Source organism: Condylostylus longicornis, unplaced genomic scaffold (genome assembly GCF_029603195.1).
Source record: "Condylostylus longicornis isolate FDR11 unplaced genomic scaffold, ASM2960319v2 ptg000055l, whole genome shotgun sequence".
Taxonomy (NCBI): domain Eukaryota; kingdom Metazoa; phylum Arthropoda; class Insecta; order Diptera; family Dolichopodidae; genus Condylostylus; species Condylostylus longicornis.
The window spans coordinates 6794659-7038451 of NW_026578024.1; the positions used below are offsets into that span (position 1 = coordinate 6794659).

Consider the following 243793-nt stretch of genomic DNA (forward strand, 5'->3'; position numbering starts at 1 on the left):
CACTACACATAATTACGTACTTATATAACATGCAAGATAATTTCATATGTCCAATAATTAAGATATTAAGCTAGTGTACATCTACAATGAAATGAAGGTAAATAGAAATTATGCCAATTCAAGTTTAAATTAAATTTGCAAATAATGAACAGTAACTGGTGTAATTGGAAGTTTAATCTAAAAATATTCCCGTGAATTCACAAATTTCGTTATGTTGTATAAAAGTTTTCATGAGCGTATATAGAAAATTTGAATTTCAATAGAAAACGATGCGCAAAAGACTGTGATTTGTGAAGCATTAAAAAGTTAACTGGTAAGAAACGAGGTACAATGGTTATAGGATTTCATGTCTAGGTGACGCTTTTTATTTCAGTTTTTTTTTAAAGATCTTCTCAATTTAGGAGTTTTTGGTGATTTAAGTTGTGCCAGCGATTATAGATTAAAAAACGTTTACTATAGTTGCAACTTAATTCTGCACTCATATTTTATTGTATTTCTGTTAGAATTTTTTCCCAAAATAATTTACATGTATTCAATATTAATGCATTTGAAGTCTATGTGCTTACTCCTGACTAATACCTTTCTCCTTCTTTATATGCTAATGCATGATGTAGATATTATTAACAAATTTAGTAAAATAAAAATTCATTAGAATTGGTGTGTAGGCAAAAATTATTGTGCGTAAGAAACAACTGGAAAAATTTTTAAAAAACTTTTAAAAATCTTTGGAAAAAATTTGAAAAATTTGAGCAAATCCCTTAAATTGTTTCTGAAAAAGAGTTTCAGGAAATTTATTCCTTCAACAAATAGTTTCAAATGAAATAATCAGCAATACACAATTTATTCTAAATTATAATGGCGTTTATCACAATAACCAATGAACAGAATATGAATAAACGTAATGCACCAATCAAAATACTTATATATTTCAGTTTTGCAATATGTTAATTTGTATTTTAAATTAAATATATACATATTATCCATATATTATGGACAAAGTACTACTGCCAAAGAAAGTAGAAAACTTGATATACTAAATTTTAATAAGTGGTATTCAATTTTTTTATTTCGTTGTTTAAATTGCTTCTCTTTATTAAATTATTCATTTTTTAACCAAAATCAAATCAAGGCCAATATTCTTTAATTTTTTCCTTACTTTCTGATTTCTTTTTACATTTTTTAATCCATATTCACATTAATATAATAATTATCTTTTATGTGAATAAAAGTATCTACATATATAATAGATCTATCAGGTTAAATACAAGTAGGTATACGTAGAGAATAATATTGTCTTTGAAATAATTATGTTCAAATCCATTAAAATAAAAAAAAGCAAATTTTTATACTTTCCCTCGTAAAAAAAAATTCATCATCGTTTAAAAAAACAAAAAAAATTTTTCTCTTCTATATGCATATTTCTATTTTTTTTTTATTATTTTCTTGTACACACGTTTAAACATAAGCGAAAATTTTTATAACACACTTGATACCTGCCGGTTTTTTGTCTTCCCGCTTCTATACACTCTACTCTTTTATGTGTACGTCTTTCCAATTTACAAAAAAAAAAAAAATTTTCATCACTTCTCTTCTTAAATCTGAATTACGCTATTATGCACGTACACTCGCATATAATATTATCGTATATAATATGTACCTAGGAAATTGTAACGAGTGGTATGATTTTTCTAGCATCGTAGTTACATTTTTATAGAAAATTAACCATCACAGGTATTATGATAACATTACAAAAAAAAATTAAAAAATAAACATAACATAATTGTAAGATAAAGAGAGAGAGAGAGAGAAAGAGAGAGAGAAAGAGGAGAGAGAAAAAGGAAAGAAACGCAAGCCAACAGCCAGGAATAATAATAAAAATTATTCGTTATCCATTTGAAGTCTCGTACAATGCTATACAAAAATGTATGTAACAATATTTTAATGTACATACATATCTATGTAGAGATACAATATAACTTTTATATTTTATGTACATACATGCATAAATTCATACAAACATACATAAAATATAGGTAGGTAAATTAGAAAAAAACTCAAATGAACTTTAAAAAGTTAAATTTACTTGTAAATTAACTTGAATTTTATTTAAGAATCAAAACGGCCAACCAATAAATGCACATATATACAAACATACATCCATATATAGTAATAATAATAAAAATTGCGATGATGCTTCTTCTGGTATATTATGCTACTCCTATATACAATGCTCCTGCTACTATGCTGATGCTGCTATTGCAAAAAATTTAAAAGTAAAAGAAGAAGAAGAAAAAAAATAATAATAATAAAAATGAAATTGAGATTTGTTTCCTTTTGAATATAAAAATAATAATGTGTTGGTCTTTTTCGGCATTACAAATTCTTTTCAGATTTTCCTTCTATATACATACGTATGATTTTACACACAAATATTCATTCGTATTTTATTCTCGTATATTATAAGAACTCATTCTTCCCTCGAATAAAAATAAATATTTTGTTACAATATATTCATTGCGGAAAGGAACTTGATTGTACCACCATACCATACAGTCTGGTTACATATTGTTATCTCATATTCACATTTAGTTTAAGACTAAAGCAATTCTAAATACAAGCACCAAATAATATAATATTTTTAAAAAGAGATTCAACATTTATAAAAGCAAATATACAAATATATATACATAAAGGAGTCCTGCGCAATAGTACGGATCAGTGATGTAAAGATGTGATGAAAAGATGTGAAATGTAAGATTTTTTTAAATAAATTTTGTCCTGCTATAAAAATGCAGCTAGAAGGAATTGGATTCAATTTTTCTGAAAAAGGGAAATTTTTTTAAATGTTTTAAATCATTGTTCATTAATACATGATTTTAAATTTGGAGTACTAATCCGGTTGTAAAGAAAATTTATTAAGTAAAATATTGACTTAGAGTTTCGAAGTCTTTGTTAATAATAATTATTAACAAATACTTCAAAATTAATTTGAATTATTCAAACATGATTCGTAAATATTTGGGCGATACTTTTATATTAAATGCAAACCATTCGATTATTTAATTTTCAAATTCAAAATTTTAATTATTATAATATTCAAATTCGAAGATTAATTCCAATTTAATCATTTAATATAATAAATTTAAAATTAATAATTAAGTACTCAAATGTACTTATAAATAAACATAATAATTACATTACCAATTACTTATTATAACTGTTTAATCTAATCAATTACAATTCCATATAAATACTAGAATAATAACAGTTTAATTGAGTACACCAATATTATACATTGCTTTTTAAAATTCTTTGCATCACTGGTCCATTCTGAATAAACGTAGAAAATAAAAGAAATGAAAATAAGTAGAAAAAATTTAATGAGAAAGCAAAAAACAAAAAGAAATTCTCTCTCAAAAAATTTCTGTAACAAAAGAGTCAAGTTGGAGAAATTTTTTTTTAAAGGAGAAATTTATTTCACCATTACTTCAAATTTAAACTCACCTTAATATTACAATAGTATTTGTCTATTAAAAATGTAAATATGTATGTTTATATTGCGAGTGAATTAAAATAGAAGGAAAGGAATAAGAAGAGCAAAAATAATCATAATAATAATCATTTAACATGATTATCATAATAATCATAATCAATATTAATGGTGTCCACAAAAACATCACATTATTCACAATTTTTTTTTTCTGTTCCTTCTATTTTTAAGGAGAAAAATAGAAACAACAACAACAAAATAAACAATAACAATAAAAAATTGCAATTGAAATGAAATGTAAAAAAAAAAACCAAAAAAAAATAAAAATTTCTGTCTATTGTACTTTGTAATAACACAAGAAGAGCATGCCATCAATGCCAATGGTAATATTGCAATGATGGCAATTGGCCAAGAACAAATTCTTCTTCAGCTTGTCTCTGTTTCTATTTTATGTACATATAGTATTTTTTTTTGAGATTTTTTTTTGCTAAACGTTTTCTTCTTGTAATGTTGATTTTACCTTTAGGTATATGCGGCCAACATAAATACTACGACGATACTGCTGAAGGTAACACTAACTAGACGACAGCGACAGCATACTAAAAAAAATTAATAGAAATAAGAGAAAAAAAAGTGAGAAGACAAGTAGAGAGATGGATGGGAAATACAAGAAACACAAAAAAAAAAAAATTAAAAAAAAACTTAAAAACTTTATAGACATTTTTTTAAGGTCGAGATTTTTTTTCATTTCTACGGTATTTTTTTTTTTTGGCATTTTTAAAAACAAATTGGAGAAATTTCTTTTATAATAAATTCAGTGGGAGATTTTAGAAGAAAATTAAATAAAACAAGAAAAAAAAAAATAAATGCTTTAGTAAAGTTTTTTTTTTATTTTTTGGATTAAATAGCATAGAGATTGAATGGAAAAAAGGAAGGAGGAAAATTGGGATTTCTGGTAGTTCATGGTAGACTTTGTATTTTATTTTTGTTTGGCTACATAAAATTTGTGTATGTGCGTTTGTATATGAAATTGAATTAATGTGAGAAAGATGTTAAATATTTTTGTTTCAATTTAATATGAAAAGTTTATTTAATGTTAAATTGTTCGTTAATAATTAAATTGATTTTTTATATACATAAATGTTTTGTACTTATAAGTGTTTTAAATGTTCGACAATTGTTTCTAAAATAAATTAACAATTCAAATAGGTATAGATGTGTACATTATGTAGGTACTGTTGAAAATTGCATTTGTAATTGTTAATTGGGTTTTTGTGTAAATAAAGAGAATTTAAATAACTCTATAAATGAAGTACCCATATAGTTTCTTCAGTACTTCTCAACGTCTCTATAGGCATTATTGTATTTTGATAGGATATTGAGACTACATTGTAGATGCACTTTTATGTTATACCAATTGAGTGAGAATTAAATTTAGAAACGGCAATATTATTTATAGAGAAATTTTCAAAGGAAATGCTTTCCTGTATGTAATATTGTAGAGCATTGTTTTCATTCTCGATAGTTGATTCATTTCCGAATATGTAAGTACATATTTTGTAATTCAGAAATATAATTAAGAATTTTTGTTATATTACAATGGTAAAATATACGTATTTTGGGAAATACCTGGTTTTTCTGTCTGATATTATAAAAACTGGATTTTGGTCACAATTAAATTTTTCAGAATTTAAAATCTCTGAATAGTATTAAAAACAAAAGTGAATCATTTTTTATATAGGCAAATATCGAGAATAATAATATTTTGAATTTCCTACGTCATCTCGAAATTCTTAGTGTAAATTCTAATTAAGAGTTTTTAATCAGAACATGCACTTAGAACAATTGGCTAAGACAATTTATTTTTGTCTAGTCTATAATTCTTGGAAATAATATTACATTACTCGGTTTATTCATAATTAAATTTCGTATTACAGACAATATTACTAATATAAATTCAAATAGAACTTTATTATACATATTTTATAGAAAATGAGTTTCTTGAAATTGTAAAGGAAAAATGTAATGACTTTATTTTATAAAATTTAATTGTAAAGAACAAAATTATATGAGATTTGTCTTAAATCAGTTCCATAATTTTAGGTGCAAAAACTTCACACAACGTCCAAGACTTAATAGCTCGCCAGATCGTCTTGCGAGGGCTGGGGCGGGCGAGGATGCTGACGTGGTAGACGCGTTGGTTCGTCTGCCGCTGAGGGTCTTGTGGGCGGAGGCTCACACCTGTAGGGTGACCAGGGCAATGTGACCTATCAGGGACGAAATTAGGATGAGGATGCTGTTGAGATCTCAGCACACTGGTTGGGGTCCTGACGGGGCATTGCCTTCTAGGGAAAATGGCCAGGAGGCTTGGGATTGCTATGACGGATGTATGTCGTGGATGTCGGGATGTGGCGGAAGTGGAGGATGTAGAGCATGTCCTCTGTGCCTGTCCGTTTCTGAAGTGGAAGAGAAGGCGTGTCTTGGGGGCTTATTTTTACGATGACCTGGGGGACCTTTCATTTGGGGGGCTTTTGTGCTTCGCCAGGGAGGTTGGCTGGTTTGGATAGGGGGGTCCTGCGTGTCGAACTGCATGAGGGTTGTTGGGTGTTTGCTGGGGGTTGCCGATTGGCCTTTTTCTGTTGGCCTAGTGCATGGGTTTTGCGCGGGTGTACGGGTGGAGCCCTCCCCTCTAACTATTACTACTACTAATAGCACGCCAAATAGCGAAATGAATTCAACATAATATCAGATTTGTTAACTTTTCTTGTGTTTTCGGCAATTAAAGTTGCTATTCTTGAATATTTTTTTAATAAAGCTAGGAAGAGCTTCGTGAAGAATAACATTCATGAAGTTAAAATTCATGAAGTTTTTTTCTTGTGACATATCATTTAGACTGCGAAAATATTATAGGAAACCTCAGGAATATCACTCTTACATGATGCTTCTCAATTGTTGTGGATAATTTTATTTGAAATTATTTTATTACCTCGCTTATCATCAGCAACTAGCAAAATTTTCATCAACTATCACCCATTATATTATAACAATTCCTATAATAAATATTTTCATGCCTAAATAATATTATGAATTTTAACATGCACTTTTAACATTTTAATGTTATTTTAATAATATCATTATTTTGTTACAATTTACACGTTAAATTCTTTTATTATAATTTATTACATTTTAATAAGTATAATTTGCTATATTCTCGATATAGCAATTCTAATACATGTATATATATATATGTGTGTATATTGTAATATTAGATTCTTGATTATAATAACAATATTTTCATTAATAATTCTTGTTCTTAATAATGAATGTGTAAAAGGGAAATTCCGCTGTTTAATTATAGATTCATTGAAAAAAAAATCCGAAATGTTCGAGTGAATTTAATTATGAATAAGCGAGTGTAAAATAATTATAATAATAAAAACAATAATAGTATAGTGAGCTTTACAATTATTGTATTTTGAAAGTGAACTTAATGTTCTATTCATGCCTGTTTAAATATGTAATACATAAATATAAAAAAATACGTCTGTTTGCCAGGTGTAAAAATTTATCTTTAGTTGCACGTAATAAATTTATTTTGTGTTTAAAAGCTGTTAAAATTGCAAATTTCTACAACTTATCGTTTTATATCCAAAATTTGATAAAAACCTATTTAATATAATAATAATAATTTTCTCTTTTAATTGCTCAACTTTTGCATTTTAGAGATAGAAGAACACAAGTCACTAATTTTTGCTCTTCCGAAAATTAAAAAATGTGGTGTCAATAGAATAAATAATCGGGAAATGGCATTTTTTAGATTTTGAGAGTCTATAATATTTCCAAGGGGAGAGACAGGTTAAATTTTTTGTATAAACAAATAAGTTTCTAGTGAAGATCTATTTGTGTATAAAATTTCAATTTTCTATCTAAAAGAATGCAGAAGTCACGTAAACAGATACATAAAGAAACATGGACAGAGTGAAACTAATGAGCAGTTTTTTAATAAAATGAAGGGTATACTGAATATGCCTTACCGTTTGTAACGCTAAGAAATAATGGTCTGAAATATAGACTCAAGTGTCCAGCGATAACTCAAAAACTATTTGAGCTAAGTTCACTAAATTTTCACAAATAGTTTATTGTAGTAAGTTCCAGAACCCTATATAAATTGGACATGATCGGGGTATTGGTTCGGGTAGCTGCCATACAGCTTCAAAATTTATTTGAGTATATCTTAGAAAATATGCAAGCTGTGATATTGAAATTTCGTACAAATAAATATGTTAGCATAGCCAATGTGTTTGACAAAAGTCGTTGAAATTGCTTGGCTCCTTCTGGTAGCTGCCACACAACTTCCAAAGTCATTTGGCATTATCTGAGGAATTATTGAAATTTGCGTGAATTAATATGGTAATACGGCTGCTTAAAGTTATAGTCTGTCCCATAGTCAGCTATGGCATATTTATTCCCACATAGGATAACAAATTCGTACGGGTATCACAGAGTTGACACGGTCAATTGTATTTTTTCTCGTTTTTTAATAAATTAACTAAATTTTATGATTTTCACATTTTTTATTTGAAATTTTTATACGATTTTCTAACTCAATCACATGGCAACAGTGATTGTACGTAATATTACAAGCATGCAATATTTTAGTTTATACTTTCATAAAGTGACATTTGTTATTTTTATTAATCATCATCGTTTACATTAATGAATTATATTAATAGAATAGAATATGTATATGAATCTAAAAAATCTTGATATGCTGCAATTGTCTATCGTGCTTCCATTCTATTAAATATTAAAAAAATATGTGTAAATCCATAAAGTGTAGTAAAAAATTGTGTTAAAAAATTAATTAATTTTTTTTCAATATAAATAAAGAATTTTAGATATTTTCATTCATAATTATTGTATTGAATAAAAAATTTTTTAATTAAAATTTATTTTAAAATTTATTTTATTGTAAAATATTAATTAATTTAATGTTTATTTAATAAAATTATTAAAAAATTCAATTAAAACATTTAAATAAATAATTATAATAATTAAGTAAAGTGTTGCCTAAAAAAATTACAAAGGGCATTATGAAAAATACCAGTTTTTATAAAAACAAAATATTAACAAACTTCTACCACTATTTCTTAATAAAAAAAATTCTAATCTAATCACAAAAATGATAAAACAAAGCAAAAATTTTGTATGCCCTTGACTGCATTATAAAAATATCCACACATTTGTTTGACTATTTTTAAGTGTAAGATTTCAATAACATTTAAGTAAACATGTATAGAATGTAAAGAACTAACACAGAATTGGATATTAAAAGAATAACAGAAAAAAATTATAAATTTTATAAAATAAATAAATTTATATATTTCCTGTATATTTAAAAATCTCCTTTTGTGTTATCATTCACACACATACACACACTATAATACAAAAACAAGAAAAAATTTTTTTTGTATATTATTATATTATTAATTATAATAATAATAATTGTTATTATAATCGATAATTAACATCAACCAAATACAAAAAAACAAAAAATTATTAACATTATTATTATAATGATGATCATTATCGAGACACAACGTAAACGATAATACTTAACACACAATGTAAATAATAATAAATATATTCTCCCGTCCTATCTTCTATACTACCACCACTACACTATCATCCACTATCATCATAATCATAATCATCATTACAATAACTATCATCGGAAGCAGAAATAATATTATAATAATCATTACCACAATATAGTCATTGTACTATCAATCATTGTATACTGTCGTCGTGTTGTAGTATAGTACTTACCTATTTGTATAATGTAACTATTGCTAACATCAGAGAGTAAAAATGACTTGAACAATTTTTTTTCTTATTTAGTTTTTTTTTCTTTTTTTCAATCATTTTTTAATATTATTATCTTATCCACATTAATAATTATTATATTATTAATCATTACTATTTTCCATCATCTATATATACTCATACATGTATATACATAGTTTATACAATTTATAATGTAAGAGATTTTGCTTAAAGCAGCAGCCACCATTTTTCGTTACAAACATTTTGTACATTGCTAATATTTTTTTTTCGCATTTATTTACTTATTTTTAATTCAATATGATTTACGGTAGCAAATTGTTCTAATGAATGTGACGTCTTTGAAATCTAAGAAAGGAAACAGAGAAGAGGATTTTTTTTGTTCTTCTTGAATCCTCATAATATAAAATGAATTTTCTTCTACTTATATATTTATACAATAATAATGAAAAACTTAAAGAGCTATAAAAATATTCGGAAAAAAAAGTTGTTTTTCTCTCAATAAAAAAAAATCTCTTATTTATTTTTCATTTTTTATTTCTTGTTTTTTTTTATTCTTATTTAAGATAAAATAGCTAGCACATATATGTCTGTATGTATATATTGCAGTTTTAAAAGAACAATAACATTTGAAGAGGAGAAAATTTGTGGTGAATAAAATTTATTTTACATTTTTATTATTTTTATAGAGTTTTCTATTTCTATCTCTATTCATATTAATCATTTCCTGTCCAATATACATACATACAATTATAATAAAGATAATACAAATAAATAAAATAGAGAAGAGAGAAATTGTAGAAAAGTTTTATCTGAAAACGAAAAAGAAAATAAGAAAATTAAAAAAGATATAAACGTGTTGAATATAAAATAATCATACATACATACATATATAAAAAAATTAATGATAGGAAAAAAATAACAAGAAAAAATAACAATAATAGCAAAGAAAAAAAAATGTCATTTTAAAATAATGCGGTAACTTTGAATGTCACGTAATTTTCATGTAATTGGACCGATAATAATTAATCATGCATAATATTCTTTAACAAGGTTCTATTGTATAAAATTGCAATGATTATACATCCAATAAAGAAAATGAATAAAAATAGTGTAAAATGAATTAAATTGGTAATCCCAAAAATATTAATATTATACCGATCTTTTTTAATTAGAATATTTATTGTATATACATAAATGTATGTGCATAAGTACACTATTAACATGAAAATACTATTAACATGATATGAAACTATAAAAATCTGCAAATTAAAATGAATAACTTAGAAACCTACAATAAAGCTTTCACATATTTGTTTTTGAATTCTTATGTAAAACTTTCATATACATTAGCAAGATTTTTTAATTATTATTACTTGTTGTTACAGTGTTTGAAGTAGCCGGATCATCTCTTAGCATTCCATGTTTATACTACAAAATATAGAACTATTTCCGTAGAATCATATTCTATCTCTTACATTAGGAGAGTACTCTAGGCTATATTTTTCATGGCAAACAAAACTAATTAAATAATTACTGCAAATTTTTATTTTACATGTTATAATAAAAATAAACTGAATATAAAGTAGAAAATTCAGTAATAAATTAGGTGTTAAAAAATAAACTACTCATTAACCTTGTTAACTATAGCACAACCTTGAGTTTGAAACTGTTATTGCTTTTCATTTAAACTAATTCTCCTATCTTAAGAACAGTCTAAGTACAAAGAGCAGTAGTAAAAATTATAATTTAAAAGCTCGCCTGCTACAGGCCTCATATGCAAAAATTATAGCCTACTTTATAGTAATTTCATACAAAAGCTCCTAAAATCTCAAAAATGATTCTTACATCACAGAATCCTAAATGTACTAAGTATACTATAAGATTTTATTAGACATCAGATTTCATATTTTTTCAATTTTAATACAATTCATCATTATCACAACTTTTTAGCCCCTCTCTATTTAGTTCCCAAAAAATTTAAAAGAACCTAATTTAAAATTTAAAATTATTAACAAACAATTACATACATATATATTTATAAATAATTTATTACAATTTTACACCATGAATACATTCATACTTACATACATACAACTTTGTTATGATAATGATCATTGCAAATCATTACTAATATAATTTTTTAGCACTTTTCCAAAAATTTTTTGAAAAAAAGTGCTTATTAGTTTCACTCTGTCCGTCCGTCCGTCCGTCCGTCCGTCCGTCCGTCCGTCCGTCCGTCCGTCCGTCCGTCCGTCCGTCCGTCCGTGTGTCTGTTTACAAAACTTCTACATTCTTGAAGATAGAAAGCTGAAATTTAATACGTACATAGATCTTTACTAGAAACTTATTTTCGTAGAACAAAATTTTTACCTATCTCCCCCCCTCTAGAAGTTATACCCCCCAAAGCCACAAAAATGGCCCATTTTAACTATTTGTTGCAATGAAACCATAAGCATTTTTGAAATTTTGCAAAAGCAGAAAGGCAGCGGCTTGCTTTCCCTAGCGCGGTATACTATAGTTAAACTTTAGAAAAACAAAATGGCCGTTCAAATTTACCGTTATCTAAAGTCCTTTTTTTCCAAATTTTTGATGTCGTTTTTCTCCTATACCCCAGCCTGCAGAAGCTTGAAATTTAAGGAGCTTTTAGACATTAACAAATAGTTCATTTCGTTAGAAGAAAAGTTTTTTCCATCTCCACCCCCTCTCAAGTTATCGCCTCTTGAAATTCGTAAAATTTGAATTTTTGACACCTTATATTTCCGAAACCGCAAGCTTTTTCAAATTTCTATAAACGCAAAAAGCTAGCGGTAAATTCCATGACATTAAAAAATATAATTATTTTTCTTAACTCACACAATTAACCCTTAAAATCGAGCATTATGTTAACCCCTCTTTATATTAATTTTTATCTATTTCAAAGACTGCATAAATCGTTCATCCTAAATATATGCAATCCTAGAAATAGTTTTGTTTATGAATAAAAATAATTTTAATAGTGTGGTGGATATACATAGATTGTTTTTAAATCAGTATTTTCACTTGTTGAAGGGAAAAGTGCTACAATACAAACCATTGGTTTGACCCAACTTTATTTTTAAATACATTTTCACTATTATTATGCATTTATGTAGATATATAAATATATTTCAATTCATAGAGGACAGGACGAAACAAAAGATAAGAAGAGTTACAAAAATAGAAATAACAAAAAAAAAAACAAACTAAAAAATAAAATTACATTTTCAAATTTTTCTACACTTGCACAGCACAGGTGTATTTATTTACTCATTCTCAAACAGGTATAAAATGTTAAAAGAAAAAAAACAAAGAGAATGAGAAAAAATCAAAATTATTCTCACATTTTAAAATGTGTACGGCTCTCTTTTTCAAAATCTCATTTCTTTTCTTTCCTAAGAAGAAATAAAAAAGAAGAAAGAAACAAAAAATTGTATTTGAATATCTTTTTTTTACGTTATTACATACTTATAATTGAATTCACCACACTATAACAAAACTCACCACACCATTTTTTTTTTTTCAGTTTTTCTCATAAATATTTATTTGGCGATATAAAAATTGCGACAACGATAATATCTAATTTAACAATAAATTTTTATATGTTTGTGTGATTTGTGATGTTTGTGTGATTTTCTTCTTGTTTTTATTATGCAAACATGTGTATGTACATACATACATATATTCAAACATATGTGAATGAGAACGATCCAAACTAATAACTAAAAAATTCTTTAAGAGAATAGAGATGCTACTAGCAGGCTATTAAGGTATGATAGCCATAGCATTATGCCTTAATGGGATGATGGTTAGTTAGTTTGGTTTTAAAAAGTGTAAGCTGTGTGATGAGCGTTTTGTTCAAATTTTTTTTTGTTATTTTTTTCTTTTAGTTTTGCTTTAGTGTTTGTTTTTATTATTTTATTTTTTTATTATTTTATTCGTAGGTATTTTTATTTTCTTCTTCTTTAGAGATAGAAATTTTTGCGTTTTGATTATGTGTTGATTTTCTTCTTGTTTTTTTAATTTGCGTTTTTTAGTTATAAAAATGCCCCACCATTTATCTTTTTTACTTGTATGAATTTGTTTTTGTTTTCATATTTTTGTTTTTCTTTTTGTTTTTTTTTATTATTTCTCCTATAGAAAATTTGCCCCTTTTTTCAGATGCTATATAAATAAGAACATCAGAGAGCTAATATCGAGTCTCTCACATATTACCGTAGCGGTTAAATACACATAGTGCACAAAAATATTAATAAGAAAAAAAAGAAAAATAGCAAAGAAATAAAGAAAGAAAGAAAGAAGAAAAAACAAAATTTTTGTTTTGTTTTTTTTTTTTTTTTGAAAAAGAAATTTTTAAAAGAAGAAATTCTGTGTTTTCTGGTGTCTTTTCAATACAACCGTCGTCGTAAACACACAAGAATTCCAAAAGGTTAACGAAAAATTTAAAAAAAAATATTGAAAGAAATCAAATTTCTTTTGAAAAAAAAAAACTATTTTGGATTATCGAATAAAAAGGATAATTAAAAAAAAAAAAGAGAGAACAATTCTTTTTTTTTTAATTTTTTTGGAATAAAAAAATTTGCACAGTTTAATTGCACTAAGAATAAAAGAAAAAATAAATTATCCTTATTTTATCCTCAACTAGAATAAAAGTGAATTTTTTGATTTAAAAAAAAATTTTTTTAATTTTAATATTTTAATTTTTTATCTTAAAAGAATAAAGTGTTTTTTAATTGTAACTAAAAATTAAACGAAAAACAAACAGATCAAAACTGGAGTACCATAAAATTAAAATAATTAAAATTTAAATAAAAAAATTTAATTAAAAAAAATACAAAAAAAAAATTCTTGTGTGTGGCAAAAAATTAATAAAAAAAAAGGAAAATTTTTTTATCAAAAAAAAAAAAATTTTTTTATTAAATTTTTTTTTCAAGTGAACGAATTTTGTGAAAAGGTGGGTTAATTTTTTTCTATTACTATAATTTTTTTTTATATTTCATTTAATTATAATAAATACAATTAAAATTTTATTAAAAATAAAAAAAAATTTTAATTTTTTTTATATTATTCAAAAAATAATTAAATTTCAATTTCTGATTGAAAACACAAAAATTATTTGAAAAATTAAAAAAATAATAAAAAAAATCCAAAAAATTGTTGAACTGCCGGCTTTTTTCTTCTAACAAAAACAAAATATTATTTACTTGTATACGCAAAATTTATAATATACTTACATATATCCCAACATACATCGTATGTACAATAGAATATAAGATATAGTTGAACCAAAATATTTTTACCGTATTTAAAATACACATTCAAACATGAATTTTTGGTTATTTACTCCATACTCCAACATATTCAGCAGGATAATAATAATAATAATAAAGGATATAAAAATTAAAATAATTCACAAATATTTTTATATGACCTATACATTTTATATATACATATACATATATTAATATAAATATTATATAATGATATTATTAATTTATAACACAAGAAATAAATGCTGAAATATTTTCCCCTCTATTCGGATAGTATAACAAAAATAAGAAAAGCAAAAAAAACTAAATCATCAGAAAAGGGAACAAAAGTAATAGAAATTTACAAAAGGACCAAAAATAACAATAATGAAAATAAAATACAAGAAGAATAACATAAAAACAAACAAAATATAAAAATTTACTTTATTTTTAACTTGATTTTTTGTTTTGGTTTTTATTGTTTTTGCAAAAAAATATTCCAATATAACAATGAATGATTTTTATTTAATTTTTATTTTTGGTTGTTTTTGTTCCTCTTATGCTATTTTTTGGTTTTATTTTTTCTTTTTTGTATTTTTCGGAATAACACCATCAATTTTATGTGGAATTGAAAGAATTTGAAGAATTTTTGTTTTTTTTGGGCAATCATAGGTTTTTTTTTTCATTAAAATACGAGAAATGGATTTAATTTGTGTGCATCAATTGAAGGTTAATAAAAATTATGACCTTAATTGAGTAGGGATTTTAATATTTTTGCAAAATTTTTAAAAATTTTTTTGGGAAAAATTTAAAGAATCTTAATCTTTTTGAATAACAAGCTCTTGTTTTAAGTGTTTTATATTGAATTTATTTAAAATATTTGAAAAAATTTCAAAAATATTTTAAAATATTTTTTATTTTTTTTTTAGTTTGCATTTTCACATTAATTAAATTAAATGAAACTTCTTAAAAACCAATTTTTTGCTTGCTATTCAAATAAATTTATAATTTTAATTAAAGTACTTACAATTTTAATATTTTTCGAAGTAAAATATTAAAAATTGTTAAAATTAACAAATTTCTGAAAATTTTGAACTATTCTTCTTTTACTGTTACTTTAATTCTTGCTTACGTCGAAATTTTTCGAAAAAAATTAATGATATGAAAAAAATTTATATTTTTTTTTTTAAATCATTTTTTTAAATAAAATCATTTACAATTAATTTGTTGTTTTTTGAATATTCAATTAAAAAAATTTCCTAAGGTTATTGCATACCAATTTGATTAAAATTATTTTGTTCTTAATTAAATTTACGAAATATTTAATTTGAAAATTAAAAATTATTCACTAAGCAATTAATATTTTAAATAATTTACTTAATTTTTATAATTATGTAGAAATAAATAATTAGAATAATATTTATTTATTAAATTATTAAATAATGTTATTGTTAATTATTTACCTATTAAATAATAATGAATAAATAATTAAATTTTTAAATTTAATTATAAATTAAAAATACCTAAAATTTAACAAAGGGTATTTTTACCTATATGCTTTTTCTATTTCCTTATGTAATTTTTTTTTTTATATTATTTATAACATGTTGTAATATATTTGAAAAAAAATAAAAAATAATTATGTTTTTTCAGAACAAAATTAATTAGAAAAAGGCACGTTCCAAAAAAATACAACAAAATTGTTTTAAATTTTATGACGAAAACAACATTGTCACTTCTTTGTTACTTTAAAGTTTTACAAATTGTAAAATAAAATATTTTTTTTCTTTGTTTTTCTATAAAATTGAATAATTTTCTATAAAATTTATTTAAATTGGAAATGATCAAAACAAAAACTGTTTTTTGCAAAAGAAATAAAAAATTATTTAACATTTTTGTCCGATTATTTTGTGAGATTTTTTGATAGTTTGTAACATTGAACTTGAATATTATTGGAATTGTTCAGAAAATTGATTATTTTTAACCTTACTCTCTAATTACTTTTAACCTAAATAAATATTCTATAAAAATTTTACAAAATATGATATTACAGTTCGAACAATTTCAGTTAATAATCAAAATTGTTGTATAGTAATAAAATATATTTTTGTTATTCTAAAAATTGGTATTGTACTAGATTGAAAGCGTCCTATTGTTAAATCAATATCATAAGCATTTAAGTATTTCATAGGAATTATAATAAACTATTTTAAAAGAAATCTTAAACTTCCATTCTTAAAAATTGTAATTTTAGGGCATATAAGATTTCAGATACTTCAGATCTACACGATATTACGTATATATTTTGAATTTTTAGTAATATACGAATAATATAAAAATTTGGAATAAAATTCGCCAAATTCCGATTTGGTCCGAAAATATTTTTACAATATTTATCAAAATCTGTGTGAATGAGTGCCAATTATTAGATTTGCAAAATTCAATTTTGTTACAATCAGCCCTTAATTCTTTAATTATAATACAAAAATTAAATAAAAACTTTTAATTTAAAATTATTTTAAAAAATTTTATTTTAAAACAGGATGTAATTTAAATAAAATTATATGGTAGTTTTTCGGAAGGACATCATAAAAACTGCTAAAAAATTTAACTAATTTTTAATTTTTTTTTTCTTTTACAGTATAAAAATTATTTGTAATAATGCTAATATTATGCACAAGTTGGCAATTATTTCGTTTTGCGGTTTTATTTTCTCTATTCCATTCCATTCTAAAAATTCAAGGTTATGAAAAAATTTTTGGTCCCTTTTTTTTTAACGTATCTATGTATGAGATGGAGATGGATTAATAAAGATTGCCCTTTAGGTTGCAAATGCAAATTTGATGCTTTCATTATTATTTACTTTTTTCATTATTTTATATAAAAAATTTTTTTCTTCTATTTTATTTTTATAAATTTTTTGTTTGTTTTTTTTTTTTGTGTACATATTCATTTGTTAAAATAATATGACACGAAAAAGGACTCAGAAGGACAATTAAAAAGTTGAAAAACAAAAAAAAAATTTTTTTTTTGTCCATAAATTTTTTTTAGTTAAAAATATAAAATGTAAAATAAGTAGAAAAAGAAAATATTTTTATTCATAAAATAAAGTCTTTACTATGATTGTATGAGAATGGGTTATATGTGTATATAAGATATACATATATATATATATATAGGGAGTAGGAAGGTAGTATGGTTATTCTCCATTTGGTTCGGCATAATATTCTATAAATATTTGTAAAGTTTATCGAATAGAGAATGAATTTATAAAAAATGAATTTTTAATTAATATTTGGGTTCATTTGGTTCTCTTTTCCCCCTTTCTGTATAATATTGTTGTTATACAAAAATTATAACAATAATAATTGGTTGGGCTCGGTATGGGCTATGAGAGGTATACGAGTTTTTGTGTGTTTTTCTTTTTTTGTTTTTGCCCTTTATACTTTTGTTTTTCGGTTTTATACTGCATATTTTCTCTTTTATTTTTCATCTCTTTTTTTTTTTAATTAATTTGATATATTTATGACGTTACTACTCTATTGTATTATAATTATTAATTATAAATGAGATTTTAACTGTAAAAAAAAAAAAAAATTTAAAATTATAAAAACCTTGCATTATAAACACAAATTGGGGACAAAAGTAGAATGAGAACGAAAACATACACAGGCATGCATATAGATATTGTGTATGATATGAGAGCTAGGAAGAGAATATGTGATTATATGTGTTATAAGGGTATATAATAATAAAAGGGTTAAAAAAAAAATAATAGTAAAATATGAAAGTTCCTTTTAATTTTTTATTATTATTTTAGTCTGTTGTTGTTGTTGTTATTCTTGTTGCTGTTGTCATTGTTGTTATTGTATGTAGCTAGTTGCTTTTGCTGTAACAAGGATTAAATTAATTTCATTTCGTTGTTTTATTTCGGATTACTCTACATACAAACACATGCAAACAAATTGTAATAATGGAACAAACAAAAAACAAAAAAAGTTTTGTGAATTGAGATTTTAATTTTATAATAAATGGTTTTTTTTTTGTATAGTAAAGGATTAACTAATTAAACATTTTTATCATATTCTCTTCTATTATAATTATTTGAAATAATTGGTAAAATTATATAATTTTATGAGGATTATTTTCAATATTATTATGTATGAACTATATATAAGTATTATGATGAGCTTACTATGTAATATAAGAAATAATTATAATTTAAAAAAAATATAAAATTATTTGTTATTTGTTTTAATTCCTTATACATACATTATAATTATAATAGTTGACATAATAATTTAATCTCCATTCCGAATATGTATATACATATATATTAACATTTCATATATATATATATATAAGTAGTTTTCAAATATATGGTTATATATTATATATTTTGACGTTATTATGATAAATTGTCGTAAATATAATAAAATAGTGATTAACAAAATTTGTATAGATTTTATGCATTTGCATATATAGTATATACATACATACTTGGAAATTTATATTGATATAAGGTCGTAGAGTTCAAATAATTAAAAATATATCATTATTATAATATTAAATTTAAATTTAATGACAAAATAAATTATAAATTATGACATTATATTGTTATTATTGTAAAAGAATGCAACTGATGTCACAATTTTTTTTTTGGAATTTTTTATATAATTAAAATTACAAATACTTATAGGCAAGAATATAATATTTGAAGTATTTGTCTGACAATATAGATCAACCGACATTTTGTAAAATTTGATATAAAATGACAAAATGCGGGTTTGTCGGTGCATTTTAATTTTTATTAATAACTTTTATTATGGATGCTATTGAACTGTGAAATTCCGCCAAAATGTGGTAAATTACTTACACTAAATAATTCACAAGAAAACTGATTTTTCTCATATCTGGCGCTTAGTACATTTCAAGCGGATATTCATTTGTTAAGATAATATGAAAATAATGCTCCAGTGCATCGGTATTAAATTTTCATACCATTTATTTTTCACTTTAAACGTCGTTTTTAGCAATGTTTTCATTTTATTATTCCTATAATTTAAAAAATTCTATTTAAAATTTTTATTTTCTATTAATCACTATTTTTACAATTAATTTTTTTTATGCTACAATTAATTTATTCTTAAAATTATACTCTTATAATCAAATTGAATGCAATATTTAATAAAATATTCTGGGTTGAAAGTTTTCACAAATATTTCATTTTAATTTTGACTTTGAAATTCAATTTTATTCAAAGTTTTTTTCAACAAAATTAAATTTCTTGATAGCTATGTATTTTCAAATGACTCATTGTGTTGAATAAGTTAGTATGTATATAATGTATATATGTATATATCTACAAAACCTTGATAACATTGAAAATGATTTGCTGAATCGAAATTATTTTGCTTGTGCTTTTGATTATATAGGCCTTTTGATTAATAAATTTATTATTAATATTGATTTCACCCTGATTAAATGCGAAAAATTGTAAATGAGAAAAAAGTTTGAAAAAACAAAAATACTTTCTAATAATTTTCAACTTTGTTGTGAATAAAATTTTATGAAATTTTAAATTTATAAGTATTTAATGCGGGTATATGTGCATAAAAATTATTTATTTTGTAGTGAAATAAAAAAATTATTGCAGTACTATGATTCCATTCTTTTGTAATTAATTATAAATAAGTAATTGTTGAAGTACTCGTATATTGTTGAATTAAATTTTGGATGCAAGACTTCAAATGAATTTTTAAGTAATTCATTTTACTTTCGAAAGTTATAAATTCCACTCATTTTAAAATAAAAATATTCCAAATCAATAAATTTACTAATTATACAAGGATCTAGAATTCATTATAAGCCCTAAATTAAAGAATATTTTTCAATTTTAATTCAATAATAATTATTAAAGAAATTCTATAGGGTCCTCCAGAGATTTTAATTTAAAGTTTCATTTCACAATTTGCTACTCAATAATCAAATAATATTATTAGAATAATTATAAAATAAATTGAAGCAGGAAGGAACATCCATTTAATTTGAAAATAGATTTTCTACAGCTATAAAATTAGAAATTTAATACATATAGAAACAATTCTATCCACTATTGCAATTATACCCTACACCCCTTATATTTCATAATGTCTTTTATTAGTTATCGAGTTTTATAAAAATTATGCTTGGCTATCTTTATTGCAAAATAACTACGGAAGACAGTCAGTCTGTATATTCAGTCAGACATACAAATATCACTAAATTACTAGGTATATGGAATTCAAAAATGTGCACTTATTCTAGACGATTCTATTAAAAGATTATACAAAATTCATTCCTGAAAAATAACAATCTCTATAGAGTTTATCCTTTCCGATGTATGAAGTAAAAAGACTTAATCATAGCTTAAGGGTATATAAAATGATATTATAGGAATTAAAAAAAAAAAATTATTCTTATTTTCTATTAGTTTTCACTTAAACTAAATTGCAAAAATAAAAAAATTACTTTTGTTCTTATATTTAACTGCTCATACAACATGTACAATAAAACCACGATAAAATGAACAATTTTTTCTTTTTTAATTATTGACTCCCTAGCCCTACGGAAATAAATTTGTTGTGTTAACGTTGAAAACAAATTTTTATTTTTGTCCTTTTGTTTCGAACTGAAGAGTAACATTCTTCAGTAATTATCATGTGAAATTATCTGATGATCAAATTTTCCTTAAAAATCTATTAAAATATCTATTCCACATTGAATTTCAATATTCTAAGAATCCGTATATTGATTTTTTCATTTTCCACTGACATCGTTTAGCCATAATGAAAACTCAATCCAAGTTAAATCAGAAACTGTTTAGAACAGCAATTGAAAGTATTAAAAGCATTTATTCAAAATTCCTAATGAAACTTCCTTAGGCATTATAGGGTTAATAAAATTAATTTTAGTAAAAGCTCAGTGTATTATTTTCGATATAATCTTATTATACTGTTACTGTGATTGCAATTTATGTATACATAAGTAAATAAATAACTAACTACCCATTTATAGGGAGGCACAGCCATATAAATATATGTACATATATATACATATATACAGACTTTTAACTACTATTTTGTTATTTCACTTTATTTTCCTTTTCTATACTTTTATCACAAATAAAAAAAGCCAAAAAGAGAAATTAAACGGAGACACAAAAAAAAATAAGTAGAAAATAAAAAACCAACAAAAAATTGAATCAAAGTCTCAAAATAAATTCAACTACACAGAAAAAAAAACAATAATAAGAAAAAAAATAAACTAAGAATTTAAAGGAATAATATGGAAAATGACAGCAAAATGTCGCTAAAAAATTAAAAAAAAAAAAATCTGCCACATTCTACAGTTGCTAACTCATAAAGTATTGGCTGCTGCTGCTGTTGCTATTGCTGTTATTGTCATTTCTCTCTTTTATTTTTTTTTTTGATTATTTCTCTTCCTTTATTTATTTGTTCAGTTTTTTATTATTTTTTATTTTATTAGTACTTACGTACATATATAAAAAATATTTAACTATTTAAATTCCTGGTGGCTGCTGCTACTGCTTCTCTTGCTGCTATGGATGATGACGACACCAAAACTTTAATATTGTGTAGTTTTAATATTATACGTACTGTATACGAATATTTTTTACAACAATAATATTTTTCTTATTTTTACTGGTGTTCTTCCTATATTTATAATATGTAATTTTTTTTTTATCCAAGTTTCAAAGTCCCTCTGTTAAATTGTATGTATATTACGTATATATACATATATGTGTATAACAATATTTATAGTGTGTGTCTACTAAAATCGAATTAGCTTCACAGTTAAATCGAATTGGCTTATACGGATTTATGGTTTTAAACTTAATTGGCCATTGGAGTATGAAATTGGATGGTTAAATTATTTTACATATACATAGTATATACAAGATGGAATAAAAAAAAATTAATACATACGTACATATGTATATACATAAAGACTCCCCTCATTTAATACTTGTTATAAGTAAATTTTTTTTTTTTTTTGGCTTACTTGTATTTTATATTTTTTTTATTATTTTTTGGTACAAAGTCATTCTGACTTTTATCAAATCCTAGTATTTATATGAAAGAGAGTATTTATTATTTACATATATACGTTATAGGTATATGCGAATGTATGTGTATATATTTTACTTAGAATTTGTATATATACAATATGCATTCATACAAATATAATGAGCTTGTACTTACTTATAATTTATGTACATATAGTGAACTTGTGAATCTTAAATATTGTTAAAATAAATGAAAGAAAATCAAATAGAAATAAAGAAAAGTACAAAGTACAAAGTATGAGCGTTTTGTCTTTTTTTACCTTTTTAAATTCTAGATATACGATTTCTATCTCTTTCTATTTATTATTTATTTTGTTTATTTTTGTTTTTCATATATATCTAAAGAATTAGTTTTTTTTTTCGTATATACTATGTTGGATTTTGTATGTTAGGAGAAGAGGATTTTCTTACAAACCTAGGTATTATTTTGCAACATTATTTTATATTTTATTTATTTTTTTTATTTTTTCGGTATTATTGTCCCGCGATGGTGTATATTCGATAGTTAACATTAAAATCATGCACGTATATAAACAAAATAGACATTTGTAGGCACATGTGAATGAACCATGTACGTATATATATATAATATGTAAAATATAACAGTTAAAGCCTAGGGAAGAATAAATTTCATTTTAAAAAAATCACAAAAATAATGGAAAAAAAAAGGAATTTTGTTTTTTTTTTCTTGTAACAAAAGAAAAACAAATGAAAATTCATTCTTGGAGGGATTCTCTGATAATCGTTTTTCTGCAAAAAAAATTTTTTTTTTTATTATTCGCTTCATATATGTATATGTACACGAGGCCATGTACGAGTATATGTAATAAATAGAAAAACTGGGAACCCAAAAGATGGGAATCTTTTAAGGAATGAAAAGAATAAAAAAAATCAAAGAAAATGTATAAAGAGTATCTTATTTAAGTCTTTTGATTTTTGATTTTATTGTATTGTATATGTATATGTATATATAATATACCTAACTAAAGTACAAAGATTTTCTTTTCTTTTAAAATAATTTTTCCACGTACAATACTGTTAAAGTGTATTATAAAATTGATTTTCCGTATAATTATTTGTAAAGCATAAATTTTAATTTTAAATTTTCGGAAATAAATGCAAATATTTTGAATATCGTAAACTACTATATGGGTACTTAAAGATTGAATTATTTTAGTGTTTTAATATAGGATTACTTCCAAATTTTCCAAAAATAAATCCAGAATTTTTCGTATATGGAAATGAAGGCTTATATTTAGAAAAATTTCTCTATTTCATATCTACTCGTAAATACAGTCATAGCATGCACAGAAAATGCAATTTTTCATAATAAAATTAAAGAAGAGAATTTTTTAATAATAAAATTTTCTCTTCCGTATTTTACATATTATCATTAGTAAATTGAAGCTGAGAATATGTAGGTAATTCTCTATTTTGAATTATTTCTTTAATATTCAATAAATTGGTTTTTGTCTTTGCTTAGAATAGTTAGAATTGAAATTAAAATTTGAAAATTAAATCTAAAGAAAATTTCAAAGTAGAGAACTCAAATGGTTCATAAAAAATTTGAACTGAAATTTTAAAAATTAGCATTTAACACTTACATAATTTTCAACGCAATGAATATTTTCACCAGTTATCCTTGAGTTGCTATGAAAACTTAAATTTTCCCTCTGAATTTGGTTTTTGTTTCCAAAATTTTTAAATATGTAAGAAAAAACAAAATCATTTTTTATTTATCTTCAATTACACTCATGTTAACTCAAAAATATACCTACATATGTATAACTATAAATATACATGTGTATGTATACATATAAATATATATACATACACATAAACACATGTCATATCTGAATATTTCAGTACTTAAGCTTATTTATAAATATTTATCTGTTTTTTTTCTTATACAATGTGCACTTACTTATAAGTGTGTATGTGTACATATATCGTATATATATATGTATACTTGAAATCTAGCTATAGTTAAGAATTTTAAGTTTCCATCTTGTTGCTTTTGTTGCAATTGTAGTTAATTTTTTTTACTTCTTGTACTTTTTCCTCTTACACATCTATATAAAACCTTTGTTTTTCTATTTTTACTTTTCTTTTTCTTACTGTCACGTTCTTTGATTCTTGTGAAGATTTCATCCTTTTTCTTCAAATTCCTTGCCATTTTTTTCTGCTTTTCTTCTTGCCATTTTTTTTTTGTCGATTTTAAAACCTTAAGGTATGAAGGTACATATATGATGTGCAATGAAGATGGGTACGAGCATTTTCAAATCGCAATCTTCTGCAAAAAACCAAAAAGAAAAAATAAATAAAAAAAAATGGAAATGAAAAAAAGTTGGCAAAAGAAAATAGAGATTTATTTTTTTTCTGTTTTTTCTTTTTTTTTTTCCTCATCATTTTTCGCAAGAATTATTTTTCTTTGACTAATCATCGTCTTTTACACCAATTTGAACGTCACCTTAAATTTCTATTAAAATTAAGTTATTCAAAAGATATTAAAAGAAAAATAAGGCGAACTACGAAGACGAAGAAAAAAAATTTTTTTTTTTAATTTGATAAATCCTTTGAAGGGTGTTAAGACTAGTATAAATTCAACATATATTTTTGTATGTATAGATTATGTCAACTTTTAGAATATTTTCATATTGTTGACTGTGTTAAAATTAAAACGAAATGCAGAATGTTCAGTTCGTGATATTTAAAATATGCTAGAAATGAAAAAAAAGCAGAGCAGAAATATCCAAATGCACGCATAAGAATTAATAAGATGGTATAACAAAAACTCTATATGTATAGCAATATATACTCATGTATAAGTATATGCATGTGAGTTAAAGCTAATTTAGATTGAATCCAAGTACTTATAATTGTGAAGATTTTTTTATGGCCTAAGAAATTCATTTTTTATTTTGTTTTTTTTTTTTAATATTAAAATATTTTCAAATTTAATCGTTTCAGTAATTATAATAAAATTATAATGAGATTTGAAGTATTTGTTCTAAAAATAATCATCTTTGCTTTCCTTTATATTAATGACTATAATATGATATTAATCTTCTTCGCCGCATGTTTGTATGTAAAGTTTTATAGTCATACTGTATCGTTCGTGCGAAATATTATGAAGGTGCGAAATTTCATATATAATTAGGATATTTTGAAAATGACCTGAGTCCATTTGCAATTTCAAAATACTTTTATTTCCAAAGCAATGATAATGTGAATAGTTCGAATGGAAATTAATGTTTTCTGAGAGGAAAATAAATATTCTATGTCACAAATAACTAGTTAACTAACTTTTTGGTTACTATAAATCCAAACGCAACAATATTTCATTTTTAATTGAAATGGACTTACGTCACATTTAAAATAAACCATCCAGCTAAAGATTTAACAGTAAATATGCTATATACTATCGAATATAGTACATGGTAAAGTGTTATTCTATTATTTCAATCCAAAAACTGTGATATTTATAATAAAAATAGAGTAAATAAAATAATATAGAAACTCAGCGGTAAATTGCATACATACAGGCGTTTAAGCAAATTTTGCTGCAGTGATGATAAATAACTATACAAATAAATAAACTACAGTGATAAGTGCAAAAATTTGTATTGAAGAAAGTGTTGTATATGAAATTTTAATGGCAGGCCAAATATTAGCAGACAAAATTTTTCTTAAAAGTATTTTCCAAGAACCGAAGGATTTTGAGTAACTTAAGGGTACACTGCCTTTGTGGTATTATCTGTATTTGTGTTATTTTTAATTAATTTTCAATTTATGTGTTATAAGGAATTATTTAAGCTATAATTTATCATGAAAATATTTAATCAAAAATCAAAATCGAACCATCCAAAAAAATAACCAATTAAAAAAAATTTTTAATTTTAAAATCTAGATAAAATTCTTTCCTCATTAAATTCCTTTCTCTTGCATTCTTTGATTCGATTTCGAATTTTTACAAAAGCCATTAAACAAATATTGTAAAAACTTTCTTTTTAATTAATACACACACAAAAGTATTTTGATTAATTTTAAATTTTTCAAATGAATTCGAATTTGAAAAAGGTTCAAAATATTAACCTTGACATAATTTATAAATAAAAAAATTTTTTTTTTCTGAAAGCATTTTTTATCTTTCTAATTCCTTAATAAACTGCTAAATTTCTATTTTGCTTATATAATTTTTTTTATGTAGGTAATTTATATAAAAACAAAAAAAAGAAATGGTCATTCACAATACCCGACTGTATATCGCTAATAATTATCAAAATCAATGGCAATGATGTTAAAAAATTAAATATTAAAAAAAGAATAATAATAAAAGAAAATATACATCAAAGTATCGTTATACACGACGATACATACATATATACAGATTCATGTTCATAGATATGTGCATTTAGATGCCTATATGATTATATACTTATTATGTGCCATTATATAATCTACTAAACCTACCTTCATATTATTATTTACACTCGTATATCTAAAGTGAGGATGGAAAACACACGTCCGAAATGATGAGAATACAAACAAAACTTTTAATCTTTTAATAGATGAAAAAAAATTATGATTTTTTGTTATTTTTATTTCTTTAACAACGAGGCGCTAAAAACTTTTCTAAGTTTTTTCTTCTTTGTCTTTTGAAAAAAAAAACTAGTCAAAAGAAATTAGAAAAGAAAATAAGAATTTTTTTCTATTTTTTTTTTAAATTTTCTTTTAATTTACTGACTATTACATTCGTACATACAAATATACATATTATGTATTTTACATAAAGGTGTGCAATATCATCATATATACATCATAATCATCATCATCACTATTATTATCATCGCCATCATCATTTGCTAACAGAATAAGAAAAAAAACTAAAAAAATAACATGAAAAACAAATTTCCCATTTTTTTTCGCTTCTAACTATTTTTTTGTTGTTCATTTTCTTGTTTTTTTTACCATATGTATAATATTATCATTATAGAGTATCTTCATATATATATATATATATATATATATATATACCGTCATGTAAGTTAAGATCATCTGTTGCTTTCAAGATCGCAAAGCATACAACAATATTATAAATATATATAAGAATTTTTTTTTATAACAGTAATTCTAATAACATTTTCAGTTAATTTTCTCACCTTTTCATATAATTTTCAACTATATAAATGTACATATATATATATACGAGAGTGTAAATACATACATTTATAAGCATGTTTTCTTAGATAAATTAGAAAGATGAAGAATTACACTATACACAGTATAATCATTACATAGTGAAAAATGATATACATATATGATATACCTTATGCAGACATACATATACCAAGTATACATATATAATATGACAGATTAAATAAAAAAAAAAATCGAGGGTAAAATCACTTTTTTCACAATTCAAATATTGAACATGATTTTTAATATTTAGCTAGAAAATTTTCATTCAATAAAAATTCTTGTCAAAAATGTTAAAGAGAAAAATGTACTAAATTGATGAATTAGTGAATTATGAGAGTGAATAATTTTCGGAGATAATAGAATTGCCAATATACGAGTAGAAGCACATTTAACATTTTATATTATGAGAGTATCTCATTTCATTGTGCATACTTGATATGGTATGCATATTTCGATACTCGAAAATTTATGTTTGAAGCTTCTCGTTAATTTTAAAATGTCAATTACTCATTCTGCTTACTTTAATTAATTACTCATGAAGTTTAATTTCCAATTAGATAGTACGATAAGGACAATAGTAAGACAACAAATGTTATTTTCAAATTTAATAGAGAGACTCTTAAAAATAAGAGTAAATAAATGAATTTTTAAAATTCTGATGCTCTCATTACCTCATAAGAAGGAAGCGTTTATGATTTTTATCCAATAGAATATTTGAAATAATACAAAATTTATTAATTATTTTTAAATTAACATTAAAATATTTATTAAGAAATCAATTGTATGTGCATTATTAAAGAGCATTATAATATTAAAACTGTTATACAAATTCACAATTTCAATTTTATTTAATATGACATAAAATAATTCATACTCTTATACCTTATTTTACGTATGAATATAAAAATTGAATAAGTATACAAGAGGTTTTAACAGAAGATTAATAGCATAGAGATATATGGAGTGTAATAACTATATAGAGTGTAATTAAACAAATAAATAAAAAAACATATATACGCGATGACGTACGAAATGTTATTTATGAAGTATTTTTTACTTATACGCATTATAAAAAAAAATTTCATATTAAAATTGCATTGCAGTGAATTGAATCCTTTTAAAGAATTTCTTATTAATTTACCGATTTCTAACCAACTGTCTTAAACCCTTTTCCTTATACTATGTGTATAAATATAAATTTTTTTTTTTTGAAATATAATAATTTAAACATCCGCCGTCAATAAATTAACTAGGTACAATTATTCTAAGTAAAATTGTTATAAAAAGCGACGCCAATCAGTCGATGAATTATATATTTAGATTGCCCTCAGAGGTTTTTTTTTTCTATTTTCATTTTTATTTTTACTTTATTTTCTTTTTATATAATATATATACTACACTAGTACAATAGATTCGAGAATTTGACATGTTGTACGTGATGCAAAGTTTAAGAAAAGTTACAAGCAAAAATACAGAAAAGAAAATGAAGTGAGTAACTAAATAAGAATTAAATGCACAAAAGATATACTAAAAAAAAATTATATTTTTTTAACTCTTTTTTTCATCTTTTTTTTCTGTATTTTGCCTTTAAACTTAAGAACTATGCATATACAAACGTCTAAGTTATATTTGTAATATAGTTGCAAAGAAAGTTATATTGTGGCTATGTTGGTATATCCCCATTATATAGGCTGACCATTCGTATTGTGAATTTGTCAGCGTATAAAGTACGGCGATTTTGAGTACTCTGTACTGCAGATTAAAAATTTTTTAAAAATTTGTACTTCTGCCTTAAATAATTTGACACCTTTAAAATTGTCTTTAACAGTTTTGCAGTATAATTTAGAGAATTTCTGATATTTATACCTGGCTAATTTTTAATTAATATTATTTAATATTAGCGTTAATATTAGTGTTTTATATTAGCATAATAACACTTCCAACCATATTCATCTAGATGCTCTGAAAATATTAAAGATTTAAGAAGTTAAGAAACATTGTTTTTAATTTCATATTCTTTACATAATTTCCTAAAGAAAAAAGGAGGTACTTAATTCGCATTTTAAAAGTATTGGTCACTCTAAAATTTTATGACGAACAAAATGCATTATGTGTACCTATACATACATTGTATTTGTAATTAATCTTACAATATTGTTTAAGAACTTTTTAAGAAAAATAAATTATTGAAAACGCATTTTGAAAAACTATAAATCTACTGCACAAACACATTATAAATGAATTCGATTTCAATATTTAAGAGAAGAGATTAGAAAAAAGAAAAAGGTTAAATGGTGTAATTTCGAAAAAAAAAAAATTAAAAAAATACGTACACACTCTCTTTCTCCTATTTTTTTTTTTAAAGAATTACTTAAAATGGAATTTGGTATTCGGCCAGTGTATAGAAAATGTGCACATATACCTATGTATATAGAAAATTTAAGTACATTATAGTGAATGAAAGCACATATTAAATACCCATAGTTACAGATTCACAATAATCTTTATGCGTTTATTATTTTCTTTTTAAAATTTTGTTAAATAATAGTTGAATATTTATCTTGCATTTAACTATGACTATAAAATGAAAATAAGAAATAGTGAAATATTAGTAAGAAATTATTTTGTTTCTCGTACTTAAGAATATAATAGGTTAAAGAATTCTAGCAAAAAATATTCTCCCCTCCTCCATACACACATGATTTTATCTATAGTTAAAATCAACAATAATGAATATATTATTGCAGAGAATAAAAATATTAATGAAAATATATACAAAGTATGCATTCATATTATGGTACCTTCGTATATTATTGCATACTGTGAATGGATTTAAAATTCTGAAGTTCTAATTTATATTAATGAATATTGTATTCAGTTTATGTGAATTGAACTAATGTGCAACTTAACATAATGAAAAATTATATGAATGTTTTAAAATAATTGCTATTTTTAGTGTATGTATATATATATACGAGTATATAAGAAAAGTAGACATTTTTTGAATAACGTAAGTACATACAACTTGGATTAGGGAAATATGAGTAAATGGGTAGATAAGCGCGCATAATTTTTATTGAATAATAATTGAGATATACGAGTAGTTAAAAAATTTTTATTTTTTGTTTTTCTTATTTTTTACCTATGTGTATACTAATTATACATTACAATGTATTCAAATAGAGTTGAAGTTTTATCTTATCACATTTCGCTACAACAATATGTTAAAAATTTCTCTATAGTTAAACATAATATAACAATAATTATGAATATTTAACGGCATACGTTGCGAATATTCAATTAACAAAAGGAAAAGAAAATGCCATTGAAAAATTATTTTGTAATTTTTGCAAATAAGAAATTCTTTAAATAAACGCAGGTAATCATACAGATGCACCATTATGGAAAAAAATTTGAAAATTCAATATGTTTATGCGCAACACACATGTACACATCTTCAGTTTTAGGCTCAAATTATAATGGTAATTTAGATTATTTATAAATGTTTATATACACACCGGTTAAAACCATTAAGATTAAACTTGAAATATTCGCACGTATTTGGATTTTTATTTCTCTTTTGTTTTAATTTCAACATTATTTTCGATAATTGAATTTTATTCGAATTTATTTTATATATTTTAAGGAATTAAAGATAAATGTGTCTTTAATGTAATTATTAAATTATTTAAATTGAAGATGAATTGATCTTGAAATTATTTTATGTTTTTACGTAGGCTAAATTTTTTTTTGAATAAGTAAGGAAAAAAAATGTCGTTAATTATTTAAGAACTTATAGGATTCTTAGCGTTCTTCAACTACACGCATATAGCGTGTCTAATTGAAGAACTAATTTTACAGGCTACAGCAAACACAATTTTTAGTTTTTTTATTAATAGTTTGATTGTATGATTTGAATTTTATTATAATTTATATTGAAGCGAGTACAAATTACATTTGGTATAACAGAATACACAATATGGTATGACAGAATGCAAAATATGGTATAACCGAATTTCTATAAGGAAAAAATTCTCTATTTAAAAATTAGCCTCATTGTCTGATAAAGCTTCAACTTGTCTGATAAAGCTTAAACATTTGAGCGTATAATATTTAATGCAGAGAAGTAGTTGAAAAGAATAAGTATATGTTGACATTTAATCTGCTATGTATAGTTTTACATTTTAATATACGGAATGAGAATGTCAATTTCTTAATGCTTAATTTTATCCAAGTATTTAATTTTTAGGTTATTTTTATATCACTTTAATTTTCGCTGTAAGACCTGTACCCTTAAAAAACTCATTTGAATGCAAGCAACATAATCTGTTTTAAAATAATTTTTAGTGTCATAAAAAAAACTATTATACTTCACGTATATAATAATTATGACCATATTATTACTGTTATACATATTCGAAAAATTACTCATTTATAATTTAAATCCATAAATTATTATGGATTAAAAAAGAAAAATTTTAATTGAAAGAAATTATTTTGTATTTTTTAAATTGATATTGGAAGTGATTTAGAAGATTTAATACGCATGATATGAAAAAAAAAACAAGAATTTCAAAATTTTATTAATAAATATAAAAATTCTTTCTTTCTTTAAGTAAGTATAATGGAATATAATCTTTTTTCCCCATAACAATAATAATAGTAATCCAAACTAATAAATCTCCTCCAACAACACCAACCTACAGTAAATCTCTCAAAATCATTGTAGTTTTTTCTCTTTTATTTTTCTTTCTCTTATTTACCATATGGGCATCACATAACTACTCGTACACAATGTATTTTTGTACTCACTTTATACTTACGTTACTTATATAGAAATTCAATCCCAATTTATGTAAGTAGAAAGCAAACTAAATCTCATAAGTAACTTACTTTTTTGAAAAAGAATTTTTTAACTTTTATTTCATTTATTGTTGTTGTTGTTGGTGTATTTGTGAAAAGTTGTAACCAAAAAAACACAAGAACCAAGAGGAGAAAAGAAAAAAACTAGAAATTTTTGAATTTCTTGCATTTGAAATAATTTTTGTTATTTGTTGATTTGGGATGGAAGTTCTTTGTAACTTTTGAAGTAAAATTAAAAGTTAGCAGACAAGTTTTTTTCTCATTTTATTTTATTTTTATTGCTAGTTAGTTTCAATATTCTAAGATATTTACTTATTTTTTAGTTCTCTTCTTATTTGTTCTTTTTTGTTATTTTTTTTAATTTTTTTAGTTTTTTTCTAATTTCTGATGGTATTTACTTTCCGCGTGCCGTTGTAAAAAATAGTTCCTGGTTGACATAACAACATCATGACTACAATTTTTAAATAGTTATTTGATATCTTCAAAGAATCTGTTTTTAATTTTTTTCTACTATTATTTTGTTTTTTTTTTCTATTATACTAAAAGAATTTTAACATTTTAACTTAAAGGAGAAATATTGCAAAATGCAACAGAAGTAGAATAATAATAAAAATAATAAACATATAAAAAACAAAAAATCTTTTAAAAATGAAAATAAATAAATTTTTTATTTACCGTTACGATTTTGGCATATTGTTGTTGTAAATCTAATTGGTGGGACTACATGTATTTTATATGTAAAGATATACGTTTTATTTACTCATTTTATTATGAACATACTTACGTAGATTATGTATGTAAAAATGTATGGAATTTAACATTAGATTACAAATATTACAGTAGAGTCCAATTATATAGTAAATTCATTTGGTTCATTTGTCTTTTCATATGATTACAATTTAAGAACATTTCTGGCAGATATGCAATTATTAATTTTGCAGCTGCTTAATTGCTTATTTATTATTCCATTTGTTGTTTGATTGCTTATATTTATATTAAAGCCCGCGCAATTAAGCAATCAAACAATTTGTAATTTTTAAGAAACTAATTGTAATTTCTACTGAACTCAATCGATTTTAATTGACGTGACAGTTTACTTGCTTAGATGTCCGCCAAACGATCTAATAATCTGACAATAATTGTGAAATTAAAAATTGCGTGTTAGTCCCATCCCTTACGCTATCAAACATTAACGACCCGATCGAACACTAATACACAACGTAATAAATAATGCATAACATTTTTCATTTATTATCGTGGCGTTACAGTACGGAGAGGAGCAGCACAACTGAATTGCAATTTCAAAGATTTTTTTCTATAGTCGGACTTCTAGCCAAATTCGTAAAATTAAAAAAAAATTGTTTTACATGAAGTTATAATTAATTATACTAAATTTACAACTGCGAGGTCAGTGTTTCAAAATTTTTGATACAATCAAGCAGTCGTATACGAATATTTGCGTAAAAATCGAAACCAAATGTCTTCTACTGTATATATACATGCATACATAAATTTATTATTTTAATAAATGTGTAGGTTATTTTTTTTTCCTTATAAATTTTACACATTAAAGTTCAAATACATGTATGTATGTATATGAGAAATAATGATGATGATGGAATAAACGATGAGTGCAACTTTTGATGAAGTGAATCGTACATTTTAATGCATTTCTTTTACAGTACATACATTTATAGGCATACATACATATGTATATAGAAAATTTAAAATAAAATTGACTAGAATTATACTTGTTACAAGTAACTTTCTTAAGTGAAATAAAAATTAACTGAGAAGAAAAAAACAAAAATGAAAAAAATGTTTGACTTATCAGAAAAATGCGTTAAATGCTTCTGACTCTTTGCTTTCCATCTAAAAAAAAAAAAAATAAATAAGAAAAACTAAAAAAAAACCCCAATCAAAAGAATTTCTAAAAATATTTTTGTAAAACTTTTGCAAGATAATTTTTTCCAATGCAAGTTTCGAAAGTTGAATAAATTGAATTTGCCATTTTTATACGCGATTTTTTGTTATTGTTGTTGTATGTTAAGTATTTTATCGATTTGTAAAATAGAAAAGGAATTTTGTCCATACTCATAATTTGGCATCTTTTCCTCTTTTACTTTATTCCTTTTTTTGTTATTATTATTTTTTTTATCTTTTGAGGAATTAATAAATATTGCGCCATATATATAAATTTAATTTGATTAGAGAGAAGTTTTCTGTTTTATTTTTTTTATTTGGCATAAAGTGAAATTGTAAATTAAATATTTTAGGAATGAAATTGTTATTTATTAGAACGTTTTTCTTATTCTTTAATATTCTATTAGATAGATTTATTTGTAATTATCCAGAAGTTATTATTATACATATATTTGGAATGGAATGCATTTGGTATTTTGAAGTAGTTTTACAAATTGTTATTGTCAAAATTCTCTATTAAAATTATAAATAAAATTTTTTTCTTTCTATTACTTTCAATGGGATTGTATAAATTTAAGAGTAAAAATATTTAGTTGAATTGAAATTAAATGCAGTTATAACATTAATAAAAGTAATGTAGAAGTCGTATTATTAGAATTGAAGCGTATAATAATTATTAACATTCAAAATGAAAATTATTATCATGCCAGGAACTTTTCGAGTTTTGGTAATTATTCTCAATTTGATAATAGTAATATAATTATTCTTTCTCTTCTTGCACTCTCAGTATATATAACACGGTTTACTAATATGAAAAATAATTAAAATTAATTTCGTGTATTTTCTAAAATAATTGACACATGCTTTGGTATTAATTACAATGCGCGTTCAATAATTTGTCTGCAATTCTCAAAAATTTTAGAACAAAATTGCAGTATGTGATTGAAATGAGCTGTAGCGCTTATATGTAGATCGTCTATTTTAAAAAATTACTTAAGTCCGCTTTAAAAAATGAAATATATAAGCCGTTCAAGTTGAAAGAGATTGGAAATTTTATTGACCATATGTTTATAGGACGTATGCATAATAGGACGATCAACAAATTTTGTTCAGTTGGGAAATTTAACACGAAATATTTAAAAAATAAAGATTCAATTCATAGTGTTAATAATTTTTTCAATACGACTCATAGGGTTAATAATTCGTATGAATTTTTACATAAATTTCAAATTTAATTCAAGGCAATTGTATTAAATAATTAAGAACTAAACAAAGAAGTTAAACATAAAAAAAAAAATTATTTAAGCAAATTTTAACCCTTAAAATTGCGGAAATGAAACACAAATTGCAAATAATTTTCATTTTTTCATTTAATAAAATCATATAAAATAACCACATTCAATTGTAGATTAAATTAATGACAAAGCATAATCTTAATTGTTCAATTGAGTAACAAAAATATATTTAAAAAATAAAGTTAAATTTGGAAAATTTACAAAATACTCAAATTGTCTACATATTTTTGTTTTTTATTACACTAGGAATATACTCTTAAAAATATAAGTTTAAAAATATTATTGAGGCATACATAATAATATTGTGATAAAATCATAATAACATTTTAGTACGTTTTATACAAGTATTATTCTTAAATTCGTAGACATAACATACATATGTATATTATTTTTGTCTATACTGTATAATAGTATTGTAATTTATATTATAAAAAATGAAATGAAAATTTCTTTTGATTTATATAATAATATATTAAAAAAAATTATTTTTTCTCATAAATCATCTATAATATGTACCACATAATATTATATAGGCCATAATCATTATTATATCATATTAATAATCATAATAATAATATTTAATAAATTTATATACATTGTATAATATACTTTTCATAATATAATATTTAGAGCATAATAATATTCTAAAATATTAATATTAAATATATTTTTTGCTATCCAACAAAATTCAAATTACAATACTGAATAAGATGAATTTGAATATTATATCATAATGATTGGCCGGAATTTCTATGCCCACTACACCTATTTACAAAACAAAAACAAAAAATAAAAACTAGACTTACTTGCAAAAAAAAAAACACTCTTGTTAAATTTATATAAATCTTGTATAACATGCATGCATACACAATTATACATACTTTTGTCTTAATTTACATTCAAACATATTTATTATACAAAATATATATTTAGTATATCAAATGATATAAATTAAATAATTTCATTTTTAAAGAATAAACAACAAGAAAAACAAAGAAACAAAAAATATAATAATAAAAATTAGAAAATCGCAAAAACATTTAGAATATAACAATTTACGAGTACATATACACATATACAAATGCACAAATAATATTATAATATATATATAAATTTCAGCGACTAGAAAAACGTGATTTAAAGAAAACAAAAATAGGTATGTATATAAAAAGCGCGAGATTTAAACTAAATATAAAATTTTCATAAACGAGATCACGAAATTTTATTAAAACTAAAATTGAAAATTTCTCAAGTATTGAGTTTTTCAGCTTAAACTTTAAAACGTTCTGGATTATATAAAAATTTGTATATATATACAAATTATGTATTTTATATTTTGATTTTATTAATGATTTTTTGGATAATCAAAATTTAACTAAAGCCCAAGATAAAAATATACATAAGTTTTATGTATATATATGTATGTAAGTGTATTAAAAAAGAAGAAGACCTTGACATCATCTTCACAAGTCATTTTTTTTATATTATTAATTTTTTGCTTATTTTTCTTATTTTGCATATTTTAATAATAATATTTCGTAAAATCATATTTTATTTAAAAATATATATATACATACATTATGTATGTATATAGTAAATATATATATATATATATATATTTATTGTCAACTACTTCTTTATATGAAAATTTATAAAAAAACAATTCTAGTTCTATGTTAACCATATCAGAATATCTATACTTAGTAAGATAGTCTAGAACAACTTACTAAGAACAAAAATTCACCCTGTATAGATACACAAACATATGTACATACACTTTTATATAATTTGATTATTTTGATTTTCTTTTCTTTATTAATAAAATGGCATAATAAAAAAAAAACCATATACACTTGAATTCTAGTAATGTACATTTTTGGGGTAAATCTTGACCAAAAAACTTAAGTATTTTGTACAACAAACAAAACAAGAAAAATGAAGAAAAAAGAAAATAAGAAAAAATGAAATTTTATTTATGATTTTAGTGATTTTTTGTGTTGTTTTTTTTTTCTTGTAAATTTTTCTTAATTAATTAAAAATCAGCCTTAAAAAATTTTTTTCTTACAATTTTTAATAAAAATTCTTTTTGATGTTGAGTTTTTTATTTTTATTTCAAAGTTGTTGTTATTGTAGACATTATTAAGTGTTATTTATTTGATTATTATTTGACAAGAATTTTATAAATAAAGAGAAAATACATATTTTCAAAACAATATGAGAAACAACAACAACAACAACAACAACAACAACAACAATAATTACAAGTAGACAAAATTTTTATGATTTTCATACAAAAATTTATATTTTATTTTGTTTTTCTTTTCTTTTTCTTTTAATCTTTCCTTATTTTGCATATTATAATTACTCTTTACTTTAATGGTACAGTCTTAAGTTCTCTGTCTCTTAAAAGGTATAATGAAGAGAAATATTAGGTTTGTAACGCCTATTGATATGCAATAATAATTTAAAATATTAGAAGTAAAAATGCAATTGTGTAGAAGTAAAAAGTTTGGTAGTTACATACATATTTAATTTATGATAAAATAATAATTAAAATTTAATGATTTTTTAAAAATAAGCATAATGTATTATTAAAATAATAAGTAAATTCAAAGGAAATTGAAATGTTAATTATTATTACCTAACAATGTCTTTAACCTAATTTCATTAATCCATTAATGGTCCTATAACCTAATTTCATTAATCCATTAATGGTCTTTGCAAACTGAATAATACGCAAGACAATTTGTTATTAAAAATTTTGAGATTTTATAAAAATTCCCATATTCAAAAAAGCAAGGAAATTTTATTCTGAAAACCATTAAAATGACGGTATACTTTAAGAACAAATTTCAAAATTTTGAGTCTTATTATTTAGCTCCTAGCAATTTAATATCTTAAATATAATTTAGAAACTTACTTCTATAAAAACTGAATTTAGCAATCCGATAAATCTTAGCTAATTCCGATTTAAAAATATTATTTCAGCAATATTAAGCGGCAAGATCTTTACAATTACAATAATCTTGAATAACAAGCATAGTCTATAATCAATAGTATTGCTTAATATTTTAGTATTTAGAAAAATTATTCATTTTTAATTAACAACAAATTATATTTTAGCCAAACAAAAAAACAATTTTATATATAAAGAATAATATTAACCCCAAACATATATAGAAGTACGAGTATACGATTAAAAAATTAAATTTTTAATAATTTTTGGATTTCTAATACCCCAATATTATAACAAAAAGCAGAAAAGAATAAAATAAAAACAAATCACTTCATCTTTAAATTGTTTGATTTGTTCTAATGTTTATTATTCTAAAACAATATTATTCTAATTTTAACCCTATAGTTCCGCAAAAATAAAACAAAAAAAAAAAATTACAAAATAGCAGACGAAAATAAGTTTCAACTTCCTAATTTTCCATGAAATTTCTAATTTTGTTTTTATTATTCTTTTCGCAAAATATACATAAATTTTACATTAAATTATGTGTACACGTTCATCCTCTTTTTAAGCTATTAAAACTGCCCTTAGAAAAAATATACATGAAAATAATTTTATATACTTATTTTACAATGATAACCGCGCAAAAACCCAACAAATAGAGAAGAAAATAAGAAAAATCACCATAAAATTGTAATAAAAACGAAAATATTTTTTTTTTATATTTTTTCGGCTCAATTTCAATTAAAAAACAAAACTTTTAAACTAAATATTGCGCTTATATTTTTATTTATATATATATATATGACATTAATTAAAGAAAAAATCCCGGATGATTTTGTTTAATATATATATATACATGTATATATACCATTTGGTTTAAAGAGCTCATCTGCTTAAATGGTTTCTCTATATATATACTCGTATTATTCGAATATGCATATATGATTTGAACGGAAGTTTTAACATTCACTTAATTTCTAATTTAAAATAGATAAGTTTTATACCAAATTTTATAAGTCTGGGTATATGTAGACTCACAATTTATATTTTGGAAAGTACGTTTGATTGTTATGTAATAGTAACTAAATTTCCCATATGATTTTTGTTATACGTACTTAATTTCGGTAACTTTTTCGACAAGAATTTCTAATTTAAAATAGATAAGTTTTATACCAAATTTCATAAGTCTGGGTATATGTAGACTCACAATTTATATTTTGGAAAGTACGTTTGATTGTTATGTAATAGTAACTAAATTTCCCATATGATTTTTGTTATACGTACTTAATTTCGGAAACTCTTTCGAAAAGAATTTGAAAAAAAAAATTTGTGACGTAAAATTCCGCTAAAATTGCTGTGCTTTTTTGAATTTACTACGTTCTATTTAAATTTTATTGTTAAGAAAATGTTTTCTAGAACTTGATATGACAAAATTTATAATATTGTATATTTTTTTTGTTCAGTTTTATTTTCTTCCCATATAAAATTAGTATTGAGATTTAGAATTTTATTTCACTATTAAAATTCTAAATTTCCTACTAATGAATCATAATTTGCTGTTTTTTTTCTTACCTTAAATTTAAGAACCAATCGGTATAAAAAATTCTAATTTTCTTAATAGTTTTGAATATAAAAAAAAAAATTAAACACTTTATGAAAATTAATTCAGGTGGGTTGTTTTTTTTTATTGTTTTGCGACTTCATTATAATAGAATTAATTATATTGTTTCTCTGAATAGATTAAAATTTTGCAAAATAAACAGTTTTTTTTTTCATATTAAATAAGAAATTAAGAGAGTTTTTGTTGAGTTTTTGAGGACATTCACTTTATTATTTTGGATAAATAGAAATTATGGTTCATATGGGTTTATTAATATGTTAATTGGTATATAAATGTAGGGAATAAAATTTTCAAATTCAAACAAAAAAAATGTTTATGGTTATATATTAATCATAAATCTCAGTAAATTATATAATTAGGTTTGATTGTATTATTTAGGTGAAATTTTTAACTGTTATACGGTAAATTGGTCACTTTTTATCGATGGATTGAAAAAATTAGGCAAAATTTCTATTTGGAAATGAGAAAATTACGAAATTTTATGAATTTAAATAAAACTTGTCAATATAAATAATTCTTGAAACCCTCATCAAAATAGCATTAAAATATAATTTCTTATTAGCAAAAATATAAATTTAAAAATTTATTTTGTTAACAATATTTTTGAATAGTGTTTAATATTAATCGAATTGCAATTAATCTTAATTGCAGAATCTATACAGCAAACAAATTTTACTGCATAGGTCTACAAAATAATTTTCGTTATCAAATTTTCATATTCGTATTTCTTTATTTTATGAATCAGGGTCGTTTCCTTCTAACAATTTATCAGTTTTGCATATTCTGCATTTATGCTATTTGCTTTCTTGCTTTTAAACTTCTGTGGAACAACCAATATAGTATATTTTACTTGTACTGCTACATTCTACTTAAATGTTTCCTACCATAAGTGATTACTGTGTATTCTCAATATTGATTTTTAGTGCCTTAATTTAATATAACGTCGATTTGAAATATTCAAATGAATTCAAATAATATTTATAGAATTTTCTGTCTACATGCTCTTTTCTCTTATATTAAAATAATTTGCTATTAAAATTTTTTATTCGCATTGCTGCTCTTAATTATTGAAACTTTAGAAATCGAATTATTTTCATTATTTTTTAAAGTCTCAAGTAAATATTTTAATACAAAACCCAAAACTATCATCAATTCATATCCTGCAAACAAAATTTACTTATATTACAATTATTAATTAATTTAAAATCAATTTTAATTGAACTGTTTTCCCAAAATTTCTAATATATTGTCACATCTCTAATTACATAAATTTTAACCATTTATTGACTATGATTTTAATATATTATCAATTTTGCTAGTGTGCATATTGTAAGTTCTTACCATGCCAGTTTGTTTTCTTCACTTTAATCACCCGAAACCAAATCAGTAATTTTTCTTAATTTTCATATCAGAAATTTTAAACATTAATGTGAAAACATTTTTCTTCTTCTTACACTAATCATGTTTAAAAAACCTTTAAGAACGAAATACAATTGAGAGAAAAATGTATAAATAATTGTTTTTAATTTGTATTTTACCATTTTCTGAATAGAATTTTATTACAACTAAAAAATTACTACTTTTGTTAACTAATTTTTTATTATACAAACCAAAAAATAGAAGAATATTTTCAGAATCCAATAATATTATTCTGCATTTGTACCATTATCTATACACATATAAAATATACTTGTTATAAATAATTTTAACTTGTTATACAAATTCATATATTGGTACATACAACAATTTACGAATTGCAAAATGAACGAGAAAATTTAAAATTGTTCAAAAGAAAAATGAAACAAATTTTCTTCTCTGTTTTTTTTTTCTATTTCTTTTTATTAACATTGACTATCATTAACTACCATCGTCTTTAAATAACTTATTAATGTATGTAGTGTTATGCAGAACGAAAATTCTATATCACATGTTATACGTTAAGAATAAATCTATATGTGTGCACGAAAGTATGCACATACACTCAATGCAAATTATTATATTGGTTATTATTTTTAAATTTTGCTTCTTGTACAAATAATTTTCTTCTATTTTTGGTATATTTGTATATTATTCATAAATTTACTCATATTATTCATACATATACTTCATACATGCTATATATACGAAGTACCTATAAATATGAAATCTTATATAACAATATATGGATATTCAAATCATCATCAGTCATTTTTATTTCTTATTACTTAAGTCATGAAAATTACAACAGGTAAACTGTATATAAGATAATATATTAAATAACAAAGTAATAATCATGAGTGTTCTTAAATTTACAGAGTGTTTCTGTATACAATAAATTGTGTAATTCAAATCAATCACCCTCCAGTCGAATTGCTTGTCATGATGTGATGTTATTGAAGATTTCAACTTAGAAATTCTATGCCTTTAACAAAAATAGTTTTCAATAATATCTCGTCACCTCAAATAACACGCCTGACAGAACATGGGTAAATATTTTGTTTTATCGTCTTATTTCAATTCTAGCTTAAGTATCAAGACTGTATTTGTATAACAACTTCTCTTACTTACCTAAAACACTGCTAAATATAATTTATAGGAAAAAATACCTATAAAAAATTAATTAATTTTGTAATTTTTATTAATTTTTTATTTAATTATTAGTAAAAATGCTATTATATTGATATTTGTGCAGTTGATAAGAGATTTCCAGATGATATAACAGTTTGCCAGCAGATTGTCAAAATAATTTTTAATAGTTTGACAGAATGATTGCGTCAGATTCGACATTGTACATAACCATACTCCATTTCAATCATTTCTTTACATAAGCATAAATAAGTGTTATACGTTTAGAGTGTTATACGTTTAAAGTGTTATACATTTAAAGTGTTATACGTTTAGAGTATTATACGTTGAAAGTGTTATACGTTTAAAGTGTTATATTTCCTTATACAGCCACTTTTGCTATCTCCGCAATATGTCTTCAACTATGGTAACCACTCTGTGTATTTTTGCATCTATTATACATTTCATGTAAAAAATAAAAAGAACAATATTATAATTGAAGCTTTGATAACAAGGAGTAAAATAATAATTTATGGTGCATGCCGTATACATTTATTTATTCATTATTGTTATATTTTTCTCCAATTTTTTTTTTGTTTTTGTTATTTTACATTTTATGTACAATTTATGCATAATACTTTTATAATATTATTGTTACATTTGTCTATAATTTAGCTTTAAGGGGTTAAAACTTCGTCAATATTTTTAATTCATCAATATTTTCAATTTTTATGCTATTTCTGATTTCTTTTTATTATTGTTCTTTATTTTCATTACAAGTTTTATATATGCTTATAAATTCTTTTGAACTTTTCTTTAAATAATTCCGATTTGGTATAATTTTCTTCTTATTTAAGAACATAAAATATAAGACTTCTTGTATTACGAAGAAAATATATTAAGTAAAAATATTTTAGTCTGGTTTTATTGTCGTCCTCTTGTTTAATATAAATGTAAAGTATAGATAGAGCATAAAGATGATTGAATGTATGTAAGAGTATCCGTTGCTTTTCTACTCTTGTTATTATTTTCTATATTACCTACTATATGTAATATTTATTCCTGAAAAGAAATTATCTTCATTATAATGATGCATGCAAAAAAAATGAAAAAATTGCAAGGTAATTTAAAACTACTCCAGAAGAATCAATTTCTTCATCATCTTTATGTTATTTTTCATCATTCTAAGAGCATTAAAAATTCTTTTCATTTTATTTTATGCTTTTTAATTATGCACTGATTTTATTTTATTTTTTTGTTATACATGAAGAAGAAAATAAGGAAAAAAGAAAATGTTAAATAAAAAACCAATTACCTTATATTAAATAACGTTTAATAATTTCAAATTTTCCAAATTCGTGAAAATTCCCACAAAATTTTCATCAACTTTATGTAGTTCTTAACTCGTTTTATTGCAGTTCTATATGAAGAAGAGCAATATAATGATAGATCATTTATGGCTAAAATAAAAAAATAAAGAAAACCTTTTTTAAATTTGATTAGAAAAATTTTCTAGTGAAATTTTTATTTGTGAAATCATGAAAATTTAATTCATATACACATAGTGTACGAGTGAGTAAGAAAGAGATAGAGATGAAATTATTTAATATGCAATAATATTGTGAAAGAAAAATAATATACTCTTCTTTCCTGGTCCTGCCTGCCATATAATATAATTGTATTTTTCCGCAATTTTGAAGAAGGCAAAAAACTCTATGACTTTTCTTGTTTTTCTTTTTTTGGGTAAAATAAGAACAACCGCATAATGCTTAGAATATTCAATGTTTTTTGGGATCAAAAAAAAAAAATTAAAAACATATGAAAAAGGAAAATATTGAAGGCAAACAGAGAATAAAATGTGAGGATTTAATGAAAATGAAGCAAAAAAAAAGGGAAAAGAAACACAAAAACTGTAGAAGAAAAAAAAAGGATTTTTGTTTTTCTCGTTATTTTTGTTGTTGGGTTCTAGTATAATTTCGCGCCTAAAGATATTTTTCTTTTTCCTCCCATAAGATCTTCCTTTCAACAAAAAAAAACTTATTTTTTAAAATATTTTTTTTTTGTTGTTTTGTTTTTTAATTTATTTTGTATTTTTTTCCTTTCCGCTGCATTTTTTTTTTTGTTATTTTTTTATTTTAATTTTAAATTTTTTTTGCTGTTTTTTTTCCTCTGTTCATGACGGATCGATCAATAATTTTAAGATGTAGGTAGTAGATACACGAAATTGTATAACAATTTATATAGTTTTCTTTACAGTACTAAGTATGTGTACACATACTTATAAACACGTGTTCATTTAGCATTAATATATGTAATTGTATGTATTATCATCGTTGTCATCTTTATCACATATAAGTTCAATCAATATTATTAGGTATATATGAGCTGAATTTTATTTAACAATTAAAAACTATTAATTTTTATATGAAAAGGGGGCGATCCAAATAAAAACGAAAATTGTCACATAAATTTTGTTAACTAAAGGTGTAAACGTAATTAAAATTTGGAATTGGATTGTAAAAGAAATTGATAATAAATGGAAAAATGTTAATTGGCAATACTGTTTTCTTAAAAGTGATTACGATGATGGGTAACTATCTGAAATAAAAGGGTATTTAATCATTTTCCTTGTAAAAATATAATAAAGTTGTCAATAAATAAAATATGGCAATCTAATTCAAGAAAAATAGGAATATAACCTCAGAATAGGAGGAATATAATCCTAAGAACATGTCTAACATTTAGAATACACTTTGCTTCACTTCGAAGCGACAACATTAATGTAAGAAAATTCAGTGAAATTATGTAGTAGTTTTACTCTATATGAGAATAACATGTTTTCGTCTTTGATTAACAGATTACAGAAAATCGGCTACATACTACTTTAACATGTTTCCAAATATCATGGTTTTGTTATTTACTAATATTATTTTTAAATCGTGTTGTTAATTTGAATTTTTTGAAATTAAATTTCTGGAAGACAAAGATTCCAAAATTGGTTTAGACGTGTTTTACGTTAACAATATTTTATTCACATATAAAATTTTTAGTTTAATATTCTTCATACCATTCGAGAATAACACGCTATTTGTTATATTGTGAATAGGTTATAAAATTATGTACATAGATCTTATGCCTAATATCCAGCATTGTAAGTATAACAAGAGTAAAAAAAGAAAATCGGCGTATCGCATATCAAAAGAATCATTAATTAATTTGACTTTAATTTAATCATTCACTTTACAATTAATTAAGTGCGCGTACTATAAAATGATAGTCCAGAAAAATCACAATCCAACCGTTTTGTATACTTTCCTAAAACTTAACATAGAATTATAGGGTTTCCTTTTTTTTGCAAACTTTGGCGTTCTCTTCATAATTTTATCTTTATATTGCATTTTTAGTTTATGAATTTTTACCTTTTCTTATTTCTACCAAAACCCAAAATATTAAGAAAAAAAAAAACAAAAACAACAAACAAAGATATTCAATTACGTATTCTGTAAGTGTTTACTAACTACAAGAAACATGACAGACTGACATACATATTTATGAAATATTTTATAATTTTTTTTTTTCTAGCCAACTTTTAATATTAAATAACATGAACAACTGTCTATGAAATTATTATTTAAATATAAATGAACCTTTTTGAAAAACAAAAACAAAATAATAATAAAAAAAAAACATTTTCCTCACGATACTCTCATACTCTCCTCATACTCATACTCTAAAACATAACATTTCATACAATACAGATGAGAACAAACTATACATGTATGTAGGTAAGGTATAGAAGAAGTTTTTTTTGCTTTCTTGTTCATATTGTGAAATTTACGAGATTAATAACAAAAACAAAAAAAAAATACAAATTTGCTCAAATATGCCCTTGAAAGAGTTTATATTATTTAAAATGAAAGCCATTGCAGAATATTTTACACAAATTTATACATACTTATACATACTGTACGTACATACATGTATGATATTAGTATCAACATATATAAACATATCACATTATTCTATTAATAGAAAAATAAGGAAAACAAAAAAAATTGAAGATGCGGACGGACTTGATATACTTGACTTGGAACGCTACAGACATTCCATTTTTACTTTTTATGGACATGACATTCTTATAATACACTTTTGCTTTAACATATAATAGTAATATGCGTAGGGATATTTTAAATTTTAATTATTTTTCTATACTGATATTATTTTAATATATGTACACATATAAAGACAGTGTACACCGACATATTTCTACATATTAATGTACATAATATTAGTGAATAGTAAGTTATGGACAATATTCTTTGGTTAGTAAGTAACTCTTCTTTAACATTTTTTTGTTCTTTTCAATTTTTGTTTATTTGTTCCTAATCGCCTTTATGAGCCGATTTCATGTCTCACATATAAGTTAATGTCATGTTTGTAATAAAATATGTAAAAATTTCATTGCTCTTTTTTTTTTTTTGTTGTGTATTCCATTTTGCATTATTATTGTTTTCATTATTGTTATTATAATTCTTTTGGTTTAGAGATTGTTTTGTTTAATTCAGTTTTTTTTTGTGTCTTCATATTTAAGAAAAAGAGAAAAAAACTTACCTATATGTAGGTAAAATATGCAAAAAAAAATAAAAAGTAAGACAAAAAGAAATCACTGATCTAAAGAAAGTGTCCAGACAAATAACAAAATATGCCCGCCATAGTCGGAAAAAAAATATGAAAATATGCCAACCAGGGAGAATTTACGCGACAACAAACAGAACACAAAACAAAAGGTATGAGTATGATGTGTACTAGCTTGTGTATATTTATAGCTTGGACATACATACATAGTCACATTAATGTATATAGCATTTAATTGTGATCGCAGTGATCAGTTATAAAATGTCTATACATTTTTATTGTTACAATTTATGTGTTCTACACGTCACATTTATAGTTATGTATATACATAATGTATGGAAGTACCTACTCGGATATATGGGCGTTGAAGGAGTACGTAGTAAGAAAAAAAATCATAAAAGTACTTAAATTGATTTTATTAAAGTAAAAATTGCATTATGCAAGGTGCTTTTGAAAACAGAAAAAAAAACGTAAAATTCTCTAGTGAATTCTTTTATAAAGAAAACGCAACAATAATTTTTTTATTTAGTTTTTCTTTTGTAGAAGTTCTTACATTACAAAGCGTCGATATTTAAGTTATTTAACAAATTTGTCAGTTTAGATGATTGTCATCATTATCATCGTACGTAACTATTAACTATAAAACTCTTAATAAAAAATTTTTATGTTGGTCAACCATATTATAAATAATTGCAATGGAATAATAAGTGGAATAGAAATGAAATACATATTTTGTATTTTAAAATTTAAAAGAAGATTTTTTTTTATTAAAATCGACGGTTTGTTAATGTACCCATGCTAATATGTACCTATAGTAAACGGGAGTTCGTAATGCATCATTGTATTTGTGCAGTAAATTAACTGAAATGTTGAAAGAGAATTTTGGTTGGTTGGTTGACATGGCAGGTGTAGCGATTTTACCGCATCCCAATTATCACAAATGTGCCGCTTTGCTACGGCACTACCGCGTGATCAGCCAAGTCATTGAGCGTACGATTACAGGTGGTACATCTGGGCTACCCGGTTCTCTTTAGGAACATATCTAAGTCCCCGATGCTTATTTTCCATATCTGATTTTATATTGAAGTTTTTCTGTATTAATTTTATTCAAAAATTGCATACTTTTAGGAATTCATTAACAGATTCAATACATATGATTTAATTTACATAACGAAATGATTATTTTTGTTTAGTTCCAAAAAAAAAAAAATTCAATTATCTTGTCAAAACTGTATAAAATTTTTAAATTAATATCAAATACAAAAAATTCAAACTCCTTCTTCTTTTTTTTGTGGTTATGATTTAAATTGAATATTTTTCCAGTCATCAAATTGTTGAATATGATCAAATTGATTTACTAAATAAATTTAAACAAAAATTGTATAAAAAAAAAGGCTAATTTTTTTTTAATTACCTCCGTGTATTTCAAATTAACATTCTTAAATTTTTCTGTGTAATTAAATTTTTTTTTTCGATCTTTAAATCATCATCGTATAGGAAGCTCCTCTGTCTAGAAAACGTTCATTCATTCATATTATAAAAAATTCAAAAGAATTTTTATATAAAATAGAAAAAAAATAATATTCTGATTAATAATTACTCATTTATAATTTGTTAAATATTAAAAAATATAAGAAAGAAAACAAATTGGTATTCAAATTTAAGGAAGTATAAAAAATATTCATCTTTTGTATTATGATAATTGGAAACAAAAATTACACATATACTCATACGAGTACTTACTCTTTATATCATAATAAGTGTAGGTACAAAGTAACGATAATAAAAAAATTATAAATTTCTAAAATAAAATAATTTTTTGTTTTGTTTTCTCTATGTTTTTTTTTTATATATTTTAATCAGGAAATTAAAAATCTATGTACAAATTCACGATTTTCTTAAAAAAGAAGAAAAAAATTGAATTTCTTAGTACTTATAGAATAAAAATAAAGAAATAACAAATAACACTTATTGGGTACTACTTAAACAAATTTTAGATAATAATTGAAAATAAACAAGTTAAAATTACCTCAAATCATCTTCCAATTTATTTAATTTTGATGTACAGAGTACATAGTACATATTAAATCAAACATAACCTAAAACAAAAAAAAATGAAGAATTTAATTGAAAAGAACAAAAATTAAATTGTTATATTATGTAGGAAAAAAAATCAAATCTGAAGAGTTGATAATTCACCACATTCACCATACTCTCTCAAATCAAGCTAATCAGTCTGTATATTTAAGTACTTTGTAATAGGCAAATACTACATAATATAATATCTAGTATTTTACAGTAGATCTACTGCAATTGAGAATGTTTTGTATAGTAGATTTACAGTAATAATAATGCAAATTATTATTATTATAATCAAATTTACTTATTTTTGTTAAAATACCAATTTATGTTTGATTTGATTTCCTTCATTTAATATCACACTGTATAAAGGAACACATTCTTTGCAAGCAAGTATAACTAAATACAATACAGGTACACGTAATATGTACATATAGCAATAACAGAAATTATTTATTGTAGTTATACACACAGTAAATTGAAAATAGTATATTCTAGTGAAAATAACAATGGTTCTAGCTATAATTTGCTTATAACAAATATCGTATACTCTTATAATAAAAGTGCATTAACTGAAAAAAATTTGATTTCGAGAAAATTACGAGAAACTATTTTGAATTAACATATAAATAAATATGTATAGAATCTAAAATATATACTTGAACATACTCTATATACAATTAATAAATAAAACTCTTAAAACCTCAAAAATAAAATTTTTTAATTTACTACATTTTTGTTTTAACACATTCTACTCAAAAGTGTATACATATAACATATAAATATGTGCTCTTCCTAAATGAGTACATTAAAATATATTATATTGAATTAAAATTATGAATGAATCAAAACTCATCACACATCCCCATATACACACACTTTGTCTTTAAAATATTATACAGGTTACGTAGTTGTAATAGGGTTCAAAAATTATTATAAATTGCCATTATTATTGCTATATTCACGAATTTATATGTAGGTATACAATATTATTTCTTTAAAGGAATCATTTGACGCCATATCAATAAATAAAAGCAGATGATATGAAAAAAAAAAAATATTACAATAGTATAAACCATAAAAGATGGCATAATACATCATTTATGTTCTAACAAGGTGTATAATTTTACAAGAAGAATAGAAAGAAATCTATGGTAATATTCTTATATGTATATACATACATACATACATTTCTATATTTATGATATGCAGTTTATTTATAAGCATAATATAAACAGCTTCCTTATAAAATCTATGAGATTATTCTATTGTATGAATATAGTTACCCAGACCTAAGTTAATTTTCCATACAATTTGATGTGATCATATTATAAAAAAAAACCATTATTTTTTTTTTTTTTGAAATTCTTATTTGTTTTTTCCCTTTTTTTACGGTTTTTTGTTTTATGATTGTAACAATATAGTTCAATAGAATTCAAAAGAACCCTATTATTATTATTACTATTTTAAGAATAGAAAACAAGTGTCTTAAGATGAAATTTTATATTGAATCGAAAACAAAAAGAAGAAACAAGAAACAAAAAAATCCAATTTTACATAAATTTATTCACAATATATTTTCAACCACTATACATAGATGCTATTGCCTATTTGGTTGTTACTACCAGTTTCAAAAAACAATGATGGTTAACTTTATTGTCGAAAATATTTGAAAATTTATTTGTAATAATAAAAATATTGATTTTATTTTTTGGTTTTGTTATGTTACAAGGTGATTGGTAAGAGTGTTTTTATTGTTTATAATTTGATGGATGAATTCTCTATTTGTATATACTCGTATACGTAATGTGTAATATATTTTTAAAGATGCAATCATCATCAATATCATTTCCATCATTATATTGTAATATTTTAAAAATATGTATATAAAATGAATATTGTAACAAAATAATAATGATATTATTATGTTTTTGTTACAATATGCAAATTCGGTTGGAGTGAATATAACGAAAAAATATATAGAAGTTATTTTCGAAAGCATTAATGATCCGACAGCTCTGTCATGTTATTTCAATAATTTGACAACCATATAATGTTATCTTTGTACGATGAAATGTCATCAAACGTCATTTAATTATCAACGCCACGAAATTATATTGTCGTATCTCACAAAATAACATAACTTGTCAACCTCTCTGAAAAAGGAATAAGGAAGACCACTATATCGCAGCATTTTTCGCAAATTTTGTTTTTAATTATTTACATTTGATTGTCTATTTCGATAACAAACGAAAATTTAATGATTTAAAAGAATGACGAAACCAAAATATAGTAATTTTATATATATGACAAGTGGCGTAAGAATACAACTGTAATATTAATATAAAAATTCAGAGCAATCTCTTCTATTGATTTTCTTTTACAATGAAATTATTAAAATTACAATCAGAAATCAAAATTGTTCAAAGTAGCTTTCTTTCTCATATTTTGTAACGCACTAATACAGAGAAGCTGGGAAGAGCTGATTTAGGATTATTTTGTAAAAATAATATTTACAAATCTTAAAAAAATTTTCAAATTTAAATTTTTATTCACTCCAACTAATTTCTAGTCCTGTTCTTTTACTTATTACTGTCTATATGAAATATTCAAAAAAACATATACACAAATTGAAGTAAAAAAGAAAACAATTTATTCTCTTACTCTTTACAAAACAAAAAAAAAAATAAATAAATATAAAAAAAGAAGAAAAACATAAATGTAGAAAAAAAAATTAGGGTTCACTTGACGAATTCCCTGCATAAGAGAATAACGACCTTGAAAAATTCATCAGGATTATGTAAGAATAAAAGAATAAAAAATAAACAAAAAGAAAACAAAAATCTATCAAAATTCTAACTGTACCTACATTAAAATTTCCATATAAATAATAGATTGTGTCACAATAATATTCTTATGTGCGGATGTGGGTTCATGCATTCATGTGTATATGCATAAACCCACAAGTATAGATTATTATTATTGTGTATTATTTTAAAGAAGGAAGAACCATAAAAAATTCTACTGATTTGTAAAATATAGAAAACAACCCACATAGCAACAGTAGAAGAAGAAAAATTAACTATGATTTTCTATGATTATTCAAAAAGTTAATCTTCAAGAAATATTTAGAATGCGATTCAATCCAATCTGTTGTTTTTTCTCTATATAATATTTAAATATATATGTATAGGCCTATATACTTACATTATATAATATGAAATTATGAGCAGATACCCACCATATGTACAACATAATATATGTGTGTATATATAAAATTTTTCCCATATACAATAATAATTCGACTTTTGAAGACTGATTTTGTGTAGAGTGCAATCTTTTACTGTTATATGCCAAATTATGTAATAAAAATTTTAGAAAAAAAATAATATTTTTTTTGCTGGATTTTTTAATTTTAAATTTTTTGTTTTATTTTTAATGCAATTATATTTGATTGGATCGTGTTGTTTGAAAATAGAAAATAAATTAGAATTTTATTATTTCCTTAATTATATTAAGAATTTTTTATATAATTTAGAATTTCTGCTTAATTCTATATTTTTATACATATACCCCAATTATCTATTTATCGTTGATTTAGAATTTTACCTCACCTGATTATCAGTATGAAGTTAAGTATCAAGACTGTTCTCAACAAAATTGACTTATATATAGTAAGCGATTATCCTGTTATTTACTTAAAAATTGGACAAATGGAGTAAAAGTGATTATTTAATTGCTAATGATTGAAGAAAGGTCCTTGACTTCAAATTTTCATAATGCTAATTTAGTGCAGTAACGGCTTAACTTATTATAATTACATAACTTATTCCGGCTTATATCTCTTTGTGGATATGCAAAATATTTATAAACAACAAGGAAATATTTAAAAATTTTAAAACAAAAAATAAATTTACTTACCTTGAATCGAATATGTAATTTGGCGAATTTTTCCTGCTGTAAAAAAATTTATTCTATAGAACAAAATTTCGTTCTTAGTCTCTGAAAAACCTATACGGTTATCTGCTCACTTTCATTCACTCATATGTAAAAATACAAACTAGAAACTATACAATTCAGTCATCAACACTTATAAACTGTATTTAGTAGTAATATCTGCGTTTAGGATGTCAAAGAAAAAGTACTATGAAAATAAAGTACTAAAATGTACTTAATTAAGGCAGCACCGACTTCGAATTATTTTTTGTATATTTTATATAATTACAAAAATATAGTTGTAAAATAGAATTTACTATAAATTACAATATTTTAATTATATTTCAATTATTAAATATAATTTTTTTTTGTTTTCTTTCAGGTAATTCCATGACTTTCTTATATTGAAATCAAACAATTGTAAAATTGAAGTAAAAGTTCACAATTAAAGACAAAGGCATTCATATAGAAAAGGTTTATTACATTACTATTATTATTAAATTTTGATTATTGTGTTGTGTGTTGCTAGTGTATTATATTGTATGTGATATATGCGTGTGTACTTATGTAAATAATAAAATTCAAACCCAAACCACAATATTATGCTGTAAAATTAATTTTCATAAAATAATTCTCGTTTCGGTTATTTTGTGGTTGGAAAATATCCACGAAAAAAAAAACTTGATAGAATTCAAATAGAAAAATAAAAAATTTGATTTTAATAAGATTCTTATAAAATTCATTAATGAAGTCATCATTATTTTATTAATATAATACACGATTTATAATATGATGATAATTTGATGATCATCAAATTAATTTTAACAAGGAAATCGAATTATTTGGTATCTTAAGAAGAAAACAAAAATAAAAAAAAAAATTGGAAAAATTAAATTTATTTGTACACAAAGTTTGCATGTATCACAAACATACTACATACTTGTATACAATTTGTAAATCAATTAATTCAATTTCAATCAATCAAATTAATAATACAAACACACATTCACATATAAATGAACATCAATTATATTATATCATATGATTAATTCAAATTTATTAAAAACAGAAGCGTTTTTGAACTAAAAAAAATTTTTTTTTTAAGATTCAATTATAACTTATTAATTTATGGTAGTTTTAAGGTTTTTAAGATAAAACATTGGTGATAAATTGCGTAAAATGATTTTGAAAAAAAAGAAAAATAATCTTCCTTAATTCTATTTTGATGATGAAATTGAATTGTTGGCCAAAACAACTAAATTTTTTAATGAAATTTTTGGAGTTAATTAAATGTGTTTAGTGTTACTAACATATCCTCTGTACGGAATAAATTGCAATGTTTTGAAAATTATTTCGGCAACACTTTCTACATTTTCACCACACTTGCGTTACAAAAACACTGAATTTCGGGTAAACGTACTGCAGTTATTCTTAATATTTACAGTGAAACAAGTACTCGAAACTAGTACAAGAAATTTATTAATGATTGGTTTTAATCTCTTAAAGAAATTCACCTCGAATGCTCACCTTAATAAAGTTAATGCTCACCTTCTCATTCTCTGAAATTCTTATCGAATTTTCCAAATTTCGTTCAAAATAATATTTTTGTAATCAAATTCCATATTTGAATTCATTATAACATGATTAATACTTCAGCACAAAATGATTAAGAGTTCTTATAAATTTGACATCGCAAAATATTTTTTTTTGACGTCATGCGACACTTTTATTTATATTTTTATGTTTAAATTTTTAAATGGTTCTTCTCTTGAAAATTCTTTGCCAACGACAAAGCACTAGGCATAGCAAAGTTATGATTCATTTGACATAAATTCAAGGTAGAAAATTTTTAGAAATTCCATTATTTAAATTAATTTTTTTTTTTGTAAAATTAGTAAGAATTGCGTCTCTCTAATATCAAATTTCTTTTAAATAAATTCAATTTCGAGAATATTAACAAAATAATTAAATGGCATTTTTGTTTCTCTATAAAAAAAATTTCGACGAGAATTCATATATAGGTAGAGTATACACATATTTAAATGGAACTGACTAGAATCAAGTGAAATTACCGCCACAAATTTAACCGTTTTCTTTTTTACCGCTGGAGATTTTTTTTGGCATTATTTGTTTCCATGTATGTGTGTAACATTAGATGCAAAATACTGTACAATTGATTTTTCCGTTCTGATGTTATTCTTAGCTAACAGCGATAATGCTATACATTTTGTAAAATTTTGTTGTGACAATTTTAAATCTCTCTGTTTACCATAAACATGTCATCCCAACTTATAATGTCATTTCTATTTAAATTTGAACAGATCTTATAGAACAAATAAATTTTAGTATAGAAAATTCATTGAGTTAAAACTCTATTCTTATTAAAAATTATTATAAAAAATATTTCGTCTTTTAATAAAATATGAAATAAACTCTTATTCCTAAAATTAATACAATTGTATTTGTTTCTACAAAGGTCTATACCTGTCTATAATTTTATATAGTAAACAAATATTAAAATTAGAAACTTTTTTCATATTTATTTCAACAATTAAATGAGTAATAATTGAGTAATTTATTAATTTTCTAAGTAAAAAGTTAACAGACAAACAAAAATATAATTATTATGTTATTAAAATATTTTAAAAATAATTTTTTATTTTAATCTTTAAAAGAACAAAATTATGGTAGATATTTAATCATTATATATGTACAATAATTTCCTAAAACAAAATATACTTATTATTCTTAGAATTCCGTGAAGATGAAGAAGATTATATTTTAAAATATTATGTGAAAAAAAATTTTTATGAAGATTCTTGTGTTTTTTTTTTTTTAAGTGAAGGTCGATTACTTTCCACTTCCTTTTAAAACTTTTTTTTTGTTTCTTTTTGTTTACTAGTACTTTTTTTCGTTTTCTATTTAAATTATTATTTAATTTATATACACACATTGTGTGTACATTGCTAAATGATTTCATTAAATTAAGTATAGGATTAGGCAATATGTCGTCACCAACATCTTACTAACTTACCTAAGAATTCTTTAATTTCACGATAATATGGTAATGATAATAAAAATTTATTCTCTTGGATTATTGTAAATTTTCTTAAATATTATTTTTTTTATTTTTGAAAAATTTCTTATTACAATAGAATTAGAAGTTTTCAAAAACTCTTCTTCTTCTCCAGTGTTCCTTAGAAAACGATTACTTAGCAATCTTAATCTTCTATATTTTGCAAAGAATAGAACAAAAAAAAAACTATTAAAGAATTTATAAAAGTTGTAAGAATTTTTATTCTCACGTGACAGTTTAGAATAAAAAAATAATAATAAAAAATTCAGCGGGAAAATTTTCTGTATAGAAAAAAAATTTTTTCTGCACAAATTTTTATTTTGTTGTGAATTTCATAAGTACATAACTATGTGCGAGCAATATAACAAAATATAAAATGAATGCAAGTTAAATGGTAATGAATAATAATTTTTAATGTTATTCTAGCTACGAGTATATAACTACATACACACTTACTATTTTATTTCCTTGAAATATTATTTATTTAAGATCTTTGGCCATTCGAAATGACTGCAAAATAATGAGGAAAAAATAAGGAAAACGACAAATTTCTCAAGTATTTTTTATTTTATTTTTATTTTCGTCACCGATTTTCATAATAAAACGAAAACTGAAGTGAGAATAAATATTCTTTTAAGATTTAGATTAAAATCAAGGTGGCAAAATCTTTGAAAATTTTAAAAAGAAATAAAAATATTTTTTTTTTTATTGTTAGTATATAGCTATTTTCGTAGGCATATCTTTGTATATACAAACAATCGTGTACAGATTTATTGTAAATGTTGGCTTGAATTGCATTTGCATTGATCATTTTTAATATGAATGCAATTTATAATCTAGAATTTATTCAAATTAATATTGAATTTATTTTCTTTTTTGTCATAAAATCTTGAAGAACATAGTTTTCAGTTGTAAAGATTTTCTGTATGAAAGAAAAATTATAACAAGATTATTTTTTTATTTATTATACAACATTAATTTTGTGAGATTTAAAACAAGTATTCTAATTTTTGTACACGGCAATAAATATTTTCAAATTAGTATTTTCAAAAGGCAACAAAATTGTACTGCAAGTGTTCCTTATACAATTCAAAACTAATCCTTTCTATGCCTAAACACATTCAAGTATAGAAAAATATTTAAAAGAGTATATACGGCAAGAATGGTTACGAGCATTTCTCCCAGTAGATGGAAGAAAAGCTCGTAGTAGTAAATGTGAATTTTTGTACTTAAAAATGAGTTATTTTGGAATGAATAATTTTGATGTTGTTTTCAAATTTAAAGGAAAACAAAAATTATATTTTGAAATTTAAAATAATTAATTAAAATTATTAATGATAATAGATATTTTCTTCAATATAACGCTTTTAAATTGATTTCATTAATATTAAATTTTTAGAATCAATAATGAAACAAATATTAGATTTAAAATGAAGAAGAACTTCCATATAAGAGCAGAAATCATGTTTCAAATTAATAAACCATAAGAATATTAATTTTGATTATTAAGAATGACCAAGAGAATTTTTGCCGAAAAAATCCGAAAGGTGCCGAAATTCTCTCTAATTTAACAAACTCCAAAAATGCTCGAAAAACTTAATATAATTAAGTAGTACATTGCTCTCCCTTATCTTTAAAGTTTTCGCCTGTACCTACACTTAATTTTCTAAAAGATTTCTATTACATATTCAAATATATACTTATGTAAGTATGTTAGATTAAAACTGTAGAACTTAAAATGTAAATTTAAACTTACCGAGTAGATTTTATTTGGACAAGAGTGAGATAATCCTATGATGTACAGGAAATAGAACAAAATTTTTATTCTAAATAAAATTCGTTCCTGTTTCTTTTCTCTTTTTTTTTTGTTTTTTTGTTTTATCTTTCTTATCATACCGTTAAATTTTTATTCCCTTCTTGTTAACATTTATTTTATTATTTATTATAATTTTTTTTTCTCTTGTTTTTTTTTTAACTCTTTAGTGTTTTTTTCTTTTTTTTTGTATTATTGTTAATTCTTTTTGATAATCTAAATTGATTCTTCATACTCTTTGAAGTTCTTTTGTTATTTTGCGTTTTATAACAAAAGAAAATCTGATCACCATTCTTAGAAATTATTCATAAGTATTTTACAACAATAACAACAATAAAAGTTAAGAGATTTCCATGAACTTCATAAACAAGAGAACCCAATCCCAATCTGAAAAAAAGAAAAAACGCGATATTTTTTATTGTTGGTTTTTTTTTTGTAGAAGAGAAGAGGGAAATCTCCTCATCATCATCATCATCATCATCGCATCATCATCATGCTTGGTATCGGTATGAGTATGAGTTACACAAAAATTAATTCAAAAAGATTTAAATAATAACAACAACAAAAAAAAGAGAAGAAAAAAAATGTTCTCGTGAATCAGCATTAAAAATAATAATAAGAATAATTATATGGGGAAATACGGTTTACAAAACTAACTGTTTTGTAAATTTAATATTGGTTGATTATTTTCATATAAACATACATACATACTTAATATTCATTTATATTATGTGTGTACTTTTTCTATATTCTTCAGAAAAATTAAATTTATGGTAGTCAACATTTCATTCATTCCAACACAGTATTAGAGTAAGTGGTGTAGAGTGTAGAGTTGTAGTAGACAATATTGATTACAATCGAAAACTTTATAATGAAAGAGAGCAGTTCCATAAACAAGAACAAAATAAAAGCAAAAATCATAAGAAATATCGGTTAAGTACCTTTGTAACATATATTTTTAATAATGTTAATGATGATAATGATGTTGATGATGATGAATATTAAAAAATCGCATCAGATTTTTTTCATTACCTATATGTCTATACTTTTCGACAATAAAAATTAAAGAATAAAATTTAAAATTTACGAATTTGAATTTACAAAAAAAAAAAGAGAAGAGAAAAAATTTGTTCCGCAATTATTTACTTTTGCATATTTTTTTTTTTTTCGCAAATCAGCAAAATGAATGGATGCGATGATAGGTGATTTCGATAATGTTAAGTATCACATTTCGATTATTGAATTTTTATTTTAATTTTTTCATAATTTACAATATAGATGACTCTACAATATTTTAATAATTTCGACATTTTATTATTGTAGGTATTGAAAACGCGCGTTCTTAATTTTTTTTCCTCTTAGATTTCTTTTTCGATAGAAAGTTTTTAGATTTCAATTTCTTTTTTCATATTTACATACGGTATATATTGAATTGAATGGCATATACACACATATAATAAAAAAAAATATATGAAAAACAATTTATTCTCATTATATTCAATTGGTAATTATTTTTTAATAAAATTTGAATGGGAAATTTTTGTGTTAAACGGAAATGTTCTTCATTTTATTTGATTCGTTAACAACAGTATACACATATGTATATGGACGGGATTGAGATAGGAAAGTAAGAACAAAACGAAATTTTTTTTGTAATGATTAATTATTGGTTTATTTCTTAAATATAGAGGAACCAGAAGATTATATTAATTAAATAAAATTATTTCTTTTTATTTTATTTTTGTATTAAACACTTTAATTTAGAAGAGTGGGAGAATCCGAATTTTGTGTTATGGCGTTATTTATTAGGACAAAATTGATCAAAAATTACAATTAAAAATAGGTCATTCATTCATTTTTCCAAATAAATACCAAATTAATTTTATTGAAATATTAAAATTGTTATGCTCAATAAGCTACAAATTGACATACAAAGACCTATGATTTGCGGTATAGAATCTTACATAGAACATTTTAAATCTACTAAATCTGCATATAATATTCCTCTCAACTATTCTTTTCTATAGTTGATTAAATAAGCTGGTTTTATTAGGAGTAAACATATGTATATGAAATCAAAAATTTAAAAGACAGTTTACGTACCTAATGAGTTGAATATTAATTTACAAATTCTTATACATGTGTATGTACATACAACTTTTAATCAAAAATTTCGTGCACCAATACTTTTAATTAAATAAACTTGAACCTTTTATATTTTCTTTTGAAAATCCTTTGAAATATTTTATGTCCATATATCCTGTGTGAATTTTTGATTTTGAATGAAAATAAATCATTTAGTTGTAATCATGAAATTATTAAAGAGATGAAAGACAAACATTTGAAATAATAAAGGAAAATAGAAAATATAATTTTTAATAAAATCAAAGAATGGGTCTATATTTTTTCTTTTTATGTCACCAAAGAAAAGTTTCAAATGACAATTATAATTTATATTTTTTTTCTGTCTACAAAGTTAACGCACATCACACATACATAAATATTTCGTACTCTACAGGATACATGCATAACATAAACTTATATGTATTAATATAACATAAAAATATATCTAGCCCGGTATGTACCTAGAAATTTCAAAAAAAATTATTTCGTATATAATATTTCAAAGGAAAATAAAAATCGATTTAAATCAATTTTAATTGGAATTTCATCATAAAAAATTTATTTTATATAAAATCCATTTCAATTTTCAGAATGAATTCAAATATCAAATAAAAATTTTATAATTTAAAGTATGAGTACCCACCTACACCTTGTATATATACTTTGTAAATTATTTTTAATCATAAATGACTACACAATGAAGTGAAGAAATAAGAAAATTTAATTTAACATTAAAATCTCTTTCATATGCTTTTTTAAGTTCATATTGGTTAACATAACCTTAAATTCAATTTGAAATTGAATTTAAATCAGATGACTATTGAAAAATTTTTTAAAAAATAATATTTTATATTCACAATGTCTAACAATTTTTAAATTGTGACTAATATGTATGTAATTAAGTAATTACAATTCGGGCTGATTCTGAATTGTTTGGCGCCCTAAATCATTTCCAAATAGTTCCTATCCACCCTCCTCCCTACCCCGCTCAACAGTGAGCAGTGAACAAAACAGTTAACAATATGCAATAAAAATTTGCTCATTGCGCATAACCTAATCATAACTTTCTTATAACTTTATCAATTCTGAATGCATTATGATTTGTGATAAAATTAAACCTTCGAACTAAACTTTTAGTGTCTTGTTTGCAATGCTTCTCTTTAGGTTCATGTTATCAAGTTAATTTTGTTGAAAATAGAACACATAATAAATAAAATTAGATTTAAATTTTATTGTCTAAAATTAAGGTTTTTTTTTTAAGTTTCTAATGTCGCCCCTATTTTCCGGGGTTCACTGCAAATTCTTACTTTGCATATGTGGTATAGATCTGGCGCTTTGTACAGTTATGTACCAATACGTTCTATCATTAATATTTACAGTTATATATTTGAATGACAAAAAATTCAAAACTTTTGTTATCTCTACAAATCGTCTCCAAATTTTAGTAAAAATTAATTTTATCAATGAAGTTCAAATACAAGCAAAAAATAAATACCCGATTCTTAACAAATTAAGGCAAATATACTCAGATATACTTATATATTTTAAGAGTATTAATGCATGTACTTTAAAAATTGTTCCAAATTTTTTACCCCATTCTTCTGCCAACAAATACAAAGAAAAAGCAGAAAAATCATAAATTCTTGCACGTTTGATAGCAAAACAAAAAAAAAAAAAAAAATTAAATAAATTTATTCTTTTTCTCTTTTTTATTTGTTTTTTTTTTTATAATAAAAATTGTCGTCAGAAGTCAACTTAAACTTATAATAAGAAAAAATAAAAACACCTTAAAAAAAATAAATAAAATGCAAATATCATTATAGCACCATCAATTTCAGTTCGCGTTTTTTCAATTATATACCTACATACATACGAATTTCATGTACCTAACATTACGCGAATTTTATTGTTTTTCAGTTTTTTTTTTTTATTTTTAAAGTATAAACTTATTTTATTTCAAATAGATTCATAGATAGATTTAGCCTAGTTCCTGAATAAATTACCATAAACTTGTGTACATGAGTATGTATGTATGTATATACGTTTGTATTACATTTAAGTGTTAGAAACAAAAAAAAAATAATCTTGGTCGAAATTCAAAAAAAAAATTTTTTTTTTAATACCTATTAAATATGAGTCTCACATTTTAAATTTTAATACTCTTAACAACAATCAAATTTCAAGATAAAGAGACGCATGATAATTACATTTGCAAAATATACAGTACTATATAGCAAATATATGTACATATATATATATATATACATAAATGAGTAATATATGTGTAAACATATATAAGTATATAAAATTTGAAGATGAAAATTTCTTGTAACTTTTTATTTTTTAATGCGTGGTATTATGGAATTGCTTTGTAAATACGTAGGTTTCTGTTCTAAAAATTCTTAATTTTTAATTCCTATAACGTATGTATATAGAATTCAGTTCTAAAAATGCAAAATCGTTCAAACAAACTGTACTTTTTAGCATAAATAAAATTAGAATGAAATTAATCATTTATATACAAAAAAATACAATATTAAAAGCAATATGTACTGCATTTGAGTTCTATTTTGTAGGAATTCATAGTTTTGTGTACTAAAGTGTACTAAATTCAGATTTACAAAATTTGCGTTAGAAATGTATTTGGGAACTGTTTGGAAGTTCTTTATTGATAAAGGAAAGCTTTTCTGCCCATGTCTATTGATAATTAATTAACATCTACTCTCATTGTCGATACAAAAATTTAAAGTCATCTTCGGCTGGAATAAATTAATGTAACTATTTAAAAAACTATGTTTTCCTTTATATTAGTTAGTTTGGTTATTGGACAGATCTTCAGAAGGTCTTGCCTATTAATTACATTTATTGAAAAATTGCATATATTCAGGCGTTTGTTTATTAATTTACAATACAAACTAAATTATTAACAAAAGACCCACAAGAAAATCAATTTGCACAATGAAATTGAAATGTTTGTCAAAAAAAATGTATTAATATAAATTTCCTGTTTGAAATTACTTTTAATATCTATTAAAATATTTAGAAATACAAAACTTTTGAAATTGAAAGAAAACAACAATTAATTCTTAGTTTATCAATAATGCACGCATTCAATACATTTTTGATTTGATTTGATGACCTAAAATTTCTATATTGTTTACACATACAAATAAATAATTTAAAATCATATTCAATTTGAAAATTTTTTATATGTACCTATATATATATATACATATCTCAATATTCTAAAAATGTCATGCTTTTACATAAGTAGAATTTTCTATAGTAAAGCCTCATATTTTCTGAATTAAATCTTTGATTAATTTTATTTACAAATACACAAAATATTTACTTGAAAGGCCCATTTATAGTATTAAAAATTTTCTTTTATTTTTTCTTTTGTACTATCTAGTTATTTTCTATGTAAATATACCTGTGTTCATCAGAAAATATAACAAATCACACATATATGTACATACACGTGCATATATAATATTGTATTTAGATGAAAACAGAATATTCTTGTTCACAATTCCCTAGTTCCAATAGAACACATTTTAAGAAATATACTTTTATATTATCGTATATTACATAATCGAAAAGAAAATAAGAGAAAATTAGACCTACAAAAATAAAAACAAGATCAGTGATTACATGTGTGTAAAAAAATATATTTATGTGTATAATTAATAAATGGGATATTATTGTAAAACAAGACAACTATATAAAACTATTTAGTTTGTACATTTACTCTTTACATAAGAATTAAGCAGGAATCGTAAACCATGCTGGAATCGAACAAAGAACTGATGCAATCTATTCTATACTTTAACTTGATTTACAATTACATTAAATATTTTATGATTTTATTCAATTTAATTTTGGAAATTAATTAACAATATTGCTATAGAATTCGAAAATGCACGAACAAAATCGATTTTTGACATTGACATAATATATATACAATTTCATTTGCGTATACAAATATTTTATGAATTAATGTCATAATACAAAATTATTAAAACTCTTAAATACGCACAAAAACTTTCTCTCACTCAAAAAATATATTTTAATGATTCGTTGACATTTTAGTTCGGAATCTCTGCTTTAGAATTTTATATACAAAACTACTTGTTCATATGTATGCACATTTATTTATATGTATATATAAAAATGTTTAATTCTAGTTGTTTTAAAATAGCGCATAAACGACATGATTAAATTAAAGAAAAAAAAAAGAAATAAAAACAATAATTTTCCTAAACAATGATTGAAAAGAAGTACGACTTGTATAACTTGTGTGTGTACACATTTAACAGATGCACATACCTAAATAAATACATATACATACGTACATAATTGCTATTAGAATATTTGCTTTAATCCACGCGTATTTTGCCCCATTACAAATTTAATGTAAATTACTATAGAAATACATATACAAAAATAAAATAATCATAATAATAATCGTAATAATGAAAAAAAAAACTATAGAAGAAGATAGATAATCATAAAGAATAATATTAAAGAACACAAGCAACCAAACAAAAGAAAGCTTTAAGATCAGCATGCGCGAACACACAAAACCGCATCTTCTAAAGCGTTTTGTTTTTTTTTTAATTTTTCTATTTCACTTTATTTAAATTAACCGTTGAGGTCGACAAATAGTCGTTTTACATTAACTCTTCTGTTCTACATTGACTTTTTTACTTTTTTTTTCTGTGTATTTTCTTATTAATAATTTTTCCTATATGGCTAATATGAAAATTTTTCGTATATTTTTCTTGAATCATTTTGCATTTTCTTTTTATAAACTACTTTTAAATTGACCATTAAAATAAGAAGATCATTATATTGTATAGATAATAAGAAATAGATTCTATATAAGCAGATAATTTTCCTTTAATATACTCGTATCTGAGAAAAACAAGGTGAAAATTTAAACGTGATAATAAAAGTTTTTTCGTTCTTAGTCAAAAATTATTGGAAAATTATACATGTATTCACGTATGTATATATATATATGCATTTATGTACATATATAAAAATGGAAATTTATTATTATACACCGGCACACAAACTGTTATATTATTTATGTGTTATTATTCAAGATCATCATTTTGACGAATTTCTCAATTTGTTTTTGTTTAATTACAGTTCAAGTTCAATCACATTCAAACCATATTTGCATATACATACAGATACATATGTACATATTACACTATACTATATATATACATTTATAAATTGAACTGATTTAATAGTTGTTTTTCATGCAAATTTAATCATTTTAATTTTTCTTTCTCTTTTCTTCTTTTTATAAATCTAATCATAGATTTCATTTTAATATTATTAATTCAAAAGAACTACAATTACACACACTCTATAATAATTTAATAACAATTTTGTGCTACTGTGTATTCACCACTGAACTGAAATTATTATACATACACGAGTATACACAGTATAAAAATCGTTTAAATTATAATTATGTATTTATAGAATAATAGTATAATTACCGTTGTATTGAATTTATTAGTTATTCTAAATCTTTTTGAACATAATTTAAGAAAGTATAGATAAAAATATATCTAGAGAAGATCTTATATTATAGTATGTATGTACTTCGAGAAAATATATTGGTCAAAGTAAGAAAGTATTTGTTATAAAATTATTAATTTGGTGACTCAAAACTTGCCTTAAATTAAATTGCAATAAATTATACGAAAAATTATGGTCTTCTCAAGGATGCAATTATTTTACGTTAATTGCTACTACGCAAATACAGTTAGAAATTATGACAGACACATATATGAGCGACAAATGTCGTGCAGGGAGAAATGCTGATGTAAACAAAACAATTATATAAATTTTAAATATAACAATAAACATGTTCTTTTGTCTTAATTTCAGTACTAGTATGTTTCATATATATATAGCTATATACGCATAATATTTGCATTAAATAAATAAATATTCTAATTTGTTTTATGCCTACCATATATTCACAATAGTTTGATTAAAAAAATGAATCCAAATTGCTTTAAAGATATTGCACATTGATCTATGAATGTTTTGCTATGTAAACATTTGAAATTTTTAGAAAAAAGTTAGGAGAATTCCAAAAATGAAGCATGAAAATTGCAAACTAAATAAGCCATTTATTTTCTGTGATGAATCTTATATTAAAATTAAAAATTGTAACACAATTGAGAGTTCGATCAGCCTTCTAAATATATCAGTATTCGCTTTACTTAAAAGTATACTTCCCAATGATTTCGTTATAATATATAAAAAGAGAATTTTATAATAATTCTTACCTTTATGCAAGTAGTCCCTACAGGTCTTCTCCATCTTAAAATATTAAAATTTCAGATTTCAAACAAATTATCAATATAATGCAGATTGTAATAGAACCACAAGAATTGAGATTACTGCCAGGAAGATTATATGCTTTTTATCAAATTGAAAGTTGTTGCCCATACAAGAACAAATGTCAAGTAATTTACATTTGGTGGTCGTCTTACAAAAATAATGATAATAAATTAAACAATTTCGAGACTCGACTTATAATTAAGGTGAATAATCTTATCATGATAAGATTCTTATTTACAACATAATGAAATATAACAGAAATGAAAAGAGAGCAATAATAAAAAAACATTTTTGTATATGTGTGCATGTAGATCGATGACAGATAATTTAATAGTCATGACATCGAATTACAATCTTCAATTTAATAAAATTTCTTAATTTTCTTTTGTATTTTGACATTCAAAAGCTTAATTAGGGCTATATGAACTTTAGCATGGAGCTTGTAGCAACTTGAAGGGGTTTTCTGCGGTATGAACATGTACATGTGTTTATTCTTGATCAGCATAAAATTCTGAGTTGATTTAGTTAAGTCCGTCTGGTTGATCCATCCGTGTGATATCAATACGCTCAGAAATTATTTCTTTTCGGCGAAAGGACCAATTCAAAGAAAAAACTGTGGTAACTGCCGTATAACAAAAAAGATTTTTTTAAATACTGTAGAAACTAATAGCACTAAACACTCCCCGAGCTCCTCTCACAGATTTGGTCAGCTGCCATACAATTGTAAAGGTAAGTCTTAAATGTTTGAAAAAATAATTGAGGCATCTTCATGAAATTTTATAAAAAAGTGCCGAAGTATAATATAAATATACCTCGAAAAATTTATATTCAGCTGACTGAATGGTGTAGGTAGCGTTTTTACTGTTTATCTTATATAATTTTGCCAAAATCTTTTAAGTAACCTGTAATCTTCAACGACCATACACTTTTATGTTAGTATATTATACTCATTTTAGCAATATTCAAATTGTTTCCCAATAAGCGAATACTAATAATCATACGTACATACATAAATGCTATATATAAAAATTTTCATAATCACAGTCACAGGTTGCTCTTGCGATTCGCAAAATCAATATGAAAAAAAATGGTTCGCATATACACATTTACCTACATATATTTTTATTTTTGCATATGTGCGTGTGTTTATATATTTAAAAAAATTTAGCAATAAAAATCAAGTGATTTTATTTATTCTGCTTACTTTTAACCACGTACAACTACAGAATTTTAAAATTTTAAGCTTTCAACTGCTCCAATCATTTCAATTTAAATTTGCAAATAAAAAGTACTGTGCACATGTGGCTGCTACACAACATTTTATTAGGCTCAATTAAATCAGTTTCTCGATTTGTTTTTTTTTTACAAGTTGCGTTACAAATTTTCGTTACGAATATTAACTTCTCCCATACCGGTGTTCCTTATTGATCTTAACTTTTTTTTTGGAATTCAATTGGAATTTATAGAATTTAATTTTTCGCACCAAAAAAAAAGAAATTTTTTTATCACTACTTTTACAATAAAATGGTCTTTTTTTTACAAAAACGTTTCTTCACTGTTCGCTTTTTTTCTACGTTCTTTTTGGAAAATTTTGCTTTAGGGAATTTCCAAGTTTGAGTAAAAACGTTTGTGTTTAACCAAAATACAGGTGGTATAGGTGTAGAACAAATAAGCAAAAAAAAAAAAAAAATTACAAGAAAATCATAAAAAAAATTCATAAATTCCCAAGTAAACTCTAATATGTTGAATATGGAATGAATTTTAAATGCCTCAGAAAAAAGAAAATAAAAAAAAATCCGAATCATAGAAAGAATTTGCAAAAATGTATAAAAATTTAACTATCTTGAGAGAAATTGAAAATGTTTTATGAATTTTAAGAGGAGAATTAATTTTTTTTTTTGTTTGCAATTTCTAATTTGCCTTTTTTTAATGAATCATTCTCAATTTATTGTTAGGAAATCTTATACGAGCACAACGTTCAAATCTTTAAACTACTGATATTTTAGTAAGTAAGGTATTAAAAGACTCATGAATTTGTAAAAAACATTATAGGAAATATGTATGTATGTATATGTATGTATAAAAGATTTTCATTATAAAAGATGGAAATTTGAGGCCCATAGTTTAAAATCACGTATACAATTAGTACAGGAATGCAAGTAATACAGGAATGTATTTCGAATATGTAAAGCATTATAAATGGTACCGTAGGGAGTAGAGAACCTCTTAAAAAACTATACAGATTACATAAAGAATTACAAGATATTTAAGTTTTAAGAATTAAATTTGCAATCAACATTAAAACTGTAATCAATCATAACATTTAAAAGTTTAGTATGCCATACAATTGCCGAAAAAAATTCATTTCTATAAAAATTGTTAAAAAATAATTTTAAAATTTAAATTTTCGATCAAACTAATAAATCAAATGTTTCGAATTCGAAAAGAATTAAAATTCACATTCAGTTAGTTTTCTTTTATTTACAAAACCCACTTGACCGTCTCAAAATTGCCCGGGCATATGTAAAAATAATTAAGAACCATTTTTAAAATTTTGACCTTTTCAACATATTTCTTCTATATTATAAATCCATTTATTATGATCATCATAACACTAATTATGTACACAAATATAATTCGTGAATAATTGAATATTTTAACAAATTAAGCCGAATTTCTGACTATCAAATTTCGAGACTCATTATACCATAATGCGTGATGCAATAGCTTAAAAAGAAATATGAATCAAAAACGGCTTAGTTTTAGATACTTAATTTTTAAGCTCCTAGAAGCATATACAGGCTTGAACACCCTATATGTATTTTACTATTTTGTAATAATTTTAATATAATAACACCAGTTACCGGTATATTCTATATTATAAAATAGGCAAAAGAAAATTGACTTTCTTTTTCAATTTTGTTTTAATATAGGTTATGTTTTCACAATATTATTTTCTATTATTCAAATTCATATATACATATATATGTATATGTGTTATGAATAAATTTGTAATGAAGCAAATGCTCCTATTGGGAAAATTTCAATTTCCCAATTTTCCATTCCCAAATTTTCCTTATTCTTTTACATTATATATGCCATTACTAATACAAGTCATTAAGGCGCTTTACGATGACGCCGAATCAGTGGTGTTACACAATGGCAAGTTTAGTTCCCCCATCAAGACAACGGTAGGAGTCAGACAAGGATGCCCGCTGTCTCCGTTGTTGTTCATCACAGTGCTAGACCAATGTATGATGGAGACAGCATCACTACGTAAGGGAATCAACTGGCAGCTTACACATAAACTACAAAGCTTAGAATACGCCGATGACGTCGTGCTACTGGCTCACTCGGCCGAAGACATGCAGATGATCATAAATAAGTTGGCTGAAAAAGCAGAAAAAATCGGTCTCAAAATAAACACAACAAAAACCAAGCTCATGAGAATTAATGGCACGAGTCGAGCCCCCATCTGCATACAGGGTAGCCCCATTGAAGAAGTATCCGAGTTTGAATACCTGGGCAGCACAATAACAACGGATGGGGGAACTAATAAGGACATAGAGCACAGAATCACTAAGGCAAGATGCGCATTCGGCAGGTTGTGGGCAACCTGGAAGTCAACCCACATAGCACGCGGAACCAAGATAAGAATATTCAACGCGTGTGTTAAATCGGTGCTGCTTTACGGAAGTGAGACATGGTTGGTGTCCAAAGCTAATGTACAGAAGATCCAGGTCTTTGTAAACAAATGCCTCAAAATTATATGTAAAATATTCTGGCCAAGAAGAATTATGAACCAAGAGCTGTGGCTGATGACGAAACAAGATCCAATAAATATACAAATAAGAAGAAGAAAATGGAAGTGGATTGGCCACATTCTAAGGCGCCCAACAATATCGGTTGCGCGTCAGGCTCTTGAGTGGAGTCCCCAAGGAAAAAGAAATGTGGGGAGGCCAAAGGAGACCTGGAGAAGAAGTGTAAATAAGGAGGTAGAACAATCAGGCAAAACGTGGGCCGAAATAAAAAGATTGGCACAAAACCGAGAAAGTTGGAGAGGCTATGTTGAAGCCCTATGTTCCCAAGGGGAATAACAAGGAAACAAAAAAAAAAAAAAAAATATATGCCATTAGAATATTTTAGCATCCTTGAATTGGAATGGAACATCTACTTTACATTAAACAAGACGCACTCTTGTTGTATAAAACCTAAGTAAATTTCTTATATTTCCTTTTACATTTTGAGTGTTTTGTGTATAGAATTTGATCTGATTAGGAATTCATTATCAGTAACAGTGTATTATTGATTTAATGGATTTTTATAATAAAATATACACGATGTATGCATAAATGTTACAAATACAATAATTTATTTATTTAGGTACAAATCCATATACATATATACAGATTATTTTTTATTTATTATTATTATTATTTTTAGAAATACATATAGAAATGAACTTGAACTAAACACAAAATGAAATCGTAATGTACATTTTTTTATATTAAATTAATATCACGTATTTATTGTGATTACTATGATTACTTCATATGTGTATATGTGTATGTAGATACTACATTATATGAAAAAATATTTTGTATATGCTTTTTACAGGTGGACTGTAATGTATCAAGGTTCTGTCATTGATTATTTATTAAAATTGAAAATAAAATCAATATTATGGCATATTTATACCAATTTTATTCTAATTCTATTTGAATAATGGCATACTCTTATATTGAATTATATGCCTACCACAATTCCATTAAATGTATAACATGTACTATTGTAAATGGTATTACATCATATTTTATGCAAAAGGAAAAAAAATAAATGTAATAATTTTGTTATTTTTTTTTTTGTTTTTTTTTAATTAAATTTAAAGGAATATAAGAGTAGCCTTTTTTGTATAACCAATAAAAGAAAGTATATAATGCCTACTTTTATTATGATTGAGAATTAAACAAAAATTGAATAAAATGCTGATTTATTAATCTTGGGCTTATTCAAATAATTCATTTTGATTTTGGATTACAAACAAAATTTTTGCAAAAATATTATTCCGAAATTGTATAGGTTAGGTATGTGTATAATAAATTTTATTACAAACAAATATGTTTGAAATTTTAATGTAAATGGAAATTATCATATTGATTTATTGACGTCAGTTGCATTTCCAGTAAAATTTTCATATTTTCTCCATATAGCGATGGATGATCACAGATAAGTGATTATTATTTGCTAGTATTTTTCTGTTGCGATCAAGCAAAACCTCATAAATCAGAGCTATTTAATTTTAAATGAATTGAAATTGGAAATTAAAGTCATTCTTGGAAAATACTGAGGAACCTTACTTAAAATTGAGTAACAATTTGAGTTTTAGCTGGATTTTAAAAGACTGTAATCTGACGTTTTATTAATAATATTTTTATTTTAATTGCATCTCGAACTCTTTTCTGAGAAACAAAATTCTAATATGTTCCGAGAAACAACTTTCTCACTTTAGAATTCTCATTTTAGAATTTTATACAAGTTTTCAGATTGCAAATTTTATAACATACATAGGAAGTTATTATGATATATAAGACCCTTGTAGAGAATACTTAAATATTCTTAAGGTCAATCGAGTACATTACCGCATTTTGATTAATTTTTAATTTGCAATAATTTTTTTTTTTAAAAAAAATTTTGTACGCATCGCATTGTTATGTTGTATATGATTTATTTCTCGTTAATAGCTTTGTCATAAAAGTATATAATATTTTTTTCATATATGCATAATAATTGTATATAGAAAAGAATCCTTTATAAAGAATAAATTGAAGACTCCCACAGGATATTTTGAATAAAATAATTCAGCAAAAGAAAAAAATACACAAAATATTATAAAAAATATCACAAAATAATAAGTGACGAAAGCACTATAGCTACAATTTTATTTTGATTGTGAACATGGCCCTGTCGCATTTTAAAATAACAATAAAAAAGAAAATATTCAATAAATATTTGCGTTTTTATTTGGAAAACATGAACTTAAGGAATAAATTTTCCGGTCACTGAATAATTTTAAATTAAATTGAAATTTTTGCGTTTAACTGTACACTATTATTTTGACAAAATTGTTAAATATTGCATTTTAGTTCAATTTTCGTTCAAGTTTTTTGAAATTAAATTATTTTGATGTTAAGATGAATAAAGTAAGAAATAAAAGAAAAAAAACCAAAAATTTATTTATTTAATAGCCCAAAGTTCTATGTTTTCCTAATTTTAAAATCAACTCACTTGACTTTAAATGAACTAGTTTAACACTTTGCCTGTCAGAAAATTAAAAAAATTTTCTATGTATTTATACAATATTTCATACTAGGATTAAACAGTTGATTTTCAAAATAACAGCTGCGTTCGAAAACAGTTCGAACATATTTGTCTATACTTTGTATATTCTCTGCAACTATAAAATTGCAGTAATATAAAGTATTGCCATATGATTTCTATACATATACGATATTGACAAAGCAATTTAAACATATAGGGTAAATTGTCGTATGTAAATATCGTAGTCCTCCTAATTTTGAAATTATGGTACTTCCATACGTTATTCAAACAAATTTCAATAGTATTCGAATTTCAAATAGCGTCCGTGTTGAGGTACAAGTGATCATGAGTAGAATAAGTGAAATATCGTAAATTTTAAAATAATAAATCGTGAAATTTTCTGAATGGCGCCTGGTTATTTTCACATGCAAACATATTATGCTGATGAAATATTCTATTTCCGAATCTTTAAATTAATTTTTTATAATTTTAGTTAAAAATTTTTATACTTTTAATTATTTATTCAATATTTTGAAAACACAAAAAAAAAACTTTCTATTAAATTAAAATCGTGATGAATAAAATAATTTTTTTTTTAGAGTTTTTCTAATGAATTCAATATTCAAAAATAATTCTAATAATTTTTCTATAGTAACAATGAACAATAATAATTTCATTTATACGAAATCATTAATAATCATTTTTTTTAAATTCTATATTATAATAATGGTAATTGAATTAAAGGTTTTTAATATTTTTGAATAAAATTTCCCTTATATTTTAATAAACATTAAAAAAAAATTACTCCTTTATAATATTATTTGTATATAATCACAATTCCCATTCAAAAATTCCAAACTAATGAAAAATTTTCTACGCGGATCTTGAATTCATCGCGCTCTTCAACAACAATATCATATTCACGAAAAAAAACACTCTTTAAATGACTCATTTATCTCAAATATGCCGCAGCATCAAGCAGCAAACTTTTTTTTATATTCAAAAAACCTGATGATACTTATTCCTTTTTTTTTAATATTATATGGACAGATTGTGTCATCAAAAGATTATAAAATTAATAATATTGTCATTTTTAATAACAATAATAATAATATTAACTATTTTAACACGATTTTAACCTATGGTCGGATGTAAATTAAATAATCATCACCGTTTATATACCATTAACCATAGCATTTAATAATAATTATAAACGCGATAAAAAAAAAATGCGTATACATATTTTATGTATTTTATTAAAAGAAAAGAACAAAAAAAAAATTATTAAACCTGGTTACTAAAATTTTACGGTCTCATATAATCACAAAATACTTAATAATATTATGAAAGAATAAAATCATTGCGAGAAAAGGTAAATAATCTTATAATAATATTAAATAAAATTAATATACTTATAAAAGAACTTAATTATTCATACATACACACATACATACATACATAACGTAAATATTTTCACGGTAGTTATTTTAAATGTATCTTAACTGCCAAACAAAGAATTTATAATAAGGCATTTTTTTGTCTTTTTGTTGTTATTTTGTACTGCTGCTGATTTATAAATGAATAATTGAATGAATTTTTTTTTTATTTTATGAGAAGCTTTCAACAAATCAAATTATAAAAGATCATATGGGACGTAAACACATGAATAATTGAAGATACATTTATATAATGCTTCCATACATGTGTGTATACATATTCTGTATTATACGATATAATATTGTTATAGACCGTATAAAATTGTACATTTAAAAATTTTTAATTCATATTTAAAATTTTGACATTTTTACTTTAAAATTTTTTATGTACGACGGGGTAAGGGAAGAGTTCATATGGGAAAAAATATTTTTTTTTAATTCTTTAAGGATTTTTGATTATTTAATTCAATAAAATTGAAAATGTTATTATTGAACAGGAATTATTTAATATTATACGATTAAATATTTAAATAATATTTTTAATTTTTTTTAAATATTAATAAAAGGTCTGCATATAAAATTCTTGTTTTTTTTAAATTAAAATGATTAACTCTTTCAATACATGTTTTTTATGATATAGTGCTATTAAAAAAGTAATTGTTATAACAAATGGTTTGATAATGAATTATTCAATATTATTTGCGATAGATATCATATTCATTTAAAATTGTGAATTGTATTAGGAATGCCACTGTGAAGAATATTAATAATGTGCTTATTATACCCTGCACTTCGTGAAGGGTATATTAACTTTGGTATGGAGTTTGTAACTACTTGAAGGAGTCATCTGCGGTATGGACATATATATATATTCTTGCTCAGCGTAAAATTCTGAGTCGATTTAGACATGTCCGTCTGTTCGTCCGTCCGTCCGTCCGTCCGTCCGTCCGTCCGTCCGTCCGTCCGTCCGATCGCACGATAACTCAAAAACGAATAATGCAATCGACACCAAACTTTCACAAGTTTTTTCTTTTGTGCCAAGGACGAGCCCTATTGTTATTGGACTAATTCGGACAACGGGTTCGGGTAGCTGCCATACAACTCAAAGAGTTTATTTTAAATATTTCAAAAACTAATAAAGGTATAAATATAAAATTTTGTATACATGTGTCCAATTATATTTTGCACATGCTCTAAAAATTATAATGGGATAGCTGCACCGGTTCGGGTGGCTGCCATACAACTCCAACAGCAAATTTTTTATATTCGGCAAAATAATAAAGTCAGATTCATGAAACTTGGCAGTCATGTGTCCAATTATAGGTCAAATATATTTCTGAAGTTTTAGAGGAATCGCTTGACAGGTTCGGGTACCTGCCATACAACTCCAGAAGCTAATTTTAAATATTTGGAAAAATAATAAAGTCAGATTTATGAAACTTGGCAATCATGTGTCCAATTATGGCTCAAATATATTTCTGAAGTTTTGGTGGAATTGCTCGACAGGTTCGAGTAGCTCCCATACAAGTCTAAAAGCTTATTTTAAATATTTGGAAAAATAATAAAGTCAAATTCATGAGACTTGGCAGTCGTGTGTCCAATTATAGGTCCGACATATTTCTAAAGTTTTGGTGAGATTGCTTGACAGGTTCGAGTAGCTCCCATGCAAGTCTAAAAGCTTATTCTTAATATTTGGAAAAATAATAAAGTCAGATTCATGAAACTTGGCAGTTGTACTTTGAGTAATAGGTCACATATATTTCTGAAGTTTTGGTGGAATTGCTTAACAGGTTCGAGTAGATCCCATACAGGTCTAAAAGCTTATTCTTAATATTTGGAAAAATAATAAAGTCAGATTCATGAAACTTGGCAGTTGTGTGTCCGATTATAGATCAGATATATTTGTGAAGTTTTGGTGGAATTGCTTGGCAGGTTCAGGTACTTACCATACAACTCCAAAAGCTAATTTTAAATATTTGGAAAAATTATAAGGTCAGATTCATGAAACTTGGCAGTCGGATGTCCCATTATAGGTCAGACATGTCCGTGAAGTTTCTATAAAATGATTTTAGAGGTTCAAGTAATTGCTACACAATAACGAAAGGTGCAGGGTATAATTCAATCGGTTTATACCGACTGAAACGTTTTTACTTGTTTTATTATAGCTTTGTTATATTCAGTTCATTGATGCTCTATATTCTTGAATCTAGAGCAATATATTAGAAAATTTTTAAATATTTAATATTAAAATTTATGAAATAAAAATATTAACAATATAATATTTTTTTATTTATTTCAGGTAAATTTCATTTATTATAACAAATTTGTTAATTTTTGTTCATCATAATACTGATATACTATTACTATAATATTTTGTACAAATAACAAGTAAGTAAATAGAAAAATTATTTTTCTTATTATATAGCTCAATGAACGTAATACAACTCTTGAATATAATAGGATTGAAAATTTAAGCCAAAAATCTTATTAATTTTAGATTGAAAAGCAGTGAATGATGTTGAGTCCCATAGTGAATGATACTTTATGGGATGATTGTGTTCTAAATTGAAAATCAAACGCATTTTTGGTTTCTAATAAAACTGTTATACTTAATAATAATATAGTTAATCGGGTTCTCTTTGTTGTTCTCTTGTTTATTATTCTAACGTTTTTGTAAAAACAAAAATCTGACAGTTTTACGAAAATTCGAAAATTTTGCAGCAGTTTTATGAGGCGACATGAATATTTAAAATAATTGCTTTAGTAAGCAAAAGTACAAGATCCACATTTATCCTTCAAGTTATTCAAAATCCTTCTTTTCTCCAACGGCTATTTGGGACAACAATATAATTTTTGGTTCAAAAATTATTGACATTTAGTATGAGCCCAAAAAATGTTCAAAATTTCAATTTTTCACAATTAATTTATCATTTAACACCATTAAATTACACTAAAATTTTAAATTTAACAATAAAATTTTCCAAATAAATAAAATCAAAGTAAAAGTCGATTAAAAACTATTTCTTCTATACAATTTAGAAGGCGAATCCCTCCACATATATCAAGTACCATATTGGAAATTTGTATAACTAATTAATCACTATATATCTACTTTAATGAAAATAAAAATTAATTAACGCTTCATACAAAGCACGCATTAATGTTCCAATTTTCATCAGACAATTTACGAATTATTTCTAGAAATTTATAAGTAAAATTTCAATCAATTATTCAAACAAAAGAATAAAAACAATAAAAATTAGTATTAAAATTTGCACATTTAATGGACATTAATCTCTATGATTCTTTTTGCAAAATGCACACATAAATATACTTACATACACGTATACACAATAAGGAACATACTTATTATGACTTCCCTTCATTTTATATTAAATAAAATAAAATATCCTTTTTCTGATTTTTTTTTTCCTTGATTCAATAATCCCTCTTAAATTCCTCTTCCTTTTTAACAAGAATAACAGAAATACAATAATATAAAAATGTGTCCCGTCTAGAGAACATGTCATAACAGACATCACAAGTAAAAAGTAACCTTTTTTTTCCAATTAATTTTTAGCAAAAGGAAAAAAAAAAATTATAAACGTTTTTCAGTCAGTCAAAAGCACCCTCTCACCAAGAAAACAAAAAATAAAAATAAAATACAAGTAAGGTACACAAGAGGGTTCAAGAATATTCTTTTGATGGTTTACAAACTATTCGAACAAATTTTCTTTTATTTTTTTCCTGTAGAGGTACATATGTATATACTCTTTGCATTTACTTTGAATTATGTGCATATTATATGTAGGGCGATGATCTATGAATGAATAAAAGACTTTTAGTAAATATTTGCACTATATTTCTTTGTACACATTCAGGCATACAAATATTATTATTATAAACAAAATATTATGAAAAGTAAATAAAACAACAACAAATATACATACATTTGTATATAAAAGTAATATAAGAATAAGAAAGGACGAATTATATTGTGAGCCCATAATATCAAATATAAAATGTGAAAATATTGCAAAAATTGAAATGATAATCTGTTTTCCTTAATTGATTGCCATCATTGACACAACAAAGTCCTATCACTTGTTAAATAGATTTATTTTCTTTTTCTTTTTCTTTTTATTTTTGCATTTTTTTTTTTGTTGATTTAATATTATTTTTATCACCGGGTTCAACAATTCAAAATATATTCACAATATTACAATGAAATTGAAAATAGAGATGACAACTAAATAATATTCCCAAAAAATTATGATACATACATATATATACATACAAACTAGTAATGTATATATACGATTACATTTGGTATTTTAACAGGTCAGACAGGGTATAAAACCATTCAGACATAAGAAATTTTTGTCTGTCATCCGACAGATATTTTCTGTTCTTCCTAATACCAATAAATTATACAAGTGTACAAAAGTTCACTCTCGCTCCCTCTCTATCTCTCTTCTATAAAAATACTTGAGTCCGAATGGATGATGCTTTTTGTTATATGTACTTCTATTCTTCTTTTTCTTACTTTTATTTTATCAATTCATCTTTCAATTCAAAAGCAGAAATATTATTTTTTTTTTATTTACAAATATTACCACTTCATATATACAAATATACTCTGTATATTTTGTAACTACATATTGCTATAATATATATAACTCAAAATTTTTTGCTATTATTGTATTACAATATTTACATTATATTTACAATTATACTCTGTACATATATGTAAATATATTATAAGTGTATACGATTTAAGTTTACTTTGCAACAATGTTATTCGATACAAAACTCTTTCGTTATACACTAGAATTACAATTTGTACCATTTTGTATATTAATCATTAAAACTAAAATATTACACTGAATAATAATAGTAAACGTGTATTATAGAACAAAATGAATGAAAGTTTATATACAATGTATGTATACAATATTTTACAAAAGGAGTTGAACACACAATATTACTTCTCTTTACTTTATTAAAGAACTATAAATATATCGAAATAACCTGCTAACAATTCTATAAACACCCATACATATATTATATTTTATAGCATTACATACTTATGTACGTATGTGGAATCTATATGTTTTATTAACAGAAAACAAGAAGAGAATAAAGAGAAAAAACTGTAACATTTGACTTTTCAATTCAAAAAAGTAAAATTTACTGTTTACAAAATAATAATAACAATTATTTACAATTTCAGAATAGCATAGAAAATAATATTATAGAAGAATGTATGAATGTGTACATGACACATAATTATAAGTTTATAAACGCACATTACTACAATTGTAAATACTTAATATTTTACTTTAGCATTTTACCGTTCTAGTATTTAAGTATCATTGTTGTCAAAAAGGAAATCAGATGCGTTACTAATTTCTTAATTTTATGCACGGTAGTATTACGTACGACTTCGAAAACTTAATGTTGTATATATTGCTGTTATTACATATTGCTAAATTGTGTAGTATTACAGTGTTATATTACTACTAAGTGCTGAATTTTGTATTTCATTCAAAGTGTCATGTATGCGATTTACATTTGCAATTATGCGTCTAGAAAAAGCATCTCCTCCAAATACTATGTAACAAATATTCCAATTTGACGTACCATCAAATAAAACTGTATTATAGATTTCAAAAATTAATCACGAGAAACAACTCCCAGTTTATTTAAAGTACAAAAGCGAATTAAATAAAAGAAAGAGAAAAAAATTTTCTTTTACAAAATACGATTTTGGATTTGCGATTTTTTGTTATGCAACAAAATGGATGTGCAATAATTTTGAATTTAATTAATTTGTAACATCACAAATCTAGTCAACACCATTTTTGATTTAATAATATTTAATTACTTTGAAATTACACGCCTTGGAATATAAATTTAATAGTTTCCATCAAGATTCCATAATTATGGGAAATTTTTTAGAAAAATTATATAAGAGCAAAGGGAATTGAAGATTTTTTACAAATGCCTCAAAGGAATCAAAAACGGTACAAGAAATTCAATATACTTAGTTCACTAGTTTATAAATATTTAATTATATTCCTAAAATAAACTATCAGAATTTCTAATAAATTTTATTTTCAAAAATTTATTATTATTTTTCAAGTTCCCATAAAATTTTAGTACAATTTTTTTTAGTACATTTTTTCTAATATAATTTTTTTTTATAGTACAACACCATTTTATTTTACCGCAGTAATTTAATGCTTATTTTTATATCATATACTTAGACAAACAAATTTATTATGTGAAAATATGAATACAAGTATTCAAATTTCAAATCAAAATAAGTAATTAATAAAATATTAAAATTTATGATTACCATAGGTACTACATATATTTACCTTTGTAGAACATTTTCTGTATTACAAAACAGAAATTGTTTGTTTCTTTTTCTATGATTTTTCGTTTATGTAGGTCTAAAACATGTGAATGTAGGTAAACCAACAAAAATTATATATTCTTTTTGATTTTTAATTATTTATTTATTAGTTTAAAAAAAAAATAAAATTGTGACATAAAAATTTTTACAATTTTCATAAATATACTTACTTACACACACACATATATTTTATCCAACCTTATAAACATCTAAGAAGTTATTCAAATATTGATGGCACATTAAAAGATTTCCGAACTAAAAATTTATAAACAATTTACTACACTCATATGCCAAAACATAGGTACACCATCATGTTGACCCCATTTATTGTAAACGTTCATGAAATAAAAGTTAAGATTTTTTACATTTTCTTTTTTATTACTATACTTATAATTTTTTTATTTTATGTTATGTAAAATTCGTTGTTACATTCGTACAAATTTAAATATAATTATCATTTTCATCATAAAATAATCAATTCTCTTAACACTAATAATGTAATGTTTAAGAAGAATATATTAGAGAGTATTAGACAAAGAAAAATATTTTAGAATTTTAGATACATACTTACAAATCCCTACCGTACATACATCAGCATACACCGGTACAAATATAATAATACAACATAACTCTTCTATTAAATAAGAATAATTTTCTTAAAGAATATTTTCCTTTTATTATTATTTTTTTGTTTTCTCTCTTATTTCTCATATCTTGTCTCGATTCTCGAAAGATAAATATAACTAATTCAATATATAGGTAAATAATAGTAAGAAAACAAAAACAAAGAAAAAATAATAAAGAGAAGAAAAATTGCTTTTATATTATGTGTAAGTTTGACGCTTAATTGAACATCTGTCACATTCCATAAAGAGTAATAATAATAATAATATACTAAATATGTAAATATATATATATAATTATATTATATACATGACAACATATTAGTATGATATTTAACTGGTGAGTGGTGAATGAAAACTCATTCAGACTTCAAAATTCATCATACATATATGTATATCACATTTATATATAATTATTATTGTACATATATATTACATATAGAGGAGGCTGTTCATACAGTACGTAAGTCTAGATATTGTAAGGGGTAAGAAGGGAATACAAATAATATTATTTGGAATTGAGATTGAAAATGAGATTTTTAGCGCGAGCATTTCATCAACATTCAACATACAAATATAACACTTAAAATCGCACTTAATAAAATAAAAAAAAAAGGAGGAAAAATGAAACGCAAATAAAATGTTTGTATACATAGTGTGTATATACATATACAGAGTGTATATATAGAGAGAGACATTATACGTACTGCACACCCTCATTTTTATTTTCTTCTGTATATATTCCCATTATTATTATTATTATTATTACTAACTTTTATATTATTTTCTAAGTAACTTGGCTTTTATTCCTTGTTTCTTGTTTTTCTTTTTTGTTTTTGTTTTACGTTTAATATGAAAGTGAATAGAGTCCTGTAATTGTTTGTGTTTGTCTGGTAACAATAGAGGAAAAAAAATAAGAAGAAAAAACAATAACAGAGAGAAAAACAAAAAAGAGAGAAAATAAACAAAAAAAAAGGAAAACCAAACTATAAACAGGGCAAAGGCATTCCTTAAGGAATAAACAAAAGTGGTTTTTAACTTTATTTTTTCTTGTTTTTTTTTTGGTTTTTGTTTTGTTATCTTTTTTTTTGTATTTTTGGCTGTATATCGTCATATAAGAGAGTCAAACAATATTAACAAGAGCAGCTAAAGCTACACAACAATGACAATATTCTACAATGACAACAAATTCAAAGTATAAAATAGAACAAAAATGGGAAGATAACAAAAAAAAAACAAAAAAAGAAAAAGAATAAAAAAATTTTTTTTTGTAGAGAAAATTTTTCTTCCTGTTTTACCTTAACTTCTTCTCTATTTTGTATTGTTCTTATACCTTAGGCAACCTCTTATTCCTTTTAGACAAGGAAATCAAATAGAGAGACTCGGTAAGAAAAAAAAATATACACAGAGAAAAACCAAAGTGTTTTTTTGTTTTTGTTCTCTCGGTTTCTTTTTCTTTTTGATTTTGTTTTTGTTTTGAATTCTTCCAATTTAGATTTATTTAAATGATACAACCTGGGATGTAACTTGGGATTTTCTAGAGTTTTCTTCTTTGTTTTTTGCTATTTTTAGTTTTTGTTTTCCTTACGCCATATGAAAGCATTCGTTTTCTAACAAAATTTTTTTTTTATTTTTTTTTCTATTTTTTTTTATACATACATATATAAACCGGTAAACCGTCAACCTTCATCACATTTTCATCTTGATATTTTTTCACACAAATTTTCTCAACATTGTACCTTCTTACAACATATTTTCTCTATTTTTTATTTTCATTTTTATTTTTTTTTTTATATAATTTGCTTCTAATTTATCTTCCTTTTTGTTGTTTTTTTTTTAACATGATATGATGATATCAGATTATCATTTCATCGTCATCTTTAACAGCTTAATATTAAGGTGTTTATGAAAATGTTTTTGTTTTTTGATATGACAGGAGTGTATAAGAATTTAAAATTAAAAATTTTGTGTTCATATTATAATAAAATGGTTTTTCCGAGACATTAGTCTTGATTGATGTTATATATACGAGTATATACACATGTGTACGAATATATTGTAATATAGGTGGATGTAAGTTTATTATATTATATAGTGTTTCAACTACATTTAAGTATAAACGGATACGTTTGAAGTATATTTAAACTGTATAACATTAAGTTAATTTTAATGATTTAGAATAAAATAGAAAAAGTTGATTTAGTTTTCAATTCTCGGTTATGAATACGAGTGTGGAGGAATTTTAAATCAATTTTATTCCTTAATTATAGAAAAATTTTAAAATTTAGAATGAGTATTAAAATTTTACATTATCTGTAATGGATGATGACCAAATCACACTGGAAATTAAAAAAATTACAAAAATTGGATTTTATTATTAAGAGCAAATAATTATTATGTTTTTATAAGACTGTTCGAGACAATATTAATATTTATTCAAAATATAATTAGTTCTACTCTTACCTATTGTATAGGGCTATAAATTTTCTTTAAGAAAATCTAAACAAATCTGTGAATCTGAAAATCTGCATTACATTTTGAATTTTGACCATAAAATATTTTAGGAAAATTAAATCGATTTTTGCATTTGCATTAACATATTTGTTTTCTGAATTAAAATTCCTAAAATTCCGAAATTACGCCAACTATACAAAATCATTAATATCTTGAATGAAAATTTTAAACAAGTCCCAATATAATTCACTCATGCAATAAAACATTAAAAATTCAACAAAATTTCTTGCAGTTAATTAAACTTGAAGCGAAAAAAAATGAAGAAAACCAAATCAATTCTCCATTAAATTATAAAAATAATATAGGTGGGCAGTTTGATAAAATACTTATTTATAAAAGAAAAATATAAAAAACATTTTAATGAAGTGCTGTGTGCATTAATGTGTCAGCCAAAAAGCTCATCACTTATCAAATATTTTTTTTTGGGTAAAATTTCATCTTTATGTTACCGCATGGTATATACAAGAAGATGAAATTTTATTAACGCAACTTTTTCTTTATACCACACAAATTTCTCTAAAAAGTAAAAGCAACCAAATCAAAATTTATATTGTGGATTAGTTTATATCCCGTGTGGACTAGAGTGGACTGAAAGTCAAATTAAAATTTGAGTGGATTGAACCGCGAACCCTTCAAAAAATTTAAATAAAGATATATGGGTATATAATTTTTGTTTTTTTTTAGAAATTTCAATTAATAAACAACAAAAACCCAAACATATTTAAAAAAAAATTAAATGAAATGTGTCAAAAAATCCATTATATCTCATTTTGTTGTGTAGCACATTAACATGTTACGTATGTGGTTTAGTTGTAGATTCTCTGTGAGAATTAGTTGTGCTTTTTTTTCATTTTTGATACTTTTAAATTGATAAAAGATTTGTTTGACCTTAAAAAATAAAAAAAGCCTCAGAAAATAGGTGAATTTAAAAAAAAAAAATGAAGTTTTTTCTTTTAGAATGTTCTCTTTGGTTTTGTTTTTACGACAATGTAAAAGCCACAATGTTAAGAAATTATTTAATGATGAGACACACATTAAGTATTTAGGAATATATATATATAGATATTTCTGTTATATATAAATTAAGTGTAGACTCCAATATTCAATATAGAGAAAATAATATCTGTTTTAAAGCATAATGTACGGCTTTAGTCATTAAAATTTTAAATTTATAATCATTGGAATTATTTGAGTATAGTGTTAACACCTACTTTTGTAAAAAAAAGGTTATAAAAAAAATTGTCATCGTATTTTATTATATTTTAAGTTTTGATATAAAAATTAAAGTAACTTCCGACATTATTAAGATTTTATTATAATTATGTATATTTCTTCAAACTTCTCAAATTCATATAAAAATTTAATTTAAATCAATAAAATTTAGATCGATTGTCTGCTTAGTATTTAATTTATAAAATTAAAATAAAAAATACTATGCCATTTTTTTAATTATGTGATAAACAATGTTTTATTAAACAAAAATTTGACTTCTTATTTGTTTACTATAAAGCACACCTATAATTTAGAACAATCTATACCAGGAGAACCTAAAAATAACCATATATTGACAAAATTTAATATGTGCTCTTTTTAAATCATACAAGAATTCAATTTATTTTCTTTTAACTTGATGAAATGTTTTAATTAAATCAAATAATTTTCAGCATTCGTCCTACTTAAATAGCAAATTCAAGAAAATATTATGTACTTGCCTTCTTATTTTTCTCAAATTTTATTTGGATTTTTATTATAAAAACGAATTTATACGCAAATAAAAATAAACCAAATTATAATTTTATAGCCTTAATAATAATATGCATTTTTCCCATATACACACTTTCATCATAATTTTTTGATATTAAATCAATAATAAGATTTCTTAAATAATAATTTTTTTTATTATTTTCCCTATTTACATATAATTATATAAAAACTGCCTAATTGCAAGTATATACTCGTACATACGAGTAAGTATACCAATGGAATTCGTCTTGATTACATAATAAGAAATAATATTTGGATAAAATATTTAAAGGAAATTTTTGCATTAAAAAAATCTTTATTTACTTACTCCACTTTCATTTCATCAATAAAAAATTCTTCTTAAAAAAAATTTTTTTTTTATTACTTATTGACCATTTTGCAGAATATATGAACGGCAATTCCATATCTAGGTACGTGTGTTCGTTTACATAAGAAATAATAAAAATTTTTTTGATATTTTCAACAAAAAAAAAATTACCATTTTTATTAAAATGTTTATTTTTAATTTACTTCCAAAAAAAAAAAGTAAAAATGGGAAGAAAATGCAATTTCTTTTTTAAACAAAAATTAAATCTTATAGCATCATCATATCCAAATTTGATAGAAGAAAACAAATATACACATAGATTCGATAATACTAGACTCTTGTGGTGAAAATGTGTTAATTCAAAATATATGATTTCCAGAATTCTTAGATATTTGCAGAATTTCAACAATTTCTTCTATATTAGCTGTATAAATAAAGGATTTTTAAGTAGGTCAAAAGTGATTCACTTTATCATGCATATTTATTTGAATTTTACATTCCTTTACAATTATGTTAATTGGAAACAATTTTAACGATTTACCAGAAAATATTTATTTTGAGTTACTACACTTTTGTAATGAACGGAAGAAATAATAAAATTGTATGAGAAATTACAAGCTCTGTACATTATTAGGACAAATAAAATGTAATAATCTAGTAAAATATTTATTGAACTAGAAAAATAAATTCTTTTTATAAATAAAATTTGTTTATATATGCACGTTCTTTGTTGAAAATGTTGAGATTATTTAAAATGTATTGAACCCTTATACCATTAGACATCGTTATACAAATAATATTCAGTTCATTTTTTTACAAAAATATTTAAAAGAGATGAAATTTTATATTTGGGAGATAAAACAGTAATAAATTTGATTTAATTCTCTCAAAATTAATCATTGAAATCTAAATTAGCTGAAACACTATAAAAGTAGAATGCTGTTTTAATGAAAATTTTAATAAATTTTTGAAAAATTATGTATATTTTCCGAGTAGATTAATTACTAATAAAGTAGTAGATTAATTACAACAAATTAAATAAATTATAAATTACAATTTGCTCAAATACATAAATCTAATTTATATTTCAGTGAAAATATGTACGCAATACGCATTATTTAAGATTCTCAAATGTTGACCATAATACGCTTCTAGGTCAAAATTTCATAGAATTTATTGTGTAAACTTTTATAACTGGATAAAATATACAAATACCTATAAAAAAAAATTGTTTCTTGACTTATTGTTTCAATATTCTGTATTTCTTCTTAATATTACCGGTTTAACAATCATATAAAAATAAAAAATAGTGTGTACACTAGGAATGTCACAAATATACATTAAGGTAAATGAGATATCATCAATGAAATTACTGATAATTTTTCTCTCTATCATAATAACTTTATGCACAAATATGTACTGCTGTAATTAAGTGTAATATAAATGCCTTTTATATATAATGGGTTATTTTTTTGCTTTAATTTCAAGAAAAATTCAATGAAATTGTGAATTTTCCATATATATTTTTTTATAAAACAAAATTCGATCCCTGTGTTCACTTAGATTGGATCCAACAGATGGACTAAATTTAAGCGATTCCGTTTTTCGTACACATTTCGACTGGATTATCACAATTTGAATTTCGATAAATCACATTTTAACATTATAATACGGAAAATCAAATCGCAAAATAAGAAAAAAAATCACCCATTACATACGACTAATTTCATTACACTATTTTTCTTCTGATTCTTAAGACATTCCTGTATATAAGTTTATTTTCTTTATTTAAATCGCGCACATGCACACGTTTGTATACAAAACCATGCCATATGGTTGAGTGTATAATCTATTCTATTTGTTCTTTACTTTCAAAATTCTTATGTTGTTGTCCATTTTATTATTCTTTGTTTCCCAATAGTTTTTATAGCTTTTTCACTATTCTTACAGAATCTAGTGTGTATATTATTTTTAATATATAAATAATAGGTGCTTTGATGAATTTGTTAAGCATTAAGATTGAAATTTTTCCAACTCGCATCCAAAATAACAACGAAACTGCTGCATAATAACTATAAAATAAAATATTACTAATGAATCGCATATATTATTTATAGGTGTGTATGTATATGCATCTTAAGATATGCAAATATAAATAAACTAGTACAAGTACATATTATAAGATTATAAGTATCTAAAACTTAAGTATGTAAACTTGAAAAACTATAAGAAAAAAATAAAAGACAAAAAAATGTGCAACATTTTTTGAATATATATGCAGCGCGCTTTCTAAAAAACAACAACAACAAACCCTAACTAAAAAACCAATCTCATCAAGATTTAAGAAAATAAAATAAAAAAATTCTCTATATAGGTTTTTTTTTATTATAGAAAGATTTTTCTAAGTTATTTTTCAGTTTATTATTTTTTAACAGCAACTAATTTTCTACGAAATAAATCTATATACCTACCTGTATATTATTAAACTATAAAAAAAAAAGAGGAGCCCACCTTTGTAGAATGATAAAAGAAAAATGTAGGTATGTGTACGAAAAAAAAAACAATATTAGAAAACCATAATTACTTTGAAAAAGAAATGAGCAACAAAGAAATGAAGAAAACAACAAAAAAAACAATAACGTAAAAAATATTTTAACGATTTCTGATGATGCCGGTCGGCTCGGTAACAACTTTTCTGTGTTTCTGTGTTTTTATTTTTTTGTGTGTTTTATTGGCTATGTTTAACATTTTAACACAGATTCATCTTGTGCGGAAATAATAATAATAATAGAAAAAATAATAATAGCAAATTCAACAAGAGAAAAATAAATGCTTGTTTACTGTAGTAAAGGAGAATCCTAAATACCTTTGGTAGATGAATTCTGTCGATCATACAAAAATAAATACATATATCGACAAGAAAGATGGTGAATAAAACTTGTCGATCATACAATTAAACTCTTCATACTTGTTTTACAGTTATTGTGAATCAAACCGAAATTAAATTAATTAGATTATGCACGATTATGTTGTAATTAATGTTAATATTTTACATAACATTGAAGTTTAATACGAAATTAAAATGTAATTAAAATCATATTTGAAATCATTACTACTTATAATTATGTGTGTTCTACGTTATAACATCTATAATTGTAAGAAATGCAATTTATATAATAAAATAATCTTAAAGGCAGCGCTTCGAACATTAAACATTTTTTCTTAATTTTGGTTTGATTTTATGTAAATTAAACGTGTAAACCCTACTGAATTTCTGTTTGAAGACTATGCTATTATTATCAAAAAAATTAGGAACAATGTTTTAACAAAGGTGCTTAATACTTATTGTGTTAACTTGTGAATATTAAATCATACTGAATGTATGATTGCTAATACTTGTGTTACCAATGTAAGCCTTCGAGTCCTATATGAAATTGGAACAAAAAGTCCTGTACACATACTTATCAAAAATAATTTAACTCATATTATTACCGTTAATTACCTTTAAAATTTCTTTTGAAATAGAAAATTCGAATTAGATTTTAAGTAAAAGAGTAAAATAAGAATTTATTTATTAAAATCAAACTTCTCAAAAATTTGCATACTTACAGGAGTCAAACAGATTTAACAGATTTTTCATACAAAAAATTAACTATCACCAAATGTTATAATTAAAGATGCCAAAATATACTAATGTTAGTCCATTTGGATTATCCCAAGAATAACATCTGTTTCACCTATTTTATAAATTTCAAAGTACTTATGTACCTATAGAAAATAAAAATTACGAAATTTTGATTTTGAAACTTTTTTTTTTTGTAGAAATTGGAATTTTATGTGCACATAATAAGTATAATATGGTTATACAAGTATATAAAGATGTTCAAACATGCTCACATACATATATGTATATATATATACAAACATTAAGTAAGAACTTTGTTTAATTAGAAATTTACGAACAGAAAAAAAAAAATGAAGGAGCACAGATTTTTCTACTTCTCTTTCTTGCTTCTTTCTTACCAAACTCTTGAAGGCACGATTTTGTTTTTTTTGTTCTATTACTACAAAAATGTCTAAAATGATTGTTTAGTTCAGAAGGGGAGATAAAGAAAATAATGGTGAGAAGAAGACAAGATGATAGATATTATTTTATAACAAACACACACACGCATACACATTTTATGATACAAAAAAAATCCCATTTCTCCTTCTCTTTATCCCATTTTACTTACTAACTATAATATTAAAATGCGATAATGTTTTAAATCTGGCGGCGTCGCACTTTAACAGTTATAGGTTTTTGACCATCTAACAAATAATTTGAAAAATAAAAAAAAAATCTATTAAAGTTTTTTTGTTTTTTCATTGTGAATAGGGAAAAAAAATGTCAGTAATGTTTATTTTAACTAAACAGAAATCAAAGAACAACAACAACGAAAAAAAAATGTACAATAATTGTAAAATTTGTCGAGAAAAATTGAGGTTATCGAATTTTTATTATTTTGACTGCGGCGAGTCTTCGGATGAGGAAATATTTATTTTTGTTCTTGTTGTTCTTGTTTTACCTTTTGTTTTTATCTATTTTGTTTTTTTGGTTTTTCTTAAATTAAATTATCGTTTTTTTTTTTCGAAATTGGAAAGGTGTAACTTCATGCTTATTAGAATTTATGTCAATATCAAGAACATGTATAAAATATAAGCATATAATCTGATGTTCTTGATCCAATTTTTTTAGTGCTATACTTTAAAATGATGGTTTTCTTCTTGTTTTGATTTTAAATTCTGACTGCTTAATTCTCTTACCGTTATTAAGTGTTTTTTTTTTTGGCAGTTTTTGTTATACTCTTTATTTTTTTACCGTAATTTTGAATTTGCTTTCTATGATAGACGTGACGTCAAAAAATCAGTGTGAAATAAATATTTTTGAAAATTTTAGATAAGATGCGAGATATTAATGTTTTTGTAATTGGATTTCGAATTTAAGTATAAGTCAAAATTTTTGGAAAAGTGTTGATAATTTTTTGTATTACTAATTAAATTTATACAAGTATAATACACATGTAATAAATACCGTATTTTCAACCAATTAAATGACAGATATAAGAATGACAGATTGTTATAACAGATAGAGATGTACGAGGGTTGATATTTGTAATGCCAGAAAAAGTACAGGTGAATTATGTTGAAATTTGTCTTCGGTAATAAGTAAAACATGTCTTCGGTATTAAGCATCACTTGAGCCTGCTATCTTGCGAATTCATATTAGCACAAACGAATAACCATTATTTTTTTATAATTATGCTCAATTAAATTCAAAATTTTAAACAAAACCAAAATTTGACCAAGTTGAATAACCTCAAATTAATTGACTACTAAAAGAACTTCCCAAAACAACACATAATACAAAAAATAACAATTTAGGTTTTAGACCAGTTTTAAAAAACTCCGATTTACTCATATTGCAAAACAAATTGGCAATCTTTTAAGGGAATTCGAATGGCCCATATTAAAACTCTTCTAGGAGCTAATTTTACATTTTTCTAAGTATATTAAGTAAAAGCTTAAAAACGACCTTAAAACTGAAAAGAAGTGTTTAAAAGATATTTTCTTAATCTTCTGTAAAACTGTGACTAAACTAGACATAGAGGTCGGTAATGTGCTGTTTTCATCAGATTTTTTATTACATTTTGGCACATTTAACATATTTTAATCTATATACGAAAACTTTTGAATTCTAACTAACAAACAATATTAGAACAAAATAAAAAATTTATTATAAATGGAGTACCAGTCCTCTTATGATGACTTCTCCATTATCTTTTATTATTATTTCCTATTGTTTCAAAAAATTAAACCCAAAATTAAAGGAAAGATTAGACTGGATTCTGATGCCAAAAACTTTTCATTTTTTTTTGTTATAAAGCAAAACAATCAAAAATAAAATCACTGAACTAATTTGTCTGAGAATTTTTCTTTAAACACAACAACAACGGTTACAGAAATTAAAATGGCCCTTTTTTTCTTTATTGTTTCCGAATTTTTTTGTTCCTACATAAACCGAACAAAAAAATCAAAAAAAAAACTTCATAAATAATTCAACATTTTTGGAATTTTTTTTTTTTGGAGCAATAAAAACTTGATAAATTTTTTGACAAATTATACAGTAGTTATTTTTTTTTTTCATTCATATAAAAAAAATTGGGTAAAAAACAACCGGCTTTTTTTTTAAGTGAAATGTTATGTTGCGGTTTATTGTCCGTCCAAAAAAAAAAAAATAATAAAACAAGGGGGAAATAGACGATTTTATGTGCTTTATAGAATTTGATATGAAATCGATCTGATCTTCTTTTAGAATAATTATTTTAAGAGAGATGCTTTGGTGAAATTGTGATTTTATGACACCATTTAAATATATTGGTGATAATTGGCAATTAAATGACTATAAATTTATTGAAAAATTTCTAATAAGATTTGCATAATAAGAAAATGTGTTATTAGACGGTTGATTATAATTACAAGAGAATTTAAATTTTTTGCATATTTGAAACTCACCTTATGAGTTCTACTGGGGAATCAGATTCAAAATCGACTTTATCCGTTCAACTCAATTTAAGATAACAATTGGTATTAAGATTCTCACTGTAACATTTATCTGCATTAGTAGAATTAAAAACCGATTCTATTTTAGATTAGATTATAAATGTATTGAGTGAAAACATCTTCCAAAATAGCATGACACTCATATGAATCGACTTATTTCAATAAAAAAAATATTCATGAAGATATTTGTTAATAGTTGAAACTCTTCAAAAGAAAGCCTAATCCTCCCAGAACAAAACTATAACATTTATACAGAACGAAAAGAATCTGCAAACACCTATAGTTTCTATTATAAGAACAGAACAAGAATCAGTTTCGTTTTGTCACACTTTCAAAGTTAAGTAACAATATGCATTCACAATTTTAATTAATAAAATTTTTTAATTGGATTCTCTCACTCAGGCTTGAAACACACAATGAAGACATAAAGTCACAAATTTGTAGGTTATTAAATTATAACAAAATTAATATTTTACTTAACTAAAATGTATAAAAATTAAAAAAATTTATTTAATGAATAAATCAAAATTTCCATTTTACACACCTAATTCAGGGTAAAATGCGCTTAAATAAATAAAATTCAAAAATTATAATATTGACCTTAAAATTTATGTCAAATTTAATTTTTTGTTATACAATATATTCTATAAATATTATTTGACTTATATGTGGGTAGGTACATAAAAATAATAAACATTATTTATTTAACTGCATTTTCTCTTCTCTTATACATTGTTTTTCCTACAAATAAAAAATAAACTTCTTAATTATTACAAAACGCTGTTATGTAAATATACAAAAATTATAACAATAACAAAATTTTATTTTCTGTTTTAAAACAACAAACATATATAAAGAAATCAAATATATTATTAGTAACATCAGAAACAACTAATTATTAGGTATATTTCCATAAAATGAAATTTAAAAACCACGTGGATAACATTTTTCAAATATTTGTTATACATACACAATATAAGAGTTTTTTTTGTTACAAAAATTTAACCAATATTTATTTTTAGCATTATTAAACCAATAGAATAAAATTCGTATACATAATATACAAAACATACTTGTAATGTGTGAAATTTCTCTTTAATATTACTGCTTGCTGCTGTACCCACAGAATACCAATTGATTTTATAGATTTTATTATTGGTATACTCGTATTGTGAAAGAAGACGATGAAAATCAGGCTCGCGCTTATTTAGTATTCGATAAATGCATTATAATCTCACATGAATGTCGTTCTGTTTTTTTGGTTGTTAAAATAAGTAAAAAATTAACACCTTAAAGGTTTGAATTTGGTGTTTTTTTTTGCTACATTTCTATACCAGTTTTCTTTTACATTGATAATAATTTTCTATGATTGGTGTTTTTTTTTTTGGTGTGCGGTAAAACATTTTATGTATATTTTAAATTATTTGAATTTTTGTGTTATTTTTATTAAACACATATTTTGAAAATATTAGAGGGAAAAACTATTAAAAAATAAAGAAGAAGAATAAAAAAAAGTTGCTAATTTTAAATTAAAAGAGTTCAATGAACTCATGAACATGTGCTTTTTATTATAGTCATTTGAATTAATAAAGTTAATTAAAGTGTTAAAAAAAAATGTATGATATGAGCGTTTACTTTTAATTATTTATATTTTAAATTTACGTAATCTTAGAAAACGTGACGAGGAAGTTGAATATCTAAATTTCACATTGTGAATGCTATGAAAGTTTTCAGGTGACATGTGGAACTAATTTAAAATATTCTTGAATTGCAATAAAATTTTATTTAAAAATTTATAAGTAAGATGATAGAGCAGAAAGTGTTAAATTAGAATTTAAATCAAATGCAAAATTTTATATTAAAATTTGTGTTAAATAAGAACAAATTTTTCAAATTATTTAACCAAAATTAGATCAGCTTACTTTACGTATGTATTCAAGTATATTTTACGTTGTAAATTAAATTGGGTATTAATATTAATTTTATTATGGTATCCCATTAAAAATTTTAGTAATATACACAAAACATTTTAGTTTTCAATATCAACAAAATCAGATGAATTGAATTACAACATTAAAAAATATTTTCTATATACACATACATATATACAAATTAATATTTGAACTTGAATTTCCTGTTATCGTTCCGCTCAACATTTACTAACAAATCATATGAAAATTTTAAACAATAAAAAATAAAAAATTTTACTATCACTATTGAAAATCAAAATTTAGTTTTCTATACCATCTATCTAAAAATTAATTTAATACCTGAATATTAAACCAGATTAAAAATTAGTAATTCATTTACTTATACAAAAATAAGAGATAATATTTTATTGTTAAAAACAGCACGCTGTATAACACAACAATAATATTGTATTCAGTGACAAGACAGTACTGGTTTACTACAAGTATAGAATAAATTGTGAATGACATAGTTGACATATCTTGGTATATGGCCGCTCAACTTAATTATTCAATAAATGCCATGTGATGTGTGATATTCAAAACACATAGTATTCCAAGTGTGCAATATTCTAGAGTTTATTCGCGAGAGTAAAGGCAAAAAAGTGTTATAGCAGTATTCAAAAATTGCGGAATTTGTTCGAATATTATAATATAGAAATCGAATTTTACGAACTATACAAATTAAAAAATTTGAGAAAAAAATTTTGTTTTGCGATAATTTCTTATAAATTTTTAATTATTATTCATACAAATTGTATTGATTTTATTATTATTTAGTTTATGTATGAATAATTTCAATAAAATCTAGTAAAACGACATTTTTTCGTCCAATAACAAGAATTTTAAAACTTGGGCTACAATATTATGGGCAAAATGAAAGAAAAAATATACCAAATATAAAATATAATGGATTAAAAATTTAAATATTTTTTTATATTATTTAGTATGATTATCATTATTTTAATTTATTTTTCCAATATCCGTAGAAATTATAACAAATTTTATAACTTAAATTTGATTATATTAGTAATAATAGTAACAATTTGCATTTAAAATTTGAAATATTTGCATTTTTTTAAAATTTTATTAAAAAATATTAATTAAATGTAAATTGATATTAAATGTTTTTGAGATAAAATTTATTTCATATTTAATAATTTAATTATAAAATTATTAAAAATTTACTCTCCAATTACTCAAGTGTTCAATTACTTACTCAACACAAAATTGTAAATAATAATTTTTAAAAAAATCATTAAATGTCATAAAAAATAAGAGTATTTATAATATAAGAGAGAAATGTTATAAGAGAATAAGAGTATTATTAATTAAAGATCTTTCAATTTCAAACTTTAAAGTGTTTGTTGAGGTAGTTACTCCCTTTATTCAGAAAATTTAGGAATATTCACTGATTGTATTAAATAATAAACGTTTCAATCGTAAATAACATATTCAAATACAAATTTCAATGAAAATATCAAATTATCTCAAATAAAACTCATTTTTAGTTCAATTCGAGTATCGAATCAAGAAATTTATGACAATTACCATTAATAAATTTATTTTAAATAATTGATAATAATTAATTGATAAGGACCAAAAACCAAACACAGCTTCCATTCCCAATTTAATTCCCTTGATGGGCGCATAAGTCTCTTAATATTATTTTAAACGGCATGATTTAGTGCAAACACAAATAATTTTTTACATATTTGACAAGTTCCAAGATACAAGTTCTTAAGCATAAAAAATAATTAGAAGTATTAGAGTTTAATTTAATTAATTATAAGAATAATAAGAATTATAGCATGAATCACGTAAAACACATAATTGTCCTACTTATGTGTTAATGTGCATAATAAAGATCATTAATGAAATTCATTTAATATTCACTGTTTTAAACTTCAAATTAAACAAAATCTCTTAATCACTGCTTTTAATCTCAAATCTCTTTTAAAATTATGTAGGTTAAAGAAGTGAGTGTCATAATGAAGAGAATAACAATTTAATTTCATTTTTTTTTTTGGTTGTTTCTTCAAATTTCCGCATGTTATTTTTAAAATCCTAATCGAATGTCAAATTATTTTAATGGTTCTCATATACATAAAATCTTCTTAACTCTTACTTACATAAATGTACGTACGTGTCTACCTAAATTTACATAACGTCTCTGGACACATGTTATTTAATTTTAACTTTCTCCATTGTTTTACAGCATTAAAATTTTTTTTTCTGATTGTCTTATTTGATGTTTTGGTAATCTTTAATTTGTTTAAATTTTTTTTCAATTAATTTTTAGGTCTACTTTTTTTTTTGTTCAAGAAATCTTATAAAATATTTTATATTTAGCACACATGTACACGTACATATTTTATTAAATGACGGCATACATGTATACGTTAGTTCTTAACATTTTTCCAAAAAAAAAAATTGAAAAAAGTTTTTATTCTGCCCAGCCGCCCGTCCTTATATCTGTATACAAAACTTTGACACTTTTTGAGGAAATTTAAAAACAAATAGATCTTTAATACTCGTAAAAACTTATTTTTGTGGAAGAAAATTACTGTTAAAATTAAGTTATCCGAAACCCCTCTTTTCAAATTTTTTATTTCAGGTTTCTTCTAGAAAGTAAGCTGTATGGGGGTCTGAAATTTAGGAACAAGATAAATTGTTTATCTTGTGAAATTTTTTTCACCTGTATCGCCTCTGAAGATATCACCTCTTGAAATTTGTAAAATTTTAATTTTCGGCACTCTTATATTTTCGAAACTAAAAGCTTTTCCAAGATCCTATAGATGTAGAAAGTTAACGGCAAATGCGATCCTATCACAAGATAATGTTTATCTTAACTCCCTATAATAAACCTTGAATTCGGTCATTGTGTTACGGAATCGTTTGAATAATTTTGGTTTAAGAACAAAAGAACTTAATATAAATAACGTAATAAGTTGTTTAGAAAAGCCATATTTTTACATTTTAAATGGGAAAAGTGCTACTTTAGTATCCATTGGATGAATCATAGTACGGTGTGCAAAGTAGTAGAAGCATGTATAACAAAAACAAATACAGAAGAAAAAAGTCATTTCAGATGATTAATTGATGATAAAAAAGAAAATGTTTGAATGCAATTTAATTGAATTGAATGTAGGTTTTGTAATTTAAATGATTTTAATAGATTTTAAATGGGCACATTTTAAAAATAACGAAATATAATTTTTATCACCTTAAACACCTGATACACGTTTTTTCTTCGTTAATTTTTTTTTAAATTTTAAATTTTCTTCTTTTTATAACAGTTATAAAAATATATACATAGTTACTATATGAAAGTTATTCTAGGCCATAAAAATTCATTATCGTGGTAGAAAGTACTAAGAATTTTTTTCAAATTTTATTTCAAAAAAAAAAAAAACTTATATACACTATTTAAAAAACTTATTCTAAAAACAACAAGGTACTTAAATTCATGCTTATATGTTTTGGACTTACAGACATACTTATACATATTTATAGCTGCAACAAGAAGGTATAAAAAGCAAGTTAATGAAATTTTACATTATGCTTACAATTCTAACGCGCAAATGTTTATATGCAGTCTTTTCGAGATGCATATGATAAAGCTTTAATTATATAAAATGTACATGTAAATTAGACATGTTTATATACTGCATACATCCATACATATGTAAATTTGTGATTATGTACTTAATAATATGTAAAATGCTTATACACCTACATATGTGCATAAATACTATTTTTTATTCTTACATCTTGTTATTTTAAAATTAGGTCAAAAGGTAGTTCTATTTCAAAAAAAAAAAATTTTTATTTAGATGATTCATATGTAACATTATTTAGTTAGAATTTTAGAAAAAAGAAATATGGGCACATTTATATGGATTAGGCACACACTATATATACTTAGATAAATGTATAGGTACATAAAAAGATCAGCTTTTGTTCATCTTATAAATAAAGTACATTTGCATATGCATAAGCTCATAATAAAAGAAAAGAAAAAGAAAAATGAGAATTGATTAATGTGTGACCTTTTATTTTAAGAGTACACTAACTACTCTTGTAAAAGTGTTCATTTCTTTTAATTTAAGAGTATAATATAATGGAAGGAAATTTTGTACGCATAAAATTTAATTAATAAATCGCATTCTGTTCATGCTGTGACTTTTGAAGGGAAAGAGAGGAATGTTGAATTTAATGCAAAAATATTTTTGAGTTATAAATTTAATTGTAAAAAACGGATGAGTGGAATTATGAAATTAGAAATGAGAATTTATTGTTTATTGAAATTTGTTGCTCTTAAATAATTATAAATTTTGTGTTTTGGAATTTTTTAAAGCTACAAAATTAAATATTGTGGTGGCATTGAAGAAATATTAAATTTTAATTTAGAATAATTATTAAATGGCCTGAAAAACCACTTAAATTCCAAACCTCGATCTATTTTTCTCCAGTATATGTACATATATTGAAATTATGTGACTAACTCTTTTTCAATTTGAATTTCTTTCTCTTTTTAATATAATGGTAAAATTTGCTTTAATTTTTAAAACTAAATTATAATATTTATTCGCATATATTAAGCAATTGATTCATTAAATTTTGTTCATATTGTATTTAAATAAAAATAGTTTTAGATGTGGTGAATATTAAAAAATATTTTACGGTATTGTGTTGTTAAATATAATTTATACGATAAAGTTTCAGTTTTTTGTTCAAAATATATTTAATAAATTTTTTGATTTTGCAAAACCAGAATCAATTTTTATGATTATTGCGTACTGCTATAAATCACACACACAATCGTCCGCTTCCTCTTAGTATACATATATGTACATAAAATGTTGAAAATTTCAAAAATTTAATAAAATTTTAATATTCTAATTTTAAGTTTTAGGTTTAAAAATAGTTTTGTAAATAAAATTAAAATGCGCGTATGTCAAATGCTATATAACATAATAAACTTCATCTTTGTATAATTTTAACATAATTTTTATTTTAATGTCAAACTAGACCCAAAATTATTTTAATATTATGAGAATATATGTATACATAAAAATTTTATAGCACGGTTTTAAAGTACCAATTTTTTGGATTTTTTCAAAATCAATATGTTTTTAAATTTTTAATAATAATTTTATTGGCAACTATAAGCAAAAAAAATTTCCTTTACATGTATATGGCAAGACTACGGTAAATAAAAAGGTATGATTGTGTTTATGTTTGCAGCCCTTATCAAGTCAGTTCCAATTTTTAGAACTACACTGTTAGCCGATAAAACCGACTATATTTATAACAAATGTCAAAAAAAGTGTCAAATTCAACAAGGGAAAAAAAAATACTGGCAAAAAATAAAATTAACAAACAGTGGCAGAAAAGTAGTACTACATTTTTTACTGCAGTATACACTAAATACACTAAAGTCGGCAGCTTTATGTAGTACAGTAACAAAAACGGGCTAACACTGCAATTTTGTAAAGCTCGTAGAACCGAAATCGCATATATGTATAAATATAGTTATATTATGATTTATTTTAAATTTTGTTTTATACCTGTTATCCCGTATTTAAATTCTGTTATATAATTATATTTAAAAAATTAACTATACGGGATATATGTTAGCATCCCTAATTATTGATATAATTATTTTCTAATTCGAAAATAATAAAGGCATCTGTTGGGATAATTACTCGAAATTCTTCTTCTCCTACTATCTATTACAGTATAATATTATGCATACTGTCGTAATTACAATAATTAAAACTGTTATACACTTTTGAGAGGAACACAACCCTATATTTATGAATTATAATTGGATTGTGATATTATAAATGTAAACACTAGTTAATAAACGTGTCTCAAATTTATTAAATTTTAAATAATATATGTATATGTAGAGAAAAGAACAATAATAGAGAAAAATAATAATAGAAAAAAAAACTCAATATAAAAATAATATATATAATTTTATTTCTCGCCACAGAAAAAAACGTACGTGATGATCACAGGTGAAGAATTTTAATTTATTGAAGAAAAATAGCAAAAAAATGAAAAAAATTTTTTTGTATACAAAATTTTTAACTACTTTATAATTTGTCTACAATTTTCAGATTTGTTTTTTTCTTTTTTTTTTATCACGGAATTAAAAATTAATTTTTTTTTTTGTTGTTTTGTGTCTAATATTTTATAATTTTTGTATATACCATAAGTGTTTTTGTTTTCACCGCGCTCAGGCTCCATATATTATTTTATTCAATAAATATTATATACGAATAATATAATTGATTACATCGATTAAATTTTATACAATGTGAAAACGATTTGATCATTTTTTATACTCAAATATTAGTTGCTATATATTGTATAGATGAGTATGTATAATATGGGTACTTATATACTATTTAAGCATGATTAGACATAATTTAAGTTTAATATTTTAAAAGTGTGTATATTTATTTTAAACATATAGAAAAGATGAATTATTATAATTTAGAAGCTACTTTAATGATGAGATCTAATTATTCTTTTGGTATACGGGTAAGGTTGCCATTATTTATCACTCTCTTAAAATATACTATAGGGCTATTAAGAAATATCAGAAATTTTATTGTAAAATCTAATATAATTAAAGAATTTAGAAAAAAAATCTAATCTTTGAGTATTTAAAAACAACTCCGGATAAGCTGGAAATATTAAATTTTATACTTTTTTTAGTGATAAATAATTATTAAAATAAAATTAATAATTATACAGAATAAAATAAAAAAGAGTATGTTATTAGTAATGTTAATCTTTGTATTATTTTTAATTTAATAGCCCCAGCTTTTGATTATGAGAAATTTTATATACGCGTATTACTAAACTGGAGAATTCACAATTCATAGATGTAGTAAAATTAATGGTAATTAAGTTGTTGCTGCTGAATTCGGAATTTCTGTATAGAGAAAGATTTTATAGTTGATTAGATTTTTTGTTTTATTTATGCACAAATACACACACACATATATTGTATTCTAATATCAACATTATTAAATTGAAAAAAAAAATTATAAATTTTGCAAATTTTTCTTTTTTGCGTTTTTTTTCCGATGATTTCTTGACTAGTTTCTATTTTTGTTTTAATTTGAGAATAATTTTTTTTTCTAGACTTTGGGATGACTAAAATCTTAAGATGATCATCGATAAATAATATTAAAATATTATTTTTTTTATTATTCAACATTATTATTTGTTGTATGGTAATAAAATAATGACCAAAATAAACAAACACAAAATAAAAAAGAAATCTATTAATTACATATTTATAAATATGTAATTTAGATTTAGGATTAGATGAGTTTAAAAATAACTTTTAAATTATCATATACACGAATTGAGTGTTGTATATACATTAGTACGAACAGATAATAATAAAAAATGACCTAAGGAACAAAAACCTTACGAGAAAAAAAAGAGACATTTTTGTTAATATTTTTTATTACAAAACCATCGGAAATATTTTTCTTATTAAGAATATTATTAATGATTTAAACAAAAAAAAAATGTGTATTTTAAATTAATAATGTCGGCTTGTGTGTAAATATTCATAGATTAAAATATTTTTGTAATATTTTTAATTTTTAGGCATTAATTTAGTATTTATACTTAGGTATTTTTCCCGTATTCTTGGCTTTTGTATTCTTGGTGTTTAAGTGATTAAAACAGTAAGATCTTTTATAAAAAGAACAAAATTTTCTAAATTATAATATTAAGAAAATAATTAAATCTCAAAATATTTCTCATATAGTTCATAAAATCGTACACGAAATAATTGAATTCCGAATTTGCAGAACGTTTCCTATACATTAAAAGCTTGCTCGTAGCTCTATTAGTAAAAACATTATAAGAGACTGTCGCATATTTTTATAAATTTTTTACATTTTGCTAAATTTCACTTTTCGGGCAATTATTTCTTCAATATTATTAGCCATATTGGACTTGAAAAAAAAAAGATTTTCTCATCGAGAATTCTGACTTCATATCATGATTAAATTAATAATCAGAATCAAAATATTATGTATTCCTTTCCTTTGTTGATGTTCCTAAATATATGCAATATTTAGTTATTTAAAATTTGGTTCATCGAAATTTTTTTATTACACAATAGTTTTATTTAAGTTTAAAATTGTAAAAATTCAAATGTTTAACCAAAATCGAAAAAAAATTTGCTATTTTAGTTTTTGACCATGCATTACAGTTGCAGCCTATTCTTTTATCAAACGCAATACCTTAAATCTATGACCTGGATATAGCTCTAGCTTTTAAATAAATAGATGTATGTATTTCAAAGTTATAAGTATATTTCGAAGATGAAATTTGGTCATAGTTGCAAATATAGAGTTATACAATTCAAAGAAATGTGATCACAGTTGCACAAAAATAAATAGGAGTTGATATATAGAGATTTCACTGTAATTACAGTATACAAATAAATTAATTACATATTATGAATTATCTTCTATGTTTATTGTTTTAAACTTAAGTAAAATTAGGTAATTAAGAAAATATTTCTAAATAAAATTCTAAAAATAATTAAAATATCAAATTTAATAATAGAATTTATAATAATTTTTCAATAGAAATAATTTTTAATTTTTTTTTCAATCATAATGTATACAAGCAAACATAAGCGTATACAAGCAAATATAAGCGTATTTTCTTCGTTTTTTATAAATATTTCAATTAATAATGTAAATGTATATAAGTAGCTAATTAGTAAATAAAAGGTATATAATAATTATTTATTCAATTTACTTAATAAGTATTTATTTTTAGAAACCAAGCAAGAATTCTAAATGAATCAATATGATAAAACTTTGAAAAAAAATTATTTAATATTTCTAAAAACGAAACGCCATCTTATTTTTAATAAACTAAACTGTCATTCATAATTAAATTCTTATTTATAGTACACATACAGAGAATGGCGGTAAAACCAAAATTTTCAATATAAAATATTATTTAAAAATAAATCAATCAAAATTCTTATCCTTTGTTTTCCAATATTTTTAAACAATTTAATATCGATATCAAGAGAGCTGAATCTTTGTTCTGAGAATAAATTCTAAGAATAAATACCACAAAATACCCGTGCATATTTCAATAAAATTAATTCATATAAAATTTTTGAAATTTAAATATCAAAATTTATAATAAAAATTTTGTTGTAGAAAATATTGCTAAATTGAGTCCCGAAAAAATTTAAATATTTCAACTCTAAGGTGAATCAATTCTGTTGAATTTTATATTGCATTTCATTGTTCCTTTTTTATAATTCGCATTCCTCAAATTTTCTTTAAATAATAAATTTTTTTCTAGAAGATTTGATAAATTCTACAGAAAATCGTGAATTTCAAAAAAAATTTCACTTTTTAATTATTATTAGTCTTGAAAATAAAATCTTTGACATCAAAAAATATTCAACAAAGAATTTAAATGTTCCATTTTTTTTTTTGATGAAACACAAAATGCAAAAATCAAAATTAAATTGTACATATGTACGTACATGCGTACGTATGTGAACAACGTACACACTTTTCATCAGAAGAAAATCTTTAAAATTTATATGTAAATTTAAAATGTCAAAGTAAGCAAAAAATATTCTATTGTATTATGGAATTTATTCTAAATGTACCAGATGTACCTACAATTCTCATACATATATAATTAGAAAATATACATTTCATATTTATGTAAATATGTATGTATGTATATTAGTGTAATACAATTTTAATGCTCTACATGAATTAATCTTGTATTAAATAGGATGAGCTCATTTATTTCTTTTCATTCATAAAATTTAATAAAATATTCACAATAAAGCCCCAGAATACAATAGCAATCACAATATATATACACCAAATGTATATGTATATATAGCAAGAAAACAAAAATTAGGAAGGCGGCGCTCTTAAAATTTGTTCTACATAAAAACACATACAATATAATACTTATTGTACACATATGTACATACATCATGTTTATGTATGAAAGTATATATGATAAGAAACAGCTATTTCTAAATCAGAATTTTTAACAAATTTGGTTTGATGACCCAAAGCTTGCCAATTTATAGTTGATTTTTTTTCTGTTTTTATACTTTTTTATATACTTTTCCTTATAATAGACTACAATTTAAGAAAATAATATTAAAAAATTTTTACGGTATATTTGTGATTTCATATTTCTTATATTTTTTTTTTTCTTTTCATTTTAAAAAGTTATCAGCCATAAAAAAAAGAAGGCAATAATAGCTTCTGATATTTAAGAGAAATGATTGTATTTCAAATGTACCTACGTGTGTGTTATATAATGCCACATTAAATACTTTAATTAAAGAGACAACATTTAAATTCGTATTAAAAAATTTTGTAATAAATGTACCATCAAAATAATATGCAAATTTTTTTCTTTTTTATTTGGTTGCTTTTATGAAAATCAAATGGCAAAACGCGATCCGATAGCAGAACAAATAATGATAATATGAAATAGACCGCAAAAATTTAGATGGCAAAAAGAATAAAAGACAAAGAACTTTTTGAATTTCAAAAACAAAAAAAACAAACAAACAAGTTAAAAGAAAGTCAACAAATCGAGAAAAAAAGGGAAGAACCACTTTCAACTATATTCGAGAACACAAAAACAAGAAAAGCAAGCAAAATTCTTTGCCAGATTCTTTGCGGTATCTAGATTAATGTTGAACAGTGATACTTTAAAAAGCTGCAGTTCATGCGATAATGATCACTTTTTTTTTTATTGATGGGAAAAAAAGTTTATTGTTGTTTAATAGTCTTTTTTAATTTTCTGAGGTTTGAGTTGGAACTGAAATTTCAAAACAGAGAAAAAATAAGAGGAAATTTCAAATAAAGTTTATAAACTTTAATCATTACAGAATCACAAGAAAAGATGAAAGAAAATTTGTTTTTATAGCAAAAAACGGGCAAGAAAAAAACTTTATTGAAAATTAAATGGAAAAGAGAGAAATTATAAAATTTGAATATTTTATGGTTAGTGTTCCTTATTCTATAAGCATGTTATTATCACTCGTAAATTTACCTTTTAACGGATGTGACAAATTAACATTATAATTTGCAAATTCACTCAGAAAAATTTAATGAATCCCAAAAAAAAAATTGTGTATAAGTATAAAAAATATTTTACGTAGCAAAAATCTTGCCAGTAGTTATTTGTAAACAGAAGAAGTTAGAAAATGAATATTCCAGTAATTGACATAGACAATTAATATTGCAGCAAATGTTTTACAGATGTCGCCCTATAATAATTAACAAGTACCTAAGAAACTGTCAACTAATTACAAAATTAACAAAAAAAGACAAATTTCTCACTTTTAGTTTTCTATTATTTTGTTGGCCTAAATAATTTGCAGTAATTTGAATAAGACTGTCAATTTCAAATCGTAAAATTTCTTATACTACAAAAAATTTCTTGTGATTTTTTCATTTCAAGTCACAAGATCTTATTCAATATTTAATCGAACATCAGACCGTAACAATTAAAAGCATATTTATAGTCAATTTGACTTGTTCCCATAATTAAAATTCTTCAAAAGCAGTTCAATGAATGCTCACTTTTTTACTTTTTAACTTTTATAAATCAGCACAAATTTATGAAATTTTGAACACAACACCGTTTAAAAATGTTCATATTAAAATCATTATACTACACTTATTCACACACACACCAACAACTCCACTATAAACTGTAAATTGCATTGCCTTTCATACAAAAATCAAAAATTTTTGTATACTCAACTTAAAATAAATTATACAAATGTTTTGTGGTAAACGCTGCATAATATCGTTGTATATTTCAAATGAAAAAAAAAAAAAACAAAAATAAAAAAATTAAAAATCAAGGATTAGATTTACAACAGTATCCTTTCCATGAAAATTTTCATTTCATCTGTTTTCAAAAAAAAAAACCGTAACAAATAAAGCTTTAAAGGCTCATTTCACTTGGAAAATATTTAAAAAAAAATTTTTTTTGTGTTGCATTCATAATATACGAATAAACAAAAACAAAATGAAAAGAAAGGGGAAAAAGTTTAACGCCGCTAAAAAAAAACAAAAAAAAAAACAAAAATAAGAAGAAAAAAGAAAAAAAAACCGTAACCACAAGAACAGAACAAAAAACGTCTGCTGCAATTTGTATTGCTTTAGGTGGTCTTTTACGGAAATGCTCGTAATAAAAACAATATTGATGATGATAATCATTATTATGGTATGATGATAATGATGGTTTGATGATAATTTTATGATAAAAATATGAGTAATCTGATTTCCTAACATTTTCATTTTATAAAAGCGAAGAAAAAAAAAATTTTGTAAAGCGTTTGTAGCGAATGCACTGTAATGTTATTATACAAAAAAAAAGCATCTTTCTATAATAGACGCCACAAATAGTCATAAGCAAGACAAAAAAAATAAATGATAAATAAAATTACTTTTAAAATATTTTTGAAATAAAAAAAAAAATTGCTATTTAACAGTTTTTTAACAATTTACTGTATACAATTAATTTAAGGAAGATTTAAGGAAAATCAAAAAGGTGCGGCAATTACAAATATTTATTTTGTTACATTAAATTAATGCTCATTTCAAACTTTAAATGGATTTCAATATATCAAAGTCAGACATAACTTAATAAGCATATTTTGTGTCAAAAATTATTTACAAAATTTCAGTTCTTCTGTAATAATTCGCAAAGATTACTGTCCGAATATTTGGTTTCATATTTTATCATTCATATGCCATAATTCAATTTTTCAGACTCTAAATGCCTACAAAATATATCCATATAGAGAAAAACTTACCCTCAACGAAATCCCTAATGAAAATAACATGTACACGGCACACTCTTTAATGAAACACACTGTATCTTGTATGCTTATATTTGAAATGTATTCACAATTACCACATTTTCCATTTTAATTTGTCCATTCCCTATGTGGTTTAAAAATTCTATAATGTAGATGAAAAAATAAAATATTTAACTTGACATAGCCTAGTTATATTTATTTTATCTTTATTTTTCAGTTTATTTAATAAAAATTTTTATTTTAATTCAATTTTGTATTTAAAAATAAAGTTTTCTTTTATTTAAATTTTAATTAATTCAATAATTTCACCAAAAATTATTCAAAAGACAAAATTCTATTCACACCACATTCTACATTTCGGCACGTGTATTAATGCAAAATAATGGAATTCGGAAAATATAGAAAAAAATTATGATTTAAAATAAAAATTGTAAGAAAATTTAAAAAAAAATATTAAATAATCCAGAAAGCTTTAAATTGTTTGCGTTTATTTGAAATTTATATATAAAATAATATTATATCCCAAATTTATTTAAATCATTGATGCAATTGTGAATGTGTCAAACTAAATGAGCAACATTAATTTTATTGTGAATGAAAGAATTGTTCTCATTATACAAAATGACACTTTGTAATTTGTAGAATATTCGGTCATTGTTGAACAAAATTAATAACACTGAATTTAACATCACAGTTGCGACTAAGTTATACAAAATTCACGATACATAAAACAATACGAGTATATTTGAAAAATTTAAATTGACAACGACAACACTCTTCAATAAAATGACTACGGTTATTTGTAAATAAATAATAAATTTTCCGCTATGATCCTTTTGTCAGTTAAGAACACAGCATATTATTGGCAAATTAATTAAAATTTAAATTTTTAACAAAAATTTTATTTTAATTTCAATAAATTTTTAATAATTAATTGTTTGTAAATTTTTGCATGTGCTGATAAATTAAAAGTTTTCGAACTCAAAACAGATTTTTGGGAATTAAAAATTTTCAATCTAATTTTATAACGTTATGCAATTTATCGTATCTTTAATTATACCCAAAATTAAGTGTTTTATACTTAAATTAAATAAATTTTATTTGCTAATAGTTTTCCGGTTTTTATCTTTCATACCTTGTAAATTTGCAACTAAATATTCCCAATTGCAAATTAAATATTCTTAAAAATAAAATTTAAAGATTTTATAATAATAAATAAATTTTTTATCTATATTTTTGAATTTTTATCAAGCCTATAAAAAATGTATACAAATAGTTACATTTAATGTTAGGCAAAAATTATTTTTTAAGTGCAATTTGATGTACCAATATGAAGAAGATTTTCTACAAGAGTAGTTCTACTAAAGAAGAGAATAACATAAATTTTGCTTATGAATCTTAAAAAATTAATAAAATAAAATTTCTATTTTGTTGCATATTATGTTAGTATGTCTGTCTATATAAAAGAAGTAAAAGAAAATATAAAATGATTTATTTCATCTTTCATTTCACAACCATTATAGAAAGAAAATATTAATTGAATACGATCGTTCATTTAAACATATAAAGAAACACCTAAAGTTGGTAATGATATTAACGTATAACCATCTTTAATTTTATATTATAAATTCTATTTATATTATAAAGTTGGCGCCTAATGTTATTAATAGACATTCGATTCGTCTAACTTACATAAAATAATAAATAGATGTTAACGTTGTGCAGAGATTTAAAATAAACTTTATACGTATATGCTATATAAATATAAAGAGTGAAATTTGAATAATATGTGTGTATACAGAGTACACTTACATGTCCTATGCGTATTTCTCCTCTTAAAAACAAAGTGTGCTATTTTAATAGCATTCAAATTCATGTAAAGCCATTAAATTATAATAATTTTGTTTTTATATATGTATGTATGTAATTTTAATTATAGAACATTAATTTAGTTTGCAAAATAAAATAAAAATTACAAAAAGATTGTTAAACCTTTTCATACCAGAAAACTTAGCCAGCTAGGTTTTACAATAAACCATTATAATTCAAACCAAAAAATAAAATGGTAAATAAAATACTCAAAATAGGGTTAAAGTTTTGAATATAATAGTGTGCATTATATTACAAATTGTAATTTAAAATTTATAACTGGAATATTTTTATGCTGTTATACGTTTATTAAATTGCTACTTAGGCTTCACCTTCGGTATTTAATTTTAATTATTAGTTTGAATTCTATAATTAGAATATTTAATAAAACAATACTCACTTTTAATACAAATGCTTCCAAAGTTCATCACAAAAGGTTTATAATTACTAAAATTTATAAAAATATTTTACAAAATATTTGAATTTTTATCCGAAAATTTAAATTCTGAATCAAAACTGAATTTGGTAGAAATATTTGATAAGAGCTACCAGAATAAATGAAAAATTTATAATTTATGAAAACATCATCGAATTTATTAAAATTTTAATTGTCTTATGATTAAAATTATTAATTTCTGTATACAAAACAGACAACCAGGTGAAAAATAGTAGGCTAGATTCTCAAAACAATAATAATTGCGTACAGAGCTGAATTAAAATTAATTATTAATATATTTTTAATTTAAATTGCTTTTTTTTATTATTGCACGAGTATAACAAGCTGAAACAAATAGTTTTTTTTAAGTATAACAATAAAATAATTCTTTTATATTCTTGAAATTCTCAATATTCGTCTGTTATAAATGTCTTATATGTTCACATTAAAAAAATATAGCCGAAAGGCTATTAAAAAAGAATCTTAATTTCATGAATCTTTTTTTTTTTTTTATTTTTTAATTAAATAACAATAATATTTGTATGTAGAATAATAGGTTACAATTATACTTATATTTACTTTTATATTTTTTTTAAATAAAATATCTAAGAATATAAACAAAGAATTAAATTGGATAACAAGAAAATAAGTGAAAGAAAATATAAATAAAATTGAAAATAAAAATAAATTCAAAAAAAAAATGAAATAAAAAGGGAATAAAACTAATGAACTGAACATAATTTTTTTTTAAACCAATATTAACATTTTTTCCCCAATTATTTTATATACGAGTACATATACGAGTACATATAAGATCCAGCCAACATCCAACATAATAAATGGGTATAGGGAATCAAATGAACACATTCGAACACTCAGAAGTTATTATAATAATTACAATTATATTGTATAACATTTCAGGTTAAATAAATTAAAAGTTAAAATTACAAGAAATTTTCATTTTGTTCCTTTTTGCTTAAAAATATTTTTGATTTTCTTTTGTTTTTTTACAACTTCTATAATTCTCATTTGTATTTTGTAAAATACGTTTACTAATAACATGATTCTATTTATAAAGAAAACACACAAAAATTAAATTGAAAATAAATTCGAATCAGACCAGTGTTCTTTAAAGCAGCACATTTTGCTTGAGCAAGTGAAAAAAAAAAATTTTAAAAACTATATTTTCTACTCAAAATATTGTTCTAATAAAATCGCCTCTCTATACCATGAAGAAGTACGTTCCCACAGAAAACTCGACATCCGAAATTTCGTGCTATCACATTATCTCCCTTATTGTATTCAGTATGCGGCCGGTAATTATATTAATCGAATTAACAAATATTGCATAATTTTGGGGATTTTAGCAAAAATTAAAAGAAGCGTTAATACGATTTTCATATTCGGCATTTGATTGGATGAAAAGGCATTTACAGTAAGATTTTTGCTAAATATGCGTAGATATTTAGAAAAGCTTGTAATTTTTGAGTTATAAGAAGTTTTGAGTATTCATACAAACAGACAATATCTCAAACTTCTAAAATTTACGGTATAACAGAAAAATTATATTAACAACTAGGGGCCCCTGTGGTTTGCTTATAAGCAGCATTATCTGTTGTAAAAACAGGATTGTGGCAATCAATTTTAAAATAAGTTTAGAAAAATTTGTACATATTATGGCATACATATGCAGGTATATACTTGTATATGCATAAATATCATATTGGTTTGAAGATTAATGATAAATAAAAGTAATGGAAATATTTTTAATTTAATAAATTTTAAGATGTAATATGTGTCACTGTTAATTACATAGATATAATTAAAATTCAATTTAAGAATTAGTTAACAATTAAGAACGAAAAATTTCCTTATAAACAACGTTATCTGTTAAAATATTTCCATCATCGATTTTTCCCTGACGAACCGTATCTTTGACTTGAATTTTTAAAGAATTGAGGTCTATGGCTCTTGAACATGCTGTGTATAATTGCCCATGCGAAAAGCACGGCTGGGGGAGATAGGGGCCAACCTTTTCAAAAGTTTGCCCTTGGGACTTATTTATAGTCATGGCATATGCAAGACGGATGGGGAACTGATGCCGAACAAAATTAAAAGGAAAGGAAATAGTACCTTTCACGCTAAACTTTAAAACCAAAGTGAATGTGAACTAATAAAAAATCAATGCCTCTTTTCTTTATACAGACCTGGCTTGGCTACTTCCTCAATTGAAATTTCGCAAGCACACGAAGAATAATTGCCTTAGTACGTAACGTAACGTTATTCGTGTTCTTATATCTCTCACAATTTTTAGTTTTATTTTTTTTAATTCCATTCCATGCTAAATACAACAACAAAAAATTATTTTACTCTTACTTAACTCATTTAAAATATTTCGCTTCCTTTTGCTTTTTATTTTTGTTTATGGTAGTAAAGCAAAAAAACAAAAAAAATATTACTACTCTTTTTTTATTCTCTTTCGCTTTTCGCTTTTCATTTTTTGTTTTTGCTTTACAGTATGTATAATCAATTGAGTAATGTTTCTACCCAGTATTCTCTTTTGCTATTTTCATTTTTTTGTTTTTGTTATTTATTAGATTATATGTATACCTGTTCATGAACTGGAAAAATCTTGTAAAATATAATATAGATTTGAAAAAATAAATCTTTGATTTTCAACGACTATTTTGTCATTATAATATTTGCTTATATCGCGTTTCGAAATTGAAGGAGCAGGATCTCGTATTCCTTAAAATATCTTAAATAACTGAAAAAAGCGGCTTCAATGTCCGTCATAAATCTTTTGCTATATAAAATTTTTGTTCTCTATTTTTAGGCGCATAGAAATTTCGTAAACAGACAAACAAACAGACAAAGTGAAACTAATCAGTACACCAATTTTAAATTTTAATGAAAATGTGCTAAAAATAAAATTTCAAGATAATTTTTAATAGGGTTTATCATCAACAATATCATCAATATCATCTAGATCTTCTCCATTTTTTTCGTTTTTCTGTTTTTTTGTAAATTAAATCCTTGGAATTAAATTTTAAGTGTATACAAATCTATGATGAATGTACCACTTGTAATGATCTTAAAACTACTTTATATATAATATGTTTTAAAAGATATTCTCTGGGAGGTCACAAATTTGTATGTTTGGTTTTTTTTTCTTATTATTTTCTTTATTTTTTTTTTTTTCGAATTCGTTTTATTTTACAAAAAGCAATAAAATGCAATTATTTAGCAGTAAAATATTCAATTCATATGAAATTTATACACTATTATACACAAAAGGATTCACTTTAATTTTATATACGTATGAATGAATATGTTATACATATAGTTATGTTTTTATAAATATACATAGGTAGACTTTATAAATACCTTCTGTTAAAGTCTATTTCGGGACAACAACGAAGAAAACAGAATAAGCAGGAAAAATCAACGAATAAAATGAAAAACTTTAACGACAGTATAAGACAAAGTATAGTAGAGAATAACATAAATTATGTGTGTTCAAGGAATGAGAAACTTTTGTTTTCTATACATACTTACATACGGACATAAAAATATACTTAGTTTTTGTTTGTTTTTATTTATACAGTTTCCTAACTAACTTTTATATTATACGATTCTGATATTATACTCTCTATATATAAAATGTATTCTATGGAAAAAGGAATACGTTTATAGATGAAATAATCTACCTTAATTTCAATCTATATATACTTCTTAGTCGCCTCTACAAATAAAATATGTTCTCTAAGTTGTAAAACTTTAGAACATAGGCTATTATATTGTATTAAAATAGAGTTATTCGTATATAATGTCCTGAACATTATTACATATAGACGTGTGTCTACATATATGAAAATATCGAATTAAAATTATTGTACCTACATATAAATATATCGTAATAATGGTCTTAAATATAACAGATTTATTAGACCTTAAGAAACAATTTAAACAAAAACTTATTATATGCATTTAAGTGTATACATGTATGTACTCTACTAAGTATTATGCCAGTATATGTTTGCTTAAAGTATAAAAGAAAAAAAGTTTTTTTTTTTACTATTTCAAGTTTTGATCCTTCGACAATACATAAGTATGTTTGTAAATATATTTATAACAAAAATATATTTATATCGCAATTTATTTATAGTTTAGCTTAAAATAAAAACAAAGACCAGTCCATTATGTCGGTACAATTCCGTTCAATTACCTTTTTCAACTATTTTAATTAATAAATTATTATATATGTATGTATATTATGTAAAATATCCATTGTTATTCTATACGATAACAGAGCAATTAAATTCAAGGTAGTATATTTAATATAGAAATAAGTCCTATTAAGAGCTTTGTTATACACTCTTCGTTTGTTTAAAATATAGGTATGTGAGTTGCACATACACTTATTAGTATGTGTTAATTAAAATATTGAAAATCTGTTTAATGGCCTAAAATAATTAATAATAGCGATATACCCTTTCTGACTAGAATAATTCAGTATAACTCTAATTTTAACACTTTCATTTACCGAGATATTTTAATTAAAATCTATGGCATATTAATTTTATAGTACGACACAATAATAGAATAATCAATATTGCATAATTATTTGAAATATTAAGTTTATATAGAAGAACTTACACTTTTCCTAAAATTTTTAATTTAATTTCTCTGTAAAAATTACAAGATTTTTTGGTGAGACTGGTCGAAACAGTGAAATCTGCTTAAGAAAACGCCTTATTAAAAATGTACTCGTAATACAATTTGAGCAAACTAAAGATTATCATTTATCTGCAAAAATAAAGTTTTTCAATCCGGTCCTTAACAAAGAGCAGTATATTCTATCCAAAACTTAACATCTCATATTTTGTGTTATTATAACTGATTAATTACTGTATTCGGCGCAATTGAAAATAATCGTGTAAATTGCTTAACGTTAGACAATCAAAATAATCAGATTTCTGAAAGTGTTGCCTTAGCTACATTAGTTCATGAAATCCTTACATGAAATTTACAAAGAAAATTTAAATAAACCATCAAAATTATTTCTGTTATACAATAAATAAAATTAAATATTTAAAAAATTTCATTTTAGAATTAAATTTCAAATTTTTGCTTTCAAAAATTGTTTACAATTAAATCTTAATTCTCTTTATTTTGTTTTTCATTACAGGACTCACAATGAGGAGGAAAAACTCGAGTCCGCCAACGATAGGACTCGAAAATTATTCAATTTTATTCATTTTATTTTTTATAACTGGTAGTTTTGCAGGTAAGTTTCTATTTTTAAAATTCTTTTGGTATATAATTTTTTATAATTATAAAATTTTCCTATATGAGTACAAATATCAATACATCACTATAGTCTTAAGGACAAGCAGACACAGCATGCTTAAAAAATACTAATCACTAGGTCTTAAATTGCATTTGTTACTGTTATTCTGTTATACTATTTTTATATAATCGTTATATTATTATAATATATCAGTTGTGATAACAGTATAACAGAAATATTTTAGGGACTCGCTATTTTTAGAAAATTGGGATATCAAAAGTTTTGGAAACAATTTCGTATAAGAAAAAAAAATATTACTAAAGATTTCTTTTTCAAAAGATCAACTTTTCGCAAGCTATTAAACTAGTCAACTTTTCTTAAGTTATCAAACTTGTTAATTTTTTTCAAGTTGCCAAATTTGTTAATTTTTCTCAATTTGTCAAACTTGTCAATTTTCTAATGCCAGTTTATTATTGTTATAGCTATTACTGTAAAAAACTATTCTGAAATTATTTGCTGTCAAAACTTTTATCATTCCTTATAGCAAAATAAATTTGTCAAGAATTTGCTGCATCAAATGATATTTATATTAATAACATGTTGGACAGAAAACAAATAATTTCCATATTTTTTTTCTATTTTTAAATCTAATAAAAATTTAATTAAGCTTTTGATCAAAATCAAATAAATTTTACAATAATACTGAACAAATTTTTATTTTATGAATTTTATTTAAGCGCACTTTTGTGGGTCCATGTTTAAACATTAATAAATAATATATGTATATACACTTAATGTGTTTTCTTACATACATACATACACATTATGCATTAAAACTTTAATGTACAAACATAAATTACAACAATATTCGATATTCAGAGACATAATTTATAATTTATTGCTTTATAATAGGATAACGTCTACCAGTAAAAGGGTCCATATAAAAAGTATCATAAAAATATTATTGGATTTAAGAAAAGGAAGAAAAAAGGAATCTAAAGAATAAAAGCCACAACAACAAAAAAAACTTTCAAAATTTTCTAACAATATTTTGTACACCTATTTTTATTTTTAGATACACTCATACAAACAGACATTCAATGTATTGTTTGTGACTGAAATAAGTTAAGCAAATAAATAACCTGCACACAAGTCGTTCCTATAACAGTAATAAACAACATACAATGATACTTTTATGGTTATTTTCTATTTCCTATTTTCACATAATTACAACAGGAAATATTTTTAAGCTCTTATAGTAACTTTTCTCGTACAAAAGTAGCAGCCTCCTAGAAAATTTATACCACCCCATTCTTTCATGTAGGGAGAGTGTAAATTTATCAGGCACTTTAATGTAAAACAACAATTTTTAAAATGAATTAAGCTCAATAATTTCTTACAAAACAAGTCAGAAGAAAACCTTTTCTTTTTATTCTAGGTGAATTTTCATATTAAATTTCAAGTGAATTATTAATTATTACTGAAAATTTTCATTGACTCATTAGCTACGGTAAAGTTGGCTTATTTGAGATTTTTTATTATTTTATAAAAACTTTCTATCCTATCCTAATTAATACCTTGAGACCAGTTAAATATTTAAACAAACTTTAGGGTTTTTACTTAAATATTTTACATAAGAACTTGTATACTGTGATTTCAGTTCAAATCTTAATTGTATAAAAATATTTTAATAATGTTATAAATTTTTGATATAAATTAATGAAGAAAATTAAACATGGTTGAATGCTAATAAATCGAGTGTTCTTAATTTAATTGTAAAATTATAATGGACTACATAGTTTGGTTACATTTGGTTTACGTCAAATTACCCTCAAAAATGATTGATAAATTGTTTACGAATTATAAGCTTGGGCTTTAAAATTAAGCAAAACTTAAAAAACTAATGGAAAAATAACGAAAATTTTTTCATAATTGCTCATCTACAAGGGTACTTTAATTTTATTTCTTGATTTTTCAGCACAAAACCAAAGTGCTATGATGTTCTAAATCCATGTTGTATTCTTAGAAATTTTTATTTATAAATCAAATTTTTTTGAGTTTACTGCTAAAATTTTTAAAATGCTTAATACACAAAGAGTACCTTATTATACATAAAGTTCTTAGCTCTGAATCGAGTTCAATTTCATTTGTACTACTCGGCTTCAACTCTCATAGATCAGTATTGAAGCTTTTAATCTTTATTTACACAGAATTTTCCCTATTTCAAATATGAAACTTCAAACTTTTTTATTTTTTAATACAAAATTTATTAAGCGTGTAGTCACATAATTGGTGCCAATCAAAATAACTGTTTTTTTTTTTAACAAATTTAATTATTACTGCTTTGTAAATGAAATCCCAGTTAAAACTAAAGATCTACTACCAGATAAACAATGAAAAACAATATTTTGTTATTTGAGTATGAATGAAAATTGAAAATGTCAGAAAGGAAATGTAAAAATTTTTACTATTTGTATAACGATGAAAAAATCTCTTATACACTTCCATAAATAGTTTGTATAAGAATTGCACGTGTATCGTGCCTAATTGCACATATGCCATCAGTTTATCAGAAATCGGTTTTTAATTTTTTTTGTTACCGTTTATTCAACATTTTCACATTTTTATGAATTTTATGCTCGATTTCCATTTCATTGACTTTTATAATAAAAAAAATTCTCACGTTTTTTTAAACGATTTTTTTATGATTTTTTAATTAATAAAATTACAAAAACTTTTATAGTTTTTATATTTTGATTGTAAAAACACGAGTAGCTACCTACGTTTTTATTTAATTTCCAAATTGACATTTTTATTTTTGTCATATTGAACTTAATTGACAATTTGAATTGTTAAAATATTTAAATAATGTTATACGTAAATATAATATTTGTTTAAGCAGAAAAACAATTAAAAAAAAATGGCAAATATCGAGTCGAAAATGCAAAATAAATAAAATGTTGTAATCAAGCTGAAATCCTTCCGTTTACATCCCGTGCTCATTTCAAATTTTAGAGTCGAAATTGCTTGGAATTTCATTTGTTCCTTCTAAAATATTAAAATTCTGTCAATAATAAACTAAATGCTAGTATTCTAAATGTTGATATTTTGTACATTATGTGTGTATGTAGAAATAAAAATTACAAAAAATAATTCACAAATGTCAATGTGAATTAAAATGGAAAACTTTTAATTAAATTAATTTTGAAATTCATTTGAAAATTACATTTAGATTCTTTCATTAGCACTTGTGCATTCTGTCTACATATTAATTTAATATTAATTTATGGAATTATAACCCAAACCCAAATAATTCCAAAATAAATTTAAAAAATATTTTGTAATATTCAAGTTTAGAATATTTGTTTTGGAACAACAACATTCGTATTTTGATTACCCTACAAGCAAACTTGCACATAATATTCTTGGAAATTCCCTTCAAGGTTTTATAACCCTCTAAACTTGCAGCGATTCCATAAATACATTTCGAAATAATTGTGGGTTTAATTAACAGAAATATTTAAGAATATATTACAACGACTTATTTATGTGAATGGCTTGCGTATTTGGAAAATAAGCGTCAAAACCGTAACAGAAATCTATAACAAATAATTTTTTAATCGCGTAGACAATAAAATTTCCATACAGAATTCCGAACATTCTACAGATTTGTACGCCATTAAGTGCACTGCAAACAATATTACACAAAATAATTTTTGAAACAATTTCAATTTTTTAATTTGTACTTAATGACAATAAAAGATTTAAATACTAAATATTAAAATTATTAAGAAAAATTTAGGTAATTCAGGTACATATATGTCCTTCTTCAATATGCTTCATATTCTGCTCAATTAGTGCTTCCTACTCAAATACCTACACTTAATATACGTGTACGTACCGGCACCAATGTATTGAAATTTCGAATTTTACAAAACATTTTTGATAACAAACAATTAAAATTTTTATTATAAAGATTTTCAGAAATCTTTAATTGCAATTTGTCTTGTTCTTTTTACTCTTCATAATTTTTCTGGGTCAATAACCTTTTCAAACCTAAAACTAATTAAAAAATTCAATAAAAATTCTCCCAACAAAAAAAAAGAGAAATATTTAATTTCCTTTTTTTTATAGACATGCAATGAAAATTATCGTTCGAATTATTAAATTTTACAGTTCCTTAAAACTGGAAACTAAAAATATCTTTGTTTATTTAGTTTTTAAAGAACTGAGTTCAAAATCTCACTTTATGCAACATGCGTGCATTCAATTTGAATGATTCAAGTTTCCGAATTTTGATCTCATTTCAAAGCAAAATTTCAAAAAAATTTTTTTATTTTAAAATAATTTCTTTTTTTTCATTATTTTAATTTTTTATAAATTTACTATAATTATATCATAAATTTTTTTTTTCTTAATAATATTAAAGCTCTACTTAACGTAATATAACAGATCATAATCATTATTAAGTATACAGAGTAGGTATTTGAATTGAATACTAAAAAATGTTTGTTTTAAAAAATAATTATTGTAAATATAAATAACCCAAAAAAAAATCAAAAAAATGTATGTTATATGTGCATAACCCACTAAAAAAAAATTTTTTTAAGAAAAAAATTCCGATAATTCCAAAATAAAGAGTACAAAAGTATTTTTAGTAATAAATAAAGGAAAAGAAAGAGAAAATCAAAATCAGTTCAATTTCTCAAAAAGTTGATCTTGTAAAACTGGCATTTTCTTTTTCTGTTTTTTGAAAAATGCAATATCAAAATTATATACTGCCAATCAAAATACAATTATTACTATATATATGTATGTACAAAGGTACTACTATACCTGTACATACTTATATTTCCTTTAAAATTTTATTAAAAGTTAAAAAAAGAGTTAAAATTTTTATTAGTTCATCACCTCATGTGAATTCAAAATAAATTCTCGTACAATTCTCTTCATTATATACGTATGTATGTATGTATGTATGAACATGCATACTTTATACTATCTTTATAATATTATGATGGCATGAGTCTAAAAATTCAAATTCGCATCTAATTAAAATTAAACTAAAATAACAAGAAGAATAAGAAAAATAAAGAAAAAAAATATAACCAGCAAATTAACCAAGAATGTCAAGCTAAAAGTAATTTTAAAAATGTTAAATTACATTTATATTGCTATACTTACATACATACATACATTCATACATTATACAGAAATAAACTAAACAAAAAAAAAAAATAATAAAAAAATGATGAAAAAATTTTTAGCCACGATCACTAAAAAATCACATCAGGTACCATCAAAAGGTACAAAAAAAAAAAATTCACTTTAAAAAGCAATCGAATTGTTACATATTTGTAAAAAACAAAAAAAAGAATAAAAAAAAAAGTAAAGAAAGCATTCAAACGCTTAAAGAATGTTCCCAATATTCTCCCGGTATACAAAACAATTTTCTTAACTCCCAACATAATGAATACACAATATAAACTGGCTATGCTACAACTCTACAAGTATAACTACAATTCATTTTTACTTTGTGCAAAGAGAAATTGACTGTTTTAGTTTTAGTGTGTGTGTGTGTGTGAATGTGACGGCGACGAACGAGTTCATTGAATGATCAGAATAATAAATAAGTTTTTTTTTTTCTTCTGTTTTTCTTCTTGTTCTTTTTCATTTTCCATTTTAAAACTAAAGCATTTTTCATACAAGCAGCAACAGCAGCTTATAAGTTGGCAAAATTTTATTTTTTTCAGTTCTTTTGATTTTTTTTAGTATTAATGAACTTAAGAACTTTGTGTTACACTTTTTTTAATATTTTTTTTCTTATTTTTTGATCACTTATTGCTGCACTACAGTTTTAATTTTTTGTTTTTTTCTTCTCTTTCCTTTTTTTTGATTTTCGTTTTCGTGAAATAAAAATGCACACCATATACAAGAACAGAATGGAAACAATGCACTTTCTTATCATAAGAAGAAATCTTTTAGGGAATTTCATTTTTATTTTTTTGTTTCTTGTTTTCTTTTTCTTTTGTTTTTCATTTCTTCAGCTACATACATATATAGCGTAGATGAGCCGAACACGATATATGTACCTTCTTTTTGTTTTAGAATAATTTTGAGATTTATAGTAGGCTTTTGATTTTTTGGAAAAGGTGAAAATTATTCTAAATGAAAATTAGTTATTAAAAATTAAATATTGAAAAGTTGAAGGAAATTTCGAAAAATCGAGAAATTTTAATAATTTATTGAGAAGAAGAAGATCTAGATTTAAGTTTAAGATTCATTGAATTTGTTAAAATAATACAATCAAATTTCAGGATTAAAGTAAGTAGTCTTGAATTTTTCTTGAAATTCATTCACAATTTCTTATATTTTTGTGATTTTTTCATGATAATTCTAAAAAGAAATTTTTGAATTCCTACATGTTATGTAAAAATATTACAAATTACTTAAATTTAATTCAAAAATTACTAGTATTAATACTAAGATTATTAATTATTTTAGAAAAAATGTTTAAATGAAGGCCAAGTAGAGATGATTAAATACAGAGAAATTATAAAATTCTTCTAAATTCCTTAACATATTAAAAAGATATATTGTGTATCAAATCAAATTTAAGGCATTGAATTTCACGGGTATTCTATGTAAGCACGAAAATTTACTCCATTTAAAATAACATTTAAAATGTATATAAAATGAAATTCTTACATTCCAATTAAATTTATAATCCACAAAAAAACTACATATTTAAAACAATGATTAATTATATTAAATTTAGATTAGCGTACATACATACATACGTATAAATCTTGCATATATATACTTCATAATTTATTGCTGTAAAAAGATTGTAAGAAAATATTTTAAAGCACCTATGCACAAGTGCTAACAAATATTATACAGATAATCTGTAAATCATTCTAAAATTAAAATAAATATTAACAAATGTTATTTACATACTAAAGGTATGTGTGCTATAATATGTATAAATAAATAAATTTGATTAATTGACCAAGAAAATAGAAGCAAATCGTATATTAAAAGATTAAGGAAACTTATAAATAGAAAAATATGAAAATTAAATTTGTAAATATTTTAATAATAATTTTCAATGTACAATAATCAAGCATTTTAAGGCTAAAGTCATCAAATATATTTTTAGAAAATATGCTCTATAAAAATGCTATTTGATTAATGACAATTTTGATACGTTCATATTATATGAAATTCTGTTTCGAATACATTTACAAATCGAAAACACTAAAATAATTACTCTACTGTAATGGAGCTCTAGTTAATATCAAGTGATGCAAGTATTGTGTAAGTAATTTGTAAGTTTTTCAAAGTAAATAATGTGCAACAATAACAAATTTACAAAAGACGATTTTTACAAAATGTTAATTTTATTATGGCAGTGTGGTAGGATTGATGGCAGTATAGCATCGAAAATTTCTCGATTGCGTAAATGTTGTGGAACAAAATTCTTTCCAGTCTCTTTGAATTGAAGGCAGTTTTCAAATTAATTTTTACATACCAACTTATTTTCTGGTTTTTATCATATTTTTGTTGTTTTCATAGAAAAAAAGTAATTTACTCATCAATTTTTGCGCAGAATTGCAATTTAATTTTAATATTTCTTTTGCTTTGCTTTGAAAATATTTAAAGTACATTTTGATATATTTGGGATGTGTTATAAACACACACTTATACAAACCAATTGAATTAGGATTCCTTTAAAATTTTTAAGTTAATTTTCATTTTTTTACTTTTTCTTATAATTCCTTCAATGTTAATAGACCGGACGGAGGATTTTTTTATTATTATTGTTGTTTTTTTGTTTATTATTGATTATGTTTACTTAAATTGTGAAAATGAAAGAAAAATTTTTATTTTTGGTTTTTTTTTATTTTAAACCTAAGCAATTATCATGTTCTTTCTTTATTGGGCCTTTTATGCATTTGTTAGTTTGATTTTTTCTTAAAATTCACACAATATGAATAGGCAAGAGTGTGTGTTTTGTTCTTAAATTTATATATATATGCAATTAATTTGACTGGTTCTAAAAGTTATTCTTAAGAATCAAAATTTAAATGTACAACATTTTTAATATTATTCATGAAAAGTTAGTCTAGTATCTAAAGTATTATATATATATATTGTTTATGTTGTGAAGGTAAAACAAACAAAAATTTTAATATTTTCAATATTTAATAATTTTGCAGTTTCTAAAGCTTCAACCCTCCGCTAAGGCTAAAATAAAACAAAGTTATTTAAATTTTAAAGTACAGGATTTTGCAAATACTCAGCTATAAAAAAAAATATTTAATTTTATGAAATTAATTCAATTATTTTTCTACTAGACCGTATAATTTTTTGTAACAAAAATTTTTATTTACATAACATTTACATTACATAAATATTATATTAATAATTTCATTATATAAGTTAATAATTTATGCAAATTGTTTTAAAATCATATTTATAATGAAAAATCCATTAAAATCTCAACACTTTGTTTGTAAACAATAAATTTTGAAAATTTTTAAACATTGACACTTTAATCGGGAATAACTAAAAATTTTTAAACTGTTTACATTTAAAATTCTTAAATTTCAATTTTAGAGAGAGTATTAAGGTAACTAAGTAACATTATTAAGAGTTATAAAAGATTACAAGATTACCAAGAGTTACTCAAACCGAAATTTCTTCAAATTTCGTAAATTAAATCTTAATACGAAAATTCGGAATTGATTTCGTTAATATTATTTGTTCATCTTCCGTTTTATATAGATTGCAATTGTAGCGAATGAAATTTTTATCCTTATTGCAATTTTGTAAAACAAACTAAAGTGGTTAACAAAACCTGTAAATATTGCATACTTTCAGGTGTTTTACATTTTGCTGTTGCTTGTTTAATAATTAAATATTTCAATATGATATTTTATAAAATAAATCATTAAATAGAAAAACATATGAAGGAAGAAACTGGGAATATTCAACAAATCTAGATTCTTAAATTTTTATTCAATTGTTGAAATATTTAAGTTGAAAAGACACCATTTATTTCTGTACCTAATTTTTTACAATAAAAAAAAAGCTTCTTCAACATTATTTTTTTAAAAATCAAACCATATTTTAAAAAATATATAAAATAAATTACTACTGTAACAAATTTATTTTAATTAAATATAAAATTTAGGCCAACAATGGAATTTCTCATACTTAATTATTTTCATTATACCTATACACACAACATCTCTCTCATAAAATTTTATTTACACGAAAAAAAAATTTCTACTTCATTTTTCAATTATCATAAAATTTTCCAAAATTAAAATTTATAATGATAACTTTAATTAGCACTGAAATAACCGTATATGAACTTAACTGACATATAATTTCAAATATTCTAATTTGTATAATTATGTATCATCTCGTTTTCTAAGAATTATTTCTTAAAACTTAAAGGTTCGTTTCTATAAGATTTTCATTTCATGTAATTAATACCTTTATCGGCTAATATTGAAATGGGTCATCATTGTATACACAATTATTTAAATTCTATTTTGCTCATTGACTTGTATATGTATACAGAATTACAAAATCAGAGAAAAAAAAATTTCTTGTAATTTAAACCTCAATTAATTTTGACAGTAAATATTCTTTATATACATACTTATATACGAAATTTAAATATTCATATAAATTATATTGGTATATTATTATACAATAGTTGAGAATTATTTGTATGAAATGTTCTGTCTCTATAGAAAACATAGATAAACGGTTTGGTAATTTTTCTTCATTAAATAATCAATCAATATTTTTTTTTTTCGTATTATTCCCTTCAACATTATTTATTGCACTTTAATTTAACAATCCATCAAATAAACAAGAAAAGAACGGAAACATTTAAATATACATATGTATATATACATAATTTCACTCCTTTTTTATACCACAACACTATTATTCTTCGACTTGCTGTTCTCGAATTTTTTTTTACCAAATAATAGTTTTACATTACTCTTACATGCATATACATATTAAAAGTATGTACATATATAAAAAATAAATGTAGAAATTGATAATAAAATCAAAAAATAACAAGAAAAAAAAATTAACAATTAATTTAATTATGAAAAATAAAATTATTTAAAAATGCTTTTAAACTATCATTATCCTCTTCGTCATATTATGATGGTTGACTGGCTGACTATATATATACATAAATCATAATTATCAATATATCGTCATATATTACAACGTCATCATCAACATCAGCTATGTATCAGACATGAGCCACATATGTGTATTTTTATATTTTTATAATCCCTCAGCAAATATACTATGTAGGCCTTAACTAAAAATTTTTTAACAACTGAAAATTTTTAAAAGAAAAAATTAAACAACCTGCAAAATAGACTTTATTTTTTTTGGAAAAACAAAAACTTATCGAGCATATATACATATGTTACAACATAAAATGTATGTATGTATGTATGTTGTATATTTGTATGTATACACGTAAAAGCCAGTAAAAGCAGTTCATATACCACCAATAATCAAAAGATACACTTAAAAAACGAAAAATAATAAAAAAAATCTCTATGTCTGACATATTCATCATCCGCAAATACCACACTAAATTACAAAAACTAAAAAATAAAAATTAATCACAAAAAAACTATACACACACAGAAAAAAAACAACACAAAAACAATTTAAACACCCAAAAAAAAAACCTAAAAGAGAAAGAAAACGAAAAAAAAATATTGAAAATCAAACGAAGTTCTGAAATTTCACAGCAGAGTGCCAATTTATTTATATATTTATACAAATAAAAAATGTGCGTGTATATTTATTTTCACATCCAAACATATATATACATACTTATTTATAACTTATATACGAATTTTTTTGTATATACCTACATAACGTTATCCTAACAAAGAATTCCTGTGAACCACATGATATTATTATTTATCTCAATTTCATAGATTTATCCCAGACTATATGAAGTTACACAAATGTGTATACATATATAGATATATATCGTAAATTCTTCGCTATAAACATACGTTATATACCGCATTTAAAAAATACCAAAAAAAAAAATTCTATGCAATATAAAATTTATCACTGTTTTGCCATTGAAACTCTACCAAACTAAAATTGAAAACTCCATATTAATTTTGTGTACAGTGCAGAATAAAAGTGAACTAGTGTTTGTTTTAATATCGGAAATTGTTGCAGAATTTTTACATTTTTAGTGTAATGCCATGAATATTTTTGAAAAAGTTCTTATGATACTTGAAGATGTTTTTTCTTTGGCAAAAAAGTAAAATAAAGTTTTTTCTCAAACATGGTTCGTTATTTCACTTTTAGCCACTTGTGAGTCGCTTAAACAAATATGGAATGTGATGTGAATATGTGGTTGTATGCTGCAACTTTTGAAAAGTCCACCAATCGCATATCATTAGAACAATTATGGCGTAACACTCTACTTTTATAAAATGCTGTTTTTTCTAGCCATAGAAAATGATTTGAGATAGTTTACAATATTAATTAAAAGGCTAGATAAACAAAATTTTGATCTACACTGTACGTACGTTTATATAGAAACCATAACTTTATAAGAACAATCAGAAAAGAATGTGGACATCAGAACAAAAAACTTCTCTCTTTGCTAACAATAATAACAAGAAAAAACAAAAATCAAAAAAAAAAAAAACTTCATACTTTTCGTGCACATCGCAATAATTTTTGTTTACTTCAATGCGATTTATTGATTTTAAGTCAACAAAGTCAAAAAAACTGAAAAAAAAGTTAAAATAACTTTAATAACAAAAAAAATGCAAAAAAAAAAAACGAAATTTCCGTACATGTAGTGTGTTTGTATGTATGTAGAGATATTTTATGCATATTTACCAAAATATATTGAAACAAGTAAAAACGTTTCAGTCGGTATAAACCGATTGAATAATACCCTGCACCTTTCGTTATTGTGTAGCAATTACTCGAACCTGTGAAGTCATTCTGTAGAAACTTCACGGATATGTCTGACCTATAATTGGACATCCGACTGCCAAGTTTCATGAATCTGACTTTATAATTTTTCCAAATATTTAAAATTAGCTTTTGGAGTTGTATGGCAAGTACCTGAACCTGTCAAACAATTCCATCAAAACTTCACAAATATATCTGATCTACAATCGGACACACAACTGCCAAGTATCATGAATCTGACTTTATTATTTTTCCAAATATTTAAAATATGCTTTTGGAGTTGTTTGGCAAGTCCCCGAATCTGTCAAGCAATTCCACTAAAACTTCACAAATATATATGATCTATAATCGGACACACAACTGCCAAGTTTCATGGATCTGACTTTATTATTTTTCCAAATATTAAGAATAAGCTTTAAGACTTGTATGGGAGCTACTCGAACCTGTCAAGCAATCCCATTAAAACTTTAGAAATATGTCTGACCTATAATTGGACACACAACTGCCAAGTTTCATCAATCTGACTTTATTATTTTTCCAAATATTTAAAATTAGCTTCTGGAGTTGTATGGCAAGTACCCGAACCTGTCAAGCAATTCCTCTAAAACTTCACAAATATATCTGATCTATAATCGGACATCCAACTGCCAAGTTTCATGAATCTGACTTTATTATTTTTCCAAATATTTAAAATTAGCTTCTGGAGTTGTATGGCAGGTACCCGAACCTGTAAAGCAATTCCTCTAAAACTTCAGAAGTATATTTGACCTATAATTGGACACATGACTGCCAAGTTTCATGAATCTGACTTTATTATTTTGCCGAATATAAAAAATTTGCTGTTGGAGTTGTATGGCAGCCACCCGAACCGGTGCAGCTATCCCATTATAATTTTTAGAGCATGTGTAGAATATAATTGGACACATGTATACAAAGTTTTATATTTATAGCTTTATTAGTTTTTGAAATATTTAAAATAAACTCTTTGAGTTGTATGGCAGCTACCCGAACCCGTTGTCCGAATTAGTCCAATAACAATAGGGCTCGTCCTTGGCACAAAAGAAAAAACTTGTGAAAGTTTGGTGTCGATTGCATTATTCGTTTTTGAGTTATCGTGCGAACGGACGGACGGACGGACGGACGGACGGACGGACGGACGGACGGACGGACAGACGGACATGTCTAAATCGACGCAGAATTTTACGCTGAGCAAGAATATATATATATGTCCATACCGCAGATGACTCCTTCAAGTAGTTACAAACTCCATACCAAAGTTAATATACCCTTCACGAAGTGCAGGGTATAAAAATTCAATATGATTCATTCTAAGACTAAAGTACAGCAACTCAAAAATCATAAATTTTGGGTAATGACTAATATTTGCTTATGCTGTTACACAATTCATTTCACATTCTCTTTCCAATAAAGAGTTTGTAGGCATTTATAAATTTTCCTTTCCCGCTCTTTTTGAATCTAAATTTATAGCTTAAAATTTAGAACTGAGAAAATGTGTGATATGAAATTGTAAAGGTGTTATATGAGGTCAAAGCAGAAGAGACGTCATACAATTGAAGTGAAGTGTAACAAAGGATTTGCGTTGGAAATTGATAGCTTTAGTCTAAGTATGAAAATTTCGATTTGATTGAATACATTTATTTGATATACAAAACGGTAATTAATTACCGTTTGTATCGGTTATTTTTTAATATGAATTTTCAATTGTGCACTCATAATAAATAATTTTTTGTCTAAATTTCGCGAACAATTTTCTTGTTATCCGATAAAAGTTATTTTTTTAAATTATAACACTTCATGTACGACCATCAAATAGTCTTAAAATTAACAAGTTACTCGCACATCTTAATATAAGCATATAATTATATAAACAAATGTACATATTATATACATAATGGCATTTAAGTACTTTTTAATGGTAAATAGATTAAAACCTTCATTTAATTTTAATGGAGTCAAATGACATTAATGATGATGAGGATCACGTTGCTTACACATATACTATTTTGATTTTTTTCCTCTTTTACTCCTTTATTTTAGTTTTTTCTCTATTTTAGTAGACACACTTCGTATAATAGACAAAAAAATAACAAACTTGAGTTTGATCACTTAACTTCTTCCTATGATTTATATATAAGCACAAATACAGGAGTTACATACTCGGATATTTTTGCATCATAAGCATAAAAGGGGGAAATATCCTTGTTTAATTGCGATTAAAGCATTGAAAAAAATTAAGGAAAAAAAATTTTTTTCAATAAAATAATATTTTTTTATGCCTAAGTAACAAAGTAATTTTAAAAATTAATTATCAATTAATTAAAATTTAATTTAATAATTATTTTTCATATTTCGATAGTTCTTAATTTTTTCATGTATCCCAACTTTCTTGTAAAAGAAATATTCAATACACAAATTAATTTCATTGAGTTAAAAAATTTAATCCTATAAATATGCAATTTAATTTAATAAATTAAAATTTCTCGTTTTTTTTTTTGCTTTGAAAATATAGCGGTAGAAGTGGGAGAAAAGAGTGTGTGAAATATTAATTTATTTCCGGATTATGTATTTCGCTCTTCTTCTCTTCAAGAATATACAGTCACCATTTAGCCACAGCGTTATCCACAGCATTTTCAAATGATTCTTGTGTGATATATCGAAAAAGTGGGAAAATCTACTCGGAAAAAACGGGAATCCTCATTTGAGCTGAACAAAAATGGATAAAAAAGGGAAATATAGAATGAGCCGAGCTCATTATTGTTTTCTATTCAATAAAACTTAGTTGATGCACTTATAAATAATTAACTACAAAATAAAATTTGTAAATCTTAAAAATTTTTACCAAATATGCAATAATTTGTTTTAGTTTTCATGCAAAATTTCTCAAGGTTAAATAATTTTAAACTTTTGCATTTTTAAAAAAATAAATCCTTATTAAATGATTTTTCCTTAAAATAAAATTTATTGCGATATTCACCATTTTAAATTTAATAACCTTCGCATGTCTCTATCAAATCCTGAGGTGGTAAAATAAGAAAACTTTTGATTATTTTATTTTTTAAAATTCCCCCAATAAAATTTTATTAAAGAAAAAGGATTGCTTGCGAATTTTATCATAAAATATTTAATATTGTGTTAAACAGAACTGAAATTAATGAATTTTAATTAAAATTACACAAAATTAACAACAAATATAACTTTTAACAAAAAGCCCTATGCATTCAAATTAAAAAATAAAATCATGTAAACTTATAAGAATAAATTTTTTTTTTTTAAATCTCATAAATTTTTTCTTAAAATATTCTTTTACTTCAATTATTATTTATTTCATATCATGGTAAATTTTATTCTGTAATAAAATTTTAGAGTACAAGAGTAAAAAATTCTCTTCAGCTCTTTGTTATATTTTCATTGCCATTTTGATTTTGAGTTTTTTTTTGTTGTTATTTTTTTTACAATCTTATATAGGTATGCTTAAAATTATTTCTATTAATATTTTCTTGATGTACCATCAATTATACACAATATTATAATTGTCCATTAATTATGCATGCTAATAAATATAGCAACAAATCAACCAAAATAACAAAAAGGATACAATAAAAATTGAAATTCTGCTCTTAAAAGCATATAAGGGATAAAACGCAAGAACTATGCAAAGAATATAAATATAGCAGTGAAGTTGAACTGGTGTAAAAATTTGCATGTTGTTCGATTTATAATACAAAGCAAATAACATCATAAACAAGGTCTAATTCATATTTATAGAAGCCAAGAACAAATCTTTACTGAATAAATTGATTTAAAGAAAATGTCAATGTTAAACCTCAATAAGCACAAATTTACCGTTTTGTTACCACTACACCCTTATCACCAGGCCATCATTGAGCGTACATTGAGCCGCAATTGAGTGTTGATTAAAGGTGGACTACCGGGAATCACCCCCGATGCAAATCTTCTATACCTTGTCCGGCCTTGTCACATTTTCTGCGCCTCACGTGACCAGTGTGGCCTCGCCCAGGGCCGCACACTCGTAGATATAATGAAAAATAGTCTCCTTCTCGTTCACTTTCCGATAAGTGCGACGCGTCATATTGAAGTGCATTCCAATTCTTTTTATTTTATAATTAATAATTTTAGCCCTTATTAGTATAGCTTTTACATTAGAATGCTACCATGTTCACTAACACTAAAACCGTTGGTATATTTGAGCTTATATCTCTTTCGATATATTTTGTTTAACAATATCATACACACAACAAAAATGACTGGAATAGGAAATATTTTGCAGTTTAAATTTTATATACAAGAATTTTGGAATATTTTCCCAAAATTATAATTTCGAACAATATAACAACAATGAAATTATGGAATTCATTCATTTGAAATAGTGCCAATATTTCCATCCTTTCATGACGTGTTCAGAAGAATGTAGTCGTCTACCTATATGCAAATTAACATTAATTTTAATCTCCGCTGAAATTTAATTTTAATCGCTAAATACTGTAAATTGCAGATTTATTGGCGTTACGGTACACATTCTATCGTTTTATATTTAGAACTCACTCTCTAAAGCAAATATTTATGTGCCAAAACGCGTGTGCTATCTACACCGAAAACTTCAAAAATTCTCTACACATACTTGACATACTTTTAATTAAAAACATTCCTCGTCACTGTTATAAAGGGATAAACTAAATAACAAAACAAAAAATAATAAGAATTTAAAAAGAAATCAATTCTAAAAATAAAATTTTTCTTATAAAAATATTGAAGAAGAAAAAGAAAAATTAAAATAATAAAAAGTTGGAAAAACTAAAGAAGCTGAAGACAAGTCAATTTTATAACTTTAATATCTAAAAATAGAAATTATCACCAAACCAAAGTTTAAAAATAACTAATTTTTTTTTTTTCATTTTTCTCTTTCTTTTCTTTTTGATTTTGATTTTTCTACTCTTAATTTTTTGAAATGTTCTCTTCTTTTAGTTTATTTTTTGCACAATATAGACATACCTATAAGTATAAGTGTAAGTTGTTACTTGGAGAATGCCTATAGGTATAAAATATCATTATTTTAATATTATGTATAATTATGTGTGTGCATAATTGAAATGATTTCTAAATCTTTATATATACAATACATATACATACATGCATAAATAATATATAAAATGAAAGAAAATAAATTTATTATTGTTTTTAATATCAAGAATTTCAAATGGATTGAATTCATTTTAAAATAGGTGCAGTCTATATATATGCATTTATATGTTTGAATAGATGTGTGATTTAATATAGTTAACAAAAGTAACATAGTTTTAATATGATAGTTAAATATATCTATATATATGTAAGGTACTTAAAAGTTAATGCCATTAGCGTACGTATAATACGATATAATATATCGTAAATGGCATTGGGAATGGCAGTGACAGCATCACAATTTCATTTTATTAATGATATTATCATTCTCTTATATTCTCTGCAAGAAAAGTTATTTAGAAAAATTGTTTGCTATTTTTTTTCTCTACTTTTTTTTTTCATATAATTTTAATTTTATTCTGTTGTGTTTGTTTTTTTTTTATAAATTAATTTATAATGATAGATTTAATGCTTTTCCTTTTTATTTGCGTTTCTTATATTTTATATATATGTGCATATACATGTGTACCTTTAGGTATATTGTAACTTCATCTTTATATTTTAATTGTGCTGCACGCGGTCACAAACAATTTTTTTTTCTATTTTTTGTTTCATGCTATATTTTATGTGCTATTAATAGAAATCCAAGGCATTAGTGCAAGTTGTTCATTGCACTCATCTTTAATTTATCCTGTTTTTTTTTTCTTTCTGCTCCTAAATCTCCATCTCTCCTCAACTCTCTGTACAACTCAATTTGTATCTTATATTCATTTCTTATATTAATTTCTTGAAATTGTAAAACTGGAGGAACTGGAAATTAGAAAAAATTGATACATATACATATGTATATAGGTAAAACTGTATATTAATATATAGAGGAAAGAAAATATTTTCTACTATAAAAAATTCATACTTACACAAATATTGATATATAATACGTAATTTGTTATACAAAATAGCAAAAACTCTATATTATAAAAATATTAAATAGAATTTAAAAAGAATTTAGAATTTAAGCAAGGTTATACTGCATACATACTAGTTATAATGCTGTAAATAAAAATAACTATATATGTATAGAATTCCTTTCTATGAGTACCTTTCAAATTGGTATATATATATACATACATATTGCGCCTTTACATTTTTATACGTATGACTATAGATTTAAAAAAAGAAATTGTTTAATTCTTTAATAATCCCGTATGTTTCATTGGTATTTTGGCATATTAAATATCATAATAAAATTTTTAAAAATTAATTAAAATAAATTTTATTTATTTTTTGTGTAATTAGAATTTTATTTAAGAATTAACAATTTCATTTTAATTTATAATATTTAAAAAATAATTTCTGATTATAAAATTTATTACAATATAAAATCTTTAAAAATAAAAATGAATTTATTGTGTTGCCATCTATTTATGACATTAAGCATGTAGAATATTAAAATGCAACTTCAAGTTGATTATATTTTGCCAATTTTAATTATTTTACGATTTGTAATAACTAAAAAACTTAAAATACTGTAAATTCTTTGATCAAAGGTAGGGTTTTAATTTAAAATTTTTTGTTTTTAATTGTGATAGCCTCTAGGATTTCTAGTTAGCGTTTCGTTTATAGTCATTTCCGTAAATTACAAGTACCAATAAATAAGGAAAAAATTCGTTGCAATTAAAATAATATACTGTTATGTTGAAGTCTTGGCTATCTCAAACTTAAATACAGTAATTGGCAAAGTTAACATAATCAAACTGAGAGTTACTATCCAACTAATATATTAGAAAGATGATTGTAGGAGGCTAGAACACATTAACTGAATGTCTACATGCATGATTTTTCTTTTTGTTTTATTCTTCGCTCCTAGGAGTAGCATAGGGTTGGTGTATAATTAACCATGAACCAGTTTCTGACGTCATTGGGTTCACTAGGTAGGTGACGAAAAAAAAGAATAAATTTTACTACATATTTCTGCTTTTTCCCAAAAATCTGAAGAAAAATATGCAAAAATTCTAAATTGACCTTTTATGTTCTGAAAGGCCGAAAAATTTATAGTCAATATTTTGAATCTATCACGAATTTAAGGTGAAAATTACATAATGTCAAAAAAAATATAGATACTCAAAATGTCACTCAAATAATTGCAAGCAAAATGTCTAATTTACCTCAAGAACTTTTACATTATGTTGTTACTGTAATATTACAAACCATGTAAATATACCGAAGGTTGTTTCCATTTTCTCTTGTTTTAAGAAATTTTACAATAACACTTAAAATAAAAATTTAATTTTGAAAATTACAATTCTAAATTAAATTTTTTTTTTTATATATTTTTTGATAGGATTTTCTTCTTAATTCATGGAATTCGTAATTGCTATAGCAGGAAATAAAAGATAAAATTATATACGAATGCATTGATTTATTGCTATTTCATTTTTCATTTGTTATTATTGTTTTTATATATTTTAAGCATTTCTTAGAAATTCCAGTTTTTCCTTTCTATTTTTTTTTTGGTCTCTTGCATGGAAAGTAAAAAAATTGTTTTTTTTTTACTATATAACAAGTTTCGTTGATTTTGTTATATGGCAAGGATGTTATAAAGTTGTATTTGGCAAAGGAAAAAGTAATGAACTTATGCAATTAATAATCATTATATACAGTTATTATATAATATTATATATGTATATATATATATATACATATCATTAATAATAATAATTTTCCTTTAATTTTATTATATTTGATTAAGTAAAGCGTGAACACCTTAAGAAGATTATTAATCAATTTTTTATTTTTTTATTAGTTTTAATTAATTTAAACGGTTATTCCTTCGTTATATTCCGTTATATGAATTAAATATATAAATAAATATACAAAATATATACTTTTAAATATTTTGTAACTAAATATTAATATATTATTATATATCTATGTATATAATTATTAAAGATAATAATAATGAAAATAAAAATAAATCAAGTTTAATAATCATTTGATTTTTACGATATACACACAAATAAATAAACGTAAACTAAGAACAAAATATTCTTTTCCGGTTCTTTTTAATCTTTAATTAGAAATTAAGAAACAGAAATAAATAAAATTAATAAATTGATATTTTGTCAATCAAATAAGTTGACAGGAAATATGAAATGAGTTTAGAGTTTTCGTTGCATACCAATCCACAGTAATAATGCTATTTACAATTTTGATTCACTTGATTTGATTTGATTTTATATTTATGTTTGCATGCCATAGACATAATAGTATAATATTCTTATAAAACCTTTAGAATTTTTGGATTTGTAGTAATTAAATTCGATTATAGAAACTCGATTATTATTAAAAAGGAAATGTATTCATAAATAAGATTAATTAAAAGAAAAAATATGACAAAAATAAAAATAATTAAGTATGATTTGATTAGGAATGCATATAAATTTAATATGATTATTAAAATATAAATTAAAAGTAATAGAAATTTGTGACGTAATTTTAGTTTTAATGTAGACTAGATTGTAGTACCTATGAGTATCAAGCTATAGATAATTATTAGAGTGGTATACATCATTTAACTTAATTTTAGAGTGGTATACATCATTTAACTTAATTAGCATTATAATATAATTTTATAAGCAGGATATTGAATTATGTGTTCTTTGAATATATTAAACAAAAATTCTTAACATTTGAATTATATTCAGCGTCAAGTTTAATTATAAGCCTATCGATTGCATTCTGTAAGCCTTCGCTTATTGAAGTATTCTTAAACTTGAAAATTCACCCTTGAATCAATTTTTAATTCAAAAAATGATATTGCAGTAATATAAGCGAATTTGTGTAGAATTGCGTGGAGGAAAACGATCTTCAATAACTCACATACTTATTTTTCTAAAAAAAAGTCGAGGACTCCCGAAAGCCTACTTGTTTTACATAAGATTAAAAGTATACATGCTTTATTTATTTTATTAAATTCCCTTCATATTGGATAATTTGTGCGCACAATTAATATTTTCATAGACTTATAGAGGGATATTTAATTTCCTCTAATTATAACTGACCAATATTATTAAGAATATGTAGTTAAGAATTTCCGTACAGTTTATTGAAATAGCATCCCGCTATAAATGACACTATTAAAAAAAATCTGGACTCTCTGGGACAAATGAATATTTAATGTCATTTATACGTTTTTTTTTTAGCCTAAGGCATTTGAGTTAGTCTGTTTCTCGCTATTATTCCGCATAGGTCAAAATTAAAATTTATTATCTTCACTACGATTTGAATTTTATAATGAATTTGATCCTTTTCAATTATCAATTATTTAATTTGAATACTTAAATTTTTCAATCGAATATTAATTGCTGACAATTATTTTCTAATAATATAATTTTCATAAAATCATAAAAATTTCAAAATAATTTTCATAATCTTCAATTATGAAAAAATTACTTCTCAAATTAATTTAAAACTCGTATAATATTCAATTATACAATTATTAAACCATTAATAAACCATTCTAATTATATAACCATAAATAAATATGGACAAATAAATATTTATACGAGAAAAACCATACCCATAATTGCTAAAGACATTAAAAATCTTTCTATATTTTTTTATTTTAACAACAATAATTTTTTATTGAAGAAAATTCTAAATGCACTTATTTTATTCATTAACATTTTCTTTTTATATACTCGTACATTTTAATTGACTATAAAAAAAAACAAACAAAACGCAATATTCATTTTATTATTTTTCTTATTTTTTGCTATTAAAAACGCAGCCACTTAACCTTTCTAAATAAAAAATTACACATTTATTAATTTTCTATTATCGTAGGCACGTGCTCTATACTCATACATTTTACATATATAAACATATACACAAATAAACATAATATCAATATTTGAATTAAAGACACACAATGTATAAACACACGAATGCAATGTATATAAGAAGCGCACGTCCTGGTACACGTAAAATATTTTATGCCGCATACTAAGATTTTTATTATTCTTTTTTAATTGTAATTTGTATTAATAATTATATGTACATATATAGGCCTTTTTCCTCTCGATTTTCATTAAAATTAATTTACAGTCCTTGAATGTCCTTGAAAAACAAAATAAATTAAAAACAAAAACGGCAAAATACGGACCAATTAATCAAATTAAAAATTCATCACAATTTGTACAAAAAAAAAAAACAAATATTGTGAATAATATGAGAAAATTGTGAATGTAAAGAATTTCTCAACAAAGTAAAAAATTTTACGTCATCTTTTGTGTAATTTTAGTAATAAAATTATTAATTTTATTTTTTTTTTACTTCTTTTTCATTATAATTTATTAAAAATACTTCCATTGTTCACAAAGATTACTCTTTATTGTTTTTTTTCTTATTATTTTTTCCAATTATACATTTTTGGTGTTGAAAGAAGGAAAATAAGAAAGTTCCTTTTTAATGCTCCTTTTTTTTCATTCAATTTGAATTTTCTTTTATCGTTTATTGTTACATTTATGCGCCACTTACACGGTTCTTTAATAATAATTTTGAAATTTCTTTTTCCATATTATTTATTTATTTATATTCTTTGCTTTCTATACTGAAATACGGCGAAAATAAAATCTATATTTTGATTTTAATTAGTCTGTCCTCTTTTTGTTGCAAAAAAATAAACTTGAAACTTGACATTTAAAAAATTTCCTTGGCATTTAGATTGTCACTTGTATTGTGTCATTTGTCATTATTGACATATTCTGTAATTTTTTAAATCAAAATTCTATAATGAAGATTTATTTAGAAAATGCAATTTAAAATTGACCTTTGAAGTTATAAAAATAATTAAAATACCAAGCAGCAATTTGACAATTTCTAAATTCTTTTTTAAATACGCCGAGTGAAACATATGTATGAAGCTTTTGTGTGGTGAGCAACAACGACTTAAATATGCTGTCAAGTCGTACCTTTTGATATTCAGCAGATTGTCAAGATTAGAAAATAAACAACTTTGAAGTGTTGCTATGAAGTTGCATCTTTATTCGGTGCACCATCATTCAATGAAATTACTTTTTATAGCGTAATTACTTTTTATAGCTGTAAAATTTTAAGTTTTGTGACAAAAACAAATTGTGTTTACAGGTCTAAGAATATTGAGCATGGCTTTTTGAAAATTAAACAATGCGACAAAATGAAAATACAACAGAAAATTGTCAAATTTCTTCTTTTCAAAATTTCAAAAACATTTCCAAAACAAAGAGTCTGGATATTGTTTGTTTGAATTTCTGAAATAAAGAATCCCAAAAATTATTTTTTGATAGAAATGCTCTTTCAAAACTCCTTTATTTAACTCCAACTTGCCTAATATTTGCCGCATAAGGCACCCACCGAAAAAGTATTGTATAAAAACTTTTATGAGAAAAGCATATACGAACACGCTTATAAAGACTGAAAAAAAAAGGAAATTCTTTTGTATCGGAGAAAAATTTCACTTTCTTTATTTTTTTTGTTTTTAATACTCTCCATCTACAGTCTACACACAATCTATATTCGCATATACATACAAACAGGCATTCTTATATGCTCACATATCTACAATAATTTTTAAATCACGAAAATTTTTATTGAAATTTTCCAGATCAGATTTTTTTTCTTGTCTTTTCATTTTATTTTTTCATATATTTTCTGTTTTTTCCAATAAAATTCAAATACCCTTATACAACAATATAAAAATAATAATAAGAATTTAGAATATCAAAAACAAAAAACCAAAAAAAAAAATTTACTTGCTTTGAAAATCGAAAGGAGCGCAAAGTAACCATAAAGATGAAAAGAAAACTTTTGGCCATGAACTCAAAATGTAAACAGAAAATGTAAAACATAAAAGGAAAATGTAGCAGAAATGATGAAGGCAAGAGAAAAAATAATTTTTTTTTTTTCAGTACGAAAGAAAAACAAAAATTTTTTTTTTATTTAATATAAAAATTTTCCAGATTGTTTAAGAAAAACCGAAAAGAAAAAGTGCACATTATTTGTGCTTTTTATTTTTCTTTTTTTCGGAATTCCCTCTCAGTTGAGGACCACAATATTTTCGCATCATTCTTTTGGGTTTCCAATTTTTTTTTATTAATTTTTATTTTAAAAGAAACAGCAAAAAAAACCAATTTACTTGGCACTTATACATTTCACTTTCTTCTTCTCTAAAACTCCGCAAAACTTATTTAAAAAATCTTATTATAACAAAAGCAGAAGAACATACCGGCACTATAATACAAAATAATTTTTATACATATTGTAAAATTAATTGAAAAAATATTTGAAAAAAATTTTGGAAAAGGATCCTAAAATGAAAAAGAAAGTGTGTGCACGAAAATTAAAAAATAAAATAAAAGCACATTTCCTATACATTCCGTATATGCTTTTGTGACATTAAATTTGTGTTCAGAAATTAGCCCTCCTTTAGGCTGCAGAACTATATGGTTATACAATATTAGTGCAATTTGAATAAGAGTGTATGTTTTAAAACCTAAAGCTAAAAAATATTACCGAAATGAAAAACACAATTTTAAATTCTTTCAAAGGGCATCGGGGAATTGAAGGGAACAAGAAGATTGATGAGCTGGCTCGCAGGCAGAGGGCGATTCCAGGTTGACGTAATACTAAGATTCGTCAGAGGCCTAGAAATAGTGCTCATTGTAACTAGATCGCGACTTATAAAAATTCCTATTGGTTCAGGTGAGAAGAGCTACGGAGCCCGGTCCTTTCTTTAAAAAAAAAAGAAAAATTCTTTCAAATGAAAATAATTCGAAAATTGGTAATAGACATTATTAAGTAAGAGAAAATTACCCTTCTACAAAGTAAAAGGCAAATCAAATTTTGAAAAAATTCTGTTAGTCTATGTTTGTTTCATATTCGATTGAATTATTAAATCTGATTTTTAATTTTTAAGATTGCTAAGATGAATACCAAGACATAGAATGTAAAATTAGTTAATGAATTTTGTATAATCTAAATTTTGTGTATTTAAAAAAAATTTGTTAATCAAAAGATATCCAGCACAAAATTAAAATTTTTTTAACTATTTTGAAAATTGATTTTCTTTTACCTTATCTTTAATCATAAGGTAATCAAGCCAATCAAAATTTCTAATTTTAAGCGCATACACTTATTTTCCATTAGGATTGTAAGTGTACAGTTGTGCGGTTATACATATATGTATATGCAATATGTTCTACATTTAACCCAAATCTATTTTTAACTTATACCAGGACCCTTAATCTATAATAATAACAGTATAGGTTTAATTAATTGTGAATATTTCCTGGTATAAAATTTAATGTTAAATTTAAAAGGCAAAATACCTTTATGAATTGTTAATTTTCAAATTCTTAAAACAAAATTATATTTACTTTAACAACATTCTCTTGCTGCATGACCTAGTCCTAAAACATTTTTAATTCTTTTGCTGATTTTTTCAATTTAAACTATTGAAAATTTTATTCAAAACTAAAGGAATTAAAAATATTTTACTATATTAATTATTTTACTTAAATAAGAGTAATTATATTCAACTATTTTATGTTGTTAAATAAATTACTATTCAAAGAATTTTTTATGTTCGAAAATTCATCAAAATGTGCAAATTTAGTTTAGGAATTTTTATTACTGAATTTATTATAGTTTTGTAAATAATCTCTAAAGACCTAATTTCAAATGAATAATTAATAAAGTAATTGTACTTTTTTTTTTCAAATAGTAATCCACACATTATAGTATAAATAAGGAAAAGTAAATAAAATTAATTACATTTTAAAATAATTGCAAATATTTAAAAAAATTTTAATTTATTCTATATTATTGTTTCTTTAAGAAGGTATAATTATAATTATAAATACTAAATAAATTAAGATATTTTTAAAATCATTTACTGTCAATATTTTTATAACTATTTTCATTATGACTATAGCATCTACACATAAACAATATTATTTTAAAATATTTGTATAAATGATTATCTAGTTCAATAGAAGAAAATTTTCATCTTCAAAATTTTTATGTCTAGCAATAAGCGTATTATATGAATAATTGATTTATTAAATTTATTTTAATGGTTTTCTATGCATAAAAATCTAGATTTAAAATTTAAGATTTCCTTATAATCTATAATACAAATAATTGAATATTTTAAGAATAGATGCATTTGTTCTTTTCAATGCAATATTTAGATAATTAAGTAGAGAATGTATAGAGATCATTATTAATTTTTTGAATTTAAAATTATATTTGATTATTAAGGAATATTTGCGGAATTTCAGATAAAATGTTAATATTTTTTAATGTGGTCATAATAATAATGTGGTTCAAGTTTAGCAAATCTGAATTTAAATTTGTTCTTTAATATCAATATTAATTATATAAATTAATGGTTTTGTTTTCGTTAAATTACTAAGAAAAGGAAGTGGTTTGTAATTAAAATTGAAAATTGAATAGAAACGGTATCCAAAATTTTATAATTTAAAATTGATTAATGATTTTAATTTAAATTTTATGTTTAAATTTACAAATACCACACCAGAACGACTACTTTCCAATTAATATTAGGTTTCATTAATTATAAAGAGTGTATTATAGTAATGGATTATCATTTAATAATGAAAAATGGGTAATTTCTCTCAGAGAAAGAGAGAAAATAATTTGAAATACTACAACTACATTTTTTCTACTCATTATAATATTCAAAATGCATTTTATAGTAGTTTGAGATGAGAATTATTTCCATAATACTATTGTGAATTATTTATTTAAACTATTGAATACATTGAGTTCCTGTATTTAATTTAAAAAAAATAATTTTAAAGAAATTCAAAAAACAATTTTAAATATTTTATTTGTATAACATAAATTATATTTTTAATTTATTTTGGCACATGTCACAATATTTATGAAAAATTTAAATAATTTTATTATTATTTATTTTACCGTCTCCAAAAATTATCATTGATTTTTATTTTAATTGTAACAAAAAAAAAAATTAATTCATTCATAATGTTTACCTTCATTTTCATAATTGTGTTTTTTTTTTTCAATTTTTGAACAAGAATTCAAAATTTTTAACTTGCAAATATTTTAAATTTATATATACAGTATCGAGTAGTAAACGACTATAATAATATTATGGTAAAATAATCTATGAATATGAAAATTTAATTGAAAGTGTTAAATTTTATTTATTATGTATACATAGTACAAATAATTTAATATATTATAAGCATACTCAGTTAATAATAGAAAAAATATAATTCTGAAGAATTTTAATATTTATACAGAATTCTATATGAAAATAATAAAATTCTTATATTTTATATGCATAATTTTGTTATTATATTGCTGATATTTTATGTATACATATATATAAAATTATCTTGTAAAATAAATATTATTCTAATAATTAAAAAATTATTAACAAACCAACAATTAAAAAAATTTTTATATATTTTTATAATATGAGCATGTACAAGAAAATCATGTCGTCAAGAAAATTCTGCTACATAATAAAATATTTTGATATTATAAAATGATTAAATAGTACATGTTACTTTTACTGACGCTGTTAAAATACTAGCCAGTAGTCATGCATGTAAAATGTACGTATGCTGCTGAGCATATAGCTATAGCAATAAATGGAGAAGATATTAGAGAGAAAGGAATTACATAAATTATTGAAAAACCAAAACAAAAAAAAAGAGAGAGACTGGCACGCATTTGATTTGAAATTTTCTTGAGAATAAAACGCGGTAAATTTATTAATTAGTATTGGCACATATTTTTAACTTGTAAATTTTTATAATATATATTATATATAATAGTATAGATACTTGTTTTGTATAACACATTATTTATATCAAAATATGTATAGTGTGAAATTATTTTATACATTCTTTATTTTCTTTTATTAAAAAATTCTGACAGAATGTCGCTCCTACATATAATGTAGATGGCAGAGTAATAGTCTGACATATTAACTAACAATTTTCGCCAAATTTTCTTTTAATTTTTTCTTTTTTTTTTCTTTTATCATATTATACCTTTATAGAATACATAATTTTTCCAATTACAATTGCTTCAATTTTGAGAAATTCTTAATTCATACTTTCCCAAAGCTATAGAAAAAAAAACATAACAGAAACGAATAAAAATTTAAATAAAATAAAAAAAAATAAAAATAGAATATTTTAAATTTCGTAGAAAATTTTACTGTTCACCTTCGTCGCCATTATATAAAAAATCACATAATTTTTCTTTAAGAGAACAAGACAAATTATGCATGTAAAGATTAGCTATGTGCGAATTTTTTTCTTTTTGTTTGTTAAATGCATTTTTCTTCTTTTTTTTTTGTTTAATTTTCAAATTTCATAGATTTATTATAAACGATAAGGAAAAAATATTTCTTTTCTATAATTATAATTTTTCGGTCATAATGGTATATACAAATTAATAATGGAATGGCATAACACTAACTTTTAGATTTAGTTTTGAAAACGCAATCAACTTTGTAAGAGATTCAAGAAAATTATAATTATAAAATAAAATGTTACTGTTACTGTTCCGACAACACAAGTGAAGCGTTATATGAAGGTAATATGATTGCTAATAATATTGCAATAATTATAAATTTTAAAAATAAATTATGCATTTGTACATTTTGTGTTAGCAAAAAAAATTTGTAAATTGCAAATTATTTTATAATAAAGAATTGAGCCAATTATTTATTAAAGGTATACAAAAAGGAGTTGTTAATTCTACATTTTTATGATTATATTAGTAAATTGTTGTAGTAAAATAAAGAGGGGAATATCATACCCCTCAACATCGAATTGTCAAATGTTATATAATAGTATAAAGAAAAATAGAGGAAAAATCGCAAAAAATTATTCTATATCTTTGTATAGCACATAGTTTCAAAGTTGTAGAGAGCGACAGACTATATCTAAAAAGCAGGATAAACCACAATATTTACTACAGCTCAGTTTAAGTAAAAAAAAATTTTATTCTTTCTACCTTCCAGACGTTCTTTCGCCCAACCTACATTTATTTAGTTTGAGACTCAATTAAAAAATTTAATTTCTCTCAAAAATAATGAATCTATTAAAATTAAACATTATAAAAATTTTTAAAAAAATTTTTTAATTATTATGACACCATACAAAGAGCTTTAGGTAACATACACCATTTATACGTTCCTAACATTACAGATAATAAAAGACTGTTATTTTTAATAGCATATCTGCAGGCGCAACAAAAATTTGTTCGCAAAACCTGTAATTTATTTCATATTTATTTTTATATATAACCCAAAGAATTGTGTTAAAATATTATAAAATTTTTAATATAACATTATAAAAGTTTTATACGAGTATGTGAGAATTCTAGAAATTTTTATAAAATTTATATACAATAAGAAGGTTATATATGTGTTTGCAAGTATTTTATTCTTTCTTTATGTTAATTAGTCCGAATTTTTATTACGTAACATTAAAGATTGTAAATATTATTATTAACGTTTATTTTAAAATAAATTTAGATCCCAGACAATCTACTATAATATTCTTTCTTATATATTATATTCAAATACGAACATAAATCTAGGACATGCCACTAAAATTATAAAAATAGAATTACAAATAAAAAAGAAATTTATTGATTTTCTTATATAGTAGCTACATATACATATACAATGTACAGAAAAATTATTTTCTTTTTTTCTTGTCAAAAGAAAATAAATATCTATAACATTATTTATTAGATATTGTTATACACACACACAAAAACACTCAAATTTTTCATTTCATGTCATTATAATTATTTTTGACATCATAATTAAAATAGTTTTTAAATAATTGTAATAGATTTCTTATATAATTATTTTGTTGAAAAGAATTAACCATTACTAATTATGTATTTAGTATACTAATTTTCTCTATAGAATATATAATTTTGTCCTGTCATTTGGGTCAGCTTAATTATATTTTATATTTTATTGAAGGTTTAACAATATTACAAAATATTGCTAAAATTAATTAATTTTTTAATTATTATTTATCTATAATTAATAGATTTTTAATTTAATTCAAGTATATCTAATCAAAATTATGTTTTAAAAAAATTCAAACTAGTATTGCATACTTCTAGGCTTATCATCAATTTACCTCTTACTATTAAATTTTTTAGAGAGCCAGTTGGGTCATGGAGATAAAAATAAAGAAATCTAATCTAAATCTATTAATATTTTTACAAAGCTAGGTATTTAAAGAAAAATTCGATTTTCTTAATTTTACTAAAAAATATCTGTACAATAGAATTTATTCAACTGATATTAATGCACTTTACAGAAGCCTCACTAAGACTATATTGTATGAGCTCTCTGTTTTAAATAAAAACTTAATTGAATCATTCTCAGCATTTTTCTTACCCTTGATTCTATGTGTAAGATATTAAAATGTACAATTTCTTAATAATAATTAAAATTACAAAATCCCACAGCCAATTCGTTCTTCCGGCATGTGCACGGCGGGAAATATACAAATACATAAAAAAACTGTATATACATTTATTAATTATTGTATTTTATCCTTATTTTTGTATTAAGAATAACTTGGAAGAAAATTTAAAATTTAAGATAAATTTAATTATATTTAAAAGATTTTCATTAAGTCTTTAAAAAAAATGATGTAGCATGAACTGTAGTAATTATATAATAAATATATTGTTATAATAAAATGTCAAGGATTTATATTATATCTTAATTTTTATAAATGAATGTGAAAAAAAAAAAAATATAAAATAATTTTTATATTTATTTCAAAATCTTTGCGGCAGTTCCTGAATATTTCTGCGTAAATTCACATACATACATATACATATAAAATTCTATTCAAATTTCCGTTTATATTTTTATTGTATGTGTATATACATTTATATAATTTATTCAAATGCAAAAATATATAATGTGTATTTAAATATTATTAAATAGCAAACGAACGCACGCACCATCATAAATAATTCATTTTTATAATTCATCTTTTTTTTATTTTTTTTCTATTTAACTATATGCTAAAGAAATAATAATAATTTCTTACTTCACTCTAATAAAATTAGAAAGATTCATTTCCTATACAATAAAAAATTTCATATCCCTATAATAGAAATGGTGCACAAATACGAATAATACTATGAATAAATTTCCTCTTTTAAAATTTACATAAAACATACATATATATATAATATATTTTCACATAAATACAGTATATAAAAATTTATTATGATAATCTACATGACATTGAGCCTTACTTTGATATTTTAATTTTAAAAACTTGGAAAAAAGAGAACCAAAAAAAAAATATATTAAAATGTTTGTTATAAAAATTCACTCAAACCTTTAAAGTTTTCAATTAAATTAACAAGCTACACCATAATTCCTTCTACAAATCAACAGACCTTGACAATATAAAAGTAAAAGAGTAATATTACAATAAAATCGTTCACGCAATAACAAAAAGTAAGTAATTCAATTGTGCTAGAAAAAAAAATGTATCTTAGGCTAGAAGTATGTAGGAATTTGAGTTTTAAATCAACTTTTAAGAAATATTTGAAAAATTTTATGTATGATTTTCCCATCGTTCTAGGAAAATATTTGATAGGCAAGATTTGAAACTTAATCTTTTGAAAATCACATTCACTTTTACAAGAAATAATTCATTATCTCTGCTATTATTCTTAAAAATTATCAGAGAACAATTTTATAATTTTAAAGTTTCTGCGCTAATACTTTTTGAGCACTATGAACCTTAAAAATGCTCAATAAACAGCATAACACTTAACCTCTTTTTAATTTTTAATAAATTACGGACGGACACCAAAAAAAACTCATAATTAACAATTTCAATTTTCGAAACATGTGAAAAAGCAAAAAACAATAAAAACAAATTTTCTCATTTCTATAATATTTTTACTCTTTTACCAAACAATTGAATGAAAAAAAGCCAGAGAAAATGCACCTTCATACACAAAATAGAAATGGTGTTTTCTTATTTCCATTAAATAAAATGATCACGAACAAAAAAAAAAACCTACATACATTATATGCATGCCGTACGTACCTTTTCTATGCTACATTCTATTATAGGTACATTATTTTACAATGTTACATATGAATTGATGTGTAGACAACAAACACACACGTACAAATGTACATGATTACAGATTAAAGGAGTCTTTTTTCATTACATTTTTTTCTTATTCTTCTTAGTTAACAAAGAAAATATGTAATTGGTAGGCACAATATTATTATTGTTGTTGTTACTTTAATACAACCCTGCTATAATTTTTATATTACTGTCCCTGTTATTTTAATAAGTTTTTTATTACATTTTTACAAAAGTACCGCATATTTATATAATGGCAAATTATGATTTGTTGTGTTGTGTTGCGACAATGACAAAGTAATATTAAAAGAATATTTTTAAAAGGAACATAAAAATGATAACAAAGAGTAGATGTGATGAGTAATAATAAAGAAAAATTTAAATAGAGAAAAGGAATTTCTTTTTTAGTTTTTAAAGATTGTCAAAAGATTTTCTTAAATTGTGCCGCATTCCAAACAATATTTCATAAAGGTTTAATAGAAATACTCGTACTCCTCAAAAATTTAATATTATTGTTAATTTATGTAATTGTGATTAAATTTAACATATACAGCGAATTCATATTAATATATGTATATATATATACATATAATATAAATTAATATAAACGCCAATGTTTAAAATAATACGAAACAAATAAACTGATACCTATGACTAAAAATCACTATACCTGCGGAGATTTTAATTGAGAGCTTAAAGTAAACATGTATATAAGTCGGAACATGTATACATATATGATAACAAACTCTCATTGATTTCAAATTTGTTGACATTAGATTATTATTGCTACTGCAGTTCTATACGTAATTCTTTTAAATATTGCTAAAAATTATTTTTTGAAAATATTTTTTTTTTCTTGTTAAAGTTGCTAATTTTGTAATAAAGATAACAAAAATCAGAAATAGCCAAAAAAAAAAAAAACAACAAGAACAAAAAATAAATGAATCTCTACTTCTTTTGCTAAATTTTATAAATTGCTGTTATGTTAGTGCTAATTCTGCTTATGGTGCGCTAATTCAACAACAACTGCACCTCATATTCATATTCTCATTTCATATTATACCTGCAAATATTACACGTACACGTATATGTATACGTATAAGTATAGTGCTTAAATGAAACAAATTAAATAAAAAATTCTTGAATAAAAAACAAAAAAAAATAAAATTTTTCTTCTTACAAAATTTTTACCTTTCATTTTAAGGTTAGTATAAGTAGGAGAAGATGAAGTTTAAAAAAATAAAAAGAAAAATAAAGTTATAATATAAGCAGAGCAGTTGAAAATGAAGAATAAGTAAAAGTCATGACACACGCATGCATTTAATTTTAATAATAATAATAAGAAATAAGGAACTCTTCAGCTGACTACTCCCTGTTTTACCTTCATATATCTTATGCATAAACACAAATTCATAAACCTATATAAAAAATATATTTCTATATGCATACATACATATAATCTACTATCCACTCTTCTTCAAGTTACTTGTTTTTTAGCATTTTTCTAATTTAGAAAAAAGTATTTATTAGTTTTACTCTGTCTGTTCCTCTGGCCGACTGTCAAAATACCATTTTTTGACTGCTTCTTTTATCAAAATCAACAAACATTCTTCAAAGTTCCTAAATTCAGAAGGGTCGCAACATGCGTCTTCTACACAGCGGAACAGCGTAACTCAAAATTGAAATGACAAAATGGCTGTTAAAATGCGCTGAATTTTATGAATTAACTGAATTAAATTTTCGGCGACCTACATTTCTGAAACTGTAAAAGGCACCAGAAATTTGTCTTCACTTAAAAGCCCAGTTCGACGATCATCATTTTTATAGTTTTTCGTTTTTTTCATCCTAAATGTATGCAACTATTTAGTATACATCGGGTATATATCGGAAAGTAATTGAAATACGTATTTAAAAAAAATTATTTTCAATTATTGTACAACGAACCTCTTGCAATGTGCCACTTAACAAACCATTGCTTTGGTCCGAATTTGTTTTTTTTTATTTCTTATCATATTTTTAATATTTTCTTTCTTAACTTCTTACAAGTTCGCCTGCGTTTATTATTTTGTTTTTCTTTAGATTTTTTAATATGAAATTAATGAAACAAAATTTTTATTTAAGGTATCTTTAGCTTTGGATACTTTTACTTATATTTTATATATATGTACGTATATACCAATTTCATGCATATATATCTTCACGTTATATATATACTTTCATAAGTTTATAGGTATGAAACATTTGCACATAAAGGTCATTCAACTTAAAAAGCAAAAAAAAAAACGAAATAAAAAAAGAAAACAGAAATAAGAGCAAAAGAATAGAAAACAAATGTTTTACGATATATTGTACATCAGAGAGAGAACAAATATACAAACAATAATTCTTTAGCCTGTTATATTTTATTTTTATTATTATTATATACCCCTCTCAATACCTGCATTACCTATATGAAAATATATTTAGCCACATAAGTATAAATTTTTAGTTATTCTTATTTTTCTCTCTGTTTAAAATCTTCTTTCCAAGAACCAAAAAAAAAAATAAAATAAAAAATAAAAGAAACAAATATCCAGCAAATATGATGACGACGATGATGGTGAATGGTGATGGTGATACACTCATGGTATATACTGAGCTGCCGTTCGTTGTTATTTTCTTCTGGCATTTCCCGACTCAAGAATTATTATGCGGATATATTGATACATGTAATTATGTATACGTATATATATATATATATGTATACTTACACATATGCTTACCTTTATTCGTGTATATGATTTTTGTAATATATTATGCTCATATGTATAACAAAGTATAACGACAATAATACCATCCAACAACAAAAAAAAATATAATAAAATAAAAAACATAAATCTCGACTTTGTCGACCACTTCGCACATTTCTGCCTTAAAGGCAATCTTTATATTCCTCAATTTGAGAAGTTCTTGGTTTTCTTATATGTATATATATAGAATATACAACTGAACTCATACAGGCTTTTACACAAAATTACAATTTAACAAAAAATATTTTATAATTCATAAATATTTTATGAATTCTATACATTCAATTTTCATTCTTTCACTAAATTTCTTTATACAGAAATTTCTTTAAAAAAATCATCCACAGATTTTTCTTTAATTATACAATTGCTATTCTTTAAATTTCAATTGATATACCCCATACATATATAGGAAAGGAAAGTCCAATATTCAAACGATTGAAATTAAAAGCAATAAAAAAAAATTTAAAAAAATTGATTTTATTTTCCTTAACCATAATTTTTATAATCCTATCTTATAATTTTAAGAATTTCCACTTCATAATTCTAATATTACGAAAAATTACAGTAAGACATGTTGATGGACTGTAAGAGCTACGATTCATACTACTGTCGCATGTCACAAATTATAGAATTTCGTATTTTTTTTTATTTTATTATTATTTTTAATTTTATTTTATTTGAATTTTTTACGATTATTTTTTTTGATCTCGAGTGGTTATTAATGGTTATTACCAATTAAATTTCTTTATATGAGTAAAAATTTCTTTTATTGATTGCTATTAAACGAAAAGGATTTCCTGGGGCATTTAAATAAAAAAATAAATTTTTTAAATTAAAATTTAATGATCTATAAAGCTGATGGAAATCTGAAATTTGTTAGTTAATAAAAATTCATAATTACAAATACAAAATTTCTCTTTTTCTAAGCATTTTTTTGTCGCTTATAAAATAAGCTACTTAGTCATAAATGGAGAATATTGTGGAATAATTGAATACTGTAATTCAAATCCTTATATACCATCCATACCCTTAGGTGAATTTTTAAAATTATGTTGTAAAATTTCAATTCTTTTATTGATTTTAAATAACTTTTTAAATATTTTTCAAATTAATAAGGTTAAAATTTGTGAATTAACTCGATATAATCTCTCCAATTTACATTTCTGCTCTTAATATTATTGGCATTAATATTATTTTAACACCATAATGATCAAGCACATGTATATTTGTGAGAATATTTATCATATAAATTTTAAATTTTGCAAAATTAAAATTAGTTTTAAAAATTGTATTAAATTTGACCATTCCATGTGAATTTCGCTTTCATTAGAAAAGATTTTAATAACAATGTGTTTTGATATTACATCCATAACAGTTGAATGCAAACTGATATGATAATTCATTAACTTAATTATTTTAACAAGAATAACATTTAAAAATTATAAGAGAATTCGCTCGTAAAATTAAAAGTAACATTTAATATTGAAATTTAAACTGAAAATCCAATACAATGTTATTCCATCCAATGATTGAAATGAAAGATACAAAACAAAAAATCAATTCTTATGTTAAACTCACAAATTATGTATGTACATATATATCGGGATCCTAGAAATTTTTCATCACAATCAGAATATTAAAGTAGTATGAATAAACATATAAAATCGATTAAAAGTTTGAACAAACATTTCTACATAATGCATATATGCAAAAAAAAAAACTCTGAAACAACGTCAAAATTCAAATTTAAACAACATTAATTATTTATATCCTTATGATGAATCCTTATATACATAATATGATGAATTTAAAGTTGTTAAAATAAAAAATAAATTTATAGGTACTTGAATTTAATTTGAACTTTAAAGAAAATTGAAATGAAAATTTTTTATTTTTTAATTAAATTTTTACTTTTATTTCCATTTAATATTAAATATAGCTATAATATGCCTTTTAAATTACACTAAATAAATATTGAATTTATATATATACGTATATGTATACAATTCAAGGAGCGAAACATGAATTTTCCATTTGCGAAATTTTGATGAAAATGAAAATTTTATAGAAAGTTCAATTAGCATAGAATCTGAATTATTTGAAATAAATCGAAAATATTTTTAAATTTGTATTTTGAAAAAATTACTAAATGCAAATCTAAATAAAAAATAAATGAAATATAAGTTGTATATCTAGATTAAATAAGTTGTATATTTAGTCTACTCAGCCATATACCAATAATATATTTGAATTCTATAATTTTACTTCGGTATAATATTCAAAAATTCACAACTTTTCCAAAAGAACCTAAATCAATTTCAGCTATTCCAAATTATAGCGGTAATCCAAAACACTAAAAAGACAAGTAGCTTCACACAAGAAATTCATATTATGCCATTGCATAATACCAGCAATAAATACTCTCCTAATGTTTACGGCAGCGGGATTGTAGATATTTTCATTGGCATGAATATTCATTACTAAAAAGATGTCGGCTAATAAATTACGAAACTTAATTTGTGGATGTTATAATTTTGAATTAAATAAATAAAGAGTATTTATATTGCCTTTGACATTGAAATCGAAATAAAATACTAGCTTATCTATATAGCTAAAATATGCTTATGCATATTTCTACTCGCTCAGGTCATCACTATAACCAAAATACAAATTATCATCTCTTTAAAAATTACATACTCTTCGTTGCATTAATTTTCAACACACGAATATGTAAATTTCTAATTTCCGTAGATATTTATGACAGGTCCAATTAAAGCACTTACAAAATACTTTCCCTATTATTAAATAATACAATTAGCAACAAGCATTAGCAAATCAAATGAATTTCTCATTAAGCTTTTTTCTTGTTTTCTTTTTCGATAATTCTCATGTTAAGCATATTTTGAATACCATTTATTCACCCACGCTATAATTAACATTTACGGACTAACGCACTTAATTAGTTCACATCAAAAATCTAAATTTTTTACTAGACACTCTATACATATACACGTTTTATACAAATTATATAATGTAAATAAAATTATATAAAAAAAAAAAGAGAAAAAAATATTCTAATAAAATAACAATAAATTTGCAATGATGATGATGATAATAATGCTAATGATGATGATGATTAATTTAATATGTAATTATCGAACTATAAAATCTTTTTATTTATAAATATTTAAAGAAACGCATATGAAAGAAAGAGAAAAATAGATAAAGTAAAGAAGTCAAAAATTATGAGAAATAAAATAAAATGAAATGAAGAAAAGAACGTGTGTGTGTACAAAATAAATGCGCCTATTTATAAATTCATAATAATTCAGTATAACATTACAATATTATAATATATTAAATACATATTAAATATATGTATAACATGAATAAATAATTTTTCACCTGTATTCTTAAACTATCATAATAGTGATATGCAAGTTTCTTTTTCTTAACCATTTAATTTATTATTACATTTTTTTGTTTGTATATGCACAGATTTTTTTTATTTTCCTTTTACTTTTATTGTTATTATTATTTTTTTTTTTTTGCTTTTCTGTTTTGCTATAGGTACATACATACATTTTATATTTATATTTTATAATCATATTATCATTATTATTATTAGAAAAGCATGATTTTTCCATAAATTTTCAAAATTTACATATAAAATATGTATAATAATTTGTATATGCGTATGTTTATGTGAATGCACATAATAACAATAACAAATTGTACATATATGATATAATACTAAAATATGAAAATAAAATAACAAAAAAATTTATTTTATAACTTCAAAAAGGTTGTTATATAAGCATGGAACACTTCATCTTAAAAACCAACTTTTACACTTTACTGCCTTCACTTACATAATATTAAATAATAATTCAAAAAAAAAAATTTATATTTTCATATCATATGTATAATTATATACATATATGCATTATTTATATACACACACAATTATATAGAACATGTAAACATACCGATGCATATAAAATTTTTATACTTAAATTCTCTCTAATACTCATAATATGATTTTACAAATACGAAGTCAGTAATATTATGCCATGCCACAAGAATATTTTTATACAAAGTAAATACTTACTGACTTTTGCTTCATACTTACATACATTATGTTTTTTTTCCTGGATAATAAAGTTCATGCGAATTTTTTATAGCTAACAAGTTGATTTTGTTATTATTGTTTTTGCTATTTTCTGATTTTTCTAGCATACTACATAGTATAGAATTTATATAGAAAAAAAAAATATTTTAAAAGGAAAGGTTTTTTTTTTTCATGTTAAATTGTTGAGAAAATAAAAAAAAAATATTAATTTTTTGCACCTATTCTTTCTTTTTTTTATTCTATTTTATTTTATTTTTGCTTTTTTCCTCTCTTATCCATAATACGAATGAAAATCTTCTTATACAAGTATAGAAGAATAGCAAAAATTCTAATTCACATAATAATAATATGAGCACGCACACTGCATATAAGCTACTATTATTCGTTGTTATGCTTTAATATGTTGCTGTTATGCTATATTTATTTTTATTATAAATATTACATGTTGTGTTCTAGAAGTGGAAAAAATATCATAATAGTAAGAAGGTTTAATGTTGGAATAGAATTGGAATATGAGCATAAAAAAATGAAAATAAAACAAAAAAAATTTTTTTGTTTTTATTATTTTCTTTTTTTATTTTCTTGTAAATTTACCAATAAATTGACATAAAATAAAAGAAGTTAACAATTTGTATTGGTTGAAGCCACCAACAATGATGAAATTTTTTTCTTCTTTTCAATAAAAAAAAAATTATAGCAATAAATTTTTTCTTGTTCTGTTTTTTAAATGTCCGCATTAAAATTTTTAGAATTTTTTGTCTCAAATTTTTTTTTATGAATTCCATATCGTCTCATATGTTAACTTTTTAAAATAATAATACATAATAAATTAAATTTTGTCCAGTTACAATAACAAAAATTATTATTATGCACTACTACCGCATTATATTGGTAAGACATTGAATTACTCGTAAACTCAATTATATATACTTGTATTGAATGCAGTTAATTTAACATTTACAATAGTATAATGTAGTATTATTATTGAATTGAAGAGAGACAAATTGTAGCAAAATGCTAAGATGACAATAAAATTACTCTCAATAAAAAAAGTAAGAATTTCGAGTATGAAATTTCTATTGTTGCCTCTACAATGCGACAGGCAATTCAATTCATTATTTATGCTCAAGTCACACTATGTTATTAATATTATTATAATTAATTCAAAATTTAAAGTAGTTTATTTTGTGGTTTATTATTTTGTTAGCATGTAATAATTATTCGACGTGCCACAATAAAAAATACTATGTATTTGTGCATTTTAAAATTTAATATGTAGAAAACTTATATTTCAAAATTTTTGATAATTGAAATGAAAAACACACAAGTAATGATGAAAATTTTAGTTCGTTCAAATTAATTAAATAAAATTTAATTTGCAAAATAAATAAAATTTTTCAAATTTCCATCAACAAGATTATAATATTAAGTCAACATTATATGAAGCCGAAAGTTATACGAGTATATCACAATTAATGCGTACATGTAAATAACATAACAAAAACTTTTATATTTTAAAACAACAATTCTTTAAGGGCTTTTCTTTTACAAAAATCTACTTATAATGACCTATATAAGCAAATTTAGCTCCAAGTTATACCCTGGTCGTTTGTATTGTACAACGTTCTCAGGCATATGCATACAGACTTGGGTGATTATTTGATATGAGGATGAATTACAATTACAAAAAAAATTCTGATATATAAGTTTTAAGTTTTTCTTAATAATATTCCTTTTATAATCACTTAAATTTTCAAACTTTATAATTATGCTTAAAACAAAAAGAAAATTGTTGAGAAAATTTTATTTCTTTCATATGAAAAATATTTAAAATATAAAAATTGTTATTGCAACCCGAGATGGAGAAATCGGTAAAAAATTACTGTATTATCTTCACCTTTTCCAAGCAAACTCACTACAATTCACAATCCCTTCATTCTAATGAATCGAGTTCAAAAAGTTGTTACCAGAAATGCTTCATTATTTAATCCGTAATTAGTGGCGAACCCTTAAAATTATTTTAAATACAAACATTCTGTTCATTCCTATAACAAGAAACAACTTCAATTTTGAAAGCATTGCTCATCCCTATAGCATCTTTAGTGAAATGAGTGTTAAATCAATAAAAATCTCTTCATATAGGGACAGACAAATCAATAAAATTTAAAATAAAAAATTTTAAAAACAAAACTTTAATAAAATTTATTAAATATGGTAAAATTCACGTTATTTTTTATGCAAGAAATTTATAAAGGATAAAAATTGAGTATGATATAGAGGTATAGATTTGCTTTTAGTTGTTCAGCATTACACTCAACACCACTTGTATTTTCCCTTTGATTTTATTACACTCTCTTATATTTATATATACTCAAACACATTTATTCATCTCTATGCATTTGTACTCATATGTTATTCAAGAGTAATTTGTTTTATAAATAAAAGTAGATTTTATTGCAATCAAAAAAACATTATATAAAAAAAACTCGAAATAATAAGATTTTATTACTAATTTTTTTTTTCTTATTTTTCTTTAATTCTAGCGCCTATACAAGAATCTACAGATATATCGCAATTCTCAGGTATGTAAACATATCACCTTAATGTGGTTTGATTCTCCAATACAATATGTATATGCAATTTATTTTATATGCACATATATGTATGTCTAAATATTATTATAATATATAGTATATAGATAGAGAAAATTGCGTGTGAATTTTGTACTTTTATTTACTATATGTAAAAGCAAAATATTTCTAAGGATTTCAAAGAAGATAAAGAAAAATGAAAAGAGAACAAAGCATAAGGAAAAAAAAAGAAAAAAGGAAAGAAAAGAATAAATTTTATAAAATGTGAAATTAGAGATTTAATGTCCCATTAATGTAGGAGGAGTGGGGTGAAATTTTAGATTTATGGTAAAAATATTATATATACAAACATGCGTACATAAACACATACAAAACTATGCATTATTTTAATTTTTTTTTCCATAAAGAAATAAACATAAATTAAGATTTCTTTTATGTTGAGTAATTCGTTTTTATTACCAATGACAGGACAGTACTTAACAAAAACACAAAAAAATTAAAAGAACCAGAATAAAGAATAAAATGCGAAAGATATCTTTATTAGGCACTTTTAATAAATAATTTTCTATCAATATTATATTTTCAAAAGAACCGAACCTTAAAAGTTCTAATATTTTTAAGTACAACCATATATGTATAAGAAAGTTTTGTAATAACAAAAATATAAAAAAATTAATTACGTTTTATACATACTTAAAGAAATAATAAAAAGATGAATAAAATTTTTATATAGACCAGAAACAAATTAAAGGGCAAATCAAAGAATAATATGAAATTGTACAAAAAGCATAGCTTAAAATAGGCAATTTAAACCGGATAAGTGCAATCGAATCGTCTAGGTTCGAAAACGTTTTTGCATTTCTGAGAATTTGATATATTTCTATGTATTTTTCAATAAAATTCATATAGGTCTAATTTGTAGCTCTTTTGTATATAAGATGTTAAATAAATTTATGTAGCGACACTTACTCTTAAAGTTCATCATCTGAAATTTTAAAAATTTTTTAATGAATGCGTACTTAGTTCAATGATTTTTCGGATAAACTTTAAATTTGATTTATTTAAAACATGTTCCTTTTACTGACTCAGCAATAATTTTCCTCAAAACCACAGAAATATGTGATAATAATATTCTGCAATATATTAAAATAATAAATTTAATTTTATATTCTATATGAATAATCCCAAAATATTATTTTTTTTATTTTTGATATATCAAAGAGAGATTAAAGTTTTTCATAATAATAATATTTCTTTTAGATTCGTACATTCATATGTAAAAATTCTATAAAATACCCAATATATATATGTATATGTATGTGCAAGTTGTATACTTTATATTCCATTGAGACCAATGAATATTATAAAAATTTTAAAAAGTTTAAATTGATAGAGTTTTTATTTTGATAAAGGATTTATATAAAAGTTCATAAAGAGAGAGAAAAAAAATTTTTAAGAAATACAAGAAATTTGTCATTTTAATACCACAAAGAATTTTAAATTATTCTAACTCCATATATACCCACATATATGAGAATTTATTTAAAAAAAAAATCAATTTAACAAAATTAAGTACAATTGCCTTTTTGCAAAATTTATTGAAAACAGTATTGGAAGCTATGTATTGCCCAAAATGTCATGCACAATCTTTAGAGCAGTTGTAAGAAAAATCTTATTAAATACTTAAAATTTATCTAAAATGGAGCCATGAAGCAGAAATAAGAAAAAAATGATTACAAAAAAAAATATGGCTTTCTATCCGAAGAGCTAAAGAAATTTTTTTGTTGCAAGTTCAAGTTCCGAATTCTGATCTAGAACTCAAAGTTTTTCAAAGAAAATGTTTTCTATTGCTTAGGTTATATGCACCTAATACCTTTTAATCCAAAACAAATCCAAACTGTAGAACTGTAGGTTTAATCCAAAATGCAAAGAAACTGCAGACTAAACGTCCGGCTATTAATTGTATTTTATGATTGAAGTTAAAAATTCTTCATTTCATCGTAATTTCGAATGAATTTTTTTATTTCAATTTTTAATTATTCTTATATTCAAACTTATATTGTTTCATTTCTTAAATTATAACAAATCCAAGATCAATCCTACTAAAAGTTCCGACCGTTCATGCTAAAAGTCGATCTAATATGTTATTTGAAAGTCCGTTGAAAGTTCGTCAGAATCTGATAATTCCATTCAAATACCCTTATAATTTATTCGTAATATTGAATATAATTAATAAATTTGCCTTTCAAACCAGCTATTCAACTGTACGTATATTGCATAAGGTCTTAGTTATCTTCTTCCTTGTTATCAACAAGAAAAATACAAAAATAAAAATTAATAAAATTAACAAATTACAGATACAAATACGTATACAAATTATAATATATAAAAAAATTTGACCTTATATACTTGTAACTGTAAACTAATTTTTTTTTTATTTTTTAATTTTGTTTTGCTTAACATCTTAATAATAATTTTTTTTTATTAAGTTCACAATAGTGTTAATAATTAATGAAAGTCAATGAACTTTATATTATAAATTTAAACTGGCCATTAAAAAATTCTGCAAAAATTAAAATTTTTTCTTCTTATTTTTTATTATAGTTATATACATATAAATACGTATTATATATGCATAGTATTATAATTATGAATGATTATCAAATTAAAAGAATTTGTTTTATATTTAATTCCCTCAATTTACTACAGTAGGTATAATAAAAAAACAAAAATCATTCACAATTTTTTTATTTTATTTTGTTTACGTTCAAACTACAAGTATCAATAACAAAATGTGTATATTTGTTTGTGTGAAATTTTACTATACTTATTAAGTAAATTGGTCTAAAAAGAAGAATTAAAATAAAATTAAAAAAAAAATTTGAAATATTTTTTCGCGTGAAATTCCAATTTTTACACGATTATTTTTTTTTTCTCTGCTTTTATTTGCAAATCAAATTCACAATCATTACATCTTATTAAACACAGTACTGGCTTGTCCACAATATAATAAATCGGTAATCCTATAAAGTATCACATAATTAACCATTAAACTTTTATAATAAGAAGTAAAGGAAAAAAAAAAGAAGAAGAAAAATTTAAAAAATTAATACTAATAACTGGTATACGAGGGGCAAAAATAGTAGGTAATTAAAAAACAAAAATTGTATAACTGCTTTCTTTATAACCTTTTTCCTTTTCTTTGGCTATTCTAATTTGGTTTTTCTTATATTTTGTGAATTCTTTTTCATTTTTCCTGTGAATTCTTCTTCGCAAAAGTTACAATAAATTTTTAATTTTAACTTTGAAATTTTTTTAATTTTGTTTTTGTTTCTTTTTTTCTCCAATTTTTTACATTTCCAATTATTTACTCGCATTATTTTTAACAAGGCGTAAAATTTTCAATTTCTTACACTTTAAGAAATTTAACGATGATTCTAAGTTTTTTATACGCTGACTCGAATTTTCATTTCAAAAGCAATTTTAAAATTTCAAAAATGCCTTTATTCATTTATGACCTATACAATTAATGTGAAAAATTGTAGAAATTGTAGAAACTATCAAAGTATAAAATTGAAATTTACTGTTATTAAAGATTTTTTGATGAAAAACAAAAAATATTATTAATGAGATTTGATGACTGCAATCACAAAATTTTGATCTCAATTATTGTTTTTAAAATATTGTGAATTGACAATATCTTTCACTTTGTCTTCTTATAACAAACAAAAATTTTAAATACCCAAAATGAGGTTGCAAATCGAAAGTTTTGACATTGTCTCGCACTATAGAAATGAAAAGTTTTATTGCAAACATATATGGAAAAACAGATGCTATAACGGTACTTTTGCAATATAATAAAATATAGAAGCAAAATAAATTTTTTTGAAAATGAAATTTTTATAAAAATCTTTATTTTTTTCTTTTGAGAAAATGAAAGAGAAAATTCTATTTAATAAATTTTAAATTTTTTAAATAAAAATAGAAATTGAGTTTAAATATGATTTATTTGTTTTTGTGTTTGTTTTTTTCTTCTTGTTCTATTTTTTTTTCTATTGAATTTCTATTGTAAATCAATATAACGAATTGAAATTTTTACGATATAGATTTAGTTCGGGAAGTGAAAATACGGTGATGACTTTTAAATTTATTATTAAAATTTTGAAGTTTTATTTGACGATCAACAAGCTCATTTATTTATTTACTATTACAATATATATACACTGATATAATAGCATATTGTATATGAAATTCATGTATAACACCTAATTTTGTTATAAATGTTTGTCAGAATTTTTTTCATATTTATTATATTTTAGCTTTTTAAATAAGCACTTGACACACTATATATTTTTGATACTCAAAAATACTTTCTATTGCAAGAGAATACCAAGATAACATTTAACTTTCTTTTAAAGAAATTTTTTGAATTTATTTTATTATTTTATAAGATATACTTAATAAGATCTGATACAAGTGCAATTTATCATTTAAACTGACACATAGATGTGTCATTTTAAATACTGTAATACTCGGATAATTGCATTTTATTGGATATGGAAGGATTTCACGTGAATTTCACGGATTTCTTTATAAAATTTAAAATTAAATAGATTTTTGAAAGTAAAAGTTTTCTAAATTGATCTACCTATTAATAAAAATAGTTCAATTATTTTAATTTGATTTTATAAAAAGTCTTTGATTCGCAGATTAATGGGTTGTGACATTTAATCTTTTAGTATAATTTTACTTTTTACCGTTTAGTTCATTTTACTCATTTACTTGTTAAAGTAACATTTTTTTTTGCTGAAAAATTATTCTATTTCGAGAAAATTAAAGAGTTAGTTAATCACAATTTGTAACAAAGGCGACATTTTTACCATTTTATTAAAGTCAAAAAATATTTTTAATTATTAATGATTTCATGCATCAATCTTTGTGTATCTATAACATTTCTATGAATTTCATCTACAACAACCCCAATTAAATGACTGGTTCAAATATATTTATAAACAAAACATTGACAATCAAAGAATTAATTCAAATTATTAATTTCATAAAAGAGCAATCATACAAAAGAGCATTCATACAAAAAATCTCTCTCAATCATACGGCCGTTCTACGTTTTTATTTTTCATAATGAAATACGATTAAGATCAAATTGCTTATATGTGCATTGTACTCTTCTGAAGCATCATACAATTTTGACTTATTTTTCTATCTTCTCATGCTCATTAACATCATCACTACAAATTTTTAGATCTCATTAAAACAATATTTTTTTTGTAATAAATTTCATTCTATATTCAACTAAAATTACTAATCCAAGATTCAAATTTGCTCTGAAGAATTCATACATTTCAAAATATTTTCTCTAAAATTCTTAATCTAATGCAATATGTAAAAATTTTCAAAATAATATAGACTATACTACAATCAGATTACTAAATCAGTTCATCAATAATGTGATGCCTTTATTATTCAAAAATTTTCTATAAATTAAACCATTTTTTTTATTTAATTCGTCATTTCCTTCCGATTATAAATATCAAAAATTTGATTTTATAACTATGCGGTCAATTAGTAAAAAAAAAAACAAAAGTTCATTAAACTCATTTTTTACTTTTTGTATGATTGTATAATCCAAAACGTTAAAATGCACATACAAACACACACATGCTTAAAACTGAGAAAATGTTTAAAATTAAAGCAAAACTAAGAAAATTTACAAATTTGTTTCCGTCCAAAAGAAAAAAAAAAAAATTTAAAATCGCACATTTAACCAGATTTTTTGGTACAAATTTTTTAATTTAAATAATAGCATAATTAAAGAAAAAAATAAAAAGAAAAGAAGAAGAAAGATCAAGGTCGCATTAGTACAACCATCATTGTAAATTTTTGAAGAGTAATGCTTTTGCTATTGTATTATTCAACATGATGAAACAAAGTAACAAAGCAAAAAACTAAAAAAAAAAAACAATGAAAATCTTGACTAATTATAATAGCGGTCTACGGGTGCTCTATTTTTTCTTTTTCTCATATTTGCGGCCGCTATACAATTTCCTTATATAAAATTTTATAATTAAACTAAAATGAAATTTTATTTGACACTTTTTTTTCCTTTCTTTCTTTACTTTTTAATTAATTTCTTTATTACTGTCACTTTAAATGACTATTGTTTGCTTACCGAGATTTAAGCTTTTGGGTGAACGTTCTACATGACTGTATACAATTGTATTCTTCGTATTCTGGCAGTTTTTAACAAATTAATTATTTCATTTAGAATAAAAATATTTTTTTGTTCATTTCTTTATTTATTATTATGTCATATAATATGGTTATGAAAGAATATAGAGGTGCGGGAAAATTCTATACACCTAAAAGCTAAAAAAAATAAACATTATAAAATTTCTTGACAAAATTTTAATTGTAAATCCAAAAAAGAAAAGAACATCTTAGTTTTGTGACATTGTAGAATTTTTGGAAAAAAAAATTCTTATAATTTTTTGGTGGTTTAAGAAATCTTTGCCTTTATCTAAAAAGAAGAGAGATTTAATGAATATGGAAAATAAAGAATAATTGAGATACTTAAGAATGGGAAGTTGAAAATTAATATAAATAAAACCCAAAAAAAAAAGGAAAAAAAGCAAGACAGAGAGAGGTCAAGGAACTAAAATTTCATGTTCATCGTATAACAGAATTTTTGCAAAAAAGGGAAAGAAAATATTAAAAAAAACAAACAGGTTAACATTGAAAGAAAATGCGTGAAATAAAATTAGCGAGAATTTTTTGTTTTCAAATAATTTTTGGATTCGGTTTGTTCTTTTTTTTCCTGTTTTTAGTCCGAAATTTTTGATTAAAATAATATTGCTCTCACGCTTCAGCAACTTTTTTATAAATTTTATTGAAATGCAAACCGAAATATTTTAATATTTCAATTTTAATATTTCAATCTTCACGATATTGTTTTAACAATGATAAATAATAGCCAACAATTATAAATTTTTTCTATATTTATTTGGGCATTTTTGCAAAATATGAAATTTGGCAAAGAAGTACAGAAGACTGCATACACTCATCGATACATGTTAGACATTCGCATAGAACGTGAACTTAATTTTTGTCTCTAATTAATTCTAGTCTAAAAAACTAAACTTAAACACTTGATAATAAAGATAAATAAATAAGAGGTTGACAATAGTTATAAATAATAATTTTTTTCACTCTATTACTTCACTTCTGGGAGGAGTACAGGATTGCTGCATGATATTCTCAGATAATCCAGTTTTGTTTTTCTGTCGCCGGGTTTTTGCTATAGCTGGGTCACAGGCTTTGAACCATAGATATTTCGGTTAAACGACCGGTGCAATAGCCACTGCACCATTGACCAGGTTCATGAAAAGAAATTAGAGAAATATTACATAAGAACAAGTTTAAATTGAAAAATGTTGAAAAAAATCGAAAATAAGAAGTTGTAATTGCACAAAAACGGACGTTAACAATCTTCAAAAATTAATTAATTTATCAATAAATATGACATTATTAGCATTAATTGCGATATAAAAGTTTCCCACTTAAGTCTTTTGTTTTTCTTTTAAAATTAAGTTATGAGAATCCTAATATTTTGAGTGAATTTTTGAATTAAATAAAATAAAAAAAAAATCATATTTAATTTAATAAATCATATATTTATTTCGATTTTATGTGTAATCATATATGATTTTCGAATCAATAAAAATCAGATAGTAAAATTAAAAATACGTACATGCATACAAACATATATTTAATTTGTACATGCATAAAAAGAAAGTGGAAGGAAATTTCCATTCTTAAAATTCCAAAATTGAATTTTTTTCGGTAAATTTTTTTTTCTAATTTATTAACTTTCTTCTTTTCTAATTTTCAATTTACCTATTTTTCAATTTCATGTTTATTCACTATATACAACAACAACATATAAACGCGACTCATGTTTAATAACACAAAACAAAAAAAAAAAAAAATATCTAGCTATAAATGGAAATAAAAGAATTTATTAAATGCCACTATTAATCTTAACTTGGATAACTAACAAATATAGAAACCAAAAAAATAGCAAAGTGAAACTAGCAAAAAACAGCAATAACAAAAACAAAACTAAAAAAAAAAAACCAATGGACCAATATGATAAATTACTTGACATTTGATTCTCGAATTCCCCAATTTTTCTTTAAACATCTTCAAAAAAAAAAATTATAAATATGCTAAAAATAAAAATAAAAAACAATCATAAAAAATATAAAAGAAATCAATTTTTTGTTTCTTTCAATTCATATAAGAATTTTCCAAAAATGAAAAAGAAATTTTTTTTTTTTTATTTTTATTATAATCGTACATTTCCTTGTACAAGTCTTAAAATATCACATATATTGCGTATATATAAATTTTATTTATTAATATTTAAAAAAAAAATAAATAAATTGTATTAAAAACTATTAAAATATTTCTTTTTTCCTAAGTTCGGCTAAAAAATTCATTTTCAACCGGAATCATTCAATTTTATCCATAAATAAATAAAAATGAAATGAAACCAACCTTAAAGCACATTAAAATTAGAGAAGCTATTATTACGATTATATTGATGATTTGAATGAGAATGATTTTAATAAGATAATCTTGGTATTATTCAAATGAATCTGCGTTAAAAAATAATTTATTCTTGCACAAAATGTTTTGCTTTTTATAAGATATTTAGCACTGCGAATACTGAAAAAATGAGAATTTTTAGTAATTTATTGCTTGTAATTCAAAGAAATGGCGGATCGAATATAACCTAACTCAACAATATTTGTTAATATTTGTTATTAATTGAGATGAAACTACCAGGGCATTTAACTGGCAGTTGATCTTTTCTCAATCTGAAACAATCTTTAATATTTTTTTAAAGCCTTTGAAAGAATCTATGCATGTACAATAAATTTTTCCTGTGAGCCGGTCATTTGAACAAAGCCACTTATTTTTTTCTCTATATATTTGGCTAGAGTTGTGATTTAGCCTTACGTTTCTCTTACCTCTTATTGCTAAATATTTCATTTATTGAATTGTACATCATTAATTGATTTTATATCTGCAATATTTCCTGGTTTCCAAGTGATTCGATTCCATTCAATATCCTGCTCTATTGCAAAATTCTTTTAAATATATTTCCTTATCATTATTTGTGTTCATATGAACTGTGAAGTCATTATCATATAATAAAACTATAAGGATGATTCAACCCATTTCTTTGAATTTCTGTTCGGCTAGAGTATCTTATTTATAATTTGGAGGTAATTTAATATGTAATTGTGTAATTAAAAAAAATTTTTGACACAATAATTTTAAATTTTTGAAAATTATGTATTGGTCTTGTTTTCAATTACAAAATTAATTCGCTATTTAAATACTTGAATTCAAAAACCGAACCGAACAACATAAAACTTTAAATTAATTCTTAAGTAAAATTTTTAATAAGAATTTAAATAACAATAAGATGAAGATATCTACACCAAACTAAATATAGTGCAAAATTTTTATTATTCAAAAAAGAATTAAAATAGATAGATCGCATAATTTAATAAGATCACTCTATTTATAACACAATATTAAGAATTTCAAAACTCTAATTCAATTTTATAAAAATTCTATACAAAATAAAAAGATTTTTCCAAAAAAATTTTTAACATACAGGCTCTTGCCTCTTATAATTCAAAAATTATAATAAATTTGCAGGTCTGTCTACTTTCTTATTATTTTTATACGAGGTATTAGTAATAAAAGGCATTTTTACATGGTCTATAATTTCTTTTTTATATTTCTTTAGATCTTTTAACTCTTTTTCTCATTTTAATATGTTTTTTTTTTTTTAATTCATATTGAAATTTAATGCCGCTTACCGTTTTGCATCGTTTTGTTCTCCGCATAAAGAATTTTTTCTTAAAAAAACAAGAAACTTTTATTATTTCTTTCAATTCATTTTTCATTTTTTATTGAGGGAAATAAAATTAAGAAAAAAAAAATTCTCGCAATCTTTTGATATGATCTGGTCAAATCTTTAATAAATTGAATATAAAAAAAAAAACCATTTAGGAAATGATAAAAAGAAATGAACATAAAATATAAAATGAATTATTTGTTAAAATAGAGTTGCCAGATGATATAATTTTCATATTTAATTCATTGTTTGTGTATATTTGTTGCAATGCTTTCCATAATGCATCAAGTTTACAATTTCTATTCCCAGTACAATAATGCATCCAATCATGTACTCGATTGTTATCCTGAAATACAGGGCTAGAATAATTCAAAGACGAACAAAAAATAATAAAAACTAATTTTTTTCCTTCTCACTTTTTCCTCTCTCTCTCTCTCTAATTAGTTACATTTTTTTAGAAAATATGACAATTTAGTACAATGAACTTAGATAATTCATTTTGGAGATCACCAAATCCCCCACGTAGTATTGTAGTTTTTTTTTCGATAAATGAGATTTTTAGTTATGAAAACATATTTAATCGTAAAGTAAAATTTAGGAAAAAGTTTTTTTAATATCTGCATAAGAAAAGTTTTCATCAATATCTGGCAACTCCAATGTTATAAATTATACAACTATTTTCTATTTACACTTTCATCATCAGCATTTTTCGGTAGCAAAATGTATAATTCTTCTGTAAGAACACAGCTAGAGGTTATTTTTATAATAGATTTCCTTTTATTGTATAAATTTATTTAATTTTTTTTTTGCAATTCATTAAGGAAAAAGTTAATATAAAATATTAAAAAAGAGGTTAATAGTTATATAAATTCTTAAAGGGAAAGAGAAAACTGAAAACAATAATATGAATTTCAATTTAAAATTATCAACTCTATCAGAGAATAGGTTTGTCTTTAATTTATGAACAATTATTCAGCTGGAAGTAAAATTAAAAAAAAAATGCTTTTAATCACAACTCAATCATTTACACCCTCGCTCCTAAAACTTTTTTTTTCATAATTCAACAATGTAAAAGATTAAATTCTTTTGAATGAAAACTGAACTATATCTTGTGAATAAGAATGGTAACCAATAATTTGAAAACTGGAAAAAATCATGTTTTCTACATTTCGTTGAAGGCAGAAGAAAATTTAAAATTTTCGGTGTCTGAGTTCAGAAATTTTTTTAAACTTTCGTGTAGAGATTTTTGAATTCCCTTATTACTTTATATAACAAAGTATTGCGTTAGGATCTTCTATACGAACCTAATTTTGAGTCAGTTTAGTTATGTGTGTGCTTTTTATGTTTTAGTTTAGCCTAGAATCCAGGCTTCAAAAAGGTAAATATTCCATTTAACTCGTTAGGCTATATGTGCGTATAAATTCTTATATGAAATAAAAAATTTATTCTAAAAATTCATCTAGTCATATTATAATAGTTTTATATACAATAATTTTTGTATTTATTATTTTACAGAGGGCTGTTATTATAATTATAATCACTACAATGAAGGCGATAGAATATTGACAAATGAACCATGTTTAAATTGTACGTGTCATAATAATATGCTAATGTGTTATTTAAGGGTATGTCCATTTACAAAACCAATTGGTCAAGATTGTATAATTGAAAAACGTGAAGATCAATGTTGTCCAATTATCACATGTCCAGAAGGTAAAAATTTTGTATTTAATAGTAATATATTTTATTATTAATTACAATTATTGTATTTTGTTCTATTTTATAATTATAAAAGTTCAAGTAGATGTTATGATGCATAAAGGAACTGCTGGATCATCGGCAATTGGTTTTGCAGAAAAATATGGTTGCGTTATAAATAATAAATTTTTCCCAGAAGGATCTCAAGTACCAGCGAATCCAAATAGGCCATGTGAACTTTGTTATTGTATAAGAAATAGCACATCATGTCTTATGCAAGAATGTACTTTACATATCGACGGTTGTCAACCAATTTACCATAAAGGATCTTGTTGTCCAGTTAGATACAATTGTGGTAAGAATACAATTTATATTCGTAAATAGTAAATTTTCATAGTTATGATTAAAACAAAAAATGTTCAAAATTAAAAAAAAATTTTTATTCTTAAACAGATCACGAACTACCTGAAATTGAAGATATGACAACAACAACAACTACAGTTAAACCAACAGAAGGTTTCATTATGACAACGATTGGATCAGATATTAGCGAACAATGTACGCACAATGGCGAAACTTATTTGGATGGCGCAATGATAGAGACTGAAAATCCATGTGACAGTTGCTATTGCATGAAAGGCAAAATTGTTTGTGCTGTTAGAGAATGCAGTATTCCTAGTCAATATATTGGAAGAAATTGTACACCTGAAAATGTACCGGAAAATGAATGTTGTCCTCAAAGATTCAGTTGTGATGATTATGGAATTGAAACTACAACAAAAGCTTTCAGTGCAGAAATAACAACATCAGTGGAAGACAAAACTGAGCCCGCAATTTCGGAAGAAGATGAACAACTACAGAAACACATTGACGATGTAGAATCAGAAGCGAAACCAGTTACACAACAACCTGGCTCTGAAGAAGGAGTAACATTAGGCGGTCGCATTGATTTACCAGAAGAAGAAAAAGCAACAGAAGTACCTAAAGCATCTGTTGCGCCGGAAGGCACAGAAACTGAGGCACCAGACACTATGTTAACTAAACAGCCTTATCCAGAGCAAGTAGATGAAAAAGATCAAACTACACCTGCTCCAGCGGAGGTTGCTCCGACTGAAAAACCTGAAAAAGAAGAAACTAAACCCTTACTACCTGAAAGTGAAACAAGACTTTCTTTGTTACCGGAAACAACAGACGGCACACACATTATTACTACTGAGTCTACTAAAGAAATACTGACAACTCCTGAATCAGTAGTCTCAGAAATATCTGAAACCTCTACGGAAGTTACCCAAGCACCACAGATCGGAAAAGTTGAAGAAAAAATAACTCCAATTTCAGCTAGCGAAAAACCAACAACTGAGTCCGATAAAGAACTAATAACAACTGTTCCAAGTGAAGGTGTCAGCGAAAGCATGTTTATACCTAAAGAAGAACAAGACAAAGAAGTAACACCAGTTGTTGCAGAGCATATTACAGAAGGCACTCCTGTAGAAATTGCAGAAACTGAAAAGGAAACAGCACTTGTTGAAGGCGCCACAAAAATACCATCTCCGCTAAAGACTGACGAACTTGAACAAACTGTAGCTCCAATGCATGCCGAGAGTGTGACAGTAACTCCAACAAAAGCACCAAAAGGTGAAGGTTTCACGTTGTCTTCTGGTGAAGTAATAACGGAAGTTCCAACATTACCGAAAGCGGACCAAATTACAGAAGCACCAGCTTCAGATGATATGACTGAAATTGTACCAGTATCTGAGGACAAAGAACAGATTACTTCCGATATCATTGAAGAGCAATCAACACCGGCTTACTCTCAAGACGTGAAAACACCAACCCCATCCAAACCTGATGAAGAGGAAAAAATAATACCAACAGGTTTAGGTGAGGCTTCAACAGAAAGACCATCTGCGCCATCATACGAGGGAGAAACTACCATCTCAACCGACGAGATAACACTTACTCCATCTTCACCTAAAATCAAAGGAGAACAAGAAGACGTGACTGAGACACCAACTAAAGCTGTAACAATCGGTCCATCTTCACCATCTGCCGAAGAAATTGGAGGATCAACAACTTTGATTCCAGAAGAAGATATTAGAAAAACTCCTACTCCATTAGAAGGTGAACGTGAACAACCTGAAACTAAAACTGACAAAACTAAAGAAGGTGAAGCTGTTTCTGTTGCAGAAATGATCACAACTCGAGCACCTGGTGGAATAACCGAAGAGCCCTCAAAATCTAGTGAAGAAGAACCAAGTACGGAAGAAATGGATCTTGCTATTCCATTTGCTATACCTGGAGAAGGCGACTGTTTGTTAGACAGAAAGACTTATAAAAATAATACTACGGTACCATCTTCTAATGAATGCGAATATGAGTGTGTATGTGTAAGCAGTATGATTAAATGTAAAACAATTGAATGTGCTCAAACTGCGGGACCAGGTTGCACAATCTTGGAACCGGCTCCTGGTGCATGCTGCCCTACTTTGCTTTGCCCTGAAGGAACTGAAATAGCTCCTGAGCATACCACTACTGTTGCTGAAGAAGCACCATTGAAAGAAATTAGTCCCGAACTAGGTGAGAGAGTTGATTCTCAAGCAACTGAATCTCCTGAAGAAAAAGAAGTAGAGCCAACTACCGGAGCTGATAGAGAAAAAGACGCTAAGAAAGACGATTCCATAGCCCAAGAGCCTGTAACTACACCTTCAGAAAAAGAAACTGATGTTGAACAGCAACAGAGAGATCGACTTTCACCCACCGAAGGTATCACAACTTCTGAAGAAGAAGTAACAAAACCAACTGGAATTGAAATCGACGCTCCTGTATCTGCAGAAGATACACAAACAGAAAGAATACCTGAAGATAAATTAACGGAACAGGGTCCAGAAGATGCAACCAAATCATCAATAACTCCAGATAAAACAACCCCATCTTTATTAGATATTCAAACATTACAACCTGATCTAGCAACAAAGGAACCAACCGTAAAAGATATACAAGAATCAGTTACTACAAAACCAGATGAAACAGACAAATTAATGACAACAACTCTTTTGTCAATGATGGTTCCTGAAGATCAGACCTTTAAACCAATTTTAGAAAGTATTCCGAGTGATAGTCACGTGATGGCTCCATCTAAATCTGAAGAAGCTGGCAAACCTGGACAAACTGAAAAACCGGAAGAAATTCTTGAAATAACGCATAAACCAACGGAAGAACAACTTGAAAATATTACTGAGCCTACCGTTGATGATAAACTGAAAGATATTCACCCAACTGTAATACCGACTTCAATTGAAACTGAAAGACCAGAAAGTACAGAAGCGGAAGTTGGAATGGTACCTTTGAAAGAAAGTACCGAAAAATCAGAACTGGAAGTAACTGAAAAACCGCTTCAAGAAGCACCTGGAAAACCAACAACACCTACACTTGTACCAGCAGAAGACAGAACAGAAATTCCAGAACAAAAGGTTACATCCGCTGAAGGGTTAGAAGTTGAATCTGGAACTAAAACGTCTGAAGAAAAAGCTTCAACCTCTACAAGTCCAGCCATTCTTCCTGAAGGAACGGAAACACCAATAGGTGCTACACCTATAACTAAAACTGAACAACCTATTGATAAAGAAAAAGTCGACGAATCTCTTGAAGGAAGAATTGATTTATCCACACCAACTCCGACTGAAGAAGACATGAGAGCTACTGAAAAATTACCTAAAGAAGAAATATCAGGTTTGCCAACCGAATCAATTCCAGAGTCAGTTACTGAAAAAGCTGGTGAAGCTGAAGGAGAGCCTGAAAAAGAACCTGAAATTAGTGAATTATTACCCGAACAAAAACCAGAAATGCAAACAGAATTAATACCAGAGAAAGGAACTGAAAAACCAAGAACTGAGGGTGAATTAGAAAAAGAAAAACCTGAAACTTCTGAAGATGCAGATATGAAAACTGAAACAGTTCCTGAAAAAGAAACCGAAAAACCAATCACACGAGATGATGGCAAATCTGAAGAAAAACCTGAAGTTTCTGAAATTCCAGAAACGGCAACAGTATCCATTGAAGACAAAGGAACTGAAAGACCAACTGAAGGCGAACTCGAGCCTCAGAAAGAACCAGAAAAATCGACAGGAGTTTTGGACGCAGAAAAAGCAACTGAAACATCTCCACTACCTGACGAACATAGTGCTAGACCAGAAAAACCAACAGATGTACCGACAATATCTGAGAAAGAAGTTCCAGTATCCGAATCTATTGAAAGAGAAAGTACTGAACCAACCATTGACTCTACTACTAAAAAATCTGACCAAGAAGTTCAAAAAGAAACTTCATCCATGCCAGAAGATGCAACAACCGGTCCAACAGAGCCAAGTGCTACTAAAATCCCAAGTTTGGAAACAGAAATTGAAAAACATCCAGATGAAATTATGGATACAGAAAAAGAAAGCCCTATTGTTACTACAATACAACCATCGCAGTCTACAGAAGAAAAGACTGAACCTTCTAAGGACAAAGAAGCTGAAATTGAAAAAGAAACCGAACTTCCAGAAGAAGGAATCAAAAGCTTCACAGAAAGTCCGAAAGAAGAACCTGTTACATCAATTGAAAAACTTGAAACAGAAAAATTACAGCCAGGTGAAATCGAAACTGAAGGTGAACAAACAATCAAACCATATATTACAGAAAAAACTGAACAGCCAAAACCAAGTGAAAGCACTGAAACACCAGAAAAAGAGCCTAGTAAAGGAGTCACCGAAATGGTTGAAAGTCAAACGGAAAGAGACAAAGAAATCTCTAAAGAAAAAACCGAAAAGCCTGATGACGGTATCAAATCACTTGAGTCAACTGAAACTCCATCCCATTTGGAATCAGAGGAAGGTGAAGGCAGTGGCGGTACTTCTACTCAAGGAACTCCTTCTTCAGTCGAAGAATCACAAACTGACACTTCAGATCATTTACAAGTTCCTGTTGAAAAAGCAACGGAATCTGCTAAAGACAAATCAGATGAAGAAGTTGACCACACTGAAAGCGGTGTTGATAAGAAAACTGAGGCTCCCATCGCTCGAACTGAGAAACCAGAATTTGAAACAAGCGAATCAACAATCGGAACTTCTGACGAACCAACCGAACCATCAAGGGAAACTCCAAGCGACAGCCTTGAAATATCAAAAGAGGATGAAGACAAAAAACTTGAAACAACTGAAATTATTCCGGAAGTGCCTTCTGATGAATCAAAAGAAATCGAAAGTCCAGAAATTCCCACAAGAATTGATTCTGAATCACCCAAAGATCAAAAACTACCAACGACCAAATTGCCTGATGGATCAGAGGTGGCGTCTGAATATCCAGATAGCAGTTCAACTGAATATCCACATCTTACTCCAGAGGATAAAACTAAAATCTCTAAAGAAGATGAAGAAACTGGAACAGGAAAACCTGACGAGCAGCCAACAATTTCTGAAACTTCACAAACTACTACAGAATCTCCAAGAGGAGACTCAAGAGAACCTACAATTCAAGACGAAGCTACAGAAATTACACCTGAAACTTCAAGCGAAAGACCATCACATACTGAGATCGAAGGTCAAACTAGAAAACCGGAAGAAGGCGAAGAAACAACTAAAAAATCTGACGAAAGTGCAATTGGATATACAACCCCCGCCAAAGAAATTCATCCAGAAGCCGCTACGGACGAAAGTGCTAAACCAACTATGCCAAGTGAACTTGAAATGTCTACAGAAATTTCAAAACATGTTACGGAAGAAGGTGAAATTCGAAAAGATATTGATCAACCAACAGATGAAAAGCAAGACATTACAACTGCTCATGCAATTCCAGAAACACCAGAAATTCATACTGAAAAACCTTCCGACATTGAAAGTGCAGATCATGTTACTGAAGTTCCAACCGAATCCGTCGAAGGACCGTTTAAAGAAACTAAACCAGAGGACAAGACTGAAACGCCTATACAAGCATCTCCCGGAATTCCAGTTCTCGAAACAACTGATAAACCAGCAAAAGAAGAAAAGGAAGCAGAAAAACCTGGAGTTGTGGAGGAAGATCATATATCAACTGAAAGATTGGATAAACCCACTGATAAGGAAAGTGTCACTCCAGCAGTTAGTGAACCAACTGGCAAACCAACAGACGAAGGAACTGAGAAACCACTATTTGAAGGAAAAATTCCTGAATTTACACCAACAGTTAGTCCATCAATCGATGAAGCAGGGGTTACCGGTGATGTCAGTAGGGCAACTGACAAACCAGAAGAAGACAGGACTGCGAAACCATTGCTTGAAGAAGAATTCCCAGACTCAGGTGTCACCCCGAAACCAATTGATCAAACAAGTGATGAATTTTCTAAAGCAACCAGCAAACCAGAGGAAGATACGACTGGAGAACTTGCTGAACCGACTGAAAAAATTCTTAAGCCATTTGATCAATCAAGTATTAGTCCTTCTGATGTGCTGGATACTACACAACCTGGTCAAATTACAGAAAAACCAACAGAAGAGAAATTACCTGAAGAAATTGAAAAATTACATCCAACAAGTGCTCCCGAATCTTTGGAAACATCTGAAGAAACAACAATCCTTCCATCGGATCTTACTGGTAGATTAGACGGAGAGACCCCTAAACCAGATACAAAACTTCCAGAGCAAAGTGCGGCAACGCAACAACCATTTGAAAAACCATCTGAAGAAAAGACCGAAATCATACCTACAAAACCAAGCGAAGAAAAAGAACCTACAGAAGAGTTTACTGCAAAACCACATGAAGGTGAAGTAACGCACCGACCATCTGAAACACCATCTGAAGAAAGAACCGAAATCGTACCAACGAAATCGAGCGAAGAAAAAGAACCTTCAGAAGAATTTACTGCGAAACCACAAGAAAGTGCAGCAACAGAACAACCATCCGAAACACCGTCTGAAGAAAAAACCGAAAGCACACCAACAAAACCTGTCAAAGGAACAGAACCTTCAGAAGGATTTACTGCAAAACCACAAAAAGGTTCAGCAACGGAAGGACCATCTGAAACTCCATTTGAAGAAAAGACCGAAATCGTACCAACAAAACCGAGCGAAGAAAAAGAACCTTCAGAAGAATTTACTGCAAAACCACAAGAAGGTGCAGCAACAGAAGGACCATCTGAAACTCCATCTGAAGAAAAGACCGAAATTGTACCAACAAAACCGAGCGAAGAAAGAGAGCCTTCAGAAGAATTTACTGCAAAACCACAGGAAGAGACAGCAACGGAACAACCTTCTGAAGAAAAGACCGACATTATACCAACAAAACCGGGTAAAGAAGGAGAACCTTCTGAAGAATTCACTGAACCACCGCTTGAAATTAAAACTGAAGCACCTTCCGAAATCCCAAGCATTACAGAAAGAACTGATAAAGAACCCTCAGATCTTCAACCTGGAGCTCCAAGCTTTACTGAAAAAGAGCACATATCCGAAGAGGTTACTTCAGGACCATCCAAAGAACAACCAGAAGAAACTACAGCTACGCAAGTTCCACTTTCATTCGACTCAAAAACATCTACTGAGATACCTAAAGAAAAAGATAAAGAAGATGTCGGTCTTAGTATTGAAGGAGTATCAACAGAAGTGCCACCAGAGAAACCTATTGCCGGAATACCTGAAGATGAAACGAGAACTGAAATTCCTGAAGAACAAACTGAAAAAACTACGAAGAATGAAACTGTACCTCATATTCAGGAAATTGATACAGAAAAACCAACACATTTATTACCAGTATTACCGGGAGAAGAAACTCGAACTGAAGTACCTGAAGAAGAACTGTCACAGACAACACAAAAAACACCCAAACCAGATGAAGAAGAAAGCACTGAAGTACCCAAAAAAGATGATGCATTTACAAAAGCTCCTATTGACATTCCACTTAATGAAACTAAAACTGATAAACCAATTGAAGAACCTATTGCTGAACAACAAACAATTAGTCCTTTGGGAGATAAAACAAGTAAGCCCGATGATGATCAAAAACCAGAAAAACAAACTGAAAAACCAACATTGGAAGAAGAAAGTTCAACGAGTACAACAACAAAAGTTCCTCTCACAACTAAACCTACATTTATGCCCTCGATTCCCGGATATATTCCTCCAGATATGCCAACTGAATATTACGATGAACCTGATGATGCCGATATTTTTGGACCTGGAACTTGTCGTTATGGTGGAAAATTATTTGTATCAGCACAACAAATACCTCGTGATGATCCTTGTGATTTCTGTTTCTGCTTTAGAAGTGATATCATTTGTTTACAACAATCCTGTCCGCCACCAATATCTGGTTGTAATGAAGAACCAATACAAGGTTTCTGTTGTCCAAGATATGAATGTCCAGTTTCAATGGGCTATAATGTTAATTCAACAACTAGCACAACAACTACAACACTTCCACCTCATTTCTTACATAGGCGGCATCAAAAAGTTGAAAGAAATGGCTGTCAAATACAAGGTATCTCATATAAAGTAGGTGATAAAATACCATCAGCTAGTGGACCATGTATGCAATGCACGTAAGTTAAACATAATAAATTGTTATACGTAACTGTTTTTCTTTTTTAATTTTGTTGTATTCTACTGTAATAATATTATTTTATTTTGTTTTAGATGTGGTGGCGATGGACAAATGGAATGTAATCCAAAACCATGTACTCCAGAGCCAATGTTACGTCAAATGATTGCTGTGGTTGCATCTCGTCGCCGGAGATGAAACACTTCAAGCAGTTTAAAGAATTTTTAAATATAATAATTTTTTTTAAATTATATAAGAAAAAAAAAAACAAACAACAGGTGCCAAATAACACCAAACAGTAATGAATAAATTTTGATTTAAAAAAATAAAAAAGAAAAGCAAATAAAAATTAATTTTATTAAAATTTGAAAAATGCAATAAAATCATATCGAAACTTTGATAAAAAAAAAACTGAAAAAGAAACGAAAAAAAAAACTTAATTAAGAAATTTATAAAAAAAAAAAATAAAAAAATTAAATAAACAGTAAAACAGGATAGTAGAAACGGTATTAATTTTATATATCTTTAGAATTAAGTACGAAAAAAAAAATCTCATATTTTCTTATTGTACTCAAGAATTTAAGCTTATCAAAGAAAAGAAAAAAAATATATTTTAATTTTTTAAAAGTAGTATTGCACTGCCTTTCTATAGGGTAATAAATTGGCCTGAGAAATGGAAAAATGTAATTATATAAGGTTAAAATAAATTTTTCTGTTATTTATTAGGAGTGTCGATAAGACACAATAATGTGCTATTATTTTTGATATTTTATAATAATTATTTTTATAAAAATATAAGAGCAATTATCTTATTACTAATATAACAATCAAAGACCAGTAAACTACCTAATTAACGCACAATTAACTCCAGTAATTCACTTTGATTATATTTAGTGTATATTAAATAATATAGATTATTCACAATATTTCCATATTATTAATTTTTTTAATTATTAAATTATTTTAACAAACAATTTCCTTCTATTCATTATTAAATAGGAAAAATAAGAAGCAATTGTCTTAGTTTTTTTTTTAAATTGGAATATTGTGCATTTAAAAATTAATTAAATTAAAATAATAATAGCATAATATTAAAAATGAGGAAATACAAAAATGAATATTTTTTACCTTATAATTTTTTTTATTAATTTACTTTCATTTTTCAATATCAATATTTAATATAGTTAGGCAGTTGCAATATTTATAATTATTTTATTTTAATTTTTTTTTTTTTTTGTAAGCTTGACTCATTTATTTTAAATATATACATAATATACTTATATAAATATAGAAATATATATATATAAATATAGGCAATAAAAATTTTAGTTTTTTTTTTTAAATTAATTAATTTTAAATTATATAAATATCATTTTTTAATTAATTAATTTAAAAAGATAACGAAAAACAAAAATTATTGTAATTATTATTGATTATTAATATAATTATTATTATTGTCATTATTATTATTATTATTATTATTATTATTGTGCTCCAATTAAATTTTGCATATATCCTTGTAATGAGATTTCTTTTGAAATTTTATGTAAATTAAAGATATGTAATTATATAATATTACATAATTAACAAAATAAATTTCATTGTGATGAATATATACTATTATACTTATATATTATGCATATATATATATATAAATATCATATATAAATATTTTTTTTAAATTAAAAAAAAAAAAAAAAAGAAAAAAAGTAATTATTATAAATATGTTAGATATATTATTTTAAACTATGAAAAAATCTGTAGTCTCTAGTCTTCGAAAAATATTTAAACATTAAAAAAAAAAATAAAAAAATGAAAATATTATTATAAAAATGTAAACGAAAGAGAAAACAAATTGAAAAAACAAAAAATCATTTTAACAATTTGTGAACAAAAAAGGTTCTAAATGAAAATTTTTTAATTTTTTTTTTTATTTTATTAATTTTTATAATTAAATCTTCTTATATTTTATTTAACTTTCTTAGAATATTCTGGAAAATACAAAAATTTCAATTGATCATATTATATTTTCATCAGAATTGGAGCTGTTTCTCAGAACGTCAAAGATTTGACAATCATTTGCAATTAAGCAACTTTCACTTTTTTTACAATTTTTAAAAAATTATTTCAAAAAAAAGCGGAAAATTTAAAATTTCAAACTTGAAATTTATTTTGTCACTTACAAATTATTTATATATTTGCATTAGCAATGTATACATTGCAATTTATGACGTGTACGTCAGGTTGCGTTTAAATTCGCATGACTAACGTCAATTGCACGCATTTGATATACTGGGAAATAGTCTAATAAAATTCTTTACAAATTCTCAAGTACGTTCAAATTTTTGAAAATTACTCATTTTGAATTGCTTATAATTTAATTGTGTATTTAAAATAAAAATTTATTGTTATATTAAAATTATTGATGGTTTTCACCGTTTAAAAAATAAAAAACATTTTTCTTTTTTCCTTCATTTTTGTATTTTTTAATTTGTTCAAAAGTGATAAAATGAAAATATTTAGAAGTCATAAAATATATGTTTCTTGTCAATTTATGAAAACAAAAAATGTCTGTAATAATTAAAAGCAAAAAATTATTAAAATAAAAATATGTAATTTAATTATACTGTTTTTCATTTAAAAAGACATTTTTAACGTATTATATTTAAAAAAAAAAAAAAAGAAAAAATTTAACAAATACTCTAAACTATTTTTCCAATCATAAAATACTTTTATTTTAATTTTATTTTTTTTTTTTTAATATACAATATTATTATATTATTATCCTTCTAGGCTGTATAAATGCTAAATTATTGCTAAAACAAAATCAATACAGAACAAAAAAAAAATTTTTTTTTTTCTAAATCCATTGCTTGACTTATTGAAAATATTCTGTTTTTTTTTGTTTTTTTTTTTGTACCAATCATATAATATGTAATTATATAAAATTAAATAAAGAAAACAGAAAAATTTTATTTTTAATTTAGTTAAATATATAAATGTATGTGTATTTATTTTTTATTATAATTAAAATTGCAATATTATTTATAAAAACAAAACAATATAACATTAATATTCAATATACATTAATTAATTAAAAACAAAATAAATAAATTTAAAAAATTTATAAAATAATAAAAAATATTAAAGAAAAATTTTCAATTACTTGAGCATTGGAATAAAAAATTAATAAAAAAAAAATTTTTTTTTTTTTTAGAAATTTAAACAAAAAATAAAAATGAAAGAATTATTATAATAAATAATTCAATAAATAATTTTTAAGATAATAAACATTATAATAATAAAAAAATATAAAAAAATATAAAAATCTTAAGATAAAATCTTCGTTATCCGTGATAATTATATAACCAATATAATAATTGAATTAGATTAAATTTTCGTAATTAATTATATACAATAAAATATATTATATGTGATCATGATAATTAATATTTTTGAATTTGAATTGATTTTTTTTTAATTTCATCGTTTTTGTAATAAAAATCACATTTTATAATATGAACACATTTACTCACATTCTGTTAGTAGCGCGTCACTTGATGCGATACCTTGTTATTAAAAAATTTTTACAATTTCACAATTAATAAAATCAATTTAGAAATTTGGAAAATCTATACAGAAAACCGAATTATTTTTTAATAACATTCTATTATTTCAAGTAATGCAACGACTAACACAATATTGTGGGCAATTATATAATTAACATACGAAAATTTAAAACTAAAAATCCTCTTTAGGATTATAAATTGCACTGAAGATTAAAAATGAAAATCTTTTTTATATTTATTTTTGTATTATAAAAAAAAAAAAAATTTAATTTTTTTTTTTTTGTTTTTATTTTTCAAAAAAGAATTTTGTGTTGCGCGCAAAATAGTTTTGCAATATTTAGCCTTTTTTTTTTTTTATTAAAATTTTTTAGATTGTAAGTTTAGTACTATAAAATAATGATAATTATTTGACCTACAACAACAGAAAAAAAAAATACATTAAAATAAAAATTTAAATTTAAAATCATAAATGTTGAAGGTTTTAATCAACAGTAAAAATAAAACAATAAAAAATGTAAAAATAAAATTAAATAACTCAATCTAATAATAATAAAATCTAAAAAAAAAAAATAACATCATAGTTACAATAATTGAGTTATAAATTATTAGAAAAGATAAAGGATCTTACGTAAATTTAAAATTTCAGAAAAGAAAAATTCAATTAAAATCGAATTTTAAAGAAAAATCTAGAAACAGAATATAATTAAACAAAAAAAAAATATATAAAACATAAAATATTCAATTAACATTCCGTAAATATTCAAATTTTTTATAATAATACATAAGATTTTATTATGATTGTGTAAGTGAATTAATTATTCTTCAATTTTATAATAAATACATATTTAATTTTTATATACTTACTTATTTTTCATATTATTTTTTAAAGAAAAAAAAACAAATAAATAAAGATTATGTTTTTAAAACGATATTTAAGGGTCTAATAGTCAAGTCACTTTAATAAAGGAACTTGTTTTTAAAATATTTATTTTCCATAATTTAATTTGTAAATTCAAAAAAAAAAAAAAAACAAAAATATTTTAGATTATTTTTTATTTTCACAAACACACGTCTGTAATAAATATCTTAATATGTATTTTGTAAAATGTAAGTGTCCTTTTCTACAACAAAAATATAAATGAAAAAAAAATAAAATGTTCGAAAAATTTAAAAATTTGTGTTTTGCTTTATTTATTTATTAGGTTCTCTAGTCCTCTTTTCGTTTGGCTAATAATTTATTATAAAAAAAAGCCGGCTAAATTTTTTAGTGTTTATAAATCTAATTAATTGTGACTCATAAATAAGTACAGAATGCTATAAATTTCTACTTTATTTAATTTAATTCAGAAATAAGTAATAAACTGAATGTTATTAACAGTTTTTGTGAAATAATTTTGTTTGTCGAAAAATTGGTAGTGTTGAAATGGTTGAGTTAATTTGAATTCCTTTAACAACAAGGTAAAAAGCTAAAGGTCTTTAATGAATTTAGGAGGTTGAGTTGATTTCGAAATTCTTGTTAAATTCAATAAAGACTATTAACAGAAATTTTAAACATATTTAAAAAACTACAGTACATATTCGAAGATAATATTGTTCATCAATACTTAACTGGGGTACCTGGGGTACATTCCTTCCAATTTTTTTTTTTTTAATAACTTAGTAATTTTATATAAATTCGTTCTTAACTACTAATGCTGGCTTGGGTGGTTTTGCTCTATTGTATCAAATACATATAAAGATATATTATACATATAGTTAAACCTTAATTTTGTAACTCCTGTCAACATGTTTTTAACTATAGGAACGGAATATCACAAAAATTAAAAACAAAAATGATACCGTTCTACCATTTTAAAGTTGGCTAATACCAGGAAATATCAAAAACATTCTTATTCTCACTGAAACTTATCAGTTATTTGCTATTAAATTTTAGGTTTCATTGGATAAAAATTGACAACAAAGATTTTTGGAAAATGTAATTCTTAAATTTTAAAAAATTTCATTCCCCCAAAAAAGAAGTCGAAGATAATTTCTAAAAAGTGAACAGCATACCTTACCTCTTCATTATTCGCACTATCTTTACGGGAATACAAGTAATAATTAATAGAAATTAAAAAAAAATAAATTTGACTTTAAATAAAAAAACTAAATTCTTTACTTTTTGCTACAATTTTTGCTTTTTTTTTTATTTAAGAATACATTAAATATTTTTTTTTATTTCAAATTGCAGGTGCATATTATTTGCTTCTGAAAAAAATGCATAATGCAATTTTTGGAATTATATTCTTTTCTCATCATACATTTAATAATACTAATAATAAATATTACTACATAAACTTTGCCCATTACTTTAGGAACAATCAATTTTTACACAATCACAAATTTTAACATATTTAAATAAAATTTATAATTTCATAAAAAATATAAATTTTATCTACTAAAACTGCTTTTAATAATATCACACCTTTTTTTATACATTTATAATAATACAGATTAAATGTACATACAACATTTTGTAAAATTAATTTGCATTCTTTTTTTTAATTTTATCCTTTAATATATTTCATTTTTATTTTTTATGGGTATTCTGTAATGAAATTAAATATCATAAATTTTTATTTTTTTATTGTCCGTTCCATGCTTTCCTCTATTAAAACATCATTTCTGATAATTTAACACATAAATTACTTCTTTGAGGATATTTTTGATTCCTAATAATGTTATATTCCTGTTTTTTATTCTTTTCTCGTTCTGTTTCCCAATTTATTTTATCCAATATTGTAAGCTTTGAACTAAATTAAATGTAATTAATTTTATGAAAAACATCCGGCCTAGAATATACTTAAATTGAATTTTGTATATACAACATATTAAGTACATAATTTAAAATTTTATAAAAGTATACACCTATCTGGAAACTAAATATTTTAAATATTTGGTTCAAGATGAACAAATATACATATTTCGTATGTACAAATTTAATTAGCAAAAATCGAAATATTTAAAGTTACTTCAACAAAAAATTTTGTAACACAAATTCTTAAAAATTGAATGCAAAAATCTTGTAATACGAATTCTAAAAAATTTTTGCAAAAAAATTAATTTCTCAATTATTTAAGATTTAGTTTAATTCTTAAAATAAACTTTTCCTTAATTGGGAACAAGGAATATTAATTCATCTTAAATAACGCAAGTATCATTAATTTCATTTAAATATAGTTACTAGGCCAGAACGTACAACATATCAATTTTAAAAATATTATTAAAAAATATAAAAATATAAAAAATAAAATATGTGAAAGCAAAATATAAACATAATCTATAAAAATACTTTTTAATTTTTACCGAAAACAAATTTTGGCTGCAAAAAAAATTGATAAAAAAAATTAAAGCAAAAATGAAATAGTACTGTTTTAATAATTTAATTTTTCAATTTTAGGAAAAAATAATAATATATTTGTAAAAACAGTAAATATTTCTTGCTAGATTTATTTCCTATCCAAATAGTATTGAATACATAAGACTTAAAATTTAACATGAATATATTAAATAATATATTTATTATAATAAACACAATAGTTTATACAAAATTTTGATATACTCATAAATTTTTTAAAAATACCTTATTAAATATAAATAGACAAATAATATTTTTTAAACATACACTTATTTCATTAATTTGACGACATCCGAGACTTCTTGATTAGTGAACTCATTTTAATATAAATAAAATTTATAATTTATTTTTGGAATCTTTATCACTTAAAATAATTGTTTACTTAAACTCATATCAAAATTCCTTACTTATTTAGAATCCACAAAGCTTCTCAACAAATCCAATTTTATGCTTAAATGCTTAAAGAAAATAAAAAAAAAAATAGAATTGTTGAATTCTTACTAAATACTTAATAATTTACTATAATTGTATAATTTCTTATACCTCTATTATGTTATAACACTACAATATATTGTTATGTTACATATAAATGTAAATTTCAATTGACTTTTATTATTGATCGCCAAAAGTTTATACTTTTATAAATACAAATGGCATTGCAAATTCAATTTTAATGTTTGTATATTTTTTATTAATTAATTAATGATAAATATGATGTGGCCACACTCCAGGTACAGTCTACTAATTCAATAGCAGAAGATGACCGATGGCTGTTATCCAAATTTTATGATGTTATTTATGATTCAATAATTTCTACTATTTTAAATGCATTTCTGTAATGTGTTGTAGAAATGTCAGAAAATTTATAATCAATACAACAAAAATATATGTTCGAAGCTTTATATACTATTTTGTAATTAAAATTAAGCTAATTTTTTATGTGTTAAGAAATCTCCAAAAACTTTTACAACATTAACTTATTATTTTACTATAATTCACAATAAATTATTATTCAATTTTTTTTTATGTAAATCAATTTTATAAAAAATATATGTATAACATTTTCTTTTACATTAAAATTTTTTAATCCTTTTTTTTTTAATTTATGCAATACAATTGTATATAATAATAATAATTAATATGATTAAAAACGATTTTAAAAAGAATCACATGTAAAATTTACGATTACGATACGACTTTAAAAATACGATAAATGTATTACATTTTCTTTTTTTATTATATATTTTAAAATTGATTATAGGATAACATTTTAATTTTATTTCTGAAGTATGCAGCACAATTCCAAAAATTATATAATTTATGTACAATTTATAGAATGAGATCCTTTGAACAATAATTGAAAATTTTTAATAACGTATACATAATACTATAAATTCAATTTTTAAATGAGAATTCTTATAAAATAAAATCTTATTTTTTCTAAAATTTAAAATTTAGAAAATATAATGTAGATTATTATTTTGTATAATTAATAAAAGCTTTAAAAAAAATTAATCACAAATATATAAAACGAATTAATTAAACCGATCAAATGGAATTGTACTTCATATTTTACAAGTTAAATTTAATTTGACAAGGAAATGTTTAATTTACGATGATAATTTTATATATATTTCTTTTATAAATTTCAAATTTTGTTATTACAATAACAATTACTAGTTGAACACAATACTTTTAATATTTTTTTAATTTTTGAATAACTATATTTCTTGAATCAGTTCTAATCTGAACGAGTTCCGCCTAAATTTCAAAAACGTAGAGAAAGTTTATATTAAAAAGAATAAAATATTCATATGTATACTTTAATATTTTTTAAAATTTTTCGTAAAAATACTTTCAAATATGAAATAAATTCTGCAATGTAATATGAAAAAATGTTGAAGAATTGATATTTAAAAATTTAAAAATTAACTTCAACCTAAATGTTTTAACTTTTATTTGTCATAATTTAAGTAAAAATATACAAGTTTAAATTTAGATATATTATATTAATAAATTAATAAATGATTTTTTCCATATTAACTGCCTTCTTTTAAAGTAGGAATTAGGACCTATAAATACTAAAATGTGCTATTTATTTAATACTTAAAAGTATTTTTCACTTAATATTTGAAAAATTTTATAATTTCGTTCCTTTAATAAAAATCAATTAAAAATCATACACAATAAAGATATAAAATTAGAATAAACTTAATATAAACTTAATTTTTTTAAAAGAGAACTTAAATTAAATACGCGTACGTTTATCACAATTTCTTCTTTCGTTTTCTGTTCGCTATTTTCAAATTTTTTGTAATATTTATTACATTTTTTTCTACATCATTTTCTATCGCCGGTTTCGAACTGAGAATGTAAAATAAAAATATAATATAATAATAATAGTACAATTAAATCTTAATTGATTATCATTTTAATATTTATGCAAATATGTACTTATTTTAAATGATAAAAATTTGATAAGATTTTATTATCATCTTTAAAGTTTAGGTGGAAAAAAAATCTAAATGAAACATACGACTGATAATATAGCAATATTTATAAAAACTCTATGTTGTTCCCATTTATGACATTAAACTTATACTTAATAAAATATATTATTTAGCACATAGGTCATAAGAGTAAAAACTCATTTTTCTATTTCTTTTGATTTGAATTTCTTTTTCTAATTCTATCATAAAATTAAAAAGATTTTAAAATATTTTTAAAAAGGGTGCGCTTGATAAAATATTGATTAGAAATATTAAAATAGTATCTACTTTGCATAGTTTAGAAAATCTACAAAACAAATAAAATAAGATAGAAGGATGCTTAACAAAAGAAAAAAGAAAGAAACTAAAACAAATCATATAATTTCAAAATAAAACGTGCTTAAAAATTTATAAAAGAAATAAATCAAACTAAGTGTTTTAACTAAAACATAATAAAAGAATTTATTGTATACAAACAAAAAATAATAATTAAAATATTGGTATTTATTTCCTTACGTTTTTGTATTTGCCGTTTTAAACAAACCATTGCGATTTATATATTCTATTACGGCGTCGTCAATTAAATATTTAACAGATTCACCTCTCGAAATTAGTCTTCTAATTACTGAGGAACTAATTTCGTTTGGCACCCAATTTGTTATTAATGATATATTAAACTGGAAAAAAAATCAAAATTGTATTGGCGGAATTAATAAATAAAAATTTAATCACTTTTAATTTTGACAGCAAATCGGAATCAAAAATAAAACGTTCTGGATTTGAGCCACTTCTTGAAACAACTATCAGTCCATAATTTCCTACAATTTCTTCAATCTAAAAAATTAACCGTTAAAATAAATTGAAAATATTTCGAAAAAATCTTTGAATCGTTTCATTGCTAAAGTAGAATAATATGTTAATTTTTAACATAATTATTCATGAGACAAATTAGCAATCAAAAATAATAAAAAAACTTTATCTTAAATTTACATCTTCATCTTTCCATAAATTGGGTACATTAAATGACTCAAGTAAATCCGCACCACATAACAGTTTCAAATGAACTCCATGTTTACATTCACTCAACTTTTTTGGCAACCATTCCGGTAAATCAGCTTCATTATGAGAATTTGGACTTTTAATAAAATTATTCATAAAATTCTAAAAAGAAATGTTTGCATTAGAATAACTTTCCAAAAACTTTTAAAGTACTTGTATTGCTTGTTCGGGTACTTGTATATTATTTAAGTAAATTTAAAATACCAATGTAATTCAGTATCAATATCCTGTTTTTATTATATTGTCTACTACTTTTTCTTTTGAAATTTCATCACACTTTTTTTATATCATATAACGTCGGTTAAAAAGCAGAAAGCACTAAGTGCATTTTTTGAGAATTCGGATTTCATTGATGAATTAAATCAGAATAATATAACCTTTGTTGTGGCAAAAAATCATGCAAATTCAGAATATAGTTTATAAATCCAAAAATTAAAGAGACCAATCGAATTGTACTAGTTGATTAATTTTACAATTTTACAATTTTTTAAAATTGAATTTACTCAATTTCATGACTTAATGCTTTCTGCTTCTTAACTGACGATAATTTTACACAACCTAAACAAGTACAAGCTTATGTTACATCCTACCTTATGATACTGTAAAACTTGTCTAGTTCTTGACCACTGGCTTTGTTGTATTTCCCAATCCGAAAGACGAATCCAACTAGAGGACCTCGTTGCGAGTTTAATCATCGTGCAACGATGTACTGCAGGCACAAGCCCAACTGCATAAGACATGCATATATATTAGGTATAAGTTAAATATATGTATGTAAGTACATAAGGACTTAAATAATTTAATATATTCTACTACAATGTAAATATGTTTTAGATACCTTTTCCATAATCATCGTGAGTAGGTGAAATAATTCCACCTATAACTTCATACAAACCAGTCCTTTCAAAATAATCTTTCGCAATTTCGAACATTCTCAAATGCATGGGAGTTATTGGACTATAAGATCCACATGCAATTATCACAAGTTTCGGCCGAAGCGTCTCCATCTCCTATCTTTTTTTTAATTTTTAAGAATAAATAATGGAAAATAATAACTTATGTTTTATATAATTAAATACAAAGTTTGAGCTTTGGAAGCTTAAAAAATTCTTCCACCATCACTTTTACAACATTTTATGAAATTTGCGTTCTTTTTAATTAAAAAACTTTTAATCGATTATGTTCATCATAGTCAGTTAATCTTCTTATCAGCTGATTTTTGACATAGAAATTTCTTTTAATTTCAACAATATCAAAAATTTCTTACTCTTTTACACTAACGTAGTGAAATTTAAAAGAAATGACAGCAAAAGAGATAGCGAATTCTAGGATAAACAAAAAATTGTAAATAAAAAGCATTGCCAGGTTCTTTTCAGAAAATTATTAAATTTCTGAGTAAATTTGTTCATATAAGGGCTGTGCAAGATATTCTCTGTACAAAATTATACTACGAAAATATTTCTAATATATAAAAAAATTGGATATAAAATTTGTGAAAATATTCATTTATACGAATTTTTCTTAAACAGGATTGCTTAAAATAGTTATGAATCAAAGGAAGTTTCATTTTAAATATAAAGTAAATGTTAAAATTTATTTGTTTTTAATCGACATTAATTGTTTGACATTAATTGTGTCGTCTTTGCAAAAATAATTTATTAAATTATGGTGAATTTGTCTCCTGCAAAAACTTATTGTATAAATTGAGAGATAAATGATAACGAGGCAGCATTTTTCGCAATTTTGCGATATCGTATTTATATCTTGAACGCTTTCATTATAATTTATTAAAATTAATTAATTATCTTTTGCAAATCTATAAATAGATATACTTGTAAAAATAAGAATTATACCTACTTAAAATTAAATAGATAAAATTTGAACGATATCGTGCAACACACCGATCGATTGAAATTTTTACTACTGAATATAGTATAATGTAGAAAATGTGGGTATGTTAAGTCAATATAATCCATACCAAAATATAAAAGCTATAAAAAATTCGTAATTGTGATGAATTTACCTTCATGAGCAGTGGTCGAAGTGGGATACTCAAAGCAGTGGGATGGTAAAAAAAAACAAAAAGTATTATTTTAGTTATTTTTTAAAAAAATAACTAAACAAAATTTACCAAACTTTGGAAGTAAACTAACGAGAATATTTATATTCAAAATTAAATCAACTAAAAATTGAATCAAAAACTGTGCAAATTGTTACCAAAGAAATGCATAGACTACTATGTAGTAACGAAAATTTCATTAATAGAAAAAAATTATACGTTACTATTTGAAATTGGTCTTATTTTAATTACATATATTTAATTTTTTGTTAAAAAAATTTTTAAAATTCATTAGAAAATTTTCTTAAATTTTAAAAAACATGTTCCGGAACGCATTTTTCCCTCCTATTAAGTAGTGGGATGGATTTCCAATTATTTAAAAGTACTGGGATGGCACCCCACTCCATTCCGCCTCACTTCGAGCACTGATTAATATTATCTATATTAGCTTAAATTATATTAGGTTAATAATTGTTAATATTTATGGTTGTTACGGTTTATATTGTTACGGGTCCCATAACTTCCTAACTTACTGTTAGTTTACATATAGAGAAATATGAGAAAATTCGTACGAAAATTAATCAAAATTTTGGGAGTAATTTTAAAAAAACTTCTTTCATTAGTTTAATAAAATATTTTTTTTTTTAAATTAGATTTATGAAAGAACCTTTTTTTTTTAAATTACTCTCAAAAATAATAAAGAAATTTAAAGAAATCTAAAATCTAAATATATTAAATTATATATCGTCCTTCTTACTATTAGCTATAAGTCTAGAATAAATTAGAAGTTGGAAGGTCTAACTATTCTTGACAACTTAGTAAAGAAAAATTTTATGAAATTCATGGACATTCGGCATAATTCAGATTCACATAGCTAATTGACTATAATTTGACGACAATATGGACATAATTTTTAAATCCACTCGACAAGCTTCCTCAGTCTTAAAGTTATTTAAAGTAATAATTGATTCTAAACCTTAATTTAGAAATAGAGTAGAAAATTAAAAATATTCACTATTATACCCAATAAACTTTCATTTAGTTAGTGCTAAAGGATGACGTTGTTTTGTTTGTAGGTCTGTCTAACTCACACATTTATGTCATTTTTTGTCTGGTTGTCCCGTACTTCCTAAAAAGTCGTACATTTATTTTATTTAATTAAATAACTTATCAATCAAATAAAAAATTGAAATTATTTCCAGTGCATTCATAAGAAATGGCAAAATTAATAAACGTTTATCGTGCAGACGATACAGCTCGTTCAAAGATAGAGAGAAGACAACTCCCTTTATCCACTGGGGAAAATATGATGGTAAGGTTTCCATATTGTTTCACCTACTTTTTCTTTTTCATTGGTTTTTTTTCTGAAGGTTTTTTCTTTTTTTTTCAACTGATATATAATTTTTTATTCAATTGCGTTTTTTAATATACTTAATATTTTCTTTTTAATTTTGCTTTAAAATACAAATATTTAATTTATCTCAAATTAGATGTTAATGGACCTCAATAGCAAAGGACTAGTGATTGATTGTCCTATGATAAAGGGAAAAGAATTGGACGAGTTTATGAGAAAGTATAATATATTATCTTATCCAGAACTTAAAAATTCATTGCAAGTGCGTGAAAAGGATATATTATTTGTATTACGACAAAATGTTCAATGTGTTGGATGCCGTCGCAGTGTGGAAAATTTATTTTTACAACTTTCTGAATCGAAGTATCCAACATTAGATCCTTTAGTTATCAGTGATGGGGTACTTACATTAATTGAAGATAAAACGAAAACCCCTCAATTATTGGGAACTGTACTATATAAACATAAGGAAATATTGGATAATGTTATGGAAAATAAAATTAAAAATCGAAATACAACTCGATGTATTCTACATTCAAGAGACGCGTTGAGATCAAAACTGTTTTCGGAATCATGGCGTGAAATATGGACTGCAATGAAACAGAGATGTCGCGAAGAATTAACCGTAATAGAGACACAAGAGCTTTATGACGTATTAGATGAATATCTAAAAAAACACAAGTTCTGCCAAGAGTGCAAAACCAAAGTAGAAAATTTATAACATATTTATATTATCTTATCTACATATTTGTATATTTTTTTAAAGGTTGAAAAAGCATACAACATTTTGGTAAGCGACTCAAGTTCCAAAGAAAAAGGATATGTTGCAGCACTATATTCAAATATTAAAAAATGTCTAGCTGATAATCACATTCATATTGAAACTAGATTCGATTTCATAGATATGTTAATTCAAAAAGCTGAAACTGAGATTAACGGCAGGTAAGATGAATTGAAAATAATTAATATTCCTTATTTTGTGATTGTTTCTTTACTCTCTTATCACACGTAATTTCATTGAATCTATCCAACATAATTTTAAAGTGACAATTTCATTATGAAAAGTTGAGTTTTAAAAACTACTATTGTAATTAGAATATAGACTATAATTAGAATATATACTATTGTTAAATAATAAGTTTTTCGACCTATATGATTTACCTAACCCCTAGTAATTTTTATATGTACACAACTTTTCTAAAAAAATAAGAAAAAAATATGTAGATACCTACATAGGTAGGTACACACACATGTGTATTGAAATGAGAAGTAAATATTTTTATTTTTAATATTTCTTTTTTTATTTTCTGAAAGTTATTTGAAACAAAGAGAACGCCACGCAAAAACTTTAGAAGTCGCCCAAAAAGAAATTTTAACATGCATCGGAATGATTGTATATGAAAGACTTAAAAAGATATACGTTAGTCTTCGTGAAGAGGAACGTGCTTGTCAGGTATTAGCAGCAGTTGGAGTACATGCCCTTAGCCGAAGTTTTAACAGTGCTGTAGAAAGTAAACAAGGAATCAGCAACTTAGAGCTGTGCTACCAAGAAATAAGCAGAGCCGAAAAAGCAAAAGAGTTGAAACGTGAACAACGTAAACTTAAAAAAAAGAGGAAGAAGATTGAAAAGAAAAATAAATTAGGCATATGTACAGCTGTAGTAACAGCTGCAACATCTGATGGTGAGGCTGATCATGATGACGATGCAGAAGGGGATCCTGATCGAGACGGTGACGATCACGATCACGATGATGAAGATGATGATGATGTTCAAGAAAATGAAGCGAAATGTGATGCTAATGTTAAAGAAAAATCTAAATATATAGCAAAAAAACTAACAGATAAAAATCATAACAAGCCATTGAAAGAAAAAAATAATAATTGCCCATGCGAAAAAGTTGGTGAAGAAATTTACACAAAATCTATAGATGGTGGCTATAGTTCAGATCCTTCGCAACTTAATTCTAGAACATCTAGTGTTGGAAGCTCATTAGAGGGTTCTGAAGTATCTTGTAGTGATGACTTTTGTAATCATAATCATCGAAATAAAAGTGACAAAATCAGTGGCAGTGATCTTGGAACTTGCAATGGCGTTAATCGACAATACATATTTTCAAATAACAACAATAATAAAAACTGTAATAACATTAAAATATCAAATGGGAAAAGTAACATCAATGTTCATATCAATAACAGTCTGTGTTCCGTTTCAAATCCGCTTTCTTTAGAACAGATGTTGGTAAGTTCATAGAAAATTTTAATGTATTAAGCCATGGATGGCAATTAAAGGGCACGCGTGCCAAACTTGGCACGGAAAAAAAATTTGATGGCACGTTATAGTTGTGCCTCGACAAATTTTTATATAGATTTTTTTTCTAATAAAAAATCTAAAAACTCGTTGAAAAATTGATTGAATGAAAAATTTCCTAAAAATGATAATTTCCTAATAGTGAAATGACAAATATTCAAAACCAAACATATTCAAATGTTATATTCTTTTTATTTTTGTTTTTTTTTCACTTCAACTTGCAAGAAAATTTTGCTGCCAGTAATTTGACATATTGAGAATTTCTTGCGAAAGTCTTTTTTCCGTTTTGAATCATGTACATTCAAAGACTAGAAACAGATTAACAGAGGAAGATTCGGCAGCATGTATTACTCTGCAGTCAACAATGTACCAGCCCGACATAAAAACTCTTGCAAGTAATATGAAACAAAAAGTTTCTGATAAAAAATTAAATTAATATTTTTTCTATCTGTATTTATTAATTTTTATACCTTGAAATATAATATGTATAAATAAATATTATTACAACTTGTCATAATATTGTATTTACCTAACCATACCTGTACTTGGTACTATGCTGGCACGGGAAAAAGTGTGACAATAAATTTCCCCAAATTTTGGCACTTTGATCAAACCCTATTTGCCATCCCTGTATTAAGCGAACTGTTAATTGATTTATTTAAATTTTAGGATTCATTTAACGATTTGGAAGAAGAAGACGATGAAGAGAAAAAGTGTTACATTCCAGATGAAGTTTTGATGGAGTTTAAATGTAGAGAAGGTAAAGTAAAACAGGAACGAGCAGAGTTAAGAGAATACTTACGAAAAAGTTTCGCTGAAATGTGCGTCAAAACTCGAGGAATTTGTAAATTAACGGATTAAAATAATTGAATATTTTATATATATTATCAAACTGATACATTGTTGAATAATAAATATTAAAGCATTTAATTAAAAGTTTTATAAATTTACAAAAATAGAACAAATATCGATAGTTCTGCGATTTCGTAAGCTGGGAAGAAAATTTTGCAGTAGTCTTATTTAAAGTAAGATGTAGATTTCTTGATTTACGTTTAGTAAATTAAACATCTGTATTTTTGCATAAATTTATATTTTTAATTTTATATTCCAAATATGTTTATAAAAAGATTCTAAAAGCACATACATATTTTTCGTTATTTATTGTGATTTTAAGGAGTTCTTAACTGAATATATGTAAATGTAAATTGCATATTTTAAGAAGACTACGCATTTTTTCATTATAAGGAAGGGTTGTAATATTAATATTAAATATCACGTCCCAAAAGCAAAGTGAAAAGAAATAATTGAGTTAACCAACAAGACAAAATTGGAAAAATTAATAAAAAAGCAAAACTTATATTTATGTTTTGACGTTATTTAATTGTAAAATTACTTGTTTACATATAACTACATACTACTCTTTTTTGATAGTTTAAAATTATTCCGCATTATAGTGCTGTTTTGATTTCAAGATTGCATTCCTTGCCTGTAGTGCTTGTGTCTTCAAAATTTCTTAATTTAAGCTTGCAAAGAACCATTCAATTTTATTACCATCTTTGATATTCATCTTACAATAACTTTTAGATTGTGCATGAATGTTCTACATTGAAAAACAAATGCAATTGTATAAGTGTGAATTGTGCGTTTTTGCTATATTGGAATGGATTCTGCTATTAGAGATAGGAAACGAATTAAAAGATAGAAAACAGACCTGAAAAAGAATTGAAATGTTGTAGTATTAATGCAAATATACTCAAATTAAAAAAATCTCAAAAATTGTAAATTAAAATATCAGTCTTTTTGCATAATTTATGGAATATAGAACTTTCATGAAATTTTATTTACAAGAATCACTGAGCTTTCAAAAATCTTTTATTGTTGAATACATCTGATAAATTGGTTATTAAATTATTGAAATAATTTAATGACAATGTTGAAAAACAATCTTAGAATTCAGTAACGAAACAACTAAATAGAGTCCTAAACTAAATTTACCAATAACTTGACAGTTATTCCGATTTCCGAATTTATAAATGTCAATTCGTCTAAATTTAAGTCTTCAAATGACAATCCCAAAGAAAAGTTAAAAAACTTAGCCAAAATAAATACTGCCAGTAGCTCGTAAAAAACACTTTCTTTGGATTGTTTACACACAACTGCATTATGATTTCCGCAGAAAATATAGGACAAACAACAAGTAGTAATCGGGAACTACAACAGTAAATTAAAGTTGACATAGGCTTCCCTTTCTTGGATAACGGTGGTGGAGAAAAGTTGAGAACCATTCTAAAAAAAGAGCATAAATTGCTCTAAAACAATGCATAATCACTGATATTGATGAGATTTTAAGAATCACAGGTATTTTTTTCAATATTTACAAGTTTAACTAGAAAAGCGAAATTTAAAAAGTTGGAAAATAAAAGCCTAATTAAACATATTTTTGTTGATTTTCATTTACATTATGACAATTATTAAAGATTTAAAGGCATATTTTTGCAATTGGCTTGACACGTTAATTTTATTTGACAGCACAAATATATGCGCGTCAAACAAAATCAGCAAACAATATTTGATGAGTCCAGATATTTGAAATAACTACATATAATTGGAATATGTCCGTTTTTTAAATTTTAAAAAGCATCAAATATACTTCTCTGACAGCGTTTCATTAATCTGTATATATAGTGTAAAAACAAATAAATTAATTTCTTCAAAAACACATTTGCATCGAGTTGCTATTACTCTTATCACGTGCCTCTTTAGATACCCTCTTTGTCATCTCATAATATATTATGAATATTTTATTGACAAATTTGTCTAGAAAATTTTGTGAAATATCTTTGGCAACCTTGCATCGATACTACTAAAATTTAGTACTATACTTTCATCACTGGCAGCACCTGAAGATAAATTCAAACAAAAACAAATAAGTGGCGGGTCATCTGACAATTCTCAAATAATACTTTCGAAGTTCGTGTGTGAAATTTTGTTTAACAACTCAAAAAATATAAAGGATTTAAAAGTTGTTTCGGTATACCAAAGAATTTTAGATACAATGAAAGTTTTCTGTTAAAGCTCTTTAATTAAATATTTTTAAAATTTGTTATATAAAAATATTTAATTTGTATACACGCTCGTACATGTATATTGTAATTTTGATAAAATGAATGTTTTTAGCGGTAGATACTATATTGATTTGAAGAAATTGCAAAAAATTTTAATGCTTAATGATTTTAGATATTAAAATGGAGTCACCAATGAAATCTGAGGGGAAAAAAATGAAATGGTCTGAAGAAGTTGAGTTTGAGGTAACTACGAGAAAATTGTTAAAATATCAACCATATTTTCAAAACTTGAACTAGTAGCACTTTTCTAGTTTTAATGAATTTTATAATCCATGATTATATACTGGAAAACTCTTCTTTCGAATAATAAGTTACGCATCTTTGAGAATACGGCTGTATATTTTACAAAAATTTACATTTATTTGTTTAAGGAAGCATTGACAATTTAACTTAATTTTCAGGCTAAAAAATCAATTTTTATTAAAGAAGAAAACTCTTCGGAATCTTTGAAATATGAAGATGTTGTAAATATTTCCTATGACGCTGCTAATATTCAAAAAACATTTAAATTAGAGGATATAAAAAAAGGAAAAAGGGAGGAATCATCAGAACGTGAAATATCTTTAGATTTCATAGGTAAAATTAAGTTAACTTTTCATTTGGAAATATATTTCTTGACTTACCAACTTAATTTTGAATCCAAAATTTTGATAAGAATTTTAAATTAATAAAAAAATTTCATTTGGTGTTTTATAGATAGTGCTAACGAACAAAAATTTGAAAGACTTGTGAAAGAAGAGAAATTAAAAACTCCATTTAAAAGAAGAAATTCTGGGTCTCCAATGGAAGAAAGCAATTCAAACAGTCCTGAAGAAAATGGATTAAAGGATAATAATAAACCCCATTATGATTGTAATAAAAGGCAAAGATATAATAGCTGTAGCAGTTCAACCACAAATTCTTCTAATAGCTCTAAATATGAAACGGATCCAGTCGTTTTAGCCAGACGTCAAAAACAAGTTGATTATGGCAAAAATACGATAGCTTATGATCGTTATATATCAGAAATTCCAAAGTATGTTTATTTTTTAATCATATGTTTATCAATATATTATTGCACCTATTTTTAAAATTTAATATACAATTTTATTATACAATAAAATAAAATAAAATTGTATATGCATGCAATAAAATGCAATAATTGTACTTTTAGATCTAAAAGAACGAAGGATCATCCGCGTACTCCCAATATACATGCTAAATATAGCAGGCGAGCTTTTGATGGACTAATAAAAATTTGGAGAAAACAATTACATTATTGGGATCCACCACTTGATGATAGCAATGAGGAAGATGACCATGATTTTGAAAGTGATGATAGTGATGACTGAAGGTATTATTCGTTTTCACTTAAAAGCTTTATCAGTTCTTTTTTCTTTTATAGTTTTCTTAGATAAATATGAATTATATTAATTTTTTGTTTTATATAAAGAAATACATATTGTTTTGAAAACTATTATAATATGTTTTTAAAAAGTTGTAATATGCATATATGTAATCAATTGTGAATAATTATAATATAGTACAATACAACTTAAAATTGCATTATGACATACATACATATTATATCTTTAAAACAAAATATTTTTGAATAACTTTAAATTAATTTAACTTATAACGAATTCATTACATAATAGATGAATTTTATTAAATTTAAATATAATACAATATATGATTTTGTAAAATAAGTAAATATAAATATTTTTTAATTAATATTTTGAATATTTCTATGTATTTTGTTAATTCTCAACAATTGCCATCTGCTATAAATTTTTTTAATACTTCGAAAGTCTCACCAAAATAATTATGATTATTAACCATAATCTTTTTGGGAAAAATAGCATGGCATGCTATTCAAGTATGTAGATATTTCTCTTTTAAATATAATATTGTTATCAATAAATTTGGTATAATGGCGATGTATATCAGTGTGCGTAAATACTTGTACATAATTATTATTATTTTATATTGATAAAAAAGCAGCAATGACATTAGCCAAAATTATGAAATATAAACGGCGTCAAGATCTTTAGTAAAAGAGGTTTCTTGATTGAAGGTTCAAAATTCCAAGAATTTTAAGTGGGTAAGCAATAAAAAGAAAGCCTTTTGATAAGTTTTAATTTATTTTTATAGTGTATTTTGGAAAATATTTTTTTATTAGTAATTATTTTAGACTTGCAATATTCTATTGATGTTAATGTTAATTAACGCAACTATATAGAAATAAGCTTTTCACTAATTTCTGCATTCTGAATTCGCATATTATGTTTATAATTAATTAATATTGTTTATGATAAACACATTCAATTAAAATTCAAACAGATGTAACTCAGATTCAATTCAACTCAAGGGCTAGGTGCTGCTCTTAAGTAAGTTCTCGTATGCATTTAATAGGAAATTATGATCCATGATATTTACAACACGTTTATTTTAAATCTTTAAAATATAGGCATAAATGTTTATGGGACCGTTTACAGAACTATGTGAATTAAACTAAATTAAGTAGTGAGCTATCATTTATTTATATAACTACTCTTTTCTTTTAATGGTGCACAGTATGGAGCAGTGAAATAAGTCTGGATTAAAGAATTCTGTGGAAAAATTTGTATAAAAATTCTTGTAGGTATTGTTATATAAATTTTCGTATAACAAACAATTTTTTACTATTTTAAAAGTTGTGGAAGAAAGTAAATTTTAAATGGAATTCTAAATAAAATATTTCTGTTATTACAAGAATTTATCCACACAGATACGAAACAAACGTGTGTAACAGAAATCATCTCCCAATTCACAATACGATATAAATTCACAATATGAAGGTTTTTATTAGGGTTCCTATATTCCTGTAATAGCAATTGTTTATCATATTATATTATTCTTAATGTAATCAGCTGTGTCATTTCTGCTTATTTAAAGAGAAGAGGAAAAAAATAACTAAGTGCAATAATATGTATATACTAAAACTTAGAACATATGTTAAAATAGTGTACACGCGACAAATGAAAATAAAAAAAAATAAAGGAATGAAACATATGGTTGCAGATTATGTCACTTTTGTATTTCATATACATGCGTATTTTGTAAACTTAGCAAAATAAAATCATATGCAACAAAACAACGTAACTATGAAATGAGACAAACATGAGTACATATAAATATTTTAAAGAGAAAAGGCATTGAAAAATCTAAATTCAGGCATACATAAATATATATATTTATATATGTATGTGTGAGCTTGTGTTCTTTATCATATTTTGCTCTTTACCTTGACACACCGATACCACATAGTAGCTGGTGCTATATCATAAATAATTGTATTCTTAATCTGATATTTCTTTTGTGTACAACTTGTACAACCCTGATATATAAAATTGTTCTTCATATTCTTGATACGAAATATTTTTCATATGGTTTAACAGTTTTTGAGACGGAAACACATTCGCATATATCCGGCTTATAATCAGAGTGTGATAACTGTAAAAAATTTATTATGATAAAAACTATTTGTTAACGAAATTATAAATCAAATTGTGTCCCGCTTTTTCATCTCACTTTTTATTCACTTTCAATCAGAATTCTTCGTTTTTCAAATGGATATTTTCCAATAAGATTACTCTTTATATATGATAGTTACTCACTTTCTTCTCACTTGGCGAGTTAAATAGCGAGATACACGATCAGGCTCTTTATATATGTATGCATGTGCTTTATACTACAATTGAAATTAATTAATTTATGTCCCAGATTATGACAGTATATTATAAGATCATAGGTACGTTTTATCAGAAGAAGTTCCATATTATTTAATTAAGATCGAGAAAACTACGATAGTTTTTTGAAATTGATATTAATTTAATTGTCTTTTTAAATGAAGTTTATTAAAAAAGTAATAAGGCAGGGCTAATTTTTAAGTTGGTTTTAAGTCAGCAAATAGGTCTTGAATTGAATGAATGAATTGTACAATGAAACAGTAGAAACATTAACATTAGAAAAAAAATTTTGAGTACGACTTAAATAGGAAAAATTAGTGAATCGGGAGCTTCACAAAAATAGACTAAGGTCCGCCTAGTACCAATTCTTAATTAACTTGAAAATATTTACAATTTGAACTTTTGTTTCAATTCGTTTATAAACTCGTTGTAATGGTAAAACAAAGATTTGGTATGTGTATGTAAATTTGTTTAAAGTAATATACTTATAGTTTCACGTGAACTAAAAAAGAGCTCAAAGACTATAAGAAATTATATGTTTTATAAAATTCAATTTAGCAAGTTACTTCATTGAAATTACATTTCGTATAACCTCCTATACAATCTGTATTTTAATTCATAAATATTGTACATAATTCTTTTTTTTATGCATTTATGAATTGGCAAGTTTTCTTAGGTATCCTATAGTTGTTAAATTTAATTATTTTTATTCAAATATGTAGTTGATTTCTTTAATGTGTAGTTTACTCTACAAATGAAAAGAAAATCAGTATCTATCTTATCGTTATAGAGTGAATCACTCATATTTGATTCTCTTGTATTTATAGGCAGTGACATTCTCAAGTGTTTTTTTTTTATTTGTGTATAACAAATATTTTTGTTTTTTAATAAGCTTTAGAATATTGTTTACATTTAAATATTTTTTAAAATTAAATGTGTGTAAATTCTACATTTCAATCATAAAAATTATTATGTATATACATATGTACTTATGTATATGCGCATATAGGTACATATGTATACATATGTTTGTGTATGCATAAATTTTGAGAATATAAATTTATGAGCTTTATGTTATTTTTTTTATTAATAAGATTTCTCATATTGCGAAATATGGGTGGTAATTCCAAATAAACATAGTAACAGAGCTTAAAGTATTTTTATATTTAAATTAATATTAAATAAATGAAATGTGTCTGAAGCGTGCTTAAGTTCAATATTTATTATTTATTAATGCATATATAACATACGTATGCTATATAACTATAAGTAGATAGAATTTAGTAAAAGAATAAAATAGTGACGTAGAGTATGAGTGTTTAACATATTTTTTTTTATTATTTTTAAAAGATAGCAAAAATAATGAAAAAAAAAAATTATAACAGAATTTGAAATGAGTAAAAGAAGTGCTAATTTTTTATTATTTTCTGTTTTAATAATAGAATTTAAAGAGCAAGAGAGAGAATTTTTTGTATTTAAATGAATGATAATTTAAGAAATATATTTAGTATTGTTGTTCGTTCGTTTCGCTAAAGTTTGATGAATTAATTACAAAAAAAAAAAAGAAAAAGAGTAGGAAAATAAATTTTTATATTTTTTGTACCAGCTATTTTCATAACATTAACTGTTCCAACAATATTATTTTTATGTTGTGTTTTATAATTTGAACTTTGATTTTAGAAAATTTTGACGAAATTTATTGATTTTTCTTTATAATTTTTTTTTTTTCGATTTTTTTTTGTCCGTACATGTGTATTCGGGAGTACCGTGATCTATATTTGCGAAATTTTTGTGCAATTTTTAATTTAAAGTTCGTTTTATATGTACATACACATTCAAATAGACCGGATGGCAAATATGAAAATTAATTGTAAATATAATTATTTGTGTACCTGAAAATAAAATTATAATATTAAAATTTAATAAAAAATTTTGTTATAAAATAAGAAAAAAAATTTATTCGAAATTAAAATAATCTTGTCTACTTAATAATTATTAATAATATTAATCAATTAAATAATTAAATTGTTATACTTATTCACGACGTACTGAGTGTGCAAATACATAACCTCATATTTTTCTAAGCACATACATGCATAATTACTTACCTAATAAAATTTAATAATTAATACGTATAAACACAGTTAAAAAAAATATTTATTATTAAAAATTAAAAAAAAAAAATAGAAAAAAGTGGAAAAAGGAAGATAACAACGTTCAGCAGAAGAGAGAAAAGAAGGAAGAAAGGAATTTTTTTTGGCACGAGATAATTTGTATTGTAAATCATACAAAATTTCTTTAGATAAAGTACATACGTAAAGCATAAATTTATACTTACATTTGCAATTTTTTTTCAAATTTTATAAATTAAATACTTAATATGAATAGAACAAAGAAAACTATTGAAAAAGAAAAAAATCCAGTAAATGATGCCAATTTTCTATCAAAATGGACTTTTTGGTAAGTTCAATTACTTAAATACTTTACAAGTTTTAAAAAATAGTTTAAATAAGTACTTAAGTATTAATTTTTATTAAAAACTAGTACTTATAACAGAATTATCTATTTCTTCTTAAACTAGTATAACAGAAATATTTTTATAAAATTGTCAAATATTGCCAAATTTAAAATGTAGATCGTTACCTAACTTGTTCTGTACACTTGTTTTAAAATTATCAAAACAATTAAAAACAAGGTCCCAAACTTTAATTTTGAGGTGATAATAAGTTCTCACTTCCAATAGTAATTAGAAAGAAATAAGTCATATTCCGATATTCTGTAACAATATTGTAGTTGTTAGTTAATAAACAAATTTCAATCAATAATAATTTTAATTAATTTTTAAGAAATTGTGTTCTGTTCTTAATATTTCCTTTTACATTAACTTCATTCGTTTAAGAATTTTGGAAATGAATTAATAATAAAGTTTCAAAATATTAAGAATATTTTTTTATTAAGAGATATGAGTTGCTTAAGCTATAAATTAAGTGTTATACTTCAATATTATTGAATTATATACAATATTTATGCAGTACATAATATACTTTAATCTAATGATATTTTTCGATTTTTTTAAAGATATGATAGAATTTGACACTTAAGAATTTTGATTAGATTAATATTTTTATTATACTCTTGTATTTCCGAAGGTTAATAAGGTCTCTTATATTATGTAGGCACATAATATTGCAAAGTATTTCTCTCAAAGAGAGCAAATATTAAGTATTTTCAATTTCTTATTCCTAAAAAAAAATTTCTATTTCATCACTATTAAGTAATTGACTTTCTTCTAAAATATTTTCATTATGAGCTTTTAAATTATTTTGTTTAATTTAATAAATATTTAAATTTAAAAATATTTATCAATGTTTATTATATTGTATAAGTATAAGAGTTTATGTACATATACACTTAATATCTATAACATTTTCATTTGTTAAAGTATTTTAAATGAGTCTAGCGTATATGATATCACTGATCAGTATTCAGTATATTCATATTATATTATATTATTGTTTTCATATTCTTGAGAATATTATTGGACAATTTAATTTGACGCTGTATGAAACATAACTTTTTAATATTTTCGTAGAAATTGAATACTTTGTAATTGGACTGGTATATAAAATAAAGCTGATATGTGTAAACATAACTTTTTTCTATAGAATTATTTGGTATGAATATTAATGGAATCAGATGACAATATTTTTAATTAAAATTAATTATTAAGACAGAAATATTTTGTTTGTAACGAAGTGATGAATTAAAAAACAATTTATTTTTATCAGTTAAGCTTTATTTTCTTTTTAGCACTTTTCCAACAAAATTCTGAAAAAGAGTTCTTATTAGTGTCACTCTCTTAGAACGTCGTTGTGTGTCTGCAGCAGGAAATTTGTATCATCTCTTAAGGCCCTCAAAGTCTTAATAATTTCATTTTTTTTTGATTATCTATTGTAAAGAAACTACAAAAAAACCAACAAAATAGATAGATCTAGATCCCACTCACGTGGTCGTATCGCGAAATTTGTAAAATTAAATTTTTTGGCGCTTAATACTTCAAGCTTTTTCGAATTTGTTAAAAGACATAATGCTAACGGCAAATATCGTACCATCAAAAAATCAAGCAAAAAATGAAGCAAGTCCTTGAATTGGAACATTATGTTAATGCCACTTTCAATTTTTTTTCTTGTTTCATCCTAAATGTATGCAATCATTTGAAATATTTTGACATACATACATATAAATGAAAGTATTTTAAATAATGTAGTGGAATATTTTGAACAGCAGATATTTCGGGAAAAGTTCTACTTTACATACCATTGGTTTTACCCAACTTTATTATTTTTCTTAACTGTTAATTAATGTTTAACGAAATTTTCGTATACTTAAAATTCGATGCAGATATTTAAATACCTATCTGTTCTACGAAAATAAAAAAAAACCCCAATATTATTCATCATATTTGAACAAGAAAAACAAAAATAAAAACATTACAGAAAATTAAAATGTGATTCGGTACTTTTTAATAAAATGCTTATTCCATTAATAAAAATAATTATGATTGTTTTAAGAATTTATTTCTTGAGTACATACTTTAAAAATCATGAAGATTAATAAATGTTAAACGTCATTTAAAATTATACGGTTCGTAATTGTAAATTACAATTTAAACTGTTATATGTATAGGAAATTTTTGGCTTAATGCGTTACTAAGATGTTTATTTGTTTTTAACCTTTTGCATACCATAGTCGCTAATTTGGTAGTGGGATGGCTGAATGGGTAGTGGATTTTATTAAGAAAATAAAACTAATTGAATTGTCCATGTATGTAACCAGTCGTTTATGTTAGTTAATTAATCAATAATTTATAAATGCTGCTGCTATAAATTTTAATAATAGTAAAAAAAGTGCTATGCTAAGGCTTAAGTTTTTTGAAGGACTTACATTTTGAATTCTAATACTTAGGCACAAGAATACAAAAAATTTCAAAGTGCTCATAAAATTCGGACCCAAATAAAAAGAAATTTTTTTACAAAGAAATAAAGGTTTTTACGATATAAAAATTAATGACAACAAAATATTCCTACTACTTTCCTACACTTATGCTTATAATAGAAATGCTTCCCTGCATGTACACAAGTACAAATATATATTATGTGCACTTGCATAAATCAAAAAAAGATATTTATCTAAGTATTCCATTTTGTATATCAAATAAATTACAATTAATCAAACGGACACAAAATTTAATTGACATTATTTTCAACAAATTTGTACTTAGCAATAAAAGATTTGAAATTACCTTGAAAAAAGAATTTGAATTTCGATAAGATTGTTAATGAAGTTATTAAGGCGTTAACATAGTATTTATTATGTTAAATTTAGTTTGATTAATTTTTTTATAATATTTTTATTTAACTTAAGAAATGTTTTTTTTATCCAATCAATCAATTGGAAAGATAAAAAATCATAATTAGAAAGGTTTTTTTTAATATTATTTTTGATACACAGGGTGTCCGGAAATTCAACAGTACTCTCGCAGAATGCCTTCAGACGAACGAGTAACGCCTACGAGTATTAATGACATTTTGATTTGAACCCATTTTTTCGAGTTATGAGACTTCAAAATTACAATTTTTGAAAAATGCAGTTGTCAGTAAAAGTTAGACGGTTTTGAGAAATTCCAATTTTGAGGTTTCATAACACGAGAATAAGGGTGCAAAAATCAAAATGTCAGTTCGTGCTTTTTGTTCGTCTAAAAGCATTCTATTACTCTACTCCGTGAGCCCTATTGAATCTTGGACACCTTGTCTTTGATTAATTGTGATAAAACTTTGATTAAGTACAATAAAAAAAGATAAATAAGTAACGTAGTCAAAAAAATTCGGCATTTCTTATGATTTTTCTTGATTTTCTATTTCCTTAATGAACATCGCGAAAAAAAGTGTCTCTACTGTCGTTTCAACAAATTTTATTTGTTTTCGTTGAACAAAATTTAAAATTGCCCTTAAATTGAATTTAAAAAATTGTTTTCTATGTGAAGAAAATCAACAGGAAAAATTTCTTAATAAATAAAAGATTGTTTTTTACTTAATTAATCAATATATAGAAAAGCTAAGTTCCGTCTTTTGGAATATTTGTAGAAAAGATATAGGATAGAATAAATAGGGCCAGAAAATAATTAGAAATAAGAGGACATGAAGAGGAACTGAAAAAACATTTTAGACTGTATCAAATAAACGTCAGTTTTTTTAAATGTTTAAGTTATTTAATTTTCGTAGAAGATGCTGTTTTTCAAATTTTTCAATTTTGAGTGATTGCTATACTAATAATAATTAACTAATACCGATAGTGGCGTTATCTTTGTATTAGCATTGAAATCCTTTCGACCGGGTGATCTTCAATAAAAAAATATCATTTTTACAATATACTTATACACTTTTCAAATTCATTAGCTCAATAAATTTAAGTTTAATTGATTTCTTATGGTTTTACAAAGACTATACATGATATAAGTAAATATTAGATTCGTGATAAGTAGAATAGCAAAAAATGAAATTTTTTTCATCAACCTTAGAAAAATGATAATTTTACAATTAATTTATTACTCGTATCTATTAAGGGTTGTATTATTTGCATTAAGTAGGTAGTTTAATGATAAAGATTGAGAATTTTGCCTTCCCTTGAGTTTTATTTTATTAATATAAAATAAGGCAAGATAAGAACTTTGAATTGAATTATTACATGTACGCATAGTGCAATAATTAAGTAATTAACATATTTAATTTTTTTTTTTTTCACTTGCATATTTAATATGTATAAGTATCGAGAATTAAGAAATTCCGTCTTTGAATTGAATTTCATCAAATTCACAATTAATTTTGTCGTCTTTCACAATTGTTCATAATAATACGCATCCAATAAACGTTTTAATATATTTTCAATGATATTATTAAATTGCCAAAATTTACAGGTATATCGTCTAATATTAAGAACCTTTACCATATATCTTATAACAGAAGTTTATCGAGAATGGTGTACTTAATAATTACTGCAATTTTAAATTGTAATTTTAATAGTATCAAACGGTAATCTTAAAAAATTTTCCCATTAAAGTTGTTACACCCTTATAAGTATATTTAAAATTAATAAATAATGAAAATTAAAAAATAACCAACAGTTAGCACAATAGTATTTGCTATTTGAAATGTACAAAATCAAAAAATTCTTTATATTTCCTTAAATGGCTTAGATAATTCGGTCATTTACTGTGGCATAATTCAAAAATTTACATAGAAATAGTCGCCTAAAACATTTATTTTGTGTTCAAAAACATCATTTCTCTAGTTTGAAATTTCTCACTTACAATAAAATATAAAATAACGCTGTAACAAGAAAATAGTATTAACTTCAAAATTTTAAGATTGCCTTTTTCTCAAATGTGTAAAATTTGAGTTATTTTTGCAAATTCAAAAAAACATAAAATTTTTTCCTTTTTCTGTTGCTCTAAGAATTTTACGAAAATGAATTATGAATATTTAGCTCACAATAACAATAATGGTTAATATGAATATTTAACTAAGATTGTACAAAGTTCTTTAACTCAAATATTCCGGTATAGAAATAAGTTAGTGTGGTGTTTGCGGTAAAATTAAGTAAGCGAAAAAAAAATCGTGTCAATAACATACAGTGCTTTTAGAAAATTGCAATACTTATCATATTATAAAACTAAAAACTGCCAACATTTTATTTATTTATTTATTTTTTAAGTTGTTCCACTATAGTAGGCGATTCTGCACAGTGACTTAAAGCTTTTTGATAGCATTATGTATATAGATAAAGCCAAAGATTTACAGTATGTATTTAAATTTCATGTTGATTTTTATCTTTTTACGAGTAAGTAAATATAGTGATTATATTTCATTTGCAAAGATATTTTAATTATATGTTTTGTACTCTTTGGAAGTAAAATGAACTGTTTTTAAATGTAGTGGTTATATTGTAAGGTTACTATTATTTTTGGCATGGCGTTTAGATACATTTTTTAGACTGGGGAAAATTAATTGTAACTATAAACATATAAGTATCTTCAGCGTCGAATTACTCGTCAGTATTCCATCTAAGTGCGCTAGTGGAGGAGGGTCTGATATAACACTGTATCTTATTTATAAAAGTAATAGAGTAATTTTTTTCATGACGTCAAAAATTTCTTAGTATTAACACAATTCGTGTACTTAATGCTGACCTTAGAATAAAAAAAAAAACCAAATCGCACACAGTTTCTTGTTGTTTTTTGTTTTGCGCAAAAACATTTAAAAATAAAAGTTAAATAAAATCCCCTAAGACCTACTTTTAGACCGGTTATTTAAGCTTTGCAAGCAAAAAGAAAAAAAATTCAATAAAAGTTTTTTATTGAAAAATATGCCGAATAAAGTTGTTCTCGCTAAAAATAATGCATGAAAAGAAATCACCTGTTTCTGATTACCTTTTTTTTTGTTTGAAATTTTAAATTTTTTTTCTTGATTATTATTAAGTAGAAACTGTGGATTTTTAGTACCGCTATTATATTCTTATTAATATGTAGTTGTTGTGAGGAACTGAATTTTCGCATAAGAGATAAAGTAGATGACAAAATTGAAATAACAAGAATTGAATTTATTTGCAAAAGATTAGTTGCTTTATATATGTATATATACTTACTTCTCAAAAATATACACATACATTCATTCATACTAGTGATAACTAATACATACTTGTGTGTTTTAAATAGATTGCCAAACTTTTTTTGACGAGAAAGGGTAGTAACAACTTTTCATGATTAAATGTTTTCGCAATTACTTACAATACGTTATTCATATGTACCCGTACGAAACAAACGTATGTTCGAAGGGTGTTATAAATTAACCTAACCGTTCCAACGCTAACTCAAAAACAAATTGAGCCAAGCTCACAAAATTTTTACAAATGATTTATAATAATAAAAATCGGGAAGCTATTTAAAACTGATGTGCTCGAGGCATTGGTTCAAGTAGTTGCCCTGCAACTTCAAAAATTATTTGGTATTATATCAGAAATTATTGAAGCTATAGTAAAAGTGTATCATCGAGGCCGCTATATGTGATAAAAGTCGTTTAAATTTCTTGATTCATTCTGGTAGCTGCCATATAACTTTAATAGTTGTTCATTTATAGGTTAACAAGTTCATACGGGTATCGTAGAGTTGACATGACCAATTTTTCTTATTTTCATATTAAGTTGTCATTTACTTAGTATATGTATGTATATATATAAAAATATATGAAAATTACATACAAAGTTATGTACAAATATTTGGAGTAAATTAAAGAAGACCATTTTCTTTTAATAGTAAGCCATATAGTAGTTGAAAAATATAGTCAATGCAAACAAAATAAAATTCATAATAAATTTTAAGTTTGCAGTATGCCACTACAGATAAGTTTATTAGTTTTTAAATTAAGATAATTCACATGAAATAATGGAATTATAATATTAAATGTAGTACCATGTCAGTTGAAAATGTTTACATTTTGTGCAATTATTTCTAATGTTAACTTCACCTTTTTTACATGGTTATTTAGAAACAATTAGACCCTAAAATTCAAAAGTTTTTTAATTTATATACTTACGTAGTCTAATAAAGTTTCTGTTATTGAGGTTCAATCAAATGGATTGTGGACGAAATTACTTAATTACATGAGAATAGTTGGTTGAAATAGAGGGGTAACAAAAATATTTCAACTTCATCGATAAATTGGAGGGAGGATAAAATGCTTTTAACATTAAAAATTTATTATACGAATTGAGTTACAATACATACATTCTGCAAGAAACATCACTGAAGCAATGTGAATTGCTACCATATAACTTCGCACTTCACATTAACTTTGCTATTCTGTAAATTTTCTGTAAGCAATAATAATTGTTGTTATGTTGTTCAATTGTTATTGTCAATTTGTTATTCTGTGTACAAAAAGTATGCAATATGAGACCAAAAACTATAAGATTTAAACATATTTATGTATGTACAAACTAGTTAAATGAACATTTTAGAAATCATAATTATTACCTGTATAACTAAAATGACATAAAATGTCTATCGTTTCATGAAAAATGTCTTATAGTGTTACTAATCTTGCAAAGCGTCTTAAAGAATGAATGTGATTATTAAGCTTTTTACATTACACTCCCTCACCTTTATGTGGTTACGAAAAATACCAAACACCAAATTAAGAAACAGTAATCTAAAGAAAATTATTATAAATAGTTTTCATAGTTAACTAAAAATTGTATGAATTTTTATTGTCTTTATAGTATTAAGTCTATTTTTATCGTTTAAAAAATTTAATATTGCAAACTTATTATAGAATTTATTAATTTAATTTTCAGGTGGGTTCGTAAATTGTTTCGGAAAGGTTTTAGTCGACCGTTAAAAGAAGAAGAATTATATGAACGTATTCCATCATTGGACTGCGAAAAAGTTACAGAGAAGTTCGCAAAATTATGGGAGGATGAACTAAAAAGAAAAAATCCTAGTGTTATACGTATGATTTTTCGTGCTTATGGCACATCATTTATGGTATATGCTCTACTATTTGCTTTTTTAGAATCTGCAACCAGGTACAAATATTTGTTTTTAAGTTTTTTCTATTTAAAATTAATTTTTAAAACTTTCAGAGCTGCTCAACCAATTTGCCTTGGTGCTTTAGTGTCTTATTTTGCGCAAAGTGACGATGAAAACAAAATGACCAAAAGAGATGCGTATTTATATGCAACCGGAATAGTATTATCATCATTATTGCCAGTTTTAACATTCCATCCCTTTATATTTCTAATTTTTCGTATTGGAACGAAAATTCGATTAGCTTTATCAGGATTAATATACAATAAAATTTTAAAAATATCGAAAACAGCAACAAATGATGGTTTAAGTGCACGTGCCATTACCATTTTATCAAATGATTTAGCAAAATTTGATTTAGCTTTAGGATTCATACATGATTTATGGAAAGGACCGGCAGAAGCGTTACTTCTTGGTTATATAGCATATTTGCAAATGGGTGTATCAGCAGTCATTGGTATAGGTTTTATGTTGAGTTTTATTCCATTACAAGCATGGGGTGCTAAAAAAGCTGCACAATATCGTTTAAGCACCGCAAAAAGAACTGATTTTAGAGTTAAATTAATGAATGAAATAATTCAAGGTATACAAGTTATAAAAATGTATGCTTGGGAAAAGTCTTTTGCCTATATTGTCGGTGAAACACGAAGAAAAGAAATTAAAGCTATTCGAGGAACTATGAAGGTCTATGCATCTTTAGCCACAACAGCAATGATTTCAAAATTTTCCATATTTTTAACATTGATTTCTTATATTTATTTAAGTGATGAAGCTATCAATGCTAAGAAAGTTTTTATAATTTCAACAATATTTTTTGTACTAAATGATTCTCTAGTACATTTTTGGCCCATGGCGATAACATTTTGTGCAGAGGGATATATTTCAGCAAAGCGTGTAAAAGAATTTCTTTTAGAAGGTGATGAAATGAAGCCCGACAAAAATGATAAAATAGTACAAAATGGAAACATTTCCGAAACGAATACTTCCAACGGATTTGCTAAACAAGAAGTGTCGCTAAATGGTTTTCGACAAAGTCACAGAATGTTTAATGAAACATCTCAAAGTAAAGGTGTTTTGTTTGATAAAGTTTTTGCATCTTGGTGTTCAGATAATGAAGTAGCAAACCATTCTACAACTTTATCCGACATTAGTATTGATATAAAGGAAAAAAGCTTAGTTGCAATTGTTGGTTCTGTAGGTGCAGGAAAATCATCTCTTTTGAATGCTATTCTTGGAGAAATGGAACTAACGGAAGGAAATTTAAAAATTAATGGAAAATTGAGCTATTGTTGTCAGGAACCGTGGCTATTCGAAGGTTCCATTCGTGATAATATTGTATTCATTGAAGAATATGATGAAAGACGATACAAACATGTGATTAAAGTTTGCGCTTTACAAAGAGATTTAGATTTACTACCACATGGTGATTCAACTATAGTTGGCGAACGCGGTATTAGTTTAAGTGGAGGACAAAAGGCTCGTGTTAATTTAGCTCGCGCTGTATATAGAAAAGCAGATATTTATTTGCTAGATGACCCATTATCGGCTGTGGATGCGCATGTTGGAAAACATATTTTTGAAAACTGTGTTCAAGAATTTTTGAAGGACAAAATATGTATTTTAGTTACACATCAATTACAATACTTAAAAAATGTTCAACATTTAGTTTTAATTAATTCTGGGAAAATTCAAGCTAAAGGCAGTTATAAGACATTGAAAGAATTAAATGAATTCAGCTTTTTAACTCAAGCTCATGACGAAGCTGGAGAAACAGAAAGTATTCATTCATCTATTAGTTCAAAAAGTGAAAGTGAAAAGAAAATTGAGTTAATTCAGAGGTTGACAAGTGTTCAAGAAAATGATCAGGGAGAGAATCGGAAAGAGAAACAGGAAATAGGAGCAGTTAAATTTGATGTGTATAAATCATACTTCAAGGCACTAAATAATTTGTGTTGGTTTTTAACTGTAGCTTTACTATTTATTTTTGCGAGAGCTGTACTTAGTGCTGTGGATTATTTTATTTCCAGATGGTAAAAAAGGGTTTCTTTCAGAGCGAAACTATATGTAATTTAGTCGAGAAAGTGTATTTAAAGGTATTTTTGTTTTTGCAGGGTAATCTGGGAAGAAGAAGTCGCGAAAAATGGAAGTACTGTAGAAAAATTTACTTTTGACATTGTAGGTGAAGGCTTCGGAAAAAATGGAACAGAAGCAGATCAGGTGGAAAAGGAAAGAATAAATCTTGTAATAATTTATTCAGGTCTTCTTTGTGCCACTTTAATATTATTTATAACTCGGACTTTTGGGTTTTTCTTTATGTGTTTGAGAATTTCACTAAAACTTCATGATAAACTATTTATGGGTGTAACTAGGGCTACAATGTATTTTTTCAATATGAATCCGTCTGGAAGAATTCTAAATCGATTCTCGAAAGATATGAGCGCTGTCGATACTACTTTACCGATGTCACTGATTGATTGCCTGTTAGTAAGTATTTTTATTTTATTATTCTCGAAGATTTGATTAGTAAATCAGTATATTTCTATAACTTTCAGTTCTTTACTGATGTTTTTGCAATTCTAGTGATGGTGTCAGTAGCAAACTATTGGCTTTTAATACCAGCCATTTTAATGGGATTTCTTTTTTACTTTCTTAGATGCATTTACATTAATACCAGTCGAAGTATTAAACGCATTGAGTCCATGAGTAAGACTACTATTTTTGTTCTAAATTGTTACTACACTACAACATCATTTTTTACATTTTGTAGGTCGAAGCCCTATTTACTCACATACAAATCAAACTTTTCAAGGGTTAACTACAATTAGAGCCTTATGTGCTCAGAAAGAGCTAATAAAAGAGTTTTATGAGCACAATAACAACAATACATCGGCATGGTATTTGTTTTTAGCAACAACCAGAGCTTTTGCTTTGTGGCTAGATTTTCTTTGTGTAATATATATTGCTACAGTTACTTATAGTTTCTTGTTGCTTGAAGATCAATTTTATAGTGGTGATGTTGGACTCGCTATAACTCAATGTATCTCATTAGTTGGCACAGTTCAATGGGGAATGAGACAAACAGCTGAACTTGAAAACCAAATGACTAGTGTCGAAAGAATATTTGAGTATGTTAATGAAAAATCAGAACCACCACTGGAAAGTACAGCTGAAAATCGTCCTAAAGAAACTTGGCCACTTTATGGAAAAATAGTTTTCTCAGATTTTAAATTGAAATATTCTGACGACGGTGAATATATTTTAAAAAATTTGAACTTTGAGATTCAACCGCGAGAAAAAATCGGAATTGTTGGAAGGACAGGTGCTGGAAAATCATCTATTATACAATCAATATTTCGACTAGCTTGTAATGAAGGTGAAATTAAAATTGATGACATTGATATTAGTCGATTAGGTTTACATGATTTAAGAAGTAAAATATCAATAATCCCACAAGATCCTGTGCTGTTTTCTGGCACTTTAAGGTATAACTTGGATCCATTTGAAAAATCAAGTGATGCTGAATTGTGGAGTGCATTACAAGAAGTAGAGCTAAAAGAGTATGTTTCTTCAATGACTGATGGTTTGAATTGCAGAATGTCAGATGGTGGTTCTAATTTTAGTATGGGACAACGACAATTAGTTTGTTTGGCAAGGGCTATTCTGAGGCAAAACAAAATTTTGATTTTAGATGAAGCTACTGCTAATGTTGATCCAGAGTAAGCGTAAAAATATTTGTCGCTATAAATCGTTTGACTAATGAAATGAATTTTTAATTTTAGGACTGACAAATTGATACAAAAGACGATTCGTACAAAATTTGAACATTGTACAGTTTTAACTATTGCACATCGATTACATACTGTAATGGATAGCGATAGAGTGTTGGTAATGGATGCTGGTCGAGCTGTAGAATTCGGTCATCCATATGAATTATTACAGGATTCAAATGGATTTTTAAAGAAATTGGTAGATCAAACAGGGGTAGAAACATCAAATATATTAATACAAATGGCGTCAAATAGTTATCATGGGAAAACCTGAAGCTAGCTCAAAAGTACAATTATATCACTTAGGTCAATTATAATTATTTAAATATTTTAACGAATTTAATTTATAATTAAAATTTTGTACTTAAGAAACTAAGAATTTTAAGTAATATTAAGTATATAGATATTACCAAAGTATTCCAATATTACCTAGAAATCTTTTTTATACATTCACATTATTTTAAGCCTTATTATAAATTCTAAATAAATTATTGAATTCGAATTGTCTTTCGAATGTTGTGATTTTAAAAAATATCTTATTAAAATGTACTTAAAAACAAAAGTACTATTAATAATTAAAACAAAACTGTTCAACATAATTATTATGATTATGGCGGCAATAAAATGTGAAAACTAAAGCAAAACTATAAAATTATGTTAAATACGTAACTATGTAATATGTTGTTTGTTGCTATGCATTATATAACAGTATACTATTTTGATTACTATTCAATATTTGGATAATAGTTGTGTAATAAATGGCAAATTAAATATTTATATAAGCTAAATAAAACAAGATTCATAATAAAGACATAATATTTTTATACATAAAATACAAAATTTTTTTGATCAATTAAATTTTTTTTCCAAATTTTTTTAAATATGGGAAAAACTTATTTGATTTTTTCGATTTAGTTTAATTTAAATTCAAGTCCGCTTTGCAAACTTGTAACTCTTACTATATACACTAAAAACCATTATTATTTTGTAAGTAGTTAAAGTGGATTGAGAATATTTTTTATACGATATCAACAATTCAGAATTGTACCAAAAAAGAAATTTGTCAATTACAATCATTTTAACTCGAAAAACGTGTATATTTCATTAAAATTTCCATTTAAAATATTCTTATGTTCCGCAAACGAATTAAAGAACATTTCTTATGTTTTACGAACTTGTTAAAATTCTAAATTTCAAAAACGATAACTATGGTTTTTGAAGTTGTTAGTATTTTAATTAATAAAAGCTTAGATATAGCTGTACTTATTAATAATATAAAATTTTATTATTAAAAGTTTGACTGAGTAAAATGTTCAAATAATTATGAGAGAAACTAAAAAGAGAACAAGACAATATGTAAACAAGATTCAAAAGTGATTTGTTTTACATTTTTTTGTTAAATATTGATACAGTAATTAAGTAAATTGAAATAAAACTCACAACTATAAAGTGCAAACTGACTATATGAAAAGAACTTTAGAAAAAATTGAAGTAGCTATTGTCATTAACTTACTATTTTAAACAGAATATAAATGCTACTGTTATAACAAGAGATAAATGAAAAGAGAACTACAATTGAATAAGCTTTTTAAAATAACAATAGAGAATAACTTTTTTTTTGTTTAACTGAGAACCCTTTTCAGTAGAGTAGTGGTTTTGAATGAGAATGGTTAGGAAATATATTAAGCTTGCAAAATAATTTTATTATTATCTAATAAATATTACATATTAATTAAGTGTTTCTTATCGAAAACAATTTAAGTGAAATTGTTTTGAATCTAAGAAAAAGTAGGTTTGTTCATCTTTGGATTTACGAGTAAAATAAATTTAAATACTTCTTGAGTGGGCTTTGATAATATAAAAAGAATATCCTATTATGAAGAGAGCAAACATATCTGCAAAGAAAGAAAGAAATCCCATACTTCTGGCTAATTTTATATCAAGATGGACATTTTGGTAAGTTTGATTTTTACTTGTTTTATTAAATGAGAATTATTATCAATTGAATGCTATTATAGAATAATTATTTGTGAATAGAGAACTATAAAATAGTAAAGCTACAAATGTCCTGTAGGCGTAAGTGCAAAGCTTAAATTAAATAAGATGCAGTATTGTTTATTTATAATTCGTAAAGTTTACCAGCACCATAATATTTTAGAAATAAAAAATTATTTTTATAGTCGTGTTTAATACATGTAATTTATTATCGCGCTTAGTGATCCTTAGTATGGAATCATTTATAGTTACACTTTAGCGACATGTTACGAAACAAAACTTTTATTTAAATAAATTGTAAATCAAGTATGTATAAATAGTTTAGAATCGTTATTTAATGAAAGACAAAGACAGTAACTATCGTTTTTATAGATTTTATAATTTAGTAAATGTTTGTTAACTCAATTAAACTGTAATTTAATTAATACCAACTTAATTGATAACACTGATATATTATTTAGTACCTATTTTATTTGAATTTTTTTTAGTAATTGTTACCGCAACTGTAAATATTATTTTAATGTTTTTAAATAACCTTAATTTTTTTGTTTCATATTGTAGGTTCCTTAATTAAATTATAGTAACAGTGATATGTTGGAATAAATTAGAAAGTCACAAATATTGAAGCGTCGTATTATTTTTGTTGAAGTTAGTTTTTGAAATTAATGATTTTCAAATAAGAAATTGTTTAAATTTCAATTCAATAAATTAATATCGAAATTTATTTAAACACACACAAAATATTTTAACTATTTTGATTTTATTTTAGGTGGCTTCGTGAGTTGTTTCGAAAAGGTTTTAATCGTCCCTTAAAAGAAGAAGAATTGTACGAACACATACCATCTTTAGATTGCGAAACAGTTGCACAAAAGTTTGCAAACTTATGGGAGGATGAATTAAAAAGAAAAAATCCTAGCATTATACGTGTAATATTTTGTGCTTTTGGCAAATCTTTTATAATATATGCCCTATTACTTGATTTATTAAAATTCGTAACTAAGTAAATAATTATATGCAAACCAATATATAGAATTGTAATATTATTAACAAACATTCCAGAATTGCTCAACCAATTTGCCTTGCTGGTTTGATGTCATATTTTACGCAAAATAGTGCAGGTGGAATATCGAAAACAGACGCATATTTATATGCAACTGGAGTAGTATTATCATCGCTTTTACGAGGAATAACGCTTCATCCTTTTCAATTTTATTCCTCTCAAATCGCAATCAAAATTCGTTTAGCTTTGTCGGGACTAATATACAGTAAAATTTTAAAGATATCTACGACAACAATGAATGATGGGTTGAGTTCTCGTGCCATTAATATTTTATCAAACGATTTATCGAAATTTGATTTACTTTTATTTTTAATTCGTGATATATGGCAAGGTCCAATTGAAGCTTTATTTCTCTGCTATATTGCTTATCAACAAGTTGGGATATCAGCAATTATCGGCGTAGGTTTTCTGTTATGTTTTACTCCACTACCAGCTTGGGCCGGCAAGAAAGTCGCGCAATATCGATTAAGAACGGCAAGAAGAACTGATTTTAGAATTAAATTAATGAATGAAATTATTCGAGGTATTCAAGTTATAAAAATGTATGCTTGGGAAAAATGTTTCGCAAATATTGTGGAACAAGCTCGCAAAAAAGAAATCAAAATTATTCGAGGAACTATGAAAGTTTATTCATTTTTAGCGACTATCTCAATGATTTCGAAGATTTCAACATTTATAACATTAATATCTTATATTTATTTGAATGACGAAACAATTAATGCTGAAAAGGTTTTCACCATATCGTTGATATTTCTTCTATTAAATGATTCATTAGTTCGTTGGCCTAGAGCAATAACAAGTTTGGCAGAAGCCTACATTTCAACGAAACGAGTAAAAGATTTTCTATTGGAAGAAATTATTGGAGCTAATTGTTTTCAATCTGGATCTAGAATCCATAATGAAAGCAGAGCTACAGAGATAAGTGTGTTGTTTGAAAAAGTGTCTGCATCTTGGTGTTCCAACGACCTTTATAATAGTTCTACGACTTTGTCAGATTTAAATATTCACATAAAAGAAAGGAGTTTATTCGCAATTATTGGCTCTGTAGGTGCAGGTAAATCTTCTTTTCTGAATGCTATTCTGGGTGAAATGCAATTAAATGAAGGTGTATTACACGTTAATGGAAAAGTAAGTTATTGTTGTCAGGAACCATGGCTTTTCGAAGGGTCTATTCGTGATAATATTGTATTTATCGAAGGTTTCGATGAAAAAAGATACAAAGAAGTTATTAGAGTTTGTGCTTTACAAAGAGATATAGATTTATGGCCGCATGGTGATACAACAATAGTTGGTGAACGGGGAATCATTTTGAGTGGTGGACAGAAGGCACGGGTAAATTTAGCTCGCGCTGTATATAAGAAGGCGAATATTTATTTGCTGGATGACCCATTATCGGCTGTGGATGCGCATGTTGGAAAACATATTTTTGAAAACTGTGTTCAAGAATTTTTGAAGGATAAAATATGTATTTTAGTTACTCATCAATTACAGTACCTGAAAAATGTAAAAAATTTAGTTTTGATCAATTCTGGGAGAATTCAAGCTAAAGGGAGTTACAAGGCATTGAAAGAGTTAAATGAGTTTAGTTTGTTAACTCAAGCTCAAGATGAAGCTGCAGAAACAGAAAGTATTCATTCATCAATTAGCTCAAAAAGTGAAAGTGAAAAGAAAATGAATCTAATACAAGAGCTGACTAAAATTAAGGAGGAAGATGGGGGCGAAGATCGTAAAGAGAAACAGGAAATAGGAGCAATCAAATTTGATGTATACAAGTCATATTTCAAATCATTGAATAATTTCTGTTGGTTTTTGTCTGTAGTTTTGCTATTCGTTTTTGCGAGAGCTGCTCTCAGTATTGTAGATTATTTTATTTCTAGATGGTAAGTGTAAATCTATTTTCGAGTAGTATTTATGATAAAAAAGAATATAATGGTGTTGTTGAAATTTTAGGGTAATTTGGGAAGAAGATATTTCACGAAATGTAACTGCTGGACAAAACACAAGGTTAGCTAGCAATATCGAAGGAGTCTTAATCCATGAGGATGAGGTGGGAAGAGAAAGAACTGAATTGATCATAATTTACTCAGGACTTTTAGCCATTACGTTAATTTTATTTCTAACACGAAATTTCGTCTTTTTTTTCATGTGTTTGCGAATATCACTTAAACTTCATGATAAATTATTTAAAGGAGTAATAAGAGCTACAATGTATTTTTTTAATATGAACCCATCTGGAAGAATTTTAAATCGATTTTCTAAGGATGTGGACTCTATAGATTCAACTTTACCATCTGTTTTATTAGATTGTGTTCACGTGAGTGTTAATTTTTTTTAAAACATATACTTAAATTTGCAAAGGTAAAATTTGTTCATTTCAGTTTTTTACTGATATTTTCGCGATACTGGTGATGGTGGTAGTAGTAAACAAGTGGTTTTTAATACCGGCTGTTATAATGGGGGTTCTTTTCTTTTTCATGAGGTGCTGTTATATTAATACAAGCCGTTCCATTAAGCGTATCGAATCTATAAGTAAGTGCACTCGTATCGTAAAATTTTTCTTAATTCAGATCCACAATATTTTTAAAATTTTTAGATCGCAGTCCAATATATTCACATATAAATCAAACTTTTCAAGGATTAACAACCATAAGAGCTTCATTTGCTCAAAACGAGATGACAGAAGAGTTTTACAAACATAATAATTGTCATACATCTGCTTGGTATTTGTTTTTAGCAACAACAAGAGCTTTTGCTTTATGGTTGGAGTTCTTTTGTGTTGTTTTTATTGCTATTGTCACATATAGTTGTCTTTTACTTGAAGATCAATTTTACAGTGGTGATGCTGGACTTGCAATTACCCAATGTATTTCACTAGTTGGTACGGTTCAGTGGGGAATGAGACAAACAGCTGAACTTGAAAATCAAATGACTAGTGTGGAAAGAATATTTGAATATATTCACGAAAAGCCAGAACCTGCTTATGAAAGTGTGCCAAGCAATCGTCCTAAAAATGACTGGCCAATTTATGGAAAAATAATTTTCAATAATGTTAATTTGAAATATTCCAAGAATGGAGAATACGTTTTAAAAAACTTAAATTTTGAAATAAATTCGGAAGAAAAGATCGGAATTGTGGGAAGAACTGGTGCTGGGAAATCATCTATTATTCAAGCCATATTTCGATTGGCCCATAATGAAGGCGAAATTAAAATTGGTGACATTGATATTAGTCGATTAGGTTTACATGATTTAAGAAGTAAAATATCAATAATTCCACAAGATCCTGTACTGTTTTCTGGCACTTTAAGGTATAACTTAGATCCATTTGAAAAATCAAGTGATGCTGAATTGTGGAGTGCGTTACAAGAAGTAGAGCTAAAAGAGTATGTTTCTGCAATGACTGATGGTCTGAATTGCAAAATGTCAGATGGTGGTTCTAATTTTAGTATGGGACAACGGCAATTAGTTTGTTTGGCAAGGGCTATTCTGAGGCAAAATAAAATTTTGATTTTAGATGAAGCTACTGCTAATGTTGATCCAGAGTAAGCATGAAAATATTTATCGGTATAAATCATTTGAATAATGAAATAAATTTTTAATTTTAGGACTGACAAACTGATACAAAAGACGATTCGTACAAAATTTGAACATTGTACAGTTTTAACTATTGCACATCGATTACATACTATAATAGATAGCGATAGAGTACTAGTAATGGATAGTGGCCGAGCTGTGGAATTCGGTCATCCATATGAATTATTGCAGAATTCAGATGGATTTTTAAAGAAATTGGTAGATCAAACAGGTGTAGAAACATCCAATATATTAATACAAATGGCGTCAGGTAGTTATCATGGGAAAACCTGAAGCTAGCTCAAAAGTACAATTGAATCACTTAGGTCAATTATAATTAATTAACTGTTTTAACGAATTTAAATTATAATTAAAATTTTGTACTTAATATATTAATGATTTTTAATAATGCTAAATAAAGAAATTAGTAAAGTAATTCCATGTTAACTTTAAACCATTTTTCATATTATTTTATAAACTAAAAATAAACTAAAAAAATGAGTACAAATCAAATATAGATTTCACTTATATTCCTTTAGAGATTTGAATATTTTAGAGATAAACTGAATTAAGTTACCCTTCCAAAAAAGTTTGTAAATTAAATATGCCTTACGATTTTTATAATCTTTAAAGAATATAATGAAATAATACAGGTATTAGTACTAACATCGATTAACTATTATTTGAAAAATTAATCGTTTTCACTATTAAAAGCTCTTTGTATGTTAAATTTTTGAATTTAATTGATCAATATGGTGAAATAATTATGATATAGCAATTAGTAACTAAAGAGTTTAATGAGCCACAAAATCAAAAAAAAATTTTTGATGAGAAATTCTAGGAAAGAGAATATAAGCAAACCAAGCCTCAAGAAACGTAATACGAGTATAATTTGTTATCTATATTCTATATTCTATTAAGCAAACATGAGAACTGGTATTGAACTAACTAGTGAGTAAGTTGAGTGTTTCCGTTCTAATTATTTTTGCACTTTGGCAACAAAAAGTTTTATAGGTAAAAATATTATTTATATAATATTATTATACATAGAAGCCTTTCATCTCTCCTTTTCAAATATTAGAGCACCTTTTCAAAAATTTTATTATTTTAACAAAAACTATTTATTTATTTTTTTATTTGACCATTTTAATTTCTTTCGTTTCAGAACATTTATATTTAGGTTAGATTTCTATGCTTTGAGAATTTTGAGATAGAATTTATCCGTTCAAAAAGAAAAAATCGATCTTCAATAAATTATAATTGATCTACAATGAATTATAAATGCGAGCAATTAATTAAAAAATTGTAGTAGAGTAAAAATTCTACTACAATATTATAACAAGAACACTGAAGCTTTGATTAAGCTTTAAACAAGTAAATATAAGTATAAAGTAATATTGAGAATTTTGTTTTCAGTATAGTGTTGTACTTGAATCAGAACGGTTCTTGAATTGAAGAGGTTAAAAACGATTCGAATAAAACGGTTAATTTTATGTTTTAATTACAGTTAAATTTACCAATTAGAGTTTATGTTTTTTTATAAGAAGAATAATTAATTTTGCTTTTTTAAATTCAAGCAAAAAACAGGGGAATTTTTTATTTATAAACGTTTAAAATATTTATGTAGTCGTATGTATATATTTAGATAATTTTTGATTTATGTACATATATGTAAATTATTCTCCAGAATACAAAAATAGAAGCAAATATCGAATTGAATACGTTTAAATTCGTTTTCATTCAAATAAACATAATAAATTATTATGAATAGAACAAATTTATCTATTAAAAGAGATAAAAATCCTATACTTGATGCCAATTTCATATCGAGATATACTTTTTGGTAAGTCAAATTTTTAATAAATATGTGAATAATTTTAATTACCGTTACATGTACAATTAATAATTTTATTTATATTTATTAATTTATTTTAAATTTTATTAATTTTGTGCGGGTGAAAATATTGAAATTGTATAAATATTTGTTTGGGCTCCATAAGATCGCAGTAATCTTCAAAAAGTAAATATTTAATAATTTTTTTTTCTATACTTTAATGTGAAATATTTTTAAACGAGTAAGAACGTTTACGCTTCATTATACTTAAATAGATTAATGCTTTTATGATTAAGTGAAGTGACGAAGCAAAACGTTTACATTATGAATTTAAAATAAAATATTTGAATTTAATACAAAGTTTTTCTTTTATGATTTGTTTTGCAAACATTTTTTTAAAACAGATTATTAATTGTTATCACCTGGTTATCTATATTTTAATTTATTTAATTTTTTTTTTCATATTTTTCAATTAAAATCATACAGTAAAATATGATAAGTCATACATTAGATAATATGATATACGATTCGGAGCTCCGATAATAAAATTTGTTTATACTATGTGAAACATAGAAAATTGATAAAATAGATAAAACTGATCTATGTCTGGGGAAGTACTTAATGAGTTTCATTAAAAAAAAAAATTAATAAATTTGAGAGAATCAAAGTAAATATCAATAACACAATGAAATTTATATTAAGCATACATGTGCTATAAATATAGCGTTCGAATTTTTTAAGTAAAAATAATAAATATTTTTGCAAACGTTCGTAGGGTGTATAACAGCAATAGTGCTTGTTGTTGAAATTATTAAATAAATATTTGTAATTGATTGGAGTTTTTTGTAAAACAAACACTTGAATTATATATAGCTATATAGGATATAAATAAATAACTAGTGATAATTTGTAATATTTCAATATAAAATTTTATAGATGCAATAAAAATATATAAATAAAAAACATTGACTTTTCAATTTCAAAAGCATGGAACAACGAGTGACTGGTGTGGTTTCCAATAAGCTGCTTTTCAAATACAGTCTACATTATTAACTTCTATTATACATAAATATATTATGCTATACGAGATTTTAATTTGATTTAAAAAATATTAATTGGAAAAAAATTATTTTAAGAATTTTTTTTTATTTATAGGTGGGTTCATAAGTTAATTCGAAAAGGCTATGATCATCCATTAAAAGAGGAAGAATTGTACGAACATATACCATCTTTAGATTGTGAAAGAGTTACAAAAAAGTTTACAAAATTGTGGGAAAATGAACTTGAAAGAAAAAACCCTAGTATTATACGTTTAATATTCGGTGCTTACGGCATATCATTCATAATATATGCTTTTATTTTTGATCTGCTGAAGTTTGGTACCAAGTAATGAATTTTACACTATATATTTAATTTATAAAAAAAAAATCTAAAGGATAAATTTTTTAATAACAAAATTATTAATTACTATTTTAGGATTGCTCAACCAATTTGCCTTGGTGCCTTAGTGTCATATTTTTCCCAAGGAAATAATGTAGGTAAAATATCTAAAACTGATGCATATTTATATGCAACCGGAGTAGTTTTATCATCATTTCTTCGTGTTATAACATTTCATCCTTTTAATTTTTATACGTCTCACATTGCAATTAAAATTCGTTTAGCTTTATCTGGATTAATATACAATAAAATTTTGAGAATATCTAAAAAAGCGACAAATGATGGATTAAGTGCACGAGCTATTAATATTTTGGCAAATGATTTGTCTAAATTTGATATATTCTTATTTTTTTCCCGTGAGTTATGGCAAGGTCCAATTGAAGCTATTGTTCTCTGTTATATAGCTTACCAACAAGTTGGTTTATCAGCTGTTATCGGCGTAGGTTTTATATTATCTTTTATACCGTTGCAAGCATGGGCTGGAAAAAAGATTGCCCAATACCGTATGAGAATGGCAAAAAGAACTGATTTTCGAATAAAATTAATGAATGAAATTATCCGTGGTATTCAAGTTATAAAAATGTACGCTTGGGAAAAGTCTTTTGCTTGCATTGTCGGAGAAGCACGAAAAAAAGAAGTCGAAGCTATTCGACAAACTATGAAAGTTTACGCATGCATTGCTACAACGCCTATGATATCAAAATTTTCAATATTTTTAACATTAATTTCTTACATATATATGAGCGAAGAACCGATTAACGCTGAAAAAGTTTTTACAATTTCGCTAATATTTCTGGTACTGAATGATTCATTAATACGCTGGCCCAAAGCAATTACTTGCTGTGCAGAAACCTACATTTCAACGAAACGTGTTAAAGAATTTCTTTTAGAAGAAGACAAAACGGGATTGAATAAAGTAGAAAATGGCAATAACAAAATAAAAATACAGAATAGTTTAGCAAAAGGCAGCAGAATACATAATCAAATATCTTCTAATAAAAATGTGTCGTTCGAAAAAGTTTCTGCATCTTGGAATGCAAATGACCAAGAAAGTTATTCTCCAACTTTAACAGATTTTAATATCAACATAAAAGAAAAAAGCTTAATAGCAGTAATTGGTTCTGTTGGTGCAGGAAAATCTTCATTTTTGAATGCTATTCTTGGCGAAATAGAATTAACTGAAGGAGTGTTACGTGTTAATGGAAAACTTAGCTACTGTAGTCAGGAACCATGGCTTTTTGAAGGTTCCATTCGTGATAACATTGTATTTATCGATGATTTCGACGAAAAAAGGTACCAAGAAGTTATTAAAGTTTGCGCCTTGCAAAGAGATATAGATTTATGGCCGCATGGTGATACAACAATAGTTGGTGAAAGGGGAATCATTTTGAGTGGTGGACAGAAAGCACGGGTAAATTTAGCTCGCGCTGTTTATAGAAAGGCAGATATATACCTATTAGATGATCCATTATCAGCAGTAGATGCTCATGTTGGAAAGCACATATTTGAATTTTGTGTGGAAGAATTTTTGAAGGATAAAATATGTATTTTAGTTACTCATCAATTACAGTACCTGAAAAATGTAGAAAATTTAGTTTTGATCAATTCTGGAAAAATTCAGGCCCAAGATAGTTTTAAGGCTTTGAAAAAATTAAATCAATATAGCTTATTAAACCAAGTGCAGGACGAAACGGAAGAACTACAAAGTGTTAACTCATCTGCTAGTTCGAAAACTGAAAGTGAAAAGAAAATAGAATTAATTCAAAGATTGACTAGTGTTAAAGAGAAAGATAAAGGTGAAGATCGTAAAGAGAAGCAGGAAATTGGAGCGGTCAAATTGGATATATACAAGTCTTATTTTAAAGCCTTGAATAACTTTTGTTGGTTTATAACGGTAATATCATTGTTTGTTCTTGCGAGAGGTGTATTTAGTGCTGTGGATTATTTTATTTCCAGATGGTGAGTTTGAATTAAATTTGATTTTAAATTTCGTCTCATCTCTTTTAAAAAGAAAAATTATAATTTTGTTTTATAACTTTAGGGTAATCTGGGAAGAAGAATTAACAAAAAATACAACTTCAAAAAGTTTCACTCTTGACTTTGTGAATGGAGCATTCGGAACACGTAGCTCAGATGCAGATCAAGTGGAAAAAGAAAGAATAAATGTTGTAGTAATATATTCAACTCTTCTCTTCGTCACATTAATTTTATTCATTACTCGAACCTTTAGTTTTTTCTTCATGTGTTTGAGAATTTCACTAAAACTTCATGATAAACTATTTATGGGTGTAACTAGGGCTACAATGTATTTTTTCAATATGAATCCATCTGGGAGAATTTTAAACCGATTTTCAAAAGACGTTGGCTCTTTAGACACCAGTCTACCAATGACATTATTAGAGTGTCTTTATGTAAGCATTTTTGTTTTGTAGTAAATTGAATTACTAAAATTTTAATTCTATATATTTCAGTTTTTTACAGATGTTTTTGCAGTACTTATATTAGTATTAATAGTAAACTATTGGCTAATAATACCAGCTGTTTTAATGGGAGTCTTGTTTTATATCGTAAGACGTGTTTATGTTTGCACAAGTCGCTGTATTAAACGTATCGAATCTGTTAGTGAGTGATATATTAGTTTTTATATCTTATATTTTTAAATTTATGTCATAACTTTCGTAATACTTTTAGATCGTAGTCCAATATATTCACATACAAACGAAACTTTTCAAGGATTAATCACAATTAGAGCTTTATCTGCACAAAATGAGTTTATAAAAGAGTTTTATAAACACAATAATAGTCATACTTCGGCATGGTATTTGTACGTTGCCACAAATAGAGCTTTTTCTCTATGGTTAGAGATTATTTGCGTTATATTTATTGCTGTCGTTACCTATAGTTTTTTACTGCTTGAAGATCATTTTTATAGCGGTGACGTCGGACTTGCAATCACTCAAAGTATTTCATTAGTTGGAGCAATGCAATGGGGAATGAGACAAACAGCTGAATTAGAAAATCAAATGACTAGTATTGAAAGAATCTTTGAGTATGTTAATGAGAAACCAGAACCACCACTTGAAAGTACACCTAAAAATCGTCCTAAAGAAACTTGGCCACTTTATGGAAAAATAGTTTTCTCAGATTTTCAATTGAAATACTCTGTTGATGGTGAATATATTTTAAAAAATTTGAGCTTCGAAATAAAACCGCAAGAGAAAGTTGGGATTGTTGGAAGAACTGGTGCAGGAAAGTCATCTATCATTCAAGCAATATTTCGACTAGCTTGTAATGAAGGCGAAATTAAAATTGATGACGTTGATATTAGTCGATTAGGTTTACATGATTTAAGAAGTAAAATATCAATAATTCCACAAGATCCTGTACTCTTTTCTGGCACTTTAAGGTATAACTTAGATCCATTTGAAAAATCAAGCGATGCTGAATTATGGAATGCATTACAAGAAGTTGAACTAAAAGAATATGTTTCTTCATTGAACGATGGTTTGAATTGTAGGATGTCTGACGGGGGTTCTAATTTTAGTATGGGTCAACGACAGTTAGTTTGTTTGGCAAGGGCAATTTTAAGACAAAATAAAATTTTGATCTTAGATGAAGCTACAGCAAATGTTGATTCAGAGTAAGTAAGAATTATCAAGTATACAGATAAGAAAATTACATTAGAAAACATTATTAAAACAATAATTATTTAATTTTAGAACTGATAAACTGATTCAAAAGACGATTCGTACAAAGTTTGAATTTTGTACAGTATTAACCATTGCACACAGATTGCATACAGTTATAGATAGTGATAGAATAATGGTAATGGAAGCTGGTCAAATTGTAGAATTTGGTCGCCCATATGAATTGCTGCAATATTCAGATGGATACTTAAGAAGTCTGATAGAAGAAACAGGTGCAGAAACTTCAAATATGCTGAGGCAAATAGCATTGGAAAGTTCTCGGAAAAAATTCTTTCATTAATTTGTTTAATATGCCAAGTTAAGGAATAAATTAATGTCTGTACTTAATAAATTGAGCAATATTATACAAAGTTGTTATCAAAGTTGCAAACGAAGATGAATTTTATTTAAAAATTGTAGTTTTAAGAATGTTTTTTAAAAATTTTTTTAGACACTTAAGCAAAAATTTGCGCGCCAAAGAATCTTTAAATCTTCATATTGCTTATGGTTAAATTTTCAACAGTTTAATGCACATAGCAAGCAATGGTAAATGAATTCGTTTTGCTTAGATCTTTTAACAAGGTCTATTGCTAATTACGAGTAATATTTCTCGTAAACGAAACTAGTATTGCCTATAGTTTCTAATACTTTTTAATGTTGTATTATAAACACTTTTTAATGTGATGTCCCCCTAAGACTTTTATTATCTTAACAATAAGGTCAAGGTTAGTGAAGTAAAACAAAATAATCTTATTTAAGGCTTATCACTTATTTCGAAAAATATTTGATAAGATTAATAATTATCTTTTGATTATTGAAATCTTATCTTATATAGATTACATAAACATTATCTAATTTAGATCGATAATAAAAATATTGTTGAATTACCTAAAAAAGTTATACTTTCTCATAAGAGTTAATGGGAAAGTATAATAGAAATCGGGTTAGTAAGCATTAAACATTTCATTGAAAAACTTAGAATTGTATTATCATATTTCAAGTTGAAATTTTGACGTTAATATATAAGAAACAGCTGCGAAACAGTTGGAAAACAGGAAATATTAATCAGATCCATTCGAAAACTATTTTATGACAGCCTATTAATGAATAAAAAATGAACCTAAATAATAGAACCTGGGAGGAACGTGATGAAAAGGAATTTAGTGAAAGAGAACCAAATCCTTATCTTACAGCTAATTTTATTTCAAAATGGAGTTTTTGGTATTTTTTTGTATTCGATTAATTTTAATTAAAAATAAAAATTACTTAAACTTAAATTAACTTATTTTCTAAATTTATTTTAGGTGGACATTAAAATTATTTCGCAAAGGGTATAAAAGACCATTAAAAGATGAGGATATTTATTTGCATAAACCCTCCTTTGATGCTGTACTATTGACAGAAAAATTTGCGCAACTTTGGGATGATGAATCGAAACGAAAACATCCCAGCATCATTCGATTAATTATTAAAGCTTTCGGATTATATTTTCTACCGTTATGTATAGGATTTGCCATCTTGGAAACAATTGCAAAGTAAAAACAACTTATAATATATAATTTTGAAATATTATAAAAAAATGTTTAAGGGCGGGTAACAGTAAAATAAGGTGCTTCTCATTCGGTATTTTTTTAGGTTTTTAAATCAGTAAAAAATTCATAATATCTGTATTTGTATAATATCTTTCTATTGCAAATTTTTATAACATTTTTATCAGTGGCAATTGAATTTGATGAAAGTAAATATTAAAGAAAAAATAAAGTATTTAATTTGCATTATCGTATATCATTTTTGTCAATATCGTTAAAAATTTTTTTTTTTTGTTAATATCAGTTTTGTTAATTAGCGAAAATAGTAATTAGATTCATAATTAAATTAACGTTAATGAAAATTTTCTAACACAACAACATATTATTACAATTAAAATTATTAATTTTTTTTAGAGCTATTCAACCATACTGTCTGGGAAATTTAATTTCGTACTTTTCGCAAAAGGACAATAGTATTACGAAAACACAAGCTTATATGTACGCTACGGGAATCGTAATTTCATTATTTCCATCAGTCCTCATATTTCACCCTTTAATGTTTTATGTTTTGGAGATTGGTTTACGAGTTCGAGTTGGTTTGTCTGGATTAATTTATCGCAAAATATTAAAAGTATCTAAAAGTTCTTCAAGTGATGGTTTGAGTGCTAAAATTATTAACGTTCTATCAAATGATGTTAGCAAATTTGATTACGTATTCTCTTTTGTTCATGATGCACTTGTTGGACCTATGCAAGTAATAGTCTTAGGATATTTAGCTTATCTTGAAATGGGATATGCATCATTTGTTGGAATTGGTCTGCTATTGTTTTTTATACCAATAGAAGCATGGGGAGCTAAAAAAGCCGGAAATTTTCATCAAAAAACTTCAAAGAGAACTGATTTTAGAGTTAAACTAATGAACGAAATAATTCTTGGAATTCAAATTATAAAAATGTATGCTTGGGAAAAAACATTTGCAAAAATTGTGAGTGATGCAAGGAAAAATGAAATTAAAGCGATTCGGGGTACCTCAACCATTTATGCTTTTTTACAAACTACTTCAATTATATCAAAATTTGCAATATTTCTGACAATTCTTTCATATTTATATACTGGAAATGTTCTAACAGCTAAAAGTGTCTTCACTATTTCAAGTATTTTTGATATATTGAATCGATCGTTGATATATTTTTGGCCTACTGCAATAACTTACATGGTACAAGCTAATATTTCAGCAAAACGTATATTAGAAGTGTTACAAGAACGTGAAAATGTATTATATGAAAACTCTACATCTCATGATAACAATAAATTAGAGATAATTGAAAACTATGAAATGAGAAAATCTATATTATTATTAAAAAAGAAAATAAGTCCTTGTGTAATACTCAAAAATGTTTCTGCAACCTGGAATTCTAATGCAATAGATTCAATGGCAAACGTTACAAAAGTATTATTCGATGTAAATATTGATATAAAAAGTAGAGCTTTGATTGCAGTTATTGGATCAGTTGGTTCAGGAAAATCATCTTTACTAAATACTATATTAGGAGAATTGCAAATTATTAGTGGAAATGCATTTTGCTTTGGTAAATTCAGTTATGCTAGCCAGGAGTCTTGGATTTTTGAAGGTACAGTTCGTGATAATATTGTGTTTAATGAAGTTCTTGATATTGGTCGGTATAATGAAGTTTTAAAAGTTTGTGCATTGGAGGACGATATAAAATTTTGGCCACATGGTGACTTAACAATGGTAGGGGAACATGGTATAAGTTTAAGTGGCGGACAAAAAGCTAGAATTAATTTAGCAAGAGCGATTTATAGAAATGCAGACATTTATATTTTTGACGACCCGTTATCAGCTGTTGATGCACATGTTGCCAACTATATTTTTGAAGAGTGTTTTAAGAAATATTTAAATAATAAGATTCGGATTTTAGCAATTAATCAAACTCAATTTCTAAAAGAGATGGAAAAAATTTTACTTATTCACAATGGTAGCATAGAATTTGAAGGAGACTTTGAAAACTTGCAAAAACAGGAGCCATCCAAGTATTTAAAAGACTTTATTGGGGAGTCAATTGAAAAAGACAGTGATGACATTAAAAAAAACACAATTCTATCTGCTGAGCAGAAATTAGTGCAAAATTTCGAGAACGATAAAATCGAAGTATATGATGCTAGAAATGAAAAACAGGAGAAGGGGTCTGTAAAATTAAAAGTGTTCACTAGTTACTTTAAAGCCCTAGACAGTTGGAAATGGTTACTAATGGTTATTTTATTGTTTATAGCTGGAAGAGGGGTTTTAAGTGGAGTTGATTATTTTATTTCAAGATGGTATTTTCTTTTAAATACTGTTTAGTTTGAAAATTCTTTAATGATTCATATTATAGGGTTATTTGGGAAGAAGACAGTTTTCAAAATCTAATGAAAATATTATATAATATAGGAAAAATTGTGCTGCCGGAAGATACTAGCTCTATTCGAATCAACATGATAATAATTTATTCTTGCCTTCTTATTTTTGCCCTGATTTTGTATATACTTCGCAGTTTTGGGTTTTTCTTAATGTGTTTACGAATTTCTTTGAAGCTTCATGATAGACTGTTTAATGGCGTGATTCGTGCCACTATGTACTTTTTTAATATAACGCCTTCCGGAAGAATTCTTAACAGATTTTCGAAAGATATGAATATCATTGATGTTACATTGCCGATGACTTTGATTGATTGTATATTTGTAAGTAGAAATTTTTAATAAACTTTTCAAATTTTTAATAAATTTTTCTAAGTAGCATTAAACTTTTATTATAGTTCATCACGGACATGATAGCAATCGTTATAATGGTGTCAATTGCTAATTATTGGCTCTTAATACCAGCTATTTTCATGGCAATAGTATTTATATTTATTCGAAAATTTTATATTAGCACAAGTCGAAGTGTAAAACGTATAGAATCAGCAAGTATTTATAAAAAGAAACGTAAAGGAAAAATATAAATTTAAAAAAAAATCATTGAATTTTAGGTCGGAGTCCTATTTATTCGCATGTAAATAAAACGTTTCAAGGTTTAGTCACCATACGTTCCATACAAGCCCAACAATTCATGGAAGATCAGTTTAACATGTTTCAAAATTCAAATGCATCCAGTTGGTTTTTGTTTCTGGCAACAACGAGAGCTTTTGTAATATGGTTAGATTTTCTTTGCGTTTTTTACATTGGAATTGTAACATATAGTTTTCTCCTACTGCAAGAACAGTTTTTTAGCGGAGATGTTGGATTGGCGGTTTCACAATCGATTTCCTTAATAACAATGTGTCAGTGGGGTTTAAGACAGTCAGCCGAATTGGAAATTCATATGACTAGTGTTGAAAGAATTCTCGAATACTCAAATGAAATTTCCGAAGCACCGCTTGAAAGTACTCCTGAAAATTGTCCTAAAGACAACTGGCCATTTTATGGAAAAATAGTTTTCTCTGATTTTAACATGAAATATTCTAATGATGGTGAATACATTTTAAAAAATTTGAATTTTGAAATACTGCCACGAGAAAAAATCGGAATTGTTGGGAGAACTGGTGCTGGAAAATCATCTATTATTCAAGCAATATTTCGACTAGCTTGTAATGAAGGCGAAATAAAAATTGACGACATTGATATTAGTCGATTAGGTTTACATGATTTAAGAAGTAAAATATCAATAATTCCACAAGATCCTGTACTGTTTTCTGGCACTTTAAGGTATAACTTAGATCCTTTTAATAAATCAAATGATGATGAATTATGGAAAGCCTTGGAAGATGTTGAATTGAAAGAGTTTGTTTCTTCTATGATCGATGGGTTAAACTTTAGAATGTCAGATGGTGGTTCTAATTTTAGTATGGGGCAGCGGCAATTGGTTTGTTTGGCAAGGGCTATTTTAAGGCAAAATAAAATTTTGATTTTAGATGAAGCAACAGCGAATGTTGACCCAGGGTAAGTATGACATACATATTTCAAAAAGTAATTTGAATTAACTTTATTTTAAATTTGTTGTAGAACTGATAAATTAATCCAAAAAACGATTCAAACAAAATTTGAACAATACACAGTGTTAACCATTGCACATCGTTTGCATACAGTTATGGATAGTGATAGAATATTTGTTATGGATCATGGTGAACTCATCGAATGCGGTAATCCATTTGAATTATTACAAAAAGCTGATGGTCACTTTAAGCAATTGGTATATGAAACTGGATCAGAAAACTCAAAAATATTATATGAAATTGCTGAAAAAATGTATATAAAATAGCTCTTGTAAAATTTCGTCACAAAAGCATTTTAGGTTTTAAGTATAATACACCTGTGTTAATTATTTTAAAAATTAGATAAAATTGTAAAGACATTTAAAAGCTAGTGCCAGTATAGGTATTACTATTGTGCACATTATAAGGATAATATGAAATCAATGTGTTTCAATTATAATATTTGTCTCGATATAAAATTTTATTTAGTAGATTCTTTATACCTTAAAAAGCTGCATGATGATTGCAAGAGACGAGTCAATAAAAAATTATTAAAAACAAAATGGAAGTTAACTAAATAAGCTTGAAAATAAAAATCTTTACCTTACTTATTTTTGTCCAACCCTACTTATTTATGTGTATGGTAATGTTAATCTGCTCAGAACAATAATTATTTTAATGAGCTTCGAACATAGAATATGTAATTGTTATGTTATAAAAGTTTTTTCTATATGAAGTAGAAATTCCGTTTTTGATAAGATTCAAACTACTATTTTTTCCATTTGGACAATTTCTTATTTTTTTAAAGGTTCTTTAATAATAATGTGCGTAGTAGGAATTTTCTAATTAAACCTAGTAGGAATTTATTAATTAACTCTGCTTGTTCTCACCATTGAAAGTGTTAAAAATATCATAAATTTGCCGATTTATTTGGAATATTTATACATACCTCTTTCTTTAAGAATACATCTCACTGTAAAAGTATAATATAGTTTGGGTACAACTCTTACTAAATTATTTTATACAGAGAATTGTAGTTGATATTAGTTATTAGTTCTATCCGGTAGATGAATAGTCATTTTTAAATGGAAAACAATTGTAAACTCAATATAGGTTGCTTTCTATCAAAGTAGACTCTCAAGTCTTATGAGAAAGTAAAATTTTTGCAGAATTTGATTTTTGCTGTATTTATTTGTCTTTTTTTGTATATACGTCTCGTCAAAAGGAATTTATTAGTCAGAGCTCGTTTTCTTTTCAATCCTGATTTATTATACAAGTCGATTTCCTTGCATACAGCTATTGAGTCCAAAATCTCATATTGAGTGTAGACAGATTTTAAATTTTAACAATTTTAACATTTTGTCACCTGTTAATAATGTTTTTAATTCGAAAAAAGTTCTAGTGAACTCAACTTTGACACTTACACAATTTCTACATCAGTTCTGCAGAATTTCAATTTCATTTTTACAAAATGTTAATTTTTTATGTTAGACTCTGTAAGTACATTATGTATTTATACATAAATTGCAATTTAGAACTCAGGTAGACGTGAAATTTTTTGTTTTGTTATTACAGCTCGATTGCGAATTAATTACGCGCACACTTACTATTTGAAATTGGTTAATTGCATTAAATTTGTAAAAGAATTAAAAACTGTTTGATTTCTTAATTCCATGCGATCATACAGTAATTTGTATTAAGCGCACATACTGTAGCATGGCTATGGATTGCAAGTACGTTGCTTTTTGCTTGAGTCCTTCTAAGTTAAATTGTAAATAAAACAATATTTTTTTTTATATTTTTTTTTCATTTATATTTTTGATAATATTTTTATAATTTATAATGCAATATAGAAAGGGTTTGTTTTCTTTTTTTTTTTAATAATTTTGTATGATTTTTTTTGTTTTTGTTTTTCTTTTATAGAATTATATAATTTCATATTTATATATGTATATATGCATATATATAATATGTATATACGTATATACATATGTATATATATATGTAATATATATTTAATTAATTAATATTTTTGATATTTCTTTATTTTTTATAATTTTTTGTTTTAAATTTTATTTAAGTTTTTGTATTTTTGTTTTTTTTTTTTTGATTTTGTTCATTTGCTACAAACAGCGATTTGTTTTTGTTTTTTAATTAATAACACAGCAGGTAAATAATTTTTATTTTTTTTTTTTTGGTATGTAATTAATATTTTTTTGTGTTTTCAATCGGATTTTTTATATTCTTTAGAATTAATAATTTTTATGTAAAAATTTTTAATAATATTGTTTTTTTTTGTTTTTTTTTAATGTTTTTTTTTTTTAGGAAAAAGGAAAATGGAAACAAAAATAACATGAAATGTATACAATTTTTTTAATGTATTTTAGATGTATATATATGTATATATACATATATATATATATACTTCTAAATGTGTATGTAATAATTTTAATTCTAATATTTAATTTTTTATCCATTTCTTTATGTTTTGTTTTTTTTTCTCTCTATTGTTAATTTATTTATTTTTATAATATATATGCATGTATTATGTACTTATGTAATTAAAATATTATATAAATTTCATTTTATTTAATTTTATTTTATATGTTGTCTTTGTTTTTTTTTTTTATATTTTTTTTTTTCTTTAATGTTTAATAAATATATTAATATATTGTGCTCGCCTAAAATTTTATAATAATAATATTAATGTTGTATATATATTAAATATTTTTATATACATGTACGGATAATATTCATATATATATATACATACATATATATTCATGTATATCTATATACTTATTCATTGATATATATATATCTATATATATATATATATATGATATATATATATATATATATATATATATATATGCATGTTTAATTAAATCAGTTTTTAGTTTTTAATTTTTTCTAATAAAAGAGACTGCGCAACGATTTTCTTTTTATTATTTTTGTAATTAATTAATTTTAAATTCTAGAGAATATTAACTTAATTTTTTTTTTTGTTTGTTTCTTTCATTTCTAAAGTGAATGTTTATGTATATGTATGTATATATAATATATACAAATATATATATATGTATATATATATGTATATATTATATGTGTTTATGTATAATTAATATATATAGAATGTTTAAGAAGTTTACCTTATATAAAGTTTATAAAAAATTGTTCTTTTTTTCTAAATTTTTTTTTGTTTTTGTATTTATAATAAAGCATTTATATTTTATAAAATAGTTTTTAGTTTTTGGTTTTTGTCTAAGGTTCTTTTTTTTGTAATTTTAATTTAATTTAATTTTTTTTACTTTTTATTTATAGACTCTTATATAATAAATTTTTATATAATAAATTTTTGCAATATTATAAATTTTTTTTAAGATTTACAAGAATTTATTTTTGGATATTTGAAAAAAAAGTTTTACATTTATATTTATAGCAATTTTTTTTTTGTACGATTAAAAAATAAATATGAAAAAAATTATGAAAAAGGAAAAAATTAAAATTTTTTTTTTGTGAATTTTATGCTTGGTAATTAAATAAAATTGCATGAAGTAATTTTTTTTTTGTTTTTTGTATAATTATATACATAATTTTTTTTTTTAAATTTTTTAATTAATTTTATGTGTTTGTATTAAGAAAAAAAGTATTATTTTCTATAAGCTATGAATATTCTAATTTATTTATTTATATATAATATTTCATTTATCCCGATTATTAAATCGGTTCTAATTTTCTATGTATATAATAGCTTTATAGTTACATTTTTTAATTTAATTAAATTTGTTATAACAGTATTAATTATGTAATATAGAAATAAATTCTTTTTTAGTATATAATATGCGTGTGTTTTTGTGATGAAATTTTTCTTTATTGAAAAATATAAAACACAACAATTTTAAAATTCTTCCCCAAACTTCAAAACCAGTCGTGTTTTATTTTATTTTTTTTTTAAAATAGTATGTATGTATATAAATTTTTTAGGTGATTTATTAATTAATTAAATTAATTCTTATATATAATATATTAATTAAATTTTTTTGTTTTTGCGTGTTTATTATTATATAATTTGTTTTTTGCTGTTGTTTATAAGAATATTTTTTCTTTTTTTTCTGAATTTACTAATTTAAAAATAAAAATTTATCAATTCGATGCACATTTTCTATATTTAATAATTATTGTTAAGTATAAGTTATCTAAGATTTATTATTATTATATTTTATTTTTAATTATGTTTTAATTGTTTAATTATTTTTAAAATGTTTTTTGCGTTTTTTTTTTTGTTTGTTGCTAGATTTTTTAAAATGAAATTTTTTGTTTAGTTTTTTATTCTAAATTTATATAGATTTTTTATTTTTTACTTTATATTATATGATATATTTTAATTTATTAATAATTTTAAAACTATTGCAATTCTCTTTTAATTATGATTTTTAAATTATCAATTTGTATTTGTTTTTTAATTTATTTTATTGTTTGGTTTTAACTAAGGTCTATTTTTAGTTAGTTATATTCTATATATGTATAATTAAATGTATATGTTAATATAATCGAGAGATATTTAAAATTTATTTTATTTTTATTATTTTTTTTATTTTTTACTAAATTTTTGAATATTGTGCTTTGGTTTTCATTTGTTTGTTTTTTTTTTGGTTTAGTTTATTATTTTTGTTTTTTAATTAAATTTATTTGATTATTTGTTGTAAGAATATTTTTTTTATCTTTAGGCGTTTTATTGGTTTAATTTTTGTTTTTTTTTGTCATTCTTTTAATTAAAATTGAATTTCTTTATTTAATTTTGTTTTAAATTTTTCTTTGATTTTTTTTTATATCTCACAGTTAAGCTTTATTTATTGAGCACAAAAAGCATAATATATAATTTTTTTTTGTTTTATTAAAAAGTTTTTCTTATTTTCTGTTTCATTAAATAATTTTATTTTGTTTAATTGTTTTACTATCGATTTTTTATTTGCCTTTTTATTTTCGGGATAAAAACTAATGTTTTCTCTTTTAATTTTATGATTTAATTTAGTAAATATTGTTTTTTTTTTATTTTTATTTATTAAATAGAATAAGCGTGTTTTATTTTTTATTTGTTTTTATTTAAAAATTGGACAAAAACAAAGTTGTTTTTAAATTTTAATGTCGTAAATTTTTAAAATGTTTTAAAAAAGTTCGTTTTAAAATATTTTGGAATTAAAAAAAATTAATGCGAAAATTTTTGTTACCAAAAGTGAATTAAAAACAATTTCTTTATTTTTTATGAAATTAATTTTTAATAATATTTTAGTAGTAATAAATCACCGTGTGGAATTAAAAAAAAATATGTGTTATGTTTATTATAATTAAAATTTAAAAATTTAATTATAAAATGCGATTTTTTTTTTTTTTGAAATGTGAGCTTTTTTAAACTGAAATCATTAATTTTTATAATAATTTTTAATAAGAAATCTTAAATATTTTCCCAAAAAAATCTTCCCCTATTTTTTTAGAAAAATATTTAAAAAAACGATTTGAGATATTTTGATAAAATTAGGATAATTAATGAAAAATTTTAATTTAAATTAAAATTGAATTTTATCTCTCTCTTTCTGTTTGGAAAAGAGATTTTTGTGTATATAGAGATAACAGGGATATCATGAATTCAAAAGAAAATCAATATTACGGTTATTGAAAATTCGATATTAATTTTGAATATCTTGTATATTTAAAAAATCGATTCATCGAAATTAAAGTACAGCGGATGTTCGTATGTAGAATAAATGTATAGAAATATGAAAATTTTTAATTCTCATAAAATTTTTTCTAATAATATTATAAAACATCGAATTAATAAAATTATTTTAAAATATTTTTTTTTTGTAAATGGACTTAAATACAATGTTTTCTTATGTTTAAATTTTAAAATGAAAGAATATCATTTTTGAATAAATTATGCTATAAAAATTGTGACACATTAATAATAATAAATAATTAATTAATTTTTTTGAGAATAATATTGTGAAAGTCTAGAAAAAGAAAAAATATTTTTTTAAATATTTAAAATAAAGCGATGTTTTTTAATTATAGAAAAAAAAGAGCACACACATAAAAAAATTTTTATTTTTTGTTTATAATTTTTTAAATTTGCTTGTATTTTATTAAAATAATTAAATTTAGTTTTAATTTTTATATTATTTTAATTTATTAGTTGTTTTATTTGTTGTTTTTCATTTGTTATTTAAAAATTTGTTATGCATTTTAATTTATGATGTTTTGTTTTTTGTTTTTTTTTTTTCGAATTTTCATTTTTATATCGTAAATTTAATGTAATTTTATAATGTAATTTAAAATTTTTAAATTATTATTTTGTTTTCCCACTAGTGCATTAATATGTAAATAAATTAATTAAAATACTTATATAGGAAATGTAAATATATTATATATATATATATATATATAAATTTTTATATACGTGTATAATATTTGATATTATTTTATATATATATATTCTATATTTTAATATAAGAAAAATTTATTATAAATATACAAATTATATTATAAATATTAATTTATTAGTAATTGTAGAATAAAAGCATAATATAGGCAGGTGATATTTTAAATATATATTATTGTGTTATATATATATATATCATTTTATAATATATACATATATACATATATAATATTTTGAATTTGTAAGCGCCTTTTATTTTTATTTATAATATGTAATTATATAAATGCATATGTAATTTGAAAAAACATTTATTTAAGACAGAAAAATATCATTTAATTTTTGTTTTTGTAACTTTTATTAAAATATTAGATTTTGTGTTTTAATATTTTTTTTTTGTTTTTTTTTTCATGTTTTTTAATATGATGGAAAAATTTTTTTTTTTGGACAATTAAAAAGCGACACATAATTAAAAAAATTAAGTATATAAATTTCATAATTATACATATATTATGTATGTAATATATAGAGAGTAAATTCAAAAATTTGGGAGAAAAATTAATTACAAAATATAGAAGAAATTCAAGTAATTAATTAATTATATTTAAATATAAATGTTTTAATTTTAATATTTTTTGTGTTTTTGATTAATGATGAGTTGTTTAAAATTTTTTTTTTTGAAATTATTAAAAACGTACTTTTGACTGTTTCATTCTATTTTTGATTATCCATTTTTCAGGAAATAATCAACAAATTTCAGATCTTTCTTTATTCCCGATTTATCAATTTTATGTAAGGTTTTTTTTTCTTTATTAATTTTGTTTGTTCTTTATACTTCTGTCGTATATACTTTTTGTTTTTAAGTTAATGATTACTTAAATATATAAATATATTAAAAATGTGTTGAAATTATATAATATAAAAGCTCTCTAACATGGGTCTTCGTTTTTTATGTATGCAGTTCATGTTTCATTTCATAGAGAGGTGTTAATTTTACAATACAAAATGTTTGTCGCTTCGTAAATAAATAAGGTGTATGATTTTTTTTTTTTTTTGAATTTCGAATTTTTTCGAAGTTCGAATTTTTTTTCGAATTTCGAATTTTTTTTTCGAAATTAAATTTTATTTTCGAATTTTTGCGAATTTTAAATTTATATAATAGAAATGTGTGAATTTCCAAATGTTATGAATTGTTTTTTTTTTTTTGGAATTAAATTAAATATAATTTATGTGAAATAGAAATTTATACGACACTTAGGTGTTATAATTTGTTTTGTTGCTTTTTTACAATTTGTTTTTTTATGTTTTATGTTTAAAATGAATAATGAATTAATTAATTTGAATATAATGGTGTTCAAGCAATTGTTATTTTTTATATAATTTGTATTATTGTAAATTTATTAACTGGATAAATTTTAAGTTTTTGTTTTTTTAATTTATGTCTAATAATAGAATCTAATGTCTAATTGGAGAAATTATAAAGAAAAAAATTAAAATATAAAAATGAATTAATAATAAAAAAAAGAAAAAAATAATTGTTTTACTTTTAAATGTTTTTTGAAATTTTGTTGGAAAATTTGGTAATTTTTTGTTTTTTGTTTTGCAATGGAGAGCCGACTTTATTGATTAATTAATTTATTTATGATTTTTAAAATTTTAATAAAATTGTTATATTTTGTTTCTTTTCTTTTAAATTTTTATTTTTAATTAATTAATATTTGGAACAAAAGTAAATACATGAAAAATAATTAAATAATATAGAATTTTAAAGAAATATTGCATGTGTTAATAATAATTGATAAAATTATACAATAATAAATAAATTATGAATATTATTATTAATAATTCTCATATTGATTATTTATAGTAGTTATTAGATTATTACTATAGTTATATTTCTATATATTATTAATAAATATTAGAAATATTAAATTTTATTTAATATTATTTTTTTTTCTTTATAAGAAATTTTGAAATTCAATCAAATACATATTTTAATTTTTTTCTTAATTTTTCAATAAAATGAAGCAAAAATAATTTTACATTGAAATAAAATGAAAAAAAAAAATTATTTTAATTACTTTACATTGTAAAAATTTAATTAAATTTTTAAATATCTTTTATACGAATACTTTTTGTTACAGTTATATATTTTTGTATACATATACATCATATGTATATACAAATCTTTTATACAATTATTATTTTATCTTTTTATGTATTATAATTATTTTTAAAATTTAACAAGTATTATATATAATATGTTTTGTTAATAGAATTTAATATTATAATATTTTTTAAATATAATAAATATATATATATATATATTTACATAATATATGATATTTAATAATAAAAATACATAAATATTATATAAAATTCCCTACACAATTCATTAATTTTTACCATTTTACTTATTCGTTTCAAAATTTAAAATCAAAAAGTATTATAATTATAAATATTTAAAGAGCTGTGATTTTTTTGTAATATTTGAAATATTTTAATCAAATTCATTATGAAAATATGATTTTATTGTTTTCTTGATTGATATTTGATTGTGTAACTCAATACACAAAAATATAAAATTGAAATTATTCTTGGAAATTATTTACGTTGTATTTTATTTGCATTTTTGTAGCTCTTCAATTGATTTTTTCCTTTTATTAATATCATTTTTCATTATTAATTATATAAATTAATTATATTTGTCCTTTCTCTATATTTTTTTCTCATATATGTTTGTATATATATATGAATATTTATGTAAATGTATTTTTTTTTATAATTTATATTACATTTTGTTTTCTCATTTGTGATTTTGTTTCCATACAATTTACAAATTAAAATTTATAGTATCATGGTCCCTATAGAAAGTTATAACATAGTATATATAAAAAATTTTAAAGAATATAAAAAAGAAAATAATTAAAAAATTGAAAACAAAGAATTATTAAAAAAATCACACTATAAAAATAATTAATAATTAATAATTTTTCTTGTCATTATATGAAAATAAAAAATATTTTTAAAATATTTTCCATTTTCCTTCAATT

At 24.1% G+C, this 243793-nt stretch overlaps 9 protein-coding genes across 13 annotated transcripts; 8 read left to right on the forward strand and 1 right to left on the reverse strand.

Moving 5' to 3' along the window:
• The first annotated feature begins 54206 nt into the window (after positions 1-54206).
• On the forward strand, positions 54207-178730 carry LOC129612111 (mucin-2). The gene is made up of 7 exons (XM_055525633.1): positions 54207-54260; positions 115522-115620; positions 157463-157501; positions 168978-169175; positions 169258-169515; positions 169614-177705; positions 177800-178730. Exons 2-7 carry the CDS (start codon positions 115530-115532, stop codon positions 177900-177902), a joined length of 8781 nt encoding a protein of 2926 aa, XP_055381608.1. The 5' UTR covers positions 54207-54260; positions 115522-115529; the 3' UTR covers positions 177903-178730.
• A 4737-nt stretch (positions 178731-183467) lies between these two features.
• On the reverse strand, positions 183468-189418 carry LOC129611815 (nicotinamide/nicotinic acid mononucleotide adenylyltransferase 1). Of its 4 annotated transcripts, none has more exons than XM_055525177.1 (6): positions 189057-189418; positions 188809-188945; positions 188150-188320; positions 187892-187993; positions 187676-187836; positions 183468-184065 (listed from the first exon to the last, which is right to left on the reverse strand). In XM_055525177.1, exons 1-6 carry the CDS (start codon positions 189223-189225, stop codon positions 183924-183926), a joined length of 882 nt encoding a protein of 293 aa, XP_055381152.1. In that variant the 5' UTR covers positions 189226-189418; the 3' UTR covers positions 183468-183923. The 4 variants fall into 4 exon arrangements, with proteins under 4 accessions (XP_055381152.1, XP_055381155.1, XP_055381154.1 ...); XM_055525180.1 differs by lacking the exon at positions 183468-184065 and adding an exon at positions 184875-185128; XM_055525179.1 differs by lacking the exon at positions 183468-184065 and adding an exon at positions 186063-186431.
• Positions 189419-191385: 1967 nt separating this feature from the next.
• LOC129611808 (gametogenetin-binding protein 2-like) lies at positions 191386-194875 on the forward strand. The gene is made up of 5 exons (XM_055525163.1): positions 191386-191589; positions 191768-192337; positions 192398-192573; positions 192946-193870; positions 194609-194875. Exons 1-5 carry the CDS (start codon positions 191494-191496, stop codon positions 194798-194800), a joined length of 1959 nt encoding a protein of 652 aa, XP_055381138.1. The 5' UTR covers positions 191386-191493; the 3' UTR covers positions 194801-194875.
• A 2006-nt stretch (positions 194876-196881) lies between these two features.
• Positions 196882-198874, forward strand: LOC129612034 (histone RNA hairpin-binding protein). Of its 2 annotated transcripts, XM_055525476.1 has the most exons (6): positions 196882-197118; positions 197177-197247; positions 197466-197640; positions 197761-198079; positions 198218-198397; positions 198855-198874. In XM_055525476.1, the coding sequence occupies exons 1-5, from the start codon at positions 197103-197105 to the stop codon at positions 198393-198395; spliced, it is 759 nt and encodes a 252-aa protein (XP_055381451.1). In that variant the 5' UTR covers positions 196882-197102; the 3' UTR covers positions 198396-198397; positions 198855-198874. The 2 variants fall into 2 exon arrangements, with proteins under 2 accessions (XP_055381451.1, XP_055381450.1); XM_055525475.1 differs by lacking the exon at positions 198855-198874 and having other exon boundaries at positions 198218-198520.
• Positions 198875-202308: 3434 nt separating this feature from the next.
• LOC129611812 (probable multidrug resistance-associated protein lethal(2)03659) lies at positions 202309-215996 on the forward strand. The gene is made up of 7 exons (XM_055525174.1): positions 202309-203234; positions 211182-211412; positions 211470-213443; positions 213525-213897; positions 213966-214116; positions 214181-215129; positions 215193-215996. Exons 1-7 carry the CDS (start codon positions 203155-203157, stop codon positions 215452-215454), a joined length of 4020 nt encoding a protein of 1339 aa, XP_055381149.1. The 5' UTR covers positions 202309-203154; the 3' UTR covers positions 215455-215996.
• Positions 215997-216860: 864 nt separating this feature from the next.
• On the forward strand, positions 216861-222223 carry LOC129611772 (probable multidrug resistance-associated protein lethal(2)03659). Its single transcript, XM_055525078.1, has 7 exons — positions 216861-217136; positions 217945-218175; positions 218235-220115; positions 220186-220549; positions 220614-220764; positions 220829-221777; positions 221841-222223. The coding sequence occupies exons 1-7, from the start codon at positions 217057-217059 to the stop codon at positions 222100-222102; spliced, it is 3918 nt and encodes a 1305-aa protein (XP_055381053.1). The 5' UTR covers positions 216861-217056; the 3' UTR covers positions 222103-222223.
• Positions 222224-223275: 1052 nt separating this feature from the next.
• LOC129611747 (probable multidrug resistance-associated protein lethal(2)03659) lies at positions 223276-229146 on the forward strand. The gene is made up of 7 exons (XM_055525042.1): positions 223276-223651; positions 224798-225028; positions 225119-227041; positions 227124-227493; positions 227554-227704; positions 227774-228722; positions 228802-229146. The coding sequence occupies exons 1-7, from the start codon at positions 223572-223574 to the stop codon at positions 229067-229069; spliced, it is 3972 nt and encodes a 1323-aa protein (XP_055381017.1). The 5' UTR covers positions 223276-223571; the 3' UTR covers positions 229070-229146.
• Positions 229147-229805: 659 nt separating this feature from the next.
• LOC129611968 (ATP-binding cassette sub-family C member 4-like) lies at positions 229806-231469 on the forward strand. The gene is made up of 4 exons (XM_055525399.1): positions 229806-229989; positions 230073-230303; positions 230712-231282; positions 231428-231469. Exons 1-4 carry the CDS (start codon positions 229883-229885, stop codon positions 231467-231469), a joined length of 951 nt encoding a protein of 316 aa, XP_055381374.1. The 5' UTR covers positions 229806-229882.
• Positions 231470-231585: 116 nt separating this feature from the next.
• LOC129611969 (probable multidrug resistance-associated protein lethal(2)03659) lies at positions 231586-234591 on the forward strand. Its single transcript, XM_055525400.1, has 4 exons — positions 231586-232634; positions 233227-233279; positions 233324-234272; positions 234336-234591. Exons 1-4 carry the CDS (start codon positions 231634-231636, stop codon positions 234589-234591), a joined length of 2259 nt encoding a protein of 752 aa, XP_055381375.1. The 5' UTR covers positions 231586-231633.
• The last annotated feature ends 9202 nt before the right edge of the window (positions 234592-243793 follow it).

Excerpts from the sequence above, each read along its gene's own strand:
- LOC129612111 (XM_055525633.1), top strand. The coding sequence starts at position 115,530 with ATGAGGAGGAAAAACTCGAGTCCGCCAACGATAGGACTCGAAAATTAT. Across the intron at positions 115,621-157,462 it reads TATAACTGGTAGTTTTGCAG|CGCCTATACAAGAATCTACA; the intron begins GTAAGTTTCTAT and ends CTTTAATTCTAG. Across the intron at positions 169,516-169,613 it reads TCCAGTTAGATACAATTGTG|ATCACGAACTACCTGAAATT; the intron begins GTAAGAATACAA and ends ATTCTTAAACAG.
- LOC129611815 (XM_055525177.1), bottom strand. The coding sequence starts at position 189,225 with ATGGAGACGCTTCGGCCGAAACTTGTGATAATTGCATGTGGATCTTAT. Across the intron at positions 188,321-188,808 it reads AAGTTTTACAGTATCATAAG|AATTTTATGAATAATTTTAT; the intron begins GTAGGATGTAAC and ends ATTTCTTTTTAG. Across the intron at positions 184,066-187,675 it reads AAAACGGCAAATACAAAAAC|TTCAAAGCTTACAATATTGG; the intron begins GTAAGGAAATAA and ends CATTTAATTTAG.
- LOC129611808 (XM_055525163.1), top strand. The coding sequence starts at position 191,494 with ATGGCAAAATTAATAAACGTTTATCGTGCAGACGATACAGCTCGTTCA. Across the intron at positions 191,590-191,767 it reads CCACTGGGGAAAATATGATG|ATGTTAATGGACCTCAATAG; the intron begins GTAAGGTTTCCA and ends ATCTCAAATTAG. Across the intron at positions 192,338-192,397 it reads GCCAAGAGTGCAAAACCAAA|GTTGAAAAAGCATACAACAT; the intron begins GTAGAAAATTTA and ends ATTTTTTTAAAG.
- LOC129612034 (XM_055525476.1), top strand. Across the intron at positions 197,248-197,465 it reads CTGAAGAAGTTGAGTTTGAG|GCTAAAAAATCAATTTTTAT; the intron begins GTAACTACGAGA and ends CTTAATTTTCAG. Across the intron at positions 198,080-198,217 it reads TATATATCAGAAATTCCAAA|ATCTAAAAGAACGAAGGATC; the intron begins GTATGTTTATTT and ends TTGTACTTTTAG.
- LOC129611812 (XM_055525174.1), top strand. The coding sequence starts at position 203,155 with ATGAATAGAACAAAGAAAACTATTGAAAAAGAAAAAAATCCAGTAAAT. Across the intron at positions 203,235-211,181 it reads CTATCAAAATGGACTTTTTG|GTGGGTTCGTAAATTGTTTC; the intron begins GTAAGTTCAATT and ends TTTAATTTTCAG. Across the intron at positions 214,117-214,180 it reads TAAACGCATTGAGTCCATGA|GTCGAAGCCCTATTTACTCA; the intron begins GTAAGACTACTA and ends TACATTTTGTAG.
- LOC129611772 (XM_055525078.1), top strand. The coding sequence starts at position 217,057 with ATGAAGAGAGCAAACATATCTGCAAAGAAAGAAAGAAATCCCATACTT. Across the intron at positions 217,137-217,944 it reads ATATCAAGATGGACATTTTG|GTGGCTTCGTGAGTTGTTTC; the intron begins GTAAGTTTGATT and ends ATTTTATTTTAG. Across the intron at positions 220,116-220,185 it reads GATTATTTTATTTCTAGATG|GGTAATTTGGGAAGAAGATA; the intron begins GTAAGTGTAAAT and ends TTGAAATTTTAG.
- LOC129611747 (XM_055525042.1), top strand. The coding sequence starts at position 223,572 with ATGAATAGAACAAATTTATCTATTAAAAGAGATAAAAATCCTATACTT. Across the intron at positions 227,042-227,123 it reads GATTATTTTATTTCCAGATG|GGTAATCTGGGAAGAAGAAT; the intron begins GTGAGTTTGAAT and ends TTATAACTTTAG. Across the intron at positions 227,705-227,773 it reads TAAACGTATCGAATCTGTTA|ATCGTAGTCCAATATATTCA; the intron begins GTGAGTGATATA and ends TAATACTTTTAG.
- LOC129611968 (XM_055525399.1), top strand. The coding sequence starts at position 229,883 with ATGAACCTAAATAATAGAACCTGGGAGGAACGTGATGAAAAGGAATTT. Across the intron at positions 230,304-230,711 it reads ATCTTGGAAACAATTGCAAA|AGCTATTCAACCATACTGTC; the intron begins GTAAAAACAACT and ends AATTTTTTTTAG. Across the intron at positions 231,283-231,427 it reads AAAAAACATTTGCAAAAATT|CTAAAAGTGTCTTCACTATT; the intron begins GTGAGTGATGCA and ends ATGTTCTAACAG.
- LOC129611969 (XM_055525400.1), top strand. The coding sequence starts at position 231,634 with ATGAGAAAATCTATATTATTATTAAAAAAGAAAATAAGTCCTTGTGTA. Across the intron at positions 233,280-233,323 it reads AAGTATTTATAAAAAGAAAC|GTCGGAGTCCTATTTATTCG; the intron begins GTAAAGGAAAAA and ends ATTGAATTTTAG. Across the intron at positions 234,273-234,335 it reads ACAGCGAATGTTGACCCAGG|AACTGATAAATTAATCCAAA; the intron begins GTAAGTATGACA and ends AATTTGTTGTAG.